We start from the raw sequence: 269,032 nt of genomic DNA on the forward strand, positions 1-269,032 counted from the left end.
TTCCTGTGAGACAGACAGCAACTTTCACAAATGATTTGGTCAGTGGTTAATAGTACCTTTTCGATGTGGCCATCAGGCACTTAACTTGCTCAGACAAGTCCAGAGACCTTCCAAGACAGGAGAAAATCCTGTGTGGGTTTTCTATGTATGTGTTTGTTTTTATATTTTATCACTATGTGCATGTACACTGTGTGCATGATATGTGTGGGGCCTGAGCCTCCCCTTCTACCACAGGATCTAAGGGTTGAATTCAGGTTGTCAGGCCTATGCAGCAAGCTCTTTTACCCTTGGATTTACCAAAGAAAATCCTGCTTTACAACTTTAAATAGACCATTCTGAAGCCACTATACATTTGAAGGTATTTTCTAAGACACTGTCTCTCTATGTGTAGCTTTGGTTGTCCTGGAACACTCTATGTAGATCAAGCTGGCCTTGAACTCATAGAGACCCCTCCTGCTTCTGCCTCCTGAGTGCTAAGATTAAAGGTGTGTGCCACTATGCCTGGTGAGATATATTCTTTTAAAAACTACTTTTCTGTGTATGTCTGTGTGTGAGTGTATGTGTGAATATATGGTGTCATGTTTCAGGAGGATCCCATGAAGTCCTGAAGATGGTGTGGGTTCGAACTCATAGAGATCCGCCTGCCTCTGCTCCCAAGTGCTGGGATTAAAAAGTATGCCACCACTGTCTGGGTGAGTCTTGTTCTTAAACACATAGTTGCCCTTCCTCTCTGCAGTTGCTCACAGACTCTGAGCTAAGCCCACTTTCTGAGTTCTGCCTGCTTTCCAAGTTCTAGGTTGAAACCTGGAGGCAGGACCTGCTGCAGAGATGAAGGAACTCTATTGGATTGGCTCTCTCAACCTGCTTTCTTGTGTGAGCCAAGACCACCTGCTAGAAGCGGCCCCGCCCACAGTGGGTGGGGCCTTCCCACGGCAATCTTTAATCATGAAATCAGACTGCCTCACAGATTTGCTTACAGACTCATCTGATGGAGGCATTTTCTCAATTGAGGTTCCTTGTTTCCTGATCGCTATACCTTGAATCAAGTTGATGAAAAACTAACCAACACTCCTTCCTCAGAAATCTCCACTGGAGCCTTTACCAGCATTTGGAACACAAATGAAGGCAGATTTCCCTTATCAAGGCCAGCCTGGTTTACATGCAGAGATGGCTCAGTAGTTAACAGTACATGTTGATCTTGAAGAAGATCCAGGTTGAGTTCCCAGCATCCACGGTGATTCATACTCATCCATAAATCCAGTTCTGGAGGATCAGGGATTGATGGCCTCTTCTAACCTCTGAAGGCACCAAGCATGTACAAGGTATACATACATACATGCAGACAAAACATACAGCAAAAGTTATTAATTAAAAATTATTTTGCATATGTATGTGTACATGCTATATTTCATGATCAGAGGTCAAAGGACAGCTTTTAGGAGAAGTTGGTTCTCTCCTTCTACCATGTGGGCCTGGGAGCTGAACTCAAGTTGTCATATTTGGTGGCCGTGTCTTTACCTGCTTAGTGATCTTGCTGGTCCTTCCCCCCCCCCCTTTTTTTTTTTCAAGATGGGCTTTCTCTGTGTAGCCCTGACAATCCTGGAACTTTGTAGACCAGGCTGACCTCGAACTCACAGAGACCCATCTGCTTCTGTGACCATTGCCACCAGTTGAACCTTCCTTTTTTTTTTTAATTAACAATGTTGTGACCATTTTATACATTTTTGTGATATATTTTGATCATATCCCCCCTTACCTTCGTGTCCCCTCCATCATGTTCTAATTTCTGTAATCAATCCCTTTATTCCATTTTAAAAGGTGTATTATCTTTATATGTGTGCCTGTGTGTGGGAATGTGCACATGTGAATGCAAATGCTCTGGGTCTCCTGGAGCTGGAGATACAGGTGTAAGATTCAGGCATTATGCTGGCCTGCCCCTGTCACCTGGCAGAACGCACTCCGCACTCAGGCAGCAGTCTGGTCAGGCCAGGGTTCTATGGTTGAATAGTCTGCATGCAGGTGCAAAGGACCGCTCTAAAAGAAAGATCCCTGCCCACTTACGCTGTCTTCCCTGCTGTCCCCCTGGGCAGACAGGGCTTTTCCTGTCTCCCTCTTCTGTCCTCTCTCTGTGTTCCTTTACCTCATTTCTCTTTCCTTCCCCCACTCCCCTTTCTAATAAAACTTCTCACTAAGCTCTGTCTGCTTGGCATGTTTGTCTTTCCGCCTAGGTCATCCTTGCCTGTCATGGACTCCTCTAAGGTTCACCACACGTTTTATCATAACAGGCACTGTGATCCTTATGTGGGTGATGGAGCCAAACTTGGGTCTTCTACAAGAGCAGTACCTATTCAATGCTATTCTTAATGGTTCGTTTGTTTGTTGTTGTTTTGGGGCTGTACAAACATTGATAAATACCCTGGATTTTAATAGTACCTTTTTCTTCCTTCTTTCCATCTTTCTTCCTCCCTCCTTCCCTCCCGTCTTCCCTCTTCCTTCCCTCCCTCTCTCCTTCCTTTCCTTTTTTCCTTGAATCCACCCTGGAATCTTATCCTGGCAAGTGTACTTTTAACAGTGAGCTAGAGTCCCAGTCCTGATAACCAAATAGGTGCTTCTGGGAACACATCTAAAGAAATTGTGGAAAGAAACAAAAGAAAGTAATGGAACTTACCTGCCTGAGTCAATTGCTGAAAGGAAAAGCAGTCAATAAGGAAAGAGAAAAATGCTTTCCACCTCAGGCTTCGGCTTAGAATGTCTGAACATTCCATTTCTGGCTAGCCGCCAAGGGCGAGGTATGTGGTGATGCTTAAATATTTGTTGAATGTGTAAGACAATGAATGCATAAGTGGAGATTCCAGAGATGGAGTTGGGCCAGGTTGGAACAGACTGGCCCATCTGGCTGCCTTATCCCAGCACTTTGGAATTCTCAGGTCAAGGCTGGTATCATTTGAACAACCTAAGCATCAACCAGCAACTTTGATTTGATTTACTGTCTTGAGGACACAGTGTCCCAGCCTCCTCCATCAACTGGAAGAAACATTCCAGCCCAGGCAGCTGATGGACTCGTCTACACTTGTTGCCCTTGCTTAGCCTCAGGTGGAGACTGGAGATGGGATGTGTCAGTTGGGATTGTGGGTGCCATTCAACCCTGAGATCTAATGAAACCAAGATGGTGCCACCTAGCTGACCTCCCAAGCCATGAGCTTGCTGACACTCCTCCTTAGCGTTGATCTTTTTCAATTTTAAAATGACCTCTGAAGTGTTTCTGCAAACACTACCAAACTGGGTTGGCAAACACTAGTTCCGTCATGCTGGCTCTTCCAGGTCACTATGGTTAGGAAAACCCAGAGTCAAGGCTGGCTTTGTCACTCACTGGCCTTGAGGCCCCACCCTGTAAAATGAGGGCAATAGTTGAGTCAAGGGAGCTCAGAACAGGCAGCCTGGAGGAATTGTGGACAGAAGGAGCCTTGAGACAGGGCTGGAGGCAGAGGCAGGGCTGTCTGAGCAGGGAAGGAAGGCTGACCAGTGTCAGGTGTCCAAAGCTGCCACTGGCCCTGCTGAGACTCAGGCTCCACCCACCAGGCTGTGTTCCAGAAGACACAGTGTCAACACAGCTGCCAACTGTCCTCTGGCTCCCAGGGCTGGTAACAGGGTACCAGACCCTGCTTCAGGAAAGAACTCACATCTGCCTTGCTCTGCTTGCCACAGGAGCAGGAAGTTAGCCCCGCCCCTCCCCTACTTCCAGATCCCCTGTGAGTGAGGGTCCCTGTGTTGATCCTATCTGTGAGGACTTGCATGAGGCAAGGCCTGGGAAAGGCAGTCTTAAAAAGCCTCTGTCAGGAGAGACAGGAAACAGGTGGGGGTGTGTAACGTGTACGGTTTTTCTGCCCGCCGACGCCCGGTCTTGTCCTGCCCCTGCGCCAGCCCCAAATAACACACAGAGACTCTGTATTTGATACAATACTGTTGGCCCGGTTACTTGTTTCTTATCTGCTAGCTCTGCCTTAATTATTAACCCATTTCTGCTGATCTATGTATTTCTCTTACCGGGGAGCCGGCGGCATACTGCTTTCTCCAGACTCTCCATCTTGGCTCCTCCTTACTACTTCCTATTTCCTCCTTGTCTCCTAGTCCCTCCTATCTTCCTTTCCTATTGGCCAACAGTGCTTTATTATTAACCAGTATGAGAAACATATACAGAATGACATCTCCCATCAGGGGTGGGCTGGGTTTGCTGGTCAGCCTGGTGTGGATAGTGTTGTGCCTGGAGGGCACCCTGAACAGCTCCTGGCACTCAGCCTCAAGTGCTGAGTAAATGTGGGCCCCTGTCCATATTCCTGCTGTTACTGCTCCATGCCTGCCATGTGTGAGCACTGTGCTGGACTCAAGGGGTTGGTTCAACAGCAAATAAGACAGTCACCTTCTACAGAGTTCATCAAAAGCCCTGCTTCTTTGGGGGCAGGAAGGTGGCAAACCTTCAGTATCCTAAGACTCCCAGTTGGCGTGTGAGCACATGTACACGCACACACACAGGCGTGTCGATGCCTAAGGAGCCCAGAGTGGTTGGGTCCCCCTAGGGCTGGAGTTACAGGCTGTTATGAGATGTTTAATGTGGATGCAGGAAACTAAACTCAGGTCCTTTGCAAAATCATTATGTGCTCTTAACCGCTGAGCCAGCTCTCCAGCCTTGAGACTCTCTGTTGTCATGTAACAGATTGTGGGGGGGCCTCATGCCGTATCTGTGAAGATTTTTCAGCTCCTTGTATAATCTTTGCTCCTCTCCTGGACAGGTAGGATCCCTCTAGAAGAGGTCTTCTGGGGAGCAGGGAGAGGGAGGAGCGACCTTTTAATTTTGGGTTCTTTTGGGTGAGAAAGGTTCTATTTCGACGAAAGACTTGAGAGAAGGAGAAACAAAAGACAAAGAGAACAGGGAAAGGCGGGGCAAACCAGCTGAGCCTTGCCAGTGCCTCCACGTTAAAGTATTAGCATCCCAAATGACACTTCAGGGTTGTGGGTCTCAGCACATCAGCCTAAGGCTTTCTAGCATTTTAGTTCCTTAACAAGTAAGCACCTACCGTGTACCAGAAGCCAGAGGTTTCTACCCATCGTATCTAGAAAGCTGTCTGTAGCCGAGGAGTTGAGGCTGGAAGTTTCTTTACCCACACACTCTCATTACCTAAGCGGGAGGTCAGCAGTCACAGGGGAGCCCCCATTAAGCATGACTGACAGAGACTTTCCAAGTACCTAGCTCCCCATGGCTCCTTCAGCAGGAATCCCACAACATAACCAACCTAATGCCAACTACCGTCAGGGTACAAAGCCTGGCTACAGCTGCATGAATTCCCCAGGGCCTGAAAGTCAGGAGTTTCGAGGGACCCCACAGAAGAAACCTAGATAAGAGTGTTGGGCGTGTGGTGGCTAATGTCCTTGATCCCAACCCTTGGGAGGCAGAGGCAGGCAGATCTTTGCGAGTTTGAGGCCAGCCTGGTCTACAGAGAGAGTTCCAGGCCAGCCAGAGCTATATAGAGACTTCGTATCAAAAGAAAAGGAAAGAAACCTGGAGCGAAGGGCCGGTCTGGTTTATAGGCATATGAACAGCCCCTTCCAGTCCTCCTTTCTCTAGCTTTAGCCCAGATGTGGTAGAGTAGGGTGCCCCCTTGTGGGCAAGATCCACCCTGCAGCCTGGCTACCAGGATCTCCGGTCCCTTTCTTTCCCTCTGCTGTCTCTTCCCTCCGGAGCTGTCTCCAGCAGAGTCAGGGGTCCTTCATTGCCGACTGGCTTCCCTCAATCCAGACTCTTCCTCCTAATACCTTGAAACATCTTCTCACCAACATTTTAAAATTCAGCATTTAGGCCAGGCAGTGGTGGAGCACACCTTTAATCCTACCACTACAGAATAAGTTCCAGGGAAGCCAGGGATGCACAGAGAAACCCTGTTTCACTGCCTCCTGCATCACACATAAAAATCCAACATTTTAAGCATTTCCAAGATTATGTATTAAGGTCCAGCCCTTTGTTTGCCCTCACAGAATCTCCCTATAACAAAACCTCAAGGAACCGGCCTGAGTGCTTCTCCAGGGCCTCTGCACCAAGAGGAAGGGAGGAAGAGAACCCAAAACAGAAGCGATGGTGTCCTCTGTCTCAGCTGGGGTTTCTATTGCTGTGAAGAGACACCATGACCATGACAACCCTTACAAAGGGAGGCATCTAACTGGGGTGACTCACAGTTTTAGAGGTTTAGACCATTATCATCATGGCAGCACATGGCAGTGTGCAGGCAGACATGGTACTGGCTATCTTGATCCAAAGACAACAGGAAGTAAACTGAGACACTGGGCATGCCTTGAGCATATGAGAGACCTTAAAGCCCACCCTCATAGTGACATACTTCCTTCAACAAGGCCTACCTACTCCAACAAAGCCATACCTCCACTCCCTGTGAGCTTATGGGGGCCAGTTACATTCAAACCACCACATATTACCAGGTATTTGATTACACTGTGTAAAGATATGTCAGGGATTCGGTTAATAAAAAGCTGAACAGCCAATAGCTAGGCAGGATTTTCAGGGCAGAGAGAACATTGGGAAGAAGGGTGGAGTTTCCGGGAGATGCTGACATACAGTAGGAGAGGTCACAGCCACAAGCCAAGTAGAAGCACACAGATTAATGGGTAAATTTAAAATATAAGAACTAGTTAGTAACTAGCCTAAGCTATAGGCTGAGCTTTCATAATAATTAATAAGTCAACATTTGGAAGCTTGCTGGCATGACAGAGAAAGACTCATTACAACACATCCTCCAAAGCCGACCCTTGGAGGTGACAGTTCTTATGTTATATGCTGTGTGGATTTTAGCAGCCAATGTTGATCAGCAGTGGTTAGTGTAAGGGAATATGAATTTCAGGGACCAGGGTTTCAGGCCTTCTAAGAAGCAAACTACCAAGCTATTTTTCCTTTCTATTCTTGTTTTATTTTAAGATACAGTCTCATATAGTCCAGGATGCCTTGATTGGTCGAGCAGAGGATGAAAAGATGGCCTTGAAGTGTTTATCATCCTGCTTCTGGAATGCTGGGATTTCAGGTTTGAGCCGCCATCTCTGGCTTTGCAATGACTGGGAATTATACCTAGGGCCTAGGGCATGATAGGTACCAGCTATTTTAAAGTGTTAGTTACAGCTGAGGTCTTTATCATATTTGTAATCCCAACATATTGGAAGATGAGGCAGGGGGACTGCTTCAAATTTGAGTCCAGCCTGTATTATATAGTGAGCTCTAACCTAGCACTGGCTAAAGTGAGACCCTGCCACAAAACATTTATTTATTTATTTAATGTACATAAATGCTTTATCTGCATGTACATCTTTATGTATGAGTGCTCTATCTGCACGTACACCTTTATGCCAGAAGAGGGCATCAGATCTCATTCCAGTTGGTTGTGAGCCACCATGTGTTTGCTGGGAATTGAATAACCAGTGCCCTTAACTGCTAAGCCATCTCTCCAGCTCCCTGCCATTTGTATTTCTGGGTCATCTTAACTTCTTTACTCATCTATTCTTGTTCATAGATGTGTGGGTCATTTCCACTCCTTTGTCCACCTCTGCTGGTGCACACACACACATTTCTGTCTTACCTGTAAGGAGATTGGATCCCATGGTGAGTAAAACATTCCAGTTTCAAAGGTAACATCAACTTGTTTTCCAAAGTTGACTTGTTTTCCAAATTGGTTGCACTGATTCACACTCTCACATGCATCTTGCATATAATCCTGTTGATGGACACCCTCTCCTGAGACCAGTGGTGGTGGTGGTTGGGGGCAAGGACTCAGGGACCTGGGAGGAAGGGAAGGTGAAGGATGCAGGGGCTGGTAGTGGGAGGTTCCCACTCAGCTTGGCTTGTGCCTGGAGAAGTAGGTGGCTGGCCCTCTGATGGAAGACCCACTTAAAGAGCTATATTTTTGTATCCAGTGGCACTTATGGGTCCAGAAAAACCATCTGTCTTGCTGAGGTGTATCCTTCACATTGCAAGGATGTGAAGACAATCCCAGCATCTTAGACATTCTTCCTTCCTCCCTTCTTCCCTCCCTTCTTCCCTCCCTCCCTCCCTCCCTCCCTCCTTGGTCTAGCCTCTCTTTCTAAAATTTAGTGTGTGTGTTTCAAGGCACATATGTGTGTGTGCACATTCCATGGCACATATTGCAAAAATCAGAGGAATTTAGAGAACCAGGTTCTCTGCTTCTATGCCCTCAGAGTCCAGAAGAGGAGGTTGTGAGTTGCCCAGCATGGGTGCTGGGAAGAGAACACTGCCCCTCTGTAAGAGTGACAAGAGCTTTTGACCTCTCTCTTTTTTTTTTAAAACAAATTATAATTTCTTTTAAATAAGACACCCAGGATGCTTCCAAATTTATAGAACAAAATGCACTTGAGAACTTGGTAGAAAAGGATTTGCAGTCGTTCCTTCCCGGAGCCGGCTTCCATGGGCTGGGTCAGTTTACCTCCAGTGCCTCTATCTCTGTAGTTTGGTCTTGTGATTGTCAAAGAGCTTCACCAGGGTCTCCATGTACATGGCGTGGTACAGGTGGATGTCCTTCTGGGTCGGGTGCTCCAGCCTGAGGATGGTGATGGGCTCACCCACAACAGTGGTGATAGATAAGCTTGGAGTAGGGCACCAGTCCCCAGGTGTCAGAGAAGAAGAGGCCTCAGTCATGGAAGATGCATGGGACCCAACCAGTATATATCTGGAACTTCTGGACCCATCAAGGAGCCTTCCTCTAAGATCACCTGCTTGTATTCTCTTCAAAGGAACAGGTGGGAACCAGATCAGCCCATGGCACAGGGACAGTTCTACAAAGCCTTTTTGGTTCCACAGGGTGTCTGGGTTCTTGCCAGGCATGGGTCTCAGGGACTCAGCTGCACCTCCCACCATGATGATGATAGCATTGCTGCTCCCACTCTTCGAAAGCAAGTAGTCTATGGTGTCTCAGTTGGCAGGGCAGATGCCTCCAGATGTCAAGTACTCCCGAAGCACAGACACCCGGAAGTTACCAGCCAGTGTAGTCAAATAGGGCCTTATGCCAGGGAACTTCTTGCTAACTTTGTAGCCTCTGTACTCAAGTTACAGAAGGCTCCCAGGCCCATGATGCCACGGTGACGGTATCCGAGGATACAGTTCCTGGTGGCCAGCAGGTTGTGTGTCTTCACCAGCTGGATGGAAAAGCAGTCTCAAAGGTAGCGCCACACAGCCCAGTTCTACACCCTGCTACCTCTCTTGGGCGTGTTCCAGTCAAATGCCATCCAGCTGAAGCAGAGCACAGCCATCAACCAGCAGTCGGCGCAGAGGGCAACATGAGGATGACAGTGCTGCTCACAAGGAACTTCTCTGCTTCAGCCTTCAAAGTTCTCGCTTGAATATTTGCTACTGCCACAGAGATCTGCGCCTGAGGCGGTTCCACCCTGCCTGAGGCCGTTCCACCCTGCCTGAGGCCTAGGCTTCAAGGCTCACCACAGCGGCCCTCCTACTGAGGGCCGTGGGCTGAGCCATGGGCTGCAGCTGCTCCTGTCCCATTCCAACCGCCAGCGAAGGCCCGGTATGGGCCTGACTCTCCAGTGTCATCCGTTTTCAGGGCAGGTGAGTTGTTACACACTCCTTAGTGGATTCTGACTTCCATGGCCACTGTCCTGCTTCAACAAGAGCTCTATACTGGCTGAGTAAACTCTGCAGCCCCATGATGGATAATTTTATGCCAACTTGACACAAGCTAACATCATCAGAGAGGAGGGAGCCTCAGTGGAGGAAATGCCTCCATAAGATTGACTTCAGGCAAACCTGTAGGGCATTTTCTTAATTAGTGATTGATGGGGGAGGGCACAACCCACTGTGGGTAAGGCTTTCCCTGGGCTGGTACTTCTGGGTTTTGTAAGAAAGCATGGCAAGCCGGTAAGCAGCATTCCTCATTCACCTGACTGCACCAGCTCCTGCCTCCAGGTTCCTGGCCTGTTTGAGTTCCTACCCTGACTTCCTTCAGTGATGAACAGTGATGTGGAAGTGTGAGTCAAATAAATCCTTTCTGTTGGGAAATTTAAGTACTTGTCCCTTACAGCTCTCTTCTTCCCCTCCCAGCTGTAGAACTCCTGTGCTCTCAAGGTTGAACAAACAAGGTTGTTCTCATAACTTTCCAGTGTGCAGTGCCGGTACCTTGATCCCAGGTGTGGGTGGTGCATGATTTCCTCCTATGCTTAGCCCATCCCCCGGCTTGGATATATAAGCCCATTACTCTCTGTAATAAAAGGCAGCAGCTTCTTCTTCACTTCTCGTGGTGGCCTGTTAAGTGTTTCAATCCCGACACCCTCCGCCAGCTCAGTACTCTGGCTGCGCAGGCGCAGCACTTTCCCCTCCAAGTCGCTTTTGGTTATGGTGTTTCATCATGGCAATAGAGACCCCAACAAGAACAAGCCCCATCCTTGTTTTCTTTTCACATTCCTACTCCCCTTCCTTTTGAAAAGTAGAAAGAAACAAACAACACGTTTCCAAGTTCTGATCTCCATCGTAATTAACAGAGCATTAATTACTTACCCACAGAAATGAAAAGCTAATTGCTTAGTGTAGAAAGAAGAAAGGAAACATGAGTATGAATTTTAATCTGGGCTGCTGTGACTGGAATAGGAATGAACTGCTTGTGCTTGGATCTGATAATGGGTGATGAGAGGGAGAACATCTCCTATTCACAGGTCATCTCTTAGAGAAGACTGGGAGGAGGAAGGGACAGAGTGGGCTTTGACCATCTCCTCTTAGGCAGGTTCAGGGATTAAGAAACGTGTAACATGGACTGGAGAGGTAGCCCGGTGGTTAAGAGCACTGACTGCTCTTACAGAGTGCCTGGGTTCAGTTCCCAGCACCTACATGGCAAATCACAACTGCCTGTGGTTCCCGTTCCAGTGGATCTACTGCCCTCTTCTGGCTTCCATTGGTTTCTGCAAACAGATGGGGCACATACATTCATGCATATACACATGTATACAATAAATAAGTAAAACAAAGAAACATCCCCTGGAACAGAGACCCTTGACAAATGACTTTTGTACTTGGCTCACCACTATTAAAGTGTCACATTGGAATCATGATTCTGACTGTGATGCTTTGCAGCTCAGGCCCCTCCAGGAATGCAGGATGAGTGCTGCCAGCCCTTCCCAGGACAGCCTGCACATAGTGACTGATCAACAGGTCACTGCAAAGTCACCTGGGGCTGGGGTCTAGATTACAGTGCAACCCAGCTTCTTCCTCTGTCCAGGAGTGCCCATTTGGTGATATTTAGTGATCATTCCTAACCAGTGCCCTCAATGCTTAGCCCTATCTTAGAGCTTCCTTCTTGGGGAGTCCCAGCAGGGAGGGTAGATTTGAACCTTAGGAGCAAAGTTAAGATGCAAGGAAGCGAAATACACTAATGAATTCATATTTCATAGTCACTGAACTAGACATTTCTCAAAAGACACCCAGGTCAGCCTGTCTCCCCAACAGTGGCTTCAGTTCAGCACTTGGCCCAGTGCTAGGGCCTGGGTGGTGGCCTCTGATGGTTAACTAATTGTTAACCTAGCATCACCTGAGAAGGAAGTCTCCATGAGGCATTGTCTACACTGGGTTGATCTATGAAGGATTGTCTCAAAATTAATTCATGTGGAAAAACTCAGCTGACTGTAGGTGTCACTATTCCCTAGGCAGGTGCTGCCTCTCTTCCCCCAAGGGTTTCTCTGTATAATAGCCATGGCTGCCTTGGAACTTGCTTTGTAGACCAGGCTGGCTTCAAACTCCAAGAGATCTGCTTCCTGAGTACTGCAATTAGAGGTGTACCTGACTTGCTCTGCTCTTTTAAAAATTGTTAAATTATTATTTATGTGCATGCACATTTTGCCTACATGAATATCTGTGCACAGAGGCCAGCAGAGAATAGCAGATCCCCTAGAACTTGATTCACAGATGGCTGTAAGCTCTCATGTGGGTTCTGGGAATTGAACCCAGGTCCTCTGGAAGAGCAGGCAGAGCTCTTAACTGCTGAGACATCTCTCTAGTCCCCCTTTCTGCTCTGAACTTACGGGTGTGACATGACTAGCAGTTTGAAGTTCCTGCCTTGACTTCTCTGTAAACTCCAAAGATGTAAACACTAACCTGGAATTGTAAATGGGAATACATCCCTTTCTCCTCTAAGCTGCATTTTGTTAAGAGTGTTTATTGCAGCAACAGAAATGAATCTATGTTGTGGCCCATCCTCCTCCAGCACAGCCCTCTTGGAACCCACACTTTTCTGTCCCCATAGAAGTTCTTCTATTGTTTTGTAGACTAGGACTGTAGGCAGAAGCAACAAAGTTCTATGTGGCTGCCCTCAGGACAGACTAGGTCTAGAGTAAGGTGGGAGCAGTCTCTGGCTTCCAGATGCCTTCACTGTCCTTGGTCACATTACAAGTTTTCCACTGAGACCTGGAGAGACAGGCCAATAAGTAAAATGCTTACATCTCCAGGATCTAAGTGAATAAGCTTGGTGTGGAGATGCAGTTGTTATCCCGGAGCTGGGAAGGCAGGGACAAGTGAATCCTGGGGTCTTGCTTGAGAATTCTAGCCAGTGAGAGAAATCCTAAAAAAAAAAAAAAAAAAAAAAAAAAAAAAAAAAAAAAGAAACAAACAAGGTGGATATCTGTTAGGAGTAGTTTTTTTGGTCCCATCACCACTCCAGCCCCAAATAACACATACAGACACTGTATTTGATATAAATCTGTTTGGCCAGTTACTAGTTTCTTATTGGCTAGCTCTTATCTTAAATATTAACCCATTTCTATTAATCTAAGTATTTCCACATGGTCTTATCTTGCCAGAGAGAGGGCCCAGACCTCTGTTCCCTCCAACCTCTCCATGTTGACTCCTTCCTACCACTTCCTCTAATCCTCTTTGTCTCCTAGTCCTGCCTAGCTTGCTTTCCTATTGGCCAACAGTGCTTTATTCATTAACCAATAAGAGAAACATATTTACAGAAAAATATCTCCCATCACTTGCCAACCAACCAAACTACTTGAGAATTCTAGCCAGTGAGAGAGATCCTATTAAAAACAAAACAAGATGGATATCACCTGAGGAATGACACCTAAGATTGTCCTCTGGTCTCCACACCTATGTGCACATACATGCATGTGCACCTGCACACACATGTGCAAACCTGCGTGCACGTGCGCCCATGCGCGCACACACACATTCATGCACCCTCACACACATACAAACGGAACTGCATGGAATCCTATATGATGGAGCCATGGGCTCACAGTAGAGTGACTACCCAGCACCTACACACTGTTTATATAAGCTGCCTGGTTATTGGTGGACTCTCTAGCTGGGGATCCTTTAAGAGCATACTCAGTTTGACTGCCTTGGTCTCTGAGTTGGGGACCAACTCTCTGAGATCCCTGTGTATCAAGAAAGTCCATGCTCTGCAAAGGAATTAGATATGTACAGGGACTCTCAGGATGATGCCTCTGGCTAAGCTGGCAGGCTCCTGCCATTGCTCTAACTCTAGTCACAGGTAGGTGGCACTATTCTACCACACCAGATACCTGCCCTTGCCTGTTGGCCAGGTTCACCAGGACCTCAGCTCTTTGTCTACATGGAAGGAGAGGACCACACAGGGTTCCAGGATGCCAGTTATGGACTGTCACTGCCCATTTGAAGATCCTTGTCAGGGAGATGCATGAGGGAATATCCAGCTCTCTGTGCTACTAACCCTTGGTGAGAAACCAGGTTTTGGGGTCCCTGCCCTGTTATAACCTGTGTGTCTTCTGACAGGCAAGAGTTGTTTTGGACTCTAAAAGCCCAATTTCTGCTGCCCTAAGAGATGGCGCCATCTCTACCCCCAGGCGAGCCTGTGCATGCCAGCAGGGGTATCTGGCAGGAAAGCAGAGCCCAGGACCCAGGGGCTTCATTAACTTTGTGGTTAATGTGAGAACTGAGAGCTGAATGGAGCACTCAGGCTGTGGGAGACAACACACCTTGCCCTGGAATGGGCTGGGTCTCCTTCTTGATGGGGTGGTAGGCTGAGCTGGGAGGGAGAGGCTCTGGGTCCTGGGGCACCAGCAGGACACAGCCCAGTGACCTTGGGCAAATAATTTATTATTTCTGAGTCTCAGAGGAAAGCAAGGGAGTCATGTTCTAGCGAGACACTCTTCCAACACCATGCTGTGAAGGAAATGGGAAGGATGCAGATCCAAGCTGCAGCAGGAGAGAGTCAAGCTAGCTACATGTAGAAGCATCCAGGCTGAGCATGGTAGTAGTGAATTGGGACAGAGCCTGCTGACCTCATAGCGTCATCTGTGATGCTTTGTCATACAGGCTGGAGGACTAGAGAAAAAAAAAAAACAAAACAAAAAAAAAAAAACAGGCCATGGCAGTCAGCAGCAGCACTGGGCATGCTGAGTGACACCAGTGAGGTGGCCATTACTGAGTAGGATGAGGGTGTCGTGAGAAATGAGTACCTTGAGGGACTGTTTGGATATGGTGCCTCCCTTCACTAGCATTTAAGTATTGGAAGTTTAATCTTCAGAGTGGCGATGTTAATAGGGGACCAGGTATAAAGACATTGGACCATTTGGGATGCTGTCCTGAGAAGGATTAAAGCAACTCTTATGGGTTCCTGAGAGTGTTGTTATTAAAAAGCAAACCTGGCCCCCCTCTAGCCACCCCCACTCTGTTTTGCCATGTGAGTTCCTCTCACTTTTGTTCTCTCTCCTTCCTCTTGTAATGCTGTCTACCATGCTAGGAAATAGCTAGGAAGGCTCTCATCAGGGACCAAGTAGATGGAGTTACCAATTTCTGGACTTTAAGTCTCCAAAACTTGTGAACTGAAAAATCCCATTTTCTTTACAAAACCTCCAGGCTTGTGTATTTCGTTGTAGTAACAGAAATAAGCAAGCTGGGAGATCCCCAGAAGAGCCAAGTGAGTGAGCATGCTGAAGGGGTAGAAAAGGCAGTGTTCTCATCTGGGTCTGAGGCTAGAAGGTAGTGTTTTTGCTCCTGGTCTCAGAGGCCAGGCAGAGAGCAGGGAGAAGGATAGGGCAGTTGACTTGTCCTGGCTGCAATCGACCACGCACCAGAAAGAGTGGCTGTTAGGGTTTCCAACCTCATTCGAACTCTTCTGAACCTTGTACAGCAGAACATGTCACCCTCTGGACCTTGGAGGCTCTCCCTAAACCATAGCTCCACCCTGATTCTAAAATAGTCCCCATCCTACCCCGTGTTCCTAGGTACCTATAGTAACCAGCTGTTTCTGGGTAGTTCACAAAAAGCTTCTCCAGGTCTTTGGGGGAAACCATAACTCTTCCCTGGGCAGAAGGGGTGAGGGCAGGGCTGAGTCGCTGCGTAGTTAAGGTGGATGCTGGGTTAGCATCCAGCCTCTGGGCAGGAGAAGGAACAAAACGACTTCCCTGAGAGCCTGCTGGTCTTACAACTACCATCAGCTAGCTGAATAAAGGTTTGAAATATTCAGCAAGCATCTGCAGAGATGGGTAGAAAAGCCCCAGGCAGGACTGGGCTGTGAGCCGGGCGTCTGCCTCACTCTGGTTGCAGCTGTTCCCTAGGATCAGGCAGAGCCGATGACCATGACCTCAAGACCCGGCTGAGGGGAAATCAATGTGTGCGGAGAAGTCTTCTCCAGAGACTGACAGGAGAGATGGTGAGACATAGTGGCCCAAACCAACACCCAGACCTATTTAAAGCTTTAATATTATAAAAGGTCTAGGGGTGCAATGGGCAAAGGAGGGATAAATAATTCAGAAAGAGAATGGAGACATTGCCAGTACTGACCGAGTTCATGCTGGCTGAACTGGCAGCTGCCCCCAGCCTCCTGGGACAAAGCGCAAGCAGCGACATGAGCAGAAGGCTTTGCACAGCTTGGCGGCTTTGCTTCTCAAAGTGCTTCTTCAAGCCTCACCTCCCTCCTCCCCAGGGCCCTGTGAGGTGAGGTGCTTCAGCCTGGACATGCTAACCTGCTTAGTGGACGAAGACTGCGGCCCAGGACCCCCAGACTACCAGCCAGGCGGGGACCCTTGTCTCTGTAGCCTGTTCACTCCTCTCTCATCTCTTTCCTCTCCCCTCTGCCCTGTGTGATCCCGTGAGGGGCACACAACATTGTGTAATCAAAACAAGACTTTGGGGTTTTGTTTTTTAATATGTATGATGTATGTGTGAGTGAATGAGAGAGAGAGAGAACAGATGCCAGCACTTATGGAGGTCAGAAGACAATATCCAGCACCTGTCTTTGTCTTCCACCTTGTTTGAAAGAGGGTGTATGCCGCCCCTCACTGGGTTAGCCAGCTTTGCTCTCTCAGTAGCTTCTGAGGATTCATCTGTCTCCTTTCATCCTGCCATAGGAGCACCGAGATTTCAGGCTCACACTACTGTGTCCAGTTCTTGTTTTTGTTTTTAATATGGGTTCTGGGGATTTGAACTCAGGTCATCATGCTTGTACAGCAAGTATATTACCCACTGAATCAAGACCTGTTTTGTGTGTGTGTGGGGGGGGGTAGCTTTATACACATGTGTGGTCCTGGGAAAGTTCTATTTTTTCTCTGGTCCCTCAAAGGCTTCACCCTTCTTTAGAATAAAGCTGTGAGCATCAGTCGCTGGACTGAGCCAGGTGCAGCCATAATGCCAGTTCGTGGGAGGTAGAGGCAGGAGGATCAGGTGTTTAAGGTTATCCTTGGCTACATAGTAAGTCCAAGTCCAACCTGGGCTGTACAAAACTACCTCTCTCCTCTCTCTCTCTCTCTCTCTCTCTCTCTCTCTCTCTCTCTCTCTCTCTCTCTTTCTCTGGATTTTTGAGACAGGATTTCTCTGTGTAGCCCTGGCTGACCTTTGAATTCACTCTGTAGACCAGGCTAGCCTTGAACTCAGAGATACATTTGCCTCTGCCTCTCAAGTGCTGAGATTAAAGGTGTGCGCCACCACTGTCTGACATCCTGTCTCTTATATACACACAAAATAATAAAAAATGAAAAAGAATTAAACTTACCAAGCCTGATACTCTGTTTCTAGGCTCTTTGCCTTGTGAAGGATTTGAGTGGAGGAAGGCTACTTCCATGTGATCCATGAGGATTTGTCTTCTGCTTCCTGCCTCCTCCTCTCAACTCAACCCAGGGAGCATGAGAGGGAAGTTACCCCTTGTCCTCTCTGCATCTTAGAAACTCATTTGGAAAAGAATCCATTTTTCTAGCTCTTTCTCTTGTCTGGCTGGACCCAGAAGCCAGGCGCTTATGCTTATCAACGTTTAATGAATCTGGGACCTAATTACTGAACATACTCACGTTAAAAAGGGCCTTTCAAGTCATGCAGAGAGCTTACATAGTCTGAATAAAAAAGAAAGAAAAGCTGTTATCTTGGAATGTCCAGGCTTCTACCTGAGCTGAGCCCGGTGAAATCGTTGTGGGTGATTAGAGGCTGTCTTCCAGTGTGGTACACAGTCTCAATCCTGTATAGGTAGTGATGGGAGGGTGTGTCCCTTCCAAGGCCAACTTTTAACTTAATGCATTTAGATCTCTTCTATCCTACTTTTTGTGAACATCCCTGGTTGCCCCCCCTCCACACCCCCACCAGATGCGGTTGCCTTAGCTTCCCTTTTGTTTAGCAAGAAAAGCCATTGTGGTCTGTGTATGCAACTGATTATTCTAGAAGCCTTACTTAAAGACTTCCAACTCACATAAAGCTGATGGCTGCTTCTCTAGGATAAAACTGAGAAGATGGTGGAATGTCAGATTAGAGTTGCTCAGGGTTGGGTGGGGAAGGGGGTAATGAGGAGGCCTAAGAATCTAGGATGATCTAGGGGTTTTTAGCTGAGCAGCTGGGTGGATAATGGTAACAGTTAAGATAAAGAAGATAGGTGGGCATGTTGGTGGCTCATACCTGTGATCTCTACACTTGGGAGTCAGAGGCAGGGGGATTGTTGTAAGAGAAAACCAGCTGGGATAACATAGAAAGACCATGCCTCAAAAAGAAGAGGGCTGGAGAGATGGCTCCGAAGTTAAGGGTACTGGCTGCTCTTTCAGAGGGCCCAGGTTCAATTCCCAGCACCTACTGAAAGACTTGAACTAGCAAAGAAATGAAATGAAGCCCAAATAATTGGAATGCTGGGCGGAATTTGCTAACCACCAGCCCTGAGATAGCAGGATACCAAGAATTCACACTGCCCCTCCTTGCTGTGAGTCAGCAGGAGGTAAATAGGGTCCTTAAGAAACAAAGAGTTAGCTGCAACTCCTTTTTGCCCAGACAAGATTAATTAGCACACCCCGAGGCAAAAGATCTGCTGACCCTAACAGCTAACATCGAGACCATCGGCCTCAAAGGGTCACATACTCAATGGACAGAGGGTCACACCCCCTCCCTAAGCTTGTGGGTTTTGCCTTTAAAAAACACCTGTGCCCGGGATTGGGGCTTCTCTCTGGCCTGTGCATTGAGGGAGCCCATTTGTGCAAACAATTCCTGTTCATTAAAGCCTCTTTCGTGTTGCAGCAACTGGACTGGACATTGAGTTCTTGGGGGTACCGACCGAAACTGGGAGACTCCTCATTGTGAGGGTCTTACACTACATGGTGGCTCACAACCATCTGTACTTCTAGTTACAAGGGATCTGACCTCCTCTTCTGGCCTTCTACAGTATGCAGCACACAGACATCCATGTAAAACACCTATACACAGAAAATAGAAATAAATACATCTGAGGGAGGAGGGAGGGAAGAGAAGGGGACAAAAGTCAATTTCGAAGAAGAAAGAATATTTAGAAAATTACATTTGTCCTGCAAAATAACATTGCAGACCCAAATATCTAACACTTCACATCGGGAACTCAGGGATGGGTGAGCTCTAGCGGTGTGTAATACACAACTGACTGTAGCCCTTCCAGAGACTGTATAGATGGGCCTGCAGATCTCAGCCCTGGTTCAGGGCTATCCACCAGTTGCTGGGCTGACCTGCTGTGCCTGGGAAGAAGCAGTGGGTGAGGATCTTCCGGAAGCCAGAAGCAAAGAGGAAACAGCCTCTCCAGCCTTCAGGTCTCCCTGTATTGGTAGACTCTAACAGGCTGCCAGCTGGCGACACAGAAATGTATCTGTGAAAGTCACCTCCCAGCCTCACCAGAGAAGGATGGGCTTGAAGTTGAGAGACATTAATCAAGCAATAGGCACATATACTGAGGTATCTGCATCGTGTCTGAGGCCAGTCTGAGTGCTGAGGCTTCCTCCCATATTCCTCCTAGGCATTGGATCGCTTAAGGGCTTCACACGGCAAATCTCACAGGACTCAGCCATCAGCAGAGAGAGAGCTGCCATGGTGGGAAGCACACCAACCCAGCAGGTCTGAAACCGAAATGGAGCTGGTACTAACTGCTTGGGAAAGAAGTGCCCAGGCAGGGCAGACGCTGAGTAATCTCAGTGGAGTGAAGGGTGATGAGAGGGAGCGAGGTCAGCACTCCCCACGAGGTGAGGGGGAGGGAGGAGCTGGGACTCTGCAGGGCTCCAAGGGCTACTTCTCTTTCAAGCTTCTTGTTTTCAGTCTCTGGCTGAATAAAGGGGGAGACAGGGAGGTCTTAGTGGAATTAAATAACCCTGCTCTTGCTTTCCAGCCTCCTCAGGTTAGATCTTAGCGGACCCCATCTGGGGCAAGGGAGGTTGGGAGACAAGATCAAAGAAGGTGAGGGCAGGGACTAGGGCAAGGACTAGGGAAGCAAGGCAGGTCTGCAAAGGTCCCTTGTTATTGCAATACCCTAAACATGGTCAGAGCATCATGAGAGCAGTGGAAAGCAGTTCTCCCCCACGGGACGTACCTACTTTTTTCTACCAGCTCGCCCTTCATACTCTGTCCACCCTCACCGCCTGCCAATCAAGACCACAGCCCCCAAACATGACTTACAGACTGTCAGTTATTTCTCTATCTGAGCTTAGCCTTCCCTAACAGAAGATTCTGGCAGAGTCACACTTGCTTAGTCATTTGAACATTAATTTGAGTCTCTATGGTCTAGACCCTTTTGCATGGCTCCAAATACTTCAAAGGCTTACAATTAGGGAAGGACTGTGAAAGACACCCTATTATACCCCCCCTCCCGTGTGTGTGTGTGTGTGTGTGTGTGTGTGTGTGTGTGTGTGTGAAAAGATGAGCACCGAGTCCTTCAGGGTAGTAAGTATACTGGGAACGGGACCTAGGGATCCTTGACTCCAAGCCAGGATCAGGCTGTAAGCTCATCATTTATCCCCACATAGCATAACTCCCCACCTGTAGGGAGCCAATTGCCGGGTCATCTTCCTGGAACTGTACTTCTGATATATACAGAGAAATGGAGATAACAGAACCAGTGTTCACCACAGATTTGAACAAAAGCTGTGATGACAGCTTAAGGCAAAATGCATTAACGTCTCTGAATATTTCATGCCAGGTACATTAGAGCAGGGACATGATTTATTCAAGGCTGATCACCCACCATGGGTATTCAGTCAGTGGGAAATTGGCTTCAAGGGGGCAATGTGGGAAGTTTTTGGCTCCCTAGGTACTTTTCCCTAGGAATTATAAATAAATCTTGTGTGGATGGAAGGTGTGGCCTGATGCTATCATCCTATCTTGCTCCGACCTCTTCAAAACTTTTTAGACATTTATCTATTTTGTGTACAAGTCGCATGGGTGGGGGAGGGGAGACCCATTCACCTTGAGTGTGTAGAAGCCAGAAGACAACTTAGAGCAGCCAGCTCTCTCCTTGAACTGGGTGAGTGCTGGGCTTGAACTCAGGCAAGTGTTCTTACTAGCTAAATCATCTTGCTGGCCTGTACTTTGACATCTAACAAAACTTCTAGATGGTTCATCAGGAGGGCCTGTGCATCACCGTCCAATTCTCAGAGTCCCACTGCCACATCTGGCGGTCTTCTCCAGCAGTTGGTAGTCCTCCAGCTTCTGCAGAGGAGTGAAAGAGTGAGTTGCTTTCCTGGACAAGGAGAGGGCTTGATTGATAGGAAAGAGAAATTCACAGCGGTGGGCAGTCCCATGCCTCTTGCTAGCCTGGTATGCTCATCACTGAGAATCTGACATTGGTCAGGGCTCTCAAACCCATTTATCAGACACTGTCTGTTCAGGAAACAGATGCCCCTACACGGGGACCTGGGGGACGGCTCAGCAACATGCAAGGACCTTGGCTCAATTGTAGCATAAAAACCCCAAATGAAAGCCCCAGAGAGCATACATCTGGTAAAGGTGCTTGCTGTCAGGCCTGGTGGCCTCATTTTGATTCTAGGGACCCACATGATGGAAAGGGAAAACTGACTCCCACAAACTGTCCTTTGATTCCACACATATGGTGTGGGTTATATCATCCACCTGTTAAAGGACAGAAAGAAAGAGGGGGGGAGAGGGAGGGAGGTGGGAGGAAGGAAGAAAGGAAGGGAGGAAGGGAGGGAGGGAGGGAGAAACATCTTGGAACACCTAAACAAGAAAACCAATCAAACAAAGACAAAATCCACAAGAGAACTGAGCCCCTAAAAGTGATTTGGCAGAGTTGAAGGAGTCAGTTCTAGGTAATTTGTGGAACTGATTCTGCAAAGCTATAGCTCTATTTTTTAATTTATGGCATTGTTCTGGTTAATTTACTATGAAGGATATTAGGAGTTGACATGAGGAGGAAGGCAAGACAGTTCAGTGGATAAAGGCAATTGCCATCAAGCCCAATGACCTGAGTCACAGAACTCAGGGAAGCCATGGAATCCACATGTTGAGAAATAAAGAAATGGCTCTGGCTCCCACACACTCATGGAATGTGCCCCCACCTTGCTTTGACCTCTACGCACACACACCATGATATCCACATGCTCACACTCATACAGTAAGTAAATTAAACAAAAAACAAAACCAAACTCTACATAGAAATCAGCCATGGAGTTAGGATTATGGCTCAGCTGGTAGAGTGCTTGCCTTCCAAGTCTGCATCTTTGGCTCAATCCTGAGGACCAAATAAACCAGGTATAACACACACGCTTGTAATTATAGCTCTGCAGAGGTGAGGCAAGAGGATCAAAAGTTCAAGGTTATCCTCTGCTAGCACTCTTGAGTTTGAGGCTGCCTGGGATGTATGAGATCCTGTGAAATAAAGACCAGTCTCTTCCCTTGCTCTCCATAGGGGATTAGTTGGTTCCATGATCCACAGGCAAAAGTCTGTGCATGCTCAGTTCTTAGAAGACACCTCTCTGTACTTCCTCTGTCATATTTGTTTGGCTCACATCATCCAAAGAATGTTATTCATTTGTAGAGGAACATGTCTGACATCGTATCTAGTCTACACTGGGAAAGTTGCTGGGTTCTTTATCATTCTATTTCATAGTACAAATTACGTGTAGGGTCCTTTTGATTTGTCTGTGTGCATATATGTCCAGTGCCCATGGAGTTCAGGAGTGGGTGTTGGATTCCCTGGAACTGGATGGTTGTGAGCTGCCATATGAATGCTGGGAATTGAATCTGGGTCCTCTAGAAAGAGCAGCCAGTGCTCTAAACCACTGAGTCCTCTCCAGCCCCAGTTCATGATTTTTCCATACAGGCTTTTTTCAAGAGGTTTATACTAGCTTATGTGCTATAGCCCATTATTATTGCTTTTTTCTAATTTTTTCAGAATCAGGTGTGGTCATTAACATTTTGTTGTACAGGTCTATCCGCTGAGCCAAACTACTACCATTTTCAGCAGTTGACTGGGACTGATCACAAAAGATCACAGCTGGGCCTGTTGACTTTTTACCTTCCCTCATAAAAAGAGGGATTGGGAAGCTGGGCGTTGGTGGCACACACCTTTAATCGAAGCACTCGGGAGGCAGAGGCAGGCGGATCTCTGTGAGTTTGAGACCAGACTGGTCTACAAGAGCTAGTTCCAGGACAGCCTCCAAAGCCACAGAGAAATCCTGTCTCAAAAAACAAAACAAAACAAAAACAACAAAAGAGGGAGTGGGGGGCCTTGGGGCATCTCCTGAGCATCCAGCCATCCCTCCTAGCCAGTTGTATGCAATTTGTCCTGATTCCATGTGATCCTGGAGACGGTCTAGAACATATATACATAGGGAGAGATAAGGGGAAGGCATTTCTCCTAACAGCCTTGGGAAATCATCATTCCTGCCAGATGCAAGCATTCCAGGGTGGGTGCTTTAATATCACCCATGCTCCTGCCTGTAATCTCTCACCCATTGCTCTGTAAATAAGCGAAATAAACTCATCGGTTCCCCCAGGAACTTTGGTGGAATCGTGCCTTGGTTTGTCACTGAGACCTTAGCGAAACATTACTTACCTCTTTCCCAGGAAAGGGATTTTAGCAACAACATGGCTTTCCATTACGAGGTGTAGAATGCTATTCTGTCTTTATTTAAAATTTCTCCCAAAGCCTGCGGTGGTCATTTGAATGAGAATGTTCCCCATAAATTCATTGTTTGAATACTTGGTCCTGAGTTAAAGGAGCTATTTGGGGAGGATTAGGAGGTGTGGCCTTGCTGGATGAAGTGCTTTGAGATTTTAAAAGCTTTGAGCGTTCCCAGTGCATGTTTTGCTTCCTGTTTGTGTTTGTGATGTGAGCTTTCAGCTGCTGCTCCTGTTAACATGCCTGCCTGCTGCTACACTTCTTCTATCATAATGGTGACAGACTCTTATTCCTGTGGGACCATAAACCCAAATAAATCCTCCCTTCTCTAAACTGTCTTGGTTAAGGTGTTTTATCACAGCAATAGAAAAGTCACTAATATAACTGACATTTCTACCACTAAAATAGTTTTTATTATGTTTTCTCTCTTTCTTTCTCTGTGTGTGTATCTGTGGTGTATGTACGTACACGTGTGTGTGTGTGTGTGTGTGTGTGTGTGTGTGTGTGTGTGATTGTGTCTGCCCATGGAGGCTAGAGAAGGATGAGAGGGGCCTGCTCCATCTCTCTCCCCTTATTCCTTTGAGACAAAGTCCTTCACTGAGCCTAGAGCTAGGCTGACTAGCAAACCTCATTTTGTGTTAGGCATTTGTACTCAGGTCCTCACATTTTCTCAGCTCATCTTTCCAACTGAGCCATCTTACATGAGCCATCTTACGAGTCCTTACTTTCTTCCTTCAGACTTGCCTTTTCTTATTCTTTGCTACCAAGATGCTTTTAATAATAACTTAAGAGACTGGTAGATTGCTCAGCACTTAAGAACACTGGCTACTCTTCCAGAGGGTCCAGGTTTGATTTCCAGAACTCACAAGGTGGCTTATGACCATTCATAACTCTGGTTTCAGGGGCTCTGACACCCTCTTCTGGCCTCTGCAGTCACTAGGCATGAAAGTGGTATATACACATACAGGCAAACATTCATCCACAGTTTAAAAAAATACTAAAATGATCTTAAATACTTAAATATTTAAAAACAGCCAGGCGGTGGTGGTGCATGCCTTTAATCCCAGCACTTGGGAGGCAGAGGCAGGTGGATCTATGAGTTCAAGGCCAGCCTAGTCTACAGATGGAGTTCCAGGACAGGGTCTAAAACCACACAGAGAAACTCTGTCTTGGAAAAACAAACAAACAAGCAAACAAACAACCCCCCAAAACCAAACCAAACAAACAAAAAACCATCTTGAAAACTAGCTATTTAAGTACTATAGATTTTAGTCATTGAAGTCTGTTACTTTTTGTTACTGTGGTTTTTGTTTGTTTTTTTCCTTTTTAGTTTCTTTATGTGTGTTTTGCCTGCATGTATGTACCATAAGTATGCAGTACCCATAGAGGCCAAAAAAGGGGGGGGGGCAACAAATCCCTTGGAATGGAAGTTACTGATGGCTGTAAGCCACTATGTTGGTGATAGGAACTGAACTTGGGTCCTTTGCAAGAGCAGCCAATGCTCTTAATTGCTGAGCCATATCTCTAACTTGTTAGTTTCTTATTAACTTTTGTTTGTTTGTTTGTTGAAACAAGGTTTATTTGTGTAGCCTTGGTTGTTCTGGAACTAGCTCTGTAGAGCAGGCTGGCCTGGAACTCACAGAGATCTGCCTGCCTCTACCTTCTGAGTGCTGGGATTAAAGGTATGCACCAGCACTGCCCGTCTTATTAACATTTTTTTTAAAATTGCATTTTATTTATGAGTGTGTGTGTGTGTGTGAGAGAGAGAGAGAGAGAGAGAGAGAGAGAGAGAGAGAGAGAGAGAGAGAGAGAGTCTCACTCTATAGCCTATCTAGCTACAGAGCCCAGGGTGGCCCCGAACTCCTGACAGTTTTCCTGCATCAGTGTTAGGATTGACTACAGGCATTAGACATTAAGCCTGCCCACTTATTTTGCTTTTTGCTATGCACACCCTCCCCACATTCTCTAAGAACTAGAAAAGGAACAGGGTTGTGGCATCTCCCCCATCCTACCCTGTCATCACCTTCTTCCTGAGGGTCTAGTTTGTTTGTACCAGGAAGTAACAGAAGCAAAGGAAATAACAAATAACAGCTCCCCATTAGTCATGTTTCTTACACTTCTAATGTGTTGCTTCTGGGCTGAACAGAAAGTTAGGCTTCTATGCACTGCAGTGTCCCACTCTGAAACATGGCACATTGGCATTTGAGAAAAGGTGATGTTTGGGGGCAAGAAACCTCACTTACACTGAACTTTCTACAAGGCAGTGATTGTGGTTGGAATGTGACTGTCCCACGGCTAATTACAATTTATCTTGGGCTGCCTTTAGCCTACTAAATAGTGACTCTTGGCCCACCTCCGGGTCTGACCTAACATCTTTGTGACTACCAGGTGAAACTTCTTGGGACTTTGGAGGTTTGCTTTTCTTTGAACTTCTGATTCTCCTGCCTTTACCTCCTAAGTACCACATTTCAGTCATGGCTGCTGTTAGGAACCAGGTAGTCTCTCCTCCTGCTTCAGTGACTCAGAGCCAGCAGCCACATTGGCAGCAGCCACTGCCAACCTTTAAAAGGTCCCTCCATCACAGACTGGTCTCTTGCTCTCTTGCTCTCTGTCTGTGTGTCTGTCTGTCTGTCTCTGTCTACCCTCTCTTTTGTTCCCACTTCTAGATAGCCTTTTGATCCCTCCAATCAATCTCTTTTTCGAGATCAGTTTCGTGGCATGATCTTTGCAGCATACCTTGGCCCTGAGCTGCTGAGGCGCTCCTGCTGCATAAACCCTAACAGGTGGAACTTATTTTTAAGTGCCCACAAAACTGTGATGAAGAAAAGCTGCTAGTTTTCCCTCTGCCTGTGAGGCCCACACTCTGTAATACTAACTGTAAACTTACAGACAATTGGTATGTTGTGAGGAAATGCTTTTCTTTTGCAGTTCTATGGGTCAAAGTCAGGGATATGTATGTCCTGGGAAATCACCTTACTGCTAAGCAACATCCCTAGAGGTAAAAATGTTGTCCAGTGGAAAAGAAAGATGCCAAGAATATAGTTATATTATCCCATGTACAGCTTTACAGTTAGTTAGGAGTCTTTCTCCCTCAGAGCATGAACGATAGATAACACATGTATGCTTATTGCTGAGTCATCTTTTAACTTTCTAAAAAGTGTGTGTGTGTGTGTGTGTGTGTGTGTGTGTGTGTGTGTGTGTGTGTGTAGGTGTCCTAATTTGCTTTTGTTGCTGTGATAAAATACTGACCAAAAACAACTTAGAAATGAAAGGGTTTGGCTTATAGGTTCATCATTGAAGGCAGGCAGGGGAGGAACTCAAGCAGGAACCAGGAGGCAGAAACTGAAACAGAGACCATGCTGTGTCACTGATTACTGGCTTGCTCCCCGGCTTGCTCAAACTGCTTTCTTATACCACCCAAGAACACCAGCCCTGGGGTAGCACAGACAATAGTAAGCTGGGCCTTTCTACATCAATCATGTCCCACAGACAAGCCCCCAGGCCAATTTGAAAGAAGCGACTCCTCCTCAATTTAGGTTCCTTCTTCCAAGGTATAACCAGTTGATAATAAAAGTAGTTAGCTATGGGCAGTGTGTATACATGTTTGCATTTGTGTAGGAACATATATACATACATACATACATACATACATACATACATACATACATCTGTTGAGGATAAGTTGATTTTGGGCATCTTTCTTGATTGCTCTTCACCTTGTGTATTGAGTCAGGGTCTCTCACTTGAGAACTAGCTAGCTAGACCTGCTTGCTCAGCAGAGTCACCGTTTATACCACCTGAGCACTGGCATCACAGGTAGACAACCATACTTGCCCTCACTTACCTGGCTGCTGGGGATCTAAACTATGGTCCTCATGCAAGCAGAACAGTGCTTTTCTCAATAAGCCCTTCATCTTTTAACCTTTAAAAAGTTATGCTTCAACCTCCTCTCCTCTGCACTTCTCTCTCTCTCTCTCTCTCTCTCTCTCTCTCTCTCTCTCTCTCTCTCTCTCTTTCCCTCTTTGGTATTTTGAGACATGGTTTGGAGTCATGGCTGTCCTAGAACTTCAAGTTGGCCTTGAACTCACATTGATCTTTCTGCCTCTGCCTCCTGAGTCTAGGACTAAAGGTGTGTGCCATCACTGCCTGACCACTTTTCATTTTCTTTAAGACCCCTTCACAGATGTCTTAGAAAGGAACAGCTCTCCCTGCAAAGGAATAAATGATGTGACTTATTCTGAAGCAAAATATGAGTGAGCATGGCCTAGGAGCATATATTTATGTCTCCCTAAATACACTGTTCCTACATGGAAGCAGTTTCATGGAGTTTTTATAGTACCAGAACAAAGAAAGTTATAAATCAAGGCATTTAAAAAAATACATTGGTTGTAGTGCCCGTGATATGATCTGTTCCATTAATCAGGCCAAGACCTAGAGATTGAAATAAAGAGACAAGACATCGGGTCATTCATTCATGGTCAGTGTCGGAATGCTGAATGCCATTTATTGAGGGGATGGAACGGGCTTAAATACTGACTTACAGCACAGTGGAAAATAACAGGATTTTCAGGCTTAGCTACTCCCCACGAGGTGTGTGTTAGCAAAACAGGAAGTGTACCAATAACAGCTTTGGGGCAAGGAGTTCCGGCCAACAGCTTCAGGCTTGCTCAAGGTGGATTGGGGGGTCCATGCAGGGCCCTACAATCAATGGAAATAGCAGAAAGGCGGATTATAGCAAGTTGGGAGATGTTTCCTATAACCCTCAGATGCTAGTTGATAGCATGCTTAGCTTTTTCACTGGCACAGAATAGGGTTTTGTTAAGTTAATATACCCCAGTGGTTCTTATCTGCTCAGCAGGAAGTTAGGTCTGATACAGAGGTGGGCAAGGAATAAAACTATAATCAGCTATTAAATCGGCAACATTCCAAACTCTCTCTGTAGCCAGTGAAGTTTTTAATCAATGGCAAGCCTAAGCAGGCAGATTCTTTCCTGAAATTGTCATTCATACAGAAAACTCAAACAGGCTACCTGCTGATGGTGAGTGGTGTGCTTGGAAAGGATTGTTCTAGTACATCTTTCCTGAAGGACAGGACATGCTTTCATGGATACTGTAGCACTCCTTCTATTATAGATTGAATACATGAGGTGGGCCTGGTGAGCACTCAGACCCCAGCCGTTCAGCCTTCCCTTAGTGACCCCTGCTTCCATGGCCTATTACTATAATGGGTACTCAGACCTTAGCATAGCTGTTGCCATATTAGAGGCTCCATTCTAACCTTAAACCCAGTATATAGGTTTCAACACCTGCGAAACAGGAACAAAGATTTAATCTACCAAAGGCCTAGCCCACAGTTCCAGCAAAGTCCATAAATGTACTAACCTTGCTGTCTGTGGTTCTGCTTTTTGCTAACTGAAGTGACAACCAGGATATGGTTTTGGTGCATAAAAGACAAAGGGATGTAAGGCTTTGGGCTGCATGATTTAAGAAAATTCTCCATGTAGTCTACTGACTGGCAATAAAGACTTTCTTTTGGGCTATAAAAATGTCCTTGTGGTGGTCTCTGGCAGGCATGTCTCCCACTATTTTAGAGGCCCCAGCAAGATCCCCAGGACCTGAGACACCAGAGGTCTTAAATCCCCTTTAGGGAAATACCATTAAAAACAGTTTCTAGGGGGCACACACCATGAGACATTCCAAGGCCCCCTGAACTAATTCATACTCTAGCTGTAAAGCCCCAGAAGCTCCTGAAGCCTCCACCCTAAAATAGGACATTTGCAGAGAGTCATCAAATCATCTCTGAATGACTTTCTAATGTGCCTTTTGAATAGGAAGCTTAGGAAAGGCTGGGCATGACCAAATTCCAGTGTCTGGGATCTGCATGAGTTGTCACCGATCCCCCTGGTTTAAGTTTGTGTGATGGCCACCTCTGGTTGTCTTTACTGTTTGCCTGTCTGTGTGTTTCTGTCTGTTGGTGGGAGAAACAGATCTAAAATGGTACTAGGAGTTAGTAGTCCAAAGATACCACTCAAGTGTGTGCTAAAACACTGCAAGGAAGGTTTGTGGAAGAGGACAGATAAGGCGTCCATTTCTTGCCCATAAAACTCTAGACCCTCTGCAAAAATCAATCGGCATTCTTTTGGATTCAAGTGACCAGTGAAGGATTTCTGAACCTCTAGATAGTTCAGACAGCCTGGAACGTAGAGTTTCCCTGAATTGAACAATGACTTCCTCTGGTGCAAGACCCAACCCCTGACTCAAGACTTGTGTCCTCTGGGTTTGTACAGGTCACCCAGAGAAACCCAAACCTACCTCTGCCTGTCCTCTCAGCATCACTGGAGGAAGTTGGCTTTCCCTCAGAGGAAGTTGATTTTCCTGTGTGCCCCAGTGAAGCCCCTGGCCACATCTGGTGAGGGGGAACTAGTTTCTTGGAAGAGCTGGGGGTGTGTGGTGGAGCAGACAAATGCACTTTGGCCCTAGCAAGTACTACCACACTGACTTCAGATTTGATTTTACCTATAGAGTGAAATCAAGTTCAGGTTCCCGAGCCCAAGGGGAGCTGAGAACCAACCTCATCCTTAAATCATAGAAATGGCCATTATGCATAATGTTCTCTAGAAACATTATGACTGTTCCTAATGAAAGAAAGAACAAATAAATTTGATTGGTTGGACTGAAAAGCTTGCCTTATATGTAGGTTGACAACTATGGAACACACAAAGAAAGTCCCTAATCTTTGATTCCTGATTGGTGAAAATTGCAACTGTAACTCGGCAACAAATGTTTATGGTTTTTGTGCTTATAAACGGGCTTCTGCCTCTGTTCAGGCCTGTCAGGAGAAGCAAGATTTTGGAGTCTTGTCCTGCAGTCTGATTGACCAGTGATCCTCTTATGTGGTGATTTATTAAAATCTTTGGAACCCGTAAGTGTTGTGTATGTATCTCTTTCCTAGTGGCACATAACAGGCTAGGAGTAGAAGTTTGAATAAAAGTGATCCCCACTGATTACACATACACACACACACACACACACACACACACACACACACACACACAGTCACCAGGGCATGGAACTTTTTGATAGGGTGAGAAGGATGAAGAGGTATGGCCTTGTTGTTGAGGAAGTGTGTGCTGGAGTCTTTAGGGTTTCAAAGCTGACCCAATGCCCAGTCTCTCTTTCTCTGCGAATTCAAATGTAAAGCTCTCATCTATTACTCCAGTGGCAGCCTAACTGCTTCCCGCCACGATCAGCATGAATTAGCCCTCTAAGACTGTAAGCAGTTTCCCAATTAAATGCTTTCTTTTTCTTTTCTTTTCTTTTTTTCTTTTTTTTTTTTTTTTTTTTTTTTTTTTTTTGTTGTTTTTTGTTTTTTGTTTTTGTTTTTTTGGGTTTTTTGTTTGGTTGCTTGGTTTTGTTTTTCGAGACAGGGTTTCTCTGTGGTTTTAGGTTTTGGAGGCTGTCCTAGAACTAGCTCTTGTAGATCAGGCTTGTCTCGAACTCACAGAGATCTGCCTGCCTCTGCCTCCTGAGTGCTGGTGTTAAAAGTGCACCACCACCGCCCGATTTAAATGCTTTCTTTTGTAAGACTGGAGAAAATCAACTCCATAAAGTTGTTCTCTGGTCTCCAGATCAACACTGTGGTTCTTGCTTTCACAAACACACGTACACATGCACATGCACATACACACTCTAGCACACACACAAATAATAATAATAATAGTAATAATAGAGCTAAAGTTTTAAAAATCTAAACTTTTAAAGTTTTAAAAATTATCTTTTTCATGGGCCAATTCAATCAGGAAGGGTGTGGAGTAACTTAAGAGATCCTTTCGTGCCAACTCAGGCCACTCTCAGGCCTATACATCAAAGAGACCCCTTGGAGGCCTGGAGTCAGGCTTCAGGGAAGACCCACAGGTCTGTGCACCTCTTTAAGCCAAGAAACCTTACCTTTCTCCAGCCTGTTCTGTTTCCTCCCCATCCTAAGATCCTGTTTGTCAAGAAGTATGAAAAACCTAAAATTACACACACCACCACTCAACAATCCACACCCCATGGGCACAGTTTCACCTATCACTGACTATGGTGTGCCTGGACATCCTTTCTGCAGAGTGATAAATAGCCCTTCACTACCTCAGCAGCTTGGTTGGCTTCCTGGGCAGTTCTGGTCCACTCAGACTAATAATTGAATCTAAAATTGGAGCTGGGAGGAAAGTGCCTTTTGCTTTCCTGTGGTCTAGGCATGAATTCAGTATGAGCTGACCAGGTTCAGGCTCAGGCGGTAGTGCCTCCAGCATTACCCAACTTAATCAAGATCTAAATGTAATCAAGATCAACATCTAAAGCCCTTTGCCCTTGGAGTCAACTTGCCTGACTTCCTCTTTGGTGTTTGATCTCTAAGCCTCTCTTTAGCATGCCAGGAAATGGAGTTGTTCTTAGTCCTAGTTGTCAACAATCATCATCTCCTCCACTCTGCCATATGTATTAGCTGCTTTTTCTTGTTGCTGTTAAAAAAAAGTACTTGACAAAAGGCAGCTTAAGGCAGGAAGGGGTTATGGGACTCAACGCCTGATAGAATGCAGCCTGTCATGGCCAGGGAAGCATGGGAGCAGGATTCAGAGATAATGAATAAGAAGGGGGGCCGGGGACAGGGGACGACTATGAGGACTATAAAATCTCAAGTCCCTACCTCCAATCCACCCACCCCAATGAGGTTCCACTCCTAGATTTTTCCATAATCTTCCCAAACCATCTCACCTGCTAAGGACAAGTATCCAAACATATACGCCTCTGGGGAACATTTCACACTAAAAAGAACCCCCCACACACACACATACAAAACTCATCCCTTTAGAACTGTACACTGAAACAAACCCTCTTTTCTTAAGTAGATTTGGTCATAGATCTTCTTGCAACAAAAAACTAATAAATACTCTGTGCTATCATAAATATATTCATAGACTCCAGACAAGGGCAAAAGGCAACCACTTTCTTCTCCAAAGTATCACAAGAATTAACCAAAACATCACAAAAATCATGTCTAGGCAACATACTAAAATTCTCCTATGCAACCTCTTGAGTGAGCCTCCAACAGTTCAAATTACTCTTAATACCACTGCCTTTCATGTTCCTACTAGTGTGGCCCATTGAGCAGTGCTTGAAACATTCCACTACTTTCATAACCCAAAGTACCAAAGTCTAAGTTCCTCCAAATAAACACATACTCTGACTTATCACAGCAATACCCCACTCCTGGTACCAACTTTCTATTCAGTTAGAGTTTCTATTGCTATGAAGAGACACCATAACAATGGCAACTCTTAAAAAGAAAACATTTGGCTGGGCACTGGTGGCACACACCTTTAGTCCCAGCACTTGGGAGACAGAGGCAGGTGGATCAGATCTCTATGAGTTCAAGGCCAGCCTGGTCTACAGAGCTAATTCTAGGACAGGCTCCAAAGCAATACAAAGAAACCCTGCCTAAAAAACCAAACCAAGCCAAACCAAACAACCAAACAAACAAAAAACCAAAACAACCCCCCCAAAACCATACACACACAAAAAAAACAACCATTTAATTGAGGGGGCTCACTTACAGTTTCAGAGGTTCAATTCATTATCATCATGGGGAGCATGATAACATGCAGAGAGATATGGTGCTACATCTTGTAGGCAATAGGAAGTTGACTGAGACACTGAGCAGTATCCTAAGCATAGAAAACCTCAAAACCAGTCCTCACAATGACACACTTCCTCCAACAAAGCCCTACCTACTCTAACAAAGCTGCACCTCCTGATAATGCAACTACTCCCTATGAGATTATGGGGGCCAATTACATTCAAACCACCATACCCAGCCTGAGGCCCTGGGGCTGTTCTGTTTGGAGGTCACCTTCCTTATCCTCTTCACCATGTGTTCTGTCTGATTTTGTGTGACAACTTGACACAGTCAGTCATTAGAAAGGAAGGAGCTCGGTTAAAGACATGCCTCCATGAGATCTAGATCTAAGGCATTTCTTAATTAGTAATCAATGAGGGAGGTCCCAACCCACTGCTGATGGTACCATCTGTGGTGGTTTGAAAGAAAATGCCCACAAAAGGGAATAGGGCTATTAGGAGGCATGACTTTGTTAGAGTGGGTGTGGCCTTGTTGGAGGAAGTGTGTCACTGTGGAGGCGGCATTGAGGTCTCATATATCCTCAAGCCACACCCAGTGTCTCAGACCACTTCCTGTTGACTGCTCAACACTCAGCACTTTCAGCTGTATCTCCAGCACCATGTCTGCCTGTGACCCTGTTGCACCAAGATGATAATGGACTAAACGTCTGAAAATATAAGCCACCCCAATTAAATGTTTTTCATTTTTAGGAGTTGCCATGATCATGGTATCTCTTCACAGCAATAGATATGTTAACTGAGACACCACCCCTGGGCTGATAGTCCTGGGTTCTATAAAAACAGGCTGAGCAGGCCATGAGGAAAAAGCCAGTAAGCAGCTCCCCTCCATGGCCTCTGCATCAGTTTCTGCCTCCAAGTTCCAGCCCTGCTTGAGTTCCTTTTCCAATAATGAACTATGACCTAAGCCAAATAAACCTTTTCCTCCATAACACATCTCACATTATCTTCCAAAATTGCTCAACATGATGACTCTCCAGTTGCCCATAGTGGTGGGAGTGATTGCATCCCTCTAGGGCTCGGGAAAAAGTTCAGTCAGTAAAAAGCCTACCACTTGAATATGAGGACTGGAGTTCAGTTCCCACCTCAGGACCATATACAAAAAGCTGAATTAGTGATTATCCTTGTCTCAAAATCCGAGGTGGATGGTGCCTGAGGAGCAACACCTGAGCTTCACTACAGTAAGGCCTTCTTAGGATTACTTCCCCCAAAACCTCTTTGCAATCACACTCATCCCTCTCTCTGATCTCTTCAGGAGAATACAAACCAAGACAAGACACTTTGGTTTCTGGTATTGGTATTCTAACTCCTAACCCTACAGGAGGCTTCAATCTGGGTCCACACAGTGGGTTCAGGGCCAACACTGTTCCCCCTCACCATGGAGTGCAACTCTTACCCTGGGCATCAGGCAAAGTCTCAGGTCAGTGATGCCCTTACCTAGCCCTGCTGAGGATTTGAGAAGTTTAGGAGTCAAACACCGAAGCCCACAGCTGGCACAGCCACTACTTGCATGGAAGGCATGGAATATACAATGCAGGTGGGAGTGACCCGCTCCCCCTCAGCAAGGAGGCTGAAGGAAACCTTCCTGGGGTAGGACTTGCTCCGGTTAGAAGTGATGGGAGGCTTAAGGACCAGCATTCCCATTCTGCAATGGACACTACACTAGGATCCAAGACCCTTGTCAATGGTACTTAGAGAGAACCTGAAGCCATGGGCATTTATTTGTTCAACTTCTTTCGATGATTCTTTTTTCTTGTCACTAATCCTAGATGAGTGACATTAGGCAAACCATTTAGGTAAAGGCTTTCTCTCCTCCTCCTTCTCCCTGCCTCTTGTGGTGTTGGTGATTGAAATAGGATCTTCTGTATATTAGGCAGGTGCTCTACCATTGACTTCCACTGGTAGTCCTTATCAGACATTTAATTTTATCAGATGTTTTATTTATTTGTTTGTTTGTTTTTGTTTGGTGTGCGTATTCTATGGTACACATGAAGAGGTCAGAAGATAAGTTGCAGGAGTCGGTTCTCTCATTCCACCTTGTGGATCCTAGGACTCAAATTTGTCCTAGGCTTGGTGGCAAGTACCTTTGCCACTGGACCATCTTACTGGCTCCCAGATGTTCACTTCTAATGCTGAGAAAGCTAGGAAAGGGTTTGTGGATATTTGCCAGCCTAGATTAGTCTTAAATTGTCAGCTGGCAAAGGGAACATGTCTTCAGCAGCAGGAACAGTACATGAACAGATTGGGAGGGAAGAGAGCCCACGGCAGGGGTCTGCAGCTGCTTCCACACTGGGGCCTCTCTGAGCAGCTTATTGCTCTGTGCTGGCCCTTGGCTTCTGCACTTGGCTTGACTTCTTAAGTGACTAGATAGAACTAGATATAACAGCAACTATGAATGTGTGGTGGATGAAGTGCTAGAAATGTGAGAGGTTAGAGAGTGAGAATAACAAACGTATCCCACCCATCACTGGGAAAGTAGATGGTAGCAGGAGCACTGGGAAAGTAGATGGTAGCAGGAGAGAGATGCATGGGGCTGTCCTCCATTCTTACTGAAGTGCCCAGTGTGGTTGGAAAGACTACATTAGACTGAGCAGTAGTAAACAGGATTCTGAGCAATGAAGCTGGGTTGTGGGGCAGCTGACCAGACTTTCCTTACAGTGTCTGTCTGTCTGTTTGTTTTAGACAGGGTTTTACTATGTAGCCCTGGCTGTCCTGGAACTGACTCTGTAGACCAGGCTGACCTCAAACTGACAGGGATCCACCTGCCTCTGCCACCCAAATTCTGTGTGCCACCACACCTGGCCCTGATGAAGTATCTTTAAAGTTGGCTTTGCTGTTGTTTTGAGACAAGACATTATGTATTGCAGCAGTTTGACCTCAAACCTGGTGTGTAGCTGAGGCTTGACTCTTAGTCTTCATCCTTTGGCCTCTGCCTCTGTGATGTCTAACCTTGGTTGTGATTTTGACAGACATGGGAAGAGTGAACTTCAATTAAGGAGTTGCCTCCATCAAATTGACTTGTGGGCATGTCTGTGGGACATTTTATTGATTGCTAATTGATGTAGGAAGGTCTTCGATCACTGTGGATGTACTGTCCCTAGGCAGGTGTGTAAGAAAAGTTGCTGAGCAAGCCAAAGGAAGCAAGCCAGTAGGCAGTGTTCCTCCATGGCCTGTTTCAATTCCTGTCCTGACTCTCCTCAATGATGGGTTGTGACTGGAAGTGTAAAATGAAGATATAGACCTTCCCTCCTCTAAGTTTCCTTTGGTCATGGTGTTCATCATAGTAATAGGAAAAGTAGAACAGCCTCCTGTGTGCTTGGATTGCAGGCCTGCCCTGCCACACCCAGCTCTTCCAAGTGTCTTGTTCAGCCTGGCTTTATAGAGGTGTGCTTCATGCTAGGCACTTTCTCAGATGCTGGGAACACATTGCTGAGTGGGAAAGGCAGCTTCTGTAGGACAGATGGGAAATAGCCCCATCTCTATTTCATTTCCATTTCATGCCACATTCACAGCAGCCACAGGGAGTAGACCAATACAAGATTCCCACCTTCTGATTTGTTAATTTAAGGAAACTGAGGCCCAGAGATGAAAACACTCCTAGTCGGATACAAAGTCACAACTGTATCATGATTGAACAAGGATCCATACTAAAGTTCACTCTGACTCCCTTCCGGGCATGGTCCTTCCAAATTAAAAAAAAATTACTTATTTGTTTATTTAAGTTGTATAGTTATTTTTGTTTGCATGTACATGCACTACTTGCATGCCTGGTACCTGAAGAAGGCATTGGATTCCCCTGGATCTGGAGCTGGAGTTACAGGAAGTTATGAGTCACCATGTGAGTGGTAAGAATAGAACCCAGGTCAGCTAGAAAAACAACCAGTATTCTTAACCAGTGAGCTATCTCTCCAGCCATGGTGCTGTGTGTGTGTGTGTGTGTGTGTGTGTGTGTGTGTGTGTGTGTGTGTGTGTCTTAGTTAGGGTTTCTATTGCTGACAGCCTGGTGCTGTGTGTGTGTGTGTGTGTGTGTGTGTGTGTGTGTCTTAGTTAGGGTTTCTATTGCTGTGATAAAACACCATGACCAAAAAGTAAGTTGAGGAGGAAAGGGTTTGTCTATCACTGAAGGAAATCAGGACAGGAACTCAAACAGGGCAGGAGCCCAGAAGAAGGTCCTGATGCAGATGCCATGGATGGGTGCTGCTTACTGGCTTGCTCTCCATGACTTGCTCAGCCTAGATTTTTATGGAACTCAGGACCAGCAGCTAAGGGATGGTGCCACCCACCCACCATGGGATCACTAATTGAGAAAATGCCCTGTAGCTGGATCTCATCAAGACATTTCCTCTGATGACTCTAACTTATGCCAAGTTGACACACAAAACTAGCTAGTGCCATCTATATATGTATATGTCTATAGCTATGTATATATGTATGTCAGAGGGCAACTTTCAGGAGCTGGTCCTCTCCTTCTGCCATTCCATCCAGGAATCAAACTCAGGTCATCAGGCTTGGACAACAAGCACTTTTAACCTGTTGAGCCATCTCACTAGTCCCCAGTCATTGTCCTTCAGTAGAGACCAACAGTATGCAGATCTCCAGGTCCACCAGGGTTAGAATAAAGGACATCAGTAGTGCCTCTGTGTCAGATGGAGGAACCAGTCTCAAGCAGCAGAGGTGGGAGGAATAGATAGTTGAGCTGCGCTGTTTGCAGACCTGAATGCAAGAGGCTTTCATTTTCCATGTCAACTGCCACCTACTGTGTCATGGTCAGTTTTCATCTTCGGCTTGAACAAATTAAATAAATCACCATGGTGACATACCTGTGGGTGTGTCTATGAGGCTATTTCTATAAAGGTTTTACAGAGGAGGGAAGACCCACCCCAGATGTTCCAGACTGAATCCGGAGTAGAAAGAGGGTTGAGTACCAGCATTTCTCTTTCTCTCTCCTTCCTGACTGTGGATGCAATGTGACCAAGCTTCTGGTGCCATTCTGTTTCCACAGACCGTGGGACCCTCAAATTGTGGGACCTTCAAACTTTCTTCCTTAAGTTGTTTTGTTATGCATCCCATCACAGCGATGAAAAAAGTAACTAATACACATCACCTGCAGGAAACTCAGATTTCCCAGACACTAGTAATTGATTCCAAAAGGGAAGAATGCAGCAATGGGGTCCCTGGCTGTCTAATTACCTTCATGGTTCTCATCTGCTTCCTCTGTGCCTGGAAGTTAGAAGATGGTGGGACAAAAAGAAGCTACAGACAGACTGCTGCTGAGCTAAAGGTTGTTCATTGAATTTCCCCTTCTAGCTGTGGGCTTTGGGGGCTGGGGAGAAATGTTGCCAAGGGCTCTGATGAAATTCAAACAGCTGTGGGCAGTGGCTTTAACTGGGCACTGAGGGTAATCAGTAATCCATCATTTCATCAGGCTGAGCCAGATGTTGGGTGGTGGGGTAAAGGCTTTGCTAGGAGGGTGGAACGACAGGAGATTAGCAGCCTCTCTTCCGGGGTGGGAAGCACAAGTGTCCATGCACTGTGGGAGAGTCTAGGCCAGGGTCAGGGTGATGACTGTGGGATCCCCTGTCTGAATATCCAGACCCTTCATTAGGAACCTCACTACCCCACTCATTCACCAGCCTAGCAAGTCCTGAGCCCTGACCAAGAGCCAGATGCTGTTCCCTGTGCTAAGAAACAGTAAGTGAGACACAGTGTTTGGAATCCAGGACCTTCAGGTATAGAAGGAGCGAGACAGACAGGTGAATAAGGAGCTGAACCTTCCCTGAAATGCTGTGTTATGTATGCAGAAGCAATGGTCTGTTCTAATCTGGGATGTCTGAAAGACTTGATGGTAGAAAGGTGAGATGCCTACCCCTGAGAGATGCCTAGAGTTTGCTAGATGAAGAAGGGGAAGCCCATCCCAACCTCGGTTACAGTGATACTATCATTTTTACAGAACGTGTAAACAGCAGGTGTAGTTACCAGGCTTAAGAAGCACTCTTTCATCTGCTGCTTGCCATGGCCTATGTAGAAAGGTTTCTTTTACAAATGAGGAATTATGGGGCCTGGGGTGTTATGCAACTTGTCCAAGGCCAGCTTGGAGAACTGAGGTGATTTAGTGGGCTGGAGTTTAGGGGTGCAGTGGGCCTGGAATGACAAGGACAGAAGGACAGGCTGCTATTTGGAAGGCTTGGATCCTTTAGGAGTTAGAATCTGACTAGTGGGAAGTAAGCTACTCTGTGTGGCCTTTGAAGGTTCTACTTGCCACTAATTCTGATCTAGTTTTCTCTGCTTTCTGATCACACTATGTGAAGAATCTCCCACAGATTGTAAGACCCTCAGAATGAGGAGTCTCCCAGTTTCGGTCAGTACCCCCAAGAACTCAATGTCCAGTCCAGTCACTGCAACACACAAGAGGCTTTAATGAACAGGAAACGTTTGCGCAACTGGGCTCCTCCAGCATGCAGGCTAGAGAGAAGCGCCCTCCCCTGGGCCCAGGTGTTTTTAAAGGCAAAACCCACAAGCTTAGGGAGGGGGTGTGACCCTCTGTCCATTGAGTATGTGACCCTTTGAGGTCTCGCTATTAGGGTCAACAGACCTTAGGGCCTCAGGGTGTGCTAATTAATCTTGTCTGGGCAATCCTGATGTACAGTTATCTCTTTGTTTCTTAAGGACCCTATTCACCACCTGCTGACTCACAAGAAAGGAGGGCAGTGTGAATTCTTGATATCTTGTTATCTCAGGGCCTTGTGAGGAAGTTAGCAAATTCCAAGGAACAGCTATTGGTCTGGGTTAGCTTTCCAGGTTAGTCTGTCCTTCATTTTGAGTGGGGGTTTCTTTAACTTTACTTTTTTGTCTTTCAAGATAATTGTCTCCTACCCCCATACCTTCCCTTCCATGACCAATCAAAACCCTTCTGAAACCAGGCATGGTGGCACACACCTTTAATCACAGAACTGGGGAGGCAGAGGCAGGCAGATCTCTGTGAGTTCAAGGCCAGCCTGGTCCACAGATGAAAAAGCAGGAAGAAAAGGGGGGGGGAGGGAGGGAGGGAGAAGGCGAGAAGGGAGAGGGAGAGAGAGAGAGCGAAGGAGAAAGGAAGAAAGAAAAAAGAAAGATCAAATTCTTTTGAGACAATGAACCAAAATAAACCACCTTTCCATTATGTTGTTTCTGTCAAATACTTTGGTTACAGATATGCAAAAATAGCTAACATAGAAAACTGGCACCAGACAGTTAAGCTGTTGATGTAGCAGACCTGATTATGTTATTCTTTGGCTTTCAGAACTGGTTTCTAGGAGGAATGAGGAAGAGTTTTCAGATGTGGGCTAGAAAGCTCTGGGATGCTATAGGCCCTACTTAACATGTGATTCTGGTGGGAGATGGGAAGACCAGAATTCGGGCAGTGAGGCAGTGAACACTGGGCCTGCCAGGTGTGATGCTGCACGCCGGTCATGCTAGTATGTGGGAAGCTGGGGTTGAAGGGTTTCTGCAGTTTAACTATATAATGAACACTGAGGCAGTCAGGGCTATGAAGCAAAGACCCTGTCTCAAAAAAAAAAAAAAAAAAAAAAAAAACCATACTGTGAGGGAAGGTTGCTGCTTGTGACATTTCAGAAGGAAACAAGGACTCTAGGAATTGAGGAAATCGGGCTATGGGCCTTTGGTGGTATATTCTGGCAAAGAAACTGATTGCATCTCCGTGTTTTGACATCTTAAGCAAGGCTGAAAATCAACAGGCGAACTTGTCTGGCAGAGGACATAATAAACAGAGCAACAGCCGTGCTGTGGGGTGGTTATCGCCTGCTGCTTTTAGAAAGATTTGCAGTGAGAATCAGAAGATGGAAAGCAAAGCTGAAAGAGGTAAAAATAGCTTGGCCAGGAAAGGAATGCAATCAGTTAAAGCTGCTAAGTGGCTTGGATTTGTTAAAGATATTCACACCATTAAGGAGAAGCTTCACACCTTGCACGGGGACAATAGGAAAGCTACCTTGTGGGCAACACTACAGCCATCAGAGAATTCAAGGTATGAAAATGCAAACCTGGACAGGTGGCCCAACAGTTAGAGCTTGCTGCTCTCCCAAGGGACCCAAGTCTAGTCCCCAGCCCCTAGCCCCTGTGTGGGTGGCTTACCATTGCCTATAGCTCCAGCTTCAAGGCCTTCTTCACCCAAACACACATGGCACTCACTCACATAGACACACATGCAAACGCATAAATGAAATAATAAAAATAGCTCTTTTAAAAACGAAACCCCAGGGACTGGAGAAATGGTTAAGTGGCTGAGAACACTGACTGCTCTTCCACAGGGCCCCAGTTCAAATCCCAGCATTCACATGGTGGCTCATTGATCATCTGCAACTCCAGTTCCAGAGGAGCCAATGGACTCTTCTGACCTCCAAGGGCAAGTAGTCATAAGTGGCAAACAAACATACATGCACATAAAATGGAAAAAATAATAAGTAACTTCACAGAGTGATCCAGACACCTCATGAAAGGTGGAAACAGGTTGGGCAGAATGAGAGGGTGACTGGAGCCAGCCTGAGAGTTATCAGGGAAAGAGTGGGTGTGACAGTTGATATGCCCTTGGGCTTTTCCTGCCACATGGGCTCCAAAGCTCTATGCCAGGGAGCATCATGGGTAGTGCACACCCACTTATCCATAACCCTCTAATGGGCACTGCCCTTGACTAGATGAAGCAATATCCACAAATGGGTTGGGTCTGGCATCTAATGGCTCTCTCCTGAAAGAAGGGTAGTGTGTGAATTGCAAAGAGCTTAGAGGATTGATGTTATAACTTCCTGCCTCAACCTCCTAAAGTAAGGGACCCATTAATGCCCCACCCTGGAAAAGAGGCTTCACTTGAGTTTCTCTTCAGCAACTTTCAGACACTTAGCAAAGCCGGGCTAGGCTGTGTTCACAGAGCTTCTTGAGGACTACTTCCAACTCCCTTTCTTTCTGGCCCCAACAGGGTGGAACTCCCTAAGGAGTTCCCTGCCGAGCAGGGTATGGATCATCAGTTTATAGCCCGTAAAGAGCTGCTGGACTTTGGAGGAGGATCCTTCAGGCTCAGAAAGCTGCTACCACTGATGTTCTTGTGGCTTTTACCCTCCACCTGAAGGGACCATTTTTGTCCCTGGCTTGTCTGCCCTTTGAATTTGGAGTCTGTGCTAGCATACACACTCCCAGGAGCTCAAAGGCTGGACCAATAGCAGCCTGGTGCATCAAGAAATCAGAATTTTCACGTGGAGATGTTGCTTTGAGTCTTGCCTCTGCAATTTACTTATTTTATCTCAGACAAATCAGTTAATTTCTGAGACCCTCTGTCTCCATGTTTGCAAAATGGGAAATAAAAGCAATATCCCAGCTACGTAAGGTTGTTGACAGATCATATGAGATTAGGACAAGCAATGAAACATCTCCAAATCTACCTTCATGCAGAACCCCATTGTTGTGGAATATTTCTTTACATTGTGATTGGTTTAATAAAAAGCTAACTGGCCAATAATTAGACAGGAGTAATAGCAGGGACTTCTGGACAGAGAGAGCTCTGGGAAGAAAAAAGGCGGAGTCACCACACAGATGCAGAAAAGGAGAAAGGTGTGCAGGAAGAGAGGTAAAAGCCAGGAGTCACATGGCAACGTTCATAAATAGAAACGGGTTAGTTTAAGTTATAAGAGCTAGTGAGACAAGCTTAAGCTGCAGGCTGAGCTTGCACAATAAGTCTCCATGTCATTTTTGTTAGTTGTCGGCCCAAAGAAAAAAATCCTACACCCCACTATTGACAATAAACCAAAATACTATTTTAGGTGGGCATGATGGTACTCGCCTGTAATCCCAGCACTTTGCAGGCTGAGACAGAAAGATTCCACAAATTTTAGAGCAGCCTTGTGTTCTACTAGTAATTTCCAGCCCAGCCAGGGATATATTGTGAGACCTTACTCAAAAAACTAAAATTAATTACTTAAAAAAGAAAAAAAGCTGGTATTTTGTATGAACAAATACACTTTGTAAGTTAAGATTTCTAATATTAACATCTTTGGGTTTGTTTGTTTGTGGGTTGTTTGTTAGTTTGTTGTTTTGAGACAGGAGCTTTGGAGCTTTCCTGGAACTTGCTCAGTAGACCAGGCTGGCTTCAAATTCACAGAGAGATCTGCCTGCCTCTGCCTCCCGAGTGCTGGGATTAAAGGTGTGCACCACCAACACCTGGCTTATATTAACATCTTAAAGTCAACAGTTGGATTTTAAAGAAGTGGGTTTCACAGGCCTGGGTGTGTTGATGCATGCCTGAAATCCCCATGCTTGGGAGGTGAAGATAAGAGTATAAATTGGGGCTGGATGTCTCAGTGGTTACGAGCACTAACTGCTCTTCCAGAGCCCACATGGCATCTCACAACTGTGTGAAATTCCAGTTCTGGGGGACTCGATACCCTCTCTGACCTCCTTGAACACCAGTTGAGCATGTAGTACCCATATACATATATGCACAGCAAACACTCATACACATAAACTAAAATCATTTTTATAATAAGAATATCAGCCGTTTCTGGCTGGAGAGATGGCTCTGAGGTTGAGAGCAGCTCTTGTTCCTGCAGAGGACAGGGGTTCAGGTCCCAGAGCCCATGGCTGGTCAAACCATCTTTAACTCTAATTCTAGAAAATGTCCAACATTATTTCTGGCCTCTCTGGGAACTGCATGCATGCGATGTACCCATGCATATAAGCAAAACACTGATACATATAAAATAAAAATAAATAAATTTAAGAATTTCAGGGGCTGTGGAGATGGTTCAGAAGTTTAGAGCACTGACTGCTCTGCCAAACAACCAGGGTTCAGTTTCCAGCATCCACACGGTGGCTCACAACTATCTCTTAACTCCTGTTCTAGGGTTCCAACTCCCTCTTCTGGCCTCTGGAGGTATTGCACACATGTGACATGCAGGCAAAGTCCTCTTATGTATAAAATAGAAAATAAATATAAAATTTCCAACAATAGCCGAGCGTTGGTGGCGCATGCCTTTAATCCCAGCACTCGGGAGGCAGAGGCAAGTGGATATCTGTGAGTTCGAGGCCAGCCTGGTCTCCAGGACAGGCTCCAAAGCAATACAGAGAAAACTTGTCTCGAAAAACAAAACAAAAATTCCAACAATAGCTCAAATTCTTTACTTATTACAAAATGCATCACTGTGACCAAAATATCTGACAAAGTAAGAGAGGAATGGTTTGGCTCAGTTTCAGAGAATATCGGTTTGAGGCAGTCATGGCAGAATGCTTCTTCAGGATCATGTGACTGGAGGTGCTTCACATCACAGCTAGCCAGGAAGCAGAGAGTTCCAGAACTAGAGGCCATGGTTTAAACCTCAAAAACCTGTGTATAGAGCCAATGGGACCGCTCGGTGGAGGTGCAGAATCCTACCAACCTTGGTTCAAACCTAGGACCCACATGGAGAGAATCAATTCCCTCAAGTTGTCCTCTGAGCTCCAAAAATTTGGGCATAACTATGCTGCCAGGACTGCAGATGAGAAGGATATGGTTGTGTTGGGGGAACACTTTCCAACCCCTTACAGCAGTGGTTCTCAACCTGTGGGTCATGAACCCCCCCCCCCCCCCGCAGGAGTCAAGTATCAGATATTACATTGTGATTCATAACAGTAACAAAATTACAGTTATGAAGTAGCACGGAAATAATTTTATGGTTGGGGTTGCCACAACATGAGGGTGGCGTGGCAGCATTAGGAAGGTTCATAACCACAGCCTTACAGGACTGAAATGAAGGTGTTTGCTGAGGGCTCTGACCAAATACAGCTTTTATCTCAGGTGCCATTCTGAAGGCTTCGACAACGGCTTTCTCCCCGCCCCCCAGCAGCAGCTGTGAGAGCCATACAGCCAGCCAAGAGTAAGAAGGAAAGAAAGATATATACAATAAAGAAAGCTAAAAAGCCCAGAGGCAAAAGTAGTTAAAGAAAGACAGAGATAGGGGCCGAAATAGCTCAGTTAGGATAGCATTAGACCGAAGAAAGACAGGGATAATATAAGTTAGAAAAGCTGGCTAGAAACAAGCCAAGCTAAGGCCTGGGAGCATTCATAAGTAAGAATAAGTCTCTGTGTATTAATTTCATAGCCAGGTGGTAGGCCCCCAGAGTAAAAAAAAAAAAAAAAAAAACTCAAACTACAGAAGATCATTATACTTCACTCATTTCCATCCCCACTGCATCTTAGATCTCCTCAGATAGTCATCTGTCTGTTTTCATGTCACATAAACAAATACATATTTCTGTAATGAGAAAAATAAAAAGACCCCAACTAAGTAAGAGACCCCTGATGCTAGGCTCTGCGACAGGAAGTCATGGGCAGTTCCCAGGAGAAAGAGGGGAGCCTGAGCTCATCACCAACTGTGTGAACATCACTCCCCACTCCATTGTTTCTTAAGAAAACTGGGAATCAGGTAGCCTTTCTGGCCTGCTGGTCATAAATCCCCCAGGCCCCAGGATGTCCTTAAAGAAACAGGGAACTAGATAACCTCTCCCAGACCCCAGGATGTGTTAACCAACCCTGCCTAAGCAGAGGACAGTTAAGGCACCTTTGCTAAATACCCTTTGTCTTGCAATTACCTCATATGGAAATTTTGTAACCTTGTGCACTAAGAACTCTCTGTAACCGTGGAAACCTTATGACCATGGAAACCTTAAGATCAGGGGTCTCACGGCCCTCTTTCTGTTCTTTGCTCTTTAAAGACGCCTTGCATTTGTAGTTTGGGGCTTCAACTCTCCCAACAGAGTGAATCCCTAGCCAGCTGGTTTTTTTGAAATAAATACCTTCCTGTGCTTGTATTCAGGCTCCTTGAAGCTTTGGTGGTGTCTTGGTGAGCACAATGTCATGTTACATAAATATTCATCTAGAATTTGCATACGAGAAAAACCACGGTATTGTTTTCCCCCACTATCCTTTCCCCCACTTCTCTCTCCCTTAAGTCCTCTACCTTCTCCCCAAATAATTCTCTTTCCCCTTTCATGTCCTATTTATGTATATACATTAATCTATATTTCACATGGTGAGGCCTATCGGATTGGTACTAAAGATACCAGCCTGTGTGCCGTTGGTACTAAGCATGTGACAGTTACACTATAAATATGTTCCTAGCATGCAGCAGCACGGAGAACATGTCTGAAAACCTGCTATGATACTGCTCTTAATCCCAGCACTTGGGAGGCAGAGGCAAGCAGATCTCTGAATTCAAGACCATCTTGGCCTACAAAATGAGTTCCAGGAAAGCCAGGGCTCTTACACAGAGAAACCCTGTCTCAAAAATCCAAAAATAAATAAATAAATAATCTGCTGATGGAAGTATTTTATTCTCAAAACAAAATATCCCAGTTGACCCATGTGGGTTAAAAGGTGCTTAGGTATATGATATAATTAATACGATTTGTTAGGTCTCAATCCCTGGACAAATGGCTGAGGTGCCTTATTTAACATTTCAAAGTGTATCTGGCCTCCAGGTTCTCCCAGCATCCTTCAGACCCTACCTGTTACAGTCTTTCCGGCTGGCATACCCCACCCCCCTACCCTAAACTTCTCTGGCCCAGGGGCTGGGCTTCCATTCCCCCAGACACTCTTCTCCATATAATGCAGACATTTTGGTTACTCCTCCATCCTCTCTTGGGCCTCCTGGCCTCTTGGTCTACAGGTTTCCCTCTTTCCCCTCTCTCCTTCTCCTCACACATCCAGGCTCAGGGTTATGACCTCTCTGGACTATCCCAGATGTCCCTGCCTGTGTACGCTCTCCCGTTTACGTGCAATAACCTTCTCCTCCATCACACCTAGGAGCAGTCATGTTCTTTCCATGTTTATCTCTTCAGTTTTCACTCAATATTTATTTAACATGTTTTGTTGTGCGTGTGGGGGTGAAGTGGGGTGGGGACAATCTGGTAACCCAGCAGCTTGTGAAGGCCTGGGGACACTTGCTGGAATTAGGCCCGGTAGCAAGCACCCTTACTTGCTGAGGCATCTTCCTGCCTCCACCTGCAGACTACAGGTGGAAAATCAGTGATAGAAATCAGGTATCGCTGCTTTTCTGTCTTTATGTATGCTTGAACGTTTAATACAAACGTGGGGATGTACAGTCTTCAGTGAATGATGGAGCAGCTCAACTTTACAATAATTAAAAATGAGGCTGGGGGCTGGAGAGACAGCTCAGTGGGAAAGAGTCTGGTGCTCTCTGGGAGGACCCAGTTAGAGACCCAGCACCCAGACGGTGGCTCACAACGTCTGTAACTCCAGTTCCAGGAGAATCAGATGTTTTCTCCTGGGTTCTGAAGACACCAGGCTTGCGTGGGGTACACAGACACCCATGCAGGCAAAAGCAACAACAACAACACCCATACACATAAAATAAATAATAAAAAATTTTAAAAGAAAGAAATGGAGCCAGAGAGATAGCCCAGTGGTAATTACTGCACTTCTAGAGGATCCTTGTTTGACTCACAGCACCCACATGGGGGCTCACAATCATCTGATTCCAGACTCTTGTGCACTACAAGGGTACTGCCATGCATGTGGCATATTTATACACACACACACACACACACACACACACACACACACACACACACACAAATATTTTTAAAAATTTAAAGACATAAAAGCCAGATGGTTTCAAAAGTGAATTCTACTAACAACTGAAAAAAGAAATCGACATTACCTAGAATCATCTACAAGACAGCCCCTGGGTATGCCTGTTATCTTGATTGCTTCCCTTGAAGTAAGAAGAGCATCATTCAGTGGTTGCCTAGTAACCAGGTAGGCAAGCTTGGTAACTCTTGAGGAGCCGAGCAGAAAATTCTATTTTTTAATTTTCTTTTTTTCTTTTTGAAACAAGGTCACAACATAGCAGAGGGTGACCCTGAACTTCTGATCTTTGTATTGCTGCCTCCTGAGTGCTGGGATTGTAAACATGCACGTGACCAAGCCAGCTAGGCTTCTGTTGTGGAAATAAACTTGGAGCTCCGTGCCAGCTAAGTAAGCATTCAGTCTACCATCAGAGTGACATCTCAGCTCTAATATGAAATCCCGATTATGGAAGTACTGCACAAGCGTATAAAAACTCAACTAGATATCCACTTCAAGTAACAATATTTTATTGCATGCAAGATGCACTTAAACACTGGTTAGAACAAATACAAAATCAAGGACGAAAATCTTTTCACTGTGCATCAACAGACATTATCCATACCCTTGTATCTCTCCATTTTACCCACAGGGGTCTGGGCCTTTCTGCCTGAAGACTTTCTCTTCAGCCCATCATTGAGAGGAGACCAAGGTTAACCTCTTCCTCGAGCACGGTTCTAGACGCAGAGAGATGCGGGTTGAGCGCTCCCCACCACGCTCCCCGCCCCCATACCCCCCCCCCGCCGAATTTTTGTGATTGCAGCATCTGGTAGGTCTCACCGCCAGGGGGCGCTACGCATCCAGGTGCCCAAAATGGCCAACTCTGCACAGATCCTATTAAGATCTGTCTGCTGTTGGAGGCCAGGAAGCATGTGCGCTCACAAGAATCCTCGATTCATCAGAGGAAAGCGAGAGGAATCCCTGGGAGTGAATGTCTAACCCCACAGGCTAGGAGGAAGGAGGGCACAGTAGTCTTCACAGAACGTGTCCTGGGACAGCTGTGCTCACCAGAGACTAATTTCCCTCTCCAAATCTTGCACACATCTCTCAACCTCCTTCCCTTCTCCTGCATCCATCCCATCCAAGACCCTATTTCTTCCTTGACATTTTTAGTTTACTAAAGTCTACAGTTGCAACCAATTATTTCTGTGCAAACTTAATTCAAAGAAATTCTCTCTCTCTCTCTCTCTCTCTCTCTCTCTCTCTCTCTCTCTCTGGAAAGATTATTGATGGGCAATCAGCTTATCAGCAGCTTATTCCTTAACAATCACAACTAAAGCAGATCCCACTGGCAAGTCGACTGCTAACCAGCCTGCAGTGTTCTTTAGGGGGGAAGTAAGGACACAGCCACACACCTGTGCCCCGCCCCCAGGATCAACAGGATAAAACCACAATCCTCTAGCCTTGAAGACTGCCCAGGTACCTCTAGCTATTAAAACTCAGGTCACTGGCTGGGGAGATGGTTTTGTGGTTACTGTGCTCACCACACAAGCATGAGGACTGAAATTTAAATTTCCAACACCCACATTAAAAAAACAAACAAAAACCAAGACTGCCCCTGTAGTCTTAGTGATGGAGAGGCAGACACAGGGATCCCTGAAGCTCCTGGGCCAAATAATCTTGAGGTGTCCATGAGCTCTGGGTCACGTATGTATGTGCACACAGGAACATGTACAAAAGCATGTACATGCTCATCTCAAAACAACAATAAAGCCCGGCGTTGGTGATGCATGCCTTTAATCCCAGCACTCAGAAGGCAGAGGAAGACCTATCTGTGTGAGTTCGAGACCAGCCTGGTCTACAGATCCAGTTCCAGGACAGGCTTCAAAACAATACAGAGAAACCCTGTCCCTGTCTCAAAAACCCAAAAACAAAAACAAAACAAAACAAAACAAAAAAAATAAACCCTGCTCATCCTCTTGGCAACAGATGCTTGTCCTTGGCAAGCCCTCTGGAACTCTGTCTTAGGAGACTATCAGCTTATCAGCCCCGGGGATCACTGAGAGTCTGGGGTAGACCCCTCAAGTCTAAGTGGACAGACTACCTTCTGAACATCTGTCTCAATTCTTGTGGGAAGAGATGCTCTGTGGGGTGCAGTCTTCAGCTGGGCTAACATTGGCAGGAATCTACACAGCTTGGGAATCCATGCACATAATAGAAGTTAAAGAGAAACTCAATACTGCACCAGAGAGAAAGTGATCCCCAAATTTCTGGAAACCAAAGGACAGAAATTATGGTCAAGGACTGTCTGTCCACTCTAGCAACCCAGTGCCCCTCATATGTCTTCCTTCCTGCCTCAGGGATTCCAGGTCATCGAAGGCTCTAGAACTGATAGTCCATCAGTACACTCCTCTTCCGGCCTAAGATTTGAATTGTGGCTTCTGCAAAAGTCACTAACCAGAGCACCTACCTACTCAGTGTTCTCTTTTGTGTGTCTACAGCTGTACAAGGAGCTTTGGTGGAAAGGCCACAGGACGTGGGGAAGGCTGCCTGAACACTGGCTCGGGAAGGCTGCCTGAACACTGGCTCTCCAGTGTCGCTCTAACAGCACACAGATCTAGTGCACGGGGTCAAGATGCCTCTGGTTGTGTGGAGAGAATAAGGATGGCATTGACTAGAAATGAAAAGAAAGCCCCAAACTGGAAAATGCTGTCATTTTCCTCCTCCCCACCTTGCCACACCCCAGGCAACCATGCACTCCTTTAGGTTGGAGAGCTCATGTCTTACCTGGCTATTGTCAGTTTTCCCTCCTCCTCTCCCTTCTCTTCCAGCTCTCCCTTTTCTTTTCCTTCTCTCCTTCTCCTCCTCCCTCCTCTCTCTCCCCCCTTCTCTCTCCTCCTCTCTCTCCCCCTCCTCTCTCTCCCCCTCCTCTCTCTCTCCCTCCTCTTCTCCCTCCTCCTCTTCTCTCTCCACTTCCTCCTCTCCCCCCTCCTCTTTTTCTTCCTCCTATTTTGACAAGGGCCCCAACACAGCATCCTCAAAGTCCTAGATCACAGATATGTGCATCACATCCAGTTTATGTCAAAACTCACATCCAGTTTATGTCAAAACTTGTGGTTTAACTCTCCCATGAACAACTGCCCATCTCCTTGGTTCTCTTTCTAAGTGTTTTCCATGTTCTGGAAACCCAGGCAGTGTGGCAGCCAGTGAGGGCCATGGCTCCTTTTTCTTCTCTGAGCAGGTGCACCTGAAGGAGGAGTGTGTTAACACTTGCTTCACAGGTTCCCATGGGACAAAACGACCAAGGTATGTGTAACTGCTCAGAGTCACTGTGACTCATCAGGGCTCAGGGAGGAGGCACTGCTGTTCTCAACAGGCTTTTGCTTTAGGCCTGACTGCTGCTCATTTTCATGGTCTGGATGAAGTTCTGCATATTTTGTTGTTGTTTTCAGGTAAGAAAATGCCCTGGTTGCTTTCATGAACGGAAAAGGGGAAGAAAAAACACTCTGTGTGTGTGTGTGTGTGTGTGTGTGTGTCTGTTTAAAAGTGTATTATAGGCAGTCAGAAGAAATGGGTCAGCAGCAGAGTGCCCTCTTCTGGCCTCCACAGGCACCAGGCATGCATGGGATGCACATACATACATCGAGGGAAAACACTCACACACGAAAGAAAATAAATAAAATACAAAAGTAAACAAAACTAAACAATACAATAATAATCCCAATCTCTGGGTGACTCACAACTGCCTGTTACTCCAGCTCCCCGGGATCTGATGTTTCAGACTTCCTTACACACACACACACACACACACACACACACACACACACACACGAAAACAATAAGCTATTTTTAAAGCATACATAGAGATACTTAGGAGATCTGGGGAGGCAACTCAGTGGTAAAATACTTGCTGTGCAATCAGGAAGGCCTGAGTCCATATCCCTAGCACCTATGTAGCTTTAAAAAGCAGGGCATAGTGGCACACTTTAACCCCCATCACTAGAAGATGCAGACAGGAGGATCCTCCAGACTCACTGGCCAGACAGTCTAGGCAGTTTGTAAGCTCTGGGTTCAGAGACCCTGCCTCAAGTAAATAAGGAAGGTGGAGATCAGCAGAGGAAGGAACTTGGTGTCAACCTGTGACCTGCATATACCCACATTCCACACACAAATCAATAGACTAAGAAAAGCAATCAAATAAAGCATGTGTAGGTACCTCCAGCCTTTCCTTCCAGGCAAACCATGATGTGGCTTATCCACAGTTTGATACACCTGAGGTTTTCCTTGCCGTTATCCTTTAGGGATCCCCGTGGTGAAACTGCATTTCTTCAGGTAATACCTAAAAATATCAAACTATGCAGAACCACCCAGAAACGAGATTGGGATTATTATTGTATTGTTTAGTTTTGTTTACTTTTGTATTTTATTTATTTTCTTTCGTGTGTGAGTGTTTTCCCTCGATGTATGTATGTGCACCCCATGCATGCCTGGTGCCTGTGGAGGCCAGAAGAGGGCACCAGATTCCCAGGAAGTGGAGTTATAGATGTTTGTGAACTCCATGTAAGTGCTGAGAATTGAACCTCTACAAGAGCCACTAGAACTCTTAACTGCTGAGCCATCTCTTCAGCCCCCTTGCTTTTTTTTTTTTTTTTTTTTTTTTTTTTTGAGGCAGGCTGGATTGAATCTCAGGACACAGGCCAGGCTAGTCTTTAAGGCATAGAAATCACCCTGCCCCACCCTTTCCCTGCACCCACCCCCACTGTTGAGATTACAGTTGTACAGCACCACACTCAGAATTCTTTTGTTTCTCGGTCAACGGTTGTGGAATATTGATAATACTGTAGCTATGGGAGGAAAAGCATAGGGAAATTGACCAGGCATAGGAGACACCGGAATCTGGAGTACTCCCTCCCAGAGTTCACTTTTGCTGTCAGTGTACAGACCTCATGCATCTGAAGAGCAGAAATTGCTGGAAATGCCCATCTTTAGGGTTTCATGACTAAGTATTATTGACCTGAGGTTTCTGAGGCAGGAGGATTGCCATGAGTTTAAGGTCAGCTACATAGTAAGATCTTGTCTTTAAAAAATAAACAGCACTCGGGAGGCAGAGGCAGGCAGATTTCTGTGAGTACAAGCCCCTGCCTGGTCTACACAGTGAGTTCCAGGCCACACAGAAATCCTGTCTTAAAACAACAAAACAAAACAAACAACAAACAAAAACCAGAATCAGTAAACAACATAGGAACAAATCAGAGTTGTACTGTGTGCTGGGAGGGACTGGCATGCTTGGCTGGGAGCATTGTGTGTGTCATCATGTCAGACAAGAGCGATTTTGACGGTACTGGCTTCAATGGTATGGAGAGGAAAAGGGCATCGATGCCCTCAAGAGTGGTTTCAAAGGGAGTTCTCTGGTCTTCTGCATACTCAGCCCACATATCTACTCCAAACACACTCCACACTCACACTTGGTGTCAAATCACAACCAAGGATTGGCTTCACACTGGGAGAAAACAGAAAGGACCCTCCCCATCTCAGCCACACGGGTGGAGGGGGGATGCACACTGTGTACTGGGCTGTGAACAGCCAGTGTGTCCTGGTTCAGCCATCCGCCTCATTAGTCAGTGTGGAGGCTGAGCTAGCTTCTATGCATTCCAAGTATTAGCCTTGCTTGAGGGCATGGAGATGCTAAAATCCACAGACAGAGACATGGCAGCCACACTCATGCATGTACAATCCCATCCTTACACAGGATGCATGTGCAGTTTTCTTTCTGGAGTTCAAAAATAGTAATTGCATGAACTTGGAAACGAGCAACTGATCTGATGTGGGCTGTGATGAATAGGACCAGTGTCGCCTGCCCTGAATCTTTCTCTTAGATTCTGTCTTAGACTTTATGTCTGTGGTTTTTGTTGTTGTTAGACATGACAAGAGGCACTAGGAGGGATTTAAGGGGACACAGGCACAGAGTCAAAAAAAAAAAAAAAAAAAAAAAAAAAGAAAAAGAAAAAAAAAGAAAACCAACTCCCCAAATTCAGGAACCAAATGCAGCCATCGGTTTCTAGATTGAGAATGTACACATTCAGAAGGCTTTTGTAAAACATATTGCAAAGGCTGGCAAAAAGTTTCCACTGAATTTATTTTCATTTTGAGAGTCATGTAGTTTCTTCACAATGACTCAGATATGCTGTCATAACACCAAGACAGTCATAGTCAATAATAAGCAAATAAACATAGTATATGTTTCAATAAAAATTTATTAGGAAAAAAAGAGAGAGCCTGGTGTTGGTGGTGCACGCCTTCAATCCTAGTACTCTGGAGGCAGAGACAGGCAGATCTTTTTGAGTTCAAGGCTAGCCTGGTCTACAGAGCAAGTTCCAGGATAGCCACAGCTACACAGAGAAACCCTATCTCAAAAAAAACCAAAACAAAAAAACTGTAGCTTGTGTGCTTTCGTTTGCACAGGACATAAAGAACCCGGGATTGCCAAGATGGCCTCACAGTTCTGCAAAGTGTCCCATTCTGAGGTCCATTCTGTGTGGTTCAGACTGGCCTCTATTTCACCATCCTCCTGCCTCAGCTTCCTAAGTGCTGGGGCTGTAGGTATGCACCACCATGCCTGATTTGCCAAGGACTGACAGGGCTCTATGCCTCCTCCAAAAAGGACAAAGACCGGCCCTTCAGGAGACATCAGTCTTGTCTGATTTTGTTCTGTGGTTTGAAGTCCTGAAGTGGTGATGCTCACCCACTCCCCTTCCTTCTGAGGTCTCCGCTACATGCTTCTCATTCTTCTTCGCTCTGTTACTTGCCCTTACAGCACTGGGTGATTCTAGAATGAGACTTTCACAGTCATCATGGCTAAAACCCTGTCTTCCTTCCAAGTTCTTGTCGGTTCTGGGGTACAAAATGGGACACACATTAGTGGGAAGAACTCTGTGTTGCGTCACTGGGCAGGACATGCCATCGGCTTGCTGTGTGACTGTGGGCAAATTACTTAACCTTTCTGAACTACTCTCTCCTTGGCTGGCAAATGAGTGCTGGCTTCTAAAACTCCCTGCAACTATAATTCTGTGGTTTTAGGAAGCTGCAGCTTCATTGCTATGGAGCTGTCTGGGGCCATTAATGAGAATGTCACTCACAGACTTTAAAGAAACTGCCAGGGGGCCAGTGGAAATCAGTCACATGACTTATAGTTGTCAACTTCTCTAAGGCCTGCATAGCTGAGATGGGGGTTCCAGCAAACTTCAGAGGATCTGAAATGCCCTCCCCAAGGAGGGAGACAAACAACTCCAGGAGCCCCATGCTCCAAGGAAATCCATTTATTTCTAGACTGTCATTTGGATAGTTACAAGATGCGGGCAGGTTTGGACTCAGTTGGATACACAGTTTTGGGGAGCTGGAGTTGGGGGGCCTGGGCATTCTCTTATCTTTGCCAGACCGTCTTATGTGGTGCCCTCCTGGCCTTATACAGATATCCCTTAGAGTTCACCCAATAAACTTATGGCCAGGTCAGGAGGGACAAGCTTGCAGGACTTCAGTGGGGGCCAGGAGAGGTACAGAACCGGGCCACTGAGGCAGGCTGGCAGCTCACGAGGGTTCGTGAGGAATCAATTCCATACTTTCCACTCCAAAGCCAGCTCAAGTGGGTGACACAGCTGGAGGGGTGGCAGCTGAAGCAAGACTGTGACAGTGTCTGGGAAGGAGGGGAGCGGGAGCCCACCTCAGCGTTCTCCCACTGAGCTCCGCACCAGCCTGCAGAACCTACGTTCTGGCCTCCAGGAAAGCAGGCTCTTATTGTCTGGCTCTGCTAAAGCTGCCTCATTTGTAACCTAAATAATTCACTCACCCATCTCTCTCTGAGCATTAGGAGAAAAACAAAGCCAGCCCTAGCTCTGTGCTCAGGTTTCCATGGCACAGAGGGCAAGCCAGGAGGCTGGAAGGCCACCCCAGGCCTTCAACGGTCCCCTGGGAGGGGTGACAAACACCTGAAATGGGTCACAATGTGTTTCTTTCACCCTAGAGCTAAGGTGGCATTGGCAGCTCTGAAATGATTTTAAAACAAAATGAAACAAAACAAAGAATATGTCACAGAGACTTAATGTGTTCTGCAGAATATAGAATATTCACTTTTCTGACTTTTCCCAGAAAGTATTTGCCAAACCCTGCATCTCTCCTCCAACCTCCACTCTTCAATGTTAAAGGAGACCGTGACAACCTTTACCTCTGCATGGGATGCTGTATTCCTGCTGTATGCAGAGATTGTTAGAGGCCTGCCTTCTGAAGTTAGCAAAAATAAAAACATGCCCTGAGGTCAGTCAAATACTTAGGGAAATAGGGGAAGCTGACACTCCAACTAAATTATCACTGGTGCATCATCCAGCCTGGTCTCTAACAAACACCACTCCCTAAGGCCTTGGCGATGAGAGTAAGCCAGCGTGTTATTCCCAAGTCATCTAGGAGGCTAGGCTGATTGCAAAGACCTTCATCTTTGGGCTGTCCTCTGGCCTGACTCTGACTTCCAAGTACCTATCTAGGGAGATGGCTGCAATTGTGCTGAGTGACCTCTGGGCTATCATGGGTACTGTTTGGATCTGGGGGACTGAGAAGTGGATCCACTCTGCAGTGTGTGGGGATTCCGGATTGTTTTGGATGGGGGAATCAGTGGCCTTAAAGCCCCAGTGGTCAAAGTCCCATCTCCCAAGAAGCACGTCACTGCTACCCAAAAAGTGTTTGTAGGGTCCTGCTCTCTCAATAAAATTGCCATGTAAGGCCTAGCCTGGAATCTCAGCACCCATGGTTTGGAAGCCTGAATTGTGAGATCTTGGGCAAATCATCCCATCCCTCTGTGACTCAGTATTCTCATCCATTAAAACAAGCAAAACAAACCAACAAAAAGAAAAACAAAAAACACATGAAGTTCCGGTGGGGATGATCTCGAGGGCCTATCTATCCATCCCATAGACAGCAAAAGGTGAGCCACACGCCCTGCCTCTGCAGAACTCTGCTGAAGAACTGTTGACTCTACTTTCCAGCACTGTCAAAGGAGATCACAGTGGTTTGGAATCAGGGGACAGTTTCTCCTTTAACATCTTAGCATCTTGTTGAGATGCAGGACTCATGGGAAGATAGCCATGTGACTGATCATGGGATGACTGAAGATCTATGAGACTCTCATCCACCCCATCCCCACCACACCCACAGCAGGTAGCTCAGGGGCCATGGGACCTTTAAATTGCTTAAATTGTCTGTCATCCACTCCCTAGCTTGACAAGATATTCCTTAAGGACAGGATTATGTGTGACCTTTGTTTGTAGGAGATCACAGGTCTCTAAGTATGTGGCTGAAGATCTAAGCATTTCTGCTAAGCAGTGTGACTAACAGGGCCCTGGCAAGTCTGATGTTGCATTTGACATGGGGCACATGGGACTACATGTAAGGTAAGTGAGTCTTCATATCTGCTGGCTGGTGAGCAGAAGCCATTCTTCAGAGCTCAGGCAAGGCTGTCCTGCCTAAGCCACACCCCCTGAGAGTTATCGTGTGACCTAGAAAGAAAGTAATCGGGAAGAAAAAGGTTAGAGAAAGCAAGAGGGAGCCAACAATTGTAGCATGCCAGAGAGCCTGGGCCATAAAAGCACTTAGAGGTCACTGTTGCCAGTCTCCTAAAGCCATTCAGGCTGGACACGGGATGGAGCCCTGGTGGTCCATGCTGACATCAGTCAGACAAGCCTCACCCCTGTTTGCTGAGTCAGTACACACATTTCAAAGGCCATGTTTAGGCCACAAACCGTACCCTGTAACAGTATGACAAATGTCCCAAGCTCTGTGATGGGTCACACTTGGCAAATCTTGATAACATTCTTAGATTGGCTGTCTCCCTTTGCTGCCTACAGACAGGCTGCCCAACCTTCTACTCAGCCAAACTCTATTCTTCCTTCCTTCTTTCTTTTCTTTTTTTTAATATTTAATTTTTAAATTTTATGTATATGAGTACTTGTTCTGCATCAGATCCAACTACAGATGGTTGTGAACTCCCACGTGGTTGCTGGGAACTGAACTCAGGAACTCTGAAGTGCTCTTAACCACTGGGCCATTCCTCTAGCCCCACTTTCTTTTTTTAAGTTATATATGTGTGTGTGTGTGTGTGTGTGTGTGTGTGTGTGTGTGTGTGTGTGTTTTGTATCTGCATGAATGTCTATGTACCACATGTGTGTCTGGTGTCTAAGGAGGCCACATAAAGGTACTGAATTCTTTAGGACTTAGTAATAGACAGTTGGGAGCACCCATGTGGGTTCTGGGAATTGAACATGGGTCCTCTGCAAAAACAAGAAGTGTCCTTAACTGCTGAGCTATCCCCTACAGCCCCCAAACTGTCTCTTGCTGTAGCTAGCTATCAGTGTTGTGCATTCGATGAAAACCCCCACTTGTTTTAGAACCCTAGAACCTGTTTTTACTTCTGATTATCAGCCTTCTTGCTGTGTATGGTGGTGAATGGGGGCAGAGACACTGCCTTGGCTTGTCACTCATTTGCACCGATGATGATGACAATGACATGCAGCTAATTAGCCACAGCATGCAACCAATTAGCCAAGGCACACATGGAGCTGCTAAATAGTTTGATAAAAATTTAATTACCCCTTGTTTTGTGGGGCAGGCAGGGAGCCATGATGATAATAATCTTCTTGGGTGCTATCACTGAGGACAGATCAAGCTGACTAGAGGGGGAAAGGTAGGAACTGCAGGGAGCTAATGGCTGTAGAGTGGTGTAAGTGACAGGGGACAGTCTGTGGCAGAAGTTACTGTTTCTGGAATTCAGGTATTAGGAGAAATTCTGAGCTAGGTAATTTTTCCTAGTTCCCCATTCCCCCTGCCTTAGTTTTTGTTTTTGTTTTTTGTTTTGTTTTGCTTTGTTTTTTTGGGTTTTTGTTTGTTTTGTTTTTGTTTGTTTATTTGTTTTGAGACAGATATCATGTAGTTCAGGTTAGCCTTGAACTCCTGATCTTCCTGCTGAGTGCAAGGATTACAGACGTGTGCCACTGTGCCCTACTCCACTTTGTTTTTAAAGGCATAATATTTTCTAGTGGTAAACCCATGCTAAGCAAAGAGGAGAAAACCAAGCCAGGCAGGACATCGTTTTTTGCTGACAAGGGCAAACCACACCCTTAGCGGCAGTGCCTAGAGTGGAGACAGGCTCAGGTGGAGCGTCTGGAGTGTGTTCTCCTGGTTCACATGCCCACCTATGGCACTACCACCCTAGCCCTCCAGGGCTTGGCCCATGCGCTACCCCAGGTGAAGGGGGAACAGGAGGGGAGGATGAAGTATCCCCCTCAATACCTTGGTGGTTTTGACCTTGTGTCCACTGCTGCAGCTCCACCCCGACAGGTCCGGGAGCACCTTACACTCCTCCCCCCGCAGGCAGGGCTCCATCTGACACCACCACTTCTGCAGGACGATGGAGGCTGTGGGGCAGGAGGCAGGTGTGGCTCTAAGGTCTGGAGGCACAGCACTGGCCACAGCTGGTCCATAATTGAGGGGTACCTTCCCTTACACCTGGGGTTTTGATCGCTACCTTCCCCTTCTCTTCCCCTTACCCTGGGCTGACCAAAGAGGCAACACTGTGCTTAGGCTGCGGGCTGGGGACTATCCCAATCAACTTAATCACTACACTGCACCAAAAGGGGAGGAGGACAGCAAGCTAGCTGGCTGTCCTTAGCACAGAGGTACCATCTTCAGTGCTCTCCTTAGTGTACATGGGCTGATATCCAACCCACATCCAGGAGTGCACAAGCTGGCATGTGAGCTAGGGAGCATGGTAATGCAGATGCTACCAGAGTGTGAGAACGCAAGTGTGGGTAGAAAGGAGGGAGAGTGGGTATGTGATGTGAGTGACCATGTGTGTCCACAAGGAGAAGGCAAAGGTAGGCTGAGAATAAGAGACTTGTAGAACAGGACCTCTCTGGAGGAGCATGTGGGCTCTGGAGTTGGTGTGAGGGAATGCATCCCTGTGCGTATGGACCAGGTGGCAGGTATGTGTGTGGCCTGTAACAAGAGCTTTCTTCCTCTATGACACAGGGCAGGCTGTGTCTGCCTTCTCCTCCAAGACAATCCTCCATCACTTGAGACTGATCCTGTAAGCCTCAAGATAGCTATGAAACTAGATCCTCAGCAGATGGATGGTGAGGTCTAAACAGACTTTCTTATCTCTGCTCTGGGCCTCCTTACCCACCTGGTTGACCAGGACCTGGCCATTCACTCACCATCCACGCAGGAGGGCTTTGCCCTTGTAGTGCCAGCCACCTGGCCGGAAAGGCAGGAGCACTTGACGGTCTGGGAGCGCTCCTCGATGCGATTCCGGTTGCAGCAGCGATGCGCAGCAATCACTTCACAGGTGCCCTGCTTTACTAGGACTGATTGGGCCAGTAGTATAAGATCAGGAGACCCAGGCCTCGGAAAGGCTCTCCTCCCTCCCACCCTGCTGTAGATCCTCAAGCCCCTCCTCCTTCGTGATGGGAAGGTCAGTTAAGAGTATGGGGCTGTAATTCAGTGGTAGTGTTTCCTAGCATAGAGGCGAAGGCTCAGTTCATACCTTCAACACACAAACACACACACACACACACACACACACACACACACACACACACACACAGAGAGAGAGAGAGAGAGAGAGTTATCTAATGATCTAATGGTAAGGGAGAAAAGAGCAGATGCAATCTGTGTGTTACCTTCCCACCCCACCTCAGTGAGACCACATTCCAGACTCTTTGAAAGCTGGAGTTGCACACCAGCCCCCACCTTCCACTTTCTCAGGGTGAGGGCAAGGGCCCCAGAGCTTACAATGCGTGGGGGAGGATCATCCGCTTACAGAGGCTTTAGCCATCCCAGAAGGAAAACCCCAGAATTAGGCCAGGAGACTAGACCTAAGCCTCCACCCGAGGGCCTCTCACTGCAGAACACCTTCCCCCTGGAAAAGATAGGACCAATGTGTTTACCCAGGCTGTCTCTGGACTGGGCAGCAGAAGAGGATAGTTTCCTGGGTGATACCCAGAGGAGTCACCTCTGCCAATTTTACTCTGCCCCAGAGATCTGCCTGCATTTTGGGATGGGTTGGGGTGCCTTCTGGCTCTCCAGATGTCGTAGAAAACCCTTGTCTAGTCTCACCACCTTCTCCAAACCTGTGGCTGTTGGAGGCTGCAAGGAAGCAGAGGCCAGACGTGTCCACAGCCAGGCCAGGCACAGTGCTAGCACCCAGCTGCCTGGGTTCCAGTTGCTCGTGGTCCTCTCGCTCATTCTGTGGAGGGAAATGCATGCTTAACTCAGGGCAGTTGCTCCCTGTCTGCACCCAGTTTCAGCCTCTTCTCTGTGCCATGCTCTAGAAGCCCAAGGTTAAGCAGGATGCACACACCTTGTCTCCAGACAGCTTGCAGCCAGGCACGATGTCACTGCAGGAAGGGACGAGTGACACAGAAGGACCAGGGGACAGGAAGGTAGAGCCTGTGGAGGAAACATTGAAGAGACTTTGCAGAGTGAATTAAAGGGCTGTGCCATGGGTTAGACAACAATGACGCTGACTCCCACGTTTTGAGCTCTTGACCTAGACACTTCACTTGTGTGCTCTTGCACAAAGGCCTGCTATTGCCCATTTTACAAATAAAGCTCAAATAGTTTGGATATAGCCTCAACAACCATCAGTGGAGGAGCCCAGTACACTGTGGGGAGTCTGAAAACGCAGTCCCCTCCAGATCACTGGGAACACACAACAGAACAGACCAAACCCCAAAAGCATCTTGGGAACTTTGTAATGGTGTGTATGGTAGACTCTAGTGACAATCCAGTCTTACTGGAGGGGAGAAAGCAACAAATAGGAAGTGTATACACAGTGTGTACAAGGCAGGGGACATGCGTGCTACTGAATATGTACACACCAGGTCTGAAAAGTATACATTGCTTGCCATTAAGAAGGAAAATTTGTTGCTTGTGGAGAAGATGGAAGTAGGAGGGGGAATGATCCCCCCCCCCCCCGCCACCAATTTCTTTCTTTTACATGTTTGAGTTTCAAATCATGGAACTGCCCCAGCAGTGCAATTTAAATTTTAGAAAGACAGACAGGCTTGTCATAGTGGCATATGCTTGTGATCAGAGGTAGCAGCAAGAAGGATCATTGGTAGTTTGAGGCCAGCCTGGCTAACATAGTGGGTTCCAAGTTAGCAGGGGCTACATGGGAAGATACTACTTCAAACAAAAATAAAACACAAGCTGAGGGGGATGGCTCAGCGAGTGAGAGGACTTGCTGAGCAAGCATGAGAATGGCAATACAGATGTGAAGACAAAGACGATGTAGAAAGATCACTGGAACATTGGATAGCTTAATACTGGATTCAGGGAAAGACCCGTCTAAAGGAAGTAACATGGAGAAGGATATAGCAGGGAGCCTCTACCAGAAGGCTTCCCCAGACTTCGCATGGGTGCACACACATCAAAACAAACAGAGGAAGGAAGGTACAAATCTAGGCTGGAAGTTAAATGTCCTGCCAGAGATTGGCTACCATGTGACAAGAGCCAGAAGCTGCCCTAGGCCCGTTGCTCTATTCCTCCTTTCCCCTGTGAACCAAACAGGGCCCCAAACATCTATGCTGGAGTTGAGCAAGAACCAGAGAGAAACCAGGGACGCAGAAGCACCAAGAAGCTGGGAGAAACTAGTCACAGAGGGGACAGGAAGAGCTCTAGCAAGTGCCAGCTCAGACTAGGAATACCAGGGGCCAAACCAAAGGATATAGCTGCTCCCTTGGAGGGGATGTCCACTCCTCCATTACCATCTCTAGCTGTCTCACTTACCGTTCCTGGAGTCTTTAGGCTTCTGTCTGCTCATCTGCTGGTCTCAGACTCATTCCACCTGGATAAGTAGGGAGCAATACAGAGGTAGTTCAGAATAGAGAGGGGCCAGACCCCTACAGGGGCTAAGGGAAAGTTTGGAAAAAAATAAGGGAATGGGCACCAAAGGAAGTCCAGCTTAGGCTGTTCCCATGCAAGGGTAGTCATTTCTGCTCTGGGAATCTGTCTCTGCTCCCCTGCCTTCCTCCCCCAGACCATGGAAACCTGAGGAGGAGGCTGACCCTGAGAACAGTGGCTGGATTTTCTTTTTTTCTAGAAGTGAAGCAATAGTGAGGGGATTTAAGTACCAGTGCTGTCATCTCTCTGGTCTTGGGACACAGCTAGAGTCAGAGAAGCTTGCAGAGCTTAGTCCTGGAAGAGATCCCTGGGGGAGACTCCTAAGATCTCCAAATTGGGTTAGCCTCTACCTCCAACCCATCATGAGCCGCTTCTGGACGCCTCTAGAGCTGGCTTAATTCTGTTACTGTTCTTACAGAGGGCTAACCTAGCAGTGCAACAGGTCTCTGCTTCAGTGCATAGCCCACAAGAGTTTCTCCATTCTCGCACAAGGTCCTGTCCTCACTCAGTCTCCAGTGAGAAGTAAAACTAAAACACACAGGCTGCTGAGCTCCGGAATGGCCTAGAGGGGGTAGTGGAGGGGGTCGTGCCCACCCACTGGGGATGGGTATGTTCCCGCCCTTCGAGATATGCCTCTTTTCTGAGTGGGTCTGCTCTTTCAGCCTGTGTCGGTGACCCTCATTTTGAGCATTGCAGATGCCATTTGTTCTCGTTTTGGTGACATCCTATTTCTGGCTGAACACTACCAGTATCCCGTGAGCATGAGCATTTCTCCTAGATACCCCAATGCCCACAAAACTTAGGGGAAAGGTGTACTCAGGATCTCTGGCATTCTATTCTTTCCTCAGATGGCGCTGGAGGCGTCTTCTGGGATTTGTTCTTCAGTGTCTACCTCAGTTTCCTTGGGCTGTTTTCCTCAATCCCCAATACAGGTTAAGGTGATGCTGAGAGAGTAGCCTGCATACCAACAAGGAGTCAACAAGAACCTTCGACCTTGCTTTGCTTGCTCCTGTCCCCCTCCAGCGCCCATTCTTATCCTGGTACCCACCTGTAGTGGCCCGGGTTCAACCTTCTGGCCTGAGGTCCTTGATGCCTCTGAGCTGGGGATCTAAACTCCCAAGGGCGGGCTCTCCCCGGGAGTGATCAGCTTGGGTGTTGTCTGGTCCCCAGCTCTGTCTGTGATCGATCAATCGTTATCAAGTTTCTGTGCCCCGAGGAGAGCAGGACAATGGCTAAGCAGACATCCTAGCCTAGTGAGCCCCGCTCTGAGTAACGGGATGCTCTGGGCCTGGACCCACCAGCCCTGCGGAGCTCAGCCAGATCCTCCCGAGCTTGCTGCCCTCGGGCTTGGGAGAGCACAGCCTCTTGGCTGGGAGTAGTCTCTGCTCTTTCAGCCCTTGTGGTACCGCCGCCGCCTCTTTGGAGACAGCATGGGGCGCTCTGCGGGGAGTGATGGGCACAGCTGGCACGCAGCGGCCTCTGGTGGCGCAGGGAGAGACCGGGGACAGAAGCCCACCGGCACTGTTTTCCTAGAAAATTCTCTGGGGCAGGATGCGACAATTAGAACAAATCCCTAAAACTTCCAGTAATGTGGCCCCTAGTCCTGTGGTTAAAGGGAGGTAGGTGGTGTTCTGGGATGGACACTGGGGCTGGAAGTAAGTAGTCTTCACCTACTCCAGCAGTAGACTGTTAAATCTGAGCTCATTAAGTCTTAAAATTCAGTTCTTTAGACCACGCATAGTGGTTCACACCTATAATCCCAGAATTTGGGAGACTGTGGAAGGAGAATTGGCACGAATTCTGGCACAGCCTGAGCTGTATTGTGAGTCCCTATCCCTCCCCGAAAATGCAGAGATGGGGACAGGGGAGACAGGAGGGTGCCTGCAAGTTTGAGGATAGCTTGTCTATATGATTTACACAGGTTTCCAGACCAGATAGGGCTGCTTAGCCAGACCATATCTCAAAATGAAGGGAGAGAGAGAGACAGACAGGGAGCTAGAGAGACAGAGACAGAGAGCCAGTGTTCCTGAGGTGCTTTCCAGGCACTGGAAGTTAGGACCACTGAATTGGAAGCTTCCTTTGTTGCAGGAAGTTCTTCACCACAGGGTTTCCCAGCTGGCACCCAGAAGGGATTAGGAAAGACTTTCAGCACAGAAGTGCTGCCCTCCTACCTGGGAAGACCAGGGCCAGTTCCAGGGTGGAGAACCAGACGAGGGCTTCAAGAGGCTGCTGAACAGCCCTGTGGATGATGAGCATAACTCTCATCTTGGGAACCAAAGCTGAGGTGCCAAATGTCTTCATCAGAAAAAATGGTAAATAATCCCAATGACAAAATTTTAACAGGTTTGTATTTTAGATGCATTAAGCACTGAGGGCAGAGGTGTTTCGTGAATCTGTCTCTTCATGGGAGGGGGTATGCCCCTGTTACAGTGAAGTAGATCTCAGGAGGTGGTAAAGTGTGGGGGAGAAACAAAGGATGAGCCTGCTTCTAGGTCGTGAGCACACAGCCTGGGACAAGGGATGGGCCCCCCTCTCTTTCACTCTTCCCACTGTGTAGGTGCTGGGGATTGAACTTGAGTCATCGGGCTTGTCACCTTTATCTGCTAAGCCATTCTCCCCACCTCATTAAGTCAAAGTCAAGGCTTGGACTTACTATGTAGCCCAGGCTAGCTGCTAACTTCCGATGCTCCTGCCTCTGCCTCTGCCTCCTGGGATTACAGATGAATGCCACCATGCCTGACTAAGGGGGCCTGTTTGGAGGATGCCCTGTTGCCCTCCCTGACTCAGACCTGGTTCTCCTCTGTCTCCGAGGAATGTCTCTCTGCTCCCAGGAGAGAACACATCTCATAAATGTACTTTTCCTGCTCTGTCCCCCTTCCCCCTCACTCTCTACTGTCTCATTGAGAGGACCTCTAACCAGGTGTGGGGAAGTCAGGATGGATGAGATATGATGGCCCAGGAATAGGTGCAGGGGGCGTTCAGAGATTTGAGAGCCATCGAATTTGGTTATGGATGGGAGCCAGAATGGTTCCAGAGTCTGGGGGAGCAAATGACCCCCTGACCATTATCTGGTACTGGAGTCCAGGGGTCTAAAGGCTCTATGGCCCACTTTTGTAGCCACACTGTGGATGCTGTGAAGAGCAAAGAAGCTGGGTGACACTGGAAAGTGATAGTTAAACTGTCCCAGAAACACTGAATAATAAAACCAAAGGTTATTCTTTTTTTTCTCTAGTCTTTGGCTTCCCACTGACACTATGCCGTGTATCAGACAGTTGGTTTCAGTTTTTCTCAAACAGAAAGAAAACACCCATAGTGGCAGAATGTTCTTGGCCCCTGGATGCCTTTGCTGCTGTATTTGAGTCTGAATTTTTAACCAGTCCTCCCCAACTCTGTCCCAGTGACTTTCATTGCTCTTTGCACTCATCTGCCTCCCAAAAGCTTAAGAATATTTACAGCAAGTCTGTGTACTTTGTTTCAGTGACCACTGTGGAATTTTTATTTAGAAGTGGCCAAGAAAGCCACCCCATTGCGGGAGGCACAGGTTATCCCAGGGTATGATTAGGAAGCACCTACTGGGTGCCTACAGGTAGAATTCCAGGGAGTCTGTGGTTCCCCAAAGGGCCTTGACTTCTGTTGAACTGTGTACTGGGGATACATGGGACCGGGTAGTTATCAACTGTAACCCCAAGTATAAGCACAGTGATCCTCTTCTCTCCAGAAGGCAAAGAAAGAGCACGCCTTGGCTGTTTCTTGGTCCAGCCCTAGTCTTTAGCAGTGGGCTTTTCTGGCAGCCCAGAGAAGCTTTTAGACTGGCCTTTGCCTCCCCCTGGCGGTAGCCAGAGAACTTGCTCAGCATCCCCGTTCTGCTTGGAGTCTCTGAGGGTGGGGGTTTAGGATTCCCATTTCCTTCTTCCTCATCCAGAGAAACCGGCGTCAGAAAACGGTTCTGACATACGTATGGCTCTCTAAGAGGTTGCGTGACTGTTGGGCAAGTCTAGTAAAATAACAGGGCACAGTCCACTCCTGCCTCATCTGTAAAATGGTTGTAGCCCACCTTGCATTGTTGGTGTAGTGGAATAATGAATAGAAGTTGCTTTGTAGAGGGCCTAGTATGAAGCAAGTCCTCAATAACTGTAGTTTTTATTTATTATGCCGTTAGCCTTACTAACTAACTGGCCGGCAGAAGTCTCAATATGGAGGAACAGTGCTGAGAAAGTGGGATGGGAGTGACAGTCGTTCTATAGAATGTAAGTGACTTTCACACGGAACATTGCCTTAAGGAGCGCAGAATTTTGCTCCAGAACCCCGATCCCGGGAGGTCAACTGCCGGGCGTGATTAGCACAGCAGCCAGCACTAGCTCACTCTCTGCTCCAGATTCAGCAGCTCCAGCCTAAGGTGTTATCACACCAAGCGCTTCACACCCAAGTGGATGTTTCGCTCTGAAGTCATTAGCTCCATCATTCTCCATGCTGGCTGGCCACCCGAACCGAACGGGGGAAGACTGCCCCTCACCCCCACCCCTGTCACAATGGCTAAATTCTAACGGATTAAATCTAGCGGATGTTAATCTACAGAACGACTGGAATGTTTCCTTCTCCCCGCTTTCTTCCCACAACAGATCCTTCCCCTGTGACACTCTGGCGGAAGGAAGTCGGGATGTGGATAAGAGGCGGGGAGCTGTTGGGGCAGTTCCCCCAAGGCCTAGAGCCTGGGGAAGTTTGGCCTGGATCAAGAGAGGGCACCGCCCACATAGAGCCCTAGGGGCGGGGCCTCTCCAGGGGCGGGGCCGCGGCCGAGGGCGGGGCAGGGAGGCAGCATGCTAAACCGGGTGCGCTCGGCTGTGGCGCACCTGGTGAGCTCGGGTGGCACTCCGTCCCAACGCCCTAAGTCCCCCGATCTGCCCAACGTGACCTCGGCGCCACCTGCCGCCACAGAAACACCCAAGAATCCCCCGGCAAGGCCTGGAAGCGAGATCGGGACACGCCTGAAGACAGCGGAGACTCGGGCGAACTTCTCCAGACCTACTTTTCTTCAGCTCAGCCCCGGGGGGCTGCGACGCGCCGACGACCACACAGGCCGGGCTGTGCAAAGCCCTCCGGACACCGGTCGCCGCCTGCCTTGGAGCACAGGCTATGCCGAGTGAGCACCCCCGGGGCTCCCAGATGAGGATTGGGACTTCCACCCTCCCAGGAGACGCATTTTGGCCGCTGCCCTCCCTCACCAGCACGACGTTCAGGGGACCTTCCCAGGAGCCTGCACCCTTCCAGCTCTGTCTCGGATAGAGTGCAGCCTCAATAGCCTTCTTCAGGACCTTGCCCACTTCCCCCTGGCCGGCTCAGGACGGTCCACCCCTAGGGAGAGCGCACGGCGCACTGAGGATGAGTTGGCCGGTTCACAGTCGTTGCCCGCGGTTCACAGGCTAAGGGAGGGGAGGCTTGAGAAGGAGCAGTTCCTTTTTCCAGGGAGATCACGGGTGGAAAGACTCGTTCACCCGCTTCCTGACCCCAGCGCCCCAGTTCCCTGTCCTTCTTACCGGCCCCCTCCCCCTCTACACCCAGAAATAGCCGGCGGCGACACCAGAAGGCCGCCGGCTTCCCTGGGCGGGGGAGGGGTCCGCCCGCAGTGAGCTATGGTTCCCTTTGGATGCGGGTCTGCAGACAGGTGCTGGTAGAGCAAGGAAAAAGACCCTTTGGTTTGCACGACCCGAACGACAGCGTGCTCCCAGAACGTGTACATTTTTAATGCATCTTCGGGGAAATCCGAGCCAAGCCACCAGGGACATGGGGGCACTGAGGTCGTGGAGGGAGGTGGTGGGTGGCTCCTCCCCCTCACCGCCTCACTTAGCTCCTGCGTGGGGCGTGGGAGGTGTTTCTAGCTAAGAGACTTTTGCTCAGTCCAGGTGTGCCCGTTTTCTCCTACCCCACTTGGGCTGGGGCACTTCCTCACTGCAAGAGAAGTTTTGACTGGTCTGACCACACCCCCAGCACCACCTTCCAGAAAGTCTCCTTTGCCCAAGGATTCGGGAACCGAGGCAGTTACAGTTAAGGGCCTTTCTGTGAGGCTGTCCATTCTGCCACCCAGACAGTACTTCTTGCTAGCCCTGTCTTCTCTTCCCTCTGGCTTGAAGCCCAGGCAGCTGTGACCTTTTTCAGATTGGCCAGCAGGCAGGAGAGTGTGTGTGTCTAAGGTGGGGTTATTCCAGGACCTAGTCTGGTGTCTAACCTGATGTGGGACACTCTGGCCTGGCAGGGTCATCAATGCTGGCAAGAGCAGGCACAATGAGGACCAGGCTTGCTGTGAGGTCGTGTACGTGGAACGCCAGAGGGGTGTTACAGGGGCCTCCAGGGAGCCTACCCGGAACCAGGTAACACTCCATCCTCCTAACCCCCAGCAATGTGGTGACATCAGTCTTCAGGGGTTTCAGGCACTGGAGGTTCTACATCCACCGTAGGAACCCTGGGGTGGCTTCAGTTAGATTAGATCACTATTAATGATTACTATTGCATTTAAAGTAGAGCTGCTCGTGTATTTATAGATGATTTAACTAATCATCACTGCTGATCTTTGGATCCTTCATGTTTGGATCCTTCTCTCTCTTTACACAGTAGGCTGTACATGAATAATTTGCCTTAATATCACACTCAGCTCACCTATGCGATGTTTATAGGGTGCTTACAGGCTTGTTCTGCCCTGTCACCCTCCTCCCCCACTGACTTCCAGCTCTTCCTTCACCAGGGACTCTGCTTCCACTACTGGGGCCTGTTTGATGGGCATGCTGGTGGAGGAGCAGCTGAAATGGCTTCCCGGCTCCTGCATCGCCACATCCGGGAACAGCTGAAGGATCTAGTAGAAATACTTCAGGACCCCTTGCCACCTCCGCTCTGTCTCCCATCCACTCCAGGAACCCCAGGTTTCTCTGACCCTTCACACCTAGTCAGCCCTCAGTCCTGCTGGTCTCCACAGAAAGAAGTAACCCACGAAAGCCTGGTAGTAGGGGCCATCGAGAACGCCTTCCAGCTCATGGTGAGGGGGTGACCTGTGCCAATAACGTGCTGTGTAGACACTCCAGTCAACACTATGTGGAGGGAGTCACTGGGTGGGTGGCCCCCAGAATCCACACCACCTTGGGGAGCCTGTTACCCCTATGGGGTCCTCCTCTTGTCCATTCTGGCCTGCAGAGGCAGGAAGTAGGGCAGGTTACTGAGTTGGAAGCTTTTCTGTCCCCTTTGACCCTTCCTCACCTGGCAGGATGAGCAGATGGCACGGGAGCGGCGAGGCCACCAGGTGGAGGGGGGCTGCTGTGCACTGGTTGTGGTGTACCTGCTAGGCAAGATGTATGTGGCCAATGCAGGTGACAGCAGGTGAGTGGGGAGAGGGCTTTGAAAGTGGCCACGCACAGGGTCATACTCTCAGGATGATGGGAAAGCAGAGTGAGGTGGTGGTGGGTCAAGTATAAAAGATTGGAGGGATGGGAAGGGCAGCGACAGCTGTAAGACAAGGCTGGAAATATCTACAAGGGAAGGAAAGGCGAGGACCTGAGTGAAGAATCATCAGGTTCATTATGGGGAGGGCCCAGTCCTTTTGGAATTCTCCATGGAGGGTCTGGGAAAGCCAGATCCAAGCCTTGTCTGTCTCTGGGCAGGGCCATCATTATCCGGAATGGTGCCATCATTCCAATGTCCAGGGAGTTCACACCAGAGACGGAGCGCCAGCGTCTTCAGCTGCTTGTAAGTAGGGGCCTAACTGGAGACCCCAGTCTTACTCTTACATCTCTCCCTACGGAAAGCTTCCTTCTGGGAACTTCCTGGGAAGGTGCTGAGTAGACTATGGAGTGCTCGGTGAGCTGGAGGGATGAAGCAGGAGCAATGAGCCTGAGCTGCCACTGTAGCCCACGTTGAGGAAGTGAGTCAACAAAGGCTGCATCGTAGTGAGTCCTAGTGTGGGCATCGGGATTGCCTGGGGTTGAATCCTGCTTTGTGTAATTATATGACTTCTGACAAGTCCCTTATTCAATGGTTCGTGCTTCACAGGCCTTTGTGAAGGGTGAGTTTATGTTACTATTAGAGGGGTGTGTAGCCTGCAGTAAACTTAATTTAAGGGTCGGCTATAATTTAACAGTTATATGTTGTATCTGGGTGTAATGCCCATTCTCCTGTCTGGCCCTTCCCAACTCAGGGCTTCCTGAAACCAGAACTGCTAGGCAGTGAGTTCACTCACCTTGAGTTTCCCAGAAGAGTTCAGCCCAAGGAGCTGGGGCAGAGGATGCTGTACAGGGACCAGAATATGACTGGCTGGTAAGACTTCCCTCAGAGCTGGGGCCGTTCCCATGGCAATGCATCCAGTCCTTCACCAGCAGCAAAGTGGCAGCTGCAGGCTGGGTCAGACTGGGAGCTGGGGAGTATGGCCATTCCCTGGAAGGCCTTGTGTGGGAGTGTGCTGTTTGTGGGGGATAAGGACTTTGCCACCTGGGTGATACCTCCTCTACTCCTCCCTCCCCAGGGCCTACAAAAAGATTGAGTTGGAGGATCTCAGGTTTCCTCTGATCTGTGGGGAGGGCAAAAAGGTAAACCCTGTGGCAGAGGGGGGAGGGCAGGAAGAACCACCACAGCTCGTCCAGGGAGGTGGAGGTTTCACCGAACAGTAGGTGTGGGAGGGTTCTCTGGTTTCGGTGAGTCTGAGAAAGGAACTAAATAGCATCGTTCTTTCTCATTTCCCTCAGGCCCGGGTAATGGCTACCATCGGGGTGACCCGAGGCTTGGGAGACCACAACCTTAAGGTCTGCAGTTCCACCCTGCCCATCAAGCCTTTCCTCTCCTGCTTCCCCGAGGTGAGCACACCTTTCCTTCAGGATGCTCAGGCCGGCTTTTACCCCTTTATCTCTTCCCTGACCAGCAACCCTCACACCTCAGACCTTACTTCCTTCTTTCCCTACCAGGTACGAGTGTATGACCTGACACAGTATGAGCATTGTCCAGATGATGTGCTAGTCCTGGGAACAGATGGCTTGTGGGATGTGACCAGTGACTGTGAGGTAGCCGCCACTGTGGACAGGGTGCTATCAGCCTATGAGCCCAATGATCCCAGCAGGTAGGGGGTTGCCTGGCAAGGTGTTGGGGGGTTAGCACAGAAGGGGCGAAGGGGAACAAAGCCTGGAGACCCACATGTGGGCCTGTATCTCTGTCTTCTCATATGCGTGTCGGTACATGAATGTGCACATGTGCTCCTGGCAGGTATACAGCTCTGGCCCAAGCTCTGGTCCTGGGGGCCCGGGGCATCCCCCGGGACCGTGGCTGGCGTCTCCCCAACAACAAGCTGGGTTCCGGGGATGACATCTCGGTCTTCGTCATCCCCCTGGGAGGGCCAGGCAGTTACTCCTGATGGGCTCAGCCCCAACCCCCTCATTGCCATCTCTGCCTCTCCATACTTACCCTTCTCCAAGTCCAAATACCGAAGTTGTGTGTCCCCCCCACTCGAGTGGCTATTTAATTGACAAAGGGACGCCCACTAGATCCAGAATTACAGCAACTGACAAATAAACCGGATGGATAAAGGTGTGTGTCATTATTCACTTTGACCAAAGCCTGAACAGCAGGTCGTCGATGGAAAGAACATCAGAACATTCCTAAAAATGTGGCTTCCCCAGAGTCTTCTGCTGCCCCCTTTGCCCACTCCATGTACTGTCACCGGTGGCCCCATCTGCCACATCCATCTGTGGCTTCTTCCATCCGCTGATACTCGCCAAGTCTGTGTGTCTAGCCCAAACCTTGGCCTAGCTTTAGACCCATGCATTCCAGGCATCTCCCAACCACTTCCTCCATAGCTAGTGCTCTAGTGCTTCCAATCAATTGTGAATGCACAATTCCCCCGCCAATAATTCTTCCGCTGGGTCATCTTTTTATGGGCACCATCATGGCTGCTCAAGTCAGTAATCTCAGCAGGTGCTCACAACTGGCTTATGTATCTTCATTACCATTCTCAACTACTTCAGCCGTGCAGGCCATGTAATGTTTCAGGAAATCAGCTGCCTATGTGATGGTATATGCAGTGTAACCCAGCTGTGTCCTAGGCTGTGCCATCTCAGTTTGTGTAAGTACAATGGTGAAATTCCCCAGCAACACATTGTCATAACATCTCTAATATTAAGAGATGTATGACTCCTCTGTTGACTATTTAAAGATATTTCACATTGCCTTTATCTCTGCCTCTGTCGTCACATTAGCTCTTTATTACACCAGCTTCCTAACTTCAGTTAGGACTCCTTATTATGTCTAGGACAAACTGCACTCAAAGTCCTGAGCTTGGCATACAAGGACCTTCATAATATGGTCTGGCTACTGTTTCTTTCTCCAGCTTCACCATTCCCCTCCAAACTCTGTGGGCTTGTCAGAGTTCCAACTTACTTTAAATCTCACATTACCAGTTCTTGACTATTTACCAGGTATCCCACAGCCCCTGTATGCTGCTAAGGCAGTTCCTCCAGGATTATAACTATCCACAGGAGGAGCCAGTGGGGGGTAGTTATGGAGAGCAGGGACTCTTAAGTCTGACTGTTTTGACCAAACACCACAGAAACTTGTGTGAGCCTCCATGTCTCAGTGAAATGTATGTAACAGTACTGCCTCATAAGAGCTAAAAGTAGTGTGTAGGCAAGCAAGGGTCATGTGATAAAGTTTCAATAAATGTTAGCTATGTTAGGTTGTCTGTGTTCTTTAGACTGTAAGTTACTTGAAGGCAGAAATTCATGGTTAGCATACAGCTTTCAGTTTACAGACAACCAATGCTTACTGAGTGAATTAAGAGGCCAGGGAAAAACTGCCTTTCACCACCTCAGTTGCCTGATTTACCAAATGTGTGGTTTGTGCTGTGTCTGTGGTTTGTGTCTACCTGTGTTTGAGACAGCTTTGGTAACCTTGCTCCTTCAGGAGTGCTGAGCTTACAGACAAGAGCCATAAGCTTAGCTGTACCTGCAGTAGACTCCGAATAACTTCTAACATGCATTTATTCAGCAAGTATTTGTTGAAAACTGTGGCGAGCGGAACACTGGACATGTTGGAGGAGGGGCATGGGAGGCAGTGGGGAAGCAGCAACTACCTGGGTGACCAAAGGTCTGTCTGTAAAACTGATTGGTTTTTTAAAAAATATATAGTCATAGTTTTTTGAGACAGGGTTTCTCTGTGTAGCCCTTGCTGTTCTGTTACTGACTCTGTAGACCATGCTGACCTCCAACTCACAAAGATCCACTTGCTTCTGTTTCCCTAGTGCTGGGATTAAACCACCACCATCCAGCGTTTTTTTAAGATTTATTATGTATTCGGTGTTCTGCCTGCATACATGCTTGCATACCAGAAGAGGGCATCAGATCTCATTCTAAATGGTTGTGAGCCACCATGTGGTTGCTGGGAATTGAACTCAGGACCTTTGGAAGAACAGCCAGGACTCTTAACCTCTGAGCCTGATTGATTTTTGAGACAGGATCTCATGTAGCCAAGATTTGCCTGGAATTAATTCAAAGATATCCATCCACCTCTACTCCCTATGTATCTTCATGGTCCACCACACTGTATATTTTTGTTGTCACAAATAGTTTGCCAAAGCACTTCTGTGGGCCTCCATTTCTTTACAACAAAAGGGGTTGGGTGAACTTATTCCAGGGACCTGCGTGTTTAAAGTATCCATCACTAGCAAATAAAATATTAGACTTCCTCAAACACTCACCTCCTGGGCCCTTTATAAGGAGATACAGGATCAGGTAAGTATGAAACACTAGACTGGACTCAACAGCACAATACAATAGGAGTATGAGCTCAGTTCCAGCTGGCGATGCGGAAGCACTTCCAGGAGTGTGCTCTTAGCAGGACGTAGGGAAATTCCCTGCGAAGGAAGGAAGGACCTTGTAAGGAGTCGGTGGCTGGGGACTGCAGATCGCAAAAAGCCTCCAAGGCTCGGGAAAGCGTCGTGTTACACTTAAGGCAGTGATTCCTGGAGCAGAGAGGGGGCAGCTTCTGCACAACCGGTCCCCTCGGTCACGGCTAGGGCGAAGGAGGGGCCGAAACCTCGAGGGCTGCTTGACCACGCGAGGGCAGCAGCGGCCCTCGCTGACCCCACCCTGGGAGCCGCTCAACTTTCCCGACTCGGGTCCTTCCCCCGCCGTAGGAGGCTTGGAAGTAAAAGGGCCAAGTCCTCCGGGGTCCCACCCGCTCGCTCACCGCCCGACAATCCAGACATCTCCCCTGCACGGCCCCTCCAGCTGAGCCCCACGCCCCATGCCCGGCCCGCAGCCGGGGTGACCTGCGGCCGCCCAGGGCGGGGAGCAGAGGCGGGCCGAACCAAGGGCCGCCCCCGTCGATCCCCCACCCCCACCCGCCTGGCCCGCCCCGGAGCGGCGCTGGAGAGTGGGGCGGGGTTCGGGTCAGTCTCAGCCTCCGGCACCGGCCGCGCAGCTGGAGGCAGAGGATCGGAAGGTACCGGGGCCCGAGCTGGGGGGTGGCGAGGCGTCGTGGGAACTCGACTCGGAGGAAAGCACTTTCCCGGGTTTCTGATCGCTTGGGGAAGGGCGGGGCAGGGGGCTCCGGGCCGCGCAAGGGAGAGGGCCCCGAGCTGCCGGGCAGGCGCTCTAGCCTCCTGGGCTCTCGAACCAGAGCCTCTTCCCTTTCTGAGCCCTGCCTTTCCGAACCTCCTCAGCCGGGCCAGGGACCTACTTGGATGTCTGTGAGGGACCCTACTCAACATGTTCCAGTTCCGGGAGGGGCGTAAGGAACAGGACAGGGCCTTAGGGCGGCTAGGGGAGTTCTGGCCTGGAAAGGGGAATGGCGGGAATAGGGGCGGGTGTTACTACTGGGGGCTGCCACCGCCTGGCGGGTCTGGTCGCGCCCTAGACCGCTTTTGGAACTAGTCTGAGCTAAGAGCTTGAGACGACTAGGAAAGATCCCGCTCCTGTGTTGTGTATGTCTGAGAGTGAAGAAAAAACCAAAACACCAAAATCCCAGACTCTGCCTCCTACCCTGTTAGGAGGTTTGGGAGTGTTAGGGGGTTGGGCCGAAAAGGGAGGCCCGTTTCTTCCTTCACTTCTGGCTTTAAAGTTAAGGAAAGGTGTTGCCTGAAGAGTGATTCCTTTAGTAGATCCCAGGGGTGCAGAGTACAAAGGCCTGTTGGATCACCCTGGAAACCAAGAGAATGAGAGCTGGTGTTTTGTCCCGGGGAAGGCCCCATAAGTTTCAGACCTCTCTCCAGGCCCTGCCTGAGGTTTCCTTGTCTCTCTTAGGGTCAGTGGGGCAGTTCTTCTGGCACCGCGTTTCACAGGGGAGTGTTAGCCTTGCCATTTTGGCCTTGGGCCTAATATTCTGGCTTGACTGGGGTCTTAAAGTCTTCTGGCCCAAGAAGAGGTTAGGTGCAAAAAAATCTGCCCTGAAGTTCCAGCCTCTGCCTCCTACCATGTTGCTGTGGGACAGCAAGTGGCACATGCGTGCGGAAGTGACTATTAGGTGTTGTAGTCATCACCCTCCATCAACACTGCCCACCCTGGGCTGGGGCTGTCTCATCCAGCCTGTATACAGCTGGACTAGCTAAATTAATGGGAGTAGGTGGGGGAGTTGTAAGGAATCTTGTGGGTTACCTGTATATACTCACTTTTAAAGGTGATGAGTGAATGAATGCCTTCTCAGTCTTTTGGGGTATCGGTGGTAAGTGTGGCTGTGCACACTGCTATAAATTGTCTGTGACTCATGTCCTCTTCCCTCACAACCCAGGTGTGTGTGTGTGTAGGGAAGGAGAAACCACTCAGGAGCCTGATGCTGAAAAGAATCACCCTAGGGCTAGAGTATTCTGCTTCCTAAGAGGCAGGCACAGGCCAGGATCTGAGGTGGTGGTATGTAGGGAGTCCAGCTGAGCCAGACAGGATATGGGACTGAATGGAAAAGCCAAGTTTGGGGCGGAGATCGGGTTACCATCCCTTCTTAACTGCTCCCTGCCTGGTCAAAGCTTAGTTTGATGCTCATTAGTCTTTTCTTTTGGGGCTCCTCCCAGCCCAGGCTCCAGTTCCCTCCCCTCCCCCACAGCCTTGACTCCATCTCTAACTCTGGGGCTGGTTTGGCACTATCCCTTCCCATCTGTGAAGGCCTGGGACAGGACATCAGTGGCCTGGTCAGCTTCCTTCAGCTGGGAAGGTGTGAACGGATTGTTCATCATGTGTGCTGGGGTGCAGGACACATGCAAACCCGGAGAAGCTGACTCCTTGCCTTGAGTCACAGGGAGGTGTCTGCAGGGCCTAAGGGTCAGCTGGTTTCTAGGAGGAAGGGGCTGTTCCAGAGAGTGGGTGGGGGTGATTCCCAAGTGGATTAGCTCCATCACAGCACTGCTGTGATGGATGTGTGGTGGCTCCCCACAGTGTGGTCATTGTCCCCTGTCAGGGCTGAGTGACCCAATGTTGCTGCCAGGACTGGGGTGGTGGGGGGGGCGAGCTGCCTGACCGTGAGCTGCCAGGACTGAGCCTTCTTTGTGTCTTGAGACTTTGGGGAAAGGGTGGGGTGACCAGGGAAGCCAGCTGGCTGCTCCCACTATCCTCCGACTTACTTTCTCTGCTTCTGTTGTCACCTGTGGGGTGCTGTGTAGGTTAGACAGACTGGATCTCATAGCCCACCCTGCACCTATGTGTCAGACTCTTATGTGTCTAAACCTCACGGAGCCTCAGCTTCCTTTTGTCAAAGTAGGATGGCCTGGGGTCAGGGAAATGGCTCAGTGGGCAAAGGTGCTTGCCATGTAAGTGTAAGGACCAGAGTTCAAGCCCAGGAGAGGACTATAAGCTGTCTTTTGATGTTCACATCCACCAAACAGGCAGCTGGAGATTTGAAGACTCTTCTCAAATGCCCAACAAAGCGTGTGTGTGTGTGTGTGTGTGTGTCCAGGGAGAGGTGAACACCTTGAGGCTCTACAAGTGTTCCTTGCTTTACCTTACCACCTGTAGCTGGCTTGTGACCAGGCATGTATGACTTCTATTGAGGGGCAATCTATTCTAGTTTGCATTTTAGTGATTATTAATGAGTCAAAATCCTGGTAACAAATGAAGCTGTTAGGCAAGGCAGATAAATGTAGGCCTTTTGGGGGCATACCTGAGCACTTCTCTGAGAACTTCTCAGGTGTTCAGTTTTGCACGTGAATGAGTAAGATTTAAGCCAGTATTCCCGGCTCCCACGTGTCATCATCCTCCTCCTCCTGATCACTTCTAACCCGTCCAGGAAGACCTGTTCTGACCAGCATTTCAAGGACTTTTGCCTGCAGAATTGGTTCTTGGCAAGAACATGCCTTGGCAAGCCCCCTTCCCTTCCTTTGCTGGTGCTGTGGTTTTCAGGCAGGCATGGGGCCCCTAGAGAAGTGCTTTTGGACTTACTGGATCTTTTTCTCTCAAATCCCCACAGCCTCTTGACCGCCAGTTTCAGCCATGGCTGCAATCCGAAAGAAGCTCGTGATCGTGGGTGATGGTGCCTGTGGGAAGACCTGCCTTCTCATTGTCTTCAGCAAGGATCAGTTTCCGGAGGTCTATGTCCCTACTGTATTTGAGAACTACATCGCAGACATTGAAGTGGATGGCAAGCAGGTGAAGGCCGACTTTCCTGCCCAGGAACCCTGCCCCCAGTCATGTAGGGCCCTAGTATGTCCTTTCTTGGGGCTCATGTACATCTTTGCTTCATTTCCCTGCTGGAACCAGCAGGAGTTAGGAAGTGAAACTGTAGCCCTAGAAAACCTAGATGTCCTATCTGGTTCGACCACATACTGGCTCTGGAATCCGAACCAAGTCCCTTTGCCTCTGGGCTTAACCTCTCTCCCTACTGCAAAACGTGAAGAGGGCAAGACCTACCCCAAAGGGTTGCTGTACGAATTAAATGGTGCTTACAATGGCAGCTCATACTATACAAGGATCAAACCCACCTTAGATTGTTTTTGAAGTGTATCCTTGGTTTTGTGATTGGTCAATACAGCTCAGCACATAGTGAGAGATGAAAAGATGTTCAGTAAGTTTATAGGACCAATGATTTCAGAGGACCCTGGGGTGTTAAGTTTGGGATTCTTGGGCTAGCTAATCAGTAGCCCTATATATCAGGTGGAGCTGGCTCTGTGGGACACAGCAGGGCAAGAAGACTATGATCGCCTGCGGCCTCTGTCCTACCCGGACACTGATGTCATCCTCATGTGTTTCTCCATTGACAGTCCTGACAGCCTGGGTAAGGCTTTGGAGGAGGGGTAAAGGGCATTTGGTTAACTGCCATCTTAAGAGGCTGTGTCGAGGTAGTGTTGGGAGCATGTAGGCCCTGTAGATCTCCTTTGCTATGGAGACAATAGCCCTTCGAGTGGGTGGGAAGATCCACTACAAGGAGTGTTGAGCTGTGCAAGGGTAGTGCCTGTTCAATAGCGTCTGTGACCGCTGTGGAAGACGGGGCTTCTGATGCTGTGGGTACACCTACATCTTTTGGGATATCTCTGCAGAAAACATTCCTGAGAAGTGGACCCCAGAGGTGAAGCACTTTTGTCCCAATGTGCCCATCATCCTCGTGGGGAATAAAAAGGATCTGAGGCAAGATGAGCACACCAGAAGAGAGCTGGCCAAGATGAAACAGGTGTGTGGGGCAGTCTTTGCGGGAGGAAAGGCCTTTGAGGGTCAGAAACTGCGATGGGAACCGACAGCCAGCCTTAGCCTTAGAAGGGACTGTGATGTTCACCTGCCATCCTGCATGTTGGGAGAACTAGAGAAGTTACTTGTCCAAGGGCATTTAAAGAAAAAACAGCTTATTCCAGCTTACGGTCTGTTCTGTCTTTGGAGTTGGAGCAACTAAGATAAATGAAGAGCCATCCTCATCCTCAGGGGACAGCTGTGTCAAGAGTGCCCTGGGAGGGAGGGCGATTTCAGTGGGAGGGGAGGGCGATTTCAGTGGCTGGAGGAAAGGCTCAGGGATGTGCAAGAAAGACTTGCTAAATGAGTCTAGCCAGAGGACGATTTTATTTAGAGGAAGGTAAGGAAGGTAGGCTATCTTGGTAGGATGATTAAGGTTTTAACTGTGGACAGATGTCCAGTCTGTATGTTAGTAAAAATATTCTGCTCGCCACATAGAATGGACTAGAGCAGTGGTTCTCAACCGGTGGGTTACGACCCCTTTGGGGGGGTTCCATATCAGTCATTTACATCATGGTTCATAACAGTAGCAAAATTGGTTATGAAGTAGCAATGAAATAACTTTATGGTTGTGAATCACCACAGCATGAGGAACTATATGAAAGCTGAGAACCAGTGGGCTAGAGGAAAATGAGGTCAGTTGGGCAGTGGGCACTTGTTTAGAGGAGAAATGGGTGCTGTAGGAATAAGGCTGGGTGGGAGGAGAGAAGACAGAATTCTGAAATGGCAGCTTGGGTCTTATGGCCCCAACCTGGAAACTGCCTGTGGTAGCCAGGACCTTGGTGTCCAGCAGGGCCAGTCTGCAGGGTATGCAGGATGTGCATTTGCCCCTGCTTTTTTTTTTGGGGGGGGGCTTCTTTTGACTCCATATCTTGTCTTTTCAGGAGCCCGTTCGATCTGAGGAAGGCCGGGACATGGCAAACAGGATCAGTGCCTTTGGCTACCTTGAATGCTCAGCCAAGACTAAAGAAGGGGTGCGGGAGGTGTTTGAGATGGCCACTCGCGCTGGCCTGCAGGTCCGAAAGAATAAGCGCCGGAGGGGCTGTCCCATTCTCTGAGTTTCCGAGGTCTCTCCAATTTCCCCTCCCTCCCTCCCTCTCACAGGGGTACAAATTACCCCCATCCCACTCCACCCTTGTAGGACTTCATGCTGCCAGTTTCTCTTTTTGGTTCCTTCCTGCCCAGGACTGCATGAGTTTCCCCAGCCCCAAGTGGGGGCTGGTAGGCCCTTTCCTCCCTGCCTCTGGGAACCAGGCTGGTGCCCTGCCCTTCCTGCGCAGGGCCCCTCCTCCTGCTGCGTGGGTCCAGGAGTAGGGCTCTTAGTCCCTGGGCCTTCCCCATATCACACACCAGCACTTTATATATTTCTGGCTCACAGGAGTCTGGGGTAGGGACCGGGATTTCTGCTTTGGGTAGTAGCCTCGACTTGGTGGGAGGGCAGGACATTAATAAAGGTCAAAGGTTGCACCACGTGTGGCAGCTTCCTGTCTCTCCTGGCCTACCTTGGCTCTGAGCCTGGAGTCCCATCTTTTCCTCTTCATTTCCAAGTTGCTGGGCTGGGCCCTGTCTGCAGAGGCAGGGCTGGGGGCGGAGGCAGCAGGGGACAGGGTGGAGTCTACAGTAAAGGATGAGGTCATATTTGGCTGGCTGCCTGGGTGGGTGAGGGGAGTGGTCTGTACCGTTGGCTAAACATAGAAGCCCTGTGGGTGGCTTCCCTGTCACTGAGTTTCCTGTCCTACACGTTGTTATGAAGGGGTGTGGCTCTGGACAGATAACCCTCCTGGAGGGTCAGCTTGGGGGCATAGGAAGCAAGGCCCGGCTGAGGAGACGTAAGTAAGAGACTTTTGCATAGAATGGCATTTTGTTTTCTTAAAGCAGCTCAGGGACAGACTGCTTGCCTAGCATACTCGAGGCTGTGGGTTCAATCCCCAGTACTGCAAAGGAGAGGGGAAAAGCTTTCCTTCCTCCCCCTTCCTCCAAGTTTTAGCAGCTTGGGTTATTTTCCCTAGCAGAGGAAGGGGTGGAGCGGTTTGGGCTGTAAACTTCCCAGCCTTCCTGTCTCTTGCAGGGACAGGTGAGCTGGGCTCTGGGTCAGGGATAGGCAGCAATAAGGCTTGGCTGGTGTGAGAAGGTGGGCAGCTGTCTCTTCAGAGTTCATTTCTCCACTCTGGCTCCACTTGTAAGGGCAGGCCCTCTTCACCCTCCCTCTCCTGGGGGAGATGATGGTGACGCCGGGACCCTACCAAGAAAAGGAGTCCTGGGTATTTTTGCCTCTTCTTCCCACAGCTCCCCTGCCCAGCCCACCATGGCCCATCCATACCTGAGGTAGAGGGGCTGAGTTTGCTCAGGCCTTGGAGTAAGTCCTGCCCCTGCTGCAGGTCCAGTTTAGCAGGAAAGGGGCATCCAGTATACCCGCCGTTTTCTTTACAGAACTCCAGGAACCTGTGGGGTACAGGGACAGTGACATAGGAGGCTGTGCAGGCTTGGCTGAGGAACAGAGGCAGAAGGTAGAGTGTTCAGCCTCACTAACTCAGGGTGGGCATCGTGAACACCAACAGAACTGAGGACTAACGGAGTATAAGTGGGTGCTTCCTAAAGACATCTGCCCTAGCCTGGGGCTCGTAGTCACCAAGAGCAATTAGGGGGTGGGAGTGAGTGCTTACGTTTTCCAATCTGGGTCATGGCCTAGGAGGAGGGGGTTGCCCACTACGATGAGCAGAGCCTTGGCCCGGGTCACAGCCACGTTGAACCTCTGGAAGGAAGAAGTGATGATGTCATGGAAGGGACAGGCTCCGAGGAAGGATTCATGCCACCCACAAGCCTGCCAACCTTGGGGTTCTTAAGGAAACCGAGGTTGAAGTCCAGGTCCAGCTGCACAAAGCTCTGGCTGCTTCGGACGGTGGAGATGAGGATGACACTTCGTTCTTGCCCTTGAAATTCTTCCACAGAGCCCACCTAGAGAGCAGAAGCCGGTCTGAAGACCAGTCAGGCCTAAGAGGGACCATGGGGGCAAAGCTGCCAGGAAGGTACAAACAAGTCCCTGGTCCCTTATAGCTAAATGAGAGGGGTGCAGGGCCAGGAAGAGGGCAGGAGGCCTGCCTGCTGTAGAACAGAGCCAGTTACAGGATGGGCCTGGAAAGCAAATCAAGTGGCAGGCCCTTCCAAGCAAGCACTGAGCGGAGTTCCTGTCCCTGGAGAGTCACTAATTTGGTCAGAATTTCCAAAGGAGAGGCCTGTGGATCATAAAGCAGTGGTTTTCAACCCTGGCTCCACACATCAGAACCACCTGTGGAACTTAAAAAAAAAAAAGGAAAAAAAAAAATCTGGGCGGTGATGGCATTTATAATCCCAGCACTCGGGAGGCAGAGACAGCCTAATCTCTTCAGTGTGAGGCCTGCCTGGGCTACAGAGCAAAGACCCTATCTTGAAAAGCAAAAATAAATAATAAAATAATTAACAAGAAAACCCACCCTGGCTTTTCCTCTAGACAGCTATGCTAATTGGCTGGGTGGGGCCCAAACAGTGGCATTATTAAAGTTCTCCAAGTGATTTTTATCTGAATCAGTGTTGAGCCATTCCTTCAGTTGAAGAGTTAAGTCACAGAGGGAGCGAGGACACAGAGTCACATGACAGGCAGGGTTGGTTAGAGGACTTCATCCTTAGGGCAGAAGCCACACACCTGACTGATAAGAAAGACAGGGTGCTTGTTAAACAGGCAGGCCTCCAGGTTCCATCTCAGAACCATCTGGGGAAACCCCAGTTTCATTTTGAGGAAAGTGGGTGGGACAGGACACAACAAGGATGAGGTCAGAGGCACGTGGAAGGCTGGGAGAGAATGTGGGATGAATGTCACCTTCAAATCCTTAATGTCATCCAGTCCTCGAAGTTCCCGGTCAAGTTTGGTGATGCAGTAGCGGATTTTTTCTACCTGGAAGGGAGGACATAGGTGCCTTTCTCTCATGCCGTCACCATCACACAGAGGGAGGTAGAGGCAGCCAGGGTGCTGGCGGGCAAAGAGGGAAGTCCTAGTCTTGGACTGAGGGCCTGACCTGCTTCCGGTATGGGGAGATGATGCCCACACTCCGGGGGCTCAGGCGGGCTTTACCCTTCTTGGAGGAAGGGGCCAGGAGCTGTTTCAAGTATGAAGTCACTGTGGCAGCCTCTTCAGGGTTGAAGAAGGATGGGCTATTGCCTTCTCGCTCATCTTTGCCCATTACACCATGGAAAATGATGGGAAAGCCCTGGACACAAAGTGAGAGAAAACCCTCAGGCTGATCTCCCTGCCTCCCTGCCCTCCAACCCAGCTAGGCAATCGGGGGTTCCAGACAAACAGAACAAGGGAGTCAGGGTCCAGGGATGGAGCCCTGCCCTACTAGGCCTCACCTGTTGAGGCAGCCCCTCCCAGCGGCAGAACCGTTCTCGGTCCACCACATCTGCACAGGCCTGCAGCTCTCCATCATAGTACAGCTGGTTAGGGATGTCCAGGATGGTGGGGTGAGACCTAGGAGGCAGGAGGAGAAAGAACAAGATCAAGGCCCTTTAGCCCTGCTCCATGTGTTCTGGCCAAATATGGTTCTAATAAGCAATCAGGCTGAGGCTCTCACTGACCCGCCAAGTTCCTTTTAAAAACCAAGAAATTAGGACCCATTCTCAGGCTTTAGTTTACTGAACAAAAACTCCAGAAATAAATTATCATCACCATTTAATTAGGTGAAACCCCCAAATGTAAGTGTCGACACAAAAGCATTTACAGAACTTTTACAGTTGCCGCTGTGTGGTGTGGGTGACATGCTCTGCTGTGTGTGGGGGTCAGAGGACACCTTTGTGGAGTCAGCTCTCTCCTTCCACCAAAAGTGGGTTCACGGGTTTGGGAAATCCTGCTTAGGCTGCTAGGTGTGTGTTCACCAAGTACTTTTACCCATTGAGCCATCACAGCCCTGCCATTTTGAGATGATGGCTGACTGTATAGCCCAGGCTAGCCTTTAAACTCTGAATCCTCCTGTCTCCCTCAACCTCCAAATGCTGGGATTACAAGCATGTGCAACCACAACCCAGCTCACATTTACTCAACTCTTACAAGATCTTTATTCTTTTTAATTGTGTGTGTGTGTGTGTGTGTGTGTGTGTGTGTGTGTGTGTGTTTTGGGGGATATGCAGGTGACAATGGAGGCCAAAGGTGTCAGATCCCCTTGGAGGTAGAGTTAGAGGAGCCTGAGCCACCTGATATGGGTGCTAAACATGGGTCCTCTTCAACACTTTTAAGTGCTGAGACATTTGTGCAGCCCCAGATTTACCAAACTCTCATTGACTGTCTAGAACTCACCTAAGCACTAGAAGGAATTCGTAAAATGGTAAGGGTGCTATGAACCTACTGCACTAGCTACTCAGGAGGCCGAGGCAGGATTGCTTGAGCCAAGAGTCAACATCAGCCTAGGAAACAGGCAGAGTTGGTCTCAAAGGGGAGAGGAGAGTTGGGGATGTACATTAGTGGTAGAACACTTGAAAGCAACATGCAAGGTCCTGGGCTCAAGTCCCAGCACCCCACAAAAATAAAAAGCACAAGCGAATAGGCCTCAGCTGTGTATATAATTAAGCTAACAATGGTTTTAAGGAAAAACTTACACTCCCTGCCTTTCTTTTGTTCTTGTTGGATTGCCTAGAAACTCAGACCCATCCAGACACATTCTGGTCTGATGATCTCTAATATGCAGATAAACCATTGGTATGAGGAGCAGCTGCCTGCTAAGTCATGAGACAAGTAGCTACAAGGGGGTTACCAAGGAGACCCCCTCTTCCAGCTGACAAGCAGCAGAGGAGGGCAGCGATACCTGTAGTTGCGGAGCAGTTTGGTGATGAACTGGGGGTCATAGCCATTGGGGCCCTTCTTGTATAGGGAGTTGTAGGTGAGCAGGCGCTCCAGCAGAGAGTAGCCAAGTCCATGCTTCTGTGCCAGTGGTGAACGGAGCACAGGCCCCAGCTGCCTCGGGTCTCCTGCCAGCACCAGCTGCCCTCCTGGATTGCCTGTTTCCTTGACATCCATCAGTCCTGAGAGGCATGGGGAGAAAGGTTAAATGGCAGGACTTACCCAGCTGGTGTGGGGTGGTGTACCTACAGCCCATCCTGAGCCCCCTCACCTGCTATGGCCACCAGACTCTCAGGCTCCATGCAGTGGCCAGCCTCATCGATGAAGATGTGTGTGAAGTGATCGATGGGAAACTGGGCTGACACCAACCTGGGAGTGTCAGGCCAAGCAGGGGTCATTCCCAGGCACCCAACTACCAAACCTGAACTCTGGCCCTTCATTTTACCCTGCCCTCAGGAACCCTTCCTCTTTCCCTAGTCCTATACCCCTTTACTTTTTACTAACAAGTGAGAAAGAAATCCTATGCATCCCTTACCTGCTGGCAGTGATGAGGGTGGTAATTAAGACACGATATTGCTGGAGATGCTTCTTGGCAGGATATACATACTCTCCCTTTTTAGGATCCCAGTTACAGCAGCTCTGTGGGTTATGAAAGGAGGCGAAATCAGCTTGGCTCTTCCCTTTCTCACTTTTACCCTGGTTCTGGACCTCTAACACTTATTACCTGCCTCCCTCTCTTAGTGGATAAGAAAACAAAGTCCCCACAGGGGGCCTGACCCACCCGAAGTCACACAGCAAGTCTTCAGGTGCTCTGAGAACCTCCCAGGCATCCATCATCCCTTGGCCCTCTGTACTTCCTACATACCTTAATATCCTCAGGTACCATTCGGATGTCCCTGCTGGGGGCCAGGAGACGGTAGATGGAGCTGGGCAGGTGGACCCGGAGCCGCTGACAGAGGAGGTCAGCTCCTGAGTTGGATGGAGTGCAGGCCAGGATGTGGGCTTTGGGTAACAGCTTCACTACCTGAAACAATGAAGACAACAGTATGGGCAGAAGCTTCCTGTGACAGGGGACTCAGGCTGCATTTGCCTCCCAGACACCCACTAGTCTAGATGACATTTTGGTATTGGATATTTACACACCAACACTCAACTGTCATAATGACCATAATTCCCTAACTCCTCTTTAGGCGACTGTTCATGTAAGAATGTTCAGGTGACTAGAAGGAATCAAAATTACAGACAATTGCTTGGGCTGAATAATTCAGTGTAAGCCTGGGATTATGCTTCAGCCTCACCTGCTTGATGGCCTCCACTAATGTGACAGTCTTGCCGGTACCTGGAGGCCCAAAGATGATGTAGGGGGCAGGCCGGGTGGTGCCCCTCACAATGTGCTTCATGGCCTGCAGCTGCTCAGGGTTCGACTCCAGACTCCGATCATACAGCCTGCCAGAGGGGTCCAGGAATAGTAACTTGAAGTTATCCAATATTCCAGAGGCTTCTGGGCCTCCATTCCCCATACCCACACCCCAAGCAGCCCCAGGACCCACAATCTCACTTGAACTTCACATCTGAGGGCAGCAGGGAGACCCCACGAGAGGCCACAGGAAAGAGCATGGGCCATAGCAACCATCGCCCTGTCAACTCCAATGCCCGGTGCTGGACCCGAAGGGGCTGGCGGTTGAAGGTAAAGTTCACCTTGAAGGTCAGACCATCCACAAATCGGCTCAGGAGGCTTTGCGCAAAGAATTAAGTGAGAGTTCTAGGTAGGTGGAGTGGGCAGTAAAAAAATCAGACCCTCTCCACCTCCCACCATTCCACTCTCTCTTCCCAAGAGGTCCTTAAATTTCTCTAGGAGATGAAGAAGTTCACACAGCCTGGGGATACCCTGCCTTGTGCCCAGAGTCCTAGTCATCTTTGGAAGCCAGACTTCCTAACCCCAGGCCTTAGAAGCCTAAGGTTGCTCTCAAGGTTCCACTCACCTTGTGGAAAAACTCAGCTTGACACGGTCCAGTTCCACTTTGTGCACAAAACCCTTATAGGTGATAGGGTCCTCCTGTTGGGTCTCAGAGGACAAAAGGGCAAACAGGTGGTCACCCCGTAGCACTGAGGGACGGCTCTCGGTCACACCAGGAACCTACAGGATATGAACATAAGTAAATTTGCTTTCTTTCTTTCCCCGAGACAGGGTTTCTCTGTGTAGCACTGGCTGCCCTGGAACTCTCTCTGTAGACCAGGCTGGCCTCAAATTCACAGAGATTTGGCTGCCTCTGCCTGGAAAGGTGCTGGGATGAAAGGTATGTGCCACCACCACCCAGCTTAAGAAAGCTCTTCTATCCCATATCCCATGGGCTCTGGCCTCACAGGCCCAACTCACCCCAGCTTTCCTTCCTTACAAGGCAAAGCAAGAATCGGAGGGGACAGGGAGGACCACAGGCTGCTAGAGGTGCCTAGCCTGGAAATCCAAGAACCTCTAGGGTAGGATTTAAAGATGTGGTGGCCAGTCGGGCATTGGGGGTGCACGTCTTTAATCCCAGCAGCACTCGGGAGGAGAGGCAGGTGGATCTCTATGAGTTTGAGACCAGCCTAATCTACAAGAGCGAGTTCCAGGACAGGCTCCAAAGCCACAGAGAAACCCTATCTGGAAAAAACCAAAAAAGGAAAAAGAGAGATGTGGTGGCCAACGTCCACAACCCAGCCAGCTGCTTCCTTGGCTAGCTCAGCTCCAGCTTGGCCTTTAGTGCCTTGGTGCAGACTTCCTCCTTGTAATAACCTTTCCTTGATCACCTTAGATCTCTCCCTTCTCACCTGCATGCACTCTTGTGCATTAATCCATTCTCATGAACAAGTCTGAGAGTATGTGTATATATTCAAAATGTGAGGGCTGGTGAGATGGCTCAGTGGGAAAGGGTGACTGCTGCTAAAACTGACAACCTGAATTTAATCCCTGGGACCAACAAGGTGGAAAGAGAAAACAAACTCCTGCAAACTGTCCTCTGACCTCAACATGTATGTTATTCACGTTGCACACACACAATATTACATATGTGTGTGTATGCACATACATGTACGCGCGCGCACGCACACACACACACACACACACATACAAACACACACTTTTAAAAAAAACAAAATGTGAACATTTGAAAGGCGTCTCAGAATTATTCACAAAGCTGAGAAAACAAGGAACTCACTAATACAGCTGGTGGTAAAATCTAGATTAAAATTGCATTACAAATATGAACTAGGTGTGGTAGACTGTTCTATAATCCCAACACTGGGTTGGTAGACACAGAAGGATTGGAAGTTCAAGATCACCCTTGGCTACAAAGTAAGTCTGAAGCTACCCTGGCTACGTGGGACCCTGCCTAAAATAAGCAGAAACAAAACCACTGTCCTATCCTGGCACATTGGGGGGACAGGAAGCTCACCCTGCTCTTTGTCCATATCTTCTACAGGAACTGTTTCATCCTTTTTGGATGTTTGCCCTGCTGTCAGGGATAGTGGCCTGTTACCTCATTTGAGTTGACTGGCATGCCCCCTCCTCCCACAGTAGATCTGAGCCCTAACCTCCAGTGTGAGCAGCCTGGGATTCTGGTCCACAGGGTCCCAGGTCATGGGCACTGACTCCAGGTCATAGTGCCGGATATCATGCTCCATCTGCAGCTCCTCCAGGTGCAGCAGCAGCCGGAGCTTCACTTCATAGTTCCTGGACTTCAGGGTTGTCTCCAACTGGGCCCTGGTAGGGATGGTTGCGTTGGGGCAGGAACAGGGTGGATCAGACAAGCCCCTGCTCTGGGGCTCTCCCCTCTCCACCCAGCCATCCCCACACTGACATGCAGTGGGCACCAAGCACTGTTCAGGGTGACCCGGTGAGATGAGCACAGACAGGAGGAGCCAGCAGAGAGAACAAGGCAGCAAGCGGCATGAAACGCCAGTACTTACTTGATCTCAGCAACTTCCTTTGGGGAAGTGAAGATACTTGCTCCTTGAAGAAGGGTAGGGAGCAGTTGTCTGAGGCGGAGGGGTGGGTAGTACGTCCCCAGGGCCAAACATAGCTCTAGTTCATAGCCCTTGGCGCTGTGGGAGGGGAGAAAACCTGTCACAAACACAGGAACTCCTCATCTTCCATCTTCAAAGACTCTGAAGTGTCCCCATGGAGTCTGCAGAAAGCATTCCTCTGTATCGTTCCACTTTTTAAAGTATACTTGCAGCCAAATGGAGCACACAGAAACATTTCTCCAATGCCTTCTGTGGTGTGCTCAGCAGCCATGCAGGGATCCCTTGCTCATGCACTGGCTTGGTCCAAGGTTGGACCTTTTGCATGTTTGAAATATTATTTTAAAGATTCATTTATTTATCATGTACACAGAGTTCTGCCCAAATGTATGATTGCATGACAGAAGAGGGCACCAGATCGCATTGCAAATGGTTGTGAGCCACCACGTTGTTGCTGGGACTTGAACTCAGGACCTCAGGAAGAGCAGTCAGTGCTCTTAACCTCTGAGCCATCTCTCTAGCCCAAATTTTTGAAATATTTAAAAACATATATTTTGTGAGTGGGGTGTGGTGGCACAGGCTATATTCCCAGCACTTAGCACTGGCAATGAGTACAAAAGGTTTATAAGCTACAGGCCAACCTGGGCTACACAGCCCGACTCTCAAAAATAAACAACAAAAACAAAAGTGATATGTTTTAAAAAATAACTAAGCAACTTTCCTATCATTGCAGAACAGTCAATCTTAATATTGTTTTCTTTCTTTTTTTGGGGTAGGGGTTGGTGTTGAGACAGGGTTTCTGGAACTTGCTCTGTCAACCAGGCTGGCCTCAAACTCATAGAGATCCATCTGCTTCTGCCTCTCAGGTACTAGGATTAAAGGGGTGTGCCACCTCTGTCTGACTATACATACATATACATATTGTTAATAAGAGGAATATATGTTATAACTATAAACATCTTGCCAGGTGTTGGTGGCATACACCTTTAATCCCAGCATTTGGGAGGAAGAGACAGGAGGAGGATCTCTGTGAGTTCCAGGCCAGCCTGGTCTACAGAGCGAGTTCCAGGACAGGCTCCAAAGCAATACAGAGAAACCCAGTACCGAAAAAACAACCCAAAACAAAACAAAAAACCCAAAACAACAACAAAAAACAAACCCCAAAAGGTCTTGTTACATGGTTTGCATTCATTACTCATTATTTTAAACTATTTTTTTTATGGATTTGTGTGTGTGACCAGGGCACCAGGTTCCCCAGGAGCTGGAGTTACAGATAGCTGCAAGCCACCCAACCTGGGTGGTGGGAAGTGAACTCAGGTCAGCTGCAAAGGCATCAGGTGCTCTTAAGCAGAGTCACCCTTCCCCTCCTTCATTTTGTTCTTAGACAGTTTTTCTCTGAGCCTAAAACTCTCAGAGCACAGGCTGAACTGTAACTCACCGTAATTCTGCCTCAGCCTCCAAGATGTTAGGGTATAGTGTTTTGAGCTACCATGCCTTGCTCTCAGATTTGATTGTCTATTTATTAGACAAGGGTCTCACTATGTAGGCCTGGATGGTCTGCAATGATATGTAGACCACACTGTCTTGAACTTACAAAGACCTACCTGCCTTTGCCTCTATCTCCTGAGTGCTGAGATGAAAGGCATGGGCTACCCACCATACCTGGCTCTTTTAACTGCTTTGTTGGAAAAACTCATGTCCAGTTTTGTGATTTGTCTAGTGTATTCACAAATATATGTAACTATCATTACTGTCAGTTTTAGAACACTTTGGACAAGCCCTTTAGCTACCACCCTTCTATTCTGTCACCTTCCTCAGATGTAGACATCTAATAGTGAGTTCCAGGCATGGCGGTGCATGCCTTTAATTCCAGTACTTGGGAGGCAGACGGAGGTGGATCTCTATGAGTTCTGGGTCATGTAAGTCTGCATAGTGAGTTTCAGGTCCTCCAGGAAAAGATAATGAGACCCTGTCTTAAAAAAAATAAAACTAAGCCAGGCAGAGACAGGCAGATCTCTGTGAGTTTGAGGCCTGCCTGGTCTAAATAGAGAGTTCCAGGACAGCCAGAGCTGTTACAGAGTTTGGTTCCCACTACTCAGGTCAGGTGGTTCGCAATAGCCTATAACCCCAGCTCCAAGGGAATTGGCATCCACACTATTAAGAATAATACAAAATCTTTAAAAACAAATGGGTGATGCAGTTCAGGGGTAAAACGTTACTTGGCACGCACAAAGCCCTGAGTTCAATCCCCAGCACCATGAAAAAAGATGAGGTAGATGGAGGAAGTGGAGAGGAGAGGGAAAAGAAAGGTCTACAATACGCTACCACTTCTCTACACAGTGTAAACACTTAAGCGTATCCACATGTGCTCACTTTGGCAGCACATATATTAATTGGAACGATACAGAGAAAATTAGCATGGCCCCTGCCCAAAGATGACACGCAAATTCATGACGCATTAAAAAAAAAAAAAAAAAAAAAAAAAAAAAAAGAATTTTCACACTGTCCTCAGATCTGCCACTATTCTCCTGCAGCTCGCTTCTGACACGAAAGGGATCTGACTGAGACCTGAAGTTCAGAAAGGGGGCTGTGTCTCCTAGCTCGGGTCTGCCCAAGTGCCCAGGATGTCATTATCCAGTTACCGGTCAGGCCTCTCTCCTTCCTCTATCCGGTTGGTCAATACAGGGTTTCTGGCAAGCCGAGGGGTGCGCTTGAAGGGAGTTGTGGGCTTCAACTGTGCAGCTAGCGGGCTGTGGGCGACGACAGCCAAGAAGCGAGCAATGTAGAAAGTTTCTGCTCCTTCTGCCCCTGCCTCCCCTGGTCCCAGCAGCTCCCAAAGGACAGTGGCTGGGAAGTAGCCCACAATGCTGGTCTTACAGTAGACATGTAGCTCATAGCTTTCACCTGCAACAAGGTAAGCTGAGTGAGGCAGAGATACTACCCACAGCACCCCCATCCCAAGGCAGGAACCCGCTGGGCACAGACAGCATTTTTTCCGAAGCTCAGACCACCCAAGGGTTAAAAGACCACTCACCTGGGCCTAGTGGGCAGGGCAGGTCCTGTTCGCCATGGTAGAAGGCAAACTGGGGTGTCCAGCAGAGTGGAAAGAGATGAGTAAGGGTAACAGGCTTGGTTCCTCCATTTCGAAGCCTTAGGGTCAGCATCTCCTTGCGGTTCAAGTCCAGGCGGATAAGGAGCTGCCCATCCCGAGCTTCATGGGGCCCGTGGACCTCCACATCCACCCCATGTTTCCCATGAAGATATTCAGCCCTGGGGAAGAGTGGAGGGGGGTTGCGGGGGAGAGGACCTTGGACTGGGAATTGCCCTGGGGAAGGTGTCAGGCTTGGGAACTTGGCAAAGTGTCAGATGTGCTTGGGAACCCACCTCCTCCCTGGATTAATTCCCTGCCTCTCTTCCTTCCTGGGGGGAGGGGGGAGGGAATTGCCAAGGAAATTCACTGGTCTTCAAGCCAGACACCCTTCCCCTTGCCCTCCCCTGCCCACTCTCAGGGCATGGCATGCACTCACACACCTGTCATGAAAGACCCTGGCCAACAGGGACCTGTGTTGTTTGCTGATATTTGAGCCTGTCTTTATTCGCCTCTTTTCTGGTAACTGCACATCAGCCCAGCGGTCTAGTTTGAAGAACCTGACCCGAGTCTTGGTGACGAAGGCCAGATTTGCAATCTTCATTCCATACAGCATGGAGGAGAAGCCAGGGGCAGGGGTCCCATAGCTGCCAGAAGCAGAGGACACTGGGAAGTGAGGGAAGGCAGGGCGGCTGTGGAGAGGGTGCTGGGGAAGGCCCAAGGGCTGCTTGCTCTCTGCTGGGACACACCACTCCTGCTTCAAGGCAGGATGGGGCTCAGAGGCAGAGACTCCGGCTGGGGATGGGAGGAATTTTTAACAACTTAAAGGAAGGCATTGGGGCTTTCCAACACAAAGTAACTGGCTTAAACAGCACTGTGGATAAAAGTCCAATATTGGGCTGTTGATTGGGAAGACAGAGAGAGAAACAGATTTTTAAAAAAGGGGGGGGCTATTTGGGACGTTAAACAAAAGTGTAGTGGGAAGAGCTAAGGCCTTTAAGGGGAAGTTGAAAACGATGGCTCATAGGAATGGACAGGTCCCAGGCTGTAGGGAGGGCTGAGAAAGGGGGTCATAGAGAGCAGAGATGTCCAGAATGTGGGCAAGATGGCGGATCGGACAGCAGTTTCCACCGGAAGTCAAAGGGTGCAGGTGGAACCCAAGCAGGAAGGGAAAGGATCCTTCTCCCGAGATCAAATAGCCTGGCTTTGTGCCTAGAGAGGTGAAGACAGGAAAAGTGGTCAGCAGGGTGACCTCAGGCTCAGCACCGGGTGTTCAGTGTAGTCTACTCCACACACACTTACGGAGGCATGTTAGGTGCCAGACACTGCACTTGCGGCTGGTTCCAAGCTGCCAGACCTAGAGCTGGCCTTGAGGACCACTCAGAGAGAACTCAGAGTACCAGCATGGTGATGGGGCACGGTTGCTCAGTCTGTCCAGGGCAGGGACAGGTCTCTGAGGAATGAGTGGGCATTCCCCGTTAAAAGGAAGCACAAAGTGAGCAAACTGATGGGCATGGGTGACAGGCTGTGCATCTCAGCTGCTTCGGCTGGGCTACCCTACTAGCTGTCTTCCTATTCTGAACTTCTGGGGTCTATGGAGTGCAGAGGTTAAGAATGCTACCTAGCATATTTGAGGCCTGAGGTTCAACCCCTAACACTACAAAACAAAACCAGAAAACAAAACAAAACCCAAAACACCCGAATACCCAAAAAACAAAAACAAAAAAATAAGATGGGGATTGAAGACCTGCCTTAAAAGGCCACCACGAGGCTCTAATAACATTGTAGGGAACCATTAGCCCAGTGCTTGGCACGAAGCAGACCTCAGTAAGGGAGAGTGATGGTTAGTGTCACATACAGTTGATTTGTATATAGTGAAAGGCTCAAAGAAAGGGATGACAGGAGGCGGCAGAGATGGGCAGTTCCAGATAGTTTTACATGACAGGCAAGGAGCCTGGACTTGACCCTGACTTTCAGCAGTCCCTCACTTCCCTTTTCTGGTACCCAGGAGCCCGAGGATGTTCCCAAACACATGACATCTGATGAACAGTCAAGATCTGGAGGAGGGATAACCTCCCTCAATGACTGCTAGGACTGTTGGGTTTTTACAGCATATCCTAGCAACAGTGTGGTGAGTCTTAGTAAACCATCACTGTCCATAAATCAGCATGGCTGCTAATAAGAGCACACAGTAAGGTCCTTTGTGGCTCAGAACACATCTTTGTATCCCATATAACTCTGCCTCTCTCCTTCATCCCAAGAAAGGAGAGCAGTTATGATTCAGACAACATTGAAGAGGCTATGATTTCTTTTAAAAGGATGGTAAGTCATATGAAAGCATAGTGAGAAATGCTTGGTAAATGTTAGCTGCTATAGTTAGTATTTGCATTAGTGGAAAGAGGTCTAATCACAGCAGGGGTAGGAGTAGTAATAACTTACTTTCAGCCCTCGTCAGAGGCTACCCTGTAGTTACAGAACCACTGCAGTTGGTGGGTTTTAAGCAGGGGAGTGGCAAGATCATATTTGCATTTCAGATCACTCTGGCATCAGGATTGAAGGATGAATATGCTGGAGGCAAGACTGTAGTCAGGGAGACCAGTTAGAAGGAGGCCACTGCAGTTGTCTGGTTAAAAGATACCAAAGGCCTGAATGAGGCAGTGGTAGAAACAGAAGGGGTCAAATCTGATTGTATTGAGAATGCAAATTAGCAGAATCTGGTGACTGACAGGAGGAAGAGTAGAGAGTAGAAGGAGAGAAGCACCTGGAATACCCAAATCAAGGAGTCCAGCTCTGGGACTGTCCCCGAGGAAGGAGAAGGTAGGTAGCCAGAAGGACCATCACATTTGCCTTGGACATGCTGGTTTTGAGATGCCTGTGGTCCAAAGGCAGCCCTGATTATGTGAGGCAGGAGCTGAGATCTCACACCAAAGTCAAGGTCAGAGTCTACTACTATTAGGGAGTCCCCTGATGGTAGTTAACAACCAAGGACTCGTGCTTGGGACCTCCCCAGGAAGATGCAGTCTGAGAATAGCCAAGACCAACAGAGGTCAGGGAGGAAGAGAAAACAGAAGAAACATCAAGAGGGAGAAGAATCAGAAGAGAACAGGGTAGAATGAGGTTCACACCCATAATCCCAGCACTTGGGAGGCAGAGGCTGAAGACCGCCCAAATCTGATGTTAACCTGATCTACATAATAGGGTGCAGACTAGCCCAGGACACTGTCTCAAAACCAAAGTAGGCTGAGTGTGGTAGCACACACCCTTCATTCTAGCACCTGTGAGGCTTGAAAGGCAGAGGCAGGTGGATCTCTGTGAGTTTGAGACCAACCTGACCTACTTAGTGAGTTCGTACCAGCCACAGTTATACATCAAGACTCTGTCTCAAAATCAAACAACCCCCCCAAAAAAAATAAATAAAAGGCTGAGTCGGGCAGTGGTGACACATGCCTTTAATCCCCGTACTTGGGAGGCAGAGGCTGGCAGATTTCTGTGAGTTCGAGACCAGGTCTTGAGACCTGGTCTACAGAGTGAGTTCCAGGACAGGCTTCAAAGCCACAGGGAAACCCTGTCTCAAAAAACCCAACCTCCTCGCCCCCCTGCCAAAAAAAGAAATACAAGGCATGTGGGAAGCAGAGGCAGAGGGATTTCTGCGTTCAAGGCCAGCATGGTCTACAGAGTAAGTGCCAGGACAGCTAGGGCTACACAGAGAAACTGGGGTGGGAAGGACTAAAAAGAAAAAGAGAAGAAGGAAAAGGACAGAAGACAATGGCCCTTTGTAGGTAAACTTACCTAGGTTTAAGTATGCATGCATAAAGGGAATGAAGAAGGCATTCAACAAGCGTGAGAAATTTAAGCAAGACAGCATTACACATGCAGTGTGAAAGGCCTTCACTCCAAGCTCTTGTTGACTTGGGATGCACATCCAATTGTTACTTGATAAGCACTCCTCTTGACTAACACACATGAACAGACATTGTTTGCGATGGTTCTCTATGGTGCCGTCTTCCTCTGAACAGTTGCAGAAAGTACCCCAGCTTTAATTTAAATGGGGTTGTCAATTCTCCAATAACAGAAGCAGGCTGCCCATGCCTTTTGATGTCATAATAATAATCACTCACCCTTGTACTTTAAGCAAGTCTAGAGGGACACACTCTTGGAAATAGAATTTCTGGGTGAGCCAAAGAGAATGAATGAACTTTTACAACTTTAGTAAAAAGGCAATTTACTTTTGGAGATAGAAGCTGGCTTCAAACTCATGATCCTACTGTCTGGATTTTTAGATGCTGGATCTACAGGCTTATGCAACCACACCCAGCACAACTGGTAACTTCTGCAAAATTGCCTCCTATACCAGCCGTACAAGTTTATGTTCTCATTCACAAGAGTTTCAGAAAACCCCCTTTCCAGTCGCTAACACCAGACATTTTCAATTGTTTACTTTTTTTCTAGTTTTTCAAGACAGGGTCTCTCTGTGTAGCAGTCCTAGAAAGATCTGTAGACCAGGCTGGCCTTAGACTCAGAGATCCGCCTGCCTCTGCTGGACTAACGGTATGTGTCATCACCACCTGGCTAATTGTTGACATTTTTTTATAGTTTCCATTTTGAGACAAGGTCTCTTGTAGCTTAGGCTGGCCTAAAACTCCTGCCTCTACCAGGTATGTGACACACACCTGGCTAGTTTTTGCTATCTTTAAATTTGTTTTTAATTAAAAAAAAATTTTTTTTTAACTTACTTCCCTGGTCAGTTACACAGATGACAGAGTCTCACTATGTAGCTCTGACTTGCCTTGAGCAGGCATAGATTCTCCTGCTGCTACCTCCCAAGTGACGAGATTATATCTCACTTGAACCTTGCCTAGAATGTCATTTGTATTGTCTCTGAAACTGGCTTGGTCATATCTGTGGTCTCTAGGCTCTGTTAACTGCTGACCCTACTTCTGGCTTTGCAGCTCTCCTCCCTTGCCTGGTCTATCCTGTACATAGGCAAGGTTACCAAACATAGATCCAACCACATGCCCACTAACAATTCCACAGTGCACAAACCCACTTGGCATACTTATCAGAGTTACAATGACAGTACATGTGCAGCAACATCGTCCCTACCAGCAAAACACTTTTCTGAGTACCAACTGGGCGCTCTGCTAAGTGCCAAGTGCGTGACTTCATCTATTTCTCACAACTCTTTTCAACAGTAGCCATTATCACCACCCATGCTAACTCTAGTCACTTATTCATTAGGGCACTTTAGCCATTCCCAGCCACTTATGTCACTGATCCTCTGCTGGCTTTCTTGTCTTTGCAGACACCCTTAGACTCCACTGCTATCATTGGCTTCTGTTTGTTGCTCAAATGGTGGCTAATTAAAAAAAAAAAAAAAAAAAAAAAAAAAAAAAAAAGCAAAGCAAAGCCCAAACCAGGAATCTGGTATCAGATTTGGAAGTGATCTTAGAGACATCTAGTTTTACAAACTGAGGTTTGAATTTATTTTGCAGGATTTTTGAGACAAATTCTAGCTACGTAGCCTAGGCTAGCCTTAAACCTCTGTGCTTTCTGCTTCTATCAACCACTGCAATTACAGACATGAGCCAGGATTGTTGCTAGTTTGGACCCAAACTATGTTACATAGACCTAGTCTGCTTCTATCAACCACTGCAATTACAGACATGAGCCAGGATTGTTGCTAGTTTGGACCCAAACTATGTTACATAGACCTAGTCTCTCTCTCCCTCCCTCTCCACCCCCCACACACAATCAAGAGACAAAAATAGGACAGAATGTATAGCTATTGCTGTTTCAAGCAGACCCTGTGTTTTGAAGGGTACATACATTCCAAGGCCACCAAGCATAGTACAGTTTTCACTGGGGATATCAGGGAAATTAGGGAAGACACCAAACCACCCTCCATGCAAATATTTCTAGAACCTTAACTACATGAGTCTATGTTGATTTGCTTTTGCTTTCTATGTGAATAGGTGTCTGCGGCAATGAACATTTATGTACCCACCACTTGTGGTGTGCCTGGTGCCTGCAGAGGCCAGGAGAGGGTGTCACAATGTTGCAGACAGCTGTTAGCTGCCGTGTGGGTTCTGAGAATGTAGCCCTGATCTTCTGTGAGAGCATCAAGTGCTCTTAACCCATGAGCCATCTCTCCAGCCCCTACTTTTGAATACTATTTTAGTTATTCCTTGAACATTTCATACATACCATATATTTTGATCATATCCACCCCCACTCCACCTCTAATTCCCTGAATTTTCTATCCATACATCTTCCTCTCAATTTCATGTCCTCTTTATTTTTTGAAGCATTTAGTTTTCTTGAGAGAGAGAGAGAGAGAGAGAGAGAGAGAGAGAGAGAGAGAGAGAGAATGTATGTTTGAGGGGCAGTGAGGGAATAACTCATGGGAGTTGGTTCTCTCCTTAGACTTGTTTTCAAGTCCTGGGACTTGAACTTGAGTCTTTAGGCTAGGTATTAAGTATCTTTACCAGCTGAGCCATCTCCCACCTAGTCCCATATGGACATCAATGTGGTACTACCACTGGATTATGGACAAATGCCATTGCCCCACTGAGAAACAATCCTCCCTTCTCTGGTAGCCATCAGCTTCCACTTAAGTTCTCAGCTAGGGGTGGGGCCTTGTGAACTCCTTCCCAGGCAATGACAGTCATTGTGAGTTCAAGGTCTTGTCATGTCCAGAAGAGAGCACCTCGCAGGCCCCTCCTCTCTTCCTGCTCCCCTCTTCTAAGATGTTCACTAAACTTTGGATAGGAGGTGCTTTGGTTTTGAAGAAATGGTCTTACATAGCCCAGGCTGGCTTCAAACTTGCTATATGCCAAAGGCACCCCTAAAGTCCTGATCATGTTGTCTCTTACCTCTCAAATGATGGTGTAACAGGTGTGTGCCACTAGGCCAGGCTGTCAGTCTTTTATTTTGAAATGAAGATTTTCATCTATAATACCAGTAGCATGCAGGCAATTGAGGCAGGAGGATTATCCAAAGGCCGAGACAAAAGAATTATCTCAAAGTTGAGGTCAATCTGGGCTACACAATGAGTTTTAGGGCAGCATAGATGGACCCTGCTTCACTGCTCTCCTCCCCCACAAAAAAAAAAAAGGTCTAACAAAACAAATCTAACTCCCTCCATCACCTCCTGTAGGCTCCAGCCTTTTGCTCACTTACTATAAAGTCACCTTCCTGGAAAGCAGCTATTCTTCCTAGTAGGAAGGTGCTAAGAACTCCCGAAGAGTGATTTGCTATGTTTACTCTAGCCCATTCTCTTGGTCAATTGGAATACAATTGGATTCTGCAAACATTTACTGGGCATCTACTATATCCAGACTTTCTGTTGAGGGCTGAGAGCTGAGACACTAAAGGCAGGGGGTGGAAAGTATGTGGGGGAAGGCAGCAGCAGAGTTCCAATGAGAAGCAGTGTAATCTGGTTGTAAATAGGCTATACCCAGTGTGCAAGGAGGAAGCTATGAGAATCTAATCACGGTCTGGCTTTAAAGAACACACAGCAGGGCTGATGAGATGACTGAAGGGGGAATGGTGCTTTGCATTCAAACCCGATGAACCCAGTTCAGTCCACAAACACGCACTCACGGCACAGGAGGAAGGGGCTGGGGATGTAATTCAGTTAGAGCAGACTGTTTGCCTAGCACACACAAAGCCCTCATAGGGAGATTTCAGTACACAAGTGGAAGCAGCTCAAGGTCATCAAGGTCAGCTTGGGATACAAAAGATCCTATTAAAAAGGGGTGGGGGACACACAGAAGACTTCCATCCAAGTAGAAACCTCTGGCAGCTGGGAGAGAAGGGTATTTGATAAAAACTTGCTACTACTTCTGGTTTTTCTGGTGACTTGGGGAACGCTCTCACCATGACAGTCTTCAAAATACCCAGGTCAAATATTCCTTTTTGTCATGTTTTGTCATGTAGGTCTCACGACAGAATATAAACCCATACTCAGGACTTCTTCCTCCTCTCTTGCACTAAAACTTCATCTTTCCTCCAAGGCCAAGGCCATCTCCCAGTTTTATTTGGGTAAAATACAAGTGCACACAGTAAAAATTACCTTAGGGCTACAGATGCTGTTCAGTGGTGGAGGGTTTGCTTGCCTAGCAAATGTAAGGCCCTGGGTTCAATCTCCAGCACTGCAAAATAAATTGGGGGGGGGGAAAAATAGGAGCAAACTCCAGCTGTGGTAAGGCATGCCTATCATTCTAGCACATATGAGCTGGAGAAAGGAGAAATCAGCCTTGGCTACAGATTAATTCTGAGTCTAGCCTGGGGTACATGAAATCCTGTCTTGAAAGCCAAATGGGATTGGAGAGATGGCTCAGTGCCTCGAGTTAGTTTCTCAAAGCATCCATATTGAGCAGCTTATAACTTCTTATAACCCCAGCTCCAGGGAATCTGATGCCTTCTTTAGACCCCTGTGGGCACTTGCATTAATACAGTGTGCATATGAACACCCAAATAAAATAAATTTTAAAACACAACACCAAACCCCAATGTTTGTAATCTAACCTAAAGATCAGAGAAGCAAAGTAGCCAGCCACTAGAGATTTCTCAACTCTACTAATGCTCAGACTGAAGGGACAATCATGTCCTCTGATTGTATCTCCAGACTGCACAAATCCTCAGACTGCCTGGACTGCTCTGAGCTACTGTCTTATATTCCTCTCTAGTGCTAGGGCTAAAGGTATGTCATCCCAAGTGCTGGGTCAAAGGTGTGAGCTCTGTTTCTCTTTTAGACTGATTCACTCTCATGTAGCCCAGGGTGGCCTTGAACTCACAGAGATCCATCTATCTGTCTCTGTCTCTAGAATTAAAGATGTGGCCACTACTGCTTGTCCTCTATGGCTAGCTTAGTGACTTAGCTCTGCATTCTGATCTTCAGGCAAGCTTTAATTGTTAGAATACAAACAAAATATCACCATACTCCAACAACAACAATAAAGAAAGTTAAAAATCCAACACATTATAATAGCCAGGAACGGTGGTTTAAGTCAAATCTGCTATGCTAGGATTTGGGAGCCTGAGTCAGATGTTCAAAAGTTTCAGGCTAGCCTGGGGGGATAATAAATTTGACCAAAATAAACAAATCAATCCCTATATCTACCACACATAGTTTTTTGTTTATTTGTTTGTTTTTGTTATGCATCCCAACGTAGCTGCCTTCTGCCAGGTACTGAAACAGTTTCCAGCTTTGGAGCTGACAAAGACTCCTAGGTTAAACTTGAGTCCACTCTTCTGAGCTCTCTTATTGGCAAGGCCTTGAGCTTGGCTCCCTACGACCTTAACTTTAGGCCTGCCCATCTCAGTTTTAATAAGAAGCTGAAGTTAATTCAGTAAGACACACCCCTGCTCTGATGATCTAATCAACTTTCTCACCCTCCACCTTTGATACCCAGCACTCTGGTCTGCATATAGCAAGAACTGCTCTTGGAGTGTGATGTTTTCATTTAGTAAACAATGCACTGACATCTCCATCTGCTGAGTCCCTAGTAATTCGACATATTTGGACTTAAGTTCTATCTCTACTGCCAAAGTACCTGACTTGTGTTCAGAGCCACACTGCGCTTTGTGAACACAGGTGAACTCGTGGGTGGGGAAGCGTGACTATCCAGTGGCAAATGCTCTTTACTTTCCCTTACTATCTCCAGCATCATCATTTCGCCCTGTTGTACAGCATACTACAGACTATATGCTGTATGCGTATCATAGCCTTCGTTGTTTACTGCAGTTTTCATCTATGTGTTCCCACAGCATCCAGCACAACGTGGGCCATAAAGCGGGTCAGCATCATCTTTGCCTCTTTTTCAAGAAGCTGCTCAACTCTCTTAATGTTCCTTTCAAAATATAAGTTCATTAATAAGTAACATTCTAGTCAATATGGACAATCCCCATGTTCTCCTCTAACCTCAAGCAATACTGCCATTACTGATTCCATCTAAGCTTTGTCCCAAATCACAGCAGTCATGTCTCACACACACAGGTATTTTGGTCAGTTGCAACTCAAAGTCTCTCAAAATCTGTTAAGCTCCAATCCCATTTCCCTATTAGTGCAACTCTTTCTACCCATCCCAGTTAAACTGCTTCTTCGTCTTCCATCCAAGGCAGCAGCCTGTTGATAGAGGTGTTTCGAAGCAGACGTCTATGGTTTGACAGAAGTCTCTTTGATTTTTCACTTGGGTGGTAACAGGAAAGGGAAACCAAATATCTTCAGCCATGGGGAAAAGGGGCCTCTAGGAGGCTGTCCCTGGCCCTGGGTCTCCATGGAGAAGCCACAGGTGCTAATGGAGGTTTAACTGCCTACGCAGTTTGTGCTCTTTTTCTCCCTGAAGCTCCCCAGATTCTCCCGCCTACCCTGGGCCTCTTCAGCTCTCCCGAAGCGTGGACCCTGGGGGCAGCCGCCCCTCATCGAGGGGGCGGGGATCCTCGCTTAGCCCGCGCCTGCAGCGCCTTCCCTGTGGGGCTCCCCTCCCCCACTATTGAGCCCGGGCTGCTGCGAGCCGCGCGTGGGCACCGACCCCTCCCCGCCGGGCCGGGCTGTGCAGAGCGGGCGGGCTCGGGGTGGCGCTGGCTGGGCGTGGGCAGGCGCCGGAGGAGGACTGCCAGGACCGGCCCGGTCCGATCGGCCCGGGACTGCATCCCTGTGAGCCCGCGGCGGGAAGGTGGCCCCACCGCCCCGGCGCTGGCCCCGAGCCTTGGGGCCCATGGTGGGCCGGCCCGTACCTGGGCTTGAAGTCGTGGTTGTAAATCGCCCGCAGCCGCTCGCGATCTGTCTCCAGGTCCAGTCCCCGTTCGGCCAGGAAACTCTCGAACCTCTGGCCGGTCTCCCGGAGCTTTCGGCAGCTGAACTTGCTGGGCATCGCGGCGGCGGCTGCGGCCCAGGCAGGAGGGTCCGTGGAAATGAAACTGAAAGTCGCTGCCGCGGTTTAGAGTTGGCTGCTCTGGGGTGAGGGTGCAAAGGGGAAAAGCCCCCCACCTCTGACGTCTGCTCCTGCCGGCCACCTACTCCCCGCCAGCCTCCCCTCCTCCGTCCTTCTCCTACCTGAGCCTTCCTTTCGGTCTCTTCGTCCTATCCCCTCCCCCTCTTCGCATTAACTCTTTCCTAAGGAGTCTGACCCCTCCCTCAGGGCCCTCCCCTTACCCCAAGCTCCCTCCCCTGGCTGCTAGCCAGGATCCGAACGTGGCTATCGCCTGGGGCCCCCTAAACAGCCGGGAGGACCTTGGAGCCTCAGCTAGGGCTACTCCCACGCCCACTCTCCAGAGCCTCGGGACTTAGGGAAAAGCTGCAGAGCAAAGGGCAGAGCCCTGGACATGGGTCGGCTGCAGCTGAACTGGGGCCGCTCGTCCAGCACCTCCCCCAGACTGCCAGGGACATAAACCAGTACGGAAGCCAGCGGCACGCCCCCTCCCCCATTTCCCTGCTCTGGCTTTCTGACACAGAGAGGAAGGCAGGAGTCAAAGTTGAGGGGTGAAGGGCGACCAAGTGTCTCTCTAGATAAAGGTGTGTGCTTGTGGGAGAGAGAGACAAGAGCTTCTGCCAAGACCTAGTCCTTAATCTTCTGGGGGCACACAGGCTTCAATATTTCAAGGTTGGAGATTCTTGCCCTTGAGCCATGTATTTGGGCACCTAATTGTACTCCAGTATCTGTTACTCTTTACTGCTTGTTAGCGGTAAGTCAGGGTTGCCCAGCCGTCAAAATATAATTAGCACCCCGAGAGCAAGGTACAGTTATGTTAGGCAATAAATGGTTAACAGCAGCAGCATTAGGAAAAGAATAAGACCAATGTGCTTAGACAAACACTACAGGAGGTGGGGCTACCATAACAACAAATACAAAACAAGCCTCTGCACCTATTTATTCCTGGAATGACATAAAAAACACACATCAGACCGAGATAACAAGAAAGATATTGAAGGTACCAGAGTTCCACAAGTATCAAAGCCACTGTTGTTTTCCAAAGTGGTTCCCCACAGGAGGCCGCAGAGTCTAACCTAGTGTAGGGAATGCCCCAAACAGGGTCAAGCTCCAGCTGGGTTAACCCTGTACCTCCCAGGCCAGCCACCGAGAAGGCCAGGAATAACAGGCTTTAGCAACAGGAAATGCCTTGTGAGGAAGACTCAAGGCTACAGGGGCAGGGAAAGGGAGCAAGGGGAAATTTTACGTCCTAGAAATCGATTATGTGAACTAGAGAACAAAACTAGGAGAGTAGCCAGCTGTTGCCACCGCCACACCTCCCCCATCCCTTTCACTTGATGAAGGCCCAGAGGAAGAAAGGTAATAGACTCCTAAAAATTGCTGTTAGTGGGGGCATAGTGGCCCAAGCCTGTAGTTCACTATTTGGGAGGCTGATGAAGGGCTGCTATGAGTTTGAGCAACTTTGGGCTATAACAGCAGGATGCTGTCAAAAACAAAAACCAAAATTGCTGTTGCTTAACAATTTAAAATCCTACAATCTACAGGTAAAGAGTACAATAAATATGCACAGAAATAGCTTGGTTAGGAACTCCAATACATCTGAGGTCCACCTGATAACCAGAATCCAAATTACATCATCTACTCAAGATAACCAGACATGTGACTGAATAAGCACAGAACCCCATGGTTCCTAAGATACGTTTGTGTATATGTACATATATACATCTCACATTACCACACACCATTTCTGACCAGCAAATCTGGCCACCTGAGGATATCAGCCTTTTGCTCAGGCCCATCTCCTGAACATTACCAAACACAGGTGGTTATCTATGGGAAAACTTGGGTACGCATTTATGGTGAGTGGCTTTGGTTACAATGGGACCGTTCTAAATGTCTCCAGAAGGCTCTACTTTGTCTAGAATGGCTACTCCCCACCCAAAATCAGCTCATCAATTTCCTGAAGCTTTCATTACATCTAACTTCCCATTAGTAAGGTTGATTGCACTGAGTCCAAAAGTTAATGTTAGCCAACGTTTTGTGGAGTAAATCCACAGCTTCTCAGCTTTGTATTTTCTTAATTTTTTGTTGTTTTGAGACAGGGTTTCTGTAGATCAGGACTTGCCTCTGCTGGGATTAAAGGGTTACTGCCACACACTTGGATATTTTCTTAATATTCTAGGTTCTAGAAATCATCTTTTGAATAGTCTCTAACCTTTGTATTCAAATGCAACTAGAAATCTCTCTGAAACTAAAATACTGTGTCTAGTCTACCACACATCAAGAGAAAGGCCAGGCCACGACAGTTGGTCTTCATTATTTGAAGAGCCTGTTTACAAATTTACCGACTCACTAACATTTATTTGTAACCCAAGTCCACACTCATGGCACTTTTTTATTTTTTAAGGAAATCCACAGAACAGCAGCTAAGTGGTTTCTGTGTCCATGTCCCCAGATGAGGCACTGTGACACTGACTGCTTCCTTGCTTCATAAATAAGTGTTCTCATGATCTATATAACATCATGGCTTTTACCCTTTAGTGCTTGGTGGCTATTTTAAATGGCTCCCATGGGTAGTGCTGAAATATGGTCTAATATGTATGTATATATGTGAGACAGGGTTTCTCTGTGTAGCTTTGGAGGCTGTCCTGAACTATCTCTTGTAGACCAGGATGGTCTCTAACTCAGAGATCCTCTTGCCTCTGCCTCCCAAGTACTGGGACCATCACCCAACATGGTCTAATATTCTTGAGCATAGAAAGCTTTATAGAGAAAGTTCTTGTTACATAGCTTCATTCATCCCAACTACAACAGGAGGATTAAGAGATTATGTCAAAACAAAGTTTCATTCACTAATTAAACATTCACAATGGCTTTATATGCAATAGAATTGCCCTGAATGACAGAAATTGTGTATATGCATAATTCCTCCACCCAACCCCCAGGACTGGGAGCTGCAGTGATGCTTCATGCTGGGACTATAGGTATACACCAGTACCACTAGCTTCAGAGTGCTTTGATAGCTTGGATTTGAAGAGGTATGTAACTAGATTCTATCCTCAGAAGGGATATGCTACTGTATACAACCTATGTTTATGGGAGAATTTATCTCAACAGCTATAGGTCCATCCAGTTTTAATCTGTATTTACTAACCTTTGCTTTTCACAAGTTGGGCTGTTCAGAAACAAGAGGTTGGTTATGGATATCTGGTATAGTAGGTAGCTCAACATGGTATGGTATAGTAGGTAGCTCAATACAGAACTCTAAACTATATCTGGGCACGTAGAAGGTTGAGGCAGGAGATTTCAAATTGAAGGCAGCCTGGGCTACCTAGCAAGACCATCAAACACAAAACAAGGCCCCATCTGTAAATCATAAGATGGCATTTTTTGAATTTGGAGAGAATGTGTCAAGTACTCCATTAGTAAATAAGTCTATTACCAAATTTTAGATTATAAAACAGGCAAGGTACTAGAATTGGGGAATGAACAGAGGGACAACCAGAGGTTCAGATGATCAAGAAACAATGTTCAACAATGTACCTAGAGCCCCAAATATGAGAGGTTTCACAAAATAAACAAACAAAACACAAAACAAAACAACAACAAAAAACCCTGTTCTCTGTCTAGGATAGGTTAGGCTGATTTATCACAGTGTGATAAAATGAAGCCACTACCCTGTTGAGAAGTCAGGTGTCAACTTCCTCTGGTTTATACAAGTAAACCAGAACTGTGTAAGTATATAGGTCAGAGGACAGCTTTTGGGAATTGGTTCTTTCTTCAATCATGTGGGTTCTAGAAGCAAACTCAGGCCATGAACTTCCTGGCAGGGACTCTGACCAGCTGAACCATCTTACCACCTTGCCAACTCTCAAACATAGTTTTTTCAGTCTTCCAGGAATAAGGACATCAATGGATAGAATTTAGGAAAGGCCAGTAGAGGTAAAAGACAAAGTCAAGAATATTTTAATGTTTACAAGAATGGAACACAGTTAAATGCCCCTCCTTCCCAAGCAAGGAATCTCAGTTGGTACAAGATGATAAAGCATAGGAACTCCGTTAATTTGAAACAAGATAAAAAACCTTTCTTATAGGCTACTGGTAGTTAAGTCTGACTTGGAAGAGAGGAAAGCATTTAAGGTTAAGCCAATGTGAAATAATATTCAGTCTTAAGCTACAGGAATCCTTCCAATTTTACCTCCTGCCTAGTGACTGCAATCATATTCAGGCCCTGCTCTTTCATAACCAGATTCTTTTCGACATTGGTGGAAATCCTAAACAAAATCTTTGAGTAATTGGTAGCTTTTGTGTAGAGAGTGGTAAGATTTAGAATTTTGTTTGTTAATAAAATTCCTAGCATTTATTTTTCCTTTTCTCTGAGACAGGGTTTCTCTGTGTACACCTGGCTGTCCTGGAAATCTTCTCTACATTTATTTTTAATATTTTGTACATTGGTGTTTGCTCACATGTATGTTTGTATGAGGGTATCAGATTCCTTGGAACTAGAGTTACAGACAGTTGTGAGCTGCCACGTGGGTGCTGGGAATTGAACCCAAGTCCTCTGGAAGAGTAGTCAGTGCTCTTAACCACTGAGGCACTTCTCCAACCTTCCTGGAACCCAATTTTAGAACAGGCTGCCTCTGAACTCAGAAATCCACCTGTCTCTGCCTCCCAAGTGCTGGGAACAAAGGTGAGCACCACCATACCAGGCTTTCCTAGTGGTAATTTTAAAAAATGTTTGTATGTATTTGTGTGTATGCTCAGAGGCCAGAAGAGCATTGGAGCCCCCGGAACTGGGTTACAGGTGGCTGTGTGCTACCTGACATGGGTGCTGGAAACAGAACTTGGGTCTTCTGCGAGAAACAATCAGTATTCACTCTTAACAGCAGACTCATCTCTCTAGCTCCCCTCTGTCCTCTACCCCTACCTTTTTTATCTTGGAAATGGCCTCATATGTAGTTTGGACTGACCTGAAACTCACTATGTAGCCCTGTCTGGCTTCAAATTCACAGAAGTCCTCCTGCCTCAGCCTCAGAGACTATTCACACCTAAAAAGGAGCTGTTCTTTACAAGCCTTTGCATATTTACTGAGTCCACAGTAGTTGAAAGTAGGACAAATTAGCTGATTATAGTCAAATATCTTACCTAAGAACAAAGGCTGACAGGACAGAAAGGACAGACACAATTTTAGAATAAAACAGGTGTATTTCTATTGGACTACCTGATACAGAAGATAGTGTGGCATGGATGGATAGTATGAATGACAAATAATACAAATATATTTTATTTGAAATAAACAAAAATGCTTACACAGCTTTCATTTGCAAACAAACTTCTGCTTGCCTATATTACTAAGCAAAAAACAAAGCTGAAGTAAAACACCCTTCTGTTTTGACTTGTTTTGGGGGACAGGTAGGAAGACACTACTTGGTTATTTAAAAAACTGACCTTCCCCTAAGGCCTGGTCATAGAAATGTAAACAATGTAAATGAATCCACCATTACCAGTTGTCATAGGTCATATCACATTACCTGTGTGCACTGAGATCACGCACACAAACCTGCCAACATACCTGGGAAGGTTATATCACAGTTACATATGAGTTCTAGGCAGGCAGTATGATGGAGAAAGGAATCTGGAATGAGTTTAGAAGAAAGCACTGGCATTTTCTGAAATGTTAGTTATGATAGAAAGACACTGCCTAGAAGTTCTCCTTTTCACTTTGGTTCATTCCAGCTTTGTGAGTGACATAGCTGTTTGATTCATCTGCTTACAGAGCAATCCTGCCAGGCAGCATTAAAACACAGATACCTATTATTCCTTCAACACCTGTGTTTTTCAAGTTTTATACTCGATTACATCCACAGTATGTCACCAGTTCCTGAATATTAACCAGAAATACAAATGGGCAGAACTCCTCTAAAATTGCTGACATCTGTTGAGGCATTCCTGAAGGTATTGCTACTGGCAGGAAAGTGGACCGAGGAGAGTGAAAACTCGGGGCAGCCGGGCTTGGTCAGACTGGATTAAGACTTCTAGAATCTGATCCTGTGTTTCAATTTTTCCACATATTTAAACATAGTAGAACTTTGGGGGAAAGTCTCCCCATGACAGTTCTCAAAACAAAGTTTCAGGGCTAGCTACATCAAAATTCCCTTGCAAATAGGAAAGCACCTGTGACCTTTACAATAAGAATGAGTTCTATTGACTAACAAAAAGAATTTAGGACTAGGGCCTAGGCATATAATAGGCATAAATTCTATTCACTGAGAGACAAAGCCCAGGAATTAGGGCCTAAACAATGCTCAGAATACCGTGTGGGGTAGGGGGACGGTGGTAGTGGGGATTCAGTTGGAGGCTGGCTCTTAATAGAATAGCAAAGGATCACCAGGTTGTTTGATCCAGACATTCCAGCATTCCAGGTAATCAGGCATCATTCTTTCCTTCCACTGAGAAAATAGGCCCATGTGATTGACAATCCTGGATTCCCCCAGTGCTTTTTCTAAGTTGTACTTCCTGCAGACATCTATGGCTACAATGGAAGTATATGAGAGGAGGCGAGAGAATGAAAATAAACGTTCATGTGCAGGGGATGTGGTTCAAGTCTTTGGATTTAAAAACAAGTCCCCAAAGAAGCTGCTGTCATGGAATTTCAGGAAACTTCCTTTGCCTCCCAACATGGACCCAAAAAGCCCCAATCCAAATGTATGAAAACTACAATTGTGAAATGCTATGAATGATCAAAGCAGTCAGAGAAGTGTGTTGTCCACTTAGCTACAGTTTGTAGCATAGCCTCTTTAGCAATTGGTGAATCAGTAAAAGCCACTGAAGACTGGAAATGCTTTAAAGCACAGGGTAAAAAGTCCTCAACAAATACTCTGTAAAAACCAGTAATAGGACGTCATGTCATGGCTAGGAAATTTTCTAAACAGTAAAATGACTTCAGGATAGATCTCTTTGACATTAAATGTAGCAGAATTAAAAAAAAATTTTTTTTTACAAGTAGATATAATGATAACAGAAAATTACAGGGCAGAGAACACACACATGAAAGAATCAAGACAGTGCTGTAGGTTCAACAGTTTTCCATGAGGCTAGAAGATCTGTTAACTTTGTTAACTAGCAAAATATCACTCTTGTTTGCTTATAAATCACTTATTTATCATATGACCACGCCATGTTGAATCCTTTTCTTTCCTTGGACTGGAGACTCCTACAGTCGGTCTTAAGCATTTTGCATTTCTTTGCCAATCTTGTAACTGAGTATCTTGTTCCAGTCGATTTTGGTGCGGGTAACTGGAAGCTGCCTGCGCAAGGCTTTGAACGTGGTGTCTGACATTGTTTGATAGTTTTCACTAATTGCTGTCTGCAATACATAAATGATGATGAGTTGTTTTATAGAAAGAATTGTTTGTGAACAGGAAGGTAATCAGACAAAAGACATGCTAGAAAGGACACAGGACAACATGTATTTTGAGCTCCTTTCCAATATCAATAGCAAATCAAACTCATCTGTACTCCTGAGACATGGCTGCAGTTTTGTAATTGTAAACAGAATGCCAAACTAGGATCTGTAGAGAATCACACTTAGTAACCTCCAACAATGTATGTTCTCATGTTAAAGGGCACAAGGGATTGAACAAAACCACAGGAACATAACACCCAAATCTTATTATTACCTGATACTCATTTTCTGCACTCTCTATGATTTTAATAAATTCCTTGGCAGTTTGGACTTCATTCTAATGAAATAAAAGAAAATAACATTTTAAAAAATGAGTAAGCAATGGAAAGACAGTGAAAAGCCCACCCCATGAACTAACACTTGTGCAATGATCCTAGTTTAGCCAGTGTGTGCACATTACGTCCCCTTAATTCTAGGTCAACACTGTGAAGTGGATATGTTCATTTGGCAGATGACAAAACAGGACCTTAAGTGGCCTCACCAAAATTATACAGCTTATGAATAATAAAGAAAGGGTCTAGGGGCTGGTGGGATGGCTCAGCAAGTAAAGATGCTTGCCTCAAGCCTGACAACCTGAGTTCAACAACTGGAACCTTCAGACTGTCAGAAAAATAAATTGACTTCTGAACTTCCATAGGTTGACCTTTGCACAAATACCATGTGTGCACCACCCTCAAACAAATTAAATAAATGTATCAATAATGAAAAAAGAAAGATTGGATCTAAATCTAGGACTTTGCCCCAAGAATCAATATTCTCTCCATTCTACCATTATATAGTCCCCAAACATAGCATCTGTGTGCATGTCTATTGCATGTGCAGTACTGGGGACTTTATACATATTAGGCAAATGCTTTACTGCTGAGCTTTATATCCTCATCCTTCTTTACGTGTGTCTTTTTTTTTTCCTCCTGGGACAGGGTTTCAATGTATAGCCCTGGCGGTCCTGGAACTCACTCTGTATACCAAGCTGTTCAAACTCACAAAGATCTGCCTGCCTCTGCCTCCCAAGTGCTGGGATTAAATGTGTGTCGCCACCACCACCCTACTGTCTTGTTTTTTTTTTTTTTTTTTTCTTTTCTCTTTTTTTTCTTTTTGGCACAATGTCTCCTGTATTGCAGCCTGGTACTGAACTTGCTATGTAGCTAAGAAGGACCTTAATACCTGATCTTTCTGCCTTTGTCTCTCAAGTACTAGCATAATAGGTATATACCACCATACATAGTTTCTCAGCCCCCTTTTTAGATTTGTGTGTATGTGCAAGTGCATATTTGCCTTCAGAGGCCAAATGAAGGGACCTCTGGAGCTGGAGTTACAGGTGGTTGTAAACCACTACTATGGATGCTGGGAATTAAACTTTGATCTTCTGTAAGAGCTATATCTCTCTCTCCCCACCTCCCCTCACAAGTCCTTCAAAAACGTTTTACTTTGAGACAGGATCTCCTAGTAAACTGCTATGTAGCTGAGGTAGGGCTTGAATTTATTTTCTCTTTAGACTTGTTTTATCATAATTATGTGCATATGAGTGCATCTGTATGTGGGATTATGCATGCATGTTTGAGTGCAGGTTAGTGCAGAATCCTAAGGAGGGTATGGGGTCACTTGGAACTGGAATTACAGGGACCCTAATCATTGAACTATCTACCCAGCCCTGGTCTTGAACTTTTCAGTCTTCTTCCTGCTTTAGCTTTTTGAATAGGTGGGCTTACAAGTACAGGTAGAGTTGCATTACCTGGCTTATGTCTTGAAACCTTTTTCTTTTGTTTGAAAGTCTCACATAATCCTGGGTTGTTCTCACTAAGTTCCAAGGCTAAACCTGAAGTTCTTCTATAGTTCAGGATGGCATGTTAAAATGTTTTGAGATAAGATCTCCTATTGCCAAAGCTAGCCTTAAACTCCTGATATTCCTGTTGCCACTTCCAAAATGCTAGGATTACTGAACTATGCTACCATGCCTAGTTTCATTATTTCTAATTAAATATTTTAACATTACAAATTTTCATTTCAAAAATTTTAACAGAGATAACATTTACATTATAGTATAGATACACTAGTCTCGAACTAACAACAATCTTTCTGCCCTACTCTTTGAGTGTGAAGAGTACATACAGGTATGCCCTGCCATGCTGAGCAGTTTATTTTTTTGTTTTTCGAACAAGGTTGTTTTGGAGCCTGTCCTAGAACTAGCTATGTAGACCAGGCTGGTCTCAAACTCACAGAGATCTGCCTGCCTCTGCCTTCCAAGTGCTGGGATTAAAGGCATGCGCCACCACAGCAGTTATATATTTTTTTAGAATAATGTAAACATTGATAAATATAATACAAACAAAAGCTCTTTGTGCAATTACTTTTTTAAAAAATATTTATTTTATATTCCTGCGTTACCTGTCTTCATGCACATTAGAAGAAGGACACCCTGCTTTAAAAAAAAAAAAAAGCTGGGCAGAGAAGTATATATACACCTGAAGCCCTAGACAGGAAGATTAGGAATTCAAGGTCATCTTTAGCTACATAAGATCCCACAAGGCCTTGGGTTCCACTCCCAGCACTGCACACACCGGACATAGTGGTGTATACCTGAAATCTCAGCAGTGGAGAGGGAGAGGCAGGAAGGAGTTAAGGTCATCAGTGGCTACAAAGCAAGGTCAGAGACAAACTGGGATATGCAGGAACCTGTCTCAAACAAATCCCCAAAAACCAAAGAAAAGAAGGTTCTTTTAAGACATGACAACTATCTTAATCAAAGACTTAAACCAATACAGACCCTCGACTGTTAAAATCTACACAGTTCCTGGGCAGTGGTGGAGCATGCCTTTAATCCTGGCATTCAGGAGGCATAGACAGGTGGTTCTCTGAGTTTGAGGCCAGCCTTGTCTACAAAGCTACACAGAGGAACCCTGTCTCAGAAAAACAAACAAACAAACAAACAAATAAATAAAATCTGAGATGGCTCAGAGGTTAAGAGCACTGTTTGCTCTTCCAGAGGTCCTGAGTTCAATTCCCAGCAACCACATGGTGGCTCACAGCCATCTATAATGAGATATGGTATCCTTTTCCAGCCTGCAGGCATGTATACATGATAAATAAATCTAAAAAAAAAAAAAAAAAAAACCCCAAAACAACAACAACAACAACAACAAAAAAAATCCTGCCATTGTCTCTCAGGTGCAAAGCTAATTTCCTAAAACAGATAAGCAAGGCATACTCACTGAAACAGTTACTGAATCCTGCACATCTTTATGGCTGACCAACTGAACATTGCCATCTTCATAATAATGAACCTGTGAGAGATAATATTTGAGAAGGGTTAGGCACAGTTCATGCAGAAATGCAGTGCTGAGAGAATAATCCATGTCTGAAGCCATTTTTACCAACTGAACAAACAATATGATTAATGACAATTCACAATGGCATGAAAATTCATGTAACAAATCGAAGAACTCTCTGATTTGAAGAGAGAAAATGGATTACTAAGTTTAACAAACACACTTGTTCCATTATAGGCACTGGGCTACACATTATGATACAAATACAATTAACATTCTAGAGTCTTGATAGGTAACTCTGGCTGGCCTAGAAGTTGAGGCAATCAGACTGTGCTGGGATTACAGTAGTAAGCCACCCCAAGAGATAAGATCCTACTCCAACAGGATCAAAATAATTAAAATAAAAATCACTGATCATCAGTTTTTCTCTATGAAAATCAAGGACTCTTAATGAACTGAGGTATTTCTCTTTCTGCGTTTTTATTAATATTGGCAATTATACTGTGTTCAGGAAAAGCTTGAATGTTAAAGGGAGGACTGAAAACCAGAAATATTAGTAAATTACAAAAATAAGAAGCTGAAGAGATGTGCAGTGGTTAAGAACATCAGCTGTTCTTGCAGAGCACCCAAGTTCAATTCCCAACACCCACACAGCATGTCAAAACCACTCATAAATTCATTTACAGGGGATCTGATGTCCTTTTTTGATTTCCTTGGACACCGGCACATAATAAGGTACAGAGACATACATGCCAGTGAAACATATACATATATAAAGCAAAAATAATTTTACAAAAATAAGTGTTAGGTTATTGAGATGGCTCAGTGGGTAAAGACTCCTGCTTCTAGGCCTGAGGACTACATGGTAGAAGGAGAAAACCAACTCCCTCCTGTTGTTTTCTGACCTCCTTGGATGCACTGTGACATAAATAATTTTAAAAAGTTGTAGGATGGAAGAATTTTTGTAGTTATAGATGCAGCTTAATGGTGCTAAGGTAGCACTTGCTTATTCCATGAGACCCCAGAGTCTATTCCTAACCCACAAAACAACAGCAACATAGTTATTGAATATGTAAGATATAGTGATGAGCTACAACCAAAAAACAATTTTCTTTTTTCTCTCCCCCCAAGACAGGGTTTCTCTGTATTGCTTTGGAGCCTGCCCTGGAACTCACTCTGCAGACATGTAAGGCTCAGGGATTTGGGCAAGTTACAAGATTCATTCAACTTTCTTAACAGGACTACAAACTGGCCATACAGAGTAGGATAGGGGAGTCATCTGTAAAATGGAAAACAGCATCAAAGACCCAAACCTGACAGTGTTTTGAATATAGGAGCTGTCCCCTCAGCAGATAAGGTAGAGGTGACCCATTAAGGGGTTAGAGCATAATTGGTTTAGTTGAGGGAACAGCAAAGACTCACTATATTAATAGATGTGAACAAGCATGACACAAGACACAATTACCAAGTTGAAGCTAGATGGTGAGGAGGGCAAAGATGTTACGACCAAATTAAGAATTCAAACTCTGGAATCATAAGAAAAGGCAGGTAAGGTGGTAATGTGTAGGAGCTGAAGCAAGAGGACTGATGCCAATATAACTAACTATACAGTGAATTCAAGCCCATCATGGGCCACACAGTGAAATCAAACCCAAAGCCACAAAAAAGAACATGTAACTAGTTTGAACTCCCGTCACAGTTTTTTTTTTTTATTTTTTATTTTGACAAACTCTCATTCTGTACCTCCTGCTTTAGCCTCCTGAACAGATAGGATTATAGGTCTGGACATGACAATGTTTTGCTTCTTAAGAACTACATTATGGATCTGGGTGGTGGTGGCACACGGCCTTTAATCCCAGCGCTCAGAAGGCAGAGGTGGGAGGATCTCTGTGAGTTGGAGTCCAGCCTAGCCAACAGAGAGATAGATCCAGGACAGCCAGGCCTGCTACACAGAGAAACCCTGTCTTGAAAAACTAAAACAACAACAAAAAAGAACTACAACATGGAAAAGAAGGGCGGTAAGTCTCAATAATATAAATACAAATGAGAATCTAAGAAATACCAGTTTTATAGGTTCATATACCAACAACAGTTTTAGAAATTCAACTTAAACTACTTGTTCTGAAAACATCTCCATGATCTAATGAAACAAAACTAAAACACAGCAAAGTCCTGTTGACTAACATAAACTTCAATGTACCTACTATCAATTTAAATCTTTAGAAATTGTTACTTCTCAGAACTATACTTTTACCTATAGAACACCAAATTTCCCAATGGAAAATAAAAAGGGTAAGATACATATGACTTTTATTTTAAATCAAATTCATTGTAGGGTGTACATGCCTTCGTGTGTGGATGTCTAAGGTCAGCTTGCAGGAGCTGGTTCTCCTCACCATCTGAAACTGGGTATTAAACTCAGGCCATCAGACTTGAGAGCAGACAGACACCTTTATCTATTGATTATCTTGCTAGCCATTATTTTGACTATTAAAAGGTAAGTGAATGGCAGGCCCAGCTCTTAGAACTTGGGAGGACAAGGCAGGAGAATGGGTATATGTGACACTCTGTTTCAAAATTAGAAAGAAAAACAAGCCTTGTGGTAGTACAAGCCTATTACCTCAGCATTTTAGAAGTGGAAGCAGGAGGATCAGGTTTATAATTGTTCTAGATCAGAAAAGGAATACAAGACACCTGTCTTACAACTCCCAAAAACTTGGGGCTTGGAGTTTTGCTTAGTGGTAGACTTTTTTTTTTTTTTTTTTTTTTTTTTAAAGCACCCTGGGCTTCATCCCAAGCATACAAATAAGCCCTGGTTGGGGGTCAATGCCTATATTCCAAGAGGATGAAGCAGGAGAATCAAGTTATCTTAAGCTATATAAGAGCAAGTTCAAGGCCAACCTGAGCAATATAGGAGACCTGTCTCAAAAAGACAACAACTAAAAAAGCCAGTATAAACAAAGAGGCATTAGACCCTGATATAAAATTTTGTCAGGAATTGTCATTCTGTACATGTTCTAACTGTAGGTTTACACTGGAAAAGATAAAGCATAAATAATTATTTCTGTCTGAAAAAGAAATGTATTTATATAAATGTATAGCAATTTGCCTGATTAAAGACAGGAGAAGTCTGGAGTATTAGGCCATGTTGTGGATTTAATTGTCAAGACCAGAAAGACAGTTTTGATATTTTCGGTTTGGCTCTGCATGAGGGAGACCCAGGAAAAAGATGTGAGGTAGTCTTACTTACTAGCAAGGACAAAGGGAGTTTATGTAAGCACACTGCTGAGCTGGTCACAGCTGTAGGCACCAAGTGCTGGCAGACAAGACAGAGCATGCCCAGTATTGTTCTACCTACAGAGTATAGGCTCCCGCGTTTATCTATTAGCTTATACATTTACTCCACTGAAGGTTTTCTCAGAGCTGTAGTAAAGATGAATGCCAACAGCACCTGCATGGATGTAGTAGGCTTTAAATGTTCCTCTTTTGGTGCTAGGGACAGACCTAACTTGTCCTTTAGGTTTGCCCTCTACCATTAGCTATGCCCCTGTACTCGATTAAATCACATTTTGAAAATGTAATTCTTGCTAATTTTTTATTAAAGGCAAAACAATACAACATGGGTATGATTAGATACTGATCATTTAATTTATCAGAACTATTTAATCTGGTATCAGTCAGCTAGACTGAAAATAGACCACCTGAATTAAGGTGCCATATCTCTTCAAAGATTCTAGCTAACCCAGACAGATAGCAAATGAGCTAATATCTACCATTCAGCTTCCTCTGTCGTGGCATCAACAATAAAAGCTGCTCACTTGACCACTGACATTCATTCCATGAGATGACAGTACCTGGATTTCTCTAGAATCCCTCTGCTTTAGTTTAAATTTAATCTTATTTAGTTAAAACCTTTTCTGTCCTCTGTGAGTTCAAGGCCAGCCTGATCTAGATAGAGAAACCCTGTCTCAAAAAAAAAAAAAAACCCTACTTTCTGTCAAAAACATAAAAATCCAACAACAATAAAACTAATTTTTTAAATTAAAACGAAACAAAAACCTGCATGGTTTTTCTACATAGTCCTGGATGTCCTGGAACTCACTATGTAGACCAGGCTGGTCTCAAATTCACTGAGAGCGCCCCTCATCGGCCCTCGGATTAAAGGTGTATGCTACCATGCATGGTACCCACCTCCTAACTTCTTAATACTTACTTTATTCTTTCCTGAAACCACTGTTTGATTATTCCTAAAAGATCTTGATGTCCTTGAAAGAAAATAGTATGAAAGAAACAAAGTATCCTTCATCAACCCAGAATAGCTCTCTTCTCAAGTAACTCCTGGGAAGGAGGCTTCTACTTCCATTCACTGCTACTGACCTCTATTTTGCATCAATATATACTTTAGTACTCTGCTCCCTTCCTCTCTGTGTGGCACTTGAATCAAACCCAGGCCCTTGCTCATATGGTATGGAAGTGCTCTATTAGTCTTTATAGCTAGTATCAGAATGAAGAGCAAATGACACTTTTATTTTAACCATCACCTATAAATACATTGCATTTACCTGAATCTTGAGCACTCCAACCACCTGGGCCGTAGGTGGTGTGATGGTGAACTTCCACTCTGATCTCCAACGACCATTCCTATTAAAACACATGATGTTGCAGAATTATCAGTAGGCACAAGAAAGAGGTGATCTGACAGAAGTTTGCAATTGTGGTGACTGGAGGCATTTTACGTGACAAACTCAAGATTGTCAATATATAAGTTTGTATCCGAGAGGCTGATCACTAATAAGCGTTTTCTAAGGTATTTGGACTTCACTTTTCCTTTGTACCCTCTGAGGCAGAAACAACTGTTCTGATCATAGAAGGTTCTTCTCAAGTCAGGAGAGGCTGCTTAGGAGCACTAAGCTGTACAATCAGCCCAGGTATGGACAACCCCAACCCAAGGAAAATTGAAGACTTTCAACTGAATACTTTGTAGATCACATATTCTCATTTGGTATAACAAATAGTACTTTGTGTTTTCTTCTTTCCTTCCTTTTTTTTTTTTTTTTTTTTTTTTTTTTTTGAGACAGGGTTTCTCTGTGTAGCTTTGGAGCCTCTCCTGGCACTTATGCTGTAGATCAGGCTGGCCTGGAACTCACATACTATCTGCCCACCTCTGCCTTCCAAGTGTTGGGATTAAAGGCTAGTACCAACACCGCCCTGGCTCAACAAACAGTATTTTCAAGATACAATTATAAAAATCTAAGAAATGCTGCCAGGACTGTTACATAGAGAAATCCTGTCTTGGGGAAAAGCAAAAAACAAAACTCCACAACCACCTGCCCCCAGGAAACAACCCTCCCAACACACACAAAGAAAGAAAATGTTTTAGAAATGGAAGGAATCTAAACAAGGTTTAAACCCTTCGTTTTATAAATGGAGTGCTAAAGTCACTAAATCAAATAATCTATCCCAAGATAGTTTGAAAGAAAACAAACAAAAAACCTTAGTTAATGATTTCTTTCCAATATAAATTAGGTACAAATAGAAGACAACATCTATTTCTTACCAGAAGTTTTTGGGCTGAAACTGGTGGCTTTCAATACATGCAATAATGGTCTGTTGCCCATCTATAGTTTTAGCGTAAACCTATTGTTGGGGGGAAAACAGTTAAATATGAAGAACGTATTTATTCTATAAGAAATTGTATAAAAGCAGTATGCTAAATTGAAGTCCTTGAAGGAGGCAAAGTTTCAGAGCATGCTTATAACACAGGCCTTCACAAAGCAGATGTGTTACATTCCACCACAAAGAGTGCTACAGTAAATCCTAAGAGGCTAGTGCCTCTGGCTTATCTTATTGTGAGATATCACTTAGGCTGGGCCTCACAAAATATGTGCATTTCTGACAGGCAGAGAATGAGGCTAAAGACAAGTCAACAGCTCAGGTAGGACACCAAGGACATGCTAACTGGCAGTTGGCCCTGCCAGGTTAGTGGAGTAGTGTGAGATGTACTAGGGGGTGATAAAACAGAAAAAAGTAGATTAAATAGCAGGTAAAAAGTTTAGACTGTATTCCACAGACAATCGACAACAAAACAAGATCAGAACCATTATTTTGGGAGAAATATCAATACTGGTGCAGAAGGCAAAATGGGAAAAAAGCTTGAGGTCAGTTAGGAGGCCACAAATTAACCTAGGCAATAGTCTAGGGCACTGTGAAGGAGAATGGAAAGGAGAATGCAAAAGTTCAGTCAGAAGCTGTGCTAGCTAGTGTTTTGCTAGTTTTACACCAACTTGACACAAGCTAAAGTCATCTGTGAGGAGAGAACCTCAATAAAGAAAATGTCTTCATAAGATCAGATATAGGCAAGCCTATAGGGCATTTTCTTAATTAGTGATTGTGGAGGAGGACCCTACCCATTGTGGGTGGTGTCAACCCTGAGATGGTAGTTCTGGGTTTTATTAGAAAGCAGGCTGAGCAAGCTATGGGGAGCAAGCTAGTTAGCAGCACTCCTTCCTCTACCTCCTCTGTATCAGCTCCTGCCTGAAGGTTCCTACCCTGCAGGAGTTCCTGCCTTGACTTCCTTCAGTGATGGACTATGATGTGGGAGCATAAACCAAACAAAACTTTTCCTACTGAACTCGCTTTCAGTCATGGTGTTTCATCACAGCAGTGGTAACTCTAACAGAAGTCTAGCTGTATTTTGTAATCAAACGGCAAAGAGAAAAAGAAGTCAAAGTACACCTGAATCTACACCCGAATGATGTGGACCAATGTGATGCCATCAGCAGATTGGGAAATCCAGATAAGAGGTCTAACTAGCATTTAGAAATATCAACTCTTAGAGTGGAAGTGGTAGGGATGTGAATGGAAAGCAAAGAAAACAATCAGTAATTACTTTAGAGTTTCAAATGCATTTGTAGTGTATTTTCCTTGTTTTTGTTTGTTTGTTTGTGACAGGGTCTCACTCTGTAGTCCAAGCTGGCAATTTTCCTGCCTCATCACTCCAAGTGCTGAAGTTCTAGGTGTGAGACCCACACTACTCAGACTTTGACTATATTAACTGCACTATAAATTCTTTGTTGCTTTTGTTGTCTTGGTTTTATTGTGAAACAGTGTCTCATACTCTGTTACTCACGCTGACCTGGAACTCACTATGTAGGCCAAGACAAGTCTCAAATCTACAACATTCCTCTTTTATCAAGCTCCCAATTGCTGGAGTTACAGGCATGAGCCCTGATACCTGGTAAGACTATAAACCTCCAGGACAGATAAATGCAGCTTTGGAGAGTGCCTAAATGTAAAATATGGGAGAAAAGAAAAGCAATAGCTATAGAGCAACTATGATTGATGGGTGTTGACAGAGCAGCTTAGCAAAAAAGCATTTCTAGAAGCAGGTGGTTGGGCTCAGTATGAAATGCCATATAGAAATTATGGAACCAATTGGCTGGCTAGTATGCTCAGAAAGCAGTTTGTATAGAATGGCAAAGACAGTGAAAAGTCAAAGGTTCAGACTTGTACTGCTAATGAGTAAATACACTAACAGGGAAAAATGTCCTTGGTTTCCTGGTGGAACACAGAGTACAAGCCTGGGGGGAAGGAGAAAGCAGAGAGGAGGAAGAAACAGGAGGTACAAAGAAGGTTAAAGAAACAAGTAATTCATAGGAATTACTGGGGTTGAGACAGCTTTCTCTCTTTAAAGACAAGAGAGTTAAGACTTTCTAATAAATTTAGGCATGATGGCACATGCTTATAATCCCAGCACCTGGGAAGTAGAGACAGAAAGATGGAAGAAAGCCCACATGAGAGAGACTATCTCAAAAACAAATCCAAGACCATATACCTAGGTAATAGAGGAATACACCAGAAGAGAAGACAAAGTACATACAGCCACCCTGAAGACAGAATAGTTTTCACTTGAAACAGGTAGGTTTAAGGTCTCTGAATTTGGGGTCAGCCTGGTCTACATACTGAGATCCTGTCTCAAAAACAAAAATGTAGACTAACTGTGAATGAAAATAAATGGTAAATTGCAAATATATTTAGATTACACAGCTGATTTCTTTTTTGTTTTTTTCAAGACAAGGTTTCTCTGTAGCTTTGGAGGCTGTCTGGAACTAGCTCTTGTAGACTGGTCTCGAACTCACAGAGATTTGCCTGCCTCTGCCTCCCAAGTTCTGGGATTAAAGGCGTGTGCCGCCAACGACCAGCCTAGATACTGATTTCTAAGAGAGAACTTATTCTTTCTTTTCCTGAAAAATATTTGAAAAGGAAATCTGACTTAGCTACAGTGATGTTTCCTCTATTATTTAGAAAAGACCAAACAACTAAGAATAATGGCATCTTCTTCCACTTATCTATAGATCAAGTTGTACCAGACATTGTCCCAACATTTTATGTTAACTTACTGAATCCTCACAACAACATTAAGTATACTGAGGCATAGAGACCGTAGGTAATCTATACCTAAGGTTACACAGCTAGCTAAGTAACCTGGTTAGGATTTAAACCAGTCAGGCTTCAAAGTGCTCTTAAGTAACTATATTCCTATTAAATTCATTGTTTTTTTTTTTTTTTTTTTTTTTTTTCCCCTGGAACTCATTCTATAGGCCAGACTTGCCTGGAACTCACAGAGATCTGCCTGCCTCCGTCTCTGGAGTGTTGGGATTAAAGGTCTGCACCACTGCCGCTGGGAAAACTCACCATGTTTAAAAAAGTCTAACTAGTAACTATGTACTGTGTATTTGAAGACTGCTGAGATTACTGTGTTCTCTCTCTCTCTTATACACACACACACACACACACACACACACACTATAGACAGGTGTGGTGATTTAAGCTTGTAATACCAGCACATAGAAATCTCTGGCAGGAGAATCACCTCAAGTTCAAGGCCAAAACAGGCTACAGACTGAGGTCCTATTTAAAATAAAAACAAAAATGAGGAGAAAAGTATGAAAACTAATAATATATTCTCTGTTTCTACACTCAATTTAGTCATACCACAATGTATATTTCAACACTCTGTTTTACATGTTATAAACACATGTAATTTTATTTGTCAGCTAAAAAGTTAAAAACATAGTCAGGCTTAGTGCAAGCCTGGATTTCAGCTTGGGCATCTGAGACAGAAAAGGCTAAAGGTTCAATGTCAGCTTGAACTATAAAATATGTTTCAAGGATAGCCCAGGCAACTTAGTGAGACCCTCTATCAAAACAAAAAACTATAATGAGGACTAGGGATATAGATAGGTGGCAGGATGCTTGCCTACAATGTGCCAATCCCTAGGTTCAGTCTACTTAAAGGAAAAAAAAACAAGTAAAATATATTAAACTAAGCACGATGCAAGCAACTATAAAACCCACCCACTTCTTACTCTTAGCAGTTCTCTCATAGTTCAACTCTCTGTATAGTGGAGGAAGACCTTGAACTCTTGATGCCCTTGCTTCTACATTCCAAATGTTGTGGGATTACAAGTATACAACATTAAACTTGGTTTTAAAACTTTTTGATGAGTATAGGTAATTTCTTGTGAGTAAATAAGAAAAATATAAAATACAGATATGTTAAATTATTATGTACTGAGATTAAAAAAATTTTTTTTTCCCTAGGGCTGGAGAAATGGCTTAGTAAATAAGAACGTATACTACTTTAGTAGAGGACCCGGGTTCAGGCTCCAGGGTCTATGTCAGGTGGCTCACGAACACTTGTAACTGCATCTTCTGGCTTCCAAGGGCACCTACACTCACAGGCAACCCTGCTCTCACTTATATATAATTAGAAATAGCAAATGTATATCTTATTTAAAAACTTTTCATATACTTATATTCCTTTAGAAATTATGTAGGGAAGTGACTATAACCAAGAGAAAAGAAGTGATGTCCAATACCAAAGCTTCAAAAGGATAAGATAAATGAAGGAAAAATGAGTCCCAACAGTTTGGGAGGAACAAGTAGATACTTAACAGTACAGAAGCCGTTGGAATAATGATCTTTCACGTAAGCTCTTAAAGCACTGTCACAGGATCCTCTCCAAGACTTCAAACCTCCATCCACATCTTCTGGTTGGGGGTCACTTGCTTCTTTCCGTAAATGATCAAACTTAAAGGAAATTTTGTTTCTTGGATCTAAAAATCTGCTGTTACCAAGGTCGCCGTGCTCTGTAATTAAGACCTTTCAGAGGAGAATTACAAATGTGAGTAATTCTAATGTCTTTATACTAACACAAATATGAGTAATTTTATTAAAAAAGGGGACAGAATTGTCATAGTTGGCAAAAAAATAAATATCCAATAAAAATTAATTTTTTATTTCTTTTCCACACTGACTTTTAAACCAAGTATCATTTTTATTCTCATAAAAATACTACCTTTATGGACAAGCTTTTTGCCTCCTCCCAACAAAAATACCCTTTTTTTTTAATTTCTATCTAATATATTACCAACATGTGCATTTATTCCTAGCTATAATAACAACTTTCTTTTATTTATTTATTTCTTCCCCCAAGATAGGTTTTCTCTGTGTAGTTCTGGTTGTCCTGGAACTCAACTCTATAGACCTGGCTGGCCTTGAACTCAAGATAACCATTGACCTCTGCATCCCTGAATGCTGGGATTAAAGGCAAGCAGTATCACCACCAGCTTAATGTCAACTTTCATATATTAATTTTCACATACTTTATGAAACTTTTCAGGGCCAATGTATTACTGTGAACTCTTAAGTAACACAGTTACATAGTTCAAAAATGTATTAAATGAAATATTTTTTCTCACCCAACTAGCAAATCCCTTGAGTAACTTAAACTAGCCCAAATTTAATGTCTCCTGATGTTTTCTGTTAGATTTTCTCTCTCTCGGTACCTCTCTAGAACCCAGGGGTTGCATATGCACAGTTTATAACTGAGATACATAGCAAGCCAATGGCATTCTTTTTTTTTTTTTCCATTAAAAACCCACCCAGTAGTATCAGCGAGAGGAAGAATTTCCTAATACAAAGATTATTTTAAAATGTAAGACATAAAAATATTTGGCTCCCAATTTACTATCTGCTGAAGACACCTATAGCTCTACTATCTGCCAAGCACAGATTATCTATCTAATTAGCAGTTATTACCTGGTCATCGTAGCCTTCTATCTTCACAGGTGTGAATTGATCCATGTTATACTGGGCAAATGCACTATTAAAAAAAAAATTGAAAAAGAAAATAGTATCTCCATTTTACTAGTAACTTATCAAAAAACCCGGGAAACATCCTTAGCTTTTCTTTCTCTGACACTTCACATCCAACCCACCAGTTCTATGATAAGTATAATCGAAATCTGACTCCCCTATGCCCACTGCTTCTACTCTAAATTACTACCTTCATCTCTCAACTGCCTTCATTCAGCCTCTGCCCCTTACAGAGTTAACAGAGTACATAGCCGGTGATTATTCTAAACCTTAAATCTTACCATGTCATTCTCTGCTTAACATTCTTAACAGTGTCATCTCCCTCAAAAAATGAAATTCACTCTTCAGTGTGACCTATAACATCCTGCTTACAGCAAAAGTGCTTATCAGGGAATGGTCTGTGTTTAGAAGCATTGGTGCCAAAATACAGGAAAGAAGGTAAATCCTAGGCTGATCTAATACATTATCTATGTGAATTTTATACCCAGGAATAATAAAGCCTTCTTCAGTTTATAAAGGAAGCAATAATGATGGCGAGGGTTACTGAAATAGCATGTACCAGACACCAGAAAGATTCTGACCCAGAGACTACAGCATTTCACTCCAGAAATACAGTAAGCTTTTTATTCCCATAAGAAAAAATTCTACTTTAAGAAGAAGCAGGTTCTCCAAACACAAGGGTGTGGGCACACACACAGAGCTTTAGTGCCCATCAGTGTATTTAAAACAGCAGAAGCACCTGAACTACATAGCGACATAACAGGACAGAATCAGGACAACTATTGCATTTGTTTTGAGTTAGAGCATTTTTCAAACTATGGGTATAGACTCCTTTGGGGTGGGGGTGGGGTGATCATTTCACAGGGGTCACCTAATACTATCTGCATATCAGACATTTATATTATGATTTCTAACAATAGCAAAACTACAGTTATGAAGTAGCAATGAAAATAATTTTATGGTTGGGGTCACTACAACATGAGGAATTGTATTAAAGGGTCACAGCACTATAAAGGTTGAGAAACACAGATTTAGAGTTTCAATTTGTAGCTCAGGCTAGTCTTGAACATAATATGTCAATCCTACTGTTTTCATCTACCAAATTCTGAGATTACAGGCTTGTATTGCCATGGTTGCCTTCAAGCACTTTTAAGTGGCATTCTGCCATAGTATCAGTGGTAATTTGTCAAGTGCTAAGTATCTTCAATGTGTACCTTAGTTTCCTAAGAATTATAGTGATGGTCTAGAAATTCTTTATCAACAGAATCTAGTCCCAAAAGCATTATGGACAGGGCAGATGATTTTTACTAGGTAACAAATCCAAACAAATTGCATAGCATACCAAAATAACTTTATGATAGTTATGTGTTTTGTGTCACCATGTTCTTGCCCTCCCTCAGCCCACCTCTTTCCAGCAATAGCCAATTCACGTTTCCTCTTTACAAAGAGAGTCTGACAGTTGATTATACAGTGACTGAAAGGGGACTTTGGGAAGAACAGAGCAGAGTAGTGATAAAGACAGGTAACATAGGCCCTTGAAAGCCACATTGTTTATATCTGATTGAAGCAAAACAAAAATCCCAAACCAAACAAGCCCCACCACTGTTTTTGATGACAAGGAGGACTTAAAATAGGATTTTCTTGTGTGTGACAATATCTCATTTATTTGTCTAGAACTTGCTATGTAGCTGAGGTTGGCCTTAGCTCCTGATCCTCTTTCCTCTGCCTTCTGAGTGTGAGGATTGCAAGCATGCACCATTCTACCTGGCTGGAAATGGTATTTTAGGAAGATTAGCCAGTCTGCCAGCAATAAGGATTCAGTGATCAGGGAGAATAATCATGATTTTTATCCTATAATTAGTTCTATTATTTGTGAAGCTTCATCAATCCTTATCAGCAGGCTAAGTTTTCTATAAGTAGCAGTTTAAAAAGATTCCATGTTATGTCTAGGCATAGTGGTGCTCACCTGTAATCTCAGCACTGCAGGACAGGAGGCGGAGGCAGGGGCAGAGGAGGAAGAGGGGCAAAGAGGGCAGAGAGGATAGAGGGGGTAGAGGGGGGCGGGGGGCAGGGTTGCTTTGAGGCCAGCCTAGTCTATGTAGCAAGTTCAGATCAGCTACAGCTACATAATGATGAAACCTTGCTTCCCAAAACTAAAAATATCCATATGAACTAGGAAAATTCTGCTTCAATAAGAAAAATATAGGCAAAACCAAAATAAGTAATTTCATATATTAAGTTTTTTTAAAAGATTTATTTATTTATTTATTTATTTATTTATTTATTTATTATGTATACAGTGTTCTGCCTGAATGTATTCCTGCAGGCCAGAAAAGGGTACCAGATCTTGTCACAAATGGTTGTGGTTGCTGAGAATTGGACTCAGGACCTCTGGAAGAGCAGCTAGTGCTTTTAACTGCTGAATCATCTCTCCAACTGACACATTTCAAGAAAGTAAATGTTTTAGGGGGAATGTGTTTCCTCTACCAAAAGATAGATTTTTAAAAAGAGAGAGAGAAAGCAAAGTCAACAAGACATGGTTTGGCTGTAAAGAATTACCACAAACAGTCCTCAATTGTTTCCCAGGTAACAGCTCTTAAAAAACAGTTTTCTACAGCAAAAGAGACTGTCTTGGCTTGGTTTGGAGGTTCTGGTCCCCAGCTGGCAATGATTTTAGGGGGTTCTAGAAACTTAACTAACTAAAAAAGATGGGTCACTGGGGGCATGTACTTGGTGGCTGTATCTTGTCCCACGCCTTGCCTGTCGGTGATTTCTATTTGCCATTGAGTAAGAAATCTTTGTCACATGTTTCTGACAGTAGGATGGTCTATCTAACCCTGGGCCAGAATCACTAGGGCCATGGACTATGGATTAATAAAACTGCCAGCCAAAATAAGTAACTAAATAAACAAATAAATTCATTCTTTTAGAATTCACTAACACAAAGACTGTTTTAGTTGGAAGTGTCTCAAATTAGGTTTTCAAGGTACCAGTTTACTGTCACCACAGTTTATCCAATGACAGAAGACATAAGTGGAATGAAAGACTGTTGTTGGTTCGCATGGTTTGAAGTGCTGACCTGTACTGAGGGCCACACAGGCCAGTCAAGCTCTCTGTCACTGAGCTGTACTTGCAACCATGGGCTTAAAAGGTACTTACTGTGCTGCCCCTTCCCTGAGGAGATTGTCATTATTAAGTAGTAGCCGGACATCTGAGGAAGAAAGCATTGGAATATAATGAGTATAGAACAAACTCAAGAAACTTTAGTCCATTTCTAGACTATATTTTTAAAATTCAGGGCTTACAAGATGAGTTTTCAGGTATACTCTTATGTATGGAAAGTCTAAACATGCTAATGGAAACTAATGTCTATAGGTTCCTATAGAATTATGTGTGCTATCATAATTCAACAAAAAAGTTTTTTTCTTGTTTTTTGTTGTTGTTGTTGTTTGGTTTTTTGATACAGGGTTTCTCTGTGTAGTTTTGGAGCCTCTCCTGGAGCTCACTTTGTAGACTAGACTGGCCTTGAACTCACAGAGGCCTGTCTCTGCCTCCCCAAGTGCTGGGATTAGAAGCAAGCGCCACCACTGCCAAGCCCAACAAAAATTCTTAAGGACTTTATTCACACTCCCCCTTCCCTCACTGTTGATAGGATTTTAAACTCAAGTTGGCTTCAAATTCCCTCACTGTGTAGCAGCTAGAGATGACCTTGAACTTTTGATCACCATGTCCAATTTATGCTGTGTTAGGAATTGAACCTAGGGTTTTGTGCATGCTAAGTAAGCCCTCTACCAACTGAGCTACATCCCTGGTCCTTGGAGAATGTCTGTTTTTTTGTTTGAGACAGGGCCTCCTGTAGACTGAGCTGGTTTGAAACTTAGCCTAAGGCTGAGACTTTGAACTCTTGATCCTCCTGCCTCCACCTCCCAAGTGCTGGGAGTACAGGTGCATACCATCATACCTAGTAAAAATGAACCACAGAAAACCAAGACCTCTTTTTATGGTTTTAGTGACCAGGTCTCAGGCTGTAGTTCAGGTTTCACCCTGTTTCTGCATCCCAAATGCTGTCTGTGATTACAGGTATGCACCACTGCACCCACCTAATATCTAACAGGTGAAAATCTTGAGGGGGTGATAAATGCAAATCTGTAAATTTATTTAATAATTTTCTGGCTTTTGTTTCTGAAACAGAGGCTCATTCTGTACTTTAGGCTAGCCTGAAACTGGAGTAATTCTCCTGCTTCAACCTCTTGAGTACTGGGATTACAAGCATGGTCCACCATTTTTAGCTGAATCTGAATTTTATTTTTGAGACAGGGTTTCTTTCTACAGCCCTAGAACTTGTTCTGTAAATCAGGCTGGCCTTAAACTCAGAGATTTGCCTGTGTCTGCTTTCCAAGTGTTGGGATTAATGTGTGCCACCACTGCCCAGCAGAATCTGAAATTTTAATGAACTTCAGATAGAATCATTTCAGCCACACTAGTCCTGGGAAATGTCTTTTATATGGGGCTTCTTGAGGAAGGGCAGTGAGAATTGCAGCTTTTACTTATCATGAGAAAGATAAAAGCACAGGAAGAATCAAAAAGTAAAAACTTTAAAAAGTCAATTCACTGTCATTCTTTTTAAACATGAAGCTATTTTAAATCTCTATTCATTTACTTTTAGTTTTGAGACAGTCTTTAGTCCAGGCTGTACTGGAACTTGCAGCAATCCTCCTCCTTCAGCCTCCCTAGTGCTGGGATTGCAGGTATGAGCTACTATGCCAGCCAGCTACCTTAAGTCTTCCTTACCTGAGAGTTCGATCCTAATCAATGGACTAGACAAAACTAAGTATTTGATTCAAACCTAGAACTGAATGCTAACTTTTATTTAGTAGCTGAGTGGCCTTGAACAAATCATTTCAATGTTTCTAAGTGTTGATTTCTTCAGCAAAGCTGTAACAGGTCACAGGAATCAGGAGACAGAAAGCACTCACTCACAGCTGGGGGTGTTGGTGTACACTCATGTTCCAGTATCCTGGGCCACGAAAGACCAAAATTTTAAAAAGAGAAAGGGCTGGTGGGATGTCTTGGCAAGTAAATAAGCTTGCTTCTAGGCTTGAGGACCCAAGTTTAGTTTCCAGGGTCCACACAGTAGATGAGAGAACCAACTCTCACAATTGTCCATGCTGCCCCTCCCCCATAAGTAAATGGAATAAAATTAAAAAAAGGGGGAAAGCAAAAAAAAAAAAAAAAAAAAAAAAAAAAGCAACTACTAAGGAAGGCTTATGAGTCAATATTAATCATTACTTACCATTGAATACTTCATTAAACTCCCCTGGGGGTGCATGAGTGATGAATTTAGCAGCTATGCGTACCTAAAGAAAAATAAAATTTATAGTAAGTGTATTGAGAAAAGAAACAAACAGCTGGGCATGGATGGGCATCAACTAATTCTAGCACTTAAGAAGCACAACTAAGAAGGATCTTGAGTTTAAGGTTAGCCTGGGGTACATACTAAGACTGTATCTGCCTTCCCCTACCCCAGGAAAAAAAGAAGCTCAAGATAAACAATAAAAAACAAAACAAAACAAAAAATATGTAAGTGCAACTAACAAATCATAAAAATTTTGTGTTACCTTAAAAAATCTCCCCTTCATTTTTATTTTATGTTCATGGGTGTTCTGCCTGCATGTGTGTTTGTTCACCATATCCATGCAGTGCCCAGAGGCCACACTAGGATGTCATATTCCCTAGAACTGGAATTACAGACAGCTGTTGAGCTGGAATGTGGGTGCTGGGAATCAAATCCCAGTCCTCTGGAAGAGCAGCCAGTGCTCCTAACCATGGATCCATCTTTCCAGCACCATTGTTTGTTTTTAAAGATTTTTACTAATATGTGTATGTGTCTGTATGTTCTGGTGGTATCCAGAGGCCAGAAGAGGGCATCACTGGCGCTGGAGTTAGGCAACTATAAGTCACCCATAACCCGCAATGTATCTTTGACCCTCTGCAAGGACAGCAAAGACTTCTCTCCCATTGTTTGTTTTTGCAACCAGAGAGATATCTTGTAGCTCAGGCTGGCTCAAACTTGCTACATAGCTGCTCTTGCCTACCTTTCCCTCTACAAGGAATATAGGTATGCACAGACTGTTCCATGTGGTGCAGAGATATAACTCAAGGTTTTATGCACACTAGGCAAACTACCAAATGAGCTACTTTCCCTGCCTATAATATCTCTTGAAATAAAAACTTAAAGTTTTACTGTCTAGAAGCCTTCCGCTTTTCTTTCTACAAAACACTGCAAAGCTGTTGATTTTTTTTGTTTGTTTGTTTGTTTTTTCGAGACAGGGTTTCTCTGTTGCTTTGGAGCTTGTCCTGGAACTCGCTCTGTAGACCAGACTGTTCTCAAACTCACAGACATCTGCCTGCCTCTGCCTTCCAAGTACTGAACTAAAGGCATGCTCCACCACTGCCCGACCATTTTAAATTTTTAAAAATATTTACTTTTAAATGTGTGTGCATGTGTGAGAGAAAGAGAGTTTATGTGCACCACATGTGTACAGGAAGCTGAGGAGGCCAGAAGAGGGCAACAGATCTCACTGGTGGGTGTGAATAGCCTATGGGTGCTGGGTAAATGAACCCAAAGGGGTCTTCTGCAAGAATAGTAACAACATGGGGCTGGAGAGATGGCTCAGTGGTTAAGAACACTAGTTGCTATTCCAGAGGTCCCGAGTTCAATTCTCAGCAACCACATGATGGCTCACAATCATCTGTAATGAGATCTGGTATTCTCTTCTGGCCTACAGGGATACATGCAGGCAGAATACTGAATACATAATAAATAAATCTTAAAAACAAAAACAGTAAACACTCTTAACCACTCGGTCATATCTCCAGGCCCTTAAGTTTTTGTTTTAAAAACTGAATAACCAACTTTAGTCAAAACATAAAACAATCACAAATAAAACAGGCTATAACCTCTCGTGAACATTTTAAGCAAAACTAAGTAGTCTAAACAAAGTAAATGCCAATTACCTAAATGCAAGGTTCAGTACTAATGATATGATTTACATGTTAAAAGGAGCAAAGTCATATGATCATCCCTAATCTTATTGGAAAAGAATAAAACTCAATACTTAATATCTTAGAATCCAACAATTTTAGAAGCAACAGAGAAAGTTTCCTTGACCTGATAACTGTTAGAATTCTAAAGCAACCCACATAATGAGAAAAATTAGCACTGTCACCAATTTTAAAGTCTGGACAAAATCAACACCTGTCATTTGTACAACTCAGCTCTGTATTAGAGGAATACAGCATTATGGAGAAACTTTCTTCTGTTATTCATTGTGGCCTCCCTCTGCTGTCCTCTACCTACAGCCATCCTCCCCATCATGATCAGTTATTATAAATGGATGCTAGAATGTTAGGATCTACCCTGCATCTCATTTCTTCTATATTTAATCTTCATTTTATGCTTTGGGCAGTTCCATGTTTCAGTACACTACTATACTCTTCAGCTATGCCCACTTTGCTGTTCAGATAGTTATTTTGACTGTCCTAAGTTTTCACTGTCCTGATTTTTACTAATTTCCGTTATGTATACACAATTATCCCTATGAGGATATTAGCTATTCTTGTTTGGTGAGCCTTTCAGCCTTCCTGTTCATTTTACCTACAGCCTGTCTCTAGTTCTTTAAAGGCAAGGCTAGGCTTGCTTCTTCTGATAAGGGTGAAATAACTTTATTTTTTGTTTGTTTTCTTGAGACGGGGTTTCTTTGTGTAGTCTTGGCTGTCCTGGAACTTATTTTGTAGACCAGGCTGGCCTCAAACTCACAGAGATCCATCTGCCTCTACCTCTCAGATGCTGGGATAAAATACAGGCAAGTGCCACCACAACAGGCATGAACAGCATTCTTCCAGCTCTGCCTCTGGGTTTCTGCCCTGCTGTCTTTCAGGGATGAATGGTGATGTGAAAGCATAAGCAAAATAAACCTTTTCCTCCCCAACTCCCCAACTTCCTTTCAGTCATGTGTCTCATTTAGTCACAGCAAAAACAAAACAAAACAAAAAAACAAACAAAAAACAACCCTGACTAAGGCAAGGCCTAACTTTAGAGGGATTTCTCAGGATAGTCCTATTATGCTATGGAAGAAAGACAATGAAAACTCCTCAATACTTAATGTGACACACAGGTAGATGTTAAAATCACAGAGATAGAGAGCAAAGATGGTTATCTAATAGGTAAGGCAATTCCTATTTCCAGATTTGCACACTTCATACAATGTTAAGTTCTTCATGGTCACATCAAAGTCCAACCATTTTTTCTGTGTATATGCACAGGTATATATCTGTCCTGGAAAGTATGTGGAGGGAGGTTAGAAGACAACTCTACAAAGTTGGTGCTTTCCTCCATCTTGTAGGATCCAGGGAAGAACAAGTTGTCAGGCCTGTCCACAAGTACTGAGTCATCTCACAGGCCTCCCAGCCACTCTTAAGGAAAAAAAAAAAAAAAACTTGTTGAACAAGTCCTTTTGAAAACAAGCTGGATGCTGAGCGCACTAGACACTATTTAAACCTAAATGGGAGAAGGCAAGATGGCTGAGAAGGTAGAGGCTCTTGATGCCAGGCCTGATGACCTAAATTCACTTTGTAGCATTCAGAATCTACATGGTGGAAGCTGAGAACTGACCCTCTCAAATTGTCTGCTAACCTCTGCATGCACAAGTATACATTAATTCATGCAAATCCATACTGAACTAGTAAATAAAATGTTTTAAAAATTAAAGCCCCAACAGGCAAACTTAAAAAAAAAAAAAAAAAGAAAGAAAGAAAAAACAAAGTCTAAATGTAGTGGCTCACTCAGTCCTATAATCCCAGCATTTGGGAGGTTGAGACAGGAGGATCACCTCAAGTTCAAAGACAGTCTGGGTGACATAGACATCCAAGACAGCCAGAGTTACTGTATTAAAAAAAAAAAAAAAAAAAAAAAAAGAAAAAGAAAAACCAAAAGGCAAAATGTTGAAGTATGATTTTCTAATGTATATCTTGTTTAGTATATAAAACAACGTTGGCTGTTGGCATCAATAAATTAAGAAATTAGTATTATCTTTCTGAACAATGAAATCTGGTTTTTGTTTGTTTGTTTTTTTTTGTTTGTTTGTTTGTTTTTTGAGGGAGGGTTTCTCTATGTAGTTCTGATTCTCTTGGAACTAGACCAGGCTGGCTTCAAAATCAGAGATCCACCTGCCCTTTGCCTCCTGAATGCTAAGACTACAGCTGTGCCACACCATGTTTTATTGTGGCAAATGAGCTGAGTGGTCATGATCACCTTTTGCCAGTGTGTTTCTTGTGATAGCACAGGAATGTGAAACTCCCCTCAGTTTGCAAAGTGCTTATATTCTAAAAGTAAGGATATGCTGATTCACACATCACTTAAAACACATCTTCCAGCCAGCACTTAATTTGAGGCCAGCCTGGTCTACAAAGCTAGTTCCAGGACAGCCAGGGCTACATAAAGAAGCACTACCTTGAAAATCAATCAAACAAACAAACAAATGACATAAAATAGGGACTGGAGAGACAGCTCAGCGGTTAAGAGCAGAGCACTGAGCACTGGCTGCTCTTCCAGAGGTCCTGAGTTCAATTCCCAGCAACAACTTGGTGGCTCACAACCATCTGTAATGAGATCTGATGCCTGCTTCTGGTGTGAGGTGCACATGCATGCAGAACATTGTATACATAATAAATAATAATTTTTTTTTTTTTTTTTTTTTTTTGGTTTTTTGAGACAGGGTTTCTCTGTTATTGCTTTGGAGCTTGTCCTGGAACTAGCTCTATTGACCAAGCTGGCCTTGAACTCACAGCCTCTGCCTTCCAAGTACTAGAACTAAAGGCGTGTGCCACCAACGCCTGGCTATAAATAACAAATCTTTAAAAATGAAATAAAAACAAAGAAATCTAAAATAAAACAGATCAAGGAAATGAGGCACTATCAAGGAAAGGTTTTAATAGTCACTCCTTGACCAAGAGCTTACCTATTCCTTTCCTATCTATACAGTGTTGTATGCTTGACAATTTAAGACTCAAGTGATATTAAATTGAAAGAGAAAAGTAAACCAAAAGCGCTCTTCTATTCTCTAAGGGAAAGAGCTCAAGTATGTCATAGAGAGAGAAGAACATTAAGCAGCAGTATTGAATTCTGGTTCAAGAGCTGGAAAAGAACAATTTGAGACCCCATGCATTTGAGACCATCAAGAACACTGACTGCCTTTCAAGTGTTAAACTGTTTTTCACTCTGAACACAATGCTATAAAACCAGCTCAAAGTAGTAAAATTTATATACCCAGTCTAAATTAAATATTAAAGTCAGACCCATAGCCTACCAGGCTCCTCCTCAAGTCTATTTCCTACCTCTTCTTAGCTTCTGGACCTGTCTCAGAACTATGGCAAATTTTGTTCCTTTTTGCCAAAAAAAAAAATAAGCTACTGGAGCAGTGGTTCTCAACCTAGGGGTTAACCTAGTGCCCACAGTAGTGCCCAAGACCATCTGCATATCAGATATTTGCATTATGATTCATAACAGCAGCAAAATTACACTTATGAAGTGACAATGAAATAATTATATGACCAGGGATCACCACAATATGAGGAACTGTATTAAGGGGTTGCAGAATTAGAAAGGGAAGGTTGAAAACCACTGTACTAGACGGTGATTCTCCCCTCCAATAGTCTTTAAGTTCTGTTTTAGCTCAGCAGTTGAACCCTTACTTGCATAGCACACATGGATCCCCAGCACTGCCATTAAAAAAAAAAAAATGTATTTATTTAATGCAGTACATTCCTTAACTTTACATACAAATTATCTGTTGTACCTTCCTACTCAGTTATTTCTAGGCCCTTTACCTGTTTTTTTTTTCTTCAAGGAACATGTCATCACTAAACATTTAACTGTTTATTGCCCAGTTCCTCCAAAAGAATTTGCAGAGCACAGAGCAGAAGTCAGCAAACAGATAATGCAGAAGGCAGAGATTAAGTGCTTTAGGATTGGTTGGTCACATGTTTTCTGTCCCACGTAATAAACAAACACGATTGTGATAAAACAAAAACAGACAAAAAACCCAAAAACCTTTGTATGCTAAAATTTGTATTTCATGAAATTTTTACATAACAAGATGTTATTTTTTCTGTGTTCCAGGCTTTGGAAAAGCAAATAGCAGAGTGGATTTGCCCCATGGCATAACAGTATACAAACCCTGGCATAAAATGTAATAACTTATGTTTGTTCATTGCTGTATACCCAAAACTAGGACCTGGTGAGTGCCTTATACTAACTGTAAAGAAGTGAGTACTATTCTATTGTTTACACAACTTTCATTAAAGCTTCCCTTTTAATCTTTATTAAGGTAAGCAGGAAAGAGACCATGATCCAAGAGTATGCCTAGTCTAAGAGGTGGAGCAGAAACTAAAATCCAGGCATTTGACTATAATATATATCAAAAGAGAGTAAAATTCCAGAGTACTTAGTGTACCATAGATTTAGCTTCACCCTTTGCATTTTTTATGTTGTAGGTGTGAAAGAGAGAGGGAAGGAGGGGAAGAAGGGAGAGAAGGAAGAAGAGGGAGGGAGAGGGAGAGTGGCAGAAAGGGAGAAAGAATATATGACACTTGGCTAAAATTTTTAATTGTTTTTGTTTTGTAGAAAAGTTTTGTTCTGTAGCATAGGGTGGCTTTGAACTTGTGGCAATCTTCTGGGATAAGAAATGTGATGTATCATGCCTGGCTCTAGATTTTTTTTTTAAAGCAAGAATTGACTCAAAGCTTTGCTTTTGAAATTTGTAGTTCAAACAAAATTGGGAAGGAGGGATAGGTAACATGATAAATAGTAAATTTAAAAGTTAAACATTATCCTCTTGCTTCCAAACTTGGATGGTGGGATGGCTCAGTGGATAAGGACTCTTACTGCCAAGCCAGATGATCAAAGTTCAATCCCCAGGACTACAGGGTGGAAGAAGTGATTCCCACAGTTGTCCTCTATTAAACTTAATCTTCGCTTTGACATACTTTTACAAAATCATGTGCAAAAAATACTCATGTGCTGAGTGTAGTGGCACAAACCTTTAATCCCAGCTCTTGGGAGGCAAGAGGATCTCTGTGAGTTTGAGGCCAGCCTGGTCTACAAAATGAGTTCCAGGACAGCCAGAACCACTACACAGAGAACCCCATCTCAAAAGAGCCAATAAATAAATAAATAAATAAATAAATAAATAAATAAATAAATACATTAAAAATGTAATTTATTACCACTGCTATTGAGTACTTACTGGACTTTCAATGAAATTACCTTTATAGGCATGTATGTTTACCATGCACTTGCAGGAGCCTACGGAGGCCAGAAGAGGGCACTAAATACACAGGGATTGGAGTTACAGGCGCCTGTAAGATGCCTGAAATGGGTGCTGGGAACCAAATCTGGGTCCTCAGCGTGAGTATGAAGTCACTTTTCCAGTCCCATTCCTTGATCCATTAACATCAACATAACACTTTAAAAACTACATTTATGTATTCTCTCTCTCTCCCTCCCTCTTTCTGTGTTTATGCTGAAAACAAAAACAACATAAGTTCCATCAACATTGCTTATGTTCAGAACCAGATTTTAAAGTGGTATCAAATGATATTAAGGTGAATTTAATAAACACTTATTTATCATGGGCTGGAGAGATGGCTCAGAAGTTAAGAGCACTGGCTGCTCTTCCAGAGGTCTTGAGTTCAATTCCCAGCACCTATATGGTGGCTCACAACCATCTAGAATGAGATTTGGTGTCCTCTTCTGGCGTGCAGGTGTATGTGCAGGCAGAACAATGTAAACATAATAAATAAACCTAAATAAATAAATAAATAAATATTTACCAATTACAGTCTTTTGTGAGTATCAGTTACAAAATTCTAGATGGGTGAAAAAAATTCACATTCCTAGTCCATATGATCTAAATTCTGTCTTTTTGTTAGCTAATCTGCTTGGTGTTTATCAAACCTTTATTTCACTCATGAGTTTACTTTTTTGACCTTGACTTACACTGACCATACAAGTTGTACCTCTCTTCTCATTTTTGCCTGTTAGAATCTATCTCCGAGACTGGGCCCTTTTGTTCTTTCAATGAGTATTCCCTAGTACTGTCTCAAAAATTCCCTGTGTTCCTACTACATTTTGCTTGAACATTTACCACAGTACCTAAAATACAGGTATTGACTAATATTATAGATACCATCCTGTACTAGAAGATCAAGTTTTGCTTTGGGCAAACTTGAAATTTGTTTCCCTTTTCTATAACATAGATGGCCTAGCAAATTAAATAGAGCAGTCAGTACATAAATATTCTACAATGTCCCTTTTGAAAAAGTGACAAGACACTGGTTTCATTTTAAAATATTATATGAGATACTATGACAAAATAGAAAGTCTTTGGAGTTGGATAGACTTAGTTTTGAACTTCAGTCTCACCTTTTGAAAACCTCTTTGTCTGTCTCCCTTATTTTTGCTTTTCTCCTTGCTTCTTTAGATAGGGGCTCATGTAGCTCAGGTTGGCTTGAACTCCAACCTCCACCAAAATGTACCATTTTGCCTGGCTTGGATTTCAATCTGTTAAAATTTCTTTGAATTATATTTTCTCCATGAAGTAGGATAGTATCTATTCCTTAGAACTGTTTTGAAGCTGGGATGCAGCTCAGTGGTAGAGTGCTTGCCTAGCTAGCATGTACCTTAGCTTCAAATCCTTACACTCCTCTAACAGAGCTGCTTTAAGACTGTATGACAGCCTGTCAAGACTATGAGAATATTTAAATAGAAATTCAATAAATATCAGTTATGCTTACCATAACTGGTTGCAATAAGGTAACTTTTGCTTTAAACTATTAAACTGAATAAGCCCTTCAAATCATTGAGAAACTACTTCCTCTGACCTTAAACTTCTGATACCCCTGAGTCCACCTGCACCATGTCTGGGGCTTAATTCCTTTTCCAGAAAACCTTTGCATAAGAGTTTCATAGTCACCTTACATTCCCCTTCATACCATCAGTCTGAGCTCCAGTAACTAATACAAACAACACTAACTTTCATTAACAACAACTTTCCTTCAATGTGTTAACATACTCTTAGTTTTTTTATTTTTTAGTATTTTTCAAATAGCATACCGAATTTAGGAAAGGACAACAGTAGTATAAAGAAGAAGAAGAAGAAGAAGAAGAAGAAGAAGAAGAAGAAGAAGAAGAAGAAGAAGAAGAAAGAAAGAAATGCATTTTTTTTTTTTTTTGCTTGCTTTTATTCTACTCCTTTCCAGAAATATCAAGGGCAAATAATTAGATTTGTTTCTTGAAAAGAATATACTTTATTCTTCTCCTGGTAAGTTCTTTCTGCATAGAATTCAATGCTGTTCCTTAAGGGAGATTTTCCCATTTGAAGACACTTAGGATGGGATACACACAAGCATCAAACACCTAGGAATCTTCTACCAAACTCAACAATTGATCTCAGCAATTCTGCTACCTTAGCTTCCTTAGTACCTGGAATACTGATAGGTGTGAGTCACTTTGTCAGTGTTGTTCTCTCTTTTTGTTTGTTTTGAGACAAGGTCTCACCCTATACTACTTCTGGCTGGCCTTACCTGTGTCTGCCTTCTCAGTATCAGGATTAAAGATGCCTGAACTTTGTTGTTGTTCTTTTTTAAATTAGTCCTCATTATGTACCCAAGGTTAGCGATCTTTGCCTCGGCCTCCTAAATTCTGAGATTGGCTTGTTTTTGTTTTTTGAGACAGTTTTTCTATTTAACAGTCCTGGCTGTGTTAAACTCAATTTATAGACTAAGCTAGCTAGCTTCAGAACTCATGTGGATCCTCCAGCCTCTGCCTCCTGAGTGCTGGAATTAAAGGTGTTCATCACCGCAATTGCTGCCACCACCATCACCACCAGGTGGAGCAGCATATTTTTAAAAACAAAAGTATCAATTTGACCTGGTTTTAAAAAGTTCCTTAAATATTTTATTTTAGTGTGAGTGTACACGTGTGTGCATTTTATTTTAGTGTGAGTGTATGTGTGTGTGCACGCATGTGCACACTAGGGCACCCTGTGGATGGTAAGAGGACAACTCTTAGGAATTGGTTCTTTCCTGCTACCTCCCAAGAAAGACAGGACCTGGAAGAGGTCAAGGCCAAGTTACAAAGAGGGAGAAGTTTAATATGGGTTTTTGTAACTTAATGTGTGTTGTGTATTTCACTTCAGCGAACCTTCAATATTAAGGGTGAACAAGAACAGCTGGAATTGGTAGAACTTTTGAAATATAATTGCTACTTTAAAACAAAACATTCTGCCTTCCTTCCTTATTTGTCTACAACAGTTTGGAATTTACATGTATTAAATGTATTGTTCTAAACACTTTATTGGTGATATATCAGATGCTTCAAAACTAGATGCAAAAACAGCAAAGAAAAAACAGACCACGGTTGGTGAGATGGTTCAACAGGAAAAGGCACTTGCAAGCAGGCCTGACAACTTGAGATCAGCAATAATTTTCCCTCTGATATCTAAAGAAGTACTTCATTCCATTGCCCTGCTGCATACAACTTTGGCCTGCCTTCAGCAAGAATTGTCTTGTCTTTCATATCTCTTTCTAATTATTTTCCATCTACTGATACTCAAATCTTTGCCCATTGGCTATAAATCCCAGCTGTCCTTACTGTATTAGGAGTTGAGCATAATCTTTCCTTTATCACAACAGATCTTCTCAGCATCTCCACTCACTATCTGCCACTTATGCAAAGGAGCCAAGGTCCTAAGGAGAATACAAGCTCTAAAAGCAGATTGCCAACATTGTATGCACTTTGCTAATTACTAGTTCTGGATAGTTGGTCCTATTTTTTTGTTTCTTGGTTTTTTTCTTTGTTTGTTTGTTTTTGTTTTTTCTTCAGCTTACTCCTAGGGATGTTTTGATAGGAACATATGTTTATAAAGGACCAAACACATAATAAATACTTAAAAAGTTATCTTAGTGCAAAACAATTTGAAAGGAAAAGTCCCTCCATTTCAAAAATCCACCACCTTTCTTTGATGCCGATTTCTTGCTTTTATGCTACACCATGTCTGACACAGCAACATATGGTTCACTCAGATGATTTTGCATCTCACAATGATTTAAAATATGCATGTGCAAGCAGTAGTAAAGATAAATTTTACATACTACTTAAAACTGAATAATAGAGCTGTGAAGAATTTCTAGTAACCCAGTTGAAAAGGAAGGAAAGGCTAGTGGCAGAGAGAACAATTACACATGTTTAAGTATGCTGTGAAAGGGGGCTGGAGAGATGCCTCAGCAGCCGAGAGCACACACTGCTCTTGCAGATCTGAGTTCAGTTTCCAGCTCCCATGGGGAGTGGGGCAGGAACTCCAACTACATGGGACCATGGGATCCAACTCCTTCTGGACTCTCAGGGTATCCACACTCATGTGCACATACCTCCCCTCCCAAACATATACAACAATTTAAAACATAATGATGAAAATAAGTCTAAAAATGTTGTTAAACATGAGTGGTGATATATTCCTTTAATCAGAGCAGGTAGAGGCAGGAGGATCTCTGTGAATCTGAGGACAGCCTGGTCCACATAGCAAGTTCCAGGACAGCCAGGGATACATAATAGAGAAAACCTGTCTCTTGGAGGCAGGTAATTTCTTTGAGTTCAAAGACAGCCTGAGCTACAAAATACAAACAAAAAGGCAGGGGAGGTGGTTCAATGGGAAAGGGCACTTGCTCATGACTCATATTCAATCTCTGCAATTCACACAGTGGAAGGAGAAAAATCAACATCCTGAAAATTGCCTCCTCTGATGGTCACATGCTGGGTTTGTGTCCAAGCATAGAAAATGCTTTTAGATGGAGTCTTTTGAGCAGCAAGCAGCTTTGTGGGGAGGAGCCATCATAGAACTGGACTTTTTGGTGGGTTGCTAAGTAATAGCTTTGCAACGTGGAATTCCATTTGGCTTGGACTATACAAGTGTGCTATCTGTGTTGTTTTGTTTGAAACAAGGGTCTCACTATATAGTCATTGCTAGCCTGAAACTTTACATGTAAACAAAACTTTCAAAGATCTCTGCCTCTGCCTCCAGAGTGCTTGGATGAAAGGCATGTCTGGTTGCATTTGGCAACCTAAGGCCCTTAATTTGAATGTGCTAGGCACACAAGCGTGTGCGTACATACACACACACCTCTTCTAACAGCCTACCTAGCAACCTGTTGGCCAATTAGGACTTCCATTCATTCCAAGCAAGTTTCTTCTCCCCTAGACAAAATCATCAAAAACTCCCCTTTCAGAACATCTCAGGAAGGGAAGACAGGAAGTGGATTGATATCCAACCTAACTAATTTTAGGTGCTTGTTTCTACTAAGTTAAACTGTGACATTTAAGTGAACTTTTGGGGAAAATCTCCTATTTACCACCTGATGGTTTATAAATAATTGGGGATAAATGTGAATAAAACCAGATGTATCATGGAATGGGACACACTGATGTGCAAAGACTTACATAACCCAAGATTGTCAATCAAAACAGAGAACCAATTAGAGCCACTCTTTAGTATCCAAACTCCTCCCTACTTTAGAGACCATAAAAGCAGCCTCAGGCAGCAACCTGGGGCCCTTGAGTATTCTCATTCATGTAGCCAGCTGCAGAAAGTGACTATATGTATTTCTGATTTGTATGATGGGTATGTTTTTTTAACTTAAGTTTTCTTCCTTTGCAAATCTTCATGTGTTTATTTTAATTCCTGCAGGATAAGATGTCAAGAACCTGGACTAACCATATGTGGTAACAAAGGGAGAAAAGGTATAGTACAGGGATATTAAAATCTAGTTAAAAAATATCCAAGTAGTTTTTTGTCTTTGGCTAATTTCTTCTATGTTTTTTTTTTTTTTTAATTTCACGATCCATATAAGGACTTTATTTTTGGCAAGGAGATATAAGAAATTTGTACATGAGACAAAGAAAAGCAAAAATAATGCCTAATGCCTAGGTGTGTGTCTTTTTTTTTTTTTTTTTTTTAAGCTCTAACAGAGAAGACTCATGTTAGACAAAGGAAACACTTCCCTTGGAGCCTTTGCAAGGCTCCTTGCAGGTACAAATACATAGTTGCATCTACAAGGTGTTGCAGCTTTATGAGATCTAGTTGGAAAATGCTGCCCAGCCGTGTGGGAGAGTGGGGGGTTGAATGTTCCCAGCAGTGGTATGGCAGAGCACCAATAATGGCAGCAAATGCTTAGACATAGGATACACAAAAAAAGGCACTCAAACCAGAGACATTTTTGGAAGTGACATTGAGAGACTATCAGAAATACTTAGGGGGAAATTGTACTTCATAAGAACCAAGGGAGGAATTAACAAAGCTGGACTTTTTCATATAGTTAAGTCTATAACTACACTGTGTTCTTGGTGCTGTGCTAAGCACAAGATAAAAAGGCATGATTCCAATTACCAAGAAACTAACTCTGCTTATTATCAGAGCAAGCAAAGGAAGGCAGACAATTTAAGAACCTCTGGAACATTTTAATGTTCCAATCTTTAAAACAGAAATTTATTTGACTGAACATGCTCAGTAAACCTTGTTGGAGCACTCTGACCTAATTCTCTCCAGTTTAGAAGGAAACAGGCCCATGGACAGACTTCTAATACTTAGAATCACATTATTCCACTACATCACAAGACCTTAAATGGTTACCTCTATCTGGTTTTTCACTCACAGTTCATAGAAATTAGTGTAGTACAAAAGGAAAGGCTGAGAAACCTGGGGTCTGCATGTTATGACTAATTATACTACAACATTTAGCATCCATGGCTGTTTCTAATAAAACAGTTCAATGTTCTAGAAGAAATCATAATACACCTATAATTACATAAACTATAACTGTTTAGGTTTTGTGTTCTGGTTTAAGATTTTATAATGAATTTCGATACTACTAACAGCAGAGCTAACTAAGAGGAAGGAAGATGAAAATGATAAAATGAATGTTAACTAATGACTTCTTAGAAAGTCTCAGCAAATAAGACTCAGAGCTTACTTTATCCTACAAAGGATTTAACTCATCCAGTAAAGTCTATAATTGAGGATATCTAGCCTAAAAAGATTTTCATGAGCTCTAACAAAGCTTTTAAATCTTAGCTTCAATTTACAAGATTTAAAAACTATTGCTATTATTAAAGTAGGGAAAGGGGTGCGTTTGTCAAAGCCTTTGTGTGGATGTTAGGGACAACTTTGTGAGGTCATTTCTTTCCCTTCACCTTTACATGTGTTCCATACACTGAACTCAAGTTACCAGGTTTGCCCAACAAGCACCTTTACCCACTGAGCCTTATCTCTCACTGGCCTTATTTATATTATTTACATTTCTACTAAACAGTTTGATAAACCCGTTTCTAGAAGAAAGAAGAATGAGAAAGAGGAAAAAGAGGAGGAAGCAGCAGCAGCAGCTTTTATAGTTGGGCACAACAGTTTATGCCTGTAATCCCAGCATTCTGGAAGCTGAGACAGTTCAAGGCCAGCCTTGGTTACACATCCAGGCTAACCTGAGCTGCATACTAATATTTTGCTTTAAAAGCAAAGCAAAACAAACAAAAAGCTTTAAAAAAATGCCATAAGCCAGGCATGATATGTGATAATCCTTGATTGTAATCCCTGCACCCCAGGAAGTTGAAAGAGGGGTACCCAGAGAATATAAGGACAATCTGAACTACAAAATGAGACTGTTTCAATACCCAAACATTCAATGGAACAAACAAACCCTTACAAAGGACATTACCATCTAAATTAAAAGGACACAACCGTCTAAATTAAAAGCATACAGATCCAAGTCTCAGTATTCATAAGGTGTATGCACATATTTTACTCATTAAAGAGGAAAATCATACTAATCATTTTTTTTTCAGTCCTAGAATTCTCTTCATTGTTGGGGGAGGGAAATAAAAAAAACCAACAAAGGATTGCTGAATCACAAATAAAGAAAACAGAAAAGGCAGAGAACTCTAAAGAGTAATTCATGGCACCAAATTTCCTAATTAGGGCCTGTGGTCTTGGTAAATCTTTAAAACTAAGTTGACTCAAGAGCACAAGCACCTAGAATAGTCTCCAGAAACTCAACTTCAGGATAACTTGAAGCATTTATCTGCCTGTTACTCCACTTCTCACTTCCTGCTTTCTTCAGACAGCACATTCTGACCATTTCAGGTAACAAGGCAAAAGTGGAAAAAAAAAAAAAAAAAAACAACTTCCTCTTTAACAGTGATAAAAGCTTTGGCAGCTGGTTATATAAATCACTTTACTTGCTTTAAAAGAAATGCTTGAAAGAAAATCAGAGACCCAAACACCAAGCTTTGGAAGGGTTTCCTGCTTTCTGAAAACATAACAAAGATAAAGAATATTAAATTATTCCTTTTGGCACCATAATAGACATACTTAAAACAAAAGAGAACAACAACAAAAACCCCATACTTATCCCAAATGAAATACACTTCAACAATAAAGAAGAAAATGGCAATTCTGGATTTCCTTAAAGAAGGGACTGGTCCTAGAGGCTTTTCAGATGCTGGGCAAGTGCTCTACCACTGGCCTATACAGTCATCCTATCTCCCATCCCCTCTTTTCTTTTTTACTTCATTTTTGAGACAGTCTCATCTAGTTTTCAAAGCTGACAGTTCAAGTTGCTTTGTAGCCTGAAAAGACCCTAAATTTTTCTATCCTCTTGCCTCATCTTCCAAAGCAGCTGGGGTTACAGGTGTGGGCCACCAGGCCGGGAAAGATAAAGAATATCTTTTATCTTGATTTTAAAATTAGTCTGTACCACTGGGCATGGAGGTTCATGACTCTAAGCCTAACACTGACTATCCCAAGACAGAGGATCACCATATGTCTAAAGTCTGGGCTATAAGTGTGAGTTCTAGATATTAGCTTGGGATAAAGAATTTGGACTGTCTCAAAAACAAAACAAAAAAAGCCTAAGTAAACAAATAATTAGTGCAGCAAGGGTTACTTATTTATGACTCCCAAAACACTCAAATCAGGAAATATCTTGGAAAAAAAAAAAAAAGTCTTTTCTCAAAATAACCCCCCCTTTTTTTTTTTTTTTTTTTTTTGAGAAAGGGTTCCATTCATGTTATTGAGGCTGGTCTTAAATTCTGTTACCAGGGATAAACTTGAATTAGTAGTCATCTTTACCTCCCAAGACCTGGAGATAGGCACTACCAGGCCCACCCTTTCTTCCTACCTTTTCTCAATTTTTGAGTTGAGATAAAATAAATCTGAAAGTTAAAAGGAAAAGCAGGCAAAGGTAAGAAGCCCCAAATCAGGAAGTCTTTCTATTCATATATTTAGAGAAGTATAAATGTGTCCGTCTGAGGAAAAGAATCTAATGGAACTACAGGAATCTCAAATCTTAAGGGTCTATGTAATCCTCCCACAACTCACATTTACACGAAGCTAGCCTTGAACACAGCGATCCACCAGCCTCTGCCTCCTGAGCCTTGAGATTAAAGGTGTGCACCACCATACCTGGCTCAAATCATAGGATTTTTACTGTATCACTACACTTCGTTATCTATACCAATAAAGACAATGTAGTCAATAAACAAAACAAAACAAAAAAGTCTATTAAACCCAGCATCATGGGGTTTGGCTATAATCCCAGCATATTGAAGGCAGAAGCAAGAGGACAAACTGCAGCCTGGTTCGTCTACACAGTGAGTTTCAGACCATCTAGGGGTCCATAGCAAGACTCTGCTCCAAAAATACAAAAATGAGCTCTTTGCTAAAACAGGAATAAAATTCATGGTTACTTCTGGGGCAGATTTACTAATTATGATTTGTTTGTTCTATCATTATTAAAAATAAGCAACAAATCTAAGTGTGATGGCATATGTGTATAACAGTATTACTTGAGAGGTAGAGATAAGAGGATTAGGGGTGGAGGTTATCCTTGGCTATATAGTGAGTTAGAGGCTTACACGAGCCACACAAGACCCAGCCTCAAGAAACAGAATAAAATTTCACTCTAACATTGTTATGTGAACCAAAAGTACTTGCCTTAGTATAAACACTTTGCTATAGATTTCTTTCCAGTGTTAGTTGAGCTATGCCTTTTTGTTTCCTAGGTGTTTACATTTATGATGCTCAATCTCCACATAAGAGAAAACAACGCTAATGTGTTATTTGTTGGTTTTTTATTTTTTGTGATGTTGAAGTTCAAGCACAGGACATTGCACGTATTAAGTGCTCTACCAACAAACTGCCATCCCGGTCCCTGTTAAGTAGTTTGTAAAAGGCATTAAGCACCTGTTCCAGCATTTAAAAATGGTAGCCCCCACACACACATACAGGTATATGTTAAATTATTCTTTATGGAGAAGTGATCAAAAATAGTTTCCCCCAACAATCTCCAATATTTTCACTACTGTAAGAACCCAGGCAGATTTTATAGAATACTATACAGAGTGTTCACACTTTGTAACAGTCACTGCAGGAAACGAAAGACACATTCTTGTCCCACAAGGAGTTATCTAGTGAGACCATTCTAACTTCTACCATCCCTAAGCTGCTGTGTTTACTAAAGATCCAGACATTTCTTTCCTTTTTGGAAAAACTGTTTAGTAGATGTTTGCTGTTTGAGAAAAAAAGTTATTCCATTTAATTTATAATGTATTCTTGTATTTAAACCACCTTTAACGATCTAACTACACAATGCATTATGACAAATCCAGCTATCAAACACCACATCAGGCCATCAAAAAAGGTTGGGTGTGTCATTTAAACTGAACGTGTTAATATGAGGTTTATGAACTACCAAACTTTTCTGGAGTTGAAAAAAAAAAAAAGCCTACTGGCTATTCCTCGCTGAACAGGAAGCCAAAACTACTTTGAAAAAAATTACAGTTAAGAAAATTAAGACAGACAGAAGGGATGGAGTCACCTTGGCCGTACATGCACACGGCAAGTACATGCCGTACAGCAGCAGGAACAAAAGTGCTAGTCAAACTCTTAAGCAAATGCCCTGAGGTTTACAGATTTATTTTTTATCGAATTAGTCCAATCGTCACTAGCTGAGAAAAGACCAGGGTGTGTAGTTAGGTTGGATAGATAACACCAGAGGACCTCTCCCTGTCAAGGAGTCGTGACAGCAAAATCACTTCCTGGGGAAGGAGGAGCAAAAGGGAAGTTAAAGAGGCTACTCTGATCAGGAAGTGACTCGTCCCAAACTAACCCCAATCATACCTATAAATGGGGGGGGATGGGGTGAGCCCCAACAGCCAAAGGCGGTAAAATAACTGCTGCATGACACGTCCCAACATCACCTCCATCTCCTCTCTTATAATTACAAAAAGAGTCTACAGCTAAAAATCAATCGGGTAAAGTGTCTCCTCTTTTAAAGGAAGGCTGTGCCCGGTCCAGAATAGAAAGAGTTGAGGAATGGGGAACTGGGGCCACCGTGAGGCAAAGGAAAGCCCCTTTAAGGAAGGAAGCGTCCCGGGTGCAGAGGGAGTATGCCAGCGCCGGGAAACGACCTTCTTTTTCCCGGGGACACCGCCAGGCTCCCCACTGCTGCCGGCTCGGACCCCTAGGCCCCGTCGAGGGAGGAGGTAAAAGAGAGAGGCGGACCCCTTACCTTCTCCTCATCCGACACCCGATCCTCGAAGTCGGCCATCTTGGCAGCTCTGGCCCAGCCCGGCGACCGGCGCGAGGCAGGCCGGGAAGGAAGCTGAGTGGCGGAATCACCAAGGGGGCCGTCGGAAGGACCCGCCCGGAAGCTCCGGACGAGAGGGCGCCATGTCAGTTCCGCGCGGGCGTGACAGCTTGCAAAGGGTACACACTACGAGAGTCGGCTTTGCGCTCAAGGCCTCGGAGTCTTAACATGTTTCTCACTGAGTTTCAGTCATTTCCTCACTCATCCTGGAGGCTCGGTGGCGACTCTCGACTGTCCGTGGCGCCTGGGCTCCCTCTGGTCCCGTAGCAGTTACTACACCTATGAGTGCCTGGTCCCTTCGGCCTCCGAGGCAGCCGCGTCCAGTGCGCTAAGAGCGGCTCGGCTCTCGGAAACACCAGTACTTTTCCAGCCCTGGAACAGGGCGAGAGGTGACCCTCAACCTCATATGGAAGCAAAACCACTTCCCTCCAGCGCCACACTGAGCCCGTTTCCTGCAGAATAAGTGCCACCATCGGATCCTTCCCCGCCCTCCTAGAGGATTGGTAGCCCCTCGGTCTGAGGACGCGCTCCGTCGCCTTCCAGATCTCTGTCCAGTTCCCCAAGACTCAGCCTTGACAGGCCAGCTTCAAGTCCGCCACTATCCCAGGATTCCCAACTCCGGGTTTCCTGCCCTTCTCCCCTCCCAGGTCCCGGCGCCTGCCGGAGCCGCAAGATGGCGGACGGGGAGTTCTTCGCGGAAGCCGCGCGGGCTGTGGGGTGTCCCCATGCACCTGTTCCCGGCTTGGGCCTGGGCCCGCCGCTGGGCTGGAAAGAGCGGCTGAAGGCCGGGCTGGCGAACTCTGGGTCCACGCTGTGGTTCCTGGCGGGGCTGGGACTGCTTTACGCTCTGAGGGTCCCGCTGAGGCTGTGTGACAACGTGACAGCGGGTGAGCGGCCCAAACCTCCTGGACGGTCGGGGACGAGCGCCAAAGAGCAGAGATTCTCGGGGAGTCATGGAGGGCTTTGGAGAAGGAAATGATGTTGCATGCTCCAGTGGGTTATTTTTCCCCCCCTCTTGGGCCACAACAACCGGGCAGCTGATTGTCAAACCTGTGCTGCAGTTTGCCGGCCCCTCCCTAGAGCTCTGAAGGTTTGCCCTCTCTGTGCAGGCCTACATTACCGCAGGAAAAACTACCTGACAAGCTGCAAGCTTCAGGTAGTAAGACACAAGAGAGCATTCCCAGATGCGGACAAACACTTTATAAACATTCTCACCATTTGCAGGCCCCCTTTAAAATCGTGCCTACCTTAAAGAACCCGCACCCAGAAAATCAACACATCTGTAATACAAGATTTTAGTGGACTGTGCTTTCATTGTAAGATAGTTCCGTTAAGAAACGTTTTTCGTGATTTTTATCCTTCAGATTTTATCATGAAAGGGAGAAGGAAGAGAAACACAAGCAACACTGGTTTTGTTAATATGTTCTCTCAGCATTTGTACAGTGTTTGTTATGTAGCCTGGGCTAAAGAAAAGGACTTGTAAGCAGTGTTGATCCATGTAGATTCTTCAAGTACTATTCCTTAGCCATAAGTGGGATGAAATGATGGATCCTGGGCCTTTTAGGGTGTTATGGCAGTATTTCTTCCTGCAGCCTCAGAAGATAGAAGCATTTCTGTTACATGGTGACTCCATTAATTTTTCTATGCTATGATAAGGCAGTGGTCTCTCTTTTGTGAAAGACTGTGGAATAATGTTCTGAAATGCTTTGAGTATTTTAGAGGGTAGGTACCACGTACCTATCTTATTTTCCTGTAACAGGTGGATGAAATGCTTAGTGGTAGTTTGTAGCCAAGAATGGCCTTGAACTCCTGATTTATTTATTTATTTATTTATTTATTTATTTATTTATTTATTTATTTATTTATTGGCTTTTCGAGATGAAGTTTCTTAGCATAACAGCCCTGGCTGTCCTGGCTGTCCTGGAACTCACTTTTTTGGACCAGGCTGACCTCTAACTCACTGAGATCCTCCTGCTTCTGCCTCCCGAGTGCTGGGATTAAAGGCATGAGCCACCAATGCCTGACTATGAGTTACTTTTTATTTAACTAAACAACAGTGTGAAATCCCACTTTTATATACTTAAGAAAATTCTTAAGATATGAAACAATGGGGATTTAGAGTCACCTTTTAAAATGCATACCATTTGTTTTTTTTAATAACTTTTCAAATGAATTTCATTTTAGATATAATATAGACAGTTATTGACTTCGGGTGGTCAGTTTAAAAATTTTGAGCTTCGAAATAGTGGAAAAGCTGTCGGTATTTGGTAGAAATTTTTAATTTTGATCTTTTCTCTAATAACATGATCTCTGTGATGCTGGGCAGCAGGAGTAAGTCGCTGGTTCCCATTCACCATACATACAGTGTACAGAGTAAACAACCAATGCTACCCAAGGTATTATGTTGCTAAGCTATGGCATTTGGAAGATTAGAGATGCAACCTACATTTTTTTACTTGCAGTATCTTCATTTTATAGGCTTGCTTGAACATAAGCTCACCAAGTCAGGCATTTGTGTTGCTTACCTCCCTCCATCTAAAGATATTTATATAACTGTAATTGTACCTTGTAAAAACTCTGCTGTTTACTCTTTTAACAGTGACAGGGTTTTTAAGTTCGTTGACACCCAAGTTCTATGTGGCACTTACAGGGACCTCTTCTTTGATATCTGGACTAATATTTGTAAGTAGTTTCCATTTTCTTCATTTCTGTTTTGATACTTATTTAAAGATTATATTTTTAAATTTTTATAAGTGTTTATCAGGATTTTCAAAATGTGTTTGATATTTAGAAAAAGTTACCTAGAGAAACAAGTTTGAGAAATACCACATTTCCCTCTCTACTTTTATGAGTGTGGTAGTATTGATTATATATTAAATTTCTTTTTAAAACAGGGTTTTATTATGCAGCCTAATGTAAGAGTATGGTTTTCTACCTGCTGACTGGTCTTGTCCTGCCGCCGCGCCAGCCCCAATTAACACACAGAGACTCTGTATTTGATATTATGCTGTTGGCCAGGTGCTAGTTTCTTATCAGCTAGCTCTGTCTTAATTATTAACCCATTTCTATGTATTTCCACATGGTCTTACTGAGAGCGGAGGAATGGAGGTTCTGTTCTCTCCAGGCTCTGCATCCTGACTCCTCCTTACTACTTCCTATTTCCTCCTTGTCTCTCCTATCTTCTTTTCCTATTGGCCAATGGTGCTTTATTATTAACCAGTATGAGAAACGTATATACAGAATGACATCTCCCATCATCCTAAGCTGGCCTTAAACCCAAGGCAGTTCTCCTGCCTCTACCTCCTGAGTGCTGGTATTACAGGGGTGAGTTTCCATGCCCGTCTTCATTCATTAGGTATTAATTTGTATACAGGGCTAGCAGATAGCTCAGCAGGTAAAAGTGCTTGCTGCCAAGCCTGAATGATGGCCTCAGTTGTCGTCTAATCTTCACTCATGTGTACTTGCATGTTTACATACACACAAATATAATAATTTTAAAAAGACCTATATACTATAACCAAGGGAAGGTTGGTCGAGATGAATTAGAAGTTTAATGATCAAAGTGTCTACATTATTATTTCAAAATGAATAAGAGGCTGGGGAGATGATTTAGTCAGTAAAATGTTTGCCATGTAAACATGAAGGTCTGGGCTCAGATCCCCAGCACTCACATAAAAAGTAGGGAATGCTTGTATATTTGTTATCCCAGTCCTGAGAAGTGGAGACAAGAGGGTTCCTGAGGCTTGATGGCCAGCTAAACTAGCCAAATGAGTGAGCTCCAGTTTTAGTGAGAGACCTTATCTCATAAAGTAAGGTAGAGATTGAAGAGACACCTGGCCTCCACACACATGTGTATACACATGCACAAATATGTACATATCCACCTTTCATACCAGAATTAATGAAATGGGTTATTCTACAATTACTGTTACCAGATTTTTCAAATGGTTTCAAGAGAATCTGAGTGTCAAAATTTATTTATTTACTTAAGAAACAATGCCTCTTACAACCTAGTTAATTTGAACACATTCTGTAGTTGTGGGTGGCTGGTCCTCTTCATTTTGCTGTGCAAGTATATACCATCATGTCCAGTTTATGCAGTGCTGAGACTGGAATTTAGGGCCTTTTGTGTACTTTGCAAGCACTTTACAACTGAACTACACTCCAGCCCCTGAATGTGCAGGTTTTAAATGAAATCTAGCAACATTTTAATTTTGACAGCATTGGGCAGACTATAATTTTAAAAATGTTAATTATTTTTATGTGTATGAATGTTTGCCTGTGTGATTTCTGTACCATGTATGTGCGGTACCTACAAAGGAGGGTGTCAGATTCTCTAGGACCAGAGCCACAGATGGTTGTGAGCCACCATGTAGGTGCTGGGAATTGAACCCTGGTCCTCTGGAAGGACAGTCAGTGCTCTTAATGGCTGAGGCATCTCTTCAGCTCCTGAGCAGACTAGGACATGTCTAGAATTTAGCCTTCACTTTTCTAAGCCCAGCTTCTTCTCTTAGATGGGGAAATAATAGTACTCATTTCACGGGACTATAGGAACCAAATGAGATGATACATGTAAACATTTGTAATGTGGAATTTGGCTCAGGGAGCATTACTGAGTTTTGGCTGTTATTCTGAGAAACTGCACAATAAGGGACACCATTTGACTTTTAACTCATTTTTTGCTTCAATAAGATATTGCTTTCAATTTAAAAATATTGTAAAATATGTTGTTTATTAACATCTCTAAGTTCTAGTATTTCTTAATGTATACTTTGGGAAAATTCTGTGACAGATAAAAATATTAATATTTGTTATGCCTTTTTTTCTGTTCTTTTTTCTCATCTGTAGGGGGTGCTCTACAGCTTTGGTAGAAATCATTGTATTTTTTTGACCTTTTTTAAATCTTTGAGATAAGGTCTGAAAATACAGAGAGTTTGTATTCATAAATAATAAGCTACAGAAATACAATGAAGTAAATATCCTCATTTTTAAATAGTTCAATCTGGGGAAGAACTTGTCTCAACCAATAATAATAGCTAACTATTAATCAGTACTTTTTGAGGACATTGAGGTTCTGAGATGTTAGAGATTAATTGGTTTGACCAATATGCATAATTAATAAATAGTAGATTTGATGTGCAACATGGAAATTTGATGCTTTAAAGTAGTTTTTAATTATGCTGCAGATAAAATCAAATGATAGCAACACATGAAGAGTTACATTGTAGATTAGATACTCTTTCTTTATTGAAACTGGGATTAAAGGCATGTGCTGTTGTGACACCTGACTCACTTCTGTTAGGCTTCAGTGTCTTTTAGCAAGTGTCTTTTAACAAGTTGCCTTAGCTTGTCTGAGCATTATGATAAATCCACAAGAAAGGTATTTTATTTTTATGTGGCATATGCATTTAGGGAATCTTGGATTTGGGTTTTTTTCTTCTGCTTGCTCCCTCACCCACCCAAGCAGAGATTATGCATTTAAAGTGCTTAGTTGAATAGGAACAATTCTATTTAAGAATTGCATTTTAAATGAAAGATGTTTTGTTTTGTTAAAGATATTTGAATGGTGGTACTTCCATAAACATGGCACATCATTTATTGAGCAAGTATCTATAAGCCATTTGCGACCACTGATGGGAGGAACAGAGAGTAGCATTTCAGAGCCGGGTTCTCCTGCCAGCAACAGAGAAAGTGAAACCCTGAGACACCACCATCTATCAGGTGATTTCTTTTTGGTATTTTCAGAGCTATGTAATTCCGATTGATTTCACTTACAGAGGATCAATCTCAAAACAAGAAGAGAGTAGTTTGTGTGTTTATGCCCCCTTCACATGTAATGATGTTAAGAGATAGGGGCTTTGGGGGGTGATCACATCATGAAAGTTTAACTGTCATGGATAGAATCAGTGTCCTAAGGGAAGAGACCCCAGTGAACTATTTACTCCTGTCACTTTATGAGGAAATAACAAGAGAGTGCCATTCACAAACCAGAAAGTGAGTCCTTACCAGGCACTAAATATTCCAGCACCTTGAGCATGGATTTCCCAGCCTCTAATTTCTGTTGTTCTTATGATATACTCAATTTGTGGTATTTTGTAATAGGAGTCTAAATAGGAAAAAACAGAGATAACCTTGTATTTCCTGTAAATGTAGGTAATCCATGCTGGTATAGAGAGCAGTTATCAGAGTCACAGACTCTATTGTAGCCTATAATCTCCAGACACAGTTTGTTTCTTTATTTGTTTATTTATTGAGACAGAGTTTCATTATGTAACCCTGGCTGACCTGGCACTCACCTTTATTGCTGTTAAATAAGGATCAGGATAAACAAATAGGCCGAATAGATGTTTATTCAGGGAGAAATAACTTACAACCTAGACAGATGAACACCAGCAAATTCCACCCGATGCTCTCCTGTCCGAGTCCTGCCAGCAAGAGAGCTTTTCCTGGCTCTTCCTCCGACCTCCTTCCAGAGGTCACTTCCGCCCATGGCTCCACCCCCAATGGGTGTGGTCAGTGCCACAGAAGGACTATCTCACTACAATCACCTTATAATCTAGGCTGACCTCAAACTCACAGAGATCCTTCTGTCTCTGCCTCCAGGGTACTGAGATTAAAGAGATTCACCACAATGCCCAGATGCAATTTTAAATTTGTGGTCCAAGGTACTTACTTGTTCTGGTTTTAGCTGTCATATCTACCTTCCATTCAGTAGGGAAAAGAAAAGCCCTCTCTTCTCCTAACTCAATCTACACTATTCAGAAGTGCCTAGCATGTACAAGGCCCTGGTTCAGTTCAGTTCCCAGCACCACCAAATAGAACGTGTCAAACACTCATAATTCTAGTATGTGAAAGATTGAGACAGAAGGACCAGGAGCTGAAAGTTAGCCTTAGCTAAGTTTGAAGGAACTCTGTGATAACATACAAGAGGGTAAAGGTAAAATGACATCATGAAGGTGAACTCTTAATCTAAAAGGATTGTTATGAGAGAGGGGAGATTATTCTCTTTCTTACTACCACTTGAAGACAGCAAAAAAGCTATTATCTCTTAAAGCCTGCTGAGAGGCTGAAGGGTTTTGAGATGTGTGCCAGAAATAGATATTTCAAGTGCTATGATTACAGATTTGAGCCACCATGACCAGTTCTTATTTTATTTTGTAGTTTTTCTTCTAACCCTTACTCTGTGTGCTAGCCTAAACATGCTGTACAGTTTGTTCTATATATGTATAGGTGTGCACATGTGTGTGTGCCCATATGTGCTTGCACAAATAACCTGTAGGTTAATACCTTGTTTTTTTCAGATTTTCTTAAATTGTTTTATTGTGTGACTGTTTGCCTGCATGTATATTTGCATATCATGTGTGTGCCTGGTGCCCAAGAAGATCGTAAGAAGTCATTAGATTCCCCTGGAAATGGAGTTATGAATGGTTGTCAGTCACCACATGGGTTCTGGGAACCAAACTTGGAATCTCTGAAAGAACAAGAAGTGCCAAGTCATCTCTCCAGCCCCACAAACATATTTTTTGAGACAGGGCCTCGGGATTTCCTGGAGCTCATCATTTTGCTACCCAGCCCCCAGAATCTGCCTGTCTTCACTAGGATTACAGAAGTTTGCTAGCTTATCTGGCTTTTATTGGGTCCTAGGGAATCTACTTAGGTCCTCATGCCTATGCAGCAAACACTTTACACACTGAGCCATCTTTTTAGGCCTGATGTATAGCTTTATATTTCCTCAGATTGGATGTTCTATGTCTGGAAACCTACTCTTTGAGATTTTTAATGTTGGTTCAATTGTCCCTTCCTCTGTAAAGTCTTCTGTGATTGACCACTTTTTTTTTTTTTAATTTTTTTCTTGGAATCAAGCATCTCTACTACAGTACATGTCAAATAGTTCAGGTGGTTGTTTACATGGCTGGTTCTTATGCTGTTTAAATCAGTTCCAGAAGCAGTGATAGGATCTAGGAATATAAGAGTAGATAAAGTTTTAATCGATTCCATTTTAGAGAGGAAACTGAAAAGCACTGGTAATCACATGGTTATACAGTAAGAGTTGTAACTGAATTATGAACAAAATGCCATTGAGACAGAAATACATCAATAACTAGATTTGATTCTGTGCCTTCCAAGAGCAAGGGTGACTTGTACCTCCTTCATATTTGTGCTGTTGGTGGCTGGCACTCCATTTAGAACACAGGATCAACAGTAAGTGTTGGTTAGTGAAGATTTACCTGCACTTGACTAAAATAACTTTTACTCTTGTATTTTAGAATGCAAGGTCTGGAGAAACCCTTTAAACCTCTTTAGAGGAGCAGAATATAGGAGGTAAGACATTTTGCTTTTCAGTGTAAGTATGGTGTTAGTCTTAGAGTAAAAGTATTGTGGAATACATATCTTTATAAACACTCCACAGCCTCTTCTAATTGGAGATACTGACAATATTAAAGTGAATGATTAGCTCAAGGGTAGTTATATACCTTGGCCGTGTTTACTTTTTTTGAATATAAAAGGAAGTAACAACTCTTTAAGATTTATTCTCTGGCATTTTCATGATTGTAGATGATATATTATGGTCACACTCATCCCTCCATCTTCTCTTACCCTCTTCCCACTCCCACCAGTCTCCTCTTCCTCCCACTGATTCTCAATTCTACTTCCGTGTGTTTTTCCTTGTGGAGCTTGAGGAAGTCACCAGTGGCTTTCACTGAAGACAATGGCTTCTGCTCCTCCAGTGGCCCTTGACTACCATTAGTCCCACTGACAGGAAAGGACCATGAGCCCCTTTCCCATCTATGACTGAGTATTTATTGGCTCAGTCTCATGCAGGCAACTATAGTTGAGTTCTTGAGTGCCATGGTCTTGTCATACCCATAAGACAGTCCTCCTTCCCATCGTTCAGATCTTACATTTTTTTCTGCTCTCTCTTTTGTGGTAGAGATGTTGGGGCTTCCTCCCCTTTTTCTTCTGTTTTTGTTGTTGTTATGAGACAGGGGGCTCAATATGCAGCCCTGGATGTCTTGGAACTCATATATAGACCAGGTTGGTCTTGAATTTACAGAGATACATCTGCCTCTGCCACATCAGAGTGCTGAGCGCTGGAATTAAAGGCATGTACATTTTTACTTGTTTGTTTTTTGTTGTTTTGAGACAGGGTCATTCTACATATTCCTGACTGTCCTATAACTCAATATATAGACCTGGCTGGCCTCAAGCTTACAGAAATATGCCTGTTTCCTCCTCCCTAGTGCTGATATTAAAGTTGTACACTACCATGCCCAGCCTTTGTTCTTTTTGCAAAAACAAGGTCTCCTGTAGCCTTGTTGTATAGTATCCATTTCATGTAAGTCTTTATGAGAAACTTCTTACTATTAGAAACATTTGTTTAGTATCTAGTTTTTAGAAAATTTTAGTGAGTAACTTATTGGTTTATTTTGTTTTCAAGCAAGTCCCATTCTGTAACTGAGGCTGTCTTGAAATTTGCTATGTGGCTCAAGAAAGCCTCAAACTAGTAGACATGATCCACCTTGCCAGGATGAACAATTTATTTTTTTAATGTTTTATTATTAAACCATAGAGAAGTACTTTTTTACCTTTTACTGATAGAATAAACTTTAAAAACAATCTGAAATATAGCTTGTAGTCACTTATTTTTGGAACTTAAGTGTCTGTTGTAGCAATTGAAACATCTTGTGTTTGCTACAGATACACTTGGGTGACTGGTAAAGAGCCACTTACTTACTATGACATGAACTTGTCTGCCCAGGATCATCAGACCTTTTTCACCTGTGAAACAGACTTTTTACGTCCTTCAGACACAGGTATGTATTGTATCTATCCTTTCTACAGACAGTGATTGTGAAAGTTAGTTTATGTGTTTTCTAAAGCTATTTATTATAATAGTTACTTGGCTTGGAGTTGCTTACATTTTAGATAAGAAACTCAGATTAAAGTGAATTATGATTATAAACTAAGCTAATATACTATTTTTTATAAGAATTTGAAATGTTTTATGCTTTTTTATTACTTAAAATAATTTCAGCTGGGTGGTGCTGATGCACTTGGGAGTCAGAGACAGGCAGATCTCAGGTGCAAGGCCAGCCTGATCTCCAGAGCTAGTTCTAGGACAGACAGGGCTGCATACAGAGAAACCCTGTCTTGAAAAACAAAGAAAAAAAAAAAGAATGAATGAATGAATGAATGAATGAACAAATCAAAAAATTCATATCAAATATAGCAGAAAATAGTATACATTGCTTTGGTCTGGGAAACAGTTACCTGACAGTAGAGCAGGGACTGGGGAGATAGTCCAGTGAGTAAAGTACTCACCATGCAAGTCTGACAAAAGGAGTTTGGATTTCTAGAACCTGTTTAAGCTGGATACAGTACTACAGAAGCCTGTGACCCCTGTGCTCCTATGGGGAGATGAGAGACAAAGATAGGAGAATCCACACACGTTCAAGAGCCAGCTAGAGCAACTAGATCCTATCACAGATGGCATGGAAGGTGAGGACCAACATCCGAGATTGTCCTCTGACTTCTGCACATGCACTCATGCACACATGCATGAGCACACACACACACACACACACACACACACACACACAGAGAGAGAGAGAGAGAGAGAGAGAGAGAGAGAGAGAGAGAGAAAAGAGGGTATGAACATTGGGGAATGATATGTAGAAGAAACAGCGTATATTTTGTTCTAGTCAAAAGTGAAGATTCATGTAAAATAGTAGCATATAGAAATGTCCATGTTTTAGGCCTCTCTAAGAGTGCTATAAGGACTGGGGATACAGCTTATCGATAGAGGACTTTCCTAACATTTATGAAGCTCTGGGTCTGAGAGTTAGCACCAGGAAGTGGAAGAAGTATATAACCTAAAGACAGGGCCAGTTTCCCAGTCCTCTACTTTGAATACCTTTGCTCTACCTGTGTGATGACATAGCAGTCACATTCTTTAAGACACCTTCTCTGGAAGCTCCTATAATATAGTATATGTTATATAGAGTTTGATGCAATTGTGAATGGGTAGATGGATGGTGTTGCTATTACACATGTAAGTAATTTCATTAATAATAATTAACACATGGACAGCATGTGTAATAATTTGATCTTCCCAATCACTCTATAAGACCTATTACTACCTTTTAAAAAGAAGGTACTAAGCAGAATATGGTGGTTTATGCCTGTAATCCTAACACTCTGGAGACTTAAGCAGGAGGATTGCCTGAAGTTCAAGACCAGCCCGGGCTATATAGTTGTAGGTCAGCCTGGGATTTATACAGTGTGAGACTGTCTCAAACCCAAACAAATAGGAACTGAATGAAGCAAAGGACGGTCAAATAGTGTGCCACTCACAACTAAGAAATGATAAAGCTGGACTTTAAACTCCATTATGGGTCTTGACCACTATACTATTACTGCTTCAACTGGCTGCACTGGGAGAAGAGAATCAGCAGTGAGGGTCTGAAGAAGCCAGTGTCTTAGCACTGAAGTAAGCTCATTGTGTCATATTGATGCTGAATAAAATGTGGTAAGGGTTGGTGGCAGTGAGAAAATCAAGGATCTTTGACAAAGTTTATAAGTTGGACTATTTGTAAATGTAGGAGAAAATTGCTTATTCTTTATGGTCACAGCAAAAGTATGTGTGTTTAAGAGAAGCTGCAGTAGACCATCAGCATTGTGTTAGGAGCTGAGGTGTTTGTAGAAATCAAATGTCATCTTATTCTCTCATAGACTGGATTGAAAACATCCCCAAGCTTCTCAGACAGCTCTGATGGCTCTTTAGAGCATTCTGTTTGAACAGTTCCCCCAAAGAATTGTGAAAGTCTGTGTGTCTTTTCACACATTTTAAGAGTCAAATCATAAGGTTAAATAATTGCAGAGAATATAATTTTTACATTAGAAAATATAGGCATTAAAAAATAATCCATTATTCCCTGTGTTCTAATATATACCATGAAAGTCAGAAGGTTTTACATCTATGTGCCTGCCAGGATAGATACTTGCATGCCAAGCACATACTTTATCACTGAACTGCATCTGAGAATTTGATAATGGCCATTTTCCATCAAAAACATTAAGAACAAATACTTTTAACAGTAGTAAGCCTTATAAAAGTCTTTTTTGTTTTTGTTTTTGAGAGTGGGTCTTGTTACATAGTCCAGATTGGCTCACATTTGAGAACCTCCTGCCTTAGCCTCCCACATGCTTGAAATTGCAAGTATACTTGCAATGTAAGTTACTTTCTTCTTGAGTGCTTATCTCTTCTATACCATTATATAATTTTATAAGCATGTTATGCTTAACAGTCATTTATTATTCTTGTAACTCTTCTGTAATAGCCATTTTATATACAAATTATGTTACATTTGGTCATAAGATTCTGAATGCTATGATGTATTTTTTCTTTCATCTATCTATCTATTATCTATCTTCTATCTATCTATCTATCTATCTATCTATCTATCTATCTATCTAGTTTTTTGAGATAGATCTCACTATGTAGCTTTGACTGTCCTAGAACTCAATATATAGAACAGGTTGGCCTTGAACTCACAGAAATCCTCCTGGCTCTGCCTCCTAAGTACTGGGATTAAAGGGATGTGCCACCACATTTTATTGTTATGATGTATTTTAATTATATTCTTGTCAAATTTTTAACACCTATGTACTTAGCTATTTTTTCTCTCCTCAAAATATGCCCTTTAAAGTCCTAATTAGGTGTCTTCATTGTCAATCCAATCAAATCATACTGACAGAAAAATCTGATTCTATTCTCCATTTTTCATTTCAGATTTATCAGCTTCTCCATCATAACCATTTCTCTTATAAATCAGATTTTTGCTTGTTTTGTGAGGTAGGGTCTCCTCTATAGCTCAAGTTGTCCTTAAACTCATGACCCTTTTGCCTCTGCTGGGGTTATAGTACTGTGATACTCAGCTCTGGATTAAGATTCTGATGAGAAAGATGAAATTCTGAACTTTGCCTAATGCTTGTCACTTGCCAGACTGAAGCACCATTGCTTTTTTTATTGCTCACCAATGTACTTTTTTTACTTTCTGTAAGGACCTTCCCTTAGGAGTAATTAACTTTTTCAAATAACTGGGGAGGAGTACTAGTGGAACTAATTAAAATGGTTTTTATTCCTTACTTAAAAGCATTTAGGAGCCAAACATCCTAATTCTATTTATTGAGCATTCAGTTTTGAAAGATTCTCTGTAGGTCAGGCTGGTGGCTTCAAATTCCCTATATACTGATAATGTCCTTGAATGTCTGATCTTTCTACCTTTACCTGAGTGCTAGGATTATATCCAGTCCATGTGGTGCTGGGATTGAATCCAGGGCTTTGTGCATTTTAGGCCGACATTCGACTAAGAAAGCTACATCCCCAGTGTGGAAGAATGTTGTTCCTCACTGCAGAGTTCTACTGCTCAAAAAACAAAGTAAAAGGCAGGGATCCTTATTTTCAGGTGCCTTGATTTAGGGTGACTGTCCTCAGCCAACTTGATGGTCCATGCTTGTAACCCTAATACTTGGAAGGCTGAGGCAGGAGAATTTTAACTTTACCTCAAAAATAAACAAACAAACAAGGACCACCATTTCCCAAATCCAATTCTAAACTGCATTGTGCTATTATTACCTAGAAGTTTTGAGCAGTTCATGCACACTGAATCTGGGAAGATTTGGAGAGGCTAAGAGGTGATCCTTTCTTTTATAAGCCAGAAAGGAGCAAACCTCTCAGGAGAGGGGTTAGTGATTATGGTTAGGTAGGAAAGAATGACTAGACTAGTCAGAGGAGCATTCTTCAGGTCAATCAGTTATAGGAAGAGTTGTACAAAATTTAATAAACTGAGGCTTTTGACATCGATTTTCTTAAGACCACATGTATCATTTTGGTTCTTGCAGTTTGTGTACTCCCAGAGGTATGTGTAATCTAGTTAAGTACTGAACTCACAGGTAGACTTTGTTGAGTGAGAATTCAGAATGAACTGTCAGTTTCATCTTTATCCTTTCGGACACTAATATAAAGATACTGATTTTTATCAGTATAGCTTTTTCTAATAAAAAAAAGCAAAATGCACAAGTGAGATGCACTAAATTTTCCTTTATTGTCATCAGTAGTCATTATATTAGTAGATTCTGCTCTTGTCTAATTGATTTGTTGGTTTAAATCTGGGAATAAGCATTCCCTCAAGAGTTGGGTACCAATGTGTTTTGAACATTTAGAAATAAGGATGTTAGCTGAGCTGCATATACCTATTGTTCATGCTGCTAAAGAAGTTGAGATAGGAGGAGGATGGCAGAGTACTGAGAAACCCTGTCTCAAAAAGCAAAGCAAAACATGAAACAGCCAAAACCCTCAAGAGATTTCTCATTAATGTCCAACTTTGACAGAATTGGAAAATATGGGCGTAGACCTACGTGTTTACTGGCTGTAGTCAGCTAGGGTTGAGCAGCTGTTCTGCTCACACTCACAGTGCCTGTGCTCTTCGTACGTTGTTACTTCTGGAACTTTGTGGACATTTACATCTGTAGTCCTTGACTCACAGATAGGTGCAGTTCTCTTTTGTGGTTAATAGAATAGTAGAAGAAATATTAATTGAAAGATAGATAAGTCTGAGTGAATTGTTTTTTGTGTGCTTTAATTCTTTTAAGCATATCATGAGCTCTTAGTAGTATTGAATAATAAATCAGTATTTTGATTTAAATTATTCTTAGGCCTTGAATTTTTTCTTAATGTTTTTTTAAATTTTCTTTTTGAGACAGGGTTTCTCTGGCTGTCCTGGAACTCACTCTGTAGATCAGGCTGACCTCGAACTTACAGAGATAAACCTGCCTCTGCCTCCTGAGTGCTGGAATTAAAGGTGTATGACACAACTGCCTGCCTTGAATCCATTTTTTAAGCTTGTATTACCCCTTTTCACTTTAGATTTAGTAATACCTCAGTTGTCAAGAGCAATCTTGAAAGGCAGGAATGATAGAGGATTTGAAAACACAAGAATAAGAAAAAAATACTTAAAGATGCATTACATAGACTCATTAGAAATAAAAAATTGCCAGGCAGTGGTGGTACACACCTTTAATCCCAGCACTCGTGAGGCAGAGACAGAAGGATCTCTGCAAGTTCATGGCCAGCCTTGCCTTCAGAGCTTCGGAGGATGCAGAGAAACCCTGCCTCAAAAAACAGAAACAAACAAAAAATGAAACAGTAGAAATAAAAAATTACAAATGATATTGTCTCCATATATTAAATTAACCAATATTGATGATACAGAATGAGTAGCCTTGTCTGAAATTTTAGGAATCAAGTTCTGGGATTACAGATACAGGCCACCCCGGCCCCTCCTCCTATCCTTCTACATTCCCACCCCCCCACCCCTGCTTATTGTATCTGTGTTTTGACTGCAACCTATCCCATGAAGGCAGGTGTTGATTTTTCCACTTTTGGTTTCATGTTTCTATTTTGGAGTTTTGTGTAGAGATGCTCAACCTGGCTCAAAGGGTAAGAAATTGGGGAAATGGTCACTTTCCTATGCTGGTTTAAAGTACGAACTAATAATTTTATTGAGTGGAATTTGAGGGTATATATCCAAAATCTTTTAAAGGCTGTACCTGTTTGTTTGTTTTTAGAGACAAGGTTTCTCTGTATTGCTTTGGAGTCTGTCCTGGAACTAGCTCTGTAGACCAGACTACTCTGGTCTCGAACTCATAGAGATCCACCTGCCTCTGCCTCCCGAGTGCTGGGATTAAAGGCATGCACCACCAATGCCTGACTAGTTTCTTTTTTCAAGATAGGATTTCTCTGTAGCTTTTCAGGCTGTCCTGGAGCTCATTTAGTAGAACAGGCTGGCCTCGGACTCACATAGATAGATCCGTCTCTCCCTCTCGAGTGCTGGAATTAAAGGCGTGTACCACCACTGTCTGGTGGCTGTACCTATTTTAAAGAAATGTCTGGTTAGCTATACAAAGACAGAAGCTGAAAGATTTTTACCATCAAACTTTATTCCCAGCCATATTTTGCTTGTTTCTCTAAGTCATGGTCTTGGTTTGTAGCCCTAGCTAACTTGGTACTTGCTATATAGTCTAGACTGGCCTCAAATTTATAGTGATCCTCCTGCCTCAGCCTCCTGAATGCTAGATAAGAGATTTTCACTATCATACTGGCTGAATGATTGTTATCACAATGGTTTTTCTGTTGCTATTTTTTGTTTTTGAGACAGAGTTTCATGTAGCCCAAGCTCTGTTCATAGCTAAAAATGACCTTGAACTCCAGATCTTTCTGCTTCTACTTTCCAAGATCTTGGGTTGTGTATAGTCTACAATGTCTTTATAGTAGGAAAGCACTGAAAATAATTCCACTGAAAGGGAATTAATGAGATAAATTATGATTATATACAAGAATACTATATAGTAAACTCAAATGCCAGTAAAATTTAGCATTAAAAATTTGGCCTGTAAATACCATACAGTTTATAGAAGAGAGTCCCATCATCCAAGGTTTACAAGTCTAATATCCTAGCCTGTTTCTATGTCCTTTTTCAGTGTTGAGGCAGATCGATGTTCTTTACCTGGTCAGAATCAGGCAGTTCTGTCTTGCATCAGTTTGTCAAGTTCAGGAAGCATTAGCTGTCAGCTAGCTGGTGACATGTTTGATATGAAAAATGTATTTTTGTTACACATGTGTTACACATTGTCTCATTTTCTGAGCCAAGACTAATATTTTGTTTCCAAAGGAAAACTCAAACATTTTCCACGTTATTCTTTCTGGACAGTTGTAGGTTTTGTTCCAAAGTCAACATTCATAAGTTCTCCATTTTTCTTATCAAATGTAAAGTAAGCCAGGTAGTTCCCAGAGTCAATTTGTGTGTGTGTTTGTTTAACTTTTAGGAGACATCACATAGTGTGGTATCTTCATTTTGGTTCAATAAATGGTAGCAAATCCTAACTTAGGTTAGTGTTGAATCTTGATAAAGCTGAGGTTTTCCAGAGATGCACTGTATTCTAAATTAACCCAGTCTTCCTTCCCAGTTTCATAGAAAATACACATCTACACATTTTTCCTATACTGAATCATTGATTAAACAAAGACTTTTAAGCTTTTGTATATTTTTAGTGGTTCCATAGACCCTTTTCAGAATGATGAAACTACTTTCATGTCTATTATAATCTATTATAGTATCATTCAAGATCAGTTTTGACGTACACTAAGATACATAAATGTTCATGTATAATAATGATGTGATTAATTCAGTTAAGTACTTTATATGTTATGAAAATTTTCTATTATATGAAAAGTTTCCAGATTTAATATAAATTTCTCATGTAAATGTGACCTAGTAACTCAGTTTCATATGTTTAAAAACATGATACTTAAAGCTTTGTTTACTCTTTTAGCTCATTCATCATACGTTTTACATAAGATTATTTATGTTTACCATCTCATCCACTCTTTGAAATATTTTTCCCACAGTTATGCAGAAGGCATGGAGGGAAAGAAATCCTCCAGCTCGAATCAAAGCAGCCTATCAAGCTTTAGAGTTAAACAATGAGTAAGTTGGAAAAATAAATTTGTTTTAAAGGAAACACAGGCAAATAAATTTGTATTTCCTTTTATCTGCTCACAAGATTAGGAACACTAGCAGTCTCCATTCCTATCTTGCATATTAGAGATAAGATTTGCAGTGTTCACTGACATCTGTATTTTGCTTTTGAAAGTGGAAATTATCATATGGTTTTACATAAAAGTATTTTAGAAGTTCTTTTAAAAATAAAGAGTACTAATGAGGATTGCTAATAGTACTTAGTAGTTAAATGGGTAATTAAATATTTATGCCACTGTTTTATTTTGTTTTTTCATTTAAATCATTCATTTAAAGCACTCATCAGTCCTGAGAACTTATATTCAGCAATGGGCTTTGAGACATAATAAGTGGATTCAAAATTAGCAAAATTGCTCTGTCATTTTTTTTCTTGCTAATAGCACTTACTTTCATAGCTTTTTATATTATGTTTATATCTTTAAATGTTTTACAGAAATGTAAAACAACTAGTTCTCTGCCACACCAGCTCAAAGGGTTTGCCTTTATCTTGAAATTCTCTGAATTGATCACACAGTGGTGAAAATAATGTGCAATTATCCATCTCTCTCTGATGCAAAGGATAAAACAAACAGAGGGACAAGGAAATAGACAAACCAGAAAATTTGCGAGGAAAGATTGGGGAGTGAAACACTGGAGAATAGGGGCTTGAAAAGCTTCCACAAATTCCTGGGAGCCTCAAAGATCCAATTTTTGACAGAGTTGGGCACATGCTCAGAAATACTTGGTTTTCAAGTCCTCTTAAGCCCATACATTATTTTAATTCATGAAAAAAAATTGAAAAAATTGACAAAATTCAATATCATTTTATGATATAATTACTAAAAACTGTGAGATATGTAAGGAGTAAGGAATGCTCTATCTAGATAACATTTAGGTTGGGCACAGTAGAAAATGAAAGCTATGATATTGTAAAATACCTGAGTGAATGTTGGAAGTGCTCTCTATTGCCCATGCATCACACACACACACACACACACACACACAGTGCTTACCTATGGACACTTGGTTTTTGTATTTTGTTCATAGATATTTAAGAAAGCTGTATATGTTCATTAATTGACCACAATGCTAACCAAGCATAGACCTTATTGGTCACACATGACAAAGAATACACAATTTACAAAATTCTCAGCAAAGCCAGTAAAAAAAAAACAAACAAAACAAAACAAAACAAAAAAAAAAAAACTACAACAGGCAGCAACAACAGAGGGTGTACAGAAAATCCTATTCTAGAGTTGCCAGAATATTGGAGTTAAAAATTACAATTTTCAACAAAAAAATTATGAAGCATGCAAAGAATGTGGGTGTGGTGGCATATACTTCTAAATCTCAGCAGTCAGGAGTCTGTAACTGAGCTCTGAGTTAGCCTGGGCTACAGCCAGACCCTGTTCCCAAACAAAACAACAAAAATCAGCATTCAAAGAAACAACAGAACACTAATGGGAAAGATACTCATGGAAATGCCTTCAAAGAAGTCTGGACTTTTGACTTGATAGATTTTTAATAATCTGTATTAAATTTATTCACAAAAGAAAAAACCACAGAAGAGTCCATGGTGATGTTTCACTGTTAGAAAATTATCAATACATTTCTGAAATCCCGACAAGGGCAGCTGGGCACATAAAGGACTAAGAGGAAATCATAGGATTGAAAAGTGCAGCTGAACTAAAAATGTACTGTAGGAGGTCTGTGACAGATCTGAGCAGACAGAGAGTCAGCAAAGTTGTGTTGGGCCATGTGAGCCGAAGTAGCAATGAAGACAAATGGAAGATCTGAGACCTGTGGGACAGTCAGTCATGCCACCCTACTTATAACTGGAGTCCCTGAAATATGGGAGAGAGAAAAAACAGTGCAGAAATAATAGCCAAACCAAGATATAGCACAACAAATCCAGCAGCATTCGCAAAGTATTATATGTGAGGACCAAGTGGGATTTGTTACAATTGAAGAATTTCGACATGAGAAGGGAAGACTCTGCATGATTGTTTCGGGTGGGACAGAAAAACCTGTGACAGTTCAGTACCATCATGACCAAATGTGTGGAACTAATTAATGTAACACACTGCATTAATAGAACAAAGTGCAAAATCTGAAAGTTATCTCAGTTCATTAAAAAAGCATTTGACAAAGTTCAACATCATTTTATGATAAATACTAAAAAATACTATAGATGTAAGGAACCCTGCTCACTTAGTAATGAAAGGTTGCAAGGTTTGTGTTTAAAATGAGTAAGAGAAGGAAGGATGCCTGCCCTCACTACTCCTGTTTACATGTTATCAGAAATTGCAAGAAATGGGAAAAAAAAAAAATGCTTCGGGATTTCAAAGGAAGCACAGGAGTCTAGAAAACCTTAAGTTCACACAAGCCCACACCTTTATTCCCAGCACTCAGGAGGCAAAGGCAGGCGGATCTCTGTGAGTTCAAGGTAAGCCTGGTCTACAGAGCGAGTTCCAGGATAGGCTCCAAAGCAATACAGAGAAAACCTGTCTCAAAACAAACAAACAAACAAACAAGAAGTTCATACAAACAGAAACCTCTCAGTGCTTACAATTTGGTTAAATATGTATGAGTAAAAAGTTAGCAGTCCCATTTACATTGGCATCAAACATGTTAAAGTGCTTAGGGGTAAGTTTAGCCAAGAAAGTGCAAGACTTGCACACTTAGAATTGGGAGGCAACTGGGGAGATACAGGACTGTCTGCTGACCTGAGCTTCACCCCAGAACCTAGGACGAGAAAGCTGATTCCCAACAGTCATCTTCTGACTTTGTAGGAATATGATGACATATGTGTGCTTATATTTATATGTTCAAAGTAATTAAAAACAAAGACCCACAAAACATTGTTCAGGTAGCACATAAATAAATGCTAAACAAGTGGAAAGGAATCTTGTGTTCATGTATATTGCAGTATATTAAATCTACAGATTTAATATGCCCCTAATAAAATTACAACTACTGGGGTTGGAGAGAATGTTCAGTGGTTAAGAGCACTGGCTGCCTTTCCAGAGAACCCTGATTTGATCTGCAACACCTACATGGCAGCTAACAATCATCTGAAGCCACTTCCACTTCCAGAGGATCCAGCACCCTCTTCTGGTCTCTGTGGGTATTGCATACATTGAGCACTCAAAAATTAAAATAAAAATAATTAAAATCACAGTTTCTATTTTTGAAGAAACTGACAAGCTGGTCTTAACATTTGTGTATAATTGCCAGAGTTTCTGAGTTGCCAAAACAATCCTAGGACCACATCGGAAGACTCAGATTTTCCAATTTTAAAAACTTCTTTAAAACTACATGGTTAATCCATAAGATTAGACACCTAGACTGATGGCTCACTGGACAGCAAGCCCATGTGTTTAGGGCTTTCAGTTATCTTTGATGGAGGAGCCAAGGCTATTCAATGGAGAAAAAGGTGTTTTTAAAGCTGAGTTGTGCTGGAACATGCCTTTAATCCCAGCACTCAGGAGGCAAAGGCAGGTGGATTTCTATGTACAAAGTGAGTTCCAAGACAGCCAGGGCTATACAGAGAAACCCTGTCTTGAAACATAGCCCCCTACCAAAGAAGAACAAGAAGTTTTTTAACATGATGCTGAAACAATTGAATAGTCCTATCTATAAGCTGGAGATTGGACCTTTATGTCACATATGCATATCAATTAATTAAAAAATAAGTAACTAAACTATAAACTGTTATAGGAGAACACGGAATGGTTAGGCATGTAGGCCAGTGGTAGAGTTTTTGCTTAGTATGCTGAAGCCCTGCAACTTTGCCCTGTAAAAGAGGGAGAGAGGAGGAGAGAAGAGAGGAGAGGGGAGGGAAGGGGGAGGAGAAGGATGGAGAAGAGAGGAGGTACAGTCTTATGTTCCCAGGTTTCTGAGTGGTTTAACAGATACAACAAAGGCATAGCAGTAGAAGAAAAAGTAGGTAAACTGTGCCTTATTAAAGCGAAACCTCTGTGTACCAAAAGACAGTTAAAGAGGTGATATGTGACTGTCGGTGGGGAAGCAGGAGATACATGGAACTGCTGAATGGTTATGAAGATGCTTTATGTACCTGTTATAGTTGCACAACCTTGAGAATATAGTAAATGTTTCTGAGTTCTGCAGTTGAAAATGTTTTACACTGGTGTGCCTGCAAGATGACTCAGCTGGTACAGGTGCCTGCAGCCAAGCTGATGACTTCACTTTGATCTCCAGGACCTACATGATGGAAGGAGAGAACCAAATCCCATGACCTCCACATGTGTACTGTGATGTACCCATAGGCACAAATAATAAACAAAAACATAAATACATGAAATAAAAATTAAAATTTTATACTGGTGTATGAATTTAACATCAGTTTAAGACAAAAGAAAGGCATTAAGTATGCATAGAACTAATTTCTTGTAATAACATATCTAATGCCAGAATATAAGGCAAAGTTACCAAGAAGTAAAACTGTAAACTATAATGTGATTTGGTGGTGGCAGTGGTGGTAGTACTGGGGGTAGAACCCAGAGCCTTGCACATGACAGATAAGTGCTCTATACTTGAGCTATATTTCCAGTCCCTTCTTTTTCACTTTTTGAGACAAAGTCTTACTAATTTGCCCAGGCAGTTCTTGAACTTGTGACCCTCCTGCCTCAGCCTTCTGAGAAACTGGGATTACAGGCCTGGACTACCAGACCTGACTTATAATTTAAAGTTATGTTAGGAGCTGGGGATGTGTCTTAATGGTAGACATGTGAGTTCCTGAGTTTTATCCCCAGCACCACAAAACTAATAATAACATAAAATTATGTTTATATTTAGATTCTGTTTCATTAGTTTTATCAAGGTCTTTATACAAGTGGTGTTTTGTTTTGTTTTGCAGTGCTGGGATCGAACCCAGGGCCTCAGGCATGCTAGGCAAGTGCTCTACCACTGCTATATCCCTAGCCCTACAAAAATATTCCTATTCTAGTTATTTAAAAGCATTTGAAACAAAACATTAAATGCAAATATTTGATGATGGGCATTGTGATATACTTCTGTAATTACCAGCACTTAAGAAGCCAAGTCAGGAGAAGGGAGTTTAAGGCTAGCCCGGGCTGTATTGCAAGATTCTGTTGCAAACAACAAAAATTTGAATTTGTTTTTGGAATAGCAAGCAGGATACATAGTGATTAAACCAGCAATATATCTAATGTTTATCAAAGTTCAATGTAATATATTGGAGAAATGTGTTGATTAGGAACATTTTATATATAAATTTACAGTGCTATTTGAAAAATACCTGAATGGTATGATCTGAAAGGCCCTTCTTGACTCTTATTGAGGATAGCTACCTTTTTCTTTTATTCTTCAGTAGTAGACAGGGTTTTGTAAAAAAGTTCAGAGTACACAGGTAATCCTATATAGTCACAACTGTCCCCAAACTCAAGGTCCTCCTGTCTCAGGGTTCTAAATATTCAGTGGATGATAGCTACTCACCATCCTGTATTTCATGCCTGCCCTTGTGCTTTTTGTTGTTGTTTTGTTTTTGTGTTTTCCAATAATCTCTAATTGGATCATGTGAACCCTATATGTAACTTTTTAGGTTTTTCTAGTAGCTACATTGAAAAAGTTAAAAGAAGTTAGTTTGAATGTCTCAATTATCTCTATTCAAAATATAAAATGTTTTCACATATGATCAATATTTTAAAAGCCTGTCAATGAAGTATTTTGCAATTTCTCAGTCTTTAAAATCTGATATGCACTAAAATCTGATATGCCGGGTCGGTTCAGATTAACCGTATTTCCAGTTATCAGTGACTACTTGTGGCTACTGACTTGAATGTTGGACTGTACAGGCTTGGACAAGCAGAACTTAGACATCATCTTCAGACTAAATGTACTTGTCTAGAAATACATGGAAGGGAAACTTTGTTTTTGTTTCTTGTTCAAAGCCAAGAATTAGTTTATTTTATTGGCCAGCTGTTGACTTTAAAGATACAAACAAAAATCTCTGTGTTTTAGCAGGGTGAGGAAGAGGAAGCTTGGGGGTAAACATGACTTTGTGGGTTGAGTGTAGGTGTATGATGCAGGGCCTGGAATGTGTGGATAAGCTCAACAGAAGACGCAGAGAGAGCACTTGGCTTGTAGAAAAGGCTTGGTGTAGGAATCTGTTTCTGATCAGGTACGAAGGATCCCTTATTAGCTTAGGAAGTCTTCCCAATCTGCTCTCCCATCATCACCCACATGATGAGGACATTACAGAGTACCTGTGAGCAGGTGTGGCCAGTGGTTGGTCCTTACAACTACTTTTTAAAACAATGTTTTATGTGTCTTACTTCTTTCTTCCCCAACAAACAGAAAACACAGGGTCAGAGAACAAAGACTGAAATAGAAAAGAGAAAATAAAGAGTTAAAGAAACAATTGGGTTTGGATATAATGAATTTACTAGTGTACCCCTAGCTAAAATACTGAATGATGTTTTATTTTTCTCCCCCAAGATGGAAAGTGTAGGTACGGATGGGGGAAGCATGACATAGCAAGAGGACTGTCCAAGAGATGTCTGAGCTTCACCACGTACTTAACATAGCCTTGCTTGCTTGCTTTATAGCTGTGCCACTGCCTACGTCCTACTGGCCGAAGAAGAAGCAACAACCATTGTAGATGCTGAAAGGTTATTTAAACAGGCACTCAGGGCAGGAGAGATAATTTATAGACGGTCACAGCAGTGCCAACACCAGAGTCCTCAGCATGAAGCTCAACTGAGTAAGCAAATTTGAACTGCCTATTATTCCTTTTGTTTTCTTGAGGTGTAAGCCTCAAATTTGCCGTGTAAATGAGGATAGCCCAGATCTTATCTTCCCTCCTGAGCTGAGGTTATAGGCATATGCAACCAGGCCCAGATTCTTTCTGTCTTTAACTTCTGAATTTGTGTCTTTTGTGTTTAAAGCATGAAACAATAACAATAAGAAAATATGTGATTATGAGACAACTGATAGATTCATATTTCTGGTCTATTAATTCTAATAAGCTGACAATACAGAAAGAAGTATGTAGTACCTAGACAATATTTGTGGAAGGGACTCATCTGCTTTGGTTATCTTGAAAAAACAATATGTTGTTTTGAGACTGAGTATTTCTTTCCTATAAGAACTAGCTGGTACTAGACCAACAGCCCTTTTTAAAATTCAAGGGAACCTTCTAATGATAACAGGTATTACTGAAATCCTCCCTAGATAAATAGATATTGTCTTTACCCTGACCTTCCTCAGAGCAATGGGAGAGGAGAGGGTACATTTTTTGCATGAGGAGAGGGTACATTTTTTGCATTTCTGGAAGTCAAATTCAGGACTTTGGCACATGCTTGGCAATATCTCATTCTAAGCTGCATGCCTAGCCCAAACTTCATTGTGTTTGCTCTTCAGTCTATGGATCTATGTGTGGTGTCAAAGGATGGTTCCTTTCCTCCTTCCTTCTTTCCTTCCTTTATTCCTTCCTCCTCCTGTTGTTTTCGTTTGTTTTGTTTTAAGGTAGGGTCTTGCTATTTTTAGGTATTTCTCTTTTCACACCATCTGATTCTTAGTTCATATTCTAGTCTCATATGTGATGTTTTTTCTTTGATTCATTTTTCTCCAGCATGCTTGAGATATGATGAGGCACAGAACTGTTTTCTTTTAGAGATACTCTTCTGGTTAGGGTTGCGACACTTACCAAAGCTGTTAAAATCAGCAGTGTTGCTGCTTCTGGCTGAGATGTGTGGCCAGGGCATTTTAGTTTCATGATTTTGGCAGATACTGGGCAATAAATTGAAATACGTTTACACAAGGCATAATCTCTTAGCAGCTAAGTTCTACATCTTTTGTTTATGGAAATTAAAATTTGGCTAATGTTTTCTCTCAGTTAAATACTTGTGTTTACAACATATTTCATTAAGGCATGTTGTTATACAAAACTACGGGAATAGTTAGTTTTGCAGCCTGGGACTAATGAAACTACATCTATAAAAACCTTTTGCTGTTTGCCCTTGCATAATATCAAGTGTGGTTATCTTGTAGAATTTTTAATTTTAAAATTGTACTTATGTATATGTGTTTGTATTTGTATATATGCGTATGCATGCATATAAGTCAGAAAATAATTTGTGTGTCAGTTTTCTTCTACCATATGGGTCCTAGGGATCAAGCTCAGGTCACCAAGCTTGGCAAGCAAGCATCTTTTACCTGCTGAGCCATCTCACTAGCCCATGTGAAAGATTTTTTTCTTAGTCCTTTCTAGAAGAGTTTTTAAATTAATTACTAACTTAAAAGTTGATATTGCTCATGGAAATTTTGTTTAGGAGATTTAGAATTTTGGGCCAAAATAATAATACTTAAATTATAGATTGTTTATGCAGAAACTTGAGATAGACAAATATATCCGCCTATTAAATTTACTTGTTTTCTGTCAGTGTTAAACTCATCAACCAAATGAACTATATATACTACATTCAAATTGCTTACTACTAGAGGAAAAAGTAATTAAATGTATATTTTAAGTATTTAATATAGAAAGGCCACATAAAAATAGAGAACATTTATTATTTATAACCTAAATTTAATATTCAATAATAATAATGCACTCTGGTATAATTTAATTTTAATAGGTCTTCTAGGATAAGCAAATAAAATTCATGGATAATATTTTAATGAAGGGTTAGGACATAATACAAAAGTGGATAGTTTTGTCATTTTCTTGTTTTTCTAACTAGGGCGAGATACCAATGTACTTGTATATATAAAAAGAAGACTGGCAATGTGTGCAAGAAAATTGGGAAGAATAAGAGAAGCAGTGAAAATAATGAGAGATGTAAGTAAATTCTATAACAAAATCATTATTTCTGTAGTTCGCAAATCTAAAAAAATTAAATTATCAGTTATTTTAATACAGAGTTACTGTTTTTCAATTGCTCATTTCTGTAACAGAATAGTATATTTTACTTATTATTACAGTTTTTTTGTTTTCTTGAGGCTGTGTCTTACCTTGTAGACATGGCTGTCCTGGAAACTCACTCTGTAGAGCAGGCTGCCTCAAACTCATAAAGATCTGCCTGCCTCTGCCTCCCAGGTGCTGGGATTAAAGGTGTGCACCACCACCTGGCAGATATTTTTAATGTGCATACATTTCTTAAGGTTTAGGTCTTTATAAGTTTGTAAAAAAGCAAAATAATTTATACTTTAACAAACCTGGCTCAGCTCCTCTGAGTTTTTTGTCACTATTTATTTTGATTTTAGTATTTTTTTCCTTCCTTTTATATACAGTTGATGAAAGAATTTCCTCCTCTTACCATGTTGAACATCCATGAAAACCTCTTAGAATCACTTCTAGAATTGCAGGCCTATGCAGATGTTCAGGCAGTCCTGGCAAAATATGATGGTGAGTTTGTGTGTGTGTGTGTGTGTGTGTGTGTGTGTGTGTGTGTGTGTGTGTGTATTTTAGTAGATAACTTAGTTATAGCCTCTTTTTGATTGTGTAATCCTCAGTCCAGTCATATTCTAGTGTTTCTTTGGTTGCCTCTTACCAGTCTTAGCAGTCAGTTTTAAGGTGCAGATATAGCTGCTGTGAAGCGTCTTCTCTATCTGTCTTCCTAGCTGAACCAGAAGCTCACAAGAAGGAGCTTTTCCTCTGTATGGATGTGTTCTTTATTAACTGAATGTGTGTGAGGCACTTAGAATGCAGTGGTGAACATGAAAACATGGAATTAGCCCTCATGGCATTTAGGGCTTAGAGGGACTCACAGAGAACTGGATAGTAGTTACACTGAAAGTAGCATATAAAGTATATGGAAAGTATAAAGTATATGGAAAAGTATAGCATTGTGCATGTAGTGGGGTGCTTCGTGAATTTTGGCATATAAGGAATACCAATAGAAGTTGCATAATACTCTATAAGAATAAGTCAGAATAAGAGTTCTACAACGACTCTTAGTTATCAAAAGTAGTTTAAATAATATCACTGCATCCATATAATAAACATGTGAAGTGGTAGGACAAGTGTTTTCACTCTTTTCAGGCACTAAATTAGAAAACTAGAGTTTAAGAAGGTTAATTGTGTTCAGGTACTAATGCCACTGTATTATAGCTGATGAATTTGTACTATGAGTTATAGTTTTTAATCCTTCCCTAAATTGACAATTATTGTTACAGATATAAGCCTTCCAAAGTCAGCAGCCATCTGCTACACAGCAGCACTGTTAAAAACAAGGACTGTTTCAGATAAGTAAGTACTTCTGAAGCCGCAATAATTTGGAAAGACTGTAGAACAATTAATAAGTTTTTTTCCCTCTACTAACTTTTAAACAATGCTTTCTCCTTTCTGTTTCCTCCTGAATAACCCTTGCTCTTCTGTGACTAAGGCTTCTCATTGCATGTGGTTTGATGATGACAGGGCTGTTTAGAGTTAAGTAAGCTGGGACTCAAATTCAAACTCTAACACTCAGCAGATGTAACTGGGCAAGTTGTTACTTGGAGAATAATGGGGAGTGGGGCAGTGGGGCTGGAGAAACGGTGCAGCAGTAGAGCGCTGGCTGCTCTTCAGAGAACCTGCGTCCAATTCCCAGCACCCGTATGGCAGCTCACAACTGTCTGTAACTCCAGTTCCAGGTGGCCCAACACAGACACACATTCAGGCAAAGCACCAATGCACATAAAAATGAAAATAAAATTATAAAAAAGAAAATAATAGTGTAGGGTGGTTGTGAGAGGATCATATGTGTCAAATGACTATAACAATTTCAAGAAAGAACTCAGAGAACTATAATACCAGCATCTGGGAGGAGGAACAGGAGTTGGCTAGCCTTGGCTATATAGCAAACTAAAGGCCATCCTGTGGTATATATGTCTCAAAAAAAAAAAAAAAGTACATATTTACTGTGGTAACAGTCATGCTGGTAACCATAAGGTGCATATAGACAAACTGATTCCAGCTCGCCTTTCTGTTGAAACTACTCTCTCTTCCTTACACTTTTGGCTCTCCTTAGTCAATTCTCTTTATTTGGCAGTTGAGATATTCAGAATCTGAACAGGACCAGTGATGAGACACTATTTCAATTAATTAATTAATTAATTAATAGAGAGCCAGAAACCTTAGATTAGTATATCTTGATATAAATTAGAATAAAATAGTCACAGTTTATTCTTGCCACCTAAAAACTTTACAAAACCTGTATTGTCTTTGCTAAGATTTTCTGAGTTCTCCAGCAGCATTTCTACTGTAGCCGTCCTTCGCAGAGTGAGCTCAATGGACATTGTCCAAAGGCTCTCTGTACCTCAGGCTGTGATTTCCATTCCTTCTGTTGCCTCGTGCACATGTTGAACCAGAAGCTTTACTTTCCTTTTTATTGGTTATCTGGTTTTGTCTTTGGCCATTGCCAGAAACATCTTTGATTTGAGGAATATATTGTAATCTGAACCCATGTATATAGTTCCCAATAGACTTTGTACATGTGGTTTGTTCATTTCTTCATCCTGTGGTTTTTCTTTACAGATTCTCTCCAGAAACAGCTTCCAGAAGAGGGTTAAGCACAGCAGAAATTAATGCTGTAGAAGCAATTCATAGAGCTGTGGAATTTAATCCCCATGTTCCAAAAGTAAGAAAATTTATAACACAAATGCTACTTTTATTTAAATTTAACAGTTTATGACAATAGACCAAAATGTATGGTTTGTCATACATTAGGTCAGAATTCTTTTTGTCTACTCTATTTACTATCATTTTGAAAGGGATATTAATAAGGCATTCTGAAACAGTTAGGGGCCAGGGATGAGGCTCTGTTAGTAGTGCTTATGTTGCACACATGAAGCCCTAACTTTAATCTGTAGTGCTGCAAAAATCAGGCATAGTGGTGCTTCATGCTTGTAATCCTAGCATTTGGGATGTAGAGGCAAAAGGATCAGAAGTTCAGGGTCATTCTCCCTCTGTTATACAGTGAGGTTTGAGATCAGCCTAGAATATATCAGTCCCTGTTTTAAAAAAGAAAATTTAAAAAGAAACCTGCTTAGAAGCAATTAGTTCCCTATGAGCTTTGTGATTGCTGGCACAGTAAAACCTGAATTGTAGTTACTTTACTCCTCAACTTTGGTGATGAATGCAATGCCTTGCATGTGCTAGGCAAGCACTGATCATTGGGTTGCATTCTAGCCCTGCTTAGTCGGTCTTTATTATAGTTACAGAGAAGAAACAATTAGGTGATTTGATTACTGTAAGAAGGTCATTTATATTTCAGATCACAAAATCAATTTTCCTGTATTGTGAAAGGCCTTTCTAGATGCATGGCTGGGTTTTGAACTAGGACTGAGTAGACAAAAACTGAAATCCGGGAAATTAACCAACAATATGTTACAACAGATAGAGACACTGCTAAATTGATGTCTATTGAGACTCAGATTAATTGGCCTGCTCCATTTGTCTTTATATTGTACATCTTACATTATATTGGCTAATCTATGTAATAATATCCAAATACTGAAACACTCAACCCAAGATTAAAATTTGAGTTTTACAAACAAATTTACAAGTTACAAACAACAGACTATTCATGAATAGATTCCCCTTACTACTGTATGAAATTATAACTATTGTTCAGTGTACAAGTGTTAATGGAAGTTATAGGTGGGTAGACAGTAAAGGCATTAACCCAAGGGCCTGCAAGGCGGCCAGCATATAAAATCATCGATTGCTAAGCTTGATAACTGGAGTTCATTCCCCAGAACCCACATGGTAAAAGGAGAGAAACATCCTGCAAGATGTCCTTTGATCTCAACTTACATATGTCACATGTGATCGCATGTATATAGACACAATAAATAATGTAACAAAAATGACATTAACTTCTAAAAGAAAATCTTCAAGAAGTTTTACCTTTTAGAATAAAGATATGATAAAGTAAGGTAATGACTTGACCTAGTAGAACATGCCTGAAATTCTAGTTCTGCAGAGGCTGAGGCTGACTTTGAAAACTACATATTGAGACCCTGTCTCTGAGAGAGAGAGAGACAGAGACAGAGACAGACAGACAGACAGACAGATACACACACACACACACACACACACACACACACACACACACAGAGAGAGAGAGAGAGAGAGAGAGAGAGAGAGAGAGAGAGAGAGAGAGAGAAGAGAATGACTTAGTTCATTCTCTTCTGAGTAGTAGTGTTTTCCTGGGTTTGTTTCCAAGAATGTGTAAGAGGGAGAAAGCAACACCCACTGCCATCAGTTGCCAATAGCTCCTCAGCTAGAAGTGGGACTTCATGACTGCCTAGCCATTCCATGCTGGGATTTTGTCTGCCTTGCACAGTTGCTGACTTCATATGTGTAATTGCCCTGTTGTGTTTGGGATGCATCGCTTTGTTGTAGTCATCTATTACCTCTGCTCTTACTGTCTTTCCACCAAGTCTTGAGAGGAGGAGATGTGAATAAATGTTCCATGTAGGGCTGGGCATTCTGCATAGTTTCATTGTTTGTTCTGTGGACTAATTTGTATAAAATGATAAGCAAGATTGCAAATACTACATTTTGGTGACAGAGCCTCATTGTAGCCCAAGCTGGTCTCAAACTCATTATTTACATGAGGATGGTTTTGAACTACAGCCTATGCCCATGTCTATCTAGCTTACTGTGTGTGTGTTTTTTTTTTTTTTTTTTTTTTTTTTTTTTTTTGTTTGGTTATTTTTGTTACATCATGGTTACCTTTGTACTTATTTTTTTTTTTTTTTTTTGTCTACATGTCAGATACTTTGTTTGAGAAGTTGTAAAATTAGGTTGAAACTTTGTATAATACTATATATTCTTCCCAGAAAATATCTGTTTCACTCTTAGATGAATGACTACAGGAAACACTAGCAAGCCAATATAACTTTAATCACTTTATGTTTAAAGGATTACTGTTTTCTGGGCCACCCAGATGACTTAAAACTACTTCTGGTTTTTTTTTTTTTTTTTTTTTTTTTTTTTTAGAAGCATTTGCATTATTTAGAAGCACCATTTCCCTAGCTTTATGAAACTGACAAAAATGACAAAATGACTTCTTACCCATCTAATCCAGTTGGAAGATCCTCCACAAAAAGAAAATTCAAATGTGGCTTACTTGTCTGGCTATCTACCTTTAGACTGTGGTCTGATAATACTTCATGCTTTGTTAATCCTCGTGTATTTAGTTTTTCTTACTAGTTTCAACCTAATTTTTCTAGGAAGGTTGATCAGAATTACCCAATCTCATTACTGGAGATACAAGTCTATAAATATTTTTAAATAAGTTTCTCCATTCTCTTACTACAGAGGAGTTAAGAGAATGGATTCCACAACCAAACTGCTGGAGTTTGAATTCCAGGTCCATGTCTCCTAGCTGTATGGCTTTGGATGAATTACTTCACTTTGCTGTGCTTGGGTTTCCTTGTACATGCATGTGTGTGTGTGTGTGTGTGTGTGTGTCTATGTGTATGTCTTGTGTGTGTTTTGAGACCAGGTCTCATAGCCCATGCTGGCCATGTACTCACTGTGTAACTGAGTCTAGCCTCAGACTTCCAGTCCTCCTGCCTGTTTCTAAAATGCTGGGATGACAGTCATGCACCATAATGCCTGGCGAGATTCCTCTTGCCTGAAGTGAAGTTACTATCCCCTACTTCATAGAGTTGTCATGAAATTTAATAGTGCTTATTTAAAAGCACTTGAAACAGAATCTGACACATAGGAAGCATTACAAAAGTGATATGTTAATATTGTTACTATCCATGAAACATTGTAATCTTACCTTTGTACAAGAAGATAAGCTGCAGTTATTCGTCAGAACTATTTAAATATGTCATTAAAATGTCTAAAACCAGTTCATGCAAAATATATTCACAGTAGTAGCAATTAGTAATATGTATTTGTTTTCAAAACTATTAGGGATCACATGGATATTAGCAATGCCAGGCATTGTCCTGATTTTAAGTTTAAATTGTTGAATACATAATATATTAACACACAGCTCTTGAAAAATACATAGTGCCTAAAAGGATGCACTTTTTTTTTTTCCTGAGAGAAGCCAAGGAAGACTTAATTCAGATATATGTGGTATGAATTGACTGGAAGACTAACTATTGCTATAATCACAATTTGATTCTTGTCAGTCTATACATTTGATATAATTCCTTTCAAGATCTGACCATATTTTTTTAAAGAAATTGATATACTCATCCTAAAATTCATACAGATATGCAAGTCTTAGCATAGGCAAAACCTCTGATAAGTAATAGTAAGACTTGAGAATTTACCGTACTAAGGTTGAATATATTTTAAAGCTTTAGTAATTAGTATAAATATAGAAATGTGGATCAGTGGAAGATAATGAGAATCCTAAAACTAATGGCTGTTCTAAGAATAAGATATGGGTAAAAGACTGGAAGTTATGTCACCAAAGCTTTGTGATTAGTTGACAAACTGAAGTTGCTCAGCATTTCAGACATGAACCACAGCATGGTTCGTCATCTCACTAGGGTGTCTCTCCACTAATGTTGCAAGTGTGAAGCCACAGTGAAATGGCACTGTTTTTTTTGGAAACAATTGTGCAATCAATGTAGGCCTACTGTGGGACTCCTCAGTTCTGTTCCTAAGTGTCTAGTCAAGAACAATGAAGACACATGCAGTTATTCACAATAGTCAACAACTTGAAACAATTAAATCAGTGAGGGAATTGCTGTGAAACTAATAGAACACTGTTGAGTGCTCTGTCAGCAGTGTAGCAGTGTGAACAGACCTTCTTTCCATCAGACCAAGTGGAAAAAGACTTGACTTATGTGATTGCTAAAAGAAATAAAAAGCTGAAACTACAGACACAAAAAGCAGATCTGAGGATGGAGCAAAGATTGACTTAAACAGGAGGGGACATTTTGTGGTTAAAGTTGCATGTTTATATAGAAAGTTATTAAAAACTTCAACCTGTACACTTACAAGGGTATTTTTCTAAAAGTTAATTTTAGGTTCGAATACAATGTAATGAGTTGAGTTTATCATGGCATCTTCATGTATATGTGTTATTATTCTTTGTTCTCATTTATTCCTTTCTCTGTCCTCACTAGTACAACCCCCCCCTTCAAGAGACTTTCTCTTCTCTAATTTGTTCTTTCTTCATTCCCATTATATATTCTATTACCTTCCCTGTTTCCCACTTCCCTTAAGGCATCTTCCTTCCCTTTTATGATTCCTGTCATAATTTAATGATCGAAACACACACATACACACACACACATTTTTGTGTATGGGTACATGTTTGGGGGTGGGAAGTACAAGTACATGTATACATGGGTGTATGTTCACTTGGAGTCCAGAGGACAACTCCTGGTGGTGTTCCTTAGGAGCCTCCATCTTGTTTTTGAGACAGGATCTCTCACTGACTGAAAGGTTACCAAGTAGGTTAGTTGGCTGGTTGGCAAACTCCAATGATCTGCCTGTCTCCTTCCCAGCGGTGAGATAAAAAGAACCCCACTAGAGCCCTGACAATTTATTTTACACGCATTCTGGGACTCATACATAGGTCTTCATGCTTACAGAGCAAGTACTATGCCAACTGAAGTGTCTTCCCAAACTTGTATATAAAGTTTTAAACTTAGTTCCACAGTTGTGAATAGATGTGGTATTTGTTTTTCTGAATCTGGGTTATTTTATTTAACATACTAGCCAGCTGCACCATTCTTCTACACATGCCACAATTTCTTTTTCCTTTATATCTGCATAAATTCTGTTGTGTATATGTGCTGCCCTTTCTTTATCCATCTATGTGTTAATGAATATTTAAGGCTGCTTTTCTTTCCTGACTGTTGCAAATAGTGCAGGGATTTGCAAGTATCTCTTTCATTGACTTAGAGTCATTTGGGTGTCTACCCAAGAATAGCACATCTGGGTCAGGTAGTAGTTGTATTTTCAGTTTTTGAGAAACCCTTATACTGATTTCTATAATAGTTGACTATGTGTATAATCCCACCAGCAGTTAATAAAGAACGTTCCCCTTCCTTCAGTCTCACCAGCGTTTTTTTTGTCATAGGTCTTCTTGATGATACCCATTCTAACCGGGGTGAAATAGGATCTTAAAGCAGATTTAATTTGTGTTTCCCCAATGACTAAGGATATTGAATACTCTTTCAAATAGTTATTGTTCATTTGTATTTCTTCCTTGAAAACTTTCTTAGTTCATTAGTCCATTTGTTTTATTAAATTCCATTTTATTTAATATGTAGGCAAGTAGAAACTATCTATATGCTATATAATTTTTGATAGGGTAATTTGTGGGGTTTTGGTATTTACTTTTGGAAGTCCTTTATATATACTGGATATTAATTGCCTGTCTGACCTGTGGTTAGCAAGCATTTTTCCTGTTGTATAGGCTGTCTTTATATTCCAGGGATGTTTCCCTTGCTGTGCAGAAGCACAGCTATTTGTAAAGCTATTTGTCAGATCTTGGGATTATTACTTTTCCTCCTGTTTTGCCTTTAGTTGTTTCTTATGATGGTGAATTTCTGTCATATGTAAAATATACCTTTTATAGGACTATTTTATATATTTTTAACTTTAATTTTTTATTTATAGGTAGAAATTAATTAGTTCTCCCTCAACCAAATAACGGAGCAGTTAACAACTCAGCTCTGTCAGAATATACAACTCCCTGTACTTGTCTGTAACTTTGTTGTTTATAGTCAGATGGTATAAGCCGAATGCAGCAGGGTAACTATTAAGATTTTCAGGAGGAACTTTAAGCTCTAGCAACTTGAGAATGTCCCATTTAAACAATATTGATATCATATGAACTGGAAGAGCTGTGGAATTTGTAGCTGGTTTTGCCAGGTTTTATAAATGATGAAGTATGCATAGCTCTTTCTCTTGTTCTGGGCTCTGTCCCTGATTCTCAACTGGAAGCAAGCAAGCATAAAGCATAAAGGGCTTTAGGGGATTTTCCCTCAATTTTGTGGGGTTGTAATAACTTATTTAACAATTGAAGTTATCATTTTAATAAATACATACTTTAAATTTTTCTTTTGTGTTACAAATTTATTATGCAAATTTGTCAAATAGTTGTATCCATCTATTTTCTGGCAACTTTCACATAATAAAATGGGCTGTAGGTCTAGAGCTGTGTAATTTTGTTTTTTGTTTGTTTGTTTTTGAGACAGGGTTTCTCTGTGTAACAGTCCTACCTGTCCTGGAACTCGCTCTGTAGACTGGACAGGCCTCAAACTCACAGAGATCTGCCTGCCTCTGTCTCCCAAGTGCTGGGATTGAAGGCCTGTGCCGCCACCACCTGGTGAGCTGTGCAGTTTGTTAACGCTGAAAGTTATTAGAAGTATGACAGAAAGATGATAGAAATCTCTTCAGACTAGGAATTTGCTTTGAGGTATTTCATTAGTATTGATTGTTTATACAGATTTTTTTTCCTTCTGGCTGGATTTCACTGTGGAATTTGATACCTGTGATAGAGTACTATAATAAAATAGCATCTTTTGTGCTTTTTGATTTGTTCATTACCTGGCCAGGGCTTTGGTTCAATAAAGTTTTTTTTCAAGTCACTGAAAAAGATTCTGTATCCTTTAGCTACTATAGGAATAGTCAAATGTTTTTATTTTCTATAGAAATTATTTTATGTATTATAAATATCCCACAGCATTCTGTTTCATTCATTTTTAGTGTCTTGTATTCTTTATTTTATTTATTTTTATGTGTATGGGTGTTTTGCTTATTACAGGAAGCCATTTATACTCTAATTATTATGCCTCTAGTCATTGTGAATCTTATAATTACATGTATGTTCACCCATGAAATATAAACCCCCAAGTGGGTTTTCTGAGTGAGGTATAAATGCTGAAGAGAGCCTCTACATTAGGTAAGATATATCTGAATACAAACATAAAATATTTCCATCTGTAGAATGGTCTCCTTTTGTATTAGCTGGCCTTGCCAGTCACCTAAGGCAAACAATCACCATAGGTTACCTTGTGAAGATCAGCAAACAGGTTGTACTTCTGTGCTATGTATTTGGGGGTTTCACCTGGTTAGGCATTCACATTTGTGCATAAGCCTAAAAGATAGTCCAGATTAGTGCCCTGCAGCTGTCATAGATCACTGGAACTGTAGGTGTTGGACCCTGGAATTCCTACTGTAGATGGAACTACTCTTATCACGATACTTTATATATTAGCTAGAATAGTATAGGTCACTTTAAGGACTATAGCTTGCTATAGCTTGCTATGATAATTTGCTGAGGAGTTTTTCTAAAAAATTATTTATTTTCGTTTCATAAGTTTGGGTGTTTACCCACATGTATGTATGTGCATCACATGCATACCTGGCACTTGCAGAGGCCAGAAGAGGGCATTGGATCTCTTGGAACTAGAGTTGCAGACTGCTATCGAGCTGACAGGTGGTTGCTGGAAACTTAACTTAGAAAGCCTCTACAAGAGCGGCTCATGTTCTTAACTGCTGAGACATCTCTCCAGTTCCCAAAAGTTTTTATAAGCAAACCACTGGCATCTTTAAAAAATTTTATTACTTTTATACTTAAGCTTGAAGTAATTAATTTTGCAATAATTTTGGGAAGTACAGGAACATAGCCACATGTGTTATGTCAGGTGTTTTTTGTCAAAAGTACCTATGCAATCTAATGGGATAAAGAACTTCCTCAACAAACAGTGCTAGAGCTTCTGATTATCTGAGGTAGGGGAGAACAATGGGTTTTTCTCATGGAAAACACTAAGATTGAACTCTGCTCATCTTTGGTGTTAAGAAAATGGAAAGAGATGGGCATAGTGGTGCATACCTTTGTTCGTAGCACTTTCAAAATAGAAGCAGGTGGATCTTGGTGAGCTTGAGGCCAGTATGGATGTTCTACATAGTGAGCTCCAGGCCAGCCAAGGCTAGATCTTGTCTCAAAGCAAAAAAAAAAAAAAAAAAAAAAAAAAAAAATGTGTGTGTGTGTGTGTGTGTGTGTGTGTGTGTGTGTGATGAAAGGGTACATTGGATAATTTAGGTGTGGAGGCCAGAGGTCGAATTTATGGAGTCAGTTCTTCCCCTCTATCTTTACATGGGTTCCTAAGGTTGAACTCAGGCTACCGGGCTTGTGACAAGTCTTCTTTATCTAATGAGCCATCTCACTGACCCTGACAAGTTCTTTTCTGTTTTATTTGTTTGTTTGTTTGTTTGAGACAGGGTTTCTCTGTGTGGCCCTGGCTGTCCTGGAACTTGCTTTACACACCAGGCCTTGGGGCTAGGGAGGAGTAGAACAGTAGACAAGCTAGGAATGATGGTTCCAAGGAAGGAGGGTGTTGAGGTAGAGACTAACCTGAGCTATACATGGAGGCCCTGCCTCAATCTATATATGGCTGAGGATGGAGCTCAATTGGTTGAGTGCCTAGCATGAATGTCATCTCTGCTTTACACCCTGTAATCAGAAAAACTGAGCATATGGTGGCCCATGTCTGCAATCCCAATGATTTCTGTGATCAATCAGACCATTCTTTATTAAACTATAATTTAAAATACACAGATCACAAATTGAAAGGTCTTCCACAGCTACATAGCAAGTTTGAGGGCAGCCTGAGATATATAATACCTTGTCGTGGAAGAAAATAATGAAAGTAAAACAAATAAAAACTTTAATACAGTTCTGTATTCTGAACACATATTAGGAATATGACATCTGTAGCTTTTAAAAGTTATTTCTTATTTTCCATATAAAGCTGTTTTTAGTGTTATCTTTTCAAGAAAGCAGACCACACCTGGAAATTTATGTAAGTATAAGAGAAGTTTTAAATATATTGATATACAGAAAGTGAAATCCTTTCTGAGCCAGGCATAGTAGTGTATGCCTGTAATCCCAGCACTCTTGAGGCAGAGGCAGGTGGTGCTTTGAATTCTAGACAGTCAGAGAAAGATAACATGGTAAGACCCTATCTTTTAAAAAAGACAAAAAACAAAAAAAACCAAAGTAAAACCATTTCTGATTGATCAGAAATTAAATCCTATAGGATGTTCTGAGTTTCATTAGTTTGTGTTTCAATATGTCCATGGCTAACCTGAACATATTAGCAGCATATATAGAACAAATGAGGCAAACAGTCATTTAATTAAGTTTCTGGGTGGCACAGCAGAAGTAAAGGGAGATATAGGGAAGTGGTGTTGAAGTCTATTGTCCAGATTCACAGCACAATAAGACCTTTGCCTTTCCATTATGTTGCCGTATGGCCTGACTGGGAGAGTTAGGCTCTGTAGTGTAATGTGGAAAGGGAATTCCCTATAAGTGTCTTTCCTGGTCTTCCTTCCCTTTCTCTTCTTTATTCCTAAGGCTGGTAGTATTATATTTTTCTTGCTTTACTCACATAGTCATTCTGTTTACTTTCTCTCTGGGAATTGTGTTTAGACTTCCCAGTACATACTCATAGGCTCTGCATTCAGCCTGTCTAATCTCATAGAATGTGCACAGAGAACACTAATTGCAGAGATAAATTGGTTCTTTGTGTGCATGACTGATCAAGAGCAAAGTACCTTAATTTCAGATGTCTTCAGAGAGATTTTTCTTTAACCTCTGCCTTTAAGAGGAAGATTATAAAGCATTATCATTACTTCAGGTCAGAATTATATTGCTTTGGTTAAAAGTGGTTGTAAGATTTACAAAGTAATAGAAAAGAGTAATCTAATGTGAAATTATAAAGATCAAAGCAGTTGAAAATTAAGTTGGATTTGAGTGTAAGCTTAGGTATGGTTTTGGACTCTTAAAGAAACCATCCATGCACAAAGGCCCTGGGTTCGATCCCAAGCACTGAAAAAGGGGGAGAAGGGACAGAGAGCAAATGCTTGACCATATATCATCATGCCTTTTAATTATAGCTTCCAGAGTAGCCTTAATTTTGATATGTTTAGGGAAAAGCAAGGGACTAAAGTATATATTTAGAAACGAGATTTGTGCCAGACATTTCTCTCATTTATTACCAATATAATATGGGGTTATTCAGAGGTCATTTAGGAAGTTCAGCAGCACGCACTAGATACTGGCTTTGCTTTGTATCCAGCTATATTTTACTTGCTGATAATTTTAAAGGGTTTTCTCTACTTACTTCTTCATTTTGATTTATAACTTCATTATACCTTTCATTCATTGTCTGTGTGTGTGAGAGTGTGTGTGTGTGTGAGAGAGAGAGAGAGACAGACAGACAGAGGGACTGAGAGAGACAGAGAGAGGGAGGAAGAGAGGGAGGTGATGGTGCATATTGAGGCATGGCCTTAATGTGTCTACCAGGCTGGCCTCAAACTTACAACAGTCTCTTTGCCTCCGCCTCCCAGTTCTTGCAGAATGCCACCATGTCTGGCTTTTCTACATTAATTTCTCCCTTTGCCCTTTCCAAACGACTAGCATATTATAACCTTTAAAAGGTCTTTCAGATCTAGGCATCATCACTCTCATTGACTATTGTGTACCTACACTACCTATTTTTTTTTAAATGTTGTTATTGCTGAAGCAAAGGGTTTTTTTTTTAATTGTCAAATATTTCAAAAGTTTCTAAAGTTAAATCAAGTCCATTATTTGAACAACTTCTACTTTCTGGAATTAACTATTATTTCTGTTTATTGTAAATGTTATCAGACATTTATATGCCTATCCTCTTTCCCCTCAACTCCCCACCCCAAGACAGGATTTCACTGTGAAGTTTAAACTGGCCTTGAGTTTTCTAGAGTCTGAGGTTAGCCTCATGGTCTTCCTGCCTCAGCTTCTCAAATGTAGTGACTACAAGTGTTCAACACAATTGCCCAGTACTTTATATGAATTTCTAAACTTCTAGAACTGATCTCAGAAATGTCACCATTTCTTGTGTAGATAACTAGACAGATTCCCCCCTGATATTCCTGCTATTGGGTCCTCTCCACTGTATTGCCAATTTTCTACCAACTAACAAATCTCACTTTGCTTTAAGACTTCTGTGTATCCCTGTTGTTTATAGGGTGAGAACCAACCCTTTAGTATTACACTGATGAGAACTCTAGCCTGACTCCAATATCTACAGCCTTCCTACCACTTATTTTGCTTCTTATTTCATGACAATGTTCCTGGATTAATTGTGTCTTATTATATCTCCCTGTCATTGTATATGTATTCGGTCTCCTCTCCATCTACCATTCTCTAAGCTCTCCATCATACATGGTCTTATTTCTAAAGGAATCTGTTTCAGTTTGCTAAACCAAAGCACGTGTTGTGGTTTAAATACCACTTGGTCCCTAGCTGGTGGTACTGCACTGGGAAGTTAAAGAACCTTTTGGACATGTGGTCTAGATGGCAAATATAGGGCTTTGGGGTTCTAAGTTGGCTCTTTAGCTCAAGCTCTCTCCTTCCTGTTCTGAGATGCAACAAACAATGTCTAAATCTCCTGCTTTCATTGGACCAGCCATATCACCCACTGCCTTCCCTACAATAATAGATTTTATATCTATACTACAGTCAAACTCCATTAAGTTGCTTCTTTCAGGTCATGATGATGTGAACTAATAAAGAAAATTGATGCCAGCAATGGGGTTGTTGCTGTGATAAACCTGACTAGGTGTTTACAGCTGATTTATAGAAAGAATGTGGAAAAGTTTAGAGCTGTGGACTAGAGGAACCCTGGAGCTTAATGGGACACTCTGGTAGGAGTTCAGAAGATCTCAGATCTAGAAATACATACAGTAAAGGCCAGGCTTATGAAGTTTCAGAGGGTAGTGGTACTATTGAAAATTGGATTAAAGGCTATTCATATTGAATTTCAGACAAAAGATCTGAGCTACAATGTGCCCATGTCCAGAAAAATAGAGTGGGGTTGAATTAAAAAGTAATATACTAGGGCTAGCAAAATGTCTCAATGGGTAATGACACTTGCTACCAAATCTGATGACCTGAATTCCATCCCCAGAACACACATGGTGGAAAGAGAACCAACTGCTACAGATTGTCCTCTTACCTCCACACATGTGCTGTGACATGTGCATGTGCTTGTGCACACACAAACACATATAGATAAATGTAACAAATGTTTCCCCTATTTTTCTTTATTCTTCTGTCATACATTACATCCAGACCACAGTTTCCCCTCCCTCTACTCCTCCATTTCCCTGAGGAAAAAAAAGCAGGCCTCCCAGGAATGTCAACTGAACATGACATAACAAGTTACAATAAGACTAGGCCCAAACCCTCTTATCAAGGCTAGAGAAGTAGGAGAAAAGGGGCCCCAAGAACAGGCAAGAGTCAGAGACACTCAAACACACACACACACACACACACACACACACACCATATACAGAGAACCTAACACAAACCCATGCAGGCTCCCTGATTGTCGCTTCAGTCTCTGTGGGCCCCTATGAGCCCTGCTTAGTTGATTTTTGTGGACCATGTTCTTGTGGTATCCTGGACACTTCTGGCTCTTACAATTCTAACTCCCCGTCTTCTGAGGGGTTCCCCTAGCTTCACCTAGTGTAACAAATGTTTTCTTAAGTGGTTGTTTGGTTGGCTGTTTATTTTTTTTTTTTTTGAGACAGAGTTTCTCTGTGTAACAGCCTGGCTGTCCTAGAACTCATTCTGTAGACCAGATTGGCCTCGAAGAGAAATGGGCCTACCTTTCCCAAGTGCTGGGATTAAAGGTGAGTGTCACCACTATCCAATTTGGGTTTTTTTGTTTTGTTTTGTTTTTTGTTTTTTTAAGTTTTAAGTACTGGACTGATTTGTTTGGTTGAGGAAATTTTAAGACAGCAATTAGGCTGTGACATCATCAGGACTCACTGCTGTCTTCCAGATTCACAATGAAGAAAATGAAAAGTGGAGCAGAAAAGTATAAAAAACTGCATTTTGGCTAGGAAAGGAGCTTGAACTTGGATAAAGTTGCAGACAAAGCTAGTGAGGATAAAGTAGCCACTATAACTGTTAAGGAAATCTTCACCTTATAAAAAGACTTCATACTTTGAACTGGGCAAGTCCAGCGTGTAGACTAAAGATTATTTTTAAAACACATGAAGAAGAGCTCCGGAAAAGACAGCCTTCGGTGAGCTGTGCTGAAGACAGTTACCTAGGGAAATGTTTTCCCTGATTCAGCCACACCGACATCAGAGGCCTCTACAGTCATAGTCTAACAGGTCTAATTGGAGGCTGCCTCTCAGACTGGCAGGGAAACTTAGCATCATTACTGTGTTGCTGCATTTGCAGGCATGTACAACACAAGAGTGAAGTTTGCAACAAGGTTCCTGAAAGTCTCCAAAGCCAGGCAGTATATTGCAGGGTCAGATTCCACAAGAGAGGCATCTAGAATGGAATGTGTGAAGCTGTGAAAGTGAAATTTAAGTTGCATTAAAGACCCCAAGATATTGGAGATACCAGGAACATGAGATATCTAAAAGGAAAAAAAAAAAAAAACAAAAAAAAACAAAAAAAAAACCCTGCGGGCACTGAGTGGAGGTTACCCAAGAGAATGGCCATGTTTGCTGCAAATATTGGGATGTAGTGGTGCAGCCACACAAGCCAACCAAGCCTGTTGGAATTTAGATGATGCTACCATGAGCCCTAGATGCTCGTAATTTACTGTGGTGTTCATGCTTGTATAGGATATAGCAGCCTCACTTTGGTCTGGTCTTTCCTTGTTATCCTTGTATCCTGAATGGGGATGTTTAGTCTGTGCCACTGTATATTTGAGGTCTGTAATTTTTTTATATAGTTTTGAATCTTAGAAGAGATTTTGGGCTTTTGATTAGTGTTGGAATTATGAGACTATGGAGACTTTTGAAATTGGAATGAATGTATTTTCATAATGAGATGGCCATGAGCCTGTAGAGGCTGAGGGAAGATTGTTAGTGCTAGAATGTGAAATAACCCACATAGTCTTATATGTTCAAGCCCTTGTTCCCTGGCTAGTAGCACTGTTTGGGAGGTTGTGGAACCTTCTAAACATGAGACCTAGCTGGCAGACATAGGGCTGTTGGGGGAGGCTTAAAGATTCTAGACTGGCTTAACTTCTAGCTGGTACTCTGCTTCTTAGTCCTTCAAGATATAGCAAGCCACATCACAACCTTGCCTCGTGGACCCTGGTGTTTCAACCATCATGCCTTCTCTGCCATGATGGACTGTATTCCTCAAACCATGAGCCATAATAAACTTCTCTTCCCTGTCAGAGTGGCATAAACTAATGGATACAGTATGATCCAAAGTCCTCCGCTCCTTCAGCACCCCTTTCACATTTTGGCAGAGGGGCGTCCTTTTTACTGCTTCTATTCCCGTATGTAAGAAGAGAGCCTCTTGAGAGTTGGAGTGGTGAATCAGCAGTTAAGAGCTTTTGTTGCTCTTGAGGAAGACCTAGGTCTGGTTCCCAGCACCATGTGGTGGGCCTAAACAATATGTAACTTTAGTTTCAGAGGATCTGATGCTTTCTCCTGCCTTCTGTAGCACCAGACTATCGCGGTTAAATAAGGATCAGGATAAACAAGTAGGCCGAATAGATGTTTATTCAGGGGAGAAATAACTTACAACCTAGACAGATGAACACCAGGAAATTCCACCCGATGCTCTCCTGTCCTAGAGCCAGCAAGAGAGCTTTTTCCAGCTCTTCCTCAGACCTCCTTCCATAGGTTGCATCCGCCCATGGCTCCACCCCCCAATGGGTGTGGTCAGTGCCACAGAATGACTATCTCACTACACCAGACATGCATGTGGTACACAGATAAACATGTAAACAAAACACATATAAATAAATAAGCCTAAAGAATAAATAATTCTCATACATTGCAGAAAACTATCTTTAAAAATAAAATAGCCAGCCAGGCAGTGGTGTAGCACACCTTTAAACCCAGCACTCAGGAGGCAGAGGCAGGCAAATCTCTGTGAGTTCGATACCAGCCTTGTCTACAAGAGCTAGTTCCAGGACAGGCTCCAAAGCCACAGAGAAACCTTGTGTCTAATAATAATAATAATAATAATAATAATAATAATAATAATAATAATAAATAGCCTCTTTTCTTAGTCATCATTTTATATTGGTGCTCTGCCTAGGATATAACACTCAATAAATAATTGGTAAATAGATGTACACATAGTTTAGAATTATGTTTTTTAATGTAGAGATCAGCATTTTATGCTCATTGACATTTTAAGTCATTTCCTTAGGGTTTTTACAAGTTTGGCTAATGATAATGTATTTTAATTTTAAGGATAGTAGTATAATTCTAGCATGATGTCATTTTTTAAAATTATTAAATAATCCAACTTTTAATGAATAATTTATATTAATTAAAGTGTTTCTATATAGAGGCAGAAAGAGACATGTAAGATTATTTGTGAAGTAAGAAGTATGTTGCACAATAGTTTGATTTAGCAGTCAATATAGTATGAACAGAAGCTAGTACCACAGCTCAGTTGCCATGAGCTTGTTAGCATGTGAATGGCCCTGTGTTCAATCCCCAGCATCACACCAAGAAATGTTCTGAGTATGAAAAGGAATCTAGGTGGACAAATAATTATCTTTATTTTTCTTTTGTTCTCCAAACATGAAATACTTTCTTTTTTTACTGCATAGCTATGTTAACTTCTGTGGTTTTATACATCACACATGTGCTTTTGTAAGCAGAAAAAGACAAAAATAAAATCATCTTTCAGTTTTCACCTTATTTTCCTTATAAAAGTAAAGTCTAGGTAGCTAGCTTTCCATTATTGCTATTATTTGTTTGTTTTGTTTTTGTTTCCCCAGAGTTAAAAAATGCCTTTGACAGGGCTGGGGTGATGACTCAGTGGGTAAAATGCTAACTGCACAACCACAGAGACTTGTGTTCTGATCCCAGCACCCATGTAAAGCCAGGTGTGGCCAGCTTGTGTGTCTGTAATCCCAGCACTGTTGGGGGGAGGGGAGGGTTGTCAAGTGTGACAGAGACAGGCAAATTGCAGGGGCTCCCTGGCCAACAAAAACCTGGCTATCCAAAACAGTGAGTTCCAGATTCAATGAAAGACCCTGTCTCAAAAAGTAAGTTGATGATGTCAGGGAGGTGGCCTGATAGGAAAATATGCTTGCTGATAATGCAAGCTTGGTAACCTGAGTTAATCACTGGAGCCCATGTAAAGGTGGAAGAGAAAAGCAACTCCACAAAGTTGTTCTCTGACCTCTAGACGCGCACACACACACAGACACACATACACACACACCTACTACTACTATTACATAATAATAATAACTACAACAATAAAGAAAAGTTTTGAAAATAGGGAGTAATAGAAGACCTTGACCTCTAAACTCCACAGTCTACACTCGTGCACACACATGCTCACCTACACACCTCCATATAAAAATGTCTTTAAGTAAAAACTGGTATGTGTTTGAAGACATTTTGTTGTATATATCAGCTCAGCTCAGTTCATTATTTCAGTGACTGTTTTAGGTACTAGAATGTGCTAGGTACTGTAGAGAATATGAAGGATAGAGTTTCTGTTGTGCATTAACTTATAGCCTACACTGGATAGCAGAAATTCCTGAATAGCAATTTCGGGGGACATAAAAAATTATTATAATAACGTTGTATCTTATTTTAAGTGCACTTTTGTATGTTTATGTTAGGGATTGAAGCCAAGGCCTGGAACATGGTAAGGAGTTGCCCTACATTGAGCTGTCCCCAAGATCCATTAAATACACTTAAAAAAAAAAAGGATTTATTTATTTTTATTTTATGAGTGTTTATCCTGTATGGATGTATGTATATCATGTGCATTCCTGATGTCCACAAAGACTAAAGCAGAAACCTGGATCCCCTGGAACTAACATCATAGATGGATGTGAGCTGCCATGTTGGTCCTGGGAACTAAACCCTAGACCTTTGAAAGCAAGAAGTGCTTTAACCACTGAGCTAACTCTCCAGCACCAGGTACTTTTTTTAATATACTGAGTTGTTTTCTTATAGGAACCAAATTTTATTTTGGTAGAAATTGAAAAAATATTTTGCTTTAAAGTCAAATTGAAAAGGACTAAGGATTTAGCTCAGTATTAAGAGTTATTATGCAGTGTGCATGGCATCCTGAATTCCAATATTGACCCCAAACCAAAACAAAATACAAATCAAATTTTTAAATATGAATTATAATTTCTTATTAAGTGTGCCACATTTATTTATGTACTGTGTACATTGATCTGAGAATAATTGACAGTGAAAATAAAAGTATATAGTTATTATTTAAAAAATGTTTTCTAGACATATTAAGTTGATTAACCAAATATCTTTGCCTACATGTGCCCAAACCTAAATACCATATTATAAGCTTTGTTTAAAGTTTTCACATTCTAAATGAAAATGAGTGGACTTTCTCTGCCCAACCCCCGCATTTCTAAATTAAAGTTTTAGTAGAAAGAACATGATTTAAGAATTAAACAGTTTTCCTCTGGAGCGGTGACACTGGTCTTACGATGCCACCCCACTGTGATAACAGCGCTTCCTACTGAAGAAGTTCTTAGTGCACTTGCAAGGAGCATGAGGAATTGTGTCAGAGGTCAGCCACTGGAGTCCATTTTCCCACAGCTGCCTGGTGTGAGTGATCTTTTACTGTGTTTCAAAAAAAATGGGCCAGGATTAGAGAGGATTAGAAAGAATATTACCCGCCTGAATACAGGCCCAGGGTGCTGAGGAGAGAGAACCCAACCAGGCAGCAAATGGGCTTTACCTGACCAGGATGCAACCTCGGCTGCATTCCTTTTAAGAAACTGAATGGGAAATGTTAAGTACCAAACTGGATTAGTAAATAATCTCATAGTTTGTGACATCTGCTAAAATAAATTGATGAGCAGACTGCATTCTTACACTTTAAGGAGCCAGAAACATCAAGAGTGAGAGTAATTAAAGATGGGCAGCAAGCTCAATAATGCATGGAGAGGTGCACTTCATAAACAAATATCATTGCAGATGTATTAGTACAATGAGTATGTAAATATTAATTACTTAAGGCTTAAGATTTGAAATCCTTACAACTTTTTTATTTCTAAGATTCTCCCTGGATCTTATTGCTTATAAGAAGGCTTAAAAATTGCAGCTTTGGTTCTTTGCATTCTTTACAACTTATACTCTGTAAGATGTATGACTATCTTTTGAGACACCCTCTCTTTACAGTTTACATAACTTTTAAACTCCATATATATACATATATACATATATACATGTAGGATTTGCCTTCACAACACATCAGTTAGTAGCAAATTGCTTATGCTCAGACAGGTTTTTCAAATCTTCTGTAGAAGACAATTGCATACGCATTAGCTAAATTCTTAAGGTTTTGTCTAAAGACTGAAACTTAGTGTTAGATCTGGTGTGCCAGTGGCTACTTTTATATTGTCATTCTTAGTGAAAATTACAAACTTGGTTAATGTAATAGCTCTGGTTATACTGATTTTTAGTGTCTGCTTTTGTGTTTCTGCCTTTTGGACATGCTGAAGATTGAACTCAGACACTTGGACGTGCTAAAAGCAAGTGCTTTACCACTCAGCTGAACTCCAACCCCCCTACTTTTGTTATAGATTATAAAATTAGAAGGAATGTTTTCTTCAAGAGTTTGAGATAAGCTGGACATGGTGCATATCTTTAATCTTAACCCTTAAGAGGCTGTGGCAGAGGAACTGCAAGTTTGAAGCTAACCTGGGATATAGAGTAAGACATTGTCTCAGAATGAATGAGTGGTGTGAGATAAAATTTAGTTCCATGTGTGAAGAAAAATGTATAATGGGTCCTTCACACATGCCTTAAATGTGTGATGTGGTGCCTGTGCATACATTTGGCCTGTGCTCTGAGTGTGTCTTCTTTCTCACATCTGCTCACTCCCAGTGTAATTATCCATATACTGATCATCTCTAAATATCAACTCAAATCAACATATACTTACTGTATGTCTCAGCATTACCACCCAAGCTGTTTACTCAAGAGAAATTAGACATATTTATACCAAAGCTTGTGTGTAAATACTTGTTAATATTACCATTTGCTTTTGTTTCTTGTTTGCTTGCTTTTTCTCATTTTTGGTTTATTTTGTTTTGTTTTTGAGACAGATTCTCCTGTATGCCAGCCTAACCTTGAACATAGTGTAGTCAAGGATGACCTTGAACTCTGATCCTTTTGCTTCTACCTCCATATTTGGTTTATGTGCTAGATATCAAGCCCAGGGCTTCATGCATGCTAGGCAAGCCCTCAGCTCTGTCCTCAGCCCTGCATGATTATTTCCAAAAGCCAAAAAGTGGAAAAGACACATGTCTAATAGCTAATGACTGGATAAGTAAACATGGTATATTTATGGGAAATGTTATTTGACTCTAAAGAGGAATGGGGTACCAATATGTGTTGTGTCCTAGATGGACCTCAAAACCACTAAGTGAAAGAAACCAGCCACAAATTTCCACATATCAATTATATATTATCATAATGATATTATGATAATATTATATTATTCCATCTATATGAGGTATGCAGAATAGGCAGTTTTGGAGACAGAAAAATAGGTTAATGCTTGGCTCAGAGGGACAGGAAAAATGAGGCAGTAAGAATAAATGGTATCAGAGGGGCCAGTGTTCCCTTCTGAGGTAATGAAATGTGTCCAGATTGACTGTGGTGATGGATACACATGTTTTTTACATAATAAAAACATTGAATTCTCTCTTTCAAATAATCTAACTCTATGCTGTATGAGTTATAGTTCAACAAAGCTGTTTTTTTGTTTGTTTTTTTTGAGTTAGGGTCTCTCTGTATAGCCTTGGCTGTCCTGGAACTCAACAGAGATCTGACTACCTCTGTTCCTGATGGGATTAAAGTCTTGCACCACCACTGCCCTGCACAAAGTTGTTTTAAAAACAAGATACAATTTATGTTTCCTAACCACATACCCATTGTTTATAAGGGCCAGACTACAATCTGATTATAATTATTTACTTAAGAAATCTATTTTTCTTATGATGTTATGAGTTTTTGGTGTTCCCAACTGAGCATACTGTCTTGTACTTAGTGAATATTAATTAATTGGCTTTATCCCACAGTAAAGTTTCCCACATAAAATAGGAATAAAAGAAAAATAGAATTGAATGATGTCACAAAGGTCTTTTGCAAGAAACTGTATTTTATTATTTTATATTTAATTGGTTTTTTTGGAAAGTATTTGCTCTCACAGTACTTCCTCAATTTAATTTTGTATTTTGAAAGTTACATAAGCTGTTTGTCAATTTGTTTTTACCTATAGGAAATTCTCACTTTGGAAGTTTGTAAATATACCAAACACTGTAAACAAGTTTTCATTTGGAATTGCATGTTATTTTAACTAGTTTAATGTGTGTGCGAGTGTTTAAACTGATTTGTAACATTTGAATAAGTGTTTTTGTGGATGTTTGCACTTAACAATTAATTTCTTGGTGTGGATGTGTTGTTTTTGCAGTACTTACTAGAGATGAAGAGTTTAATTTTACCTCCAGAACACATTCTGAAGCGAGGAGATAGTGAAGCAATTGCCTATGCTTTCTTTCATCTCCAGCATTGGAAACGGATAGAAGGTGCTCTCAATCTCCTGCAGTGTACATGGGAAGGCAGTAAGTATTCTTTGCCAGATGTAATGCTAATTTCTGTCATAATGTTCAATGCATCCACATGCAGTCTTTTTTTTTTAAAGATGTATTTATTATGTATACAGTGTTCTGCCTGCATGTGTCCCTGCAGGCTAGAAGATGGCACCAATTCTCATTACAAGTGGTTGTCAGCCACCATGTGGTTGTTGGAAATTGAACTCAGGACCTCTGGAAGAGTGGTCAGTGCTCTTAACCACTGAGCCATCTCTCCAACCCCCCATGTGCAGTCTTTTAAAATGAGATTGTATGAGTGTCAGGAGGACTTGGGTTGGTTTCAAATTATCTCTGTGGCATTATATTTGGTAGAGGAAATAATTTAATATATATTGATACCACATATAGGAAAAGCAGAATGAGAAATAGAGCATTTTGCCTGAGTATTTATAGTGAGAGAAAATGAAAATGTATGCCTTTTAGCTTATAAGCTTTTTTTTTTCCCCCTTGATTTTTTTAAGTCAGGGTTTCTCTCTGAAATAGTCCTGGCTGTCCTAGAACTCATTCTCTACCCCAGGCTGGTCTCAAACTCACAGAGATTGCCTGCCACTGCCTCCTGAATGCTGGAATCAAAGGTGCGCACCACCTCTGTCCAACACTTATAAACGTTTTTAATGTGTTTATGTTTTGTTGTTGCTTTAGTTGTTTGGTTGGCTAGTTAGTTTGGTTTAGTTTGTATGATGAGGTGAGAGAAGTTGAAACTAAAGCCTTAATTATAACTAATAGCACATGCTGTACCACTGAGCTGTACACCCAGCCCCGTTCTAACACACACACACACACACACACACACACACACACACACACACACACACACAAAACAAAAAACAAAAACCAAACAAACCAAAACACCTGGTTTATGAGCAGGAGAGATGACTCAGAGTACTTGCTCCTCTTGGAGAGGACCTAAGTTTGGTTCCCAGCATCTCCATGCTGATGCACAACCTCTCAAACTGCACTTCTGGGGGCGTTCATTGCCCCCTCCTGACCTCTAGTAGCACCAGATACACAACCAATACATATATATACATGCAAGCAAAGCATTCATTCACATAAAATTAAATAAATTTTAAAATATAAAAATAAGAAATGGTCTGGATTTTTTTTCTGTTGTTGTTTTGTTTTGTTTTCAGATGTGAATTACATGAAAAATTTTCTAGCAACTTATAGCAACTGTTACAGTTTCTTTTCTGCCATTGTGATAACCACTATGGCTAATAGCAAATTTCATTTTACAGCTTACAGTCCATAATTGAGGGAAACCAAAGCAGAAACTCAAGGCAGGCACTTCATGTAGAAACCACAGAAGGAAGAACATTTTATTTGCTTGCTTTCTCTGGCTTTCTCAGCTTGCTTTATTGCACAGACCCATCTGCCCAAGGGTGACACCAACCACAGTGGACTAGGCCCTCCTACATCAATTAGCAATTGTGACAGTGTCCTAGAGACATGCCCACTGGCCAGTCTGATGGAGTCAATTCCTCAGTTGAGGTTCTCTCTTCCCAGGTGACTTTGGTTTTTGTCAAGTTGACCACAAAAGCCAGTGTAGCAACTCTATTCATTCTTTCTCCCTCTTCCTCTCCCTCAGTGTCTCATGTGGTTCAGGCAGGCCTCAAGCTCCTTTTATAGCTGAGAATGATCTTTAGTTTCTGATTCCTGCTTCCACCCTCCAAGTATTAGAACTGTAAGCCTGTACCACCACACCTGGCTTCAGTTTGTAGTTGTGGTAAAACATTCATTACATAAAACTTACCACTGTAGCTGTTTTGTTTCAGTTCAGTAGTAGTGTGTCTGGTCACGTTGTTATGCACCTTCATCAGCCTTCATTTCCAGAACCTTCTCATCTTCCCAAACTGAAATTCACATAATAATATTTCTTTTTAAGATTTTATTTTATGTGCATTGGTGTTTTGTCTGCATTCATGTCTGTGTAAGTGTTAGATCCTTGGAACTGTAGTTACAGACAGTTGTGAGCTACCATGTGGGTACCAGGAATTGAACCTGGGACCCTCTGAAAGAGCAGCTAGTGCTCTTAGCCACTGGACTGTCTCACACAGTGTGCCTGCACACAATAATCTTCATTCTCACCTTTATAGCTACTTTAAGTGTTCACACTTCTTAGGAATTTAGGTACTTGATATAGTGTAGTCACACAGTAATTATCCTTTTAGATTTCACTTATTTAGCATAATATTGACAGTGTTCATCTGTGTTATAGTATGTGTTAGTATTTTGTTTGGGTTTCGCTTTTGGTTTTTTTTTTTTTTTTTTTGACACAGTCTCACTCTGGCTAGCCTACCACTTACTGTGTAGCCGCCCCTCCCCACTTTTTCTTTTTTTTGAGACAGGATCTCATTGGTCTAGGACTTTATTCTTTGTCTAAAGTGTGTTTCTTTGCATTACAACAAACTAGCTAATTTGTTGCTGTACTTTTTTCTTTTGACCATACTTTACCATCCAGTGATATCTATTAACCTTAGGTGTGGTAAAGTAATGAACATTATGCACAGAAGACACAGGTACTTTTTAAAAACTGCGCATATAAACCTATGGTCATAATTGCAAACGACTTTTAGACGTGAAATGATAGCAAAGCACCTTTCCTTCACCCTTTTTCCTTTCCCTCTCTACCACTCCAGTGGGCAGTGCTAGCTCCCAGAGGTAGAGTACTAAAGGTCACTCCCGGAAGACAGTTCTTCTGGTTGCTCTAATAGAACTACTGTATTATACATTGTTAATGGAAGCTCTCACCATCTGTCAGATAGCACACAAGTTGTTAACTCCAGGTAGAATTCAATTTCAGCATAAGTCCATCTTTGTTCAGTGTCTTCATAAGTCTGCAGTTTTGTTTTGTTAGCAGCTATGACTAAAAGAGTGGAGCAGGAAATGATGATGGTGTCTGGTGTCTGATCAGACTGGTGTCTGATCCAGTCCCAAGGTGGAGAAATTGTGCAGTGTTCAAAAGGTCCCTAAATATGTTACATTAGTAATATTTTGAGATTGATTGCATATGTTGCCATTCAGGTCACCACTGAACTTGTGCAGTCTCCCTGAGTAGTTGACACTACAGGCTCAAACACCATAGCCTGTTGAAATTATGTTTACTTTAAAATGAAATAAGAATTAAACTTTTCAATTTGTGTATATTTTTTAAAATTTCTGAGTTCTTAGAACATAGAGTTGTAAAGTTGTGTGGACCCACTAGTTAGCAAGTCGTATTTACTAAGGCTCCAAGGTAGAATACAGGCTTAATGTGCTTGAGGCCCTGCATTTAATAACCACTAATACCACCATCATCATCAGTAGGACATGAGGACATCATAATTAGTGAACCAAGAGTTTGGAAATCTCTGTATAGCCATTTATTAACAACAATCATAAACTGTGTTTCACACTGATAATAGAGAATTAAATCAAATTGAAATTTCACAGTTGAGTGGCTGAATGCCTTTGAATAGTTAGCCTTCTTCCAGTTGATGATAAGGTCTTCAAAGCCAGGGATGTTCTTATTCATTTCATATATGTCTCTACTGCCCTGGTAATCTGCTTGGCCCTTGAGGGGTTTTTATCAAGTGGGCAACTTATGCTGCATTTCATGCATCTGGATGAATGATCTCCTTCCTTATGTTAGCACTGATTGTTGAGTGATGCTGGGCAGATAGTAACTTTCGTGATCCCTGAATAAGGTTTGAATAGTCTTTCTTTTTAAAAATATTTTTTATTTTATGTGTGTGGGTATATATGACTGTGCATTTTTGTAGAAGACTATTGTGAGCCTCATAAGTGGAGTACTAAGCCAGCAAGAAGTCTTTTAGCTTGAGAGCCACAAGTATACTCATTCCTACTTCTTGAAGATTCCTATAGGAGTTAAGTCCATGATTGTGATGAGGAGACTGAGGCAAGGAAGGCCTCAGCCAATGTTATTTTCAGTAAACCTTATCCTTGCCGCATGCATTCTTCCCCCACATGTTCTTCTGTTCATTTTATTTCATCTAAAATGTCTCTCCAGAAAAGAAGATAAATGCTCTTCCACAAAAATATGTCTGCAGAATAGGTTTGATTTATGGCATAGATGAGTGAGATAAAATTGAATTCTAATGTATTTTTCTCCTCAGCTTTTAGAATGATTCCATACCCATTAGAGAAAGGACATCTATTTTACCCTTATCCCAGCTGTACAGAAACTGCTGATAGAGAGCTACTGCCTAGTAAGTAAATACTTCTGTTTTCTTCAACTTACAAGTAATTATTTAGATTATTTTTAGATTGGTTTCTGTGTTAGTCTCCTTTTTGTTGTTAGTTTCAGTGTGTGTGTGTGTGTGTGTGTGTGTGTGTGTGTGTGTGAGAGAGAGAGAGAGAGAGAGAGAGAGAGAGAGAGAGTTGTTTTATTGTTGTTTGTTTGTTTTCTTTGAGACAGGGTCTCACTATGTATCCCTGGCCTGGAAATCACTAGGTAGACCACAGAAGCCTTGAACTCACAGAGATTTACCTGCTTCTGAGTGCTGGGGTTAAAAAGATGGTCATGCTTTATTAGTTGCCTTTTTGTTACTCTAATGAAATACATGACACAGAGTTTGTGAAGTAAGATTATTGAGCTTGGGTTTTGCAGGTTCGGAGTATCCAGGGCAAATCTCAGGTTCTGAGAAGGGGCTTCCCCTTGACAGATCAGCCAGTGAAGTACATAGCAAGAGCAGGAGCATGCGTGCAAATAAGCAAGTGATTCTATCTTGAACTAGAAAGAGGGAGGGAGAGAAAGAAAGAAAGGCAAGCTTGCTTCTCACAATCCCTTCTGTTGGCCCAAGGTCTTTCTACTAGACCTCTTAAAGGTTCTACTTCATAGTATTGCCACCCAAGGGACCAAATTTCTAACACATGAATTTTTGAAAGGACACAAATAGTGTTTTCTATCTTAATTTTTTCATATTATTTTTATTTCTGTGTATGTACACATGTGTGTGTGGGTGCCTACAGAAGCTAGGAAAAGATGCTGTAGTATAGGAATCTGTGAGCTGCCTGATGCAGCTGCTGTGAATTCAGACCCTCTGCAAGAGCAGCAAACACTCATCACTGTTAACCCCATCTCTCCAGCTTGTGTGTGTGTGTGTGTGTGTGTGTGTGTGTGTGTGTGTTCACATTGCTGTATGCATGTGCATGTGAATGCCAGAGATTAACACTGGATGTCCTCCTTGATGGCTTTCCTTCTTATTTATTTTTTTCATCAAAGTCTTTCACTAAATCTGGAGCTCGGATTCAGCTAGGTTGTCTGGCCAGTGAGTACCACAGACCTTCCTGACTGTGACTTCCTAGTTCTAGAATTACAGGCATGTAGCATTTGGGGTTTTCTGTGGGTACTGGGATTCTGAACGCAGGTACTTAAGCTTGTACAGCAAGCATTTTACTAAGCCAGCTCACCAGCTCCACAGCTCTCAGAGAGTTTGTACTTTGTCTAAGTGTTCATGCCTAGTCTAGTTAGTTGAAGGCTAGAAACAAGATCAGGTTATTTGAATAGAATTGCCAGGGGCCCTGACATTTCCTTCTCTGTCTCAAAAAAGAGACTAAGGAGTTACCATTTCTAGGTACCCAAAGGAGTCCTTTACAAGGCTGAGATTACAGGGGTGGGGAGGGCAAGGTGTCATATGAGGAGTAACTTAAGTGTAGAACCAAGAGGGCACAAATTTTCAAAGGAACTGATGGCAAAAAAGTGAGTGAAGATTTAGTGGAGGAGTAGTCAGAGACAAGAACTAGATATCCTAGTAACTAAAGGAGAAGAAACTTCCCAGTGAGGAGGAGTAGCTGAGATACCAGGAAAAGCAATTGCTGAGACTTTGGCAATTAGGAGGTCATTAATGAGAGAAATTGCTTTTGCCTACTTAGGGTGGAGTTAACTATTATTTTTCTAATTAAAAAGAAGCAGAGACTTTTAAGGCAAAGAAATCATTTTTTAAGTCAATCACTATACAAGTGTGTTATATCTGGGCATGGTAGCACATGCCTATAATCCTAGTTTTTGGGAGGCAGAGGAGTGAGGACTGTGAGTGTGAGACCAACCTGAATTATATATAGCAAGGCCTTGTCTCAAAATACAGTGAAATAACAACAAGTTTTATTGTATTAGGATAATGCATTTATATAAAAAGAATTATTATTTTAATGATTTATTTATTTTTACTTCATATGCATTGGTGTTTTACCTGCATGTATATCTATATGAGGGCATCAGATCCCTTCAAACTGGAGTTATAGACTGTTGTGAGCTGACATGTGGGTGCTTTGAATTGAACCTGGGTCCTTTGGAAGAACAGTCAGTGCTCCTAACCACTGAACCATCTCTCTAGCCCACATACTAATATTTCTTAAGTCAGAACCAGGAGCTACAAGATCACACAGTTATATTTTTAAAAAAATATAGATTAGTTAAATCATAATATATTTTTATGTATATGGGTGTTTGCCTGCATATATATATATGTATATATATATATATATACACATACATACATACATACATACATATATATATATATATATATATATATATATATATATATGTCTTCATGCATGCCTGATGCCTGAAGAGGCCAGAAGAGGACGTCAGATCCCCTGGAGTTACAGATGGTTGTGAAATGCCATGTGGTTGCTGGGAATTGAACCTGGGTCCTCTGGAAGAGCAGCCAGTGCCCTTAACCACTGAGCCATCTTTCCAGCCCCCAGTTAGGTTTTTTCTCATCAAAAAAACAAAAAACAAACAAAACAAAAACAAAAACAAAAAAAAAAAACTTTTGATGAGACTTTCATTAAGTCTTAACTATGGAGTATAAGCTCCAAACATAGACATAGAGGGATATGCTGGAGTGTCTTGTTTGATTATAGTATATGTTCTTACAGTATATTTTTCTGTTCCTGACTGTGGTGGAATGAACACATTTTTAATAATGTGGAGTTCTAATACCCAGGAGAACTTAATGGTTTTTGTTTTTAATTCTCCTTCAGCCTTGATATGACTCACAGCTTTCTGGAATTTGCTTATAGACTCCTAAGTGGAAACTTGAACTATTCCCCTAGTTCATATAGCTGTTTTGTCATCTGTTATGCCTCCTGATAAATTTTTCTTTACAAGCCAGTGATGAAATTTGAACTTTTGTTCCAAGGGAGTTTTTCTGTACTAGTCAGTCATCCATTATATTGATATATTAGCCAAACATTGACTGACAAGTGAAGCTACAGAAAGCAATCCAAAAAGAAATAATTAGGTCTCTCCTACAATAGGAAAGTCTCATATTTTAGGAAATTTTCTTACTAAAGCTGTACAGATTGAAAACAATACTATCTATCTTTATGTTATTTCAACAATTAAATGAGAACTTTAAAAACCATAAAGTGCTTTAGGGTTTAGCTGATGTTAACTTTACTGTCTAATTCCCCACCTTCTGAAATACCAGAGCTTGTTTCTCTGATTGCTGGGAGAGTCCAGCTCTCATGGATGAGTGGTAGGGCAGAAGAGATGGCTGGTTCTCCGTGTGCTGAAAGAGAAACATTGACAGTTTGTAGTGCTTGTAGCTTTTCCCTAGTTCAGTGCTATTGTGCTTCTACATGAAATATGACTTGAGGCTCTGGAGATCTTCTGAATTTTTAAAATTTTAGTTTTTTATATATACTTCCTGAGTATAGTATAAGATATATAAAACATTGTAGCTATTGAAGGAAACTTGGGTATAACCTTATATTAATATGTTAAAGTTACGTTTTTAAAAATGAAATTTATAGCTGACCTCGGTTCAGCATGGAGTTAGCCAGTCATTCCTTACTACTGCAGGATATTAATTACATCAGGAATTCCTGGGTTGGTGTCCTAGCAGTCAACTTCCTGACTAATGAAGTCTTCACATAGCTCTCAGTTTAAAAGGAATTCATTGAGCACCTACTGTGCATTAGGCACTATAATAGAGTTAGCTCTAGATTATTGTTATCCAAGTGCTTTGAATAATATATAAGTAGTTGAATAAAACTTGTAATGAGACTCTCAAACACTAGGAAAATAATACTCAGGTGTATAAATTTGATAAAATAAGGCAAAGAACTTCATTTATGACCAGAGCTTTGGCTTCCCAGTTCTGTTTTCATGGCACTTGGTGAAGTGTCACATATAGAGCATAGTAATAACTGAATAAAGTTATTAAGCAGTGGTTCTGGGAAATCCCCCAAGACATGTCTATCTCTTTATCTCTATACTACTTGCTGAGCTTTCAAAGTACAAGAATTAATAACAACTCACATTTATTAAGTGCCTACACTGTTCATCATAACATCTCCATAGCAACTTCTACAGGGTTTAGTGCACAGCTAATAAGTGACAAAGCTCTTTTTCAAAGCCACCTCAGCATGACTTTATAGTTCATGTTCTTTCCCACGATGCCATCCTGTTCCCAGACCCCAGTACAGTCATCTCACTATGCAGATACACTGAATAGCTTTCTTTTAACCTTTGTTCTTGTTGTTTTTTTAACCATGTTTTTAATTTTCAAAGCTAGGTTTAATTTAAAAATATTAGAACTGGTTTGTGTTGAAACAAAGCTCACTCTTACCAATTTTCCCTTGCAGCTTTTCATCATGTTTCTGTTTACCCAAAAAAGGAGCTACCTTTCTTCATCCACTTTACAGCAGGGCTCTGCTCCTCTACAGCAATGATAGCGTTTCTCACGCACCAGTTTCCTGAAGTCATGGCTGTTTTTGCTAAAGCTGTGAGTATGATCTCAAGGACTTGTGTGGAGTATTTATAAGACACCACAGGAAAGCGGCTCTGATCTGTCTGTGCTAACCCACACGAGCAGTGAAAGATACTTGTAAACGGCGGGACCTGCTTTGTAAAGCTTCTACCATAAATATGTCAACCACGAATTCTGGTGATGTGAACTTACTTCTGTTGCTTAAAAGTTTAAGAATACAATGGTGTAACATTATATAGTTGGCCTTTGTGATTACTTTGGTGATTAAGACAGCATTCCTTACCAACTAAAGAATAATCCCAATTTTTCTTTATCTCTAGTGTATTTTCTTTGGTATTTAAAAACTTTACTAATTTTGTAAACAAACCTTTTGATTTTTCCATTCAAATGAAGTCATGAGTTCAAAGTATTTGCTGATTTTTAACTCAAGAGTAAAACTATGGTGAAGAATAAGTACATAAAAGGCACAGGTGGGATATTTGCCCTGCACATAGAATGTGCTTCTTGGCTCAGAAGTTCTCCCAGTTTTTATATCTGTACCCTTTTATTGGATTTTTCCAGCCTTTAGTATAGAATACACTATATTATATGTATAATATAGTATATATAGTATAGTATAGTCACCCTTTATTTTAATTTTAACCCTTTCATTTTGAATTCTTTCCCTATTTCCTGACAGAGGACTGGTTTGTTTGTTTGTTTGTTTGTTTGTTTGTTTTAGGTAGCAACTCTCTGTGTAGTCCTGGCTGTCCTGGAACTCACTTTGTTAGGTCAGGCTGGCCTCAAATTCATAGAGAGCCTGCCTCTGCTGCCCCAGTGCTGGGGCTAACGGCATGTACCACTGTCTGGCTGATGACTGATATTAAAATGGTATCTCTTCATTCCTTTACACATATTTAGAAATTAATAACACAAAAAATAATTTTTAAAATAATTTTTAATTTTAAAAATGCATATTTTTGGGGGGTTTCCAAGATGAATCAACAGATAAAGTACTTGTTGCTAAGCCTAATCTAAGCAATCTAAGTTCAAACCTGCATAAAGATAGGAGAGAACCAAGTCTACATAGTTGTCCTCTGACCTTCATACACATCATGATGCTTGTGCCTCCCCCATTATACAAGCACAATAATAATAAATTAAGTATAAGCAAATAAATAAAAATGCATATCCCTTTTATGTCCTAGCATATTCACCAAATAATGGGTTAAAACCCAAAAGAAAGTGTTGTTTTATTATATTCCCAAACATAAAACATGCACTGAGAGCCAGAAGAACCAGTTTATGTGGTAGTATATTTTCTATATGTATGTGCTTCCATTATAACTATTTGCTTTTCTCAGAGTTTCTTTCCTGCCATAAGTATAGTTAATTTTAGACAATGGTGGTGATGCACACCTTTAATCCCAGCACTCAAGAAGCAGAGGCAAGCAAATCTTTTTGAGTTTGAGGCTAGCCTGGTCTACAGGCAAGTTCCAGGACAATTAATTAGGGTTACACAGAGAAACCCTGTATCAAAAACCAAAACAAACAAAAGACAAAAAGTTCATTTTGTGCCTTACAGATTAGTTACCTCTTATGGCACCCATGCTGTGGACACTGGTTCCCCTTTTCCCTGAAGGTCAACTTTTTAATGTATTATGATGCCACTGGCTATAAGCCTAAGAGTCTGAGTATGCATTTGATTTTGAGTCAAGCTCCCACTGCTGCTCATGGAATATAGATGTGTGAGTTGCAGACTGTCTATTCCATTGCCTCTTCATATAGAAAGAAAGCTTAGTAATGAATTTTACTGTTGATTGCTGTGGTGTTGATGAGGAATGAGTGCATCTCAAACTGACATGCCCTCGCTGTGTGAGAAGCATGGAAAAATGGATCAGAAATGGAATCCTAGCCACTTAAAAGCTAGGAGAGAAGAAGAAAAATAAGTGGGAGGAATCCCTTAATCCATGTATTTAAAAGATAACAGAGAAGCAATGAGAGATGGTTCCCGAGTGTTTCTTAAGGCAGTGGAGTAGGAAGGAAGAGAAATAGAGTGGGAAAGCAAGGAGAGAGGTCTGGAATCTGAAATAGAGATGTAGCAATCAACAGTGTATTTCCATGAAGGTCTGGCTAAATGACTGAAGCGTACTTTATTCTCTATCCATCAATGTTCCTATGGTAACTGCCTTTGCTGAAGAGGTCACTAATGGCACCAGAAGAGCCTTAAGGTTACATAGCGCAAGTTCCTTTAGCACTCTTAGCAGAGACTTGAGAATGAAGAATTACATGTTTAAAATAGATGTTTCTTTTTTTTTTTTTTTAGATCAAAAGTTACTAATATATTATTATTCTAGTTCCTGAACAATAAACATTTATATACTGTATTTTATTTGTATAGTTAGTATATATAGTATTTAATAAGTTGCTGAGAGTAAACCCTTACAGCCACATTTTATCCCTATGGCTGTTACATGTGTATGGGTTCTGCACATCAGCATGTGGCATACAGGTATTCCTGTATAAAATCTAATGGAAAATGATTGTGAACAGGCAGTCTGCTCTGTATAACATACAAGGCTTAAATGCCTTGGCAGCAGACATGCAGGAAGAACGAGAGGCCCCTGGTAGTTCTTCACTGGAGCAGGCTTCCTTGGACTTCAGCCCCCAAATCATGACATGGAGACTTACTATCAATCATAAATGAGCAGCTTTAGCTTAGGCTTGTTTCTAGCTAGCTTTTAAAAAAAAATTAACCCATTTCTATTAATCTATGTGCTGCCCTGAGGCTCATTTATCTCATCTATGTACTACTGTCCATCCTGCTTTCCTGCTTCCTCTGTGTCTGTCTGACTGGCCCCCGGCTGGCTCTCCCTTTCCATCTGCCTGCCAGCCCCACCTATTCCTCCTCTGCCTAGCTAGTGGCTTTTTAGCTTTTTATTAGCCCAATCAGGTGCCTTAGGCAGGTAAGGGGAGATAGCAACACATCTTTACTAGTTAAAAAAAAAAAATGCAGCATAAATAAAAGCAACACACCTTTACATAATTAAACAAATGCAGCACATCTTTACATAGTTAAACAATTATTCTATTCCACAACATTTCACTTCATAAAGTATGGTCTGTGCACTGGAAACACCACCCTCCTCTAGGAGCTTGTTAAAAATGCACAGCTTCCAACTTCACTGCAAACCTCCTGAATCAGAGTCTGCATCTTAACAGGTTATCATCTGCATATTTAAAGATTGAGAAGCCTTGTTCTACTCTGTACCCAATATGAGGGATTTGGAACACCAGGCTAGCAGCCTGCCTTATCAGGGTGGAGAAGGGACAGCATTACAGAGTGGTTATGAGCAACACTCTGGAACCAAACTGCTTTGCTCAGATCCCAGCCCTGACATTTTAACTGTCTATGCAACCTTATATAAGTTATACAGTCTTCTTTGCCCTTAGTTGTAAAGTGAGAAATAGTACTACATAGGTTTTGTTGGGGGTAAATGAGTTTAATAATATATGTCAAGTGCTTAGAACTGTTTTTCCACAGTAAGAAGTGGATATTGTCCCTCTCATTGTCATCATTGTCACCACTAAAGAGAGGCTACAGTGAAAAGCCTACCTCTTTACATTTGGAGGATAATAATAAGCCCACAATGAATTTTTCCATTTTCCATAGTAATTGAAGTATAAATGATAATTGAAGTATAAATGATAATTAAAATATGCAATTAATACATAGTGTTTGTGAACCACAAAAAGAAGAAAAATGTTTACCATTCCTAGTACTGACAAACTGCTTTATAGAACAGTACATTTTGGCAAGTTGTAAACTGTGTAAGGATTTTTCAGTTTGATCAGGTACATAATGGCAATATAAAGCAGAAACTGATGAAATATATTTGTCCTACTTTTTATAAGCCAAATCCACTTAAGAAAACTTTCCAAATTATTAGTATCTCTTGATGAATTAGTATCATTATTCATTATTATTATCTCTTCCTGTCCCATCCCCCCCCCTTTTGTTTTTAGAGATGGGTCTCACTTTGTTGCCAGGGCAGATCACAAGGTCAGGGGCTTAAGTAATCGTCAAATCTCAGTGGTCAGAGTATCCATGATTATAGGCATGTGTTACATGTCTGACTAAATCTAAATTTTTTTGTTATCACCATTTTATCTTATTTCTCTAGTATCTTTTTTTGTATTAACTCACATGTTAAAGCAAATTCTTTTTTAATTTATTTTTGTTGTTACTGTTGTTTTTGTTTTTTGTTTTTTGTTTTTTTGGGGGTTTTTTTTGTTTTGTTTTGTTTTGTTTTTTTGTTTTTTTGTTTTTTTTTTTTTGAGACAGCTTTGGAGGCTGTCCTGGAAGTAGATCTTGTAGACCAGGCTGGTCTTGCACTCACAGAGATCTGCCTGCTTCTGCCTCCCGAGTGCTGGGATTAAAGGCAAGTGCAACCACCGCCCAGCATCTTTTGTTGTTGTTGTTGTTTGTTGTTGTTGTTGCTGTGGGGTGGGGGATTGGGTGTGGGGGGTGTTGCTGGGAATTGAACCTTGAACTTTCTTAAGAACAGTCAGTGCCCTTAACCACTGAGACATCTTTCCAACCCCTTGAATTCCTTAAAATATGTTTATTACAAAAATGTGTTTTTATAACTCCAAGCACTTGAGATTAATGATTTGGGGTATTTTATTTTTGAGGCAACGTCTTATGTATACCAGGTATTCTGGAACGCACTATGTAGTTAAGGCTGGCCTTGAATTCTTGGGCTTTGAACATGATAAACTAGCTCTCTACAAACTGAGCTACATCCTCAGCCCTGAGGTTAATGACTTTTAAAATTCTCACTGTGTATCAAATTTAAAGAAATGGAAGAGAATGAACGACCTAGAATGATTATTGGTTTGTCCCCTCTCCCCTTTTTCATGGTATAAAGCTATGTGGAATCAGACTTAGTTTTCAGCAAGTTAGGATATTTTCTCCAGACTAAGATGAAAACCTCATCTGACATTATGCACAGAGCAATGAAAAGGTTGCATAAATCCCTGAAGATGTGGAATGTACTGATACCAGAGCTGATATTCTCCAAGGCCAGGATTCCTGAAAAAGGAAAAATTGCTTGTGGTAGGTCATTTTCTCACCTGCTTTGAAGCCTGCTGGGTTAAATATGAGGGTTCAAATAAAGGGTAGCCAGCAACTCGGCCCTGGGAATCCGATTCTGCTTATCTGAAAGGAGTGTCTTTATTTAAGAGCAGCACTACCCTCTCCTTAGCGAGCTGGTCTTCACCCACTCTGGCCTCTTTCAGTTCTGTGCTGCAGAAAGAGCTCTCTTCCCAGTAAGGCTTGGAGGCTGTTATCACAAGAGACTTAAAGATGCTCATCAGGGAGTTCACTAGCTTACTGATGAATTCAGGCTTGAAGCTGTTGCTCCAGTGCTCTGCATCAAGAAATGTGTTTGACTGCTGAAGTCCCTCATTGAGTTTTAACTAAATAAGACAGTCACTGTGATGTTGGCAGAAAATACATTAGGGTTAAGACAGGAGTAAAAAAGAGTACCAAATAAATTGTTTTACTCTGTTGAGTTTTGCTGAGAGCACCCTGTAGCTGTGCTGGAGTGGGAACAGGCCTTGTCTCCACATACTTCCACTAATCTTTATGTGGGAAAATGCTGTTGGATGTACCAGTGATGAATTTCAGAGGAACTCATAATTGGCTGGCTCCACTGTAGCCAAGGCCTTACAATCTGCTTGATTAATACTTTAAGGATTACATTAGCCAAGTTGCATGATTTCCAAAGATATAGAAGGTCAGCTCTTATACTAACAAAGGACCTCTCCACAGAATGCCTCACTGGGGATTCTTCAGGCCCTTCCTAAAAATAATTAAAAAATTTCTTCCCAAATTACATTTTTAAAAATAATAAGCACATATATGCCAAATATCTTTTACTGAATAGTGAAAAAACTTTGGGGAAGGTTTATCTACTATCTCTCATTATTTTTCCCCCAGGGGCAAAGATCAGTTTAAGAACTAGAAAGTTGACAAACAATTATAACCATGTAACTTTATATTAGTATATAAAGTAAAAAAGGTATATGACTATTTTGAAAGGTTCTTAGTTATTTTTTTTTAATCATCATAACCAGTAAGTGTGAAAATTGTTCATAGGTGAAAGAATATTTCCCATATTCTCCATTTGACCTAATTAATGCTAAGAACCTATAATTCCACTTTGATTAATATATAGGATTACATTCAGAATTGTGACTGACAGCTGGAGCTATGGCTCAGTTAGTCAGAGTGCTTGACTAGATTTGATCCCTGGTATATAAACCAGGTATGGTGGTCATAATCCCAGTACTTGGGAGGTATTGGCAGAAGGATCAAAAGTTTAAGGTCATCATAAACTGCATACCAAGTTTGAAGCCAGCCCGGGCTACATGCAACTCTACCTCAAAAAAGAAATGTTACCCACAAAGTCAGTTTCTTATTATTTGGAAATTATTTTCTAAATATTTTTAACTTATATACCTGCAAAATAGTGTTCTGTAATCATACTATTTTTACAGTAATGTAGCTGAGGCATTTCCTGGAAATTCTAAAGGTAACAGAATGACCTATGGTATAACAGGTCAATATTTTTTTAATTTTGAAGATTTTGCATGTATGTATGTATGTGTTGTTTTTGCACCCCAACTGCAGTTTCCCCTCCCTCATTTTCTCCCAGTCCCTGCACCCATCCTCTACCCCAGTCCACTCCTCCTCCTCCTTTCTTTTCAGAAAAGGGCAGGCCTCCCATGGATTATCAACCAGCCATAGTGTATCAAGTTGCAGTGAGACTAGACACTTCTTCTCCTATTAAGGCTGAATAAAGCAAACTGGTAGGAGGAAAGGGTCCCAAAAGCAGGCAACAGAGTCAGAGACAACCCCCGCTCCCACTGTTAGGAGTCTCACAAGAAAACAAAGCTACACAACTGTAACATATGTGCAGAGCACAGTCCCATGCAGGCTTCCTGGTCATTGGTTCCATCTCCGTGAGCCCCTATGAGCCCATGTTAGGTGATTCTGTGGGTTTTCTTGTGGTGTCCTTGACCCCTTTGACTCCTACAATCTTTCCTCCCCTTCTTCACAGGATTCCTCAAGCTCTACCTAATGTTTGGCTATGGGTCTCTGCATCTGTTTCTGTCAGTTGCTGGATGAAGCATCTCTGGTGACCACTGGGCTAGGCACCAACCCATGAGTATAGCAGAATATCACTAGACATCATTACATGACTTATTTCTTTTGCCAGACATAGTTGGTTCTATCCTGGGTCTCTGAGCTATGCTGACAAGTCACTGTCCTGATGCTCCAGGCAGTGTCAGGGATGGGCTCCCTCTCATGCCATGGGTCTCAGGCTGGACCAGTCATTGGTTGGTCACTCCCACAATCTCTGTTCTACCTACCCCAGCACATCTTGTAGTCAGGACAAATTGTAGGTCAAAGGTTATGTGGCTGGGTTGATGTCCCAGTCCCTCCACTAGAAAAGTCCTGCCTTGTTATTACAGGAGATGGCCCGTCTAGGCACTGTATCTCTCATTGCTAGGAGTCTTAGCTAGGATCACCCTCCTAGATTTCTGAGTGTTTCCATTGCTCTAGATTTCTAGCTCTTCCCAAAGATGCCCTCCCGACTCCAGTTGACTATCCCAGTACTCTCTCCCTCCCACTTCCCTAAAGATTTACTTTTAGTGTGTGTGTGTGTGTGTGTGTGTGTGTGTGTGCGCGCGCGCGTGTTTATGGGTATGTGCACATGACTATAGGTCTCTACCTCCTTAGGCCTCAGATCCTCTTGAGCTTGAGTTACATGTGGTTGTAAGGCACCTGATGTAGGTGCTGGGAATTGAACTTGGTCCTCTGTAAGAGTAGAATATGTTCTTAACTGCTGAGCCATTTCTCCAGCCTCAGATCAATTTTAAATGTTTACAACTTTATTTCATTGTTACTGCCTTAAGACTTTTTTTTTGGATAGTCTGATATCCCCTCCTTCCCTCCCTCCCCCTCCCCCTTGCTTCTTTTCCTTTCTTCCTATAATGCTGAGCACCAAACCCAGTTCCTGTGTATTCTAGGTAATGCTCTGCCATTGAGCTATAGCTCTAGTTCTGTGGTCTTTTAGCAAAACAAAAAGGTGCTGTCTGCTTCCTATAAAGTGTTTCATATGCTGCATTCTCTTCGTTTTCCCTCAGATATGTCCAGATTGAGGGGTTGGGGAGGTAGTTTAATTGGTAAAGGATTGATATTCAAGTATGTGGATGAGTTTGGATTTGTACCCACGTTTTTTTAAAACAGGCAGGCACATGAGTGCAGCTACAATCCTATACTGGGGAGGCAGAGACAAAAAGCTTCCTGGAGCTCATTGGCAGCCAGCCTAGCTCCAATTCAGTGAAGGGATCCCCCCCCCCACTTTTTTTTCCAGACAGGGTTTCTCTGTGTCCTGCAACTAGCTCTTATAGACCAGGCTGGCCTAGAATTCACAGAGATCCACCTGCCTCTACCTCCTGAGTGCTGGGATTAAAGGGACCCTTTATTAAAAGATAAAGTGGAGGAAGACAACTGACATTGACCTCTGACCCCTGTATGCACATGCACAAACATAGACACATACATGCATCATACACAAATAAACACATGCGTTTTTTTTTTTCATATCTTTCAAGAACTGAAGTCTTCCAAGGTGGGGAAAGAAAGAATAACAGAATAATGTGGCACTGGCAGCTCATTTGTTCAGCTTAGCTTGGTTTCAGTATTATAAACTATACATAGTTTTACATATCTATAATCTCAACCCTGGGGAAGCTGAGGCAAGAATTGAGTTCAAGGCCAGAGTTGGTACATAGTTTGACCCTGTCTCAAACAAACAAATGCACACACATGCACACAGACACACATACAAAGCCCCTGACAACTTAACTCAAAACAAGTAGAAAAGTAGAGTAATATTAAGGGAATATAGAATAGCAGAGCGGTGCCAAGTGCAGTGATGCCCACCTTTAATCCCAGCACTCAGGATGCAGAGGCAGGAGACATTATCTAGAAGCTGGCCTGGTCTATACAATGAGTTAAAAAAAAGAAACAACAACAACAACAATAGACAAACTGGTGGTATAGCCAGATGGCTTTGCTAGAAAAGTCTTCCTATGAGGGTTGAATATAGAGAAGATTTTTAAATTCAAAAACTGATGTGGATTGCCAGAAAAACAGGAAGGGTTGTTTAGATTCAAGAAATGCTTACTGCAAGGCAGAGCTGCCTGGGGAAATCTTCAGGTCTGTGAGTTGGTGAACTCTGATGTTTTAAAATAAAGACTGCACTCTTACATTTCTGGCTTTCCCTCCTCACCCCTCTTCTTGCTAATTAGCTACTTAAAGTGAAGAGTGAGTGCTGTTTGGTTATTTATACCAGGTACATAACTGAACAACATCAGTGTCTCTGCTTAATATATATGGAAAGTATAAAGGAATGGTGGTCATTGGCTTATAATATTTCAGAAATAATCTAATTAACTCAGAGAGTAAAAGCTAATTTTGGTAGCTCAGTAACAGAGCATTTATCTGCCCAAGTGTGGGGTTCTAGTTTAGGTTGCCAGCAATCTTCCTGATACTGCCTTTCTAGTACTGGGATCACTGTACTTAAAATCACACACACATACATACAGGCACTTATGAATGTCTATATGCTTGGGATGTACCTTGTGCTTGCTAGAGGAATGCTCTACCATTGAGCTACTCAGCAACCCCTAAAAAAATTTTTTTTACCACAAAATGTAAGTAAATGTATATCCTATATTTAAATATGAAACTTCTCTCAAAATCAAATTATGTTTATGTAGGATTATGGGATAAATTTAACTGAACAGAATAAACTTTTGATCTAAAATACCATAACTTTCTCTGTTGCTGAAGTGGGGGTTTCAGGAAGCAGTTAGACTTCTAATAGTTTTATCCTTGGGTATGCCCCTTTTTGCTAATAGGGTCTCAGAAAAAAGTTTGTATTTATGGGTATTTACCAATATAAAAAAGGAAATTATTGATAATAACATTAAGATTACCTTAGGAACTGGGTATGGTGGCACCTACCTTTAATCCTAGCACTCAGGAGGCAGAGGCTAGAGGATTTCTGTGAGTTTGAGGCTAGCCTGGTCTATATAGTGAGTTTCATGACAGCAAGGGCTACACAAAGAAACCCTGTCTCAAAAACAAATAAACAAGATTGCCTTAAAGGATAGGCAAGAGGACTCAGTGGGTAAAGGTACTTGCTGCACAAGCCTAGAGACCTGAGTTCAATTTCAGGAACCTTTGTAAAAGGAAAGAATGGAACTGACCCCACAAAGTTGTCCCCAACCTCCATGTGTGCACTGCTGGGGCTTGCACAGATGTACACACACACACACACACACACACACACACACACACACACACACACAATTTTAAATTTAAAAATAGACATAAACGTAAGAAAATTATCTTGGGTCCATCTTGACACTAAAACTTCAAGGAAATAAATAATTACTTGGTTTTCACATGATGCTCAATAAAGTTACAGAACTTTATTATAAGAATTCTCTTAATGAAATTTCAAGCATTCTGGAGGTAAAGTGTGTATGTGGAGTCTGTGAGCAGTGTGTAAGAAAGAAGCCCTGGAGAAGTTAAGACAGTGCAGGAGCATGCTGGCCCTTGTTCTCACCTGTCCAGTATGCTTTTGTCCTAATTCTTTTCTGAAGCCAGAGTTCAATCTTTTACTCCCAATAGCAGCAGCATTACAACTAAATTTTAATCCTCAGTGTTGTTAAACTCCTATCCAGAGTACAGCCACAGCTGTTCTTGGCGGGCCAATGCATTGCTGTTTTTTCCCTCAGTCACAGTGAGCTAGAAAAATGTTCTCTGGCTGGAGTATGGATGAAGGCACTTCACTAATCTTATACATAATTCATCCTCTGTTGCTGGGGTACTCAAAGTTGAAACTCTGGCCTCTGATAAAATTCAGCTGGATTTTTTATTTACTTGACTCTGATCCCTTTGGGGGTTTAGCCTTTACTGGGAGCCCAGGGATTCTAATTTAGTTAAGCCCTGCCTGTGAAGACTATTCTTATGCACTCATTCTTGGTCTATTTTAGCTATTGTAATACCACCTTTTAAAAACAAAACAAAAACTACACTGGAACATGCAGTTCAGAGAGTCCTGGATACTCTTTAAAAAAAAAAAAAAAAAGCTTTCAGTATCTGCTTGTTGAATGGAAGAACTCCAAAAGGCTTATCTTAATTTGTTTTCAAAGTTTAGACTTTTAAAAGAGCCTCAGCATTAAAAAAAAAATATGCTAACTATTAAGCACACTATAAATCCTTGAGTTTCAAATTCATTGCATTAAGATATTGCTACTAATGAATTTGTTCGTTTTTATTTGGTGTTTTGTGTGTGTGCTTATGTGTACAGTGTGAGTGTCTAATGTGTGCATGTGAAACCAGCTGTTAACAATGGATGTCTTCCTTTATCACTTTCCATCTTGGTCTCTCACTGAACCTGGAACACACTGAATGGCTAGACTCCTTCTGTCTCTTCCCTCCCAGTACTGGAATTATAGGCGCATAATGCTATGCCTGGCTTTTTACCTAGGTGCTAGGAATTTGATCAGGGCTTCTTTGTGCTACAAGCACTTTACCCTTGTTTATTAATTCTTCAATGCAATACAGATATTTAGGTTTCCTTTATGAAGTATAATATACAATTCTGGTTCACAGATAGCTCATAGTCTTGTGGTGGAGGGTTCAGCAGGACATGAAGATGTGTAAGTATGAGATGGGAACTATTGCCACAATAGGGAGTCATCCTTTCCATCTTCCTCTCTCCCTCCCTCCTCCCCTCCCTCCCTTTTCCACTTCTCCCCTCCCTTCCTTCCTTCTCTCCCTCTTTCCTTCCCTTTTCCCCCTCCTTTCCCCTCTTCTCCCCTCCCCTTCGTTCCTTCATTCCTTCCTTCCCTCCCTCACTTCCTTCCCTCTCTCCCTCTCCTCTCCTTCCTTCCTTCTCTTTTTTCTTTCTTTTTCTTTCTTTTTTTTTTTTTTTTTTTTCTTCTTCTTGTTTGTTTATTGAGACAGGGTTTCTCTGGCTGTCTAGGAACTCGCCCTGTAGATCAGGCTGGCCTCAAACTCACAGAGATCTGCCTGCCCCTGCTGGGATCAAAGGTTAGCGCCACCACCCAGCTCCCAGCTCATCCTTTCATTTTAATTTGCTCATAGTTGACAAGTGACTTCAGTTGCCTCCAATTGACCACAGAAGCCAATCTATATTTACAGAGGGCCCTCCTTTCCAAATCCATCTGGCTAGAGTCTTTAAGTCCAGGAAGATATAGAAAGAAGTGTCTTTATTCTCTTTCAAAGATGTAATATGGAATATTTTCAACTTTATACCTCACTGCCTAAATTCATAGTTTTATACAGGCAATATTCAGTATAATGTCTATATGAATAGTTTAGGAATTAACTCAAAGTGAAGAGCTCCTCAATGACACATTTAAGAAAAGTTTGACCACTCTGTCACAAGGTAACTGCCATAAAAGCTTTTACCCCCATATGTTTTCCTCTTATATTATCTCATTTAATAGTGGCAGGTTAATAGTAGCTGTAGGAAATCCCAGGTGAAAGTGAAAATGAAATACTATGATGTCATGGGAGCAGACCAGAATAGTGGGTTAGAACCAGTAACTTGACTTCTGTTTATGTGGGGAAGAGGACAGGAGACAATGGCTCTGCATCTCCCAGAGCTCACACACTCACCACATAGCTGTCTGACCCTGCAGCACTAACCATAGGCACCTGCCATGCACATTTTCTAAAACCAAACAGGACACTAGGAACAGCAGTAAGTTCTATTGTATACTCTTCCAAGCTTCATGTTGCTGTTCAATTCTGACTCCTTCACAAGTCTTTCTTTATAGAAGGAACCTTGCTTCCCAGGTTAGTGAAAATAGTTCTTTTAAAATTTTTATTTATTTGTATTTTATATACATTGGTGTTTTGCCTGCATGTATGTCTGTGTGAGGATGTCAGATTTCCTGGGTCTGGAGTTACAGACAGTTGTAAGCTACAGTGTGGGTACTAGAAATTGAACCTAGGTCCTCTGGAAGACCAGCCACTGCTCTTAACTGCTGATCCATCTCTCCAGCCCCGAATATAGTTCTTGTCTTTTCTGCGCAGCCTCAGTCAAGTAGTATGCACTAACTGGATCCCTGAGGTCATATTTTGAAACGGGGTCTCACTGTGTAGGCCAGGCTATCTCAAGTCCCAATCATTCTTGCCTCAGCCTTCTGAGTACTATAGTTACCATGCACATATTAAAATAGACACAGAACCTGTGCCTACTGATTTATACAAGTCAGATGTGTAATCAGTGAAAATGGAAACTGATTAAATGATGAAGTATGTGGAGTAGAAGAGTAGACCCAAAAAACATACTGGAGGGTTGAAGAATATGCTGAATTAACTTGGTGCTATAGCAGATGAAAGAGTATCAGATAATTTGAGTAATGACTTGAAGATGGAGATTTTGGAATTTCCTGATGACTGTTACTTCTCTGGCAGTCTCTCTAAGCTTGCTAAACCTACCGAAGTAAGCAGAAATGGTCACTCTCTGAGTAAGTTAACAGAATGTCCATTTCTAGATGGAAAGTTAGATGCATAATAACAATTTGTAATGCAGTGTCTAATTCGTGACCTGGTGGTAAAAAGACACACTCATCTTTCTGTGTAGTAGGGAGCCCTTTCCCAACCATCATTCACCTGCATCCCTGAGACACTACTGACTGTCCACTAGCATTCAGTCTCTAGGAAGACTTAACTCCAGCCCTTTGAACTCTGTGAAGCTACCCATTCTCACAGCACTGGAACAAAGATAAGGAACGTGGTTATTTAGCCTTTTTCCTGAACTTTTATCTTCTGGATGGCATTCATAGTAACCATATCTCTGTTTCAGCCTCAAATTCCATATTGAATTTTTAAAAATTGCTTTTTGAGCAATAACTTTCCCCTTGTTGCTTAACCAGTCATGCGAGTTGAGGCTTCTGTCTCTAGGCCTATTTTATAATAGCTGCCCTGGGAGAATGGATGAAAAATAAGACAGATATTTTATGAGTATTGAAATCCCCTCCATTCAGAAATGTAAATAAAATAACCAGCACGAGCAATCAGCTTATGTCAGATTCCATGGGTTTACATTACAGGAGAAATTATAGTGCAACCTGAAACATGCTGCTTAATGAATTCATAGTGGTGTCACAATTGAATGTAACCCCAGAGCTTCCCTTTTGTGAAGGGTTTCAGAAATCACCTTTAATAAACTGCCTAGGAGAGGAGGGATAAAAACTGAGATGACACTAACAAACATCATCGCCGTAAAGTCGATGCCTCCCTTCAAGCACCCACTTATGCCAGCTAGGTGAAGCAGAAACCTAAGATACTGCTCACCTTTGGGCTTATTCAAGGAGCATTAAAATACATGCACTGGGTACAATGCACAACCAGTATTTATGCTGTTTTTGAAAGTGACATCAGGAAACTGAATAAAGGAGCAGGATTGCCTGTGTGCTCTTTGTCCTTGTAAGTTAGGGGAATTCTGTCAAGTACAGCAGCAGCCTGCTAAAAGGCTGTTTTTACCTTCAACAAATCTAAGCACTGCAAGATCTAGTTGGAAACCATGGTCTCAGAATTTGTCCACCTTTGGCTGTTGGTTCAGTGCCCTGGAGTTAGAACTGTCTTCTCATTTATCAGCCAACTTGTTTGTGGTCTCTAAAGTTCTTTTGAAGTTTCTCTCTGTCCACTGTGTCCTCAGATATGATCAATCTGTGGCCACAAAAATCCGGTATACTAAATGGAATATGAGTCAGTCAAATTTTAAGGTTTGGAGTGAAGGGAAGAAATGTATTTTCTATTATAAATTATTTCTTTTTTACATTCTTTTTTTTATGTACTTGATTGATATCAGGTTTTGGCATAAAACTACATTAATGGAGCATATAGCTCTAGATATTTAATATCACTTAATTAACCCAGAATTTCAAATGATAAGGATCTGTAGTTAGTGATGCATAGCATTTCGGTGGATTTCACAGTCATCTCCTTGAGTCCTCATATGTGTATCAAATGAACTCATCCCAGTGTTCTCCCATAGATGCCCTGCAGTTCACTGACATAGCTGTTGTGTGGCTCTTGTGGGACTCTGAACCTTTTGACACAGTCACCTCATAAGAAAGCTCTGGTCTCAGTATTCTGATTTCTCTGTATTCCCCAATGTATATAGTATATACTTCCTTGAAATTCCTCATATATTGCTTGTACATTCTTGCTTGTAAGCTTCAGCATACACCAGTTCTTCAACATAGAATGCTTTCCTCTGACTGCCTTCCAGCTGTTATGCCTTATAACATTCCAGCTCCCTAGTACCTCCTTCGGAAAACCATCCCTGATGAATCTCATTCACATTTCCTTTCCTCTGAGACTTGTTTCCCAGTCTTTTAACTGTTTGTCTCTTTGTAACTGCTGTTTCTGTATATTGTCTCCCAACAAACATGGTGTTCATTCTCTAACCCCTTTGCCTTTTTTATTCTATACAAACTTTTGAAGACCTACTGGTGGTGGCCTTTTCAATGTCCTCAGGGTCCTAGTGCACCTTCATTCCCCTTCCTTTTACTGTATAGTTGTATCCTAGAGAAACAAGGCATCTGTCGAGGGCTAGGCCTCCACATCAGCATGTAGGTCCTGGGATTAGGAAATATTAGCCCTTTGATTTGTCAATCTTTGCATTCTTCTCAGACATCTTCAGGCTATACACATGAGACCAGGAATAGACCCAAAGACACAAGTTGGAAAAGTTCCACTGAAACTCAACTTAGAATTCTCCTTCCTTTTTACACAAGATCTATGAAGCTGCTGTTGTCAGCGCTCAGCAGACATACTCCTGCTCTGACTCTTTTCCAGGAGTCAGGGTTAGTTTAAGAAAAACCTCTTGTAGAAGCCATGACCTTGTACTTTTATCCCCTCCATCTGGTGTGCGGCCTCATGGGGCTGTGCTGCTATGCAGGAGGTGAGCAGTGGAATTCTTTAGATGATGACTTCTGAGCCCACATGTGGAGGCAGTTGGGGGTGGAAAGCAGGAGAGCAGTGAGAGCCAAGATGGATGGACCAAAAACTAAGCTTTGCTACAGAAGAAATCCTGACTATAGGTAGGTGTTCTTTCCTTAGCTCAAGCAGAGACCCAGGTCAGAGAGTGGCAATGTCCTAGCCCATGATTGATGAATACTGTGTTTCTGCAGCTTCCTTTCTGACTTCTCTGTTGGAGGACACCAGTAGGACACATAGGGTATCTGAGGGCTTACCCTATCTCAAACCAAGTGTACAACCATTTGAGACAGAGAGGGGCCAGCTGAGCTGCCTTTTCTGTCTTTGATTAAACTGAGACCCACATTTTGAGTAAGGGCAGAAGTCGAACTTGAGAGAAGCACGGTTTTGATCAAATGAAGTTTGCTGACTGCCTCATCTTAAGAGATTTTTCTCTGCATCATAGATATCCTTTGTTTTAGGTGTGTCCAGCCTGTAGTCCATAAACCACTCGTATCTGCACGTAGCAAAGAATAACTATAAATGTAGCCTAACACAAAATTAGAAGCTTACCTAAAACATGAGAGGTTATGTGATTTTTTTTTTTTCCTTGAGTGAAGACTTTGTATTGTAAAAGTTGGACACAGCTGGTTGATGAATTGCCTGTATCAGCTAGCAGTCCAGGGGTTTATGCTAGGTCCTGGGTGGACTTGGGTGGGATGGTATCTAAGCCTACCAAGGACTTGGTAGTGATTCTTAAAAAAGAATAGTCTCAAAGGAAATTTTAATACAAGCCCACAATATATTCATTTCTTCTCATGACTACTTCTACTCTGCCTATGCATTGAGCACCATGGGAAAAGAATTTAGAAAAAATAAAACAAAAATTTTAAGTTAATCTGAGGGATGGAGTGAGGCTACAAAGAACAACAAGCAAAAACTATTGAGATGTAGAGTCCTTTGTTGAGTGACTACTGGATAGTGATGATAATAGTGACAAAGTGGGAATGAGACATGTTGATGAGGTTAGGGGAATGTAGGCTTAGCCTTTACAAGCTCTGCTCAGACACTCTGCTGGCAGTTCAGGATTCCTGTATGGAATTTCTGTTCTGAAGTTCTGGTACTCTGCCCATCTCTCCCCATCCCAGCATCCTCAGGCTTTGAGGAGGGCGCATAGTATTTGAAGCTTAAAAACAAGAACAAAAGAAACTGGCCCTGGTGATGCAAACCTTTAATTCCAGCATTTGGGAGGCAGAGGCAGGTGGATCTCTTTAAGTTTAAGACCCGCCTGTTCTACAGACTGTTCCAAGGCCGCCAGGGCTAGAGAGAGACCTATTCTTGGTGGGTGGGGGCAAAAAACAAAAACAAAAACCTAGGTTTGTATTCTGGCTAGATCATTCACTCAACCTGTCTGAATGGCTCCATAAAATAAAGTACACCCTGCCTCAATCTCTGGAGTGATTGTGAGATCTATGCATATATGCTCAAGCATTTTATGCACAAATGGGTTTTGTGAGCATTACTCTTATTCTTGGGGAAGCCCCCACCTTGGAATTTGTCAAAGGATGAAACTGGCTCGGCTTGGCTGCTTACAGGGGCTAGTAGTGTTGACAAAATGTCATCAGACTTTTGGCCTTCTTTGGTTAAAGAACTCCTATGTCCTGCTGCTGTAAGTGAACAAAGAAGGGTACTTCAGAGTTAGGGAGCAAAGCAGAGAATGCTCATCTTGCATTTTCAAATCCTGATGACTACAGCATCCTATGTAGATAGCCACAGAAATGCTCAGAGATAATCCAGGATATACATGGAAGCAGGGCAAGTAGTTTACAGACTCTAATGTCCCTCTTAACTTTGGGGTTAGGTTCATTCAGGTCTACTACCTGAAACCTGTCAATCATCCAAAGAGGGGGGAAAATGCTCCTGAAAAAGCTTACTTGAGTCAGTAGTTGTGAGGTATTTGCTACAGTAAAGCCACTGTTTGTGCTCTTCAGGCACCTCTCTTACAGAGATCTTTCCTGGGATCAAAGGTATTCTGGTTTTTTGCACAGTAAGTGTAAAACAACAACAGGTCATAAACACCAAGCTTATTGACTATGTATACCTCAAAGCAGTCACAGAAGACTGGCCAGTCAGGACACATAGGATGTACTCCTCCTTGTCCTCTGTGCAAAGCAGGTTTGAGGAGTTGCATAGCCTCAGCCACTCTGCTTGGGTGGTAATTCTCCACCCTTGATCTCTTTTCTCCATGCCCTTCCTGTGTCCTTTCTCCACCACCTCCCAGGAGAGTACCAATTCCCAAAACAAACATTGCATTGCATGTTGATAATGTAGTTTTGAAACATTCCTTGCTTGTAGTTGACCCTGTTGTTGGTATGATTGTGGGGGGGGGGTTGGTGGTCTAACTGCTTGTTTTTAATTGTTGGAGAGGTGAGACTACTATAATCCCCATACATCCTTGAGAAAAGCTTTGTGAATCCATTTTGAGTGTACCTTCTGCATGCATGTATGTGTGTGTCCTCATGGTTGTGCTCAGGCTGACAGGAAGGGCAAAGAGTAAGAAGGAAGCATGTCTTTCTTATTTTCCAGCATTGCTTCAAAGATGCCCAACCCCCGCAGTACAGGCAGTTCCCGAGTGGAAGGTGGGGGCAGAGGCCTCCAGCGAGGCCATCAATAACCAGGTGTGTAATGTGAAGCTCTCTGTATTTCATTTCTGCACCCAGGGCCAGCTCTGCAGGGTTGCTTATGGAGCACTCTGTGTCTGGCACCTCTCTCCACCAGACCCAGGCGCCCTGGGCCCACCGACCTGCCCAGGAATGCACTGCATTGTTCTCTGCTGCTGTAATTTGGCTGCAGGAGCTAGGCTGAATGCCTCCCAGGGATGGGAAACACACACTCCCTGGCGGCCTCCCTTATCCCCAGCTAGCTTGGGCTTCTGCCCTATGACCACCGAGAGCATTTAAATAAAAATTTTAGAAAGGCAGGAGGTGGGGGTGGGAAATCCTGATTATCTGTCTTCTATTAAGCCATGCAGAAACTTATGTCCTGAGTGGGTCTAAGAATCTGGCAAGGCATTTGGTGGTTGGTGTTCTTGATAAGGGATGTGAAAGGGGAAGGATAGTCTCCTGTATCAAAGAGGAAGAGAAATGAGGCTGAGAACATTCACAAATTAGAGCTATAGAGCTTTTTGCAAACAGACCCTCAGGGTAGTGTTTTCTTCTTTTAATCTGAAGTCCCTGATTTACATTTACATTTATTTACTCTAATGAAGAATGTGAATTAATGCCTTTATTTAGAACTGAAAACAGTAAGGTTTGGTTCTTTTCTGGAGTACTGGGTTATGGACTATGGCCGGCATTTTTCCTTTCTGGTTTTTGTTTGTTTGTTTGTTTGAGACAGAGTCTTACTGTGTTCTAAGGCTAGCATGGAGCTCACTGTCTAACAGAGCCTGCTCACAAACACAGTAGTGTTCCTGCATCAGCATCCCAGAGCATGAGCCATCATCACCCTGGCTCTTGTGTTTAAAAGACACTGGCTGCAGGCTGTGCAGCTGAGGTACTTCAGTCATGTGCCTTCCCCCAAAAGATCCTATTAACCCTAAAGGATAGAAACAGTATCTTTTAAGTTCACTTTGTATCCAAATAGCACTTACTGAAATGCACTGTACTAAATATTTATCAAAAGATAAAAGAAATGAGGACTAACAAGAGGGAAAGGAAAAGAGGAAGGAGGTTAAGACACTGCTGATGGAGGACAAACGTCTACCATAGCGAACAAATGGATGGGAGAGGGGGCCTTCACAATAGACGAGGAGTAGCAGAGCTGTGTGGAGTCCCAGCACCAAATAAAGTTCTTGTTTTGTTGCTTGTTCCAAATAAATCAGTTTCTGTTTGTATAGTGGAGGATGAACGCCAGTTGTCTAAAGCCAATTGGAATGCAGAGACAAGCTAAGTTCTAAGGAAAAATTAATTGCTTGGCCATCATTTCTTCTTGGGGCCACACGGCTTCTGTAGCAGGGCTCAGATAGACATTTTTTTCTCTCATATAAACTCCTCACTTTACAAACTTCTCACTCCCTGGACAGCTATTTCTCTCTTAACCGTTTATAAGCAGTTGTGCATCTTCATCAGCTAGAATTTGGAGCCCAGGGAAAAACATGGAGTAATATGAGATGCCACAGAGATCTACCACTTCTTTCCATAAACTAAGAACCCCAAATCAAAGAGTAGGAGGAACAGCACAGGTAAGTTGAACTCAGGTTGGCTTTGCCATTGAAGGCCTATGCCATTACTGATGTAGCTACTTGGATGTCCTCAGCCCTGCTCCCAAACTTCCCTCCTCTTAAAAGAAGTTCCTCTTCCCCTCCCATTCCCCCTCCCTAATCCCACCACCAGCTCATCAGTTATCCAGTTGACTCTCCTCTGCAAGGAAGACATTCTCTCTGCCTGACTCATTCAGTCCCATTTCTCCACAGTCATCCCCTCACCACAGACCACAAGGGCCCTGACTAGCTCATGTTTTGTGTTAATGGATGTGAAACCGGAGTAAATCCCCTCACCAAAAGAAAAACCACCCTAAACTCTCCCACACAGGTCTCAGCAGGTTACACAAATATTAGTCCTATCATCCAAATAAATCTGCCTCCGTGGCCAAAGCCACCCCAGCACCCCCACCCCCATCTCCTGCTGCCTGGGCAAAATGAAGTTGCTCCACAAACATCTAAGAGCCCTATTGGATGAAGAGGAACCTGAGGAAAGAGAAAGGCCCTATATTCAGAATTCCTTGTGAACATTCCTTAATCTCCAGTCTGTTGTCAAGACCAAACAGCCCTGAATTAGAAGTTCCTAGAGAAGTTAGGATGTACTTGACCACTCAGAGGCTTAATGAAGTATATCTGTTGGCTGGAGTTTAGGACACAGTTACATCTCAATATCTGAGTGAGGCATGCACCCTCATTTTAGGCCAGGGGAATATAAAGACCCTGCTGAAAATAAAAAATACAATAAGTAAATAGCTAGGATTAGACCTAGGTCTGTCATAAGTGCAGATTTCAATATTGTTGCTATTTATCAATAGGCAAGATGATCGCTGTGTAGATCACATAAAACTAGGCCCCATGTCCTGACTTCTAGCTTACCATGCCTGCCGCCTTTGAAGACTGCACTACTGCTTACACTAGTTAGGCAATGGCTAATAGCATAGGGGAACCCTCCCCTGTTTGAGTCAATCATGGAATGGACAGTAGTTATCAGTAGGACTTGGAGAATCACAGAATAATGACTTGCTGAGTAAATGGGGGAAGGCTACTGTTCTCTAAGGTGTTTATCACTTTGGCTCCAGCACCAGCTCTTTCTCTATATAGTCTCTTGCTTTTGCTACTTCAATGCTGAGGTTCTCTCCTAAAGAACTGCCAAAATGAGAGCTCTCTACCTTCCTAGGATAGCTGATCTTCATGCAGCCCTTGAAATGAGCTGTGCTTACCCTCTCATGAGTTACCTGCCTTTTAGTTAGTCTTTTCCAAACCTACCTAATGTCCAGAATATTCGATAGGGGCAAAGTCCCAAGTCCTAGCCAGGTTTACCATACTATTGTCTCTCCGTTCTGTTCGGGGGCTCTATTTGTCTATTAAGACTTTGAACCACTGTAAGCTACCTCACTCTGAACAGTCAGCCAGGGAGGAGGCTGCTGTTGTCTGCTGTAGGTGGAAAAAGAGACACAGAGAGTGTGTATTTGTACAGTTATGTGATTTACCCCCTCACAAAACCACTAGTTTATAAGCTGAGTAGGAGCATGAGATGGAGTCTTGTTCACCATGCCTAACACATCTAGCTATCTCAGGGTCTCAGCAGAATACTAGAGCCTAAGATTGTCTGCACAAATTGTCCCTAGTGAAGAGACAGACAGTTTTTATCTCTGTCCTAAGAGTCCTTGGCTACAGTAGGATCAAAAAGGAAGCTTCTTCCAGGTTCCCTTTCTGTTGCATACCCAAAGAGTATCAGAAGTCAGTGCAAGCAAAGGGGAAGATGAGCCTTGACTTTAGTGCAACTCAGATCACTCTGAAGACAGACTCCTACCTCTTCTACTCTCCCTTCAAACCTCCAGATGGAACATCAGGGAGCCACTCAGTCTCATATCCATCCCCTATCAACTCCTTCCTAGGGCTAAGGAACCAGCCAGGACATTGTGGTCCCTCTGGATCACTCTCCAAGTCCATATCAGAAGCTGTAGCAGCCCAGGATTGAGGGTGGAGGAAGGTGTGCATGCAAGGATCTTGTGCTCTTGAGTTGGAGGCTTGAAGTGGAGGGATGAATGAGGTGTCTGCGTGTTCAGGTCTGGTCCAGCCACTCTGCCTTCTTAGGGGCCTTGCAGGTGTGGACATCCACAGTGTTTCTGCACTCTTTGCACCGCACAGCACAGCACCAGTGGAATTTGCACTCACACTGGGTGACACGGGTGACTCGAGTTGTGTCATACCCTCGGCCACAACACATGATTTCGCAGCCATCTGTTCCTTTAGATGTCTTGCTGCAGACACGGCCTGCGGTACCTAGGGAACCTGCATTGAGGAAGAGAGGTGAGAGCCAAGTTACTTTTGCTTTAGCCTTATACTCTTAACAAGCCATAAAGAATCTCTCTTTCTGAAAATGTATCCACTAACCAAAATGATTATTCATTGCTCTCTGACCCAGTTCATTTGTTTCCACCATTAAAGCTGATTTCACCTTGTGAACGTAAGAACTGTGTGCCTGGGTAAGGTTCTCCAATTTTGTGGGGGTTGTGATGTCATATTATCTGGATTTAAATTCTAATTGCACCACTTCATAGCTGTAGTAATTTGGCAAGTTAATGAATGTGTTTGGGCCTCAGTTTCTATATATGGAAGTATATATAAAATAACATTTAGCATGCCTATAACACCATCATGCAAAATACAGAGGCGGGGGGGGGGGGGGGTGTCACTTAAGTTTTAGGCTCGCCTGGGATATGTAGTGAGTTTGAGGCCAAACTGGAATGCATAGCAAGATCCTGTCTCAGGGAAACAAAGCAACTCATCATCTAATGTAATAGTTTATTATGGGGCATTTATCATTACTGTCCAACATAGGTGGGCTGGAGGCATATCTCTTTCAGAAGGGAATCTTGAAGAGGAGGATAGCTTTCTCCTTGCATAGGGAATGCTCAGGACCTCATCCCAATAGATGTCAGCACAAACGATCCTGTTAACCCTTTCTCCAGAAATGGGAAAGTGATTGGTCTGAGACTTCAAGAAAGAAAATGAATCAGCTAACTACTTCAACAGCAATAGTCTCCATATTCTACTAGGATATGGGAAGAAAATGCAGAACTTTTATCTTTGTTTTTGAGCTGACTGGTTTAAAATCTATGTTTTAGAGCTAGGAGTATGTTTCAGTGGTGAGTGCTAGTGACAACAATAAAAACACAGTGTGCATATCTTATAATACACACAGAACAGCAACATGAGTGAATGTCAAAATAAGTTATATACGGTAGAAGTAGATGCTCAATTTTCTCTTTTAAAATACATATTTATGTATGTATGTATGTTATGGGGACTCATGGGCACAGCTTACATGCAGAATTCAGAGGAAAACTTGCGGGAGTTGGTTCTCTCTTTCTATATTATGGCTCTTGGGGGGGCATCAAACTCAAGTTAACAGATTTGTAGAAGCACTTTACCAGCTGAATCATCTTTCCAGCCCTCAGTTTTACTTTTTAAGATTTATTTATTTGTGTGTGTGTGTGTGTGTGTGTGTGTGTGTGTGTGTATCTTTGTATGTGTGTATGCACACTTGTGTGTGAATGTCCTCATAAGCCATAGGAGGGCATCAGTCCCTAGGAGCTGGAATTATAGCCTGTTCTAAGAAGCCTAATGTGGGTTCTGGGAACTGAACTGAGGACTCTGGAAGAGAGGTTAGCACTCTTAACCACTGAGCCATCTCTCCAGCCCAACAACAGGAATAAGTAATCCAAATGTTAGCAAACTACTGCTCGAATGTGGGCTGACTAGGTCTACTGCATATGTTATTCTAAGTCCAAGGGTAAACACCAAAATCTTTTTCTATAGTCTGGAGCTATGCTGTCCAGTGTAGCTATTGACTGCACATGCTCTCTTAAATTCAGTGAATTAAAATGAGCTAAATTAAAATGTTTCACTTTTGAACTGGACTCTGTAGTAGTCTGCCACACATGTTCGTGGTTTTAGTTTCTGTAGTTTGCTGCCCAATATCAACTGTAGTTCCAAAAGTATTAAATGGAAAATCTAAAGATGAATTATTAAAACATGTGTTTTATCACACTGTACTATTAAAATTGTCCTATTTGTGACTCAGTAATAGAGCCCTTGCCCAGCATATTGCAAGATCAGTAGCACCACCAAAACATGGATCTATCATCTTATTTTTTGTTCTTGTCATTCATCACGTGTCAAGCCTAATTTACAAATTAAACTTTACCACAGGTATATGTGTTTGAGAAGAAGCATCCCCTAATCTTGGAGCACATCCCCCATAGATAGAAGGCACTTATGTAATTCACATGCTCAATTATCACATGAGGCTTGTTGCCTCTGCACTGGAGACATTAGCAATGGAGACTCGATCATTGTAGGAAGCTTAGTGGGATGGTACTGCTGTAGAGGGAATACTTGGTTCCATACTGCTTATATTTGGATTCTTTGGGTTTATGGGACCTAATTTTATTCCTTTGAGAAAAATTAATATGCATATGACTTGCCCTCCCTCCTAACTCCAAAAGTCCTTCTCCAAAGGTACATTTTAGAGATGATAAAACAGTTCTATACTTCAGGTGCTGTGGAATTATTCCCAGGCATCCAGAGATGTCTGAGTTAAGCCACATGGAAAAATGAACTCATGACAGTAAATCACTAGGAGAGTCCAGAGGGCTTCCCCAACCTCCTTACTTCTAGCTCTCTATAAAGTACATATAAACCTTCCAATATCCAGGCGGAACACCATCCCTCTCTGTGGGCTGAAGTGCTCTGAGCCACTTGACTCTAGAAACGAAGAGAGTGAAAACAAACAGAACTGAAGCCAGCCAAGGTGTGGAGCTCCGTTCTACCAAATCTGACTTGTGAATCTCCAGCAAAGAGCCTGGGAGCTCAGGGACAGGGACTGGCCTGGTTTAACCTATCCAGACCAGAAATGATGAGCCAAGATGGCAGCTTCCATTCTCTCACAGAAAACACCTCATCACTTTGCAATTCCCAAGACCCCCTTCCCATCACACATATGTAGAAAAACAGCCACTTTCTGCTTGTTATCAAGCACTTGCTGCTCCAGCAGCCTTTGCAGAGGTCACCTCCTGTCTCTCTCGCTCTTTTGGAATGTGCAGCGGCAGCACATCAAGAAGCAGCTTGCTCCCCCATGTTCAAACAAACCTTCCTGGACTTTGCTGGCCATCTTGCCTTTATTCATTTGTTTGCCTGTCTTGTTTTTGAGATAGGGTTTCTCTGTACTGGTGGCTGTCCTAGAACTAGCTCTGTAGACCAGGCTGGTCTCGAACTCAGAGATCTGCCCGCCTCTGCCTCCCGAGTGCTGGGATTAAATGTGTATGCCATTATTACCCAGCTAGTCATCTTTCTTTGTAGTTCCATTTGCTTACTGTATCGCTTTGTTTGTTTGTTTGTTTGTTTACTTTGGTAGTAGCGGGTCAAACCCAGGGCCTTGCACATACAAAGCACATGCTATATCAGCTGAGCTCCATCCCCAGCTCCATCTTATTTCATAGTTAGACTGCAAAAAGCCAAAGGCTTAGTGCTACATCTGATACATCTGTGTAGCTTGCATCTAGCTCAGAACTGAAAACAGGTGGCTCATTTAAATGTTCTCTGAGTAGTACCTACTGCATCTCAGACACTGGGGATATAGTAGAGTGACATATGACCCTATTTGTGCAGCCTTGGGCCTGGCAGCCTGAGGCACAAACCACCTATTTTCATGTAAGGAGCTGACTGACTCCTTAGCCTTCCTTAACTCCTGCAAACTGGACAGACCTGGATTAAGCAGAAGTGCTTACAGTAATCATCAGGCTCCATGTATTTCTCTGCCTGCTTCTTTCTCACCTGCAGCCTTGTCCAAGACACAGTAGTCAGGAGAGTTGTCAAAGTAGACAAGATCAGTCCGGGTGGCATGGCGATAGCCTTGGCGGGCTGCTGTGAAGTTGGCACCATCCTGGGTGGCAGTTACCTGCACGGCCCCATCATACCTCCGTCTCAGGTAGTCACCAGTGCGGCGGAAGTCTGACAGCGCTCTCCAGCAGGTGCGTAGAGTACAGGAGCCACTCACACCATGACACTTACATTCCAGCTTCAGAAATCGCCGCACAGCCTAGGGGAGAGGGGAAGCAGGTGAAGACATTGCTTAGTCATCCCTAGGGTTAAAGCAGGAGTGCACTGAGCTCTGCTGGCCCAGATCCGCTAGTGGTTCTCTGCCAGATCCCACCCATTCATCCTGACTGTGTCAGAGAATCTCTTCTAGGAAATCTTCCTGGACCAACAGTGCTTTGCTCTTCATGACTGCCAGCTGGATTGTCAAACTCCTGATTACAGCCTACACATCCTTTTAAAGAGCCAAGTGTCATGCCTTTTGCTTTTATAGCATATCATTTCTCAGCACAGTATATAGCAGATGCTCAAATACCAGTGAATAGCCTAAAGCAATACCCAAAGGTCTTAAGGAAGTTTTTTTCTCTTTAAAACAAAGACAAAAACAAAAACTACTTTTGGGGCAATGAACTGATACCTAGGAAAGCAACTTGCCATACTATCCTGGCAACTTGAATTTGAGATCCCCAGAACCCATATATAAGTGGAAGGTGAGAGCTAGTTCTACAAAGTTCTCTGATCTCCAAACATGCACCGTGCCATTCATGCCTACCCATATACATCATGCACACACACATACAATAATAATAATAAATTAAAATTCAAGAAATTTAAAGCTACTTTGGAGTTTGGGAGATGACTCAGCATGTAAGAACACTTACTGCCCCATTAGGACCTTGGTTTAAATCTTTACAACCCATGTAAAAAGCTAGGCATGGTAGCACATGGGGCACCTGTGATCCCAGTAATGGGGACTGGGGGACAGAAACAGGAGGATTAGAGATAGGAAGATTGCTGGGACTTGAGTTCCAGGTTCAGTGAGAGACCCTGTCTCAAGAGAATAAGGTAGACAGTGACAGAGCAGGACATCTAACATCCTCTAGCCTCTGTGAGAAAGCACAGACATGTACATGCATGTATACACATGTGTACATACAAGCACAGACAAATCAAAAAAAATTTTTTTTCAAGATAGAGTTTCTCTGTAGCTTTGGAGCCTGTCCTGGAACTCACTTTGTAGACCAGACTCACAGAGAACCTCCTGCCTCTGTATCCAGAGTGGTGGGATTAAAGGTGTGTGTATCACCAATGCCTGGCTGGCTGACAAAAAAAAATTTTAAAAATTTAAAATTTACTTTTTAGTTCAGCATGGTGGCACACATTTATAATACCAGCACTTAGGAGATTGAGGTGGAGTAGTGCCACAAATTTCAGATCAGCCTAGGCTATAGGCAGGGTGAAATCTTGTCTCAAACAAAACAAAACAAAACAAAACAAAACAAAACAAAACAAAAAAAAAACAAGGTGGGACATGGTGGTACACACTTTTAATCCCAGTACTAAGAAAGCAGAAGCAGGTAGATCTGTGTGAGTTCAAGGCCAGCCTGGTGTACATATCAAATTCCAAGCCAGCCAAAGCTACATAGACTCTATCTCAACAACAAAGAAGCAGCCCCTGCCCCACCAAAAAAGAAAACAAAAAGGAAAGAAACAGAAAAGGGAAAAAGAAGGGAGAGGAAGGGATGAGAGGGGAAGAAAAAAAGGGGGAAGAGAAAAAAGAACGTTACTTTCCAGTCTAATGAAAACCTGGTTGAACCTATGCATTCCCAGGCTTCCTTGCATTCTGTGGCAAAATGTTAGGTATTTTGGAAGTGATCTAGAAGCCATCAACTCTTCCACCTGTGAATTCAGTCTGTGGTCACACTAACTGGTTTATACCAGAGAATATGAATGAACATACCCAGATGTGAGTACTGACCGTGCGACCGCAGCGGTTGTTATGTAAGTTCATGAGGGCCCGGGCATCCTTAAGCCTCTTCTCTTTGGCATCCACAAAAGCCTTGGCAAAGCGGACACCGTAGTGGATGTTGTCACTACAGCCACCCCAATCAAAGTCCCCTCGTTGGTCATGGTGCCGACCACGGGTATATGGGTCACAGCTGCACACACTCAATTCACCCTGGCTGCAGGCCCGAGTGATAGCATGGACCACTCCTGCTGATGAGATGGCATATACAAATGCTGCCTCCCGACTACCTACATAGAGAGAGGCAGAGACATATTACAGGAACAGTCGATGTCTTCCACTACACACACACACACACACACACACACACACACACACACACTTTTGGGTGTTTTTCACAGTGCCTTATTCAATGGTCCAGGCCTGGAACTTGTTATGTAACCCAGCTTTGAACTTGAGATTTTCATTTCTCAGCCTCCCTAGTGCTAGCTAGCACTGCAGGAGTAAACCACATGCCCAACTCTGTCCATCCCCTTCTTCAATCCACACAATTTCAGAAGTTTCCTTAGCAAGGTGTCCTTCCCTTCTAAGAGCATTCCTCAGAGAAGTCAGCCTCTCCGGCCAGCTCTCACTGTCCCTCTCCTTTGTACATCTGACCTCTTTGGACTGGCCTCTACTCTATTTCCTGTTTTCCCTACATCAGTCTCTCTCTCTCTCTCTCTCTCTCTCTCTCTCTCTCTCTCTCTCTCTCTCTCTCTCTCACACACACACACACACACAGAAATTGAGAGTCAGTGCAAACGCATGCACTAGTCCTGATACAGGGCCACCTGCCTTGGTCAACATTCCAGGGTTTTCAGGCCCCCTCTGCTGGACAGTTCCCCTGCAATGTTGACCCCTGCCTAGGGTCAGCCTATTGAAACACACTAAGTTTAGCCTGCTCTGGTCCTCTCCTTGCCCTTGGGACCTATGTTCATTATCCCTGGTTTTCCTGTACCTTCAGAATCCTGCCTAATTTCTTTTCCCTACCTTTGCTGAACAGCTCTGCTAAACACTTTTGCCACTATCTCTTGAAATATTTACATATCACCTTTCTGTTTATGTCTTGTTCCCATTACTATAATGTTGGGGTTGTTAGGGTGACTGGTGGTAGGAAGCAGAGGACTTGGTCTTAGTCCTTAGTCATACAGTTCATGGATGCCTGCCTGACTTGGGTATGTGGAGGCCAGAGAAAAGCAGGGAGAAAGATGGAAGTATGAGGGAATACCTACCTTGACCCACCATGTCAAAGCACTTAGGTTGGGAGGGGTCCAGTCTTACAAATCTAGGGTAATGAGCAGCTGTTCCTATCTCCCAAGTTTGTCTAAATTGTTCCTTAGATTTTGAGGTAGTATGTAGGAAAATGAAGGGGATCATGCCTACCCTTCTAACTCACCACCCCAAACAAAGGAAGGAAAGGGAGTGGGAAGTTTGGGAGAGAACCCTACTTCTAAGCATGACACGGCCAAAGACAGTGTGGTCCCGGTCCAGTGTGGTGCAGTTCCAGCGGTGATGGCGAAACTGATGCTGACACTCTCGGATCCATTCCCGGGCACCTTCACCCACTGAGCGCATGATGTCTGGGTAGCGCTGGCACAGCTGCCGCTGCCGGCTCACTAAACCGGGGATGTTGTCACAGATCACTCGGGCTCCCAGTGCCCCAATGTACCTGTAAAGCAGAGGTGAACTTGTCATAGCATCCCAAAAGGGGGCAGGCCAATAAAGAGGGGAGTTATTTGCTATCTAGACCTTAAAGAGATTCCTTCCCTTCCCAAGACATTCTCTGGGGCTGATGGATAGAACTGTTACCCACAATCTCTTGGGGGGGGTAAGCTACACAACTGCAGAAAGAGTCATTGAATGGTCTCCCACCATTACTAGTTCCCTAGCCAAAGGCTAAAGTAACACACACTTCTAGAACACAAGTCAGGCATGTGTCATATACACAGAAGCTGTGGGCATGTCATACAAACCCACTGCCTGTTTATTTAATAAACATTAAGATCCTCGCAGAAAAATAAACTAACAAAATGAGATTCTGAGACAACACTCTTACATACACATGAACGACTCGAGTGGCTAGTCTAAGACAGCTTGGCCACAGCAGGATGGAGAGAGGAGAGGGCTGGAGAAGGCATGATGGGTAGTTATGAGTAATGTTTGCAGTTTTGGACTGTGTGGCTAAAAAAATTCCTCACTTCCAATCCCAAGGCTATAGAACAAGGCACCATCTTTTACCTCCTCCTCATTCCCTTTACTTCCATGCCCTAGAGCTTTTCTTAACCCATGAAGCTTTTAAAATAACCTTCCCCAACCTATAAGGCATAATGCCCAGGAAGGACCTCCATGGACTTCATGGACAAAGCCATTTGTATCCGGAAGCCTGAACAGGACAAAGTAGTAAGAATTCAGTGGGCAGGATGGCACACGCCTTTAATCCCAGCACTCAGGAGACAGAGACAGGCAGATCTTGCTGAGTTCCAAGACAACCTAGCCTACATGGAGTTCTAGGCCAGCCAGGACTACATAGTGAGAACCTGTCTCTTTAAATAAACAAACAAACAAACAACATGACAGAATCTCTGGTCTGAACAATTTACATGGTCAAGCGAAATAACCACTGAAGGATAGGGGGGCTACCAACATCATTCAGAACTGCTCAAGGCAATATTTCCTTTCAACTGATCTTATCCCCTGGACTCTACCATGTCCTCAAGAGATCCTGGAGACAAAGCAGGAGCATATCACCTTCCCCCTGACCCCCCCACCCCCCACCAACCGCAAGAAGTTCCCAGAGAAATGAGACCCATTCCCTCCCTTCCTGTGACTCGGCTTCTCTCCCTTTCAGTCCCATCCCCCATTTCCCAGCGCACCCTCCACACAGTGCTTTCCTTGGTCTTTTCAGCACATTCTATTCTCTTGTGCTGACACTGAAATGGAATTCCACTCTTTCCTGTTGTGAACAGGTGGGAGCTGTAGCAATCAGTTGCTACTGCAAACAGAAAAACTTCAGGTTTTCTGAATGAGCCAGTGGTTTGGGAATGTCCCCACAGTGGGCCTAGAAGTGAGTGAGGAGAAGGGAAGGCAGCCAATAGGGGAGGGGCAAACCGACCATCCCAGAGCCTTACCCCCACCATATATCCCCACAGCCAGCCATCACCCACAGACTAGATCACTACTAGTGACAGGGACTCAGGCAAACACAAGGAGGGTTGACGCTTGCCTCTTCGGGAACTCAGCAGGGCTGATGAGCCCCATCTGTCCACAGGGAAGGCTGAGAGGGCTGTCCCTCCAAGAACAAATCCCATGGAGTCAGCATCCCCAGCACTGTCCATCAGGGCAGCAGCTTCCAGGAACAAACAAAATAAACACCCCAGGCTGGGCCAGGCCGGAAAGGCCTGCCTGACGCACAGCTTTGAGTTCCACCCACTGCCCTGGTGCTTTGTTTGGAGTATTGAAACCATCGGAGTTGGAGCTTGTCCCTGTCTCACCACCGGTCTGCTTCCCTAGCTCAGCCCCAGATTACTGATCTAGGCAATGGGTGTTTGTTTTTTTATCTGGAGCTTGGAGGAAGGAGGTTGGTTGGGAATGGGAGACCAATAATCCAGCTCTCAAAGACAGTCTGGAGTGGGGCAAGCCAAACTCTGGCAAAAGGACCTTCTTGTGGTCTGACTTTAATCCATTCTGCACTAGACCACATTGATCCTTTGTATTACATCCTCGATGAGCATGGGAACATCTGTTCAGTATCTACATTGGGAAATAATTAGGCTTTCCTACTACCCTGCTTACTTCCTGAGTAACTGCTTCAAGACCCTGCATGGGACTGGCCTGCTGTCTGGTTCTTGGAGCCTTGTAGCCAAGTGTGGGAACTGCCAATAGTACTGAGCCTGAAGCTGAACCCATTGCCCTCAGCTCAACATATGCTTGCACAATGCCTACCAATGTCACCAAGCTCAGCTGTTAGGGACACAAAGACTTCATGGCATCCCTCAGCTCATTGTCTGGGGGAGGATGCCTCAGTCCTGACTTCCTTTCCCCTTTCAGAAATGAATTCTTCACTTCCTTCCCAGCCTCTGCCCCAGAGTGCTCTCTTGACCTGCTTTTGACCAATTCTTTCCCTTGACAAAGTCACTCAGATCCTACACTAGCCCCTTGCTTCTTGGGATTTGTAAGTGCCTAGACTGCCTCCAGGTCAACTGAATCACAATCTGCATGTCAGTATCCCCAGTATGAAGAAAAGCCTCTGGCACATAGTAGGTACTCAGTAGCTATTGAATAAACACATGCTTGCTCTGTTATCCCCAGCTTCTGTCTCCCTCTGGCCAGCTACCAACTCTGTTAGATTCTTTGTCAACACTGCCGATCCTTTTTCAGACATTCTATGTTTCTGTCTATTTAATAGAGCCAGGGATCTCCAGCCCTTCCTTTTGTATCTATCCACTAATGTAAGTATTAGAACTTAGCTGGGAGTGGTGATTCATAACTTTAATCTCAGCACTCAGAAGGCAGAGGCTGGCAGATCTCTGAGTTTGAAGCCAGCCTGGTTCTGTATAGAGTTCCAGGGCAGCCACGGATACATAGTGAGTCGTTAAACAACAGCAAACCATCAAGATGATGCCACAGGATGTGGGCCAGGGTAATCTCTACATTGTGGGTTCAGGAATATTGATGGTAATCCCACTCTGTGAAGGGGCATTTGGGGAGAAACCATGATGAAGAAAGCCTGCTGACTTCAAACTCAAGGGGCTTTTGTAGTTGGTTGTTTTTTTGTTTTGTTTTGTTTTGTTTTGTTTTTTGAGACAGTCTCACTATAGGCAGTCTCACTATATGTCCTCAAAGTTTTGGTTCCCCTGCCTCAGCCTCCCAAGTAGTGGTGTTACAGGAGTGTGCCATCATATACAGACAAAATTCATTTTTTTATTTTAGGAGAAAGAGAGGCACACAATGTTTGATTAGAAATAAAACCATATAACTCCAAATTGGTATAAAATTGAGCATTTTTTTTTCTTATTTATGACATAGGGTCTCACTTTGTAGTCCTGGCTAACCTAAAACTTGCTATATAGATTAGGCAGGCCTAGAACTCACCAATACCCAAGGCTGCCTCTGCCTCTCAAGTGCTGGGATTAAAGGTGTGTGCCACCGTACCCAGCAAGTTTGTTTTGTTTTGCTTTCCTTCCTCTTTTCTCTCTCAGTCTCTTCATTGGTGAAACAGGGATTATGACAGTACCTACAACAGGTTTATCCTGGAGATTAAAGATGACAAGGTGGTTGGCCATGGAGCCTGGATCGTAGGAAAGACTCAGTACAGGGTATGTGTTTACAATAATGGCAATTCTAATATAACCCTACTCTATGCTCTCTCTTTATGAGTCCAACAATATGCCCAGCTTTTGTGAGTCTCCATTTATCCACATTTCTTGCCATAGACTAAGAAGAAACTATTTGTGTCTTCTTCAAGTTAAGGAAGAGACAGGAGTTATTGGAGAGGAAGGGGAAGAATCCTGGGATGTGAAGATCAGACTGGTGGTCATAGGGAGGGCCCTGTGCTCCTCCGATGTAAAACACAGACATCCATCTCCTCGAGGGATTGCACAAACTAGCCTTGCTAGGTTTGAGATCATTAGCCTGGAGGCAGACCTGCCTTCAGAATTCAGGTTTCCTCCTACAAGCGGTGACTACTGAGACAGACACCTATGGCTGTAGCTGTGACAAAGTGAGGGTGTTGAGATGGAAATGAGCTCTGTACCCACACTCATCCTGGCCCTGAGGCTGTCTTCATGGACATAAGAACCACTCGATCCCTCTGTCACCTGCCTCCCTACCTAGCTGTCCCATGTAGTAGCTTTTGCAGCATCTTTAATATGAACCACTCTAGGTGGGAAGGAGACAGAAAATGGGACAGGGAGTTCTAATCAAGTAGTCAAGGGCTCCAGGTGAGTCTTTAGGAACCACTACCAGGATGTGGAGATGTCCAGAGTGCCACTTCCTCATCCACAGATCACCAAGACTGTCTCAAACTGCTGAAAAGCAATCAAATGTTTCAAAAAGCCAATTACCATGTGGACCAGATGAAGGTGGGCACTGGGTACTTTGTGCTTCCATGCTTTCTCCACAGAGACCCTGAAGATGTAAGTCCTCAGCCCAACAGTGCCCTAAAGGTAAAGGGGGCTTTTGATCTGGCTCTGGTCATTGAAATGCTCCCCCTCTTCCTTCTTTCTCTTTCCCTTTCTAAAGGAATGTTTCAAGCCAGATGTAAGATATAGGCCTCTCTGCCTCCCCATCTGAACCCCCCTCCTTGCCTTCCCCAACACTGCAGAGATAAAAAAGATCCAAAAGAAAGATTTTTTTCTTTAACAGGAAAACAGAAGTGGGGGTGGGGATGGAGAGAGCAGCATCTTGAAATGATAGGAATCTGCAGCCCAAGCTGGCTTGCCCCTCAGCCAGCTACCCCTCACCCTTCCAGCCCAGATTCCTAGTCAAGAGGAGAAAAGCCACAGGGTGCAAGAGAAGAGTCCTCACTTAGAGAGGGGATGGAGGTGTGGGGGTGCTGGCTGCAGGGGAGGGGCAGAGCAAGGGGGAAGGGGGCACTGCATGTTAAAGAAGGGCGCTAGCCCAGCTCAAGAAGCCAGTTTGACTGAAGGGGTGAAGAGGGAAAATGAGGGGAGTGAATCTTCTTTGCCCTTTTTGGAAAGACAGTGTCACTACAGGACCAGGGAAGTTCTGGGACTGGGTGGGAAATTCTACAAAGAACACAGCCTGGCTTCCAGTGGATCCTGGACACCTTTTGCCCCATCTGCCTTTTAGAAGTGTCTGAAGACTAAAAGGCCTACAAGAGATCTGAAGAGAGGATCTCAGAACTCTTGAGATTCCAGAAGTTTCTGGGGCTTGGTGGGGAGAGGTGGGAGGTTAGGTCATCTGGGGCAGGAAAGCAAAAAAGGACATCAGTGTTCAAAATTACACCCTCAAAGCAGAGGCTGATGACAAATGCCTGGGTTATGCAACCCCAAGTGTTTAATTTGTTTCAATTGTGGGAATTAAGGGGAGGGGGGTAGTTTGTGCCTCAATTTCACTTCTAAGCCTTGCTGTGGATACTACTGCCTCATTGTGTGGCCTACACTAGCAGAGGAATGTGGGTCCCAGCCAGCTGCCCCCTACTCCACATCCCCTGGGGAGGCCTTAGGTGGTGGAAGACTGCGGAATAGCCACTGCAGGATATGGACAGGCGGCTGATTCCTCCAACTGAGATTTTGATAGGGGGTTGAGTAGAAATACAGGGGGGCACGATGTAGCAGTCTAGAGGACTTCAACCACCAGTTACATCGCTCTAGATGCTCAGCATTCTTCTCTCCAGCGCCTCATTCTCTCCAAACCCTCACCAGCCACTGCAGACTTCTGGGACTGTCTTGCCTGGATCATCTCTAATTCCACCCGGGGAACTACCTGGTGCTTGAGCAGCCAGTGCCTGGAGCACTACACTCCCTGCGCCTAACCCCCCTGAGAGCCACACTCACCACCAAGATGTGTCTACACGGGCTGGCAGAGTCAGCAGCAACAGCAGCAAGAGGCAGGCAAGACCCAGGCGGGCAGAAGCCGGGGACACGTCGGGGGCCGCGGGTCTGGGTGCGGGGACCAGGACGCGGGCACGCCGATGGGCGAGCTGCGCGGCTTCCTCTGCACCCCGCGGCCTCAGCATAGCTCCGCGCAGACTCCCGCCGCGCAGCGCTTAGGGTCGTGGACGGGCACTGTCTGAGCTTCCTCAGGCGTCTCCTAGCTCACTCCTCAGGGTGGCCATGGGGACTATGGGAGACTGGGGACCGCGGGACACGTGGAGTCCGGGAGCCGGGCGCAGAGTTCCTAAGAGCTCCCGAACTGCAGGGCCAGGAGACCGACGAGAGCTGAGCGGGGTGTAGGCGGCTCGGGTGCGGTGTCAGTGGCTCCGGGGCGCGGAGTGCGGCGGGGGCCAGAGCGCACGGACAGCCCCTGCGGCCGCAGCTCTCATTGGACGGGGCGGGGCGGGGCCGGGGACACGCGCGGCCTTCAGCACAGCTCCGCCCGCGCCAGCCGGGGTGCTCCGAGGCGCCCTAGGTGTGGCGGCCACCTCCTCCCCTCGGCTTTACCGAGCGCGCCACCGGGCCGCGCCCTCACCTGCTCTGGCCACCCGCGACGGGGCTCTTCTCTGCTTGCAGCCCCTGTCCCTACCGACGCCACGCCACGCCACCGGGTCCTAGAGCCCTTCACTCAGCAACACGGACCGCAGGGCTTGGTAGCAAGGCGCACCCAATGCGGGGGTGTGTAGGGGGGTCAGCTGCGGACATTCCCGGCCCCCAAACCTACGGTGAAATTGGAGGTAAACGCAGATGCGCTTTCCTCCGGTCTTCCTATTCATTCTTGGGCTTCTGGGAAACTGCTAGACACCCTGCCCCCAGGAGTTGCCAGACAGTGGGGCTCCCTTGGCCACGCTGCCTTCAGGGGCGCCGCGGGCCGGGGACTCCCTCATCAAGGGCTCATCGCCCCCGCTTCTTCCATCCACTACGCTGACGCCATCCTTTGGTCTTGCACGTCGTTGAGACCCAGCTTCTATCCACCTAGGTGCGCATTCCCCAGCTCAGGATCGTGCAGCTGCCCATGAGACACACCTGCCGGCAGGATGCAGCGGCCCGTGCCCTGACGGCTGGCCGGGGCTCGGCCAAGCTCGGTCTCTCCCAGTATCTCCGTCCCCCACCCCCTCGGGCGGAGCTGCGACTAGGAAAGAATCAGAAACAGCTGGGCGGCTTTCCCGCACCAGAGGCCGGGGTGGGGGTCCTGCGGAGAGAGTGGAAGCCCTGGTGCCTTCTCTCCCCCTCCCTCTCCACCCTTCCTCCTTTCTGCTGCTCGCTGGTCCTCCCTCAGTCCCGCAGAGCCCGGGGGTGGGTGTAAGAAGTTGGGAAGAAGTGGGGTGGTGGTGTGGGCTGAAAGTGACTCCTAGCTCCCTTTCTATCACCCCTGCCCCCACCTCACAAGGCGCTCGCACTTCCCTGGGAGGTGGAGGTAGGAAGAAGCCCTATGGGGCAGAATGATTCTTACTGAAACATAAAAATTCTTGAAAGCCCTGAACCTTTCCGTGAAGGCTTCCTCGGGGATCTCTCCTAACCCCCCCCCCCCCCGTCAGCCTCAGTTTCTCCTGCCTAGCCTCCCATGCCCAGGTGTCTTTCGTGCCTCTCATGATTTTATCTAAACTATAAAGTCCTGATGTAAACATCATGTTGGTGACTGCCCACCCCCCCCTTAACCCCAAACTCACTGTCAGTCCTTGTTTGGTTGGGGGTGTTAGATGCCAGAGTGCGAAGGACAGGGCACAGCTGGCTGCAGACATCTCAGAGACAGAGAAGAGAGAAAAGTTCAGAGGGCATTCGCCCTGTCTCCCCACAACTCAGTCTTTTGCCTGAAGTTTCTGCGGCAAGAGGCCAATTGATACACATAAATTCCACAAATATCATTGTCTTTCCTCTGCTAGGGTTGTGCTGAGCTCGGAGAACGCACACACAAATACACATCAATAAAGCATTTCTGCCTTCATGGAGCTTACATTTTACTGAGCAAGACAGATAATAAACTTTAGAAATGAAACATAACGGAATGTTTCAAAGTGGCAAGTGCGGAGGCCGGGGTAACAGGGCAAGGTAAAAAGGGCCTCATCATAGTGATAGTAAAAAGAGAAAGTGAGAAGGCAGGGAATGAGCTGGGCAGGTTGTGGTGTAGGGCACTGCAAGAAGGAAAGAGTCCATAGACAACCCCAGCAGGAGCACACGGGCCATCAAAGGGGTCAGGCAGAGGGAGCAGAGTGCACTAGAGGAAGTGTGGAGTTCAGATAAGTAGATGGTGGGTGATCTAAGGCCGGGGGTGGGGGGAGGGGTGCCCACCATCATTGGGCCTGTGGGTGTAAGTGGGGCTGGACTGCCTTTGGATGGGATAGTGACAAGGGTGATTTTGGAGAGCATATAGAGCCATCATCCAGCCATGTCCTTTTCCTCCCCTTCTCTCATTCCTGTAGTCTTCCCTTTCGCCTGCTACGTCTTTAGTAAGCAACAGACTCTAAGGCCCGTTTCCCTGTGAGGGGCAGGTAAGGGGCTGTGAGTCTACGCTCTTTCCTGGCTCAAGCCCTTTCTTTGGACCACTCTTACCTCCTTCTTCCCAGCCCAGCCCCACCCCTTTGCAGGGCCTAAGTCTTCCAGCTTGGATGCCTCTCCCAGACTCCCCTGTGTGTTTAAACCTGGGTGTGACTCTGGCCCTGGGCTTATTTGTAAGTATGAGCCCGGGTTGTGGGATGGGAGCTGGAGATGATCACATCTAACTTTGGGTGGACTCACCCACATGGGCCCCAGATTCACTTCTGAGGCCCCTTCCTTGGCTTCAGCTACCATCATAGCTGAGTGGGACCAAGTCTTGGCAAGAAACAGATGCTCAGCTATTAAAGTATATTTCTGATATGAGCCCCCACCCCAAAACACCAGCAGCTCCAAGACAGGAGGGAGGGGACAAGACTCGTCACAGCTCACAGGCCAACCTCTGCCCTAGAGTAGGAAACCCAGGATGGAACTTTATTCCTTCCATTCCTCCTCCCCCTCTACCCCCCTCTACCCGACCCAATCCCCAGATCCCCAGGCTGCAGGAGCCAGCTGACCGCAAGAGCACTCAACCACTTAACTAGAGGACAAATGTGGGGCCAGAGAAGAGGTTTTCTGGGATCTGCCACTTCGGAGCTTCAAATCTCAAAATAAACGTCTAGCCTCGAGGACCTAGACACTGTTGGAGAACTCAGCTCCTCACGCAAGAGCCTGCTGCGGGGCTTCCAGAAAGAGGGTCAAGGCTGGAGACTCAGCCTTACTCCTCTAGTTTATTCCCCACCCCCCACCCCTGGGAGCCTGCAGGAGAAGTCTCTGATTTGAGAGTCAGACACTGGTCTGGGGGCCCTGCATTGTGTCAAGTCAAACTTAGCAAGCACTTGCTCTGTGTCTACCAGTGATGACATCATCCTAAAGGGCACAGGAGGAGAAGGCCTTAGGTGGTATCTAAGCTCTGTTTGGGTTCAAGGCTATATGCTGCAGATATAATGAGCAATAGCAGTAGTAGAGACCCAAGGAATTCCAGACTGCCCCCTCCCACCCCATCCCTTAGCACACACGTACACACAATGCCAAATTCCTTGGGATCTTCTGCAGACAGCTTCCAAGTCATCTCTCTACGTAGCAATGGCACTGTAGCCTCCTCTCCTTTCCAAAATGAGTATCTGAAGGGGAGATTCTGCTGTCAGCTTTGATCGCTCACTTTACTCTCTGATCTCTACTGAGGCCACTTAGGGTTAAGATCCCTCGTTTACTTCGTACTAAGCTTTGTGTGGCCGAATGACTTTACATTGTTAACTGGCCTTTAGATGGGAGTGGAGATGAGCTAAGGGGAGTTGGGGTGTGGGTGAACAGCTCTGGTTCCACCCTGGCTTATCTTCCAGAAAGCCCCTTCCCCTGGGTTGGCGATGACCTTCTCTTTCCTGGTGGGTGGGAGGTGGTGTAGATGGTAATGAGCAGAGAGAGAAAGGCCAAGAAGGGGCTGGGGGTGGGTTGGATGAAAGTCAAGGAATTCCTGAGCTTGCTACTTACATAAGGGGCCCCCAGATGCCTTTCCTGAGATTTCTTTGCAGACAAGGGCAGGTCTCATTTTAACTGAAGCCGGGTTCACACCAGCCCCAGTTGCCCCGCCTCCTACCAGGCTATAGGACCCACCGTGCAGGTATCTGGGAACAAAAGAGGGGTCCGAGAAGAAGAGCCCAAGGACTTTAAAGGGAGAGGCTGTGAGGATCTAGGCTCGTTGTACAGTTTGCTGGCCTCTGTTTGGTATTTATGAGCTTCCAGGCAAGATCGAGTCTTAAAGAGACTAAGCCAATCAGGCTTTGGGGGGGGGCACAGGAGGAAACAAGGAACACCCAGCCCCAAATCAGGGGTCTGGTGGCACAGCATCCCTTTCCTCCCAGTTAGAAAGTGGCTAAGCAGAGCAAACATGTCCCCAGAAGACCAAGGAGGGAGGAAATTAAGGGAGAAGGGACAGCAGGAAAGGAGGACAAGGGAAACGAGACCTTGGGGGTAGGCTGTGTGGTCTGGAGTCTTTTAGCACTTGAGCTGGAATGAAACTGGAACCAGGCAGTGGGAGGGCTGAGGGCCACCCTGGGCAGGTGGCCCAGGCTCTGTGAGAGGACGTGGCCATGCTGCTAGGACCCTGGGTGGCCACTGACCAGCCTCTCATCAAAGGAAGGTTCCCAGTTTGCCTCCAACCCCTTTCCCAGTGTGCCTTTACCGTGTAAGCTAAGTACTGAGCTCTCTTTTTCACTATCTGTCTGTTCTGGTTCCCAGGGTGATGTGGATGTTAGATTTGCTCCCTGTGAGTCAAAATCCTCAGAGCTACTGTCACCGTCCTCACATCGCTGTCCTCAGTTTTCGTGCTGTCTTCCCGTCTGTTTGTCTATCTTTTCTTTCTTCCTCTTCTCTCCTCCTTCTCTTCTTCCTTCTTTTTTTTTTTTTTTTTTTTTTTTTTGAGGCGGGGTTTCTCTGTGTAGTAGCAGCTCCAGCAGTCGTGGAACTCGCTTTGTAGACCAGGGTGGCCTTGAACTCACAGAGATCCTCCTGCCTCAGCTTCCCAAGTTCTGGGACTAAAAGCATGGGCCACCATGCCTGGTGTGTCTGTCTTTCTTTCTGTTCATATATTTGTCTGTCTCTTTTTCTCAGCCCTGTCACTTGGCTATCCCTCTGCGTCTGTCTGTAGGTCGGTCATCTCCCTCTCTCTTCCTCATCTTTAAAAATGTCTTTTAAAAATCAACCAACCAACCATGGCGGTGGTGGCGCACGCCTTTAATCCCAGCACTCGGGAGGCAGAGGCAAGTAGATCTCTGTAAATTCAAGGCCAGCCTGGTCTACAGAGCTAGTTCCAGGGCAGCTAGTGCTATTACACAGAGAAACCCTGTCTTAGAAAAACAAAAAAAAAAAAAAAAAACAAAGAAAACCCAATCGAGCAAACAAAGAAACATAACTCTGTGGCTTTTTAAATCTTTTGGGGGCCTGTCTACCTGCCTCAGTACTTTCTGTGACATGTGACTTTTTTTCCTCTTTCATCTACCCTCTGTTCCTCTTCAGCAACAGAAAATCAAAAAACACTTTACAAGTTTTCAAGTCATTGCCCGGAGTCAGTTTCTCCACTGGTGGGGCACGTAGTGTGGATGGAGAGCTAGTTCCCCGTGTGCAGTTTCCTCCCTCTGTCGTTAGGCCTTCTTTCTTGTAGCATACCCCATCCTGTTAAGCTCCAAGGCCTCTGCCTCTCTGCTTCCTAAATTTGACCCTGGAGCCTGGACTCTAGTGTTTTAGGGACGCCAGAGGGGAGTCGTCTACAGCAGGGCCCTCAAAGAAAGATTCCTCGCTTCTCCACTCCCTTAAACACCAGTGTAGACAGGGTCCCTTTCTGGGGCCATGTCTGGGATACAAACCAGATTAGGTCATCTTTCTAATCCTCTTTGTGCTGGGGCCTCTGCCAGGCAGGGACACCCACAGTGCAGTGTGTGTGTGTGTGTGTGTGTGTGTGTGTGTGTGTGTGTGTGTAAATTCTTGTAGAGGCAGGGCATACAAGGTTCTCTCCGTTGGTACCCTCTCCTGCCTATAAAGTCCAAATCGACCCCCACCCCACCCCCGACACACACACTGTGTGAAAAAACTAGCCTTCCACCTCCATTTCAATCTTGTTTGCAGCCTCTCCAGGACTGATGCTTTTCAGCCATCCCCCCTGATCCTGAAGAGCCCAGAATTCACCCCTCTGTAATTATCCCATGGCCTAACTGCAGTCATCTTAGAAAGACTTGTCAATCCCTTCCTGAAAATCCCAAAACTTCCAGAAGAACGAAGGGAACTTGAAGGAGGGGCGGGGGAAATCAGGCTGGCCTTCGGCTTTGCACTCCAAATTGGAAGACTCCAGCCAGTCCCTGAAGTTTCCTTGGAGAGATCTCTCTGGGCTGATAAGATCAAAGCATTCCCTCTGCCAAATCGTTACCTTATTTTCGAGGCAATTACAGAACTTATTGTATCAATTAGCTAGGTCTCCAGCTGCAGCTTTTTATCGCTGGCTTTTGGTGTGCTGGCAAAGGGTTTGCCCAGCCCAGAAAGCCGGCCGGAGAGACAAAAGGGTGGGGTCTGGGCCACGAGCGTCCCGCTGCTGTCTGGCTGGATGGGCGGCGAAGGGCAGGAGGGCGCAAAGGGGAGTGGAACCCGCCGACCTCTCTGGCTGCGATTGCTCTGTGTTGGGCGCCACACAGCGCGGACGTGGCTCAGAGAGACGCTTCAGCCCCTGGGGTGAGGCAGGCCGCCGAGACCCGGACTAGAAGGGGACAGTGTTGAGCGAGCTCACACGCCCAGACCTTCGCTACGTGCGGCCGGCTGGATTGCACCCCGTGGGGAGGGCGCCCCGCCGTGGCATTTTCTGGAAGGACAAGGCCGAACTTCGTTTTAGGGATCCCTGGGATTCAGATAGGGGTGGATTTGGAGAAGTGTTCTCAAGAGTGTGAGAGTGTGGTGCCCAGGGATTTCGCCAGGACAGGAAAACAGCCCCTTCTTGTAAAACCAAACGCACCTGGAGCCACATTGGGTGAGGGATCTCTGTAGGTTCTCAGATTTTTTTTGGTCTTAGAAACACAAATATTACAAGAACCTTTGTTTATGTGGGTTACATTTGCCCATGTTAGATTAGCATGGACACAGGGGCCAACTGATAAAGCTCCTGATGGATGACACTAGACCACGAGCAACAAAATAGAAAGTTCTGAATGGTAAGTAACACAAAGAATAAAACAACAAATAATAAATCAATAAATAAACAAATGGGGAAAGGACAGATCTCCCACGGAGAAAGACTTGCAAATAATTTATGTATACACTGCACCTCAACGACAGGGTCTATAATTCTAATCCTTAAATCTGGGCAGTGCGTTCTGAGATCTTTCCAAAGAATACAACCCTGCTAAGAAGTGTGGAGAGGAAAGGGGGTTTTACCACTAAAGAAACTTAACAAATACATCGGCGCGAGTATCAGGCTCACTGTTACTAAGGGCGATAGTTTTTGTCCCTGTGATAAAAATAGCACTTGTCACAACAGAGCAACAGGACCACATTTGTTGCTGGAAAATGGTAACATGGCTCAGTGACTTGGAAAGGCAGTTTAAAAACTTCATAGTTAAAGTTATATACCCTACCATGCAATCAAGCCTTTGCACTCATTGGGTCGTCCACACAAAAACGTTCACACAGATGTTGATAGCCGCTGCCTCTGTAACTGCCAATATCCGGAAGCAACAAGCATTCGATTCAGAGATGAATGGATAACAAGGGCTGTGCATGTGGAGAACGGAATGTTTTTCAGTGATAAAAGAAAATGAGCTATGAACAGACATGGAGGAGCCTCCAATGTATGTATATTACTAGCAGAAAAAAAGGGTCAGAAGGGCTGCGATTCCAACTGTGCAGTTGCAAAAGGCAAAACTACAGAACCAAGAGCATCAGGACTTCCTCCTCTGTGGCCTCGTCCATAATCCTAGTGTCATGAGAAATCATGGGGAAAATAGCAGACAAATTCCACTCGAGGATTTTTTTTTTTTTTTTTTTTTTTTTTGAGACAGGTTCTTGCTGTGCGGTCTAGGCTGGCCTTGAATTCTCAGCCCTTCTGCCTCAGCCCAACACATGCTGGGGTTACTGGTGTGCAACATTACACCCCGCTGAAAACACATTCTTCTTCCTTTTGCAATATGCTGGGGATAGTATTTCCAGAATGGAGCCTGGAAAAGAATGAGGAAGTTGGGAGGAAATAAAGGAAATCTATTTATGGAAACATTCTTTTTTATTTATTTGAAATTAGCAAGTTGGTAAGATTGCTCCATAGGAAATGTGTTTGCCACCAACCCATGCGGTAGAAGGAGAGAAGCGGCTCTCAAAAGTCGTTCTTTGACTGTCAGAAGCCTACAGTGACACACATGTGTGCAATGGATAGAGAGATGATAGATAGATAGATAGATAGATAGATAGATAGATAGAAAGGAAAGAAAAACAAAAGTAGCAATAATAAACCTGGCTTGAAGCTAGGTGTGTGGTGCATGCCTTTAATTCCAGCACTCTGGAGGCAGAGCCAAGTGGGTCACTGAGTTCAAAGACAGTCTGGCCTACATAGTGAGTTCCAGGACAGCTAGGGCACTTCAGAGAGACTTGTCTCAAAAATAAAATAAAATAAACCTGGTTTGATGTTATTTTCCTATGATCCTAGCACGTAAGAGGTAGAAGTGGGAGGGTCAGGTATTCACCTTCAGCTACATAGTGGTCCTGAGTCCAGCCTGGGTTACATGACACCCTGCGTCAACAAATAAACAAAAAGTGAGATGCTGGTGGCCATGCCTTTAAACCCAGCACTCAGGAGGCAGAGGCAGGAGGATCTCAATGAGTTCGAGGCCAGCCTGGCCTACAAAGCAAGTTCCAGGACAGCCAGAACTGTTACACAGAGAAACCCTGTCTCAAAAAACAAAACAAAAAGTTAGCAATAATAAACTCATTGATATTATTATCCTATTGTTATAGGATGTTATCCTATTGAAAAATAAATATAATGTCCAAAACAAGAATAAGTTATTGTTATTCAATTTTGTAGTTGCCATACTTTCCCAGTTGTGCAAACATCATAATATACTATTCTCCTATTGATGAATGTCTAGGTTTACCATTGATATTGCATAATATGTCTTTGGGAAAATAATTTAATATATCTAGAAATGAATCTGCTAGGTCCAAGGGCATGCATATGCTAAATTTTGCTACCTATCACAAAGGGATTCTTTGAAACGATTTTACCACTTTGCACTTTTAATTAGCCTACATGTCCATCACTATTGAATGGATAATGAATATTACCCATTCAGCTGTAAAAAGCAATTTTGGGGTCACAGCAGAACTGAGCACATACATGAATATTAGAAGCTGGGATCAGAAGATGAAGAAGAAAGAGAAAAAAGGGAGAAGCAGCTAGGGCCAACATATGAGAGGACATGAGACACTTGCTTTCTGAGCCTGGAGAATCTTACTTAATGTGCTTTCTCCTGTTCTACACATTTTCCTGAAGTGTTCAGTTTTCTTTACTGCAGATATTGATGGAGAGGGTAAGGCAACCACGAAAAATTCATACACTTTAAAATGAAGACCTACTTTCAACTACTTTCCCACTCTAGGAAAGTCAAATTAAATCTTTTCCTTGCTTTTTGCAAAAGAGAGAGAATTCATTTATTCATTTTGTTTCTAGAGAGCAAAACCAAATGTCAAGGAACCTTCTGTTCGCACCCAGGGTTGTGTGTATTGGTTGGTGGTCTTGTTCCCTGCGATCAGGCTCTACATCAGTTTTACAGTATAAATACTTGTACTGCCTTAATGATAAGGAGGCACTTAGTGGACTCCTTAACGTTCCATTTGCTAATGATTAATGTGCTGTTTGGGCTGACCAGTCTTCCATGCATGTAGCTTGACAACTGAGCACAGTCAGGCATTTGTATTAAAAATTTTAAAAATGGGGAAACAAAGTCAATGACTATTGGGGTCAACTTGTTGATATATACTGTCGATAGCTGCTTTCTTGAAAACAAACATGTTTAAAATGCGTTCACCTCGGAGTGGTGTGCAGAAAAAGGAGGGAAGGATAAAGGAGTGTGTCGGTTGAGTGATGTGTGCATTGGATCACAGTGAAATGAACATCAGGCAGTCACCAGTCACATAATAAGAAATTTCCATCAAGGGAGCATCTTTAGACTTGATTTTTAACACCTTTCCAACCATCACTCGGAGCTGGCAGAAGAGGCTGTGCCTGTGGACTTCAGCAGAGCCATCACCGCTGCTTCTCAAGAAATCACATCCACTCCAAGTTGTAAATGCTAATCTTTCCCCCCAATAAAAAGACCATTAACTTAAAAAAAATCATGGTTTAAACCATCGAGGGCTGCCACTGCAGAGCTTGGTCCAGCCACAACCTCTGCCCAGCCAACGCTGTAGCTGCAGGCACTTCTGAGTCTAATAAAGTGCAGGGGGCACTGGCCTGTGGGAGGGGAGAAGAAAGACTCATGATCCAAGAAGTCTCTACATCCACTGGAAGGCAGAACAAAAACTCACTCCCTCTCTCTCTCTCTCTCCCTCTCCTCCACATTTTATCTGTCTTGGTGGTGGGATCAAACCCAGTGTCTTCAACATGCTAGACAAGCATCTTACCATTGAGCTACACCCTCAACCTTACACTATTAGTTTTTAATTTTTTAAAGATGTTTTTTGAGACAGGGTTTCTCTGTGTAGCCCTAGCTGTTCTGGAACTCACTGTGTACACCAGGCAGGCTTGGAACTCACAGAGATCTGCCTTTGCCTCCCAAGTGCTCGGATTAAAGCTGTGTGTCACTGTGCTGGTTTTTAATTTTGAAAAAAAATTATTTTTGTTTTAATTTGTATATGGATTTAATTTGTATGTATGTGGATGTGTGTGCCTGTCTTAGATCCATTGGAGCTGGAATTATAGGCAGCTGCCAGCTGATGGCAGACATGGGTGCTAGGAACTGAACTCTGGTCGTCTGGGAGAGCAGTATGTGCTTTTAATTGCTGGGCTCTCTTCTCTCCAGCCCTCAGTCTTTAACCTTTATTAATTATTTTATGTGTATGAATGTTCTGCTTGCATGCATGTACATGTGGGTAGCATGCATGTGTCTGGTGCCCATGGAGGACAGAGGAGGATGTGGGATCCCCTAGAGGAGGATGTGGGATCCCCTGGAACTAGAGTTCCGGACAATTGTGAGCTGCTGGGGATGCTGGATATCAGACCCAGGTCCTCTGTAAGAGCAGTATATGATTTTAACCACTGAGTCATATTTCCAGGTCTCCCAAGGACCCGGATGTTGTCCTTTCACCATGTGGATTCGGGGATTGAACTCAGATTGGCAGCCTTAGCAGCAGTCTGCCTTTATTTACTGCACCACTGACTACCCCAATGACTGGTTTTTATATGGTGATTTTTGTAACCAGTCCTCAGCATAATGGGCAACATGGACAGCATCATAATTTCTCACTTAAAAATAGATGACAGAAGCAGGGCATTGGTGGCATACACCTTTAATCCCAGCACTTGGGAGGCAGAGGCAGGTGGATCTCTGTAAGTTTGAGGCCAGCCTGATCGATAGAGCTAGTTCCAGGACAGGCTCTAAAGCAATACAGAGAAAACCTGTCTCAAAATCCAAAAAAAAAAAAAAAAAAAAAAAAAAAAAAGATGACAGAGCTGGGTGGTGGTGGCACACACCTTTAATCCCAGCATCCAAATGCAGATAGATTTTTTTTTCTTTGAGTCATCATCTCTCTGTCTAATTCACTCACACACACACACAAACATAAAGACTTATTAATTGTGAAAACTTGGCCTTTAGTTTAGGCTTGTCCCACTAGCTCTTATAACTGAAGTTAACCTATTTCTATTCATCTACATGTTGCCATGTACCTCTTCTCCTGCATGTCTTGTTCCCTCTGAGTCTGGCTGATGACTCCCAGAGGTCTCCCTGTCCAAAAGTCTCTGCTACACCTCCTGCCTCACTATTGTCCATTGAGCTTTTTATTAAAACACTCACAGTGACATATCTTTACACAGTGTAATCAAATATCTTGAAACACTCGGGAAGCAGAAGCAGAGGGATCTCGTGAGTTCAAGGCCAGCCTGATCTACACCGTGAGTTCCAAGGATATAGGATGTCCTTCTGTAGGCAGAGAATAAGTGTTGCTTTTATTGGTTGATGAATAAAGCTGTTTTGGCCAATGGCTTAGCAGAGTAAAGCCAGGTAGGAAATCCAAATATAGATGAGAGGGAGTACCACGTAGGGTCAAAGAGATGCCATATAGCTACAGGGGAGGCAAGATACCAGGGTATCACCTGTAAGTCACAGCCACATGGTGACACACAGATTAGCAGAAATGGGCTAATTATATAAGAGAGAGAGCTAGCCAGTAATAAGCCTAAGCCATTGACCAAACAATTATAAATATATACTAAGTATCTGGGTCTTTTCTTTCTTCTTTTCTTTTTCTTTTGTTTGTTTTGTTTTTGTTGTTGTTTTTGGCTTTTCCAGACAGGGTTTCTCTGTACTGTTTTGGAGCCAGTCCTGGAACTCACTCTGTAGACCAGGCTGGCCTTGAACTCACAGAGATTCAGAGATTCGCCTGCCTCTGCCTCCCAAGTGCTGGGACTAAAAGTGTGTGCCCCCAACACCCAGCCTATGGGTGTTATCTTATAAGTGGATTTGAGGACCCAGTAGACAGAGAAAAACTGGTCCGGGGAACTGGGCAGAATGCATAAAAGTGTTCAACTACATTCCAAGACAGCCAAAGCTACCTGTCTGGGCTGGAGAGGTAGCTCAGAGGTTAAAAGCACTGGCTACTCTTCCAGAGGTCCTGACTTCGATTTCCAGCAACCACATAGTGGCTCACAACCATCTATAATGGAAACTAATGTCCTCTTCTGGCATACAGGCATAAAAGCAGACAGAGCATCATACCTAAAATGTGTGTGTGTGGGTAAATTAAAAAACTTTACAGTCAAAAAGAAGAGAAACCCTGTCTCAAAAAAAATCAAATAAATTAATTAATAAATAGCATGACAGAAAAAAAAATGTGGTCAGGATGTACTGTAAAACAAAACAAAACAAAACAACCAGGACAGAGCCACAGTAACAAAAACGTGTTACCATAAAAACAGGCACACAGACCATTGTAATCAAATAGTAGATCTGACTAAGACCCAGAAAAATTCATGGCAAAATTGTCAAAGACAGTTAAAGAAGCCTCTTTTACAAAAGTGTTGCTAAGAAAAGTGGATACTCACATATAGAGGCTGAAACTAGATTTCTGTAATTCACACTGTAAAACAAACTAAAAGTGGACCAAAGACATTAATATAAAACACGAAGCTTTGAAACCTGTAGAGGAAAATGTGGGGAGGCACTTCAAGATCTAGGCAATGACTTTGAACATCACACCAACAGCTCGGGAAATCAGAGCAGAAGTTGACTTATGGAACTGTATCAGATTAAAAAGCCTCAGAAAGCACAGGAAAAAAAAAAAAAAAAAAAAAAAAAAAAAGACAATCTCTAGAATGAAGGAAATGCCTACAGAATGGGAATCTGCTACATATTTAGTTCACAGTGGATTAATACCTAGGGTAGAGTTAATGAGATGCTCAGTAGGTAAAAGTACTTGCAAGACAGGTGACCTCAGTTTGACCTCTGGAACAGTGGAAGAAAGAACTCATCCCCAAAGATGTCCTCTGATCTCCACATGTGCAACACGACACTTATGCACCTGCTTTCATGCATGCACATTCGTGCACACACTCACACACACATGCATGTGCATATACACACATAATAAATAAACAAATAAAAAGGCGTTTTTTCCCTTTAAATCAAGCATAGAACCAGGTGTTTGTGTTGCAGTGCCTTTAATCCCAGCACCTGGGAGGCAGAAATAGGAGGATCCCTGAGTTTGGAGCCAGCCTTGTCTAAAGAATAAATTCTAGGACAGCCAGAGCCACACCTGTCTCAAAAAACCAAAAACAAACGAATGAAAGAACAAAGCACACGTAAAGAGCTCAGAAAAGCTAAACAACAAAAGAGCAAGTAAGGAGGCCCCTGGCGTCCCCTCTTGTTCTCTCCTTCCTCGCCTCTCCTATTTATCCTCTCTGCCTGCCAGCCCCGCCCATCCTTGCTCCTGCCTCGCTATTGGCCGTTCAGCTCTTTATTAGGACCACCAGGTGTTTCAGACAGGCACAGTAACTCAGCTTCACAGAGTTAAACAAATGCAGCATAAGCAGAAGGCACACGCCTGAAAACAATGCTCTTCCAAACACCTCCATGCTCACCGCTATTGTGGCCAGACTTGATTCACATCTCACCAGCCACGATGGGACTCTTCACTCACACACACCTTGCATCCTTGCTGACATTTGTTGTCTGTTTTCTTCTTTTTTAAAAAAATCTTTTAGATTTATTTTATGTGCTCGAGTGTTTTGACCACTTATGTGCCTGTCTTTATGAGTATGTTGTGGGACATTTTAAGTAGCGATTGATGTTGGAGGGCTCAGCCCACTGTGAGTAATGCCACCCCTGAGCAGATGGTCCTGGGTTGTCTAAATAACAAACAAAAACAACAAGCTGAGCAAACTATGGAGAGCAAACCAGTATCCAACATTACTCTATGCTTCCTGCCTCTGTTCCTGTTTGTCTCTGCCCCGACTTCTCTCATTGATAGATTGTTACCTGGAAATGTAAAACAAAAACAGAAAACCCTTTTCCCTCTTTGTGTTGCCTTTGGTCAGTGTTTAACACAGCAACAGGTACGGGGGGGGGGGGAGAAGAGAAATACATTTTTTTCTCTCTCTCGTGTGTGTATGTATGTATGTATGTATGTATGGTGTGTGTGCTCCTATATGTGTTTGAGTATGCAGGGAGAGGCCAAAGGGCAGTGTCCAGTGTCTTCCTCAATTTCTGTCTATCTTATTTTTGTTTTTAAACTTTTTATTTTGTGTGTATTTTGCCTGCATGAATATGTGTGCCTGATACTTGAGCAGGTCAAAAGAAAGTATTGGATCCCCTGGAACTAGAGTGTATGTGGCTGCTGGGACCTGAACCTGGGTCCTCTGAAAGAGCATCAAGTGCTCTTAGCTGCTGAGCTGTCTCTCCAGCTTTCATCATAGTTTTTGAGACAGTCTGTGAGAGAACCTGGAACTCATCTATTCTAGTCATCAAGAGGATTTACCATGCAGGCTGGAGAGATGGCTCAGAGGTTGAGTTCATATGCTCTTGCAGAGGACCTGAGTTCAGTTCCCAGCATGCACGATGTCTGACTCACAACTACCTGTAACTCCTCTGGAGGATCTGACACCCGTGTGGACCCCGAGGCTCCTTTAAACACAGTCACATGCATATATCCACTAAACCTCAGACTTACAATGCTTGCCACCAAACCCCAGACTCACTCAGCTCCTGTCTTCTCTTGCCTTATATTCCTTTCTAGTGCTAGGATTAAAAGCTTGGGATTCCAAATAATGAGAGCACTCTTATGTGAGCTCTGTTTCTCTTTTAGACTAGATCAGTTTCGTGTGGCTCAGGATGGCCTTGAACTAAGAGAAATCCCTCTGCCTCTGTCTCCCGAGTGTACCACCACTGCCTGGCCTCTATGGCTGTGGCTAGCTTTGTTCTCTGATCTTCAGGCAAGCTTAATTTGTTAGATCATAAACAAGATGTCACCAAGGGCTTATTTCGTCTAACAACTCTGAAGTCAAACTTTGTCACAAGGAAAGACTGGGCAAGGATCTGGAGGCTGGAGCTGAAGTGGGTACCACCAAAGATTGCTGCTTACTGGAGTGCTCAGCCTGTTTTCTTACACAGCTCAGGACCACCTGCCCATTAGTGGCCTGGGCCCTCACACATTAATCACCATTAATCAAGAAAATGCTCCACAGGCTAATCTGGAGCCATTTTCTTAACTGAAGCTCCTCTTTCCAGCTAACTTTAGTTTGTGTCAAGCTGGAAAAAAATCCAAACAAAACAAAAAAACACAAGAAAAACTCCTCCCACCAACAAAACAAAACCTCGGGATATATATGATTTATATTTGTATTTCCTGTTCATTAATTGATGGACCTCCAGGCTGACTCCATACCCTAGCTATTGTGAGTAGAACATCATGGATGTGTAAGTGTCTCTGTGGTAGGATACAGGCTGCTTGGATGTATGCCCAGGAACACAATTGGTAGTTCTATTTTTAGCATTTTGAGACACCTCCACAAGGATTTCCATGGCACTTATACCAGTTCACATTCCCACAAACAGCGAGTAAAGATTCCCCCTTTCTCCAGTTCCTTGCCAGCCTTTGTTGTCACATTGATAGGCATTCTGATTGGGGTGAAACAGAATCTCAAAGTAGTTTTAGTTGGCATTTCCTTGCTGGCTAAGGATGTTGAACCACTTTTAAAACTTTTATTGGTCATTTGTATTTTTTTTTTTTTTTGGAGAATTTGTTCTTCAATCGGGGATTGCAATCTTTAGGTTTTAAAAACATTATTTGTATGTTTCTGTGTGCATGAGAGTATATTGGCACACACTTGTGTGCATTTGGGAAGGCCAGAAGGGGGCGCTGGGTGTCCTCCTCTGTTACTCTCTGCCTATTCTTTTGAGGCAGGCTCTCTCCCTGATCCTAGGGCTCATGTCTCAGGTAGGCTGGGAGCCACCAAGCCCTAGGGGTTCCCCTATTTCTGCCCCCTGTGAACTAGTTACAGGCATTTGTGGGGGTGCCTGGCTTATTATGTGGATATCATGATAGCAGAGCAAGGGCTCTTAACTGCCAAGTCTCTTTTCTAGCTCTTTTACTTTGCTGTTTCAGTTCAGGGTATGTTCTACACATCAGTCCTGTGACGGCTGTATAGTTGGCAAAGATCATCCCCTATTCTCTAGCCTATGTCCCTTAACGACTTCATGAGGTCTTATTTGTTGACTGTTGGCCTTATTTCCAGAGTTACTGACTGGGTCCTATTCAGAGAGTTAGCATGCCTCTTTGAGTGTTTTTTTCTACTTTGCTTTAAGTTTCTGAGTTTTAGGTCTTATGTGCTGTTTTATTGGGCAAAGTGAAAGGTAAGGCTCTAGTTTGACTTCTATGTATACATATCCAGTTTCCCCAGCACCTGTTAAAGATGCTGTCTTTCTTTGGTATGTGTTTGTCAAAACTCAAGCAGCTGTAGCTGTGTGGGTGAATATCAGGGCTTTCCATCTATGTGTGTTTTTGTGCCACTGTCATGACATTTTTGTTTGTTTGGTTTTTGTGTTTTCAAGACAAGGTTCCTCTGTGTAGCCCTGTCTGTCATGGAACTACAGTGATCATCCTGCCTCTGCCTCCCAAGTGCTGGGATTAAAGGTCTGCACCACCACCACCACCCAGCTCTTTTCTGCTTTTTGAGAAAAGGTTTTACTGTGTAGCCCTCGATGGCCTGGAACTTGCTTTGTAAACCAGGTGTGGGTTATCATGCTTATAGTCTAAGTAATACCATATTTTATGTAACATCACATTTTATATTTGTTTCATCTACCACCAGTATCTAAAAGCCCGAAAGCATGTAAATTATTCTTCCAAGTGCCAAGTACCAGTGCCTGGTACCTAGTAGCAACTGAGGCATGGATAGCTATATGGATGGATGTGTGTGTGTGTGCACACACGTGTGTGTGTGTGTGTGTGTGTGCGCGCGCACACGCGTGTGCGTGTGTTCCTTCCAGGCTCGTGAACACTGAGCATGGTGTCTCACGCTTGTAATCCCAGCTCTTGGGAGGTGAAACTGAAGGCATGCCTGTAATCCTAGTTTGTATTCCCACATTTGGAAGGCTGCCGCGGGAGGGTGCTATGTGTTTGAGTCCAGTTTGGGCTGCAGAGTGAGAGCTAGTCCCCAAAGAAATGAACATAAGTAAACAGAGTTGGGGGTTCAGTGGTAGAGCAATGGTAATGGTTCAACCCCAGGCACCAGAAACAAAGTAAAATAAGACAAAACTGTCACTTTCATTAAGAGTTCTGTGTTAACACAGCCCTTTGAGGCATCATGCAGTATGTGATTAATTAATAAATGCCAATAGTCACCCTGACCCCTCTAGCAGTAACTGAGCATCTAAGGTGTTGATCACTATCCCAACACTTGGTGAGGGCTCACTCGTGCCAGGTTTCTTTGTGTGATAGCCTTGGCTTCCTGGAACTTCCTTTGTAGAACAAGCTGGCCTCAAACTCACAGACCTGCCTGCCTCCGCCTCCCAAATGCTGGGACTAAAGGTGTGCACCACCACATCCACCTAGTTTCAATTCTTTAACATGCTCCTTTAAAACACAAATCCAGCCAAGGCTCCTAATGTAGGCAGGCTTGTAATCAACCCAGTTACTTGGAAGACTAAGGCAGGAGGATCACAATTCAGAGTCTGTCTCAAATACAAAAGTATATAAATTGGCCTGGGATGTAGCTCACTGGTCCAGCGCTTACACTCACCAGGTAAGTGTGCAACCCTAGGTTTAATCCCCAGCACTGCAAAAACAAACATCAAAAATACAACAATCATGTAAGGTGGTTCTAATATTATCGCCTTTTTATCCTCCTTTTAATATTTATTTTATTTTAGGAACTGCTTCCTAGTGGGAGACTGGTCCCAAAGAGGCTGTTGAGCACAGGAAGACATACTGAAGGGCACCACCCTGCCTCCGGGAGGCTCTGATGTACTCTCCCCCCCCACCCCCAGCACGGGCACTCTGGGTGTTTGAAGTTGGTAGCTGCCATACCTCGTCCCAGAGAGGTTGCCTGCGTCGAAGTCGAAAACACCAGGGGGCGCAAGCAACCCAGCTTTTGGAGCAGGGTGAGGCTGCCAGCTTCGAGGCACCCGCCTGACATTTGAGCCTGTGTGTGTACGCGCGCGCGCGCGCGCGCGCGCGTCCGAAACAATGTCTCAAATCCAGATGAGCAAGCTCCTCCTCCCTGCCCTGCAACTCCGATGGACAAGAGCAGAGTAACTGCTGTGTGCTAGGCAGAAACCCCCCCAAGGAGAAGAGGGCAAGCTACCCCTACTCGTATCACACGATAAGCTAGCCCAGCCTGTCACTTACCAGGGTACCACAGAGAATGACAACGTTGTTACTCTTAATGTCTCTTGTGGTCCAAACTCCTTTTGTACTACTCCATCCATACAAACCAAGATCCCTCTCCCTTCTGTCTGCAAATTATTTGCCTTTTCTTAAATCTCTAAGCCAGTGGTTCTCAACCTTCCTAATGCTGCGAACCTTTAATACAGTTCTTCATGTTGTGGTGACCCCCAATCATACAATTATTTCTGTTACTATTTCATAACTGATGTTTTGCTACTGTTCTGAATTGTAAAGTTTTTGGAGATAGGTTTCCAAGGGGTCGAGACCCACAGTTGAGAACCACCGCTCTAAATCTTTTAATCCTGCACATCCAATGGGGATTTGCTGGTATGCTAGTATATGTCTATGACCTTAAATTGAAGGTCAGCCTGGGCTACATAGACAACCCCACCCCCCAACCTATCTGAGACATCTACTTCATCTTGCCCTGCATTACTTTGAGATGTCATTCGACTCATCCCATCACTAAAATGTAAATTGCAGCTCTTAGCACTTAATAACCATATGCTAAATGAGAGGCAGACACAAAATAGGGTGTGTGTGTTTCTAGATCCAGTTCAGGGCTACACAAGGGCCAGTAGCAACAAACAGTGGGCTTCATCTGTACTTATTTACTTTAGACAGTATCTTCCTAGGTAGCCCAGAGGGACCTCCGACTCAGGATTACAGACAGATGCTAGCTAGCAATACCAACTACTGGTTATGTAAATGAGGATTCACTAAGGTATCACTTTTGTTCTGTGTCCTGCTAGCTGGGATTACCGACTCCCAGAAAGCAAGAGTGAGGAATGTGGTGTGCTGTGGGTGCTGGGAGAAAGTGAGGAGGCCAGGGGCAGGGAGCAGAGCAGAGTTTTCCCATGGTGAGAATGAGGGAGGGAGAGATGCCAAGACCTGAGTTATAGCAGAAGGGAGCTGAGCCCTGAATGGGAGCCTTGTGTGTGGGCCTGTGCTGCTGACTCACCAGGCAGAGAAAAGCGAAAACATGCTAGGGATGAAGAAGGGGCCTGTGTGTGCCCTGCCACCACCTCCAAACCACCCTGCCACTCCAGTCAGGGGCTTCCTGAGGACACCAGCTACCCTGGAAGGCTGTGGTTGAGATGGGGCAGGAGAGAGGGAGATGGGAGGGAGCACACACCAGCGGTGAGATGGGGAGCTTCAGGAATACAAAGTGCTGTCTGAGGGGAGAGCTTCAGGCTTGAGTTCCGATGGACAAGGGGGGCCAGGAGGCGTCTCTCTTTAGGCCTTTGGTGTCCCTTACCCACAGGCAGGTGTGGCAAGTCACAGATGGAGCAGGGAGGGGACCGACGCTTGCTTGCAGTTTCTGTGGCTTCCTGGCTCTACCTGAGGAGCAAGCCTGCCTTGTATTTCCCAGGGCTGAGGGCAGGCAGGGAGGCCCAGGCTGGGAGCAGAGAGCATCACCATGCTTTTCATTTCTACCCTGTGCTGGCTGTCAAACCTGCTCAGGGACTCGAGGACAGGATTCCTGTGGCAATCAGGGTGGCGGGGCCGCCTGAGGCTGAGGCAGCCCTGGTAAGCAAGACCAAAGCAAGCACTGTGGAGAAGCCAGTGAGAGGACAGAGGGAGGTCACGTGACCTCTCTAGGGTTCATTCTCCTTCTTAATATAACAGATGTGCAGCAGAGGTTTCCTAGGTCTCTCCCATTAGATTCCATGTGAGCAGACAAACTGCCCTTGCCTTTCTCATTAAAATTCAGTTGTTTATTTTTTTTCCTGTGTCCTTTTCACAGCTGAAGAGTTTAAACGAAAAATAACCAGTAGATATAGTCTTTGGAATATGACCAACAGTCAGCTAATGTCCTACCGCCCCCCCCCCCATGCATTGCTGGTTTTGGTGCCAGGGATTGAATATCCCTGGGCTTTCTTAAGGCCGAGTGTGTTCTGTCTTTGAGCTTCAGCTCTTTGACCTGTTTGGAAATGATGGTGTGGCCAATGGAAGGAAGGCTGCCTTGAAAACCAAATGGATATGGGTTTGAATCCCAGCTGTAGGGCTATGGATGGAGCTCAGTAGTAACAACCACCTAGCGTATGTTGGCCCCTCGAACCACCCAAGCACAACACAACACATATCAAGCAATGGCTAGTCGTACTTCTCACCCAGGAGTGATGCCATCCCTATCCCCACCCCAAAGACCTTCACTTGCAGCTGTGACTTCCCATCTCAGCCTGGCTCTGCCTTAGGGCCTTTGGGCAGTTAATTTGTTTCTTAGTCACTGTATCTGTTAGGCAGGGTGATCACTTTCATTAGCTACATAGATTAAAGGAAGTAACATGTGTTGACTACTTGACAGACATTCTCAAAACTATGTTCCCTCTTTTATTGGGCTTAATCAGGACCAAAGGGGAGATTGTGGGTATGGCTAGAGATTTGCTGGTTGGAGGCTAATCACACCCAGGAAGCAGAAAGGGCAGGATGGATAGAGGGAGAAATTGAGTAGCTATGTAATGTACTAGGAAAGCCATAGCCAACCCTCATGTGTGGACAGTTGCACTATTTATTTATTGAATGTGTGCTAAGGATAGTGCCTTATAAATGCAAGGCAAAACATTTTACCACTAAGCTATACCCCCAATCCTCATGTACTTTTAAAGCTAGGATGACCCTTCTGAGTTCTCCCTATTTGGGACAAGGAGACAAATAGTAAACTTGAGGCAGCATGGGTGTGATTGCTTGGGATGCTGAAGCAGGGAGACTGCTAGTTTGAGTAGAGTATGCATGTACACAGAGCACACACACGTAGAAATCACTTGGGTATAGGAGAAATGACCTTGGTCATTTTGTTTTGTTTCCCTGCCCTAGTAAATGCAGCTCGTATGGGGGGGGGGGGCAACAGCAGAGCCAACATGCCCTGTACCTAAAGAAGGAGCACCTAGGCAGGCTCTCACCCATCATGTGTAGTAGAGCTCCAAGCTCAGCCTGTTAGACTAAGCAGGTGGCTCCCTAAAATAAGGGCTACCTTTAAAATTTCAAGGGGTTGCAGAGATAGCTCACCAGTTAAGATGCTTGCTACTCTTTCAGGGGACCTGAGTTTAGCACTCATAGAGATCCGCCTGCCTCTGCCTCCCAAGAGCTGGGATTAAAGGCGTGCACCACCACCGCCCAGCACAAAGCCCGTTTTTCTTTGCTGTGTTTTGCTTAGAGATTCAGAGAGTAAGAAGGGGAATGGGCAAAAAAGATCACTTCTGGTGACCTGTTTTGCAAAGCACAGCCCTTTCTCACCTTGCCTTTTGCACAATCCCTACAAGTCACATGACAGTGCTGTGGATTTGAGCCTCATTAAACCATGCCCAACCCTTGCAGAAATTACACACAGGTTCCGTCATTCTTCCTCAAGCAAGATGGGCTCTTGGGGCCTTGTGCCCACTATCTGCTCTCATCCTTCGGTGAAGGCAGGATGAAACCTAAATTACCCACGGGGAGATAGGCAGAACCCCAGGTAACTAACTGCTTTGGAGATAGGAGACTTTACCAGTCTTCTAGCAATCCCCTCCCCACAAGAACGCAGAGCTTTTGCTATGAGGACTGCACTAGAGGGAAGCACATCTACAGTACTTTCAGTAACTATATGCCTTTTATCTTTTCATTTTTAAAGGCAGATGATCGAACTATAGTCCAAACTGGCTTAGAACTCAAGATCCTCTTAGAGTCAAGTAAACTTTCGTGTCTGTTTCTTTCAGCTAAATTGAGAGTACCCTGAGGGCAGGTAGCAGGTTTAAACTTGTGTCTTTAATAGCTACTTTGGTTTCTGGCTCTCCCTGGATCCTTAAGAAACCTGTTGTTTGAGGGAATTAATTAAGGTCTTTGTTTTTGTTTCCTTTATCTGGAAGTCTCCAGGCTCTGGTTGAGTCTGATAAGACAGGAGAGTGGAGCCCAACAGGGTTTTTTGACCTTATTCACAGTTAGAGCCCTGTCCTGCCTGACTGAATTGGGCAGGGAGGCACTTGGGGACATGTCCGTTTCTTTTCTGATGATGGTGACATTTGGTTTTGCTGAGGCAGAATCTGCCATGTAGTTCACACATACTTTGTATTTGTGGCAATCCTCCGGTCCCAGCCAGGGTAACAGACCCACTACACCCTCATTCGGAAACACAGGTACTTTAGGAGAAAACCATTTTGATAAATACTACAAGTGGCTATTTTGGACTAGGTTCCTAAACCAGGTCCCAAGAGACCAGACTGGAAATCTAAACCACTCACACAGTAATTCACCATCAGGTTAACCTTAGCTGACCCCCAGAGACGCTGAGAGAGCAGCTCCAGCCTTGGTTTATCTGAACCGACTGAAGCTTTAGGCAGATCTGATTGTTTTGCCTTAGTCCCCCTTACGAGGAAAGAAACTTTGAAATGACATAACTTCCCGATCCTTTTAGCTTTGTAACCTCCACACATTTTTGCTTGGTTCACTCCAACAAGGTATTCTATTTTATGCTTGATTCTACAACCACAAATAGGGCCAATGAAGATCTCTAAGTTTTAATTTTGACTTTGAAGTTTTGGGGGCATGGCACTGGGAATCGGATTTAAGAGCTCACGCATGATCCGCATACTTCCTGCCACTGCGCTAGCTACATCCCCAGACTTTATGTTTTTTAAATAAAAGGTTTATTTTCTTTAGTTTATACGCATTGGCATTTTGCCTGCATTTATGTCTGTGTGAGGGTGTCAGGATGCCTGGAACTGAGGTTATAGACAGCTATGAGCTGCCACATGGGTCCTCTGGAAGAGCCGCCATGTTCTTAATTGCTGAGCATCTCTCAGTATCTTCCCCTCTACCCCTGCTTAAGACAGGGTCTCATTGTATGGCTCTGGTTGACCTGGAATTCACTATGTAGACCACCCCAGTCCCAGGCCTTTTGATTGAGTTAAACCCAAACTCCTGGGATCAAGCAAGCACTACAATAAGCAAGTTACTGAACTATTACAGATGCTGGCAGGAAAATAAAGAACCAGGACCAGAGTCTGGGATAAGTTCCCACAGCCATCAGCAGCAGTGCTCCGGAGCAATGGAAAAGTCGCCACCAGACCAGACCGGGGGCTGAGGGGATTTTAGAGTATTCTTTTCATTATAATTTTTTTTTTTTTTTGTGTGTGTAGAAATAGAGGACTCTTTTCGTGTGCGTGCATGTGTGTAATTGTGTATGGGTATCTTCAGAGGTCACTGGACCCCTAGGAACCGGGCTTACAGGAAGATCTAGACCTCCGTAGGAGCAGCAAGCACTTGTAACCATTTCTTTTTCCTACAAGTTCTCAAAAAGCCCAGGCTAGTCTCAATCTCCTTAAATGGCTGAGGTGACCTAGAAGCCTGGATCCTTCTACTTCCACACCGCAAGCGATGGGACTGGAGGTGTATGCCACCATGCACAAATATAGTACTTTTATAAAGAAAGTGTTTCCACCGACTGGCTGTTAAGAGGGTACAGATTATGTGTAGCAGGGACACTTTGTAGGCAGGCAGCTTACAGATGAAACTGTTGGTTCTGGACTGGTTCCAAAAGTCCACGCAGAACTGCCCTGGTGGTGAGCCATGAGACCTTAACATACCTTCAAAGATATGAAAGTTTTGAGGCCAGCCTGATCTACACAGCGAACTCCAGGTCAGCTAAGTCTGTGTAGTGAGACCCTGTTTTCAGCCCAAAGAGGTTTTTAAGATTCTTTTTATGTATATGAGGGTTTTGCCTGCATGTATGTACATATGCTTGCTTCTCCCTGCCCATCATGCTACTTGGTCATGACATTCAGCAAGTCTAAGTTTTTCACTAACAGGTTTGAAATCCTGTCTTTGTACAGACCTTGTCATTTAGCTCACTAGAGGTAACAAGCTCACAGGAGGCGCAGTTGAGCGGATGCGTGTCAGCACTGTCATGGGGCTTGGTACCCAGACAGGAACTCCTTACTCTCCTCACTGATATTCTGGCAAGACTTCCAGAAGCTAAGATGTCTCTTTACACCATGGGCAAACTTTAAGTTTCAAAAGAACAAGGGAGGGATATGAAGCATTACTTAACCAAAATGTGGTCTTCACACTACCCCAACAGTCATTCGTAGCAGGCTTCCAGGTTATATATAAGCATGGCAGGTTTGAGAAGTCCATCCCAGTCTGTTTCCCCCTTTCAGTAATGGTTTGTCCATTGATAGGAGAACAGATAGACCCCGGAAACTCTCAAAGTCTCTCAACTAGTTTGAATATTAAAATTTTAAAACTCCCATGCAACACTATTCATTGCCTGTCTCTGATCACTGTTTTGGAAATGTATCTCATTTCACCCCAAAGCTGTGAATGGTACCCAGAGCCTAGCGTGTGCTGGCAAACAT

At 43.5% G+C, this 269,032-nt stretch overlaps 7 protein-coding genes, 1 non-coding gene and 1 pseudogene across 12 annotated transcripts; 4 read left to right on the top strand and 5 right to left on the bottom strand.

Moving 5' to 3' along the window:
- Positions 1-8,480: 8,480 nt before the first annotated feature.
- LOC127233123 (diacylglycerol O-acyltransferase 2-like) lies at positions 8,481-9,607 on the bottom strand (annotated as a pseudogene).
- Positions 9,608-56,892: 47,285 nt separating this feature from the next.
- Tafa3 (TAFA chemokine like family member 3) lies at positions 56,893-62,613 on the bottom strand. The gene is made up of 6 exons (XM_051199321.1): positions 62,481-62,613; positions 61,051-61,139; positions 60,821-60,936; positions 59,906-60,055; positions 58,983-59,107; positions 56,893-57,193 (listed from the first exon to the last, which is right to left on the bottom strand). The coding sequence occupies exons 3-6, from the start codon at positions 60,933-60,935 to the stop codon at positions 57,182-57,184; spliced, it is 402 nt and encodes a 133-aa protein (XP_051055278.1). The 5' UTR covers position 60,936; positions 61,051-61,139; positions 62,481-62,613; the 3' UTR covers positions 56,893-57,181.
- A 4,751-nt stretch (positions 62,614-67,364) lies between these two features.
- Positions 67,365-72,145, top strand: Ppm1j (protein phosphatase, Mg2+/Mn2+ dependent 1J). Its single transcript, XM_051199315.1, has 10 exons — positions 67,365-67,734; positions 68,845-68,959; positions 69,331-69,618; positions 69,844-69,956; positions 70,238-70,322; positions 70,771-70,889; positions 71,095-71,158; positions 71,315-71,422; positions 71,531-71,682; positions 71,826-72,145. Exons 1-10 carry the CDS (start codon positions 67,412-67,414, stop codon positions 71,971-71,973), a joined length of 1,515 nt encoding a protein of 504 aa, XP_051055272.1. The 5' UTR covers positions 67,365-67,411; the 3' UTR covers positions 71,974-72,145.
- A 2,757-nt stretch (positions 72,146-74,902) lies between these two features.
- Rhoc (ras homolog family member C) lies at positions 74,903-80,725 on the top strand. Of its 2 annotated transcripts, none has more exons than XM_051199319.1 (5): positions 74,903-75,056; positions 78,021-78,184; positions 78,689-78,809; positions 79,072-79,202; positions 80,140-80,725. In XM_051199319.1, the coding sequence occupies exons 2-5, from the start codon at positions 78,029-78,031 to the stop codon at positions 80,311-80,313; spliced, it is 582 nt and encodes a 193-aa protein (XP_051055276.1). In that variant the 5' UTR covers positions 74,903-75,056; positions 78,021-78,028; the 3' UTR covers positions 80,314-80,725. The 2 variants fall into 2 exon arrangements, with proteins under 2 accessions (XP_051055276.1, XP_051055277.1); XM_051199320.1 differs by lacking the exon at positions 74,903-75,056 and adding an exon at positions 76,735-76,757.
- Positions 80,726-81,097: 372 nt separating this feature from the next.
- Mov10 (Mov10 RISC complex RNA helicase) lies at positions 81,098-103,350 on the bottom strand. Of its 3 annotated transcripts, none has more exons than XM_051199310.1 (21): positions 103,265-103,350; positions 102,946-103,163; positions 92,649-92,852; positions 92,152-92,387; positions 91,760-92,021; positions 89,064-89,198; positions 88,689-88,857; positions 87,101-87,255; positions 86,677-86,853; positions 86,417-86,564; positions 85,984-86,142; positions 85,654-85,757; positions 85,390-85,487; positions 85,084-85,300; positions 83,639-83,756; positions 83,305-83,496; positions 83,109-83,183; positions 82,085-82,210; positions 81,919-82,007; positions 81,576-81,697; positions 81,098-81,494 (listed from the first exon to the last, which is right to left on the bottom strand). In XM_051199310.1, the coding sequence occupies exons 2-21, from the start codon at positions 103,080-103,082 to the stop codon at positions 81,403-81,405; spliced, it is 3,015 nt and encodes a 1,004-aa protein (XP_051055267.1). In that variant the 5' UTR covers positions 103,083-103,163; positions 103,265-103,350; the 3' UTR covers positions 81,098-81,402. The 3 variants fall into 3 exon arrangements, with proteins under 3 accessions (XP_051055267.1, XP_051055269.1, XP_051055266.1); XM_051199312.1 differs by lacking the exon at positions 103,265-103,350 and adding an exon at positions 100,280-100,358 and having other exon boundaries at positions 102,946-103,093; XM_051199309.1 differs by lacking the exon at positions 103,265-103,350 and having other exon boundaries at positions 102,946-103,256.
- Positions 91,483-91,587, top strand: LOC127233148 (U6 spliceosomal RNA). The gene has a single exon (XR_007835452.1). It is a non-coding gene; the product is annotated as a U6 spliceosomal RNA (small nuclear RNA).
- Positions 103,351-108,400: 5,050 nt separating the features above from the next.
- Positions 108,401-148,922, bottom strand: Capza1 (capping actin protein of muscle Z-line subunit alpha 1). Its single transcript, XM_051199318.1, has 10 exons — positions 148,704-148,922; positions 130,324-130,387; positions 128,190-128,241; positions 124,974-125,037; positions 123,828-124,034; positions 119,428-119,507; positions 118,433-118,511; positions 113,814-113,885; positions 110,819-110,881; positions 108,401-110,505 (listed from the first exon to the last, which is right to left on the bottom strand). The coding sequence occupies exons 1-10, from the start codon at positions 148,740-148,742 to the stop codon at positions 110,365-110,367; spliced, it is 861 nt and encodes a 286-aa protein (XP_051055275.1). The 5' UTR covers positions 148,743-148,922; the 3' UTR covers positions 108,401-110,364.
- Positions 148,923-149,079: 157 nt separating this feature from the next.
- Positions 149,080-208,000, top strand: St7l (suppression of tumorigenicity 7 like). 2 transcript variants are annotated; one of them, XM_051199314.1, is made up of 14 exons: positions 149,080-149,668; positions 151,381-151,463; positions 154,337-154,502; positions 157,049-157,103; positions 158,481-158,596; positions 166,252-166,330; positions 172,951-173,105; positions 175,087-175,184; positions 175,637-175,751; positions 176,522-176,594; positions 177,861-177,963; positions 198,880-198,934; positions 203,080-203,172; positions 207,563-208,000. In XM_051199314.1, exons 1-14 carry the CDS (start codon positions 149,455-149,457, stop codon positions 207,739-207,741), a joined length of 1,584 nt encoding a protein of 527 aa, XP_051055271.1. In that variant the 5' UTR covers positions 149,080-149,454; the 3' UTR covers positions 207,742-208,000. The 2 variants fall into 2 exon arrangements, with proteins under 2 accessions (XP_051055271.1, XP_051055270.1); XM_051199313.1 differs by having other exon boundaries at positions 149,081-149,668; positions 198,784-198,934.
- Positions 208,001-229,787: 21,787 nt separating this feature from the next.
- Wnt2b (Wnt family member 2B) lies at positions 229,788-243,708 on the bottom strand. The gene is made up of 5 exons (XM_051199317.1): positions 243,441-243,708; positions 237,372-237,592; positions 235,897-236,174; positions 233,877-234,141; positions 229,788-230,330 (listed from the first exon to the last, which is right to left on the bottom strand). Exons 1-5 carry the CDS (start codon positions 243,620-243,622, stop codon positions 230,101-230,103), a joined length of 1,176 nt encoding a protein of 391 aa, XP_051055274.1. The 5' UTR covers positions 243,623-243,708; the 3' UTR covers positions 229,788-230,100.
- Between the last annotated feature and the right edge of the window lie 25,324 nt (positions 243,709-269,032).

Source organism: Phodopus roborovskii, unplaced genomic scaffold (assembly GCF_943737965.1).
Source record: "Phodopus roborovskii unplaced genomic scaffold, PHOROB, whole genome shotgun sequence".
Lineage (NCBI taxonomy): Eukaryota > Metazoa > Chordata > Mammalia > Rodentia > Cricetidae > Phodopus > Phodopus roborovskii.

Bases quoted from the DNA above. Each gene is read 5' to 3' on its own strand.
- Tafa3 (XM_051199321.1), bottom strand. From the start codon at position 60,935: ATGAGCGAGAGGACCACGAGCAACTGGAACCCAGGCAGCTGGGTGCTA. The intron at 60,056-60,820 runs GTTTGGAGAAGG...TGGCCCAATCAG, and splicing joins GCAGCCTCCAACAGCCACAG to TCCTAGTAAAGCAGGGCACC. The intron at 59,108-59,905 runs GTGAGTGAATGG...CCTGCCCCACAG, and splicing joins AAAGCCCTCCTGCGTGGATG to CCTCCATCGTCCTGCAGAAG.
- Ppm1j (XM_051199315.1), top strand. From the start codon at position 67,412: ATGCTAAACCGGGTGCGCTCGGCTGTGGCGCACCTGGTGAGCTCGGGT. The intron at 70,323-70,770 runs GTAAGTAGGGGC...TTCCCAACTCAG, and splicing joins GCCAGCGTCTTCAGCTGCTT to GGCTTCCTGAAACCAGAACT. The intron at 71,423-71,530 runs GTGAGCACACCT...TTTCCCTACCAG, and splicing joins TCCTCTCCTGCTTCCCCGAG to GTACGAGTGTATGACCTGAC.
- Rhoc (XM_051199319.1), top strand. From the start codon at position 78,029: ATGGCTGCAATCCGAAAGAAGCTCGTGATCGTGGGTGATGGTGCCTGT. The intron at 78,185-78,688 runs GTGAAGGCCGAC...CCTATATATCAG, and splicing joins TTGAAGTGGATGGCAAGCAG to GTGGAGCTGGCTCTGTGGGA. The intron at 78,810-79,071 runs GTAAGGCTTTGG...ATATCTCTGCAG, and splicing joins TGACAGTCCTGACAGCCTGG to AAAACATTCCTGAGAAGTGG.
- Mov10 (XM_051199310.1), bottom strand. From the start codon at position 103,082: ATGCCCAGCAAGTTCAGCTGCCGAAAGCTCCGGGAGACCGGCCAGAGG. The intron at 86,565-86,676 runs GTGAGATTGTGG...CCCCTCTGGCAG, and splicing joins CCCTCAGATGTGAAGTTCAA to GCTGTATGATCGGAGTCTGG. The intron at 83,184-83,304 runs GTCAGGCCCTCA...CCTCCCTTCCAG, and splicing joins TCTCCCCATACCGGAAGCAG to GTAGAAAAAATCCGCTACTG.
- Capza1 (XM_051199318.1), bottom strand. From the start codon at position 148,742: ATGGCCGACTTCGAGGATCGGGTGTCGGATGAGGAGAAG. The intron at 113,886-118,432 runs GTAAATGCAATG...TATCTCTCACAG, and splicing joins TTGGAGTGCTCAAGATTCAG to GTTCATTATTATGAAGATGG. The intron at 110,506-110,818 runs GTAATAATAAGA...TATGTATTGCAG, and splicing joins GTGCAGAAAATGAGTATCAG to ACAGCAATTAGTGAAAACTA.
- St7l (XM_051199313.1), top strand. From the start codon at position 149,455: ATGGCGGACGGGGAGTTCTTCGCGGAAGCCGCGCGGGCTGTGGGGTGT. The intron at 166,331-172,950 runs GTAAGTTGGAAA...CTTGCTTTATAG, and splicing joins GCTTTAGAGTTAAACAATGA to CTGTGCCACTGCCTACGTCC. The intron at 198,935-203,079 runs GTAAGTATTCTT...TTTTCTCCTCAG, and splicing joins GCAGTGTACATGGGAAGGCA to CTTTTAGAATGATTCCATAC.
- Wnt2b (XM_051199317.1), bottom strand. From the start codon at position 243,622: ATGCTGAGGCCGCGGGGTGCAGAGGAAGCCGCGCAGCTCGCCCATCGG. The intron at 237,593-243,440 runs GTGAGTGTGGCT...TCTGCTTTACAG, and splicing joins CGTGTAGACACATCTTGGTG to GTACATTGGGGCACTGGGAG. The intron at 236,175-237,371 runs GTAGGGTTCTCT...CTCTCTATGTAG, and splicing joins TGGCCGTGTCATGCTTAGAA to GTAGTCGGGAGGCAGCATTT.